The sequence below is a fragment of the Heloderma suspectum genome, chromosome 2 (assembly GCF_057233095.1).
Source record: "Heloderma suspectum isolate Gila_16-S chromosome 2, 16-S_ref, whole genome shotgun sequence".
Classification (NCBI taxonomy): Eukaryota; Metazoa; Chordata; class Lepidosauria; order Squamata; family Helodermatidae; genus Heloderma; species Heloderma suspectum.
The window spans coordinates 252787606-253075963 of NC_139459.1; positions in this window are offsets into that span (position 1 = coordinate 252787606).

Genomic DNA, 288358 nt, shown 5'->3' on the forward strand with positions numbered 1-288358 from the left:
GAGAAAGCTCATAAATACTGAGGTCATTTCTACACAAGGCATTTGTCATGCCCTCATGATTGGTCACTCATGGAAGGTCATGGGTCCTATGCATGATGTCATCGTCCCCCAGGTCACCTCCCACTCTTCACAAGCTTTATCGCATGCTTTTTCATGATGACGACAGTCCGGCATTTTCCTTCCTCCCCCTATGAACCACAGGAAATCTATGGTGTACTGATGGAACAGCGCTTTATCACAACAATAGCACAGAGCCATCTAGTGGCTTTATAATGGAACATATAGAACTTACCCAGAAAGGGGCAGGGAGGAAAACACCATGTGGAAAGGAGCCGAACATAATCCTGCAAGGAATCCAGAAGCAGAAGCCCTGGTAAAGTGGCAGGATTTTGCTTCATGCAGAGACAGCCTGCCCCTTCATGGATCACTGCCTTGTTGTGGTGAGGGGCTTGCGTAACTCAGTGAAACCATAAGCTATGCCATGCAGGGCCACCCAAGACGGACAGGTCATGGCAGAGAGTTCTGACAAAATGTGGCCCACTGGAGAAGGAAATGGCAACCACCCACTCCAGTATTCTTGCCAAGAAAACCCCATGGAATGTATCACAAGGCTAAAAGATATGACGCCGGAAGATGAGCTCATCAGGTCAGAAGGTGTCCAATATACTACTGGGGAAGAGCAGAGGGAATTTCCAAGTAGCGCCAGAAAGAGTGAAGCGGCTGGGCCAAACCCGAAAGGACACTCAGCTGTGGATGTGTCTGGTGGTGCAAAGAAAATCCAATGCTGTAAAGAACAATATTGTTTAGGAACCTGGAATGTCAGATCAATGAATTAAGGTAAGCTGGAGATGGTCAAACATGAGATGGCAAGATTGAACATTGACATCTTGGGAATCTGTGAACTAAAATGGACAGGCAAGGGCAAATTTAATTCAGGTGACCATTATATCTACTACTGTGGGCAAGAATCCCTTAGAATAAATGGAGTAGCACTCATAGTCAACAAAAGGGTGGGAAAAGCAGCACTGGGGTACAATCTCAAAAATGATAGAATAATCTCAGTACGAATCCAAGGCAAACCATTCAACATCACAGTAATTCAAGTCTATGCCCCAACCACTGAGGCCAAAGAAGCTGAGGTTGATTGCTTCTATGAAGACCTACAACACCTTCTAGAACTAACACCAAAAAAAGATGTCCTCTTCATCACAGGGGATTGGAATGCCAAAGTAGGAAGTCAAGAAATCACCAGGATAACAGGCAAGCATGGCCTTGGTGTACAAATTGAAGCAGGACATAGGCTAATAGAGTTTTGCCAAGAGAACACGCTGATCATAGCAAACACTCTTTTCCAACAGCACAAGAAGCAACTCTACGCATGGACATCACCAGATGGTCAATATCAAAATCAGATTGATTATGTACTTTGCAGCCAAAGATGGAGAAGCTCTATACAGTCAGTAAAAACAGGACCTGGAGCTGACTGTGGCTCAGATCATGAGCTGTTTCTTGCAAAATTTCAGCTTAAATTGAAGAATGTAGGGAAAACCACTAAACCATTCAGGTATGACCTAAATCATATCCCTTATGAATATAAAGTGGAGGTGACAAATAGATTTCAGGGATTAGACCTGATAGACAGAGTGCCTGAGGAACTATGGACGGAGGTCCGTAACATTGTTCAGGAAGCAGCAACGAAATCCATCCCAAAGAAAAAGAAATGCAAGAAAGCAAAGTGGCTGTCTCATGAGGCTTTCCAAGTAGCTGAGGAAAGAAGGGAAGCGAAAAGCAAGGGAGAAAGGGGAAGATATATCCAGCTGAATGCAGAGTTCCAGAGAATAGCAAGGAGAGACAAGAAGGCCTTCTTAAATGAACAATGCAAAGACATTGAGGAAAGCAACAGAATGGGAAAGACTAGAGATCTCTTCAAGAAAATTGGAGATCTCAAGGGGACGTTTTGTGCAAAGACGGGCATGATAAAGGACAAAGAAGGCAGGGACCTAACAGAAGCAGATGAGATTAAGAAGAGGTGGAAAGAATACACAGAAGAGCTATACGGGAAATAACTGAATGTCCCTGATAGCCATGATAGTGCATTCACAAAACTTGACCTGGATATCCTAGAGAGTGAAGTCAAGTGGGCCTTAGGAAGCATTACTAACAACAAAGCTAGCGGAGATGACAGTATTCCAGCTGAGCTATTTAAAATCCTAAAAGACGATGCTGTTAAAGTGCTGTACTCAATATGCCAACAAATTTGGAATGCTCAACACTGGCCACAAGACTGGAAAAGGTCAGTTTACATTCCAATTCCAAAGAAGGGCAATGCCAAAGAGTGTTCAAACTACCGCACAATTGCACTCATTTCACATGCCAGCAAGGTTATGCTCAAAATCCTACAAGCTAGGCTTCAGCAGCATGTGAACCGAGAACTACCAGAAGTACAAGCTGAGTTTCGAAGAGGCAGAGGAACTAGAGATCAAATCACCAACATTCGCTGGATCATGGAGAAAGCAAGAGAATTCTAGGGATGTCAGAGAATTCCGCAACGGATCTCGGTGAAGCAGAATGCCAGTGCATTCAGCCCCCCGAAATCCATGACGGAATGAAGCCCCCATCCCCCCAACCCACAAAAGGCGCACGGGACAAAGTCTCTGCCACCCCGAACCCACAACAGGTGCGCGAAACGGAGCACTTACCTGCTCCCATCTGTGCTGCTTTGCGAATGGCGGCCGTCCTGCAGTCGCTATTCGCTTCGTCTTCATAGCCGAGATAGGCTATGTAAATACTTATCATGTATCCCTGTGGAGGCTATGATAGGCTACTTAAGTATTTACGTAGTCTATCGGGGGTGGGGGAACCCAGCGTACACAAATGGCGGTAGCCGCCACCATTTGTGTATGCTGGGTTTTTTTCCCCCTGCCGTGATAGGCTACTTAAGTATTTACATAGCTTATCATGGCTAAATACAGCGACGCAAATGGCGGTGGCTATGACAGCCACCATTTGCATCCCTGCAGGGCTGCCCAGCGGCCGGATGTCCGGCTGCAGGCGGCCGGAGCCGGCTGGCAGCTCCACAGCTTGGCCGCGGAGCAGAGCCGGCCAAGCAGGATTGCGGGGGGGGGGGGGAGGACCGGAACACCTTCTCCCCGTTGAGGATTCCAGAGGGAGGGATGGAGCGCCTCCCCCCCACTGCTGATTGCCTGGCGCGGAGCCAGGTAGGTGTTTCGTACATCCCTAGAGAATTCCAGAAAAATGTATTTTTCTGCTTCATTGACTACGCTAAAGCCTTTGATTGTGTGGATCACAACAAACTCTGGCAAATTCTGAAAGAGATGGGAGTACCAGACCACCTTACCTGTCTCCTGAGAAACCTGTATGAGGGTCAAGAAGCAACAGTAAGAACCAGACATGGAACAACCGATTGGTTCCAAATTGGGAAAGGTGTACGACAAGGCTGCATATTGTCGCCCTGCTTATTTAACTTATATGCAGAGTACATCATGAGAAACGCCGGGCTGGATGAATCACAGGTCGGAATTAAGATAGCCAGGAGAATTATCAACAGCTTCAGATACGCAGATGATACCACCCTAATGCCAGAAAGCGAAGCGGATCTCAAGAGCCTCTTGTTGAGGGTGAAAGAGGAGAGTGCAAAAGCTGGTTTGAAACTCAACATTAAAAAAACGAAGATCATGGCATCTGGCCCCATCACTTTCTGGCATATAGAAGGGGATGAAATGGAAGCAGTGACAGATTGTAGTTTCTTGGGCTCCAAGATCACTGCAGTCGGTGACTGTAGCCATGAAATTAAAAGACGCTTGCTCCTTGGGAGGAAAGCTATGGCCAACCGAGACAGCATAGTAAGAAGCAGAGACATCACCTTGCCGACAAAGGTCCGTCTAATCAAAGCTATGGTTTTCCCAGTAGTAATGTATGGCTGTGAGAGCTGGACTATAAGGAAGGCTGAGCACCGAAGAATTGATGCTTTCGAACTGTGGTGCTGGAGAAGACTCTTACAAGTCCCCTGGACTGCAAGGAGGTCAAATTAATCCATCCTAAAGGAAATCAACCCTGAGTGCTCATTGGAAGGACAGATACTGAAGCTGAAACTCAAATATTTTGGCCACCTAATGCGAAGAGAAAGTCACTGGAAAAGACCCTGATGCCGGGAAAGACTGAAGGCAAAAGGAGAAGGGGACGGCAGAGGATGAGATGGCTAGATAGCATCACCGATGCAATGAATATAAACTTGAGCATGTTCCGGGAGAGAGCGCAGGACAGGAAGGCCTGGCATGCTATGGTCCATGGGGTCACGAAGAGTCGGACACGACTTAATGACTGAACAACAACAGAGACAGCCTGAGTCTACTTTAAATTGAACTGAGATGAGTTAGCCATCACAAGAAGATGTCAGGGTGGAAACTGAGCCCATAGTGCCCCAGAGCAGTTCTGAATCTGTGGAAGAACAGCAATCCGTGAGAGAGGAGCGCGCTCATCTCTCACAAGCACAGCAGCTGGCAGAGATTCCTCCTGCCAGGATTGCTGGGATAGATAGTGACCCTGGCAGTGAGAGAGCGCTGGAGCGGGGCTTGCTGGACGCTCGGCGCAGACGCAGGGAGCGATGACAGATGGAGGGCGCCGAAAGGAGGTGTTCCGTTCATTTGGCGCTCAAACAATGGTCGCATCCCGAGGACCCAAGGGAAACAGGGAGGATCTCTCCATAGCCCATAAGTTCAGGTTCTTCCCGTGGTTCCCCTTCAAACGGGGACCAACTTCCTTACCTGGAGCTTAGGTTACTCCGCTATCTTTCCCCAGTGCTGTTCCTTGCTTAGTCACTAGTGATTAGTATCTGAAAAAGTCATAAAGGAATAAAGCCTTGGAAAGAATCCTCGTCATCTGTGTCGTGAGTTGGCTATTGGAGGGGACTGCAAGAGGCAGCTAGGGCACTCCTGACAGCAGGTACGATTCATTATGATATTTTATGCAACTGAAACTCAAAGAAACCTTTCAGGAAAAAATATCTGATAGAACTTCATGAGAAATGCGTCCTTCTCCTTATGTAAAAAAAAGAAAAAAAAAAGAAAGAAATTTCAATGTAGCAGTGCATAAGGGAAAACACCCAACATTTGCCTTAGCAACTTGACACCTGGCTTATTATTCTGCTACCATTTCTAAATCAGCTTTCTTTCTGCTTTGGAATAGCATTGAAAAGCAAGGGATACAAAAAGCTTTAAAATGCAGCTCAGGCCCCCAAAAATAAAAATAAAAATGAATGCATCCCAGCAATAATTGGTTTCTGTATACAGAGATAAGCTGCCAGAATAACAAGGCTGTGATTCAGAAAGCTGGCTGACTTCCTCCTAGAGACGGAGGGACAGATCCTCAGGTCTGGTGTTAAGACTACTAATATTCCACTCATTCTAACGTTGCTACATTGATTTCCACCATCCAAGGGTTTGGCCCTGACCAATGCCTGATGTGGCATCAGGGAAATTAACTGTAAAAGTATTAGGAGGCCATAGGCCTTTCTCACTTGTAAAGAAGACGAAGATAATTGATGCATTTTCCCCAATGGGGGCAATGAAGTGCCTTTCCCACCTCCCAGCAACTAAGTGAAGAAGTGTAGCAGTTGGGCCACTGGCAACAGGCTGGAATGAACTAGGAACCAGGAGTCCATACTGAAGAACAATCAGGATCAGAGGGCAAATCAGGAAGCCGGATCAAAGGAAACACAGAGGCACATCAGATCTCAGGTAGAGCTTTTTGCTCAAGCATAGTTTCACTGAGACAGGAAGCCCTCTTATACTCCATCCTGCCAAGGAGGAGCCAGTAGCCAGCCTGGGTGGAGTCAGTCTGGAAGGATCTTCACTGAGGAGCTGTAGTGAAGCTGCTTGCCACATGAGGCAGTGGTCAGAAGTTCCTGAGAAGGAGCCATATTTCATAAGCTCCATGGACCTAGAAAGAATTTGGCTCAGCCGCAGACATTCAATGCTATGGCCCATGGGGGTTCCCCATCTGGCTAGCCAACTTCTACCCCAGGTCCCACCCCTCTTCCTGCAGGGAAAAGCTCTTAGCTCAAGTCGAGGTAAAAGCTGTTCCCTGGTCTACACTGAGGATGGGACCTTTGCCCCTGTTTAACAGGGAAAACCTCTTATCATCACCTATCAGCTGCTGATTGGAGATAAGAGCTTTTCCCTGCAGGGGAGAGAGGGAAAGACCTGGGGAGGAAGATACTGAATGATTAAATTCTGATTCTGTGGCTTGTCCTGCTGCTCATGCTTAGTTCTGAGTAGTCATGAAGAAGCTGTCCTGCCTACTTCTGCATATGCTGAAAATCACTAATAAATACATGTGGCCTGCCCACTCTGTCTTTGGTAGGGGTGCACGAAAGTCCCTTACCTGTCCTCGAAGCTTTTCGCGGTGGGGGGGAGGCGCTTCGCTGCTCCCCCCGCGAAGTTCAGGCCGGGGGGGGAGGCTTCCCGCCTCGCCCGGCCGAAATTCAGGCCGGGGGGGAGGCTTCCCGCCTCGCCCAGCCGAAATTCAGGCCAGGGAGGAGGCGCCTCGACTCACCCGTCCGTGAACTAAAAAGTTAAAAAAAAAAACACGCCCCCGTGATAGGCTACGTGACGATTAACATAGCCTATCATGGCTAGATCTGCAAAGTCAGCCGTGATAGGCTACGTAAATCGTCACGTAGCCTATCACGGGTGACTTTAAAAAAAAAAAGCGCATACGCAAATGGCGGCCCCCATAGGGAGCCGCCATTCGCGTTCCTTATTTGGTCGCTGTAATCTACGTAAATCTTTACGTAGACTACGGCGAAAATAAGGGCAACGCAAATAGCGTTGCCCTTATTTTCGCCGTAGTCTATGTAATCTTTACGTAGACTACAGCGACCAAATAAGGAACGGGAATGGCGGCTCCCTATGGGGGCCGTCATTATCCATACCTTTTTTTTTTTTTTTTTTTTTAAGTCACCCGTGATAGGCTATGTGACGATTGACGTAGCCTATCATGGCTGACTTTGCAAATCTAGCCATGATAGGCTACGTTAATTGTCACGTAGCCTATCACGGGGGCGTGTGTTTTTTTTTCTTTTATTGCAATGGTGGCGGCAGCCGGTTGAAAGATCGGCTGCCGCTCCCACCCTGGATGAAGACCCGCCAAACCGCCATCCGGACCCGCCGCCGGGAGGGACATTCGCCAAAGGTATGTCCCGTCCCGGGGGGGTGCGGGGTGTGGGGGGGTGCGGAGAATTTCTCCCCAAAACTTGTTCGGAGGGCCGAACACGTTGGTGCTCGGCCCCCCGAAGTTTCGGGGAGAAATTCTCTGCCAACCCTAGTCTTTGGCCCATCCACTTTGACTTTGGCCCTGCCCATAGATGGAATGTGGCCCTCGAGACCTTTCTTAGATTGGAATTTGGCCCTCAAGCTGAAAATGTTTCCCACCCCTGCTTTAACTCTGGTAGCCAGTTAAGACAGTGGCTTGGACTGAACCTTTACTCCCATTCAAGCATATCTTGAGATTTTAAGCCCCATAGCAAAATACTGTTATAGCTATGATTCCTGATGGGTAATTACACCTCCTCCATATAACAAAGCTATTAATGAGTATCCCAGGTAGGGATGTACGAAAGGTACTTACCTTTCGGGGATTACGCTGATAGTGCGAGGGGAGGCGTTCCGTCCCTCCCCTCGGAATCCTCCCGGGGGGGGAGGCGCTCCGTTCCTCCCCCTCCCCCGGAATCCTGGCCAGCCGGCTGTGTTCCGCAGCGATTCTGCGGAGCAGCGCCACCGCCGAACCGCCACCGGAGCCGCCGTCGCCAGGAAGATCCACTCCAGGTAAGTCTCGTCCCGGGAAGGGGGCGGGGGGGTGGTAGACCATTCCACCACCGATTTCGGGGGGGCTGAATACGGTGGCATTCGCCCTCCCCGAGATCCGTGGTGGAATTCTCTGACATCCCTAATCCCAGGGAGGAAAGGCAAGGAGGACAGAATACACAAGTTTCCTAAGATAGTCTGGTAGGGCTACATGGATGTAGCCCTGGTTGCTGTGCACATATGAGGGCTATAGTATATTGTGTTTGGATGTAGAATAATGACTTAACTGGCTGCTGCCATAAGAGACTATCTCAAAAAAGCTTCTTGGCACAACCTTGTAGATTTTGTGGACATTACGAATGAACACATGCACTTCTGGATTGACTTTCCTTTTTCCCCTCTACCAGATTTGACACTTTTTACAGACATTACTGTGACAGAAATTCTCATTGTTAAAGATTTTTATTCTCAACCAAAGGTTAATTTTTATAGGATTATAACAAGAAAAATAGACAGGTTTAGAAATATGAGATCTGGTAGCTCCAAGGTTTTTTTCTTTCTACACTAAATTGTCCCCAGCTGGAAGAACAGAATGGAGCTGTTGAACTTTTGGAAATGTGCAAATGGTTGGTATATTGTTTTCATGTTTGCCCTCTAGCCTAATATATTGGATGGCCTCACAGGAATGTGGTCTTTTCTGTAGTTTTCATCCTTGGGACTGCAATCCAGTAATTAGGGTTCTACATCAGGACTTTGGAAAATGTGAAGGCCTCCAACTCAATGCTTAGGATGTTTAACATTTGTTTCAGGGATGGCCCTTGTGTGGTTCTTCTTCTTTCATCTTTCCAATCTGGCGTTGATTCACATTACACACTACTATCTAGGTACTTTTAAAAACCCAAATGTTCACACTTCTATAGTAGTTCATGTTACTCCACATTACACATCCATTCATAGAAGGATGTCAGGTAAAACTAAGTCAAAAACTAGGGATGGGCGGATTCCCTACCTGCTGCTCCAGGGGGGAATCTGCCCATGGGGGGAGGCGATCCCTCCCTCCCCCAGAATCCTTGCTGGCCGGCTCTACTCTGCAGCAATTCCACATAGCCGCTGGCCAGCTCCGGAGCACCAGAGATATGGCTGCCATTGCCATGCCGTATCGCTGGCTGAGGCTGACTCCAGATGCAAATGGTGTCCACACTATTTGCAGCCATAAAGCTCTTAGATTAAGCTAAATGCAGCCATAAATGGCTGCATTTAGCTTAAACTAAGGGCTTTACGGCCACCTGCTATGCCATTTGCGTCTGTGGTTTTACATACGATAGGCTAGCCTATAGGCTCGCTGGTGTTCCCAGAGCCGCCAGCTCGGGAAGATTCCACCAGGAGGCAAAGGTAAGGGATCCTTTCTACCACGGACTCTGGAGGACCTCAATGGGTCTCTGACATCCTTATCAAAAACGTAAGCCGAGTCAAGATCTTTTATTTTCATTTCATTCCCTCCTGTCAATTAGGCTTTCTTCACATGAAGCTTTTATCCTGTGATTGAGATGGCTCCTTCATGGAAGTTTGCAGGCTCTTTCCATGACACCAGTACCCTCCTGCACTAAATGCCCTTTGTTCCATTTTTAAATAGATCACAGAGAATGAGCTGTAAAATTACCCCATTGTGTACTGCTTGAGTTCCCTCCATGAAAAGAGGGAAAGCGGCAAGAAGAGGAGCGAGGTCAATGAAAGATAATGGAAGACTCAGATATTGGGAGAAAGAAGGGGAAAGGGAGGGGGGAAAGGAAGCAGGTGAAAAAGAGTGTCGTGGTGATCCTGCATTTAAAATGGAAGCAGAAAGTCCCATCTTAAATGCAGGATTTTAGGCTGGTGTAGAGATGCCCTTGAGCTGGTTGTGTTGCAAACAAAGGAGACAAATATTGCAATTCCCTGCATACCTATTTGGGAGTAGGCAGCATTTAAACATGCATAAGATAAGATTGCATAGCTGCAGTCCTAAAAAAGCTATGCACATACAAGACTGCAGACACAGCTAGACATGATGCTTCTACTGGCATGCTAGCTTTAAAATGAAAAGTTGCTTATCTGTTTAGAGATGTGTGAGAAGAACATTTCCATATGCATTTGTGGGGTCTTGTGGGGAAAGTGATTCCCAAAGATTGGGAGGAAGTGGTGGATGTTTGTTGGGGAGGGGAAGAAATTTGGGGTGATGGGGGTTGTAGTATTTCCTACTGTTTTACAAGGTGGTCCAAGGGCTGACTGCTTTTGTACAAGGCCCCGCACCCAGTGGGATAATGCCATATTATCATGCAGTGTTATCTTGTAGCACTGGCAGCCTTATTTCCAAAGTGTGTGGCATCCATGTTGCTGGGCACTCTGCCACAGCTTTGTTCTAAAAGTAAAGAAAAAACAAAATAAAGACACCAGCCCTCAGACCACCTTGTAAAACAGTAAGTACTACAACTTCCTATCACCCAAAAGCTCCGCCCCTGAATGTCCTGAATTTCTTCCCCAACCTGTTTCTGACCAAATGTCTGGTGGCGGGAAGGGTTTTGTGCTGCCCTAAAATAACTCCAGTTGTGTCTGTGTCTGATACTCCCCCATGCATGCTCCTGGCTTTATAGGGCTGCAGCCTAATTTGGCCCAAAGGACCTCATTCTCCTTCTAGGATACATTTGTCAGCTCGCTCGCTATCTTTGGCCATTGAATATTCCTCAGAAGTCAGTAGGAAACATGTTGCTAGAATGGATATGATGCTCTGTGGCTTTTGGGCACTGAGTGTAAAACTTAGGCAGTTACCTGCCAGTTCTGTATTGGCTCAAAATATTACCCACTTACACCAATGGGTCTTGAGTAGCCTTGTTGATTGCAGCTGAACTTCAGTGAGTCACATTATATGGGTAACCCTAAACAGGATAGTTTCTAGACTTGTCTATGGGCATCTCTGCCCCTGCAATTTATTGCACATTCATGATTGGCCACACACGGAACTTTATGGGTCCATTGCATGACACTGTAATCCTCCAGTGATGTTCCCACCATTCCCCCCTGCCTTATCCTTTATTAGGGATGTCAGAGAATTCAGCCACGGATCTTGGTGAGGCCGAATGCCAGTCCATTTGGCCCCCCGAAATCTGTGGCGGAACGAAGCCCCTGCCACCCCAACCCACAAAAGGCACGCGAAATGGAGCTGCCATCCGTGCTGACTTGTGAATGGCAGCCACCCGGCAGCTGCCATTCGCTTCTTCATCATAGTCGTAATAGGCTACGTAAATACTTACATAGCCTATCACGGCTAACGCAGGGACGCCTTTTGTGTCCCTGTGGAGGTTGTGATAGTCTATGTAAGTATTTACGTAGCCTATCACGACAAGCCAAAAAACCCCCCAGCATACGCAAATGGCGGCGGCTCCGGCAGCCACCATTTGCATTTCCTATTTTTAGCCATTTTAGCCTACGTAAATATTTACGTAGGCTATTACGGCGAAAACAAGGGGAATGCAAATAGTGTAGTGGGTGCTATTTGCGTTCTGTTTTTTTTGCCATAATAGCCTACGTAAATATTTACGTAAGCTAAAACGGGGGGGGGGGGGAAGGAATGCAAATGGCACCCACTACGCTATTTGCGTTCCCCTTGTTTTCGCCATAATAACAATAATCGGACACGACTGAACGACTGAACAACAACAAAGCCTATTAGTATTCTGCAAATGCACTATGTTAAGCATCATTTTTCTGAACCACATCTAAGTCCATGGAAGAACAATAAAAATATAATTATGGAACTATGGAGTAGCAGCAGTTCTCACACCCTTGAATATCATTGCTTTTAAGGTATGAAAGTAATCCAGCCCTATTTATGATGATAAGAATACAAACTCATAGTGTTCCAGTTCCACCACAAAGAGTACAAACATGTATGCTGGTTCCTTTTACTTTCTGTTTTGTTTGTTTGTTTTATTTTGTTGGGGGGGATTTTGTTGTGTTTTTAGGGGTGGGTAGCCTGCCTGATAGGCGGGAGCGAGGGGGCATGTGTCCACCTGATGGAGGCAGTGGGGGGAGTGTTGGGGGCCACAACATACCGAGGCTGGGCGGCAGGCGCTGGCGGAGCGCTAGGGGCAGGCCATGACAGCTAAGGGGAACAAGGGAGAGATGTGTAGTATCTGTCCCCTGCTCCGGGCCTGTCCAGAGCCAAAGGATGGCTGGGGGAGGCGTGACCCCATCTTCTGGCCTTCATTTGCTGCTCTGCAATGCCAGGTCTGTTACCCAGAAAACCTCCCTCATCCATGACATGATCCTGGATGAGGGTGCAGACCTGGCATGTATTACGGAGACCTGGCTGGCCGAGGCTGCTGCTCCAACCCTTGCAGCCATGTGTCCAGCTGGATTTTCGTATGCACAGCAGCCGAGGGCTGGGGATCGGGGAGGGGGAGTGGCTGTTATCTACCGAGAGTCCTTGGTCTTCACCAGACCCCCTCTCCGGGAGACCAAGGTTGTTGAGTGCATGTACTGGAGGTTGGGCCCGAAGGGCAGTCTGGGGATTCTGCTTGTGTACCGTCCACCCCGCTGCACGACTGACTCCCTGGCTGAGGTGCTGGAGGTGGTCTCTGATGTGCGTGTACAGTCCCCTAACTTACTGGTGTTGGGGGACTTCAACGTACATTCGGAGGCCATCCTCACAGGAGCACCTCGGGACTTCATGGAGACCATGGCCTCCTGGGAGCTGCACCATATTCTAACTGGGCCCACCCATGTAGCCGGTCATGCACTAGACCTTGTGTTTGTTTCTGGAGAAGCGGGGAGTGATCTGGAAGTCAGGGGTATATCCACCACCCCCTTGTCATGGTCAGATCACTATCTGGTGATGTTGGACTTCTCGGTTCCACAACCCCTCCGCAGGGGTGGAGGACCCATTAAAATGGTCCGCCCCAGGCGTCTTATGGATCCAAATGGATTCCTGAACGCGCTTAGGGATTCTCTGGGGCATGCCAACGGCCACTCGGTCGAGACCCTGGTGGGTGGCTGGAATGCCGCAATCACTGGGGCATTAGATCGGGTGGCTCCGAAACGCCCTCTCCCCCTGAACAGGGCTCGGACTGCACCATGGTTCAATCCGCGGTTACGAGCTCTGAAACAGGAGGTGAGACGGCTAGAGCGCCGGTGGCGGAAGTCTCACTCCAAAGACGATCAGACACGGGCTAGAGCTATATCTTCAGCCTATCACGTGGCGGTGAAGGCAGCAAAAAAGGAATATTATGCTGCCTCCATCACGTCTGCAGAGTGCTGCCCCAGGAGGCTGTTCCAAGTGGTCCGGAGCCTGGTCGGTCCTGTGGCTCCGGAACCACTGGAGCATTCTAAGGCCTCCTGTGAGGCTTTGGCAAGGCACTTTGCAGATAAAATTGATCAGATTAGGTGTGTTACTCTGCACACTGTGGATACAGTTAGTGAGCAAGAGGCGGCCTGTGGCAAACCGGTTTTGTGGGATCGGTTCCAGCTTCTTCCTCCTGATGAAGTGGACAAGGTGCTTTCATCTGTAAGGCCAACCACCTGCTTACTTGATCCTTGCCCATCTTGGCTCATTATGAGCTGCAGAGAGAGACTGGGTGAGGGGATCAAGGCGGTGGTGAACGCCTCCCTTGAGGAGGGAGTGATGCCATCAGCCCTCAAGGAGGCAGTGATAAGACCGCTCTTAAAGAAGCCCTCCTTGGATCCTCAAGTTCTGAACAACTTTCGCCCAGTCTCAAATCTGCCATTTTTGGGCAAGGTGATTGAGCGGGTGGTGGCGGTGCAGTTGAAGGCACACTTGGAAGAAACTGATTATCTAGACCCATTTCAGTCGGGCTTCAGGCCTGGGCATGGGACAGAAACGGCCTTGGTCGCCTTGGTGGATGATATGAGGAGGGCTCTGGATAGGGGTGAATGCTCCTTCCTTGTTCTCCTCGATCTCTCAGCGGCTTTTGATACCGTTGACCACGGTATCCTCCTGGACCGCCTGGAGGGGTTGGGCATTGGAAACACTGTATTGCGGTGGTTCCAGTCCTTCCTCTCTGGCAGGTACCAGAGGGTAGCACTGGGAGAGGAGGTTTCGGACCCGTGGCCACTTACTTGTGGGGTGCCACAGGGTTCCATCCTCTCCCCGATGCTATTTAACATCTATGTGAAGCCACTGGGGGCTATCATCAGGAGGTTTGGGGTGCAGTGTCATCAATATGCGGATGACACTCAGCTCTACCTCTCATTCAAATCTTCACCAAGGTTGGCCGTAGAATCCCTGTCCAAATGTCTGGAGACGGTGAGTGGCTGGATGGGGAGGAATAAGCTGAAGCTCAACCCTGACAAGACCGAGGTACTTTTGGTGGGAGACAAGAGGAGGCTGGGGGATGTTGACCTGGTGTTGAATGGGGTACGGCTACCCTTGAAAGACCAGGTCTGCAGCCTGGGGGTCATTTTGGACTCCCAGCTGTCCATGGAGCCTCAGGTGTCAGCTGTGAGCCGGACAGCACTGTACCAACTCCATCTGATACGGCGGCTGCGCCCCTACCTTCCCGACCATCTGCTCCCATCGGTAGTACATGCCCTGGTCTCCTCTCGTTTAGACTACTGTAATGCGCTCTACGTGGGGTTACCCTTGAAGACGGTTCGGAAACTGCAGCTGGTACAGAACGCGGCGGCTCACCTGATTAAAGGCAGCCGCCGGCGAGATCACATCACTCCAGTGCTGAAGGAGTTGCACTGGTTACCAGTTGTTTTCCGGGCCAAATTCAAGGTGTTGGTTTTGACCTTTAAAACCCTATATGGTTCCGGCCCAGCCTATCTTAAGGAGCGCCTCCAGCAACACCAGACAGGCCGCTTAACAAGATCAGCCTCGGATGGCCTTTCTCTGTCCCATCAGCCAGGACAGCTAGACTGGTGGGGACGAGGGAGAGGGCCTTCTCTGTGGTGGCCCCCACTCTGTGGAACTCCCTCCCTAGGGAACTCCGTCATGCCCCCTCTTTAATGAGCTTCCGTCGTGCATTAAAAACGTGGTGGTTCAGGCAGGCATTTGGGGTGGGTTAGGGTATTTTTTTTAAAAAAAAATTTATGGTAAAATTTTATTGTTTTAAATTGTTTATGGTGGGTTGTACATCGCCCAGAGTGGCTGGGTGATCAGTCAGATGGGCGATTAATAAATTTAATAAATAAATAAATAAAATAAATTCTTACTCAGATTAAACCTAGCCAGCTATTATCACTTGCCTGATGTTTTCTAATTATAGATCACAACCTGGCTTCAGGAGATCCCAGGTTTCCCCACTCCACTATAGTTCATGAGACATTAGTCAATGTGAAAAGTTAAAGGACCAGGTTATAAATAATTTGTAAACTGGTGTCTGAATTCATTCTTTGATTTTAAAATATAAAATTAATTGTTAGAGAAATAACTGGTGCTATTGACATTGGATGATTTTAATTATGTTACAGCCTCTTCCATTCTGGAGTTCTATCAAAATAAGTTGTGACGTTTCCTTAGTTTAGTTCTGTGGGTTTGGTGGAGAGCTATTATGAGAATTATGCATAAATATTGGCATATAGCGAGCCATATACCTGGTTACAGTGATGCACCACGTATTGGATTTAAATGCACCAAGAATCTTAGGGATTATTTGTTTCATTCTGACATCGATTCTCCTACTATTCATGATTCTCCAATTTGGGGCCACTTTAAATGTAGTAGCTGTTCTGTATGTGCTTTATTTGTTGAAACCAAAATCTTTGAACATCCAATTGACTACCAGCATTTTACGTTACACCATTTTTCTAACTGTTTCACCAAACAAGTTCTCTAAATTATTATATGCCCATGTAGCTGATTATATGTAGGAAAGACCTCTTGTGGTCTTGTGGAATAGTAGTTCTTGTATTAGAACTCTGATCATAGAACACCAATCCAAATTAAGGATTTGGGTAATGTTGGTACAACATTTCATTGACCACTCTCATGATTATGATGACTTCAAGTTTTCAATAACTGACAGAGTTTATGCATGTATGTACAATTGGTATAACTATGATAATCTGCTTTTACGCAAGGAAGCGGAATGGATTTTTAAATTGGACACTGTGAGCCCTAACGGGTTAAATGTGAGTTTAGAATTGGTGTCTTTCCTTGAATGATGGTTGCTTCTTTTCCTCAACTGAGAGTCCAAATGAGAATTATAATATTGGGGATTTCAAATTTGCTCCTAAGGGCTTTCATTGTTTATTTACTCACTATAATGAATGGATCAGTGTGCTTTTAAGGGTTTAGGAGATATACATACATACATACATGCATATAACATACTCAGGAGTGGAGTGAACACACCTCCCAAAACAACCCACCACCACTAGAATGACCAGATCAGCTACTTGTGGTTTGAGGTTTGTTTTATTTATTTATTATTAAATTTATTAATCGCCCATCTGGCTGGTCACCCAGCTACTCTGGGCCATGTACAACATATAATAAAAACAGTTTAAAACAATAAAATTCTACAATAAAAACATTTTCTAAAATACCCTAACCCACCCCAAATGCCTGCCTGAACAACAATGTTTTTAATGCATGACGGAAGCTCATTAAAGAGGGGGCATGACGGAGTTCCCTAGGGAGGGAGTTCCACAGAGTGGGGGCCACCACAGAAAAGGCCCTCTCTCGTCCCCACCAGTCTAGCTGTCCTGGCTGATGGGACAGAGAGAAGGCCATCCGAGGCTGATCTTGTTAAGCGGCCTGTCTGGTGCTGCTGGAGGCGCTCCTTAAGATAGGCTGGGCTGGAACCATATAGGGTTTTAAAGGTCAAAACCAACACCTTGAATTTGGCCCGGAAAACAACTGGTAACCAGTGCAACTCCTTCAGCACTGGAGTGATGTGATCTCGCTGGCAGCTGCCTTTAATCAGGCGAGCCGCTGCGTTCTGTACCAGCTGCAGTTTCCGAACCGTCTTCAAGGGTAACCCCACATAGAGCGCATTACAGTAGTCTAAACGAGAGGAGACCAGGGCATGTACTACCGATGGGAGCAGATGGTCGGGAAGGAAGGAGCGCAGCCGCCGTATCAGATGGAGTTGGTACAGCGCTGTCCGGCTCACAGCTGACACCTGAGCCTCCATGGACAGCTGGGAGTCCAAAATGACCCCCAGGCTGCAGACCTGGTCTTTCAAGGGTAGCCGTACCCCATTCAACACCAGGTCAACATCCCCCAGCCTCCTCTTGTCCCCCACCAAAAGTACCTCGGTCTTGTCAGGGTTCAGCTTCAGCCTATTCCTCCCCATCCAGCCACTCACCGTCTCCAGACATTTGGACAGGGATTCTACAGCCAACCTTGGTGAAGATTTAAATGAGAGGTAGAGCTGCGTGTCATCCGCATATTGATGACACTGCACCCCAAACCTCCTGATGATAGCCCCCAGTGGCTTCACATAGATGTTAAATAGCATCGGGGAGAGGATGGAACCCTGTGGCACCCCACAAGTAAGTGGCCACGGGTCCGAAACCTCCTCTCCCAGTGCTACCCTCTGGTACCTGCCGGAGAGGAAGGACTGGAACCACCGCAATACGGTGTCCCCAGTGCCCAACCCCTCCAGGCGGTCCAGGAGGATACCGTGGTCAACGGTATCGAAAGCCGCTGAAAGGTCGAGGAGAACAAGGAAGGAGCATTCACCCCTATCCAGAGCCCTCCTCATATCATCTACCAAGGCGACCAAGGCCGTTTCTGTCCCATGCCCAAGCCTGAAGCCCGACTGAAATGGGTCTAGATAATCAGTTTCTTCCAAGTGTGCCTTCAACTGCACCGCCACCACCCGCTCAATCACCTTGCCCAAAAATGGCAGATTTGAGACTGGGTGAACGTTGTTCAAAACTTGGGGATCCAAGGAGGGCTTTTTTAAGAGTGGTCTTATCACTGCCTCCTTGAGGGCTGATGGCATCACTCCCTCCTCAAGGGAGGCATTCACCACCGCCTTGATCCCCTCACCCAGTCTCTCTCTGCAGCTCATAATGAGCCAAGATGGGCAAGGATCAAGGAAGCAGGTGGTCGGCTGTACCGATGAAAGCACCTTGTCCACTTCATCAGGAGGAAGAAGCTGGAACCGATCCCACAAAACCGGTTTGCCACTGGCCGCCTCTTGCTCACTAACTGTATCCACAGCGTGCAGAGTAACACACCTAATCTGATCAATTTTATCTGCAAATTGCCTTGCCAAGGCCTTCCAGGAGGCCTTAGAATGCTCCAGTGGTTCCGGAGCCACAGGACCGACCAGGCTCCGGACCACTTGGAACAGCCTCCTGGGACAGCACTCTGCAGACGTGATGGAGGCAGCATAATATTCCTTTTTTGCTGCCTTCACCGCCACGTGATAGGCTGAAGATACAGCTCTAGCCCATGTCTGATTGTCTCTGGAGCGAGACTTCCGCCACCGGCGCTCTAGCCGTTTCACCTCCTGTTTCAGAGCTCGTAACCACGGATTGAACCATGGTGCAGTCCGAGCCCTGTTCAGGGGGAGAGGGCGTTTCGGAGCCACCTGATCTAATGCCCCAGTGATTGCGGCATTCCAGCCACCCACCAGGGTCTCGACCGAGTGGCCGTTGGCATGCCCCAGAGAATCCCCAAGCGCGTTCAGGAATCCATTTAGATCCATAAGACGCCTGGGGCGGACCATTTTAATGGGTCCTCCACCCCTGCGGAGGGGTTGTGGAACCAAGAAGTCCAACGTCACCAGATAGTGATCTGACCATGACAAGGGGGTGGTGGATATACCCCCGACTTCCAGATCACTCCCCGCTTCTCCAGAAACAAACACAAGGTCTAGTGCATGACTGGCTACATGGGTGGGCCCAGTTAGAATATGGTGCAGCTTCCAGGAGGCCATGGTCTCCATGAAGTCCCGAGGTGCTCCTGTGAGGATGGCCTCCGAATGTACGTTGAAGTCCCCCAACACCAGTAAGTTAGGGGACTGCACACGCACATCAGAGACCACCTCCAGCACCTCGGCCAGGGAGTCAGTCGTGCAGCAGGGTGGACGGTACACGAGCAGAATCCCCAGACTGCCCTTCAGGCCCAACCTCCAGTACATGCACTCAGCAACCTTGGTCTCCCGGAGAGGGGGTCTGGTGAAGACCAAGGACTCTCGGTAGATAACAGCCACTCCCCCTCCCTGATCCCCCGCCCTCGGCTGCTGTGCATACGAAAATCCAGCTGGACACATGGCTGCAAGGGTTGGAGCAGCAGCCTCGGCCAGCCAGGTCTCCGTAATACATGCCAGGTCTGCACCCTCATCCAGGATCATGTCATGGATGAGGGAAGTTTTCTGGGTAACAGACCTGGCCTTGTAGAGCAGCAAACAAAGGCCAGAAGATGGGGGCATGCCTCCCCCAGCCATCCTTTGGCTCTGGACAGGCCCGTAGCAGGGGACAGATACTACACATCTCTCCCTTGTTCCCCTTACCTGGCATGGTCTGCCCCTAGCACTCCACCAGCGCCTGCCGCCCAGCCTCGGTAACTTCTGGCCCCCAACACTCCCCCCACTGCCTCCATCAGGTGGACACATGCCCCCTCGCTCCCGCTTATCAGGCAGGCTACCCACACCTAAAACCACAACAAAATCCCCCCCACACACACACACACACATTTTTGGGTGTTGCATTGTAATTATATTATTTACAGTTTCTCATTGCTTCTCAGCCATGTTCAGTTTTGGAGATACCATGTGCTCCCAGAAGTAATGCAGTACAATCAGAAAATATTTTCTTTTCCTATTGTTGCCCCCACAGCGTGTGTTGTCTTTGAGGCAGCGCGTTTGCAAAGCTCTTAATTTATATTTCCTAGTGTTTATCCAAGTATTACTACTGCTGCTGATGTATAACCTTGTATGGGGAACATTTAAAATGTTGCATTCATTATTTAAACATTTGTATCTATGTTTCAAGATATGTGCGTAACTTAGTATGGGTTATAGGTTATCTCTTACAGTTATTCAGTTTAATTTCTGAAGAAGCAGTTATTGCGAAACAGGATTATACTGTGATCCTGTAAAATACAATTAAGATTCATGTTTATATCAAGATACGATTCACATTCACATCAAGATTTTGGTTCCTGTTCTATTATGTTACAATTCTGCATATAACATGCACATTTTATATTTTGTATATTTTGAATTTGTTTACTCCATTATCTTGATTCACATTTGTTATGTATTTGTTCAGCAATATGTTTTTGTTCAATTCGTTTGTTCCCATTAATAGAAAGCTTTGACCTTTTCCCAGTTGTGTGCTGTATCAGCATTGTTATTTTTGGTCGAAATTTTGCAGGTTCAGTCACCTCCATCGGGCCTTCCACTACATCTGAATTACATTTTATATAATGTGACAAAGTGATTTACTGTCTGGTTTTACTTGTACAGTGTTGTCATCACTACAAGTTCCACCCTTCATTTCACTGCTCTGCCATATGTTTCAAAGCTGTTGGTGAAGAACGATTGCTCCTGTGTAGCTTATTAATATTCTGCAAATACACTATGTTAAGCATCATTTTTCTGAACCACACCCAAGTCCATGGAAGAACAATAAAAATGTAATTGCAGAACTATGGAGTAGCAGCAGTTTTCGCACCCTTGAATATCATTGTTTTAAGATACAGAAGTAATGCAGCCCTAATTATGATAACAATATACATTCATGGTGTCCCACCACAAAGAGTGCAAATATGTATGTCGTTCCTTTTACTTTCTTACTCAGATTAAACCTATCCAGCTGATACCTATGCCATTATCACTTGCCCGATTCTATTATAGATCACAACCTGGCTTCAGGAGATCACAGGTTTCCCCACTCCACTATAGTTCATGAGACATTAGTCAATGTGAAAAGTTAAAGGACCAGGTAATAAATCATTTGTAAATTAGTGTCTGAATTCATTCTTTGATTTTAAAATATAAAATTGTTAGAGAAATAACTGGTGCAATTAATATTGCTGAATTTATTAAGGTTACAGCCTCTTCCGTTCTGGAGTTTTATGAAAATAAGTTGTGATATTTCCTTAGTTTTGTTCAGTGGGTTTGGTGGGAAGTGCTCACTGGGTGAGATGACCTTCCAACTTGCCTGCCCTAAGACCAAGAAGCAGCAAGAGGACCTTCAAGGACCTTCTTCATTCAAAAACATCAGATACCAACAAGACAACATAGTTGCTAAACAGACAAACATACCATAACTAATTCTAACTGGGTCATGGAGAAAACCACACCTCACCAAGGAGGAGGGGGAACTGCTATTGCATATCTCTTAAAGAGAAAGGTCACACACGATACCACCCTAATGGCAGAAAGCGAAGAGGATCTAAAGAGCCTCTTGTTGAGGGTGAAAGAGGAGAGTGCAAAAGCTGGTTTGAAACTCAACATTAAAAAAACGAAGATCATGGCATCTGGCCCCATCACTTCCTGGCATATAGAAGGGGAAGAAATGGAAGCAGTGACAGATTTTACTTTCTTGGGCTCCAAGATCACCGCAGACGGTGACTGTAGCCATGAAATTAAAAGACACTTGCTCCTTGGGAGGAAAGCTATGGCCAACCGAGACAGCATAGTAAGAAGCAGAGACATCACCTTGCCGACAAAGGTCCGTCTAATCAAAGCTATGGTTTTCCCAGTAGTAATGTATGGCTGTGAGAGCTGGACTATAAGGAAGGCTGAGCGCCGAAGAATTGATGCTTTCGAACTGTGGTGCTGGAGAAGACTCTTACGAGTCCCCTGGACTGCAAGGAGGTCAAATCAGTCCATCCTAAAGGAAATCAACCCTGACTGCTCATTGGAAGGACAGATAATGAAGCTGAAGCTCCAATATTTTGGCCACCTAATGCGAAGAGAAAACTCCCTGGAAAAGACCCTGATGCTGGGAAAGACTGAAGGCAAAAGGAGAAGGGGACGGCAGAGGATGAGATGGCTAGATAGCATCACGGATGCAATGAATATGAACTTGAGCACGCTCCGGGAGAGAGCGCAGGACAGGAAGGCCTGTCGTGCTATGGTCCATGGGGTCACGAAGAGTCGGACACGACTGAACGACTGAACAACAACAACAACAAATGAGAAGTACTGAGATTTATCAGAGTATGCCGCATGTTTGAGAAGCCTATGGTTGCTTCCATACCGCAGTACTTCTGCACAGCCCTTACTTTGTACAGAGCTAACTCCACGATTGTGTTTTCTGTTCAGTGTTCAGTCACAACTAGGGATGGCAGAGAATTCCGCCACGGATTACAGTGAGGCTGGATTCTAAAGAATCCGGCCCCCTGGAATCTGTGGTGGAATGGCCTCCTGCCACCCCCCGCGGAATCCCCCCAGGATGGCACTTACCTGGGGTGGATGCAGCGGATGCGGCGTCAGCGGCGGCAGTTCCGGTGGCAGTTCCGGCGGTGGCAGCGGTGGCGGCTGGTCTCCTGGCCGGCCGCAGCAGGGCTTCTGCCACCACCATTGCCATCCTTGCAGCCGTGATAGGCTACCTAAGAATTTACGTAGCCTATCACGGCTAACCCTCCCCCAAAACACGCAACGTACGCAAATGGTGGTGGCTACAGCAGCCGCCATTTGTGTTCCCTCTTTTTCACCGATTTATCTTACGTAAATATTTACATAAGATAAAACAGCGAAAAAAAGGGGAACACAAATGGCGGCCACCGTAGCCGCCGCCATTTGTGTACGCTGCCAGTTTTTTGGGGGGGTTAGTCGTGCTAGGCTACGTAAATTCTACATAAATTCTAGCCTATCACGGCTCCCTGGCTGGATGCAAATGGCAGCCGCTATGGCGGCCACCGTTTGCATCCGCACCAGCGAGTCAATGGCCAGAAATACGGCGGCGGACGGCCCTGGCTGCCTGGCCAGCTGCTCCGTGGAGCCGCCATGGAGCAGAGCCGGCCATCTGGGATTCCGGGGGGGAGGACCGGATCGCCTCCCCCCCATCGAGGATTCCAGGGGGAGGGATGGAGCTTCTCCCCCTCCACCACGAACAGAATCCACAAAAAGGTAAGTGACTTTCGGACATCCCTAGTCACAGTGATCAAAGCCATTTTGTTCTACAGGGCTAGAAAACAGGAAAGAGTTTCTCAGCTGCCTAGGCAATGCAAAGATACTTTCCCAGTCTGCCTATTGTTGTTGTTCAGTCGTTCAGTCGTGTCCGACTCTTTGTGACCCCATGGACCATAGCACGCCAGGCCTTCCTGTCCTCCACTCTCTCCCGGAGTGTGCTCAATAAGGATGTCAGAGAATTCCGCCACGGACTGAAATGGGATCGAATTTCCTTCAGTCCATGCCACAGAATCCTCTGCGGAACGGCACCATGAGGTCCTGTGGAGCCAGCAGTCATGCGGCTTTTCTTTTGTCATCCGCACAGAGTCACGAAATTTTCATGAATAAAAACGCAAGGTAGTATATGTTCCAATAATAAATATATAAGTTTTTTTTTTAAAAAAATGAACTGTGCTCACCACCTTGTTTGTGGGTGTTCATTTTCAATTGAAATCCTCCGTCTCCATTTACTTTCAGCCAAAACACTTCCTCCTCCTCGGGGCTTCCCAAAACAAGGCTGCCATAGGTGTGCCTGAGTGATGCACTCTTTGTTTAAAGCAAAGCACTAAACAGTTTAGTTTAAAATAATGCACTCTTTGTTTAATGCAAATGGATGCAAATTTCCTATCATGGAAAGAGCAGCAGTGCAAACGGCGTCGCCACTGCCATTTGCATCCCTGCTCTTCGCCATGATAGGCTACATAAATACTTATGTAGCCTATCACGGCAGCCTGGCAGGACTCAAATGGCGGCTGCTATGGCGGCTGTCACTTGCAGACGCAGCAGCCAGCTGAAAGACCAGCCACCACCGCCGGAGCCACCGCCACGTCTGCCCCAGGTAAGTTTCATTCCAGGGGGATTCTGCGGGGTGGCGGGGGGTGGGAGGCCATTCCGCCACGGGTTTCGGAGGGCCGAATGCCAGTGCATTCGGCCTCACTGAAATCCGTGGCGGAATTCTCCACCATCCCTAGTATGAAAGTCACTTACCTTTTGACGAAATGTGATTCAAGGTGGGGGGGAGGTGCCCCGTCCCTCCCCCTGAAATTCTGGCCGGGGGGGAGGCGCCACGTCCCTCCCCCCCCAAATTCTGGCCAGGGCGGAGGCACCCCGTCCTTCCCGCCGTGAATCCTGGCCGGCCGGGTCTGCAAATGGCGGTGGCCGTAGCCGCCACCGTTTGTGTCCCTGCAGTCAGCCGTGATAGGCTACGTAAATGTTTACATAGCCTATCACAGCTGAGTAAAAACAAAAACACAAAAACGCGCATATGCAAATGGCGGCGCCCATGGGCGCCGCCATTTGCATTCCTTATTTTGGCACATCTAGTCTACGTAAACATTTATGTAGACTACAGTGAAAATAAGGGGAACGCAAATAGCATAGACTCTACGCTATTTGAGTTCCCCTTATTTTCGCCTTAGTCTACGTAAATGTTTACGTAGACTAGACGTGCCAAAATAAGGAACGCAAATGGCGGCGCCCATGGGCGCCGCCATTTGCCTACGCACGTTGTTGTTTTTTTACTCAGCTGTGATAGGCTACGTAAAGATTTACGTAGCCTATCACGGTGTTTTTTAAAAAATCTAGCCGTGATAGGCTATGTAAGTCTTTACGTAGCCTATCACGTTTTTGTGTGTGTGTGTTTTACTGGAAATGGCAGCGGCGGCAGCTGGTCGGAAGACCAGCCGCCGCCGCCGCCACACCGCTGCTGCACCGCCGCCGCAGCCGCCACTGCCAGGGAGATTCGCCCAAGGTAAGTCCCATCCCGGGGGGGGCGGGGGGCAGACCGTTTCGCCACCGATTTCAGGGGGCCAAATGCTCTGGCATTTGGCCTCCCCGAGATTCGTGGCGAAATTCTCTGACATCCCTACCTAGTGGTACTTCTAGTCTAGATATTCCTGACATTTCTGTAACTTTGTAGCTGATTGCCTTTATAAGTATGCTGATAAACTGGGCTCGAGACCAGGAGGTCTTCAGTGAAACAGGCACAAAATTGAGGTAGCTCATATAATGATCTCTGTGTCCTAAACAATCACTAAAAATTGTTGCTTGTATTATGGGAATTCACACAAAATGCTTTCTTTTGTTAGTTTGGCTCGCATAAAGCCATTATGCACTTTATTATCTTACTGCCCAGGAAGAAACTGCACACAGTGCTTACTTTGTAAAATAAGTAGCCCTTGGTCCCAAGTTGTTGAAATTTTACCTCACTGCCGCTTTTCTTCTTCTGTTCTGATTTCCAAACTTTTGCCCTTTGACCCCAGAAGCATAGCATTTGCATAGCCAAATCAGTATGAGGTAATTGTCAGTACAACTTAAATTTTATAAAATGTATTATAACCAAGAATGCTGGAGAAATCCATGGCAGACCTGAACGAGGTTGGATTCCGGGGAAACCAACCTGCAGTGTCCACAGCAAACTGGCTTTCCCTACCGGCGCGTCCTCCGGATTTCACACAGGCTTTTTTTTCTATTTAAACAGGTCAAGGTAAACCAATTGTAGCTGCAATTAATGTATCTTGCGCAAACTATGGCCATAATTAGCATATTTTATGCCATTTGTGGTCATAAAGTGCTTAGTTATACATAAATTGTCACTGCAATTTATGTATAACTAAGGATTTTACAGCCACAAATGGTGTAAAATACACTACTTACATCTGTAATTTGCCCAAGATACACCAATCGCAGCTGCAATTGGCATACTTTGCCCCGTTTAAAGAAAAAAAAGCCAAGCAAAGTCCGGAGGACACACAGGGACTCTGGAGAAATCCACTGAGCCCCAAAAGGGCCAGGTTTCCCTATGACAGACCCCTCCCCCCCCAACAGGACGTTGGGGGATTTGCACATCCCTAATATAATTGTGCAATGACTGAATGATCTCCATTTTTACCCTGATTTTATTTATATTTAAGTTGCTTGTCATTCTCTCTCTCTCTCTCGATCATGTCGTCCCTCACCCCTTGGGGAGTCCTCCTCTGAGGAGAAAGTTGACCTACCCGAGTTCAAGGACTATTCTTCCCCCAACAATGATCAAGAGGCAGCATCTCAGGAAGGTGTTGGATGTGCAGCTGAAGAGGAGGCAGGCCCCTCTGGAACATCCAGCAGGGGCCTCCCTCCTCCACCTCCTCTTTCCCAGGATGGTTCAGATTCTGAGCCAGAGATGGTGCAACCACCAGCCCTTGTGAACAACAATATGTGAAGTGTAGAGAACAGTCCCAGCCTCTCAGGAGAAACATCAGGCTGCAGTCAAGGGATTCGGCTCCCTGAGGCCTTCCTTATAGAGCTGGCTTTGCCAGAAAGCTCCCTAATGAGTTTCAGCTGGGAGTTGGGCTAGGCAGGCTAAGCAGTTATTGGAAACAATGTCCCTTCTAGCTTCCTGTATCCATGCCCGCTTCATGTTCCTGAACTCTTGGCTTTGAAATTGGACTTTGTGTATGACTTTGGACTGATCCTGACTTTGTCTTTGCTTCATGCATTTGGATACTGTACTGTGAGGAGAAGTGGCCTTGAAGCGGCTTCTTAATTAGCTACACTATTGGCAGGACTCCCAGTTAGAACAAGTGGCTTGTTCAGGAAACTTGACTTGAGACAGGACTATGTACACATGCACGCACACATGCACACACCCCCATCCTATCTGAATGAAGGAAAAAAGAGCCACATGTGGCCTCAAAGGCCTCAAACTCATCAGAAGGCCATTCCAGTGAATGATATCCAGTAATATTTTGTGTCTGGGGGAGGGGGGGGATACTTCAGTCAGTTTGCACAACGTTGCACATATACGTTGCACTAGTTGGCATGTTAATTTGTTTTCGACAACTGTGCTGGTTTATACAAACTGAAGGCCAGGACTTCAGACTGGGGAGTACGTAGGGAATTCAGTGGGGAATCCACCTAGCAAACTCACCCCCATTTTCTGTGTGCCTTTTTAACTTTGTAGGGGTATATGCTGAGCATAATTTGTGTATGAGACCAAGAAAACATTGTTACTAGTGTGGCTGAAGATACTCATTTTTAGCAAGACAGGGCTAGATTATTGGGTAGGGGTGTTGTGAGAGTTTGTCCAAGCTCATAAGCTTGGGAGTTCATGCCCGGGCTCTTCAAAGTCCCTAATGGAGAGATGGGATTTAAGGCACACACACCTTCCCCGACTCTTCTCCAGCTCCCACTCCATCCCCATAGCATCCTCCCCACATTCTCTTTTACTCACTTTTAAATCACGGTGGAGTGATAGCAGTGGCACTGAGAAGAGAGCAGGATGGAATGGGGGTATTCTCTCCTTCCCCTTTCCTCTCCATCACCCTGATACACTCCTCCACACATCTCCTTGGTGTTACTGCCACTCCATTTTCCGAGATCCAGTGCTGGCTCCAGGGTTTTGAGGGGCCCTGGGCAAGATACTGTCCATGGGCCCCCTCCCTTAATGAGTCTACCTTCTCACCACCATTTTCACCACCTGTTATTGTTCCTCCTCCTCATCACTGCTACCACTGGCTTGCTAGACAGGCAGGCAGGCAGCCAGCAAGCAAGTTGGCTGTGGCATCTACCACTTCTCCTTCTCACCACCACTGTTGTCTAGGCCAGACTGAAAAGCAGGTGAACAATCAGGTTGCAATGGTGAGCAACCACAGGGGGCTCTTGTCAGTGGGCCCCTGTTGGGTTGTTGGCCCTTGGCATGTACCTGACAATGCCTATCCTTGATGCCATGCCAGCCCTGCAAGACCCTAAGGCTGGCTCAAGAAAAGAATAAATTCCTCTCAGGGTTTTGCTCTGTTTCTTAGAGAAATCCACTCATTACCAGGTTGATCTGAGGGAGAAGAGAAGAAATAGACTGGGGGAGTTGGCCCATCCATAATACTGGGGGATCTGTTCATCTGACAATTTAAAATTTTAAGATGTAGAGGCTCCCAACTTCTTTCTCAAGGGGCTTGGAAATGCAAGAGCCATTTCAGAGGAAGTGCAAGCAGCTGCGATCTAACATGCAAAACCACGGCTCAAGAACACTCCAGGAGGGAGGAAGCCTGAGCTCCATATGCACCTGGAATACACACTTCTTTTACAAAGGGGGTGGGGGTGGTGATATCCATCATTATCCATGTTGTTGTAAAGGAGGACTGAGTCATTTATGCTTTCTTACTGTGGCTTGTCTGAATCACTGGCTCTCAAACAAAAGGCTTTGCTGGCATTATGTGCACTTGTGGTAAAATCCACTCCATATGTATGGATGTTATGTTTTCAATTCTGCTAAGGAAACTTGAGGACAGTGACTGTTTTGAAGCACTTCTGTATAGCTCCTCTTCTGCTTTATAATACAGCTGAGTCAACTGACATTTCAGTGATGCAAAGCTCTTATAAAGACTCTCAGTGGTGATGCCATTTTCACACATGTGGCTTGCATGTTGTATTTTTGTTGGCGTTGCCCTGGCATCTTGGCTAAAGTTTTGTTCTGAGAAAGGCAGAAAGAACAAGAGACTTGAGGGCTGTCAGGGAAGAGAGAGAGCACGCGCACTCTGGATGGTAGCAGAGGGCTAGTACCTAACTGCACACGTGTGACTTCTACTGATTAAATTACAAGGAGTTTCCCCCATGGCACTCCAGATCCATGAAAATCCTGACTACAAAGTAATCAGCCTCCTAATCACCATGACGCTGGCAAAGCTCTCCTGCCTAAACACGTGCCTCTGCTATATCCTTCCAGCCCCCATCATCACCCTCACCCTGTCTCCCCCCACCCCTGCCACATCTCTCAGCAACCTGCTGTGTCTCCTCCCACTCTGCCACATCTCCTAGCCCTGATGCTGCATCTCCCTCCCCCTCCCACCATGTCTCCCACACCATATCTCCTCTCCACCCCACGCCATATCTCACAGCCCCAGCTTCATCTCCCCCAATCTCCCAGCTCCTGCCACATTTCCCCACCACCATCACCACCCGCCATGTCCCCCACCTACTTTCCCAACACCATTGCCACTGCTCTCTGATCTTCAGGCAATCTCCAGGGGCACCCCATCCCACACTTTCTGGCTCTCAGGAATGACCCCTCAGAGTCACACATTTGGGCCTGGCTGGGTCTCTCAATACAGCCATTCTGGCCAATGTTTACAGCTGGCATGGCCCTTCAGTAACTGAATGTGCCTGCCCGCCCGCCCGCCCGCCCGCCCACTGGCTCCCTCTGAGAGAATCCTCAGAGCAAGCCAGAGAGTTAATGTTGGCAGCTCCAGAGAGCCCTGCTGTAGTACTGCCAGGTGGGTGCTCCGAAGAGCCCTGTTGGCTCCATTGTAACAAATGCTGCTGTGGGAGAGAACTGGCAGGGCTCTCCAGTCTGGAGCACCCATACACCCTGCAGCACTCGCCCACCCAAGTTCGCATCTGTCCAGTAGGAACTGCACACAATTTGCCACTCCTCCCAATCTACCACCTGAGGCAGAGGATTCACCTAGCCTCATGGGAGGCCCAGCCCTGTACCAGAAATCCAGCACAGCCATCTGGGTGTATGTGTGTATGTATATGTATGTGTGTATGTGTGTGTGTGTGTGTGTGTGTGTGTGTGTGTAAATAAATAAATAAATAAATAAATTCCATTTGGCTGTTCCAGGACAACTTGGTGTTCAAGCATGTCTAGGAGACCAGAGTGATTGCTTCACTTTGAATTAGTAACCAAAAGCTGGAAGACTGGAGGGCAGCCTGTGTCTCTGTGAGTTTTGCCTGTGATCAATTGAAAACTGAGGACTTTGGGTTCCTGTTATTCAGAAAATAGGTAAATTAGGGATGTCAGAGAATTTCGCCATGAATCTCGGGGAGGCCGAATGTCAGCGCATTCCGCCCCCCGAAATTGGTGGCGAAACGGTCTGCCACCCCCCCGCCCCCCCGGGACGGGACTTACCTTGGGCGAATCTCCCTGGCGGCGGCGGCTCCGGCGGCGGTTCGGCGGCAGCGGCTGTGGAGGCCGGTCTTCCAACCGGCTGCCGCCACCGCCTTTTCCAAGTTAAAAAAAAAAAAAAACGTGATAGGCTACGTAAACATTTACGTAGCCTATCACAGCTAGATTTTTAAAAAAATACCGTGATAGGCTATGTAAATGTTTACGTAGCCTATCATGGCTGAGTGGGAAAAAAACAAAACCCGCGCATATGCAAATGGCGGCGCCCATGGGCACCGCCATTTGCGTACGCAGGTTTTTTTTCTTTTAAATCGGCCGTGATAGGCTACGTAAACATTTACGTAGCCTATCATGGTGTTTCTTAAAAATCTAGCCGTGATAGGCTACGTAAATCTTTACGTAGCCTATCACGTTTTTTTGTTTTTTTGTTTTTTTAACTGGAAATGGTGGTGGCAGCAGCTGGTCAGAAGACCAGCCGCCGCAGCCACCACCGCTGAACCGCCGCCGCAGCTGCCGCCGGCAGTTAGATCCGCCCGAGGTAAGGCCCGTCCCGAGGGGGGTGGCAGACCGTTCCGCCACCGATTTCGGGGGGCCGAATGCGCTGGAATTCGGCCTCCCCGAGATCCGTGGCAGAATTCTCTGACATCCCTAGCTGCCAGTGCCTCTGCCACCGCTGCCTCTGCGGCCATGCCACCACCATGCTGCCACCGCCTCTGGTGCTGCTGTGCCGCCAACTCCTGAGGCCTGGACACGCAGCGATGCTTCTTGCAGGGAGCTGCCATTTTAAAAATGGCAACCTCCTGGATGAAGAGTCGCTGTGTGTCTAGGCCTCAGGAGGTGGCAGCAGCGGAGGAGGTGGCAGTGGCAAAGACAGGAGCAGCAGCGGGTAGCAGTGAAGGTGACATCAGTGAAGGTGGCGCGATGGAGAAAGTGGAGGCGGCAGAGGAGGAGGTGGCTCAGGTAAGGAGCTGGGGGGGTGAGTGGAGGCATCGGGGGGGACCCGCTTCATTTTTGGGGTTGAGGCAGGTCAGGGCCCCCCCGAATCTTCCTGAGCTGGATCAGGTTCACCTTGGAAGCCGCAAAGCGGCTTCCATGTTGGATCGGGGGATCCCTGCACAGCCCTACTTTTTTTCTGCAAAATATTTGTGATCAAATAAAACCTATATTATTTACTCTTAAAAGTTGCTCTCTGGCTTATTTCCTCACTTTGTTGAGGTACAGTGCATAGCCTGAAGCACAATTCTGTGTGGTCATCACACCTCTGGAAAAGATCCTTTCATTTCCATTGTTTTCATACCATATGTACACATGCAAGTTCACATGTATGTGTAAGCAAATACACATGGTAACACAGTTCTTCAGTGTTCACATAACGTTACCCACCACCAAACGTTAATAGAGTAAATCCAAACATGATTGCATTTAAGTGATAGTCAAAGCAACCCCCCCGAACATTTTATTTATTTAGTTATTCATTCATTCATTCATTCATTCATTCATTTATTACATTTATTAATCGCCCATCTGGCTGGTCACCCAGCCACTCTGGGCGATGTACAAAGTATATAATAAAACAGTTTAAAACAATAAAATTCTACAGTAAAAACATTTTCTAAAATACCCTAACCCACCCCAAATGCCTGCCTGAACAACCATGTCTTTAATGCATGGCGGAAGGTCATTAAAGAGGGGGCATGGCGGACTTCCCTAGGGAGGGAATTCCACAGAGTGGGGGCCACCACAGAAAAGGCCCTCTCCTCATCCTCACCAGCCTAGCTGGCCTGGCTGATGGGACAGAGAGAAGGCCATCCGAGCCTGATCTCATTGAGCAGCATCCCTGCTGTTCCTGGAGGTGCTCCGTAAGATAGACTGGGTCAGAACCATATAGGGTTTTAAAGGTCAAAAACAACACCTTGAATGTGGCCCAGAAAACAACTGGTAACCCGTGCAACTCCTTCAGCACTGGAGTGATGTGATCTCGCCGGCAGCTGCCTTTAATCAGGCGAGCCGCCTAGGGATGGCAGAGAATTCCTCCATGGATCTTGGTGAGGCCGAATGCCAGTGCATTCGGCCCCCCGAAATCTGTGGCGGACTGGCCTGCCACCCCCCCACCCCCCCGTGGATCCCCCCCAGGATGAGACTTACCTGGGGAGGATCTTCTGGGCGGCGGCGTCTCCGGTGGCGGTGGCGGCTGGTCTTCTGACCGGCTGCCGCTGCCGCCATTTGCAGTCTGGAGGTGAGGTTTTTTTTTTGTTTTTTTACAAGACATGATAGGCTACGTAAAGACTTACATAGCCTATTATGTCTGGCTTAAAAAAAAAAAAAGCATACGCAAATGTAGGGATGGCGGAGAATTTCTCCCCGAAACTTCGGGGGGCCAAGCGCCAACGTGTTTGGCCCCCCGAACAAGTTTCGGGGAGAAATCCTCAGCACCCCCCCACCCCCCGCACCCCCCCCCGGGACAGGACTTACCTTCACCGAATGTCCCTCCCGGCGGCGGGTCCGGCTGGCGGTTCGTCGGGTGTTCGAGCGGGTTGGGAGCGGCAGCCGGTCTTTTGACCAGCTGCCGCCCCTGCCATTGCAATAAAAGAAAAAAAAAAAAGTCCCCTGATAGGCTACGTGACGATTCACGTAGCCTATCACGGCTGACTTTGCAGATCTAGCCGTGATAGGCTACGTGAATCGTCACGTAGCCTATCAGGGGGTGTTTTTTTTTTTTTTTAACTTTGGCGTTCGCGGCCGGGCGAGGTGGCAAGCCTCCTCCCCGGCCTGAATTTCGGCCGGGCGAGGCGGGAAGCCTCCCCCCCGGCCTGAATTTCGGCCGGGCGAGGCGGGAAGCCTCCCCCCCCAGCCTGAACTTCGCGGGGGGAGCAGCGAAGCGCTCCCCCCCACCGCGAACAAGCTGCGAGAAAAGGTAAGTGACTTTCGTCCACCCCTACGCAAATGGCGGCGGCTACGGCTGCTGCCATTTGCATTCCTTATTTTTGCCCATCTTAGTCTATGTAAATATTTACATAGACTAAGATGGCGAAAATAAGGGGAACGCAAATAGCGTAGCGGATGCTATTTGCGTTCCCCCTTATTTTCACTGTCTTAGTCTACATAAATATTTACGTAGACTAAGACGGGCAAAAATAAGGAATGCGTACACGCGTTTTGTTTTGTTTTTAAGCCAGACGTTATAGGCTACGTAAGCCTTTATGTAGACTATCATGGCTGACTACAGGGACGCAAACAGCGGCAGCTACGGCCACCACCATTTGATTTGCGTCCCTGCTAGCCAGCGGCCGGATGTCCGGCTGCTGGCAGAGCCGGCCGGTGGCTCCGTGGAATCCCCGAGGATTCCGGGAGGAGGGACGGAATGCCTCCCTCCTCAGCGGAACCCGGCGGAGCCAGGTAAGGGGAGTTTCATACATCCCTACAGCTGCCGCGTTCTGTGGCAGCTGCAGCTTCCGAACTGTCTTCAAGGGTAACCCCACGTAGAGCACATTACAGTAATCCAAACGAGAGGAGACCAGGGCATGTACTACCGATGGAGCAGATGGTCAGGAAGGAAGGGGCACAGCTGCCTTAACAGATGGAGTTGGTACAGTGCTGTCCGGCTCACAGCTGACACCTGAGCCTCCATGGACAGCTGGGAGTCCAAAATGACCCCCAGGTTGTGGACCTGGTCTTTCAAGGGTAGCCATACCCCATTCAACACCAGGTCAACATCCCCCAGCCTCCTCTTGTCTCCCACCAAAAGTACCTCAGTCTTGTCAGGGTTCAGATTCAACTTATTCCTCCCCATCCAGCCACCCACCATCTCCAAACATTTGGACAGGGATTCTACAGCCAACGTTGGTGAAGATTTGAATGAGAGGTAGAGCTGCGTGTCATCCACACATTGATGACACCGCACCCCAAACCTCCTGATGATAGCCCCCAGTGGCTTCACATAGATGTTAAATAGCATCAGGGAGAGGATGGAACCCTGTGGCACCCCACAGGTCTGAAACCTCCTCTCCCAGTGCTACCCTCTGGTACCTGCCGGAGAGGAAGGACCGGAACCACCGCAATACAGTGTCTCCAATGCCCAACCCCTCCAGGCAGTCCAGGAGGATACCATGGTCAATGGTATCAAAAGCTGCTGAGAGGTCGAGGAGAATAAGGAAGGAGCATTCACCCCTATCCAGAGCCCTCCTCATATCATCCACCAAGGCGACCAAGGCCGTTTCTGTCCCATGCCCAGACCTGAAGCCCGACTGAAATGGGTCTAGATAATCGGCTTCTTCCAAGTGTGCCTTCAACTGCATCGCCACCACCCACTCAATCACCTTGCCCAAAAATGGCAGATTTGAGACTGGGTGAATGTTGTTCAAAACTTGGGGATCCAAGGAGGGCTTCTTTAACAGTGGTCTTATCACTGCCTCCTTGAGGGCTGATGGCATCACTCCCTCCTCAAGGGAGGCATTCACCACCGCCCTTATCCCCTCACCCAGTCTCTCTCTGCAGCCCATAATGACCCAAGATGGGCAAGGATCAAGGAAGCAGGTGGTTGGCCTTACAGATGAAAGCACCTTGTCCAGTTCGTCAGAAGGAAGAAGCTGGAACCCATCCCAGAAAACTGGTTTGCCACAGGCTGCCTCTTGCTCACTAACTGTATCCACAGCATACAGCATAACACTCCTAATCCAATCAATTTTATCTGCAAAGTGCCTTGCCAAGGCCTCACAGGAGGCCTCAGAATACTCTAGTGGTTCTGGAGCCACAGGACCGACCAGGCTCCGGACCACTTGAAACAGCCTCCTGGGACAGCACTCTGTGGATGCAATAGAGGCAGCATAATATGCCTTTTTTGCTGCCTTCACTACCACGTCATAGGCTGAAGATACAGCTCTAGCCCGTGTCTGATCGTCTTTGGAGTGCCAAATGGCCGAGTGGCCATTGGCATGCCCCAGAGAATCCCCAAGCGCATTCAGGAATCCATGCGGATCCATAAGATGCCTGGGGCATCACATTTTAATGTGTCCTCCACCCCTGCAGAGGGGTTGTGGAACCGAGAAGTCCAATGTCACCAGATAGTGATCTGACCATGACAAGGGGGTGGTGGATATACCCCTGACTTCCAGATCACTCCCCACTTCTCCAGAAACAAACACAAGGTCTAGCGCATGACCGGCTACATGGGTGGGCCCAATTGGAATAGGGTGCAGCTCCCAGGAAGCCATGGTCCCCCGTGAGGACGGCCTCTGAATGTATGTTGAAGTCCCCCAACACCCATAAGTTAGGGGACTCCACATTGTATTTTGCAACAATGCTGCTCATTCTCTGGCAGCACGCTGATGATTTTTTTTTAACAGAGACTGCCGAGAGCACTTCCTGCCTTATGTCAACTGCCCTGGCGATTACACCTGTATGCATAAGAGACATGAGCAATTGATGACTGGAGAAAAGAAATATCTCTTTGATTATTTTCTGGAGTGGATATGAAAATAGTCATGTCAATCAAATATGATATTATTTTATCAGAGGTGAACTAAGGTTGTTTTCTGACCTTTAATAATAATTTATTCAAATATAAAGAGCAAATATTGAGTGTAGATGCACATCAGTATCTGCCAAATTCCTTCCTGGGATCTGGGGGGAATTTATTTCAGAATTCTCAGCTCAAGATATTTTTATTTTAGCTGTAGTATAGGGAAGAACATACTGTTTACATATTTCAGGCCTCTGGTTCTGTCTGCTGAACTCTCTGTCACAAGGAAATGATTAAAGTGGGTTGATTTTGTTATTACAATAGAGCCGTGAATCTTGCGTATAAGCCTATGGACACATAGACTTATACACAAGATTCATGGCTCTATTTGCATATAAGTCTGAATCTATTTGCGTATAAGTCTGAATCCCATGCACATCCTGCCGATCGCCTTTTTTTTTTTTTTTAAGCAATTGGGATCGGCAGGGAGGAGGCGAACAGCTCTGGCCAGCAAGATGCAGCCGAGTGCTGTTCCACCTCCAATCCTCCTGGAGTGGAGATAAGTGGTGCCAATCCGCAGTGGATTGCTGAGGCCGGATTCAAAAGAATGGCCTCATTTGAATCCATGGTGGATTTCTCCAACTTCCCTACTCCAAACCAAAGCAGGTCACCTACAAGGCGCCTCAGTCCACCTCATATATTCAGAGCTCTTCTTATGCCTTTTGAGCAGCCCAGACAGGCTGTCTCCAGAATGTATCAACATCTGAAAGATCATGCCAGAGGTGCCAGATATATCAATTTGAGAGAGATCTGGCCAACGGGAGAGGGAAGGGAGGGGGGAATGAGCTTTGCTATGAGGCAGCCTCCGAGTAGTGGTCTCCAAAGTGGGGAGCACTCACCTCAGGGGGAGGGGCACAAGATGATCCATTGGTGTGCATGACCACCTGATAATTGAGCAGCTTCCTGCTGCCCTGATGAGCTGCCACTGAGTGCAATGATGGCGGTGGCGGTGGCGGCAGCAGGATGGGATGGGAGCCAAAGGGAAACTCCATGGCATTTCTCTCTTGGCTCCAGTCTTATCCTGCCTCTACTGTGGCCACCAAGAGCAACTGCACCAGTCTCTGCCAGGCATGGCAGAGGAACCCTTAACCCTTCCCACTCTCCTTTGGCAGAAAGAAGCCGAGAAGAAAGCATGTGCTATGAAAGCTATGTTAGTGTCTCCCTGCCACACCCTTCTGTAATAGGTTTACCACTCATTCTTGTTGTTTGTTCATTTAAAAATCCAGAAAATCCCACTGTAGTTGCTTATTCCCCACCCACCCTCACATACACACACCTTTTCAATTCTCTCTCAACCATTAGTTTGCCCTTACTTTGACTATCTGACTATCTATCTGTCTGTCTGTCTGTCTGTCTGTCTGTCTATCTATCTATCCTATATCTTTGCTTTCCCTGTTGTTGTTGTTCAGTCATTCAGTCGTGTCCGACTCTTCGTGACCCCATGGACCATAGCATGCCAGGCCTTCCTGTCCTGCGCTCTCTCCCAGAGCGTGCTCAAGTTCATATTCATTTCATCGGTGATGCTATCTAGCCATCTCATCCTCTGCCGTCCCCTTCTCCTTTTGCCTTCAGTCTTTCCCAGCATCAGGGTCTTTTCCAGAGAGTTTTCTCTTCGCATTAGCTGGCCAAAATATTTGAGCTTCAGCTTCAGTATCTGTCCTTCCAATGAGCACTCAGGGTTGATTTCCTTTAGGATGGACTGATTTGACCTCCTTGCAGTCCAGGGGACTCGTAAGAGTCTTCTCCAGCACCACAGTTCGAAAGCACCAATTCTTCAGCGCTCAGCCTTCCTTATAGTCCAGCTCTCACAGCCATACATTACTACTGGGAAAACCATAGCTTTGATTAGACGGACCTTTCTTGGCAAGGTGATGTCTCTGCTTCTTACTATGCTGTCTAGGTTTGCCATAGCTTTCCTCCCAAGGAGCAAGCGTCTTTTAATTTCATGGCTACAGTCACCGTCTGCAGTGATCTTGGTAGGGTTGGCGGAGAATTTCTCCCCGAAACATCGGGGGGCCGAGCGCCAACGTGTTCAGCCCCCCGAAGAAGTTTCGGGGAGAAATTCTCCGCACCCCCCCCACGCACCACCCCCCGGGACAGGACTTACCTTTCCTGAATGTCCCTCCCGGCAGCGGGTCCCAGCGGCGGTTCGTCAGGTCTTCGTCAGGGGCGGGGGCGGCAGCCAATCTTTCGACCGGCTGCCGCCGCCGTCATTCCAATAAAACTAAAAAAAACCCACGCCCCCGTGATAGGCTACGTGACAATTAACGTAGCCTATCACGGCTAGATCTGCAAAGTCAGCCGTGATAGGCTACGTCAATCGTCACGTAGCCTATCACGGGTGACTTAAAAAAAAAAAAAGGTGTACGCAAATGGCGGCCCCCATAGGGAGCCGCCATTCGCGTTCCTTATTTGGTCGCCGTAGTCTACGTAATCTTTAGATTAGTAGTCTACGTAGACTACAGCGACCAAATAAGGAACGTGAATGGCAGCTCCCTATGGGGGCCGCCATTTGCGTACACGCTTTTTTTTTTTCAGTCACCCGTGATAGGCTACGTGACGATTTACGTAGCCTATCATGGCTGACTTTGCAGATCTAGCAGTGATAGGCTACATTAATCGTCACGTAGCCTATCACGGGGGCGTTTTTTTTTTTTTTAACTTTTTATTTCGCGGCCGGGCGAGGCGAGGCACTTCCTCCCCGGCCTGAATTTCGGCCGGGCGAGGCGGGAAGCCTCCCCCCCCGGCCTGAACTTCAGGGGGAGAGCAGCGAAGCGCCTCCCCCCCACCGCGAAAAGCTGCGAGACCAGGTAAGTGGCTTTCGTGCACTCCTAGATCTTGGAGCCCAAGAAAGTAAAATCTGTCACTGCTTCCATTTCTTCCCCTTCTATATGCCAGGAAGTGATGGGGCCAGATGCCATGATCTTAGTTTTTTTAATGTTGAGTTTCAAACCAGCTTTTGCACTCTCCTCTTTCACCCTCAACAAGAGGCTCTTGAGATCCTCTTCGTTTTCTGCCATTAGGGTGGTATCATCTGCATATCGGAGGTTCTTGATAATTCTCCCAGCAATCTTAATTCCGATCTCTGATTCATCCAACCCGGCATTTCTCATGATGTACTCTGCATATAAGTTAAATAAGCAGGGTGACAATATGCAGCCTTGTCGTACTCTTTTCCCAATTTTGAACCAATCGGTTGTTCCATGTCTGGTTCTTACTGTTGCTTCTTGACCCTCGTACAGGTTTCTCAGGAGACAGGTAAGATGGTCTGGTACTCCCATCACTTTAAGAATTTGCAACAGATTGTTGTGATCCACACAATCAAAGGCTTTAGCATAGTCAATGAAGCAGAAATAGACGTTTTTCTGGAATTCTCTTGCTTTCTCCATGATGCAGCGAATGTTGGTGATTTGATCTCTAGTTCCTCTGCCTCTTCGAAACCCAGCTTGTACTTCCGGTAGTTCTCGGTTCGCATACTGCTGAAGCCTAGCTTGTAGGATTTTGAGCATCACCTTGCTGGCATATGAAATGAGCGAATTGTGCAGTAGTTTGAACACTCTTTGGCGTTGCCCTTCTTTGGAATTGGAATGTAAACTGACCTTTTCCAGTCTAGCGGCCATTTTTGAGTGTTCCAAATTTGTTGGCATATTGAATTTAGCACTTTAACAGCATCATCTTTTAGGATTTTAAATAGCTCAGCTGGAATACTGTCATCTCCGCTAGCTTTGTTGTTTCTAATGCTTCCTAAGGCCCACTTGACTTCACTCTCAAGGATGTCCGGCTCAAGTTCAGTGGCTGCACTATCATGGCTATCAAGGACATTAAGATCTTTCCTGTATAGTTCTTCTGTGTATTCTTGCCACCTCTTCTTAATCTCATCTGCTTCTGTTAGGTCCCTGCCTTCTTTGTCCTTTATCATGCCCGTCTTTGCACAAAACGTTCCCTTGAGATCTCCAGTTTTCTTGAAGAGATCTCTAGTCTTTCCCATTCTGTTGTTTTCCTCGATTTCTTTGCATTGTTCATTTAAGAAGGCCTTCTTGTCTCTCCTTGCTATTCTCTGGAACTCTGCATTCAGTTGGATCTATCTTCCCCTTTCTCCCTTGCTTTTTGCTTCCCTTCTTTCCTCAGCTACTTGGAAAGCCTCATCAGACAGCCACTTGGCTTTCTTGCATTTCTTTTTCTTTGGGATGGATTTCGTTGCTGCCTCCTGAACAATGTTACGGACCTCCGTCCATAGTTCCTCAGGCACTCTGTCTATCAGATCTAATCCCTGAAATCTATTCCTCACCTCCACTGTATATTCATAAGGGATATGATTGAGGTCATATCTGAATGGTTTAGTGGTTTTCCCTAAGTTCTTCAATTTAAGCTGAAATTTTGCAAGAAGCAGCTCATGATCTGAGCCACAGTCAGCTCCAGGTCTTGTTTTTACTGACTGTATGGAGCTTCTCCATCTTTGGCTGCAAAGGACATAATCAATCTGTTTTCGATATTGACCATCTGGTGATGTCCATGTGTAGAGTCGTCTCTTGTGCTGTTGGAAAAGAGTGTTTGCTATGATCAGCGTGTTCTCCTGGCAAAACTCTATTAGCTTTTGTCGTGCTTCATTTTGTACACCAAGGCCATGCTTGCCTGTTATCCCGGTGATTTCTTGACTTCCTACTTTAGCATTCCAATCCCCTATGATGAAGAGGACATCTTTTTTTGGTGTTAGTTCTAGAAGGTGTTGTAGGTCTTCATAGAACCGATCAACCTCAGCTTCTTCGGCCTCAGTGGTTGGGGCATAGACTTGAATTACTGTGATGTTGAATGGTTTGCCTTGGATTCATACTGAGATCATTCTATCATTTTTAAGATTGTACCCCAGTACTACTTTTGCCACCCTTTTGTTGACTATGAGTGCTACTCCATTTCTTCTAAGGGATTCTTGCCCACAATAGTAGATATGATGGTCACCTGAATTAAGTTCGCCCATGCTTGTCCATTTCAGTTCGCTGATTCCCAAGATGTCGATGTTCAATCTTGCCATCTCATGTTTGACCACCTCCAGCTTACCTTGATTCATTGATCTGACATTCCAGGTTCCTAAACAATATTGTTCTTTACAGCATCGGATTTTCTTTTCACCACCAGACACATCCACAGCTGAGTGTCCTTTCGGCTTTGGCCCAGCCGCTTCACTCTTTCTGGCGCTACTTGGAAATACCCTCTGCTCTTCCCCAGTAGTATATTGGACACCTTCTGACCTGAGGGGCTCATCTTCCGGCGTCATCTCTTTTAGCCTTGTGATACGTTCCATGGGGTTTTCTTGGCAAGAATACTGGAGTGGGTTGCCATTTCCTTCTCCAGTGGGCCACATTTTGTCAGAACTCTCCACCATGACCTGTCCGTCTTGGGTGGCCCTGCACGGCATAGCTTATGGCTTCACTGAGTTACCCAAGCCCCTTCGCCACAACAAGGCAGTGATCCATGAAGGGGTTCCCTGTTCTTGGCTCCCCTCAATTCCTTTATTCCTTCCCTTCCCATTTTTGTAGGGATGTATGAAAGTCACTTACCTTTCGCAGATTATATTGATGGTGGGGGGGAGGTGTTCCATCCCTCCCCCTGGAATCCTTGCTGGGGGGGAGGTGCTCCGTTCCTCCCCCCCGGATTCCTCCGCAACCAGCTGTGCTCCGTGGCAGCTCCGCGAAGCAGCCAGCCAGGCCCAGCCAGGCCAGAGCCATCCGCAGCCGGATTTCCAGCAGCGGAGGGCTCTGGGAAAAAAACAACAACCCACGTATGCAAATGGCAGCGGCTATGGCCGCCGCCATTTGCGTTCCTTATTTTTGCACCCTTAATCTACATAAATATTTACATAGACTAAGATGGCAAAGATAAGGGGAACGCAAATAGTGTAGCAGACGCTGTTTGCGTTCCCCTTATTTTCACTGTCTTAGTCTACGTAAATATTTACATAGATTATGATGGCCCAAAATAAGGAACGCAAATGGCATCGGCCATAGCCGCTGCCATTTGCGTACACCTTTTTTTTTTTAATCCAGTCGTTTTAGGCTACGTAAGTTGTGATGTAGCCTTAGGGATGGCGGAGAATTTCTCCCCGAAACATCGGGGGGCCGAGCGCCAACGTGTTCGGCCCCCAGAACAAGTTTCGGGGAGAAATCCTCCGCACCCCCCCGCACCCCGCACCCCGCACCCCCCCGGGACGGGACTTACCTTCGCCGAATGTCCCTCCCGGCGGCAGGTCCGGCCGGCGGTTCGGCGGGTATTCGTCCTGGGCGGGAGCAACAGCCGGTCTTTTGACCGGCTGCCGCTGCCGCCATTCCAATAAAAGAAAAAAAACAAAAACGCCCCCGTGATAGGCTATGTGATGATTAACGTAGCCTATCATGGCTAGATTTGCAAAGTCAGCCGTGATAGGCTACGTAAATCGTCACGTAGCCTATCACGGGTGACTTTAAAAAAAAAACGCGTACGGATAATGGCGGCCCCCATAGGGAGCTGCCATTCCCGTTCCTTATTTGGTCGCTGTAGTCTACGTAAAGATTTACGTAGACTACAGCGACCAAATAAGGAACACGAATGGCGGCTCCCTATGGGGGCCGCCATTAGCGTACGTGCTTTTTTTTTTAAGTCACCCGTGATAGGCTACGTGATGATTAACGTAACCTATCATGGCTGACTTTGCAGATCTAGCCGTGATAGGCTACGTTAATCGTCATGTAGCCTATAACGGGGGCGTTTAAAAAAAAAAAATTCGAGTTCGCGGCCGGGCGAGGCGGGAAGCCTCCTCCCCGGCCTGAATTTCGGCTGGGGCGAGGTGGGAAGCCTCCCCCCCGGCCTGAATTTCAGCCGGGGCGAGGCGGGAAGCCTCCCCCCCGGCCTGAACTTCGCGGGGGGAGCAGCGAAGCACCTCCCCCCCACCATGAACAAGCTTCGACGAAAGGTAAGTGACTTTCGTCCACCCCTACGTAGCCTAAAACGTCTCTGTAAACAAAAAAAAAAACTGCAAATGGCGGCGGCGGCAGCCGATTGGAAGACCAGCCGCCGCCGCCTGGAAGATCCGCCCCAGGTAAGTCTCGTCCCGGGAGGGATCTGTGGGGGGGGGTGGGGGGTGGCAGGCCGTTCTGCCACGGAGTTCAGGGGGCTGAATGCACTGGCATTCGGCCTCACCGAGTTCCGTGGCGGAATGCTCTGCCATCCCTACATTTTTGATCTATTTTCAATAATAACAACCCCTTTTTGTTTTTCTTTTGCTCGTGTGTGTGTCTATCTATCGGTGTGTGAGTGTGCTTGTGCTGTGTGGGCAAGCAAACAGTGTGTGTCAAAGGAGTACACACCGTCCACATTTCCAAAAACAGTGGACAAAGGAGTACACACATTAACAGCTATTATTTAAATAATATAATGCTACACCATGTGTTGCAAAGCAAGCAAGCCCAGTATGAGGCTTGAGGCATCTTCAGGGTCTTGGCAGGGGCAGAGGTGGGCTAGGTGCTGCTGTGCACTACTTGCAGGATTGCTGTGTTGCTTCCTGCCTCTGTGAGTCCAGCAGACAACTGTCATTGCTCTTCGTTCATGTCAATGTGCCCACCTGGCGGGGTTGCTGTCTTCGTTCCTGCCTACCAGCCAGTGTTTTCCCAGGCAATTCAGCCAAAGAGACCCTGAGGTTATTGACTGTGAATAGGAAAGTAATACTACTTGCACTTCGAAGAAACCTACAGCAGAGTTTAGGGATAGTGACCTCCTCTCCACTTCAACACCTAACTTGATTATCCCTTTATGAACTTTGAGTTTCTGAGAACAGCACATTTTACCTGTGCCTAGCACAAAAACGCCTGGGCCAAACTGCCTGAAATTTGGAACGTGGGGTGCCCTCCAGGGTGGCTGTGCATTCCCCCACTTCCGTGCACTTCTGTGCAACCAGTGAAAAGTTAGAGCTCTTTGCTTTGAGATATTTCCTTGAAAAAATCAAAATTCAAATGTGCCTAGCACAAAAACCAGTGGACCAAAGGACTGTCTGAGATCTGGCAGGTAGGGTGCCCGACAGGGGGGCCATTTGTGTTTTCCCATGCAAGTCAATGAGAAAACACCAAAAATGAGTAATTCAGATGTCCGAATCTCGCTTTGGATTCAGATCCAAATCGAAGCGGATGGGGTCTGAATCAGTCTAAAGCAAAGCGGGGCTGCTTCGGAAGGTCCAAAGTGGCATCCAAAGTGAAGCAGGGGGTCCATGCATAGCCCTACTGAACATTCATAGGGTTGTCCCCTGAAGAGCCTTTTTGAGATGAGAGTTGGCTCATTTCATTTGCAGACTGGAATCTTGGGGTATGATTTCCAACTGCTTCTTTTTACAGCTCTTGTTAATGTGATTTGATATGGTAAGAAATCTATTATTATTTCTGTGCATTAGACTCTCCTTATAAGAAAGGAGGAGACATAAAGGATTGGAGTTTACTTTCCTGAAGCACCCTTGAGTTCGGCATAATAGGTTTTAATCCAAGCCTACGTTAATTTCAGACAGGCTGATCCATAACGTAATGAGATCTGTCACACACAAATCATCTCATTGCAACTGAAATATGAATAGACAGTTGCATTATCTAGAATGTGGCAGATAGGTATTGCTATTTATAAAGGAAAGACACGAGGTGAAAGGAATGTCCCATTTCATGAGGTGTTCACATTCCATATCAATGAGATTAGGGACCATTTGTCACTGTAATCAGTATTATCTCCCCGAGACTGAAAACATTTCGCTAGACAAGAAAGTGCAGGGTGAATTTTTTCTTGTATTCCCATATGTTTGAGTGAGCAGGAATCTAGTCTCTTGTTTGCACAAACTACTGCTGTTCTTCCTTATAGGGCATCTCTGAACCAGCCTAAAACCCTGCATTTAAAACTGGGCTTTCTGCTTCTGTTTTAAATGCAGGATCACCACGACTCCCTTTTTCATGCACTTCCTTTTCCCCTCCCCCCCTTCTTCCCATATCTGCATCTTCCATTGTCCTTCACTGATCTCGCTCCTCTTCTTGCCGCTTTTACTCTTTTCACGAGGAAACTGAAGCGGAACACAACTGGGTAATTTGATAGCTCATTATCTGCCATCTATTTAAAAATGGAACAAGGGGCATTTAGTGCAGTAGACGCCCTGGAGGGTCACGGCGTCATGTAAAGATCCCACAAGCTTTCATGAAGGAGCATTCTCAATCGCAGAATAAAAGCTCCATGTGAAGGAGCCCATAGAGAGAAAATGTGAGGTTCAGTTATTCATTCTGAGTTTTCTTAACATCCTGAGTTTCCTGAGCATCCGTTTGTCTGTTTTTGAGGTTAAAAGTACATGTTACGAGAAATATGAGGCTACCGTCAGAAAGAGCAGTCCAATGCCAAGTCTCCCTGCCTCCACAAAGTGTGGTAAAGCTTATCAATGTGTGGCAAAGCTTGAATAATCACTCTGTGCATCCCTGTTCACACTCTGAAACATTAGCTGAATCTTGCAGGGGCTGGGAAACACACACGATGATATCAGGACCTCGGATAAGTGTTACTATAATTTGCAGATGGAGTCGGAGGAGAACTTCACACAGGGCTGCCTTTTTTTGGTGGCAGCTCTGCGTTTCTCATAACTATGTAGTTCTGCCCTAAGGCTGCTTTGGTTGACAGAAGAAAAACAATGCTGGGCATGCCTGCTGGCTTGACGTCTGAATCAACTGACACAAATCTGACACACTGACAATGATGGCCAAATCCACAAACCCGGTCACTGTTGAAAAATTATAGAACTGTGCCCAGCATGTCCCATACCCTCCATCAGGGTTGGGCAACCATTTTACTGTTGAGGATCTCATTCCCTCATGGCTAATCTGTCCAGGGGTGCATGTCAGCAGTGGGTGAGTCTGAAGCTGGTGGTGAGCAGGGCAGGCCCAGAGCCAAAATTGGGTGGGGCACAACTTTTCTCTTTCTGCCACCCACTTTTCTCTCTTTCACTGATGGCCTTTACTGCTAGGGAACATCAGCTTCAGGAAGAGATGATTTGGACCCAAATAGCAGTGTGCGCGCATGTGTGCGTGCATGCACGTGTGCACGTGCGCATGCTTAACCATTTCTTCTGCCAGCCATTTTCCACAAGCAACATCTCTTCCCTATTGTGTTCCAGACAGACATTTGCAACATATCACACCTTTGCAAAAGAAAAAGGCACTGAGGAGTTTTGGAAAAAAAGCTCTGGGTGGAAAATACTTGAGCACCCCCTTACCACTTCTTCCACTTCAAAGTACCCCCTTCAAAAGGTTCTGGGGTGGGGGTCATCGTTACACACATTCACGTGTATCATGTAATTCCACCCTTCACAAGCCATTATGCAACACAGGGAAGGTTACTGGTCTTCCTTACAGTAAGGTCATAAGGACAACTGAGATAATGCATGTAGGCCTGTAGCCTTGTCAGACTGGAGCCGTAATCTCCCAAGTACATCACCACACATAAAAAATTAAGTACAAGGCCAGAGGCACAAGATGCACTGTAAGAGTGGAATTGCTGAGTTGTAAGAGCAAAGAGCTAAGTAGCCAGAAGTGGGACAAGTTCTATTGGAGCACCTGGTCTGGTCCTATTGGAGCACCTGGTATAATGCTCATACGTTACCACTGACAAATTTGTTAACGCTCTTTGCTATTGCTAGATTCCCTGATGTTCCATTATTCTCAAGTGGTTTTGACAGTAGTAATCTGCAGGTGAAACAGTGACACTGATTGAAATAAACACAGATAAGCCCTCCCTTTCCACAAATACTTAGCAAATATTTATGACTTACCAGAAATTTGAAGCAAGCTTTCTGTTTTGATGTGTTCAGTGAAGAGCACAAATGCATTCTAGGAACTTATGAAATGTTACGAACCCAGCGATTTGCATAAACCTAAATACGTAGAGCATCTGTCCAAGTAAACACTGACGTCCCTAACACCACAATAAGTCTCCAAATTAGTATCTCGGCACAAAAACTGTGAGGATTAATATTTTTATAAGCTTTAAGCCTTCATCTTTGCAGTGCAGATATCTGACAACCTTGAAAGGAAATCTGTAAATGCCATGATAATGGGGGTGGGGGAGGGATCAATTTGATTAGTTTACCATGGTCTCTCTACTCACAACCCTAAATGTATTTATTTTTTAGGAAATCATTTCCTGGGGGGATTCTTAACCTTTTATCCACCAGGCAAAAATGGTTTAGAACCTCTCTTAAAAAAAAAAAAAGAGTTACCTAAAATCATTCAACCTTCTTGAGCTAAAGGACTTCATTTGGGTGGAGGATAAAAATTTAATGACTGATAAGGTATTATGTCCTGTGCAGAGAGCTTAGTCTGTTGTTGCTGCCAAGTCATGACCTGCAGATAAGAATGAAATCCAATGCAACCTGTAATCTCTCTGTATCCAGCGCAAATGGCTCTGGCATGGTGTGACACACTGTATGCTTTTGAACATCTCCCGCACAGCAACTTCAGCTCACAGATCTGGCTTAACAGAAGCAAGCTATCTGGGGCGAATGGCAAGTAATTACAACAGGAGCAATTACAGTATGTGGTCAAAATGATGGCATAATAGTTATCACAGAAGTTAAAACAGGACAGCACAAGTAAATCAAAGAACTGCTACTTAATATTGTACAGCTCTGACCTATTTGCTGAAGCCCTTACATTACACCTCAGAGCATTCTCTAGCCTTCCTGGCCTATTCTGGCACACTTCTGATGCGGTGAAAACTTTTCCCTTTGTAGGAAGGCATTTATGCTGAGGAACACTGATATGCCAAGTGTCTCGGAGCTGCCATTTAAAACTTCCCACAATGCTCTGTAGTAATGCTACATCAGGGGCATTGTGGGAAATTTAAATGGCAGCTCCAAGCTGCCTGGAAGTGATTACAGTGCTGTTGCCAGGTAAGCCCAACATAGGAACACCCCCACTCCCGTAGGGAACTTTGCCAAGGGCCTTAAGCCTTGAGACAGCCCTGCTTTCCTCACCTACTGTGATTTCCAACTCCAAATCTGTTGTGACAGAGATTCAGACAGTTCTCTGGGTTCTACCATAGACTGACACAGCTTCTTATGAAAGCAGCTCAAAGGGGTGGATACAGAATAAGCCTCCCGCAGAGGGAAGGGCCGCAGAGGGAAGGGAAACTGGTGTAGGTTGCCTTCCCACTTCCACCAGTGGGAGTGTTCTGAGTGAAACTCTGCTGAGAGCATTCCCCTGCCTCCTTCCGCAGCTCTCAGCACCACCTCCCTCACTGTTCCAGAGGGTCCCCCAACAATCTTGAACATATTTTGGAGGGACACGGGGGGCTGCATCAGCAAAGATCACCTTCACCCCTTCTGCCAGCAGGATTCTCCTGCTGGATCAGAAGCCTTCTGCAAACACAAGGAGCTCCTCCATCCACTGGAGGCTTACGCTGGTTCCAGCCGAAATAGAACATCTGTGATCACAGAACTGCAGAACCTACAGATGCCCTACCAGATGCAGTAGGATTGTAAGTTACAAGCCAGTGACTCAATAATTCTATACCCCTGACATTCCAAACAAGCAATCACTTAAAAAAAAAAATCTATAGACATAAATCTTCCCTTTGGGATCAAAGGTGCTTCTTTTCAAACAACAGGGAATTAATCTGGAGAGCCATGTAGGTACAGCAATAACTTGTTAATGAGTTATTGATTTTTTTAATTAAACCTTACTGGTATCATATTTCCAATCTAAATGAATGCACCATTAAACTAATTAATAGCATAACGATAACTAGGATGGCTTGAAATGGCCATTAATCTTTGTCTCTTGGTTCCCTGGAAGAATCTATAGCTTTGTAGTGGCAGAAGGCTTTGGGGTATCTTTGGTACTGTTCCTGTGATGGAAGCTTCTGTTTTTTGTACATTGCTGTTAAAAGATAATGGGGGACCCACTCTGGGGTCATTGAACATCCTTATGAATAACAAGGAATCTTTCATTTAGTGCAGAATTCCCACCATTTGAAGATTCCCATGAATTAATAAAATGACACAGGCTGATTGCAGGGCATTTTATCTGGCTCTGCCAGATAGGTAAAGACATGAAAAGATCTGTTTCATGAAGAAACATCAGGTATGTTAACTTGTAGAAAGCTTATTATCTATGACTGCTTTAATAAACTGGGTGCATGGAGATTTACCAGGCTTCAGTAAATACTGATGGTTGTCACTTACTAATTAGTAACAATTTATTTATGTATTTAAAAAAAAATAAAATCACTCCTTACCAGCGTAATGAGATGGCTTTGTTTTAATATTTGCATCAAGCAAAAGAGCAGTTTTCATGAAGTTTCTGGGCAAGGACCACGATGAGATGTAGGAATTTGAATAGATGTTTGGATAGGTGTTTGAACAACATCTAGTGTAAGAATAAACACTGAGCTAATCTTCCCAGAATATTATTTACTGCCCAGAATGGATACCAGAACATGGTTTCTCTGTGGATATTTCCCATCCAGTCATGTGAACCTGGTGAATTAGATGCTCTGGCTCACTCAGCACTTGGTGATATGGGCAGTTTTCCCTGAATACCATTTATTGCCTGGAACAGGTACCAGAACATGGTTTCTTTGGCTGTGTTGTGGCTGATTGCATCCCTCCCATCCAGTTATGTGTGGCTGGTGGATTTGGCTGGTATGGCTCACTAGGAAGTTGATATTACAGGCCCTTTTCTAAATACAAGCTATTGCCCAAAACGGGTAGCAAAACATGTTTCCTGTGGAAGTTTTGTGGCTTACTGCATCACTCCCATCCAGTTATCTGTGGCTTGTGAATTTGGTTGATCTGGCTTGTTTAGAAATTTGCATTCTAGGCCATTCCATTCTGTATGGGTTCTGAGTATTATGGGGTTAATAATAATACAATATAGCAAGGGTTTCAGTCCTAAAATATTGTTCTCAACTGTATTTAGCACATGCCATTGTTTTTAGCATGATTTTTTAAATTTTTAATAAGAATAAAGGGGCCATTATGGCCTATTCCTTTCTGTTCTGGCTTTTACACCATCCTCTTCTTCAGTTACCTTACCCAAGAATTGGCCCAGGAGAAGCATCCACTGCTGCTTTATGGGGTGGGGTGGGGATGTCATATTTTGAGCTTACTTATATTATTCTGAAAATATAAGACCTCTGCCAATGCTGATCCCAAAGACATCTCATGAATGTCTGGAGGATAAAGGGAATGTTTCACTGTGTTCCCAAAGCAACTGGGTAGGTAATTCCTGTTTCTCCATACTGTGTTAGGGGTTGCTTCATCACCCAGCTTCTCAGCACAGCAAAACCAGGGACATGGCCTGATGTTGCTAAGGCAACTGGATTAGTGCACTCTGCTTTGCCATGCTGTCCTGTAAATGAAGCCACTACAGGGTGATCTGGCAAAACAGGGAACATCAGCACAGTTGTTGCAGTCCCCTTCCCCCGTTTGGAATCAGGGCCGCATGGCTTCATTTGCCTTCACTGACATTGTCCCAGAGCCAAATGTGACTAAGTAGCATTGTGATGTCATTATTTTCACTAGGTGAACACTATTTGGCTAGAATCACTGAGTGATTGAGAAAGGAGCTATGTAAGCCATTTATTAGTGGAAAGGTGGGATATAAATTAAATAAGTGAATGAATGAATGAATGAATGAACTGGGCCTAGCTTACAAAGAAGATGCAGAGCACAAACCAGTCACAACCTTCTACTAGGACAGGGGTAGGCAACATGGTACCCCCAGACACCTTTCTTGGCACCCACCAAGGGGCCCTCCCCCTCCCCCTTTTCTTAAATCGACACCAGCCATTGGGAATGTAAAATTGGTTGCTGAATGCTGTGGGTTCAAAGGCATTGTTTAGTGTGCTGTGGCTCAGACATTAGCTCTGCTCTGTACCCAATCCTTTGGGCAGGTTACTTCTCCCTTGCCATGCCTCTCATGGCAGCCATTTTGTGGTGGTGCCCAGGAGAGTTTCTCAAATTGCCAGATGAGCCCATGAGCCAAAAATGGTTGCCTACCTCTGTGCTAGGAACATGCATTTAATGAAGAAAAACTCTGCCCACAACAGGCTGCTACAACTCCTGCAGCGCAGGAGATTAACCCTTAGGGTACCAACGAAGCCTTGACAAAAAGGGGAGATGGCACTAAAGTCACAGTTGATTGAACTGTGCACAGTTGCCCCCCTCCCCCCCAAAAAAGATGAAAAAAGAGAGTTAAAGGTATCTCAATGGCCTACTATTACTCTCAGACCAGTCAGCGGTGAAAACCTGGACCACCACAACTTCTAACATATATACTCAAAACAAGGCCTGCAGGATACATCACTAGCATCTTTTAAAAATCCCATATTAATTTGCAGGTGTTCTTCTCATTCACTGTAAACAGTGGTTGTTGGACTAAAAATAACTTTCCACTCTCCCAGCCCTATTGATTCAGAAGTTTGGACTTTGGGAAACACACAGTGCAAATCAAAACTGAAAAGGGGGAAAAAGTGACATTGTACATAATTACAAAATCAAAAGGCTTGTTTTGTTTGCAATAGAGCCTTCTGTTAAACCATCAGGGGTTTTTTTTGGGGGGGGGGAAGAATCGTGGGAGACTATTACTTTCCCCTCTCTTAAGCGTGCATCTAATTTCTTCTGAAGAAGGACCTGAAGCTATTGCCAGCCTGTGTGAGGTAGTGTCGTCGATTACATTTACAATAGTGGCCAATCCATAAAAAGCGGGTGCTTAAAGCTGAGTATTTATGGTGGCGGGGTGGGGGGAAGAACTCCAAATGACTCTTTACAAGCAGGCAATAAACACAGAAATTATACTTCAACTGGAAACATCTTAAAGGGAATAAAGATCCCACACAACAGAGAATAGAATAGGCTGCCACAGGAAGGAACCAGGCAAGGTCATCTCTCCTACCGAGTTATTCATGGCTGGCTCTGTTTTCCCATCCCTTTTTCTGTCTTGCTTTAAATTTTTTGGCCTATGGCTTTCATTATCTCTACTTTGGGGAAAAGAAAGAAGAAAGAAAAAAGAATTATCCTGTTTGCATGCAACAGGGGACTAACAGCCAGAGGGATCCATTCACATTTCAGAGAGCTGATGACATGAAAATTAGATTATTTAGTCGTTTCGATGTAATTTCATTGATAAATACAGAAATGTTCTGTCTTAGATGAGTTCCTTTTAGATAACATTTGGTTTCCTACTTTTGCTGTTAGTGTACCCTGATGGGAAATGGATCCTCTGTGAAACAGACTACCAGGAACCCTTCTTGCCACGCCATCCTGCTGACTGTGACTCACGTACAGATTCATTCAAAGTGGTTAGTGCCTTTTAAAATCAGACAGGAAGCTCGAAACATCCCAGTTCTTTGGCTAGCAGGGAAGGTGGAATGTTCATGCAAGATGGCATGTTATTATAATACTCATATCTCTCTGGTGCCTATAGCAAAAAGCCTTCTGAGCAAAAAGAAAGAGAGAGAAAGAAGGAGGGAATAGGGATGTCAGAGAATTCCTCCACGGATCTCAGTGAGGCTGAATGCCAGTGCATTTGGCCCCCCGAACTCTGTGGTGAAACCGCCTGCCCCCCCTGCCCCCCCGCGGATCCCCCCCAGGATGAGACTTACCTGGGGCGGATGTTCTGGGCAGCAGCAGCGGCGGCTCTGGCGGCGGCTTTGGCGGGGGTGGCTGCAGCGGCTGGTCTTCCGACCGGCTGCCACCGCCACCATTTGCAGTCTTGTTGCTTTTTTTGTTTTTTGTTTTTACAAGATGTGATAGGCTACATAAAGATTTACATAGCCTATCATGGCTAGGTAAAAAAAAAAAAAAAAAACACCCGCGTACGCAAATGGCGGTGGCTATGGCCACCACCATTTGCGTTCCTTATTTTTGGCCGTCTTAGTCTACGTAAATATTTACGTAGACTATGATGGCACAAATAAATGGGAAACCCAAATAGCGTAGTGGGCGCTATATGTGTCCCTTTTTGATTCGCCGTTTTAGCCTATGTAAATATTTACGTAGGCTAAAAAGGCGAATCAAAAAGGGACGCAAATAGCGCACGCTACGCTATTTGTGTTCCCCTTTATTTTCGCCGTCATAGTCTACGTAAATATTTACATAGATTAAGATGGCCAAAAATAAGGAACGCAAATGGCGGCGGCCATTTGCGTACGCAGTTTTGTTTGTTTGTTTTATGCAGAGCCCTCCGCGGTCGGAAATCCAGTTGCGGACAGCTCTGGCCTGGGCCTGGCCGGATGCTCCACGGAGCTGCCATGAAGCACAGCCGGGCGTGGAGGATTCCGGGGGTGGAGGAATGGATCGCCTCCCCCCCCATCGAGGTTTCCAGGGGGAGGGACAGAACGCCTCCCCTCCCACCATCAACATAATCCGCGGAAAGGTAAGTGACTTTCGTACATCCCTAGGAAGGAAGCAGTTTTCTTGTGTTTCAATTAGGGATGTCAAAGAATTCCGCCACGGATCTCGGTGAGGCCGAATGCCAGTGCATTTGACCCCCTGAAATCTGTGCTGGAACGTAGCCCCCGCCCCCCCCACAAAATGGGCCCGGAATGGAGCACCTACCTGCTGCCGTCCACGCTGCATTGCGAATGGCGTCTGCGTCTGCAGCCGCCATTCTCTTCTTCCATAGAGCCATTATAGGCTATGTAAATACTTACGAAGCCTATAATGGCTAATGCAGGGACGCCATTTGCTACAGCAGCCACCATTTGCGTTCCCTTTTTTTTTGCCGTGATAGCCTACATAAGTAGTTATGTAGGCTATTACGGGGGGGCGGGGAAGAACGCAAATGGCGTAGCCATTTGCGTTCGCTGTTTTTTTTTTTTGCTGTAATAGGCTACATAAATATTTATGTAGCCTATCACGGCAAAATACAGGGACACAAATGGCGGCGGCCATAGCTGCCGCCATTTGCGTCCCTGCAAGTTTCCCAGCAGATGGATGTCCGGCTGCGGGTGGCCCTGGCCGGCGGCTCTGCAGAATCTCCATGGAGCAGAGCCGGCTGGAGAGAATTTCGGGGGGAGGGATGGAGCGCCTCCCCCCACCGCGAATGTCACCCTTCGAAAAGGTAAGTGACTTTCGTACATCCCTACGAAATAAACCCAACTAGCTTAGAAACTTTTGTCTTTTTACACCAACTTTACAGTAGCACCATGTGATCTGAGATTTCTTGAAAAAAATAGAGGGCATTGTTTACTCTTTGTGCTCCCTTTATTGACTTGGATTATGCTGCATCATGTTTCAATTAATGTGGACACATAGCTAGGGCTCCATCAGACGGGCGGAGAATTCCACATCAATGCTGGTTCTTTCCCCATCCAGTATCATTGCAGGACTGGGTCATTCTCTTTACATGGCTGTCCCCATCATGTTATTTTTCATTTCTTTCCTTCTCACGGGGGTGGTGATGCTGCTAGGGATGTCAGAGAATTTCGCCACGAACCTCGGGAAGGCCGAATGCCAGTGCATTCGGCCCCCCGAAATTGGTGGCGAAAGGGTCTGCCCCCCCGGCCCCCCCCTGGGACGGGACTTACCTTGGGCGAATCCTCCTGGCGGTGGTGGCTCCAGCGGCGGTACGGCGGCGGTTTGGCGGCGGCGACTGCAGCGGCCGGGCTTCCGACCGGCTGCCGCCGCTGCCATTTCCAGTGAAAAAGAAAAAGACGTGATAGGCTATGTAAAGATTTACGTAGCCTATCACGGCTAGATTTTTAAAAAAAACCGTGATAGGCTACGTAAATGTTTACATAGCCTATCATGGCTGCGTAAATAAACAAAAACAAAACCACGCGTACGCAAATGGCAGCGCCCATGGGTGCCGCCATTTGCGTTCCTTATTTTGGCACGTCTAGTCTACGTAAACATTTACGTAGACTACGGTGAAAATAAGGGGAACGCAAATAGCGTAGCGTCTACGCTATTTGCGTTCCCCTTATTTTCGCCGTAGTCTACGTAAATGTTTACGTAGACTAGATGTGCCAAAATAAGGAACGTAAATGGCGGCGCCCATAGGCACCGCCATTTGCGTATGCGCGGTTGTTGTTTTTTTTACTCAGCCGTGATAGGCTATGTAAACATTTACGTAGTCTATCACGGCTGACTGCAGGGATGCAAACGGCAGCGACTATGGCAGCCACCATTTGCGGCCTGGCCGGACAGGATTCGGGGGTGGAGGGACGGAGCGCCTCCCCCCCGGCCAGAATTTCGGGGGGAGGGACGGAGTGCCTCCTCCCCTCCATGAATCAAATTTCGTTCAAGGTAAGTGACTTTTGTACATCCCTAGATGCCACTCAGAGGCATCACCACCTTTCTGCGAAGAAGCATTACATGCGCTAGGGATGTAGCAATAATTCCTCCCTCATTCCTGCCCCTTTCCCTCCACTTGCACGTTACTGATGGATGGGGACTGACACACAGAAAGCCCCCCCCCCAATCTCCCTGCCCCCCGCCTCCTCATTCAGTGTTTTTGACAATCTGTGCTGTTTACTCAGCCGTTTACTCACTGGGAATGCACAGCAGGGGGGGCGTCCCAGCAGGTCGGAAGGCCGGCATGCTGCTCTGCTGCTTTGCTGACCTGCCGCTCTGCCAACCTGCTGCTTTGCTGCCTTGTTCAGAACTCTACAGGCCGAAAATGGCAAGGACTCAAAATGGTGCAGGCGTGGGAAGGAGACACACCCCACAGCCTGTCGTCACCATCTTCGCCATTATCACCGCACCTCCAACAACCTAAAACAACTGCCCACAGCCACCAACACACAGAGGTGCATTCATGCTAGGGGAGAAATACACGGGGAGGTCATGGCACTCCATTTGCTCATATTTGGAAGAATACCACATTTTTTCTCCATTTAATGAAAACACAGGATAGGTGGGTAGAAATGGTGGGATAATGACTGGACAATGATGACGTCATGTAATGGACCTGCACAATTCCGTGTGTGGCCAATCATGAATGTGCAATAAACTGGAGGTGTAGAGACGCCCCTACTGTTTGCTCAAACCAATGTATGATTCTGTAGATTACCTGTGGATTATCTGCAAAAGCTTGTGGCAAACTAGCTATTTTCTAAGGTACAGCAGCAGATTAAAAAAAATAAAAAAATAAAAATAAACATGCTACAACAGCTTAACTCAACCACTCTTTTGGAATTAGGATGTACAAGATGCTTGAATGTAAGTGAGGAAGTAGCTCTGCTCTCTGGTTCCCCAACCCCAGCCCAGCCCTTGAAGATGCAGACTCATATCATAAAATCTTCCCCTCCCCAGTCAGAGAGGCTGCCTAGAGAGGGAGGGATCATAGAATCATAGAATAGTAGGGTTGGAAGGGGGCTACAAGGCCATCGAGTCCAACCCCCAATGTGCTTGGGGGCATGGCTAGCAGCAGAAGAAAGGACAAGAACTGAAATATGTCCTTCATCCTCTGGCCAGAATTCAGCTGACCACTGGCCATGCTGACTGAAGCTGCTGGGAGTTGAACTCCAAAACATCTGGAGGGCACCAGGTTGGGGAAGGCTATCCTAGACTATGAGAGGCCTCGTCCCTCTGTTTCCATGTGTGCACATAGAGATATAAAAAAGGTTAGAGAGGAGGACCATCTTATTGTCTAGATAAATATTCCATTTCCAAGTTCCTGTTGAGAAGCTTTTTTAAAATGTTCCCCAGGGCAGAAGTGAGAGCTGCTCATAGTAATCAAGAGAGAAATCCAATATGTGCCTGCCCCTTCCCATGATTTGAGAGCCAGTGTGGTGTTGTGGCAAGAGTGTTGGACTGGGAGCTGGGAGATCCGGGTTCTAGTCCCCACTCGGCCATGGAAGCTCACTGGGTGACTTTGGGCCAGTCACACACTCTCAGCCCAACCTACCTCACAGGGTTGTTGTTGTGAGGATAAAATGGAGAGGAGGAGGATAATGTAAGCCACCTTGGGTTCCTTGCAAGAGGAATAAAGGCGGGATATAAATGCAATAATAAATAAATAAATAATAAATAAATAAATTTGTACAGCAATTTGTGCAGGACGGTTTGTACAATATACACTGAATTCTTGTGATGTTTCCAGACAGACAGATTATTGGATCCGCCATACAGGCATATGAATTTACTGGTATACCCATATATGCATGTGTCATTTGTCATATTGTAACATGTCCTGGGTCATTGGTGCACACAGATATAGTGATGTAGCTAGGCGATCTTAGACAATGCATTTCATGATTATACAGAGTGGCCCTTTAGCTGGTGATGTGTAGTTCACAACTGAAGTAATACACAACTAACATTTCTCTACACACACGCGCACACACACACACACACACACACAGTTATTTATGTATTCATTTATTTGATTTGTACCCTGCCTTTCTATCAAGAAAAATGGCACTTAGGGTTCCTGACAATCCTAAATCAAACTGGATTAAAACAATAATAAAACTGCATTAAGACACAATTAAAAACACAGCAACAACAACAACAACAACAACAACAGAGAGCCAGTGTGGTGTAGTGGTGAGAGTGTTGGACTGGGAGCTGGGAGATCCGGGTTCTAGTCCCCACTCGGCCATGAAGCTCACTGGGTGACTTTCAGCCAGTCACAGACTCTCAGCCCAACGCACCTCACAGAGTTGCTGTTGTGAGGATAAAATGGAGAGGAAGAAGGTAATGTAAGCCACCCTGGGTTTCTTGCAAGAGGAAAAAAGGTGGGATATAAATGCAATAAATAAATAATAACAACAGAATCAAAACAGCATCCAACCCAGCAGACCTGCTTAGAAACCTAAGGCCTGTTTGAATAAAAGGGTCGCTGCCTGCCAGCGGAAGGACAGCAGAGAAGGAGCAAACCTACCCTCCCTTGGCATGGAGTTCCACAGTGTGGGAGCGGCTACTGAGAAGGGCCTCTTTCACATTGCCACCAAACAAGCCTCTGAAGGTGGTGGTCTCGAAAGAAGGGCCTCTCCTGAAGATCTTAAGAACTGGGCAGGCTCGTATGGGAGAAGGTGGTCTTTCAGGTAGCCCAGTCCCAAGCTGTATAGGGCTTTATAGGTCATAACCAGCACTTTGAATTCTGTCCAGAAACAGGCTGGTAGCCGGTAAAGCTGCTGTAACAAGGGAGTCATGTGCTCCCTGTAACCGACCCCATTCAACAGCATTCTGGACCTGCTGAAGTTTCTGAACAGTTTTCAAAGGCAGCCCCATGTAAAGCATGTTATAGTAGTCCAAATAAGATGTAACTAAGGCTTGCATGACCGTGGCAAGATCTGACATCTCTAGAAACGGGTGCAGTTGGTGCATTAGCCTCAGCTGTGCAAACACACTCCTGGCCACCACTGAAACCTGGGCACCCAGGTCCAAGGCCGAGTCCAGGAGTACACCCAAATTGCAAGCCTGACGGGGGAATGTAACCCTATCCAGCACACATTGAATCCCTATTCCGTGATCTGTCTATTGACTAACCAGGAACACCTCTGTCTTAGCCTGGATTTAGCTTCAATTTGTTTGCCTTCATCCAGTCCATTACTGATGTCAGGCACTGATTTAGAACCAGAACAGCTTCTTTGGATTTAGATGGAAAGTAGGCATGGCAGAGAATTCCACCACGGATCTCAGTGAGGCCGAATGCCAGTGTATTCGGCCCCCCGAAATCCATGGCGGAACGAAGCCCCCTGCCCCCCCACCCTGCAAAATGGGCCCGGAACAGAGCCTACCTTGGTCGGCCGTTCCAGTGCTCCTCGAATGGCAACCGCAGATGCAGCCACCATCCGCTTCTTTGGAATGGCCGTGATAGGCTACGTAAATAATTACAGCCTATCACGGCTAACGCGTTCCCTTTTTTTGCCGTGATAGGCTACATAAATATTTACATAGCCTATCACGGCAAAAAAGGGGAATGCAAATGGCGGCTGCCGTAGCCGCCGCCATTTGCATAGGGATGTCAGAGAATTCCGCCATGGATCTTAGGGAGGCTGAATGCCAGCGCACTCGGCCCCCCGAAATCGGTGGCGGAACGGTCTGCCCCCCGCCCCCCCGGGACGAGACTTACCTGGGGCAGATCTTCCTGGCAGTGGCAGCTCCGGCGGCGGTTCGGTGGCGGTGGCAGCGGCGGGTCTTCCAACCAGCTGCCACCACCATCATTTCCAGTTAAAAAAACCAAAAAATCAAAAAAACGTGATAGGTTCCATAAATATTTACGTAGCCTATCACGGCTAGATTTTAAAAAAACACCGTGATAGGCTATGTAAATGTTTATGTAGCCTATCACGGCTGACTTAAAAACAAACAAACACGTGCGTATGCAAATGGCAGCGGCCATGGCTGCCGCCATTTGTGTACGCGCGTTTTGTTTTTGTTTTTTTTTAATCAGCCGTGATAGGCTACGTAAACATTTACATAGCCTATCACGGCTGTCTGCAGGGACGCAAACAGCAGCGGCTATGGCTGCCGCCATTTGTGTCCCTGCTAGCCAGCGGCCAGATGTCTGACGGCTGGCGGAGCCGGCCGGCAGGTCTGCAAAATCCCTGCAGAGCAGCGCCGGCCGGCCAGGATCCCGGGGGGGAGGAATGGAGCGCCTCCCCCCCCGGCCAGAATTCCGGGGGGAGGGATGGAATGCCTCCCCCCCAGCATCAGCATAATCCGCGGAAAGGTAAGTCACTTTCGTACATCCCTACATTTGCGTTCCCTTTTTTTTTGCCGTGATAGGCTACGTAAATATCTACGTAGCCTATCACAGCTAAAGCAGGAACACAAATGGTGTAGGAAACGTAGCTGCTGTGGACGCAAATGGCGTCCTGTGTAGGGAATGCCATTTGCATCCCTGCTTTAGCCGTGATAGGCTACGTAAATATTTCCGTAGCCTATCACGGGTCGGTGTAGGGACGCAAATGACGTCCCCTACACAGGACACCATTTGCATCCACAGCAGCCCGGCAGTGGCTGGAGGCCTCGCTGCAGGTTGGCCCGGCTGGCGGCTCTGTGGCCTGGCTGCAGAGCAGAGCCAGCCGGGCAGAATTCCAGGGGGAAGGAACGGATCGCCTCCCCCCACCTGTGGAACCCAGCGGAGCCAGGTAAGCGGGGTTTCATACACCCCTAAGAAAGGAGAGATAGAGTTGGGCGTCATCAGCATACACTCAACAATCTCTCCCAGCAATTTAATGTATATGTTAACTAGAATGGGGGATAAGACAGAACCCTGGGGGACACCAGAGGCCAGTGGCCACAGCATCAAACAGGAATCCCCCAGCACCACCTTCTGAGATCGGCCCTCCAAGAAGGCCCAGAACCACCATATAACAGTGCCTCCCAGTCCCATCTCAGACAGATGCCCCAGAAGGATACCCTGGTCAATGGTATCAAAAGTCACCGAGAGGTCCAGCAGAACCAACAGGGACACATTCACCTGTCCAGTTTCTGGTGTAGATCATCCACCTAGGTGAACAAAGTAGTCTCTGTCTCATAACTAGGCCTGAAGCCAGATTGAAATGGATCATCCAGAAATCCCTGGAGCTGAGAAGCCCAGAATGGAATGTTAGGTAATGGAATGTTAGAGAATGGCCGGAAATTATCCAATAGAGTGGGGTTTAGGTAGTTGAAGTGTGTTTTTTTAACAAAGGTCTTACCATCACCTCCTTTAGGCAAGATGGAATCACACCTTACTCTAAAGAGGCATTCACCTTACCCACTTCACCTTACCCATTCAGCCAGCCCCCACCCCCCGGCTGCTTTTAAAAGCCAGGAAGGGCAAGGATCCCTACAAGTGGTAGGGCTCACCTCTACAAGGATCTTGTCCACACCCTCAGGCTGCACAAATCGAAAACTACCCATTCTAACTAGACAAGTAGGAGTCAAAGTTACATCTACTGGACCTGTATCAACTATGGTATCCAAGTCAGTATGGATACACATCCATGCTTTACAACTGCTACTATATTCCCGATACAGTAAAGCAAAACCAACCAACCAACCAAACTCTTTGACAACTTGGATAAAAGAAGAAGAAATACAGTGAGCATGTGAACCTTTGTATTTCAAACTCACTTAAAGTGAAGCACTATCACGACTATGGGAATAAAACAGAGTTTACTTCTGCTGCCCTGATGCTAAACACTCCAACTTGGGAAAAAGCACCATTTTGTTGAAGAAAAGGATAATATATATTTAAAGTAAAAAAAAAAAAAAAAGAGGGAGAAAAGAAAAGAATAAAATGAGCAACTCTAACCTGCCCAATGAGCAAATGAGCCTGCCCAACCATCTACCTCCTGACTATAAAAGGTTTTTAAAAATAAGAAGAAAGGGTGCTATGGCAACCACAATTACCCCTGGCAGATTCCAGAAAGCCCATGGCAGCCCAGATGCTGGTGCCGAGCTTGCTTGCTGCTCACTGGATAGTTATTTGGGAGCCCCCTGGGTTATGGGACCTTGGACTTCGGCCCTGAGGTTCAGGCCTAACTGCACCACTGTGCATACACTTCTGGTTGTGGTAGTAGAGGAAAGCTGATCAACTTTTCCTGAGGCCTGCTAGTTTTTTCAGGCCGCCCTGCCTGTAGTGATGGATAACTTGAACAACCAGTTGAAAAAGATGATTGTTTCAGGCCTAGCATGGAGGTTGGCTCAGTCTTGTCTTTATAATCTCCTCTTGTTGTCACAACATTTCAGTCACCAAGAGCAATGTAATTATGCTAATGTGAAGTTAATGAGTGGGGTGGAGATAAGAAGCATAATTACAAAAATGTAGGTGATATCAAAAGCAGGATCACAGTCCCCTGCTGAGTTAAAACAATTGGGGGGTTTGCCCTGCTTCACTTAAAATGGTGCCTAAAAGCTCCATTATTTAAACAACTTGCCGTCGTTAATGTCATTATGTCCTTTTCAGAAAAGCTGTTGTCCTAATTTGGAACAAGTGCTTCCTTTAGGGCTAATTAAGCTGACGAATAACACTTTCAAAGAATGAGCAGTTTAAATGCTGGCGACAGGGTGCAGCTGGGGGTGGCGGGTGGGGGGCTCTGGGGAGAAAGTGCTTCTTACTTCCCACAGCTAAAAGGATTACTTGAGCCTTGTTTGCACGCTCTTGACGGAGAGGAAGAAGCATCTCATTAATCTTCCTAATGAACCCTTTCTAAAGAAGGTAATATATAATTTTATGGTACATGTGTACATATGAGTATGTCATGGAGATATGCTAAGCATTTGCAAATCACGGTATGCTGAAAATTGAGGCATCTCCAAAGTGTGACACGGTAATCTCTTTTCATTCATTTGCATCTTAAGTGATGCTATTTCCACAACAAATGAAAGGATGGTAAACCCATGAAGGGTTAGAGAGAGGGATACTTGATGGATGTGTGGCTAAGTAAGAAGACAGCACAGGGATAACTAAGATGCATGCAGGATGGAGCGATTTATTACAACTGTATTATTTACATTTAAGTTATGAATAAGAATGACTCTTTCAGCAATAGTACATAGCAGTTTTTACATGTAATTTCTGTAGTCTGAATTTATATCTTACCTTTCTTCCTTGATATATAAGTTGGCCAGCAATAGTCATAAAAAGGAAGGGGAGAGAAAGTTCAAAACATTTTATATGCATATGTAACACTTTTCTTCAGGGTCTCTAATGGGACTCACAGCAAAGGCTTTATAAGGGGACAATTAACATATGTTTTAATATCTTAATTAAAAACAATGCATAGGTAGAAATTTTACATGCATAACAATTTACTTATCACTAAATAATAAAACGGAGCACAGCTAGGGATGTACGAAAGTCACTTACCTTTTCATGGATTCTGTTCATGGTGGTGGGGGGAGGCGTTCTGTCCCTCCCCTTGGAATCCTCAACGGGGGGGGAGGCGATCCGTTCCCCCCCCCGGAATCCTCAACTGCTGGCTGTGCTCCGTGGCGGCTCCGCAGAGCAGCCAGCCAGGCCCAGGCCAGGGCTGTCCGCAGCCAGATTTCCGGCCGCGGAGGTCTCTGGATTTAAAAAAAAAGGCGTACGCAAATGTTGGCGGCTACTGCTGCCGCCATTTGCATTCCTTAATTTTCGCTGTCTTAGTCTACGTAAACATTTACGTAGACTAAGACGAAAACAAGAAAGGGGAACGCAATTAGCGCCCATTACGCTATTTGTCTTTTTGTTTTAGTCTACGTAAATATTTACGTAGACTAAGATGGCAAAAAATAAGGAACGCAAATGGCGGAGGCCGTAGCCACCGCCATTTGCATACACATTTTATTTATTTTTTTAGCCAGACGTGATAGGCTACGTAAGTCTTTACGTAGCCTATCACGTCTATGGGGAAAAAACAAAACAAAACACAGACTGCAAATGGTGGCGGAGGCAGCCATTTGGAAGACCAGCTGGCACCGGTGCCACTGCCGAAGCCGCTGCTGGAGCCACCGCTGGAGCCGCCGCTGTCTGAAACATCTGCCCCAGGTAAGTCTCATCCCGGGGGGGATCCGCGGGGGGTGGGATGGCAGGCCGTTCCACGATGGATTTCGGGGGGCTGAATGCACTGGCATTCAGCCTCACCAAAATCCATCGCAGAATTCTCTGACATCCCTAAGCACAGCCCTCCCAAAATTCTGTCTTTTAGCTTGAGTCCACAACAAAAATATAAATAAAACATGTCTCTGAAGCTTGATTTTTCTGCTGGCTGAAGAAGGAAAACAGTCTCTACCCCGTCACTCCAGCTCTGCAGCAATCTTTTCAAAAATGGGTCAGAATCCAGCAACAAAGGACCAAGATAAACACCCCTTTATACAATATAAATGAAAATAAACAAGGAACTCATAGTGTTTGTAAAAGAAAATCATGATTCTTCTTAAAAAAAAAAAAATCCAAAATGAAACCTCCCTAATATCCTGTCTCAAAGGTTCAGAGTCTTACAGGGAGGAAAAAACAATAGAGATGTGCGGAAGTCACTTACCTTTTTGAAGGGGTGATTTGCGCTGGGGGGGGAGGCGCTTCGCACCTCCACCCAAAATCCTAACCCAGCTGGCTCTGCTCTGTGGCAACTCCGCGGAACTGCCAACCGGGTGCATTCGCAGGCGTGTGGAGCCTGCGGATGCAAATGGCGACGGCTACGGCAGCCGCCACTTGCATTCCTGTTTTTTTGCTGTGATAGGCTACTTAAGTATAGGCTACATAGGCTATCACGGCAAAAAAACAGGGGCGCAAATGGCGTAACAGCTACCATTTGTGCCCCGTCTTTCTCAAATAGCGTCCCTGTATTAGCTGTGATATGGTACGTAAGTATTTACGTAGCCTATCATGGTAAAAATGCAGAATCGATTGGCGGCTGCAGACGTGGCTGCCATTCACAAAGCAGCACAAACAGCACCAGGTAAGTGCTCCATTTCAGGGACCTTTCACGGGGTGGTGAGGCTGGGGGGCTTCGTGCACTGGCATTCGACCTCACTGAGATCCATGGTGGAATTCTCTGACATCCCTAGAAAACAAACTTCTTCCCCACTGAAATTTTGGTAACTGCTTAAAATGATGGTAGGGGTGTACAAAACATACTCACCGGTCCGCTGGGGGCGTCCGTGGGGGAGGGGAGGCGATCCGTCCCTCCCCCCGGAATCTTCCCCGGCTGGCTCCGTTACACGGCAAGTCTGCGGAGCCACCGGCTGGGCCCATCCTCAGCTGGACTTGCATCTGCTGCAGGGCTGCGGACACAAATGGCGTCCAGCATAGCCAATGCCATTTGTGTCCCTGCGCTTTTCGGTGATAGGCTACATAAATATTTATGCAGCCTCCCACCGAAAAGTGCAGGGACACAAATGGCATTGGCTACGCTGGATGCCATTTGCATCCACAGTCCAGAGCAGTGGATGGACGGCAGCGGATGGACCCGGACAGACCAGCCGGCTGCCGGTAGGGTCCATCCCGGGGAGATTTTGGAGTGGGGGTGGGGGGTAGTCCTTTTCCCCATGGACTCCGGGGGGGGGGGGTGGATTCTAAAGAATCCGGCCTCATTGAAGTCTGTGGCAGATTTCTTCGCCATCCCTAAATGATGGCCACTCCTTATCTCATTCCTTTACTGAGCATGTGCAGAAATATTCCCTCAGAATTCTTAAAGAAAAATATACCAGTGGATTACACTTATACACACAAGGTCACCTGCAGTAAAATACGCAAAAGCACACAATGCAAACATCAAGATCAAAGGGCACATTCAGGTCAAAAGGTGAGATATACATTCTATAACTAAACAAGCAAATGAAAGCAACAATTATCGAAATGCGTATAAAAAAATATAATATAAAATATAAAAAAAGGGAATGAAACACATGCATGAGCAGTGGTGCAGTGGTGGTGGGTCGCGCCGGAGCATTGCTCCGGCACTTTTTTTGAAGCCAGCCCCTAGCCGGGTCACAGTCTGCTAGGGAAGGAGGAGGGAGCAGAGGGAGTGTGGGCAGCTGCCTCTTGGCTGCTGGCCAGAAGAAGGGAGAGAGAGAGAGAGAGAGAGAGAGAGAGAGAGAGCGAGCCTGAGGGTGCTGTGCAGCCTCCTCTCACCCCCTGTCTCCACCTCAGCTCTTGGCTTCTCCGCCCGTCCCTGCTCTGTGCCTACGCACCTGGCACTGCCCTCATCTCCTGCATAGGGATGGCGGAGAATTCCGCCATGGACTCCAATGAGGCTGGATTCTAAGAATCTGACCCCCCGGAGTCCGCGGCAAAATGAAAGACTAACTTCCGCCACCCAGGGGAATCTGCGCGGGGCTGGATCCTACCTTCTGCCAGCTGTCCGCTGCCGCCTGTCCTGCCTGCTCCTGCCTGTCTTCGGACGCGAATGGTGTCCAGTGTAGCGGATGCCATTTGCGTCCCTGTTCTTTGCAGTAATAGGCTACATAAAGGTTTATGTAGCCTAATATTGCAAAGAACAGAGACGCAAATGGCACCCGCTACGCGGATGCCATTTGCATCCCAGCGGCCCAAGCTGGCCGGCAGCTCTGTGGACTCACCGTGAAGTGGAGCCGGCCAAGGCCGGCAAGGATTCCAGAGGGGAGGAATGGATCACCTCCCCCCACCTGTGGACCCCCGTGGACCCAAGGTAAGGGGGTTTTTACACTTCTACTCCTGCAACACCCACCACCTGCTCAGGGCTGCTGCTGCTGGCCATGGCAGCAGCAGGAGAGTGGGGGGGAGGGCTGCCACCATTATTATTTATGGGGCAGGGCAGGTGGCTGGTTTGTGCTAGTTTTTAGGATTTATCGCACAGTCCTACACAGGTTTACTCAGAAGTCAGTCCCACTATGTTCAGTGGCCGATTGGTCTTTCTCCCAGGTAAGTGTGCATAGGACTGCAGTCTTAGCTGCCTTCCCAAGATCTCTGTAAATTTAATTTGAAATAAAGACCTATTGAATTGCACTGTTAATTCTTGAACATTAATTTCTACAGTAAGCGGAATTGCCGGATGCAACCTGCTCTGCCAGTGACACTTTTGGTACAAGGCTGGCATGTATCTGGGCAAACAAACCTGGTGGAGGGGAGGGAAACATTCAAAAATCACAAATCAGTTGGGGGAAGAGGAGAAAGAAGGGGTGTGTGTGCGTGTGTATGTGGGTATGTGGACATTTCTGTTGCGGGATGGGAGACATATAATGAAGGCACTTAGGGAAGGCTAATGGGTAACGTTGGGGTGCTGAGGGAGTGTGCGAGGGGGCTGTTTACATGAGAAGGGATCTGTCCATTAGGGCTGAGTTGGGAGGGTGAAGCTTCCACAGAGTATCACATTTTGAAAACCTAAAATGTTTGTGTTTGAGTAGGGATGGGGGAGAATTTCTCCCCGAAACTTCGGGGGGCCGAGTGCCAACATGTTCGGCCCCCTGAAGTAGTTTCGGGGAGAAATTCTCCGCACCCCCCCCACACCCCGCAACCCCCCCCGGGACAGGACTTACCTTTCCCGAATGTCCCTCCCGGCGGCGGGTCCCAGCGGCGGTTCGTCAGGTCTTCGACAGGGGCAGAGGCGGCAGCCGGTCTTTTGACCGGATGCCGCCGCCGCCATTCCAATAAAAGTAAAAGAAAAAAAATGCCCCCGTGATAGGCTACATGACGATTCACGTAGCCTATCACGGCTAGATTTGCAAAGTCAGCCGTGATAGGCTACGTAAATCGTCACGTAGCTAGGGGTGGACGAAAGTCACTTACCTGTCATCGAAAGCCATTCGCGGTGGGGGGGAGGCGCTTCGCTGCTCCTCCCGTGAAGTTCAGGCCGGGGGGGAGGCTTTTCGCCTCGCCCGGCCGAAATTCAGGCCGGGGGGGAGGCTTCCCGTCTCGCCCGGCTGAAATTCAGGCCGGGGATGAGGCGCCTCGCCCGGCCGCAAACGCGAAAGTAAAAAAAAAAAATAACAAAACACCCCCTGATAGGCTACGTGATGATTCATGTAGCCTATCACGGCTAGATCTGCAAAGTCAGCCGTGATAGGCTATGTCAATCGTCACGTAGCCTATCACGGGTGACTTAAAAAAAAAAAAAAAGCGTGTACGCGAATGGCGGCCCCCATAGGGAGCCGCCATTCGCGTTCCTTATTTAGTAGCTGTAGTCTATGTAAATGTTTACGTAGAATACGGCGAAAATAAGGGCAACGCAAATAGGGGGCGTTTTTTTTTTTCTTTCATTGCAATGGCGGCGGCAGCAGCTGGTCGAAAGACCGGCTGCAGCTCCCGCCTCGCTCGAACACCCGCCGAACCGCCGGCCAGACCAGCCACCGGGAGGGACATTCGGTGAAGGTAAGTCCCGTCCCGGGGGGGGGTGCGGGGGGCAGGGGGGTGCGGAGGATTTCTCCCCGAAACTTGTTCGGGGGGCCGAACACTTTGGCGCTCGGCCCCCCGAAGTTTCGGGGAGAAATTCTCCGCCATCCCTACACGTAGCCTATCACGGGTGACTTTAAAAAAAAAAAAAAGCGCGTACGGCTAATGGTGGCCCCCATAGGGAGCCGCCATTCACGTTCCTTATTTGGTCGCTGTAGTCTACGTAAATCTTTACGTAGACTACAGCGACCAAATAAGGAACGTGAATGGCGGCTCCCTATGGGGGCCGCCATTAGCCGTACGCGCTTTTTTTTTTTTTTAAAGTCACCCGTGATAGGCTATGTGACGATTTACGTAGCCTATCACGGCTGACTTTGCAAATCTAGCCATGATAGGCTATGTTAATCATCACATAGCCTATCACGGGGGCGTTCTTTGTTTTTGTTTTAACTTTTTATTTTGCGGCCGGGCGAGGCGAGGCGCCTCCTCCCCAGCCTGAATTTCGGCCGGGCGAGGCGGGAAGCCTCCCCCCAGCCTGAATTTCGGCCGGGTGAGGCGGGAAGCCTCCCCCCCCGGCATGAACTTCTGGGGGAGCAGCGAAGCGCCTCCCCCCCACCGCGAACAAGCTGCGAGACCAGGTAAGTGGCTTTCGTGCACCCCTATGTTTGAGTGAGTGAGTGAGTGAGTGAGTGAGTGAGTGAGTGAGTGAAAAAGATTTTAACACCCCTGAGATTTTTCTCAGACGTCCAATTGAAATACCCCTGCCTTGCTCTCAGCTGCACTGTTTCTGGATCCCAGTTGAAGGCTGTCTCTATCTTACAAAGTTGTAGAATCTTAGAAGGGGCGTGGATGAGGGGGCCTGGCTGTGACTGCCACGAAGGGAAGGGACCCACCCTGCACTTCTGTATTTGCCACTATGCTAATGTGCATGAGGGAATGCATTAATGCACACACATGCATGCATGCCACCTGCCCTGATGTATTTAGCCTGACAATAAATTATTTAGTCTATTAATTGATTTTAAAACTATAATTACTATATTGTTTTAAAAATTAGTGATGGGGAAAAATGAACCCTGGTGGTGGGGATAATTTACTTTTGACTGAATATTAGCCATGATGACTTCAGTCATTAGAGTAAAAAGGGGGATGGGTTAAAGGTGAGCCACCAAGAAGCCTCTTCTCCAGTGTCCCTATAACATCATTCTTCAATATTTCTGAGGGGGTGCTCCTATGTATTTTAATATTGTGAACTGCTGAGAGATGTTATTATATTCAGCAGTATATAAATGCCATAAATAAGTAAGTAAGTAAGTAAATAAATGCATTTATTGCCTCCACTGAAGACCCATCCTGTGAGGATTGCAACTGCCACCATCTCAGCTGTCTGTAGGAAGAGCTGTGTGAGTGGAGCAGCCCCCATCTCCAGACCTGCACCATTTTTTGTTCTCTGCTTCCCTGGAGGTGGGGTGCTCCCTGGAAAGCCTTGCTCCTTGGATAGTCACCAAGGCCAAGACAACGAGGAGAGAAGTCATCAGATAGAGGATAAAGGAGTTGGTTCCTTTCATCTAGGGTGGAAGATATACCCCTGGAAGCCTTCTCCCTCTGAGATGGTAAACAACTTCATTCAAACACATTTGTAAGCTGCCTTGATGACCTAAGTGGTGGAAAGATGAGACACAAATCTCTTAAATAAATAATAAATTTCTGTCTTCCCACGTGTTACCATGTCAACTCTGCTAGCATAACTATGTCAACTCTGTTAACCACCCTGAACAGCCCAACAAAAAACCATGAGTTCTGAAGGTGGCTTGTTTGAGAAAAAGAAGCCACACTGCATGGTAAAAAAGCCACACTGCAGAAAATATCCTGGGTTTGGACAACATGCTAACCCATGGTTCAACAACAACCCACACTCAACTCAACCACTGAGTGTAGGTTAGCATGTTGTGTGAACCCAGCATTGGCTCACTTAAGGTTTTTTTGAAAATGTCTTCTTCCCTATAAAGCAAAATAGTTCCTAATTTTTTTAGGAACTTCTTTTAGTTGAAAGGCCTTTTAAAGTTTTAAGGTGATTTATGCATTAGGTCTGACAATTCAGCTTTGCAACTACGATGTGCTTGTTCGTATCAGTAAAATGCCCCTGAAGTCTCTCAGCAAATGTGCTCGAAGAGGAATCAAAGTATTTAAGTGACCACTCATGCCATAGTTAACACAATTAATAGCAGTCTAACAGTGTGTCTGTGGTCTAAATGTGAAACAATGGCTGGAATGATAAAGTCAGAGATGTTCCCCTGTGAGGTCTTTCCTGGGCAACATGGGGCTTATGCAAACATAGCCTTCGATATTTCACTGATGAAAATAGGGATATTTTTGTGTTCTTGTTGAACCAGTGATCCAAAGTTTACTGCCTTTTGCAGAATTGCCCTTTGCTGAAAAAGTTCTCCACCTGCTGCATGTTGCATAAATTTACATGGAATTGCCAGTCCTACACTGACTTCAGAAGCAAGTGTTAAAAAAAACTATCCACTAGAGATTCCTCAAAACACACAATCTTAAGAATGCTTAATTGAGTCTTAATCTCACAGTGGATCTTGCAAAACACAGCCATCAACATTTACTCTTTGGATCGCTGGCTATGGGAGGAGACAGAAGGGAAGCAGCATGCTGGCATTTGGTAATAATGTGCACCTGTTTACATAAAGGGGTGCCAGAATCAGGATGCATTCTTTCCCCCTTCTGATCACTGCTTTGGAGATTTACCTTCTAGAGACACACAGGAATGGGGTAATATCTGAGGAACTCGGCACATGTGTGCATCCATATCTCCCCGAAACGTGAAATACAAACAAAACTTTACAAGAACTAGACAATAGGGATGCTACCTGGTAAATACAGATAGTTGGAACATCTGTTTTTTATTCCTAATTTTTAGGGTAGGTTTGGCTAATGTTCTATAGCTTAAAGCATTGTTGGAACTTGGAGCCTTAGCCCTCTTTATAGGCAGCAACTTTAAGCAATCACAGCTGGAGTCCTAGCAGGTTCATAGGACTCTTGAGGGTTTATCATGCTCCGTTGCACCTTTAAATCACATACATTTAGATTTGCATATCAATGTCTTTGACAGCTTCCATGGCCTCAGGGGAATAGGGGATGCATAAAGTGTCACATCCCATTTTTACATTTCTTTCATGGTGGAAATGGAGACTTATTAGATCAACTAGACAACAAGTGGTAATGTTTCAGATGCATACCGATCTGTGTCTCAAATTCCTACTTGATCCTGCCAGTCTGATCCCAGGGTTTACTTTCAAGACAAAATTTATATAGCAATTCTGTGGTTGTATCAGTGTCTTAACTGGACCAGCTGTTTTTTTGGCCAACATCAGAATGAATATTGCCTGCCTCTTTGATTTACTGTCATCTGCTAGTCATTTCTAGTCATTTCTTTTAATTTATGTGCATATTTAATAGATTCATCAGAGCTTTGGGAAAACTCCATCTGGTGATTGGCCCTCTTGTAAGAAAGTGCATCAAGGTCAAGTCCATAAACCTGCTGTCGCTCCTTCAGTTCACAAATGTGGATTTTGTATTTGCAGTCTGGTGCGCCAAGCTATTGCTGTCTGAATGAAATAAAGTCATCCTTCAACTTTAAATGCACATAAAACATATCACCAATGGGCTTTGATATTGCAGCCACTTTCCAGTGAGCATGGTGCTCGGGAGATCAAAGCTGTGTCTCTCTGATTCAAGCATCCAGACTAGGCATAGAAATCTGGAGTAGCTGTTCTCAGAGGTTGCTGATAAGGTATGCAGGAAGCTGCCTGATAGCAGCAAGTCACACTTTTTTCTACCCAACTAAGTATTGTCCATGCTGACTGTCAGCAGCTCTCCAGGGTCCCTCCTCTCTCTCCCATGCTGTTTTTTCTTCTATTGGGAGCTTGGGAAGAAATGTCTCAATTTTTGGAGACCCCCTTGTCTGCATCTCTGTGTCCTTCCAAATCATGAATCTTTGGGGGTGTTCAGATTTGGACTTGGTCCACATTAGAGGAGCCCCACTTTGATTGGGATGTTTCCCAAATCTGTCTGAATCAGCCTGATTCAGTTCAGGATTTGGCCAAATACTAAGCACACCTTTTATGTCAGGGGAGGGCAACCTCTGGGCCAAACTGGGGCCAACCCCCTGCCCCCCTAAGCCCCACCTCCTGCGGGAAGTGGAGGTAATAAAGTGATTCCTCTTTGCCCTGCTCACTCTCCATCAGAGGGTAAGCAGCACAAAGGGAGGATCCCTTTGTTATCTCTGATCAGTATAGGGGTGTACGAACCCCACTCAGCAATCTGCTGGAGGGCATCTACTGGGGGGGGGAGGCGATCCGTCCCTCTCCCCCAGAATCCTCCCCAGCCGGCTCCGCTCCATGGCAAGGGCTGCAGCCGCAAATGGCGTTGCGCAAATGGCATTTGTGTCCCTGCTTTTTGGTGTGATAGGCTATATAAATATTTATGTAGCCTATCACGGCCTAAGGCAGGGACGCAAATGGTGGCCGCTACGCTGGCCGCCATTTGCATCCGCAGATGGGGCAGTGGATGGCTGAGGCAGCTGAGGATGGACCGGACAGCCGACGACCAGGTAGGGTCTGTCCGGGGGGGGGGGATTCCACAGGGTGGCAGGGGGGTAGTCCATTTCTCCACGGACTCCGGGGGGCCAGATTCTAAAGAATCCGGCCTCACTGGAGTCCGTGGCGGATTTCTCTGCCATCCCTAGATCAGTCAGTGACTGAAGATAATATGGGAATTCCCCCATATAACTTGGACAGGGCTTGCAGCAACCAGCTTCTGAAAGCCCTGGTTGCATCCCCTCTCAGGGCATGAGTGGTTCAGGAAGGAGCAGCCCAACTTGGCCTGAGCTTGTAGCACAGTGAAGGATATCTGAAGGATATGCACAGTGCCTCCCCAAAACATAAAATAGGAACAAAATGGGGCTCTGTTTTTACAAAAAAACAGAAAATGGGCCATATTTTTGAGAACATAACTCCCATTGAGTTATGTTCAATGGGCCTTACTCCCTTGTAATTGTGTTTAGATTACAGCCTAAAGCACTGTACGAATACTAATTTGCTTCCTACATATCAAAACAACTGCAAACCTTAAATTATCTTTCTGCAATGTTGGCCAGCATATGGTTCTATTCCTTAAGTCTGCAGTCTAGAAATGACCATATGCTGCAAACTTCAGATCATATTTAACTCCCCCATACCATTAAAAAAAATATTAATATCTATCACACTCAGGCTCCAGGCTACTGTTTTGTAGGGATATCTTCTGCCCCTGCCAATAAAATATTCTGGAGAATATTTAGAATTCCTTCCTCATATTCTGCCATGTTCTTTGCCCATTTATGTGCTGGCTTTGCTCCAATTATTTTTTTAATTTATTTTTAAATTCCATTTCATTGTCCACAGATCATCTGCACAATTATTTTAAATTATTAATATAACACATTATTTGTAGGTAGCTGTAATTATTATGTTTACAGGAGGTAACCAGAAAAGCTAAGTATTTCATTTCTAATATCAATCCCCCCTCCCTCAGTCTTTCCTATCTTTAACAACTGCCAATCCAGTCCACACAAAAGAGCAGACACAGTTGCCAGGTAAAATATCTCTCCCACCCCACCCACCCCTCCGCAGTAAGATAGTGGCCACTGGCCACATACCAGGAAATAACAGTAGAAAGTGAGTCTCCAGCAGCCTGGTGACAGTGGAGTTTAATTAACTCACAGCTGCTCTCTTGCTCAAGTAACCATGAGTTTAGACCTCCTGGGAAATAGAGTCATTCTCACCAATGAATTCAGAGTTTGTAAAGACTGTAAGACCTGTATCCCTCTAAACTAGAATTCTTAATGCACAAAGCAGCACAATGGGGCATGAGCAATGCAATTTCCCCCTTTACCAGTTCACATCACTGCATCTCAGTCCTGTTACAGGGTGCAGCTGCAATAAGGGATAGTGGCAATAAGGCATCTTAGCACTAATACATGTGCGCAAAATGGTTTTTCCCATGAGGTTAGGCATGGCGGAGAATTCTGCCACGGATTTCAGTGAGGCCAAATGCACTGGCATTCGGCCCCCTGAAACCCATGGCAGAATGGCCTCCCCCTCCGCCCCCCCCCACCGAATCCCCCCTGGGACGAAGCTTACCTGGGGCGGATGTTCCGCCGGTGGTGGCGGCTCCGGCGGCGGCAGCTGGCCTCTCGGCCGGCTGCTGCGGACTCAAATGGCGGCCGCCATAGCAGCCACCATTTGCGTCCTGCCAGGCTGCCATGATAGGCTACGTAAGTATTTACATAGCCTATCACGGCAAAGAGCAGGGGTGCAAACGGCAGCCGCTATGCCGTTTGCGCCACTGCTCTTTCCGTGATAGGCTACGTAAGTATTTATGTAGCCTATCACAGCAAAGACTGCTATGCAAATGGCGTAGTGGCTGCCATTTGCATGGCTGCCTTTGCCATGATAGGCTACCTAAATACTTACATAGCCTATCACGGCAGCCTGGCAGGATGCAAATGGCGGCTGCTATGACAGCTGCCATTTGAGTACGCAGCAGCCAGCCGTGGCTGGAACTCCAGCTGCGGATGGCCCTGGCCAGTGGCTCCACGGAGCCGGCCCACGGAGGATTCTGGGGGGAGGGACGGAGCGCCTCCCCCCCACTGCGAATCCAAGGTGCGAAAAGGTAAGTGACTTTTGTACATCCCTACATGGGGTTTGCAGGTGTAAGGAGGGGGAAATAAAGAGATGAGACACACGCATTTGGAATAAAATCTGGGCCACATTTATTGAAATGCTTTGATCTGCGATGGGGGGAATAAGTGGGCCACCTTCTCAAAGCCAACATAGCCTGGCATAGAAAGCGAAACATTCACCCCCAATTTTGGGTTGGGAGGCCTTCCCCTGTCACCTCCCCTCAAGCCACAAAACTCATAGTGGACGAGAGGAGTTGGCCTCAAAGTTAATCCCTATCTCCCAACTGGGGCTGCAAAACTGGGAGCCTCAGGCCTTACCAGTCACCTGAAATGGTGCCTCCAAGTGCTCACCAACCCTAAAACCCACCAAGGTGCCTGCACATACCAGCCTATTTAAATGTGATCTATTAACCTGAGTAAATAAATAAAACCACAACAACCTAATAAACTCCTGTACCCCACTTACAGTGTGAAGTAGGCAAAAGACACATAGCCTAGGCCAATCAGACAATGAGCCAAAATTCCTACCCCAAAAGGACTACCAGTGAAAACCCACACTGCATCCAGGCCGGGCAGGCAGGAGCCACCCTTAGAAGAGGTGGAAGGGAGGGGCACCCTAGCCTAAAATGGCCACTAGGTCCCTCCCTTCCAAAGTAGTAGGGATGGCAGAGAATTCCACCATGGATTCCAGTGATTCCAGATTCTGGAATCTGTGGCGGAATGGCCTCCTGCCCCCCCGCCCCCCCCGTGGAATCCCCACCAGACAGAACTTACCTGAGGCAGATGCGGCGGTGGTGGTGGCTGCGGCTGGTCTCCTGGCCAGCTGCAGCCGGGCTGTTGCGGCCGCCATTGGCGTCCTTACAGCTGTGATAGGCTACGTAAGTATTTACGTAGCCTATCATGGCTAACTCCCCCCCCAAAACAACAACAACAGTGTACTCAGATGGCGGCAGCTATGGCTGCTGCCATTTGCATTCCCTATTTTTTGCCGTTCTAGCCTACGTAAATATTTACATAGGCTATTACGGCGAAAAAAAGGGGTACGCAAATAGTGTAGTGGGTGCTATTTGCATTCCCCTTTTTTTCGCCGTAATAGCCTACGTAAATATTTACGTAGGCTAGAACGGCAAAAAATAAGGAACGCAAATGGCGGCTGCCATAGCCGCCACCATTTGCGTACGCTGGGTTTTTTTTGGGGAGGTAGCCGTGATAGGCTATGTAAATACTTATGTAGCCTATCACGGCAGCTTGGCTGGATGCAAATGGCAGCTGCTATGGCGGCCACCATTTGCGTCCACAGCAGCCCGTCTGCAGCCGGAACTATGGCTGCGGATGGCCCTGGCCGGCTGCTCCACAGAGCCGCTGTGGAGTGGCCCTGGCCAGGCAGGATTCTGGGGGGGGAGAACCAGATCGCCTACCCCCCATCAAGGATTCCGGGGGGAGGGATGGAGGGCCTCCCCCTCCACTAAGAATCACATCCGCAAACAGGTAAGTCACTTTCGTACATCCCTGCAAAGTTGTGCCACCTAGGAAATGCCAATAGCGTTCTCATCTCTCCCCTGCCCCCAAATTCTCCCCATGGCCAGGCAAGCCAGATGCGGGGGGAAGGAGTTTCCTGTTAAACATCTCCCATGGGGAAACTCCAAAGCAGTTTTTAATATGGTGGAGTTGAAAAGTCAGTGTGAGAGTTGGTAAGAAGTAGGGATGCCAGAGAATTTCACCATGAATCTTTGGGAGGCCGAATGCCAGCACATTCGGCACCCCGAGATCGGTGGCAAAACAGTCTGCCCCCCCCTCCCCGGGATGGGACTTACGTTTGGCAAATTTCCGTGGCGGCGTCGGCTCCGGCGGCGGTTCGGCGGCGGTTCGGTGGCAGAGGCTGAGGCTAGGGATGGACAAAAGTCCCTTGCCTGTTCTCGAAGCTTGCTTCATGGTGGGGGGAGGCGCTTCGGTTCTCCCCCTGAAGTTCAGGCGAGGGGGGGGAGGCGCCCCACCTCGCCCAGTCAAAATTCAGGCCGGGGGGGATGCGCCCCATTCCTCGCCGGCGAAATTCAGGCCGGGTAGAAGTGTCCCGTCTACCCAGCCATGAAAAAAAAATTAAACACACACACACACACGTGATAGGCTACGTAACGATTTACGTAGCCTATCATGGCTAGGTTTCCAAAGTCAGCCGTGATAGGCTATGTAAATCATCACATAGCCTACCATGGGTGACTTTAAAAAAAAAAAAGCGCGTACGCAAATGGCAGCTCCCATGGGGACCGCCATCTGCGTTCCTTATTTTGACACATCTAGTCTACGTAAAGATTTACGTAGACTACGGCGAAATTAAGGGCAACGCAAATAGTGTTCCCTTATTTTCACCGTAGTCTACGTAAACCTTTATGTAGACTACACGTGCCAAAATAAGGAATGCAAATGGTGGTGCCCATGGGCCGCTGCCATTTGCGTACGTGCTTTTATTTTTTCTTTCAAAGTCACCCATGATAGGCTACGTGACGATTTACGTAGCCTATCATGGCTGACTTTGGGAATCTAGCCGTGATAGGCTACGTAAATTGTTACGTAGCCTATCACGGGTGTGGTTTGTTTTTTTTTTACTTTACTTTTTTTTTTGCAATGGCGGCGGTGGCAACCAGTCGGGAGACCGGCCGCTGCCCCCGCCCCCAACAAAACGCCGCCAAACCGCTGCCAGGACCTGCCACCGAGAGGGACATTCGGCCATGGTAAATCCAATCCGGGGGGGGTGGGGGGCCGGCGGAGAATTTCCCCACCAATTTCAGGGGGCCGAATGCGTTGGCATTCGGCCTCCCGAAGATTCAGGGAGAAATTCTCCACCATCCCTAGCTGCGGCGGCCGGTCTTCCGACCGGCTGCCACCGCCGCCATTTCCAGTAAAAAAAAAAATGTGATAGGCTACGTAAAGATTTACGTAGCCTATCACGGCTAGATTTTTAAAAAATACCGTGATAGGCTACGTAAATGTTTACGTAGCCTATCACGGCTGAGTTTAAAAACAAAACAAAACATGCGTACGCAAATGGCGGCGCCCATGGGTGCAGCCACTTGCGTTCCTTATTTTGGCATGTCTAGTCTACATAAACATTTACGTAGACTACGGCAAAAATAGCGTAGCGTCTAGGCTATTTGCATTCCCCTTATTTTTGCCGTAGTCTACGTAAATGTTTACATAGACTAGACGTGTCAAAATAAGGAACGCCCATGGGCGCCGCCATTTGCATACGAATGGCTTTTTTTTTTTTTTTTACTTAGCCATGATAGGCTACGTAAATATTTACATAGCCTATCACGGCTGACTGCAGGGATGCAAACGGCAGCGGCTAGGGCTGCCGCCATTTGTGCTCCCGGCTGGCCAGAATTCACAGCGGGAGGGACAGGGCGCCTTCCTCCGGCCAGAATTTTTGGGGGGAGGGATGGGGCACCTCCCCCCCAGCCAGAATTTCAGGGGGAGTGTCATAGCACCTCCCCCCCACCGCAAATCAAATTTCGGGCAAGGTAAGTGACTTTCGTACATCCCTAGGAAGTGACTGATCAGGAAACCATGGAATTACTTTTCTCTTGTCACTGATAGTGGTATATTATTATTATTGTTGTTGTTGTTGTTGTTATTATTATTATTATTTTTATTTTTACTGCAAAGATCGGTCTGATTTTGGTGGCCAATATTTATTTATTTATTTATTTATTACATTTCTATATCAGCCAATAGCCAACACTCTCTGGGTGTTTCACAACCATTAAAATGAGAAAATACATCATAAAATACATTATAATGATTTAAAAGTTTAAAACTACAGCATAAAAATAAAACCCACAATAAAACCTAGCAGCAATGAAGACTTTTAAAAGACTTTAACAGGTTTAAACCAACAGAGCTAAAAGTCTAAAATGCCTGGGAAAATAAAAAGGTCTTCACCTCGCACCAGAAAGAGCGCAATGCAGGCTCCAGGTGAGCCTCTCTGGGAAGCTCATTGAACAACTGGGGTGCCACAGTACAAAAGGCCCTCTTCTGGGTAGCCACCCATCTCACCCAACTTATGGCATTAATATGTATTAGACTTTACTTAGTCAATTTAGAACTATGTTTAGCTAAAGGTTGCATGATTCTCAACTAAAGCTGTGCACTAACTAGGGATGGCGGAGAATTTCTCCCCGAATTTTCGGGGGGCCGAGCGCCAATGCATTCGGCCCCCCGAAATCGGCGGTGAAATGCTCCACCTCCCGTCCCCCCCCCGGGATGGGACTTACCTTTGGCAAATGTCCCTCCCGGCGGTGGGTCCTGGCGGCGGTTCGTTGGCCTTTCGTCGGGGGCAGGGGCGGCAGCCAGTCTTCCGATGGGCTGCCGCTGCTGCCATTACAAAGTAAAGTGTTAAAAAAAAAAACAACCTGTGATAGGCTACGTAACGATTTACGTAGCCTATCACGGCTGACTTTGGAAATCTAGCCGTGATAGGCTACGTTAATCATTACGTAGCCTATCACTTTTTTTTTTTTTACACTTTGTTTCGCGGCTGGGGAGACGGGGCGCTTCTCCCCGGCCTGAATTTCGGCCGGGCGAGGCGGGAAGCCTCCCCCCCCGGCCTGAATTTCAGCCGGGCGAGGCAGGACAGCTCTCCCCCCTTGCCTGAACTTCGGGGGGAGAAGCAAAGCGCCTCCCCCCCACCACGAAGCACCCCTGCGAAAAGTTAAGTGACTTTCGTACATCCCTAGCACTAACTGGAATATTCAGTTTGGATCTGGATTTGGTGATTTCAAAAGCAGCCCAATTTGGCTCTGACTGATTCAGAGGCTAGGTGCTTCAACTCGGATCCAAATCTGAATCTGAATTCAGAAATCCAAGTCTTTATGCCATTGACTATCATTGGAGATCAACTAATAGTTAAATCTTTTTTATGTTTGTCAGAATTGGATGATATTGGCGGGCATAATAGTCCGTTATGAGGGGACTACTCCTGTCAAATTTCAGACAAATAGGCTTAGGGGCTTTTCGACTACACAATTTTAAATTTTGATATTTTTTTCCAAAGGGAAACTGCTGATAACTACTTTAATTCTTAACAGAATTGGCTGAAAATTATAGGGATAGTTGCTCATGCAGAGGGGATTAAGCTTTCCAAGTTTCAGAAAAATAGGTTTTGGGAGCTTTGTGGAAGAGCAGCCTATACAGTTTGAGGGTTTCCAAAAGAGGATGCAAGTATTCCTGTATGTTTTTTGTGGACCACTCTTATGAAAATGACATACAGCACAGAGGTGGCCCTAGTTAAGGAACCTGCACATTTTCAGAAGATTAGGTGCAGCATTTTCTGTGGAAGTGGAATGTTCAAAAGCGGGGGGGGGGGTTGAGTGATTCACTTTTCCTTACCCTTTCATGAGTTTTTGATAATTTGTATGAAAATGGCATCTGTCATAGAGATGTCCCTAGGCAAGAAACCCATAAAATTTCCGAAGCATAGGTGCAGGGGCTAAAGAGTCATGATAAATGAAAAACAGTTTAAGACTTTGGAGTTTTCTGCTCACTGGGCACCAAAGTCTTAGACAGTGCAATGAACCAGGGGTGAATAAGGAGCAAACACTGTCAGAGCCAGAAGGACTTGAACATCCAGCATTTTCCAACCAAGCACCCAATGCTACACCCTCCCAGGTCCCACAGACCGCACCAAACTTCTTTTAACGTTCCAGCTCCTGGGAGAGAGAACTAGCAAAGTGCACTGAACAATAGCAAGGGATACTTCATCCTTCACCCAAAACACTGGGACTGGATTGCCCTGGTAAAACCATTCACTATGATTAGAAATTAGAGCCGCCAGTCTAATTTATTTATCTTACAAAACTACAGAAGCTCCTCTCCCCCTCCCTTCTCTTTACCCTGATGTTCTCCTTATGTGGAGAACTTGAGAAGAAATGTATAAATTTAGGGCAATGTACTGTCTGTATCTCTGTGTTCCTCTGAATCCTCAATCTTCAGGAGAGTTTAGAGGAGCCCCACTTCAATTTGGACATCTCCCAAATCAGCCTGCTTTGGTTCCGGATTTGAGATTTGGTTGAATCTGGTGTCCACCCCTATTCTCAACATATTTACTAGGGAGTAAGCCCCACTGAACACAGTGAGACTTAATTCTAAGTAAACATGCATAGGATTATGCTAAAATAATAAGGCTATGGCACTGTTTCTTATGTTTATTTTCCCTATGCAAAGATCACCTCTGGCCTGGGCAGGAAAAAGCATATTGACCAACTCATATAAAGTACAGCACGAAGGCTTATTTTGCCAAGAGTATGTCAGTCCGGACCACATTGGATGGCTGCTTCTAGTTAATTGAATGTCAAATTAGGAACTGAACTAATCAAGCGGGGGAAGTCAAATGTTTAAATGATCCTGGCCTGGTCAATATTTTATGTTCAATGTACCACAGTAGAGGATGACATGCTAATAAGACTGGGATGGACCTGGAAGGGCAACAGGTATCATGACTCATTCAAAACTGGATGCTAGAGTCTTACAGGTTTTATTCTGGTTGTACTTTTATATTGTAGTTTTAAGTCTTCATATTTTATATTGTTTTAAGTTGTACTTCGTGGTTTAAATTGTTGTGAACCATCCAGAGAGCTTTAGCTGTTGGGAGGTATTGAAATAAACAAACCAACAAACAAACAAATAACTGGGGGCAAGCTAGAATGATCGTCAAATTCATATGGATTATTTAGTCATCTACTAACTTCTAACATGTGTATTAATTACAGCCTTGAGCGAATGCCTTTCTCACATTGGTGACTTCACATTCTGTGTGTTTTTTCAATCTGATATTTCAGTGTTCACCACTTTGATGTGACTGTTGGAAGTGCCTTTTACATCCAGGGCGTTTTGGAGCCGCTTCTTAAAACATTTATTTTATTTTATTCTCCCCAAAAGCCCCTATAGCGGGAAGAGTGTGAGGCTACCGCTTCTCCTACAGCAATCTCTTCACATACAAGAATGGATTTATGACTGAGATGTGATTTGTTCTAGTCTATTGACTTCAGTGCACAAGCAACTGCAATTAAGCAGAAGCAATCAGCACAAGCAACTGCAACTAAGAAATAGGAAAACAGACTTAACCATTTTGTATGGTTTCTGTCTTTGCCACAATGTTTTCCATTACCTCTGAAGTACACAGTGATTAAGCAACTGTTGCCGGATCAGATCTATTGCCACAGTAGTGCTCCGGGGTAAGTTGCTCCTGTTGGTCTACCATTTTTGGTCCCCCTGGAGCAAGCCAAGTGACATCAAAGGGGTGTGGCCTCACCCCAAAGTCCCTCCCTGTCCCATGTTGTCATGGACACCACTTTTTTTTTCAGTGCAAAGAGAGACATGGAGCTCCGTGCCTTTCTGTGCACAGAAAGCAACTCAGCCAGCTCCTTCTCCCCCTGTTCTCATCCTGACTGGGGTGTAATTGGCGCGGGATGAAGGAGTCCGACTTGGCCAGCTCCTGAAAGCCCTGGCTGAACTAGGCTGCTCCTTCCTGCACTGCTTGCTTCTTGATCAGGCCACAAGCAGGGCGGGATGGGACTCAGCCAGTGCTTGCACGCCAAGTACGATGGGTCCTGCTCGGCTCGCACAGTATGTTTCCCAGTCAGGACACGAGTAGCATGGGAAGGGACTCGCCCGGGGCTTGCAGGAGCCAGCCCGAGCAAGTGGTGTGGGGGACTCTCTGATCTTTGATTAGAAGTACCAAATGGATTCCCCTTTGCTCTGATCTCTCTCTGATGAAGGAGAAGCAGCGCAAAGGGGAATGCCTTTGTTATCTCGTATCGGAGGTATCATGCAGATTCCTCTCCCCATAGAATGAGGATTAAGAAGGGTGCAGGGCTTGGGGAGGAAAGGGGTGGAACCCACAGAGGGTGCTCAGTACTCCATGGACCAGATTGGACCCCAGCACAGATTAGGCCCATGGGCCAGAGGTTGATCTCCCATGGTCCACCGAAATGGTTATTTAATTTGTGTTTAATTGTAATTAATTATTGTACTGTAGTGAAAAGGATCAAATACTGCCCTGGAATCATCCATTCACCTGCTGGCTTATCATCCTCATCCTTTATACCATACATAGAAATTCTGATTCTGGACGCATTTAATATCTGAGAGACATGGCAGGTGTTTGTTTAATGGCAAGTAATTGTTACATTGTGAACAAGTAGCAGAAAGGGCATTTATAAGAGACCACTAGAATGAATACAATTGCGAGCGGACAGGGGGAGAAATGATGAGACAACACCAATAGATTTGGGATAAACAGGTCCACATTTATTGATATTTTACAGTCTGCGAAGAAAGCACCAGCGGGCACACCACCAACAAGACCAACATGACAGGTGTAGAGTGAGGCATTCGTTGTCTGTGGCGAGGCATCCACCCTTGCCCACCAATCGGACATACCCAGTTCTGGGCTGGAAGACCTTCCCCTGTCACCCCCCCTCGAGCCACAGAACCCGAGTGAGTGGGGAGGGTTGGCCTCAAAGGTAAGCCGTATCTCCCAACTGGGGCCACAAAACCCAGAGCCGGAAGCCTTGGGCCTTACCAGTCACCTGAAATGGTGCCTATGAATGCTCACCTGTCCACTCCCCCAGCAGAGAGCACGCCCAGAGCCACTGATGCAGCTATGTGACCAGACGTTCGTAACGTTTAGGGATGGACGAAAGTCACTTACCTGTCCTCGAAGCTTGTTCGCGGTGGGGGGGAGGCGCTTCGCTGCTCCCCCCGTGAAGTTCAGGCCGGGGGGGGAGGCTTCCCGCCTCGCCCGGCCGAAATTCAGGCCGGGGAGGAGGTGCCTCGCCTCGCCCGGCCGCGAACTAAAAAGGTTTTTTTAAAAAAAAAAAAACGCCCCCGTGATAGGCTACGCGACGATTAACGTAGCCTATCACAGCTAGATCTGCAAAGTCAGCCGTGATAGGCTACGTTAATCATCATGTAGCCTATCACGGGTGACTTAAAAAAAAAAAAAGCACGTACGCTAATGGCGGCCCCCATAGAGAGCTGCCATTCGCATTCCTTATTTGGTCGCTGTAGTCTACGTAAATCTTTACGTAGACTATGGCAAAAATAAGGGCAACGCAAATGGGGGCCGCCATTTGCGTACGCGCTTTTTTTTTTAAAGTCACCTGTGATAGGCTACGTGACGATTAACGTAGCCTATCACGACTGACTTTGCAAATCTAGCCGTGATAGGCTACGTTAATTGTTACGTAGCCTATCACAGGGGCGCTGTGTTTTTTTTTTACTTTTCTTGTAATGGCGGCAACGGCAGCCAGTCGAAAGACCGGCTGCCGCCCCCGCCCCTGACGAAGACCTGCCAAACCGCCGCCGGGACCCGCCGCCGGGAGGGACATTTGTGAAAGGTAAGTCCCATCCCGGGGGGGCGGGGGGCAGAGAATGGCGGCGACGGCAGCCGGTTAATTAACAAATTAATAGGCGTGGTACAACAGTGGTGGGCAGACTTCAGACTCCTGGATCTATTTTTTAATTTACTAGAACCTTGAAAACTACCAGTCAGAGCTTGGTAGTAGCGTTGCCCTTATTTTAAAATAAAAATAAAATAGCATTGCCCTTATTTTCGCCGTAGTCTACGTAAATCTTTACGTAGACTACAGGGACCAAATAAGGAACGCGAATGGCGGCTCCCTATGGGGGCCGCCATTAGCCGTACGCGCTTTTTTTTTTTTTCAAAGTCACCCGTGATAGGCTACGTGACGATTAACGTAGCCTATCACGGCTGACTTTGCAAATCTAGCCATGATAGGCTACGTTAATCATTACGTAGCCTATCACAGGGGTGTTTTGTTTTTTTTTTACTTTTCTTGTAATGGCGGCAGCGGCAGCCAGTCGAAAGACCGGCTGCCGCCCCCGCCCCTGACGAAGACCTGCCAAACCGCCACCGGGACCCGCCGCCGGGAGGGACATTTGTGAAAGGTAAGTCCCATCCCGGGGGGGCGGGGGGCGGAGAATTTCTCCCCGAACAACCTTCGGAGGACCGAATGCGTTGGCACTCGGACCCCCGAAGTTTCGGGGAGAAATTCTCCCCCATCCCTAGGTTTAGGATATTATGGAGTTAAGGGCAAACTCGGAGGTGTCCTATCATCCAATGCAGGATTGGGGGAGTGTGACAGAGGCAATTTTCACCTTCCCATCCTCCCTTCTTGTAGATTTCACTAGATGGGCTTTTAGCCCATCTAGTAAGGACTCTTCAGAGGGGAAAGGAAGGAGGATGGAGGAGGCTCAAGGTAACTCATATCCTGGCCTCTCCAGTCTCCTTCCCTCCGCACCCACTAAAACACCTCCTTTCGTCCTTCAATGAGGTCACTTTTCCAACCTCGGGGGGCAGACAGTGCAGTTCTTTCTGTGCTAACTGCGAGGGGGCAGGGGAGGAAGGTCAGATCTCTGACTCCCCCTTCTGAGGTTAATGGTTTAGAGGTCAAAAGTTGAGTTAGAATGTAGAGGTTAGGAAGTTGTGCTCAGAAAATACGAGATTATTAAGTTCAGAAGGTCAGGGGAAGAGGGGAAAAGAAACTACCCTCCTGATTGGCAGGAGTTGGGAAAGGGAAAAAATAATTTTAGAAGATATAACTCAAGTAGAGATGGGTGAACTCACTATTTCTCACCCTGCTACATAAATATTTACTTAGACTAAAATGGCGAAAAATAAGGAATGCAAATGGCGGCCACTGTAGCCGCCGCCATTTGCGTACGCCATTTTTTTTTTTTTACCCAGACGTGATAGGCTACGTAAGTCTTTACGTAGCCTATCATGTCTGGGTAAAAAAAAAGAAAAAAGATCAGACTGCAAATGGTGGCCGCAGCAGCCGGTCGAAAGACCAGCCGCCGCCATGGCCGAAGCCGCTGCTGGAGCCACCACTGTCCGGAACATCCACCCCAGGTAAGTCTTGTCCCAGGGGGGGTCTGCGGGGGTGGTGGGGGGGTGGCTGGCCATTCCACCATGGATTTCGGGGGACCAAATGCCAGTGCATTTGGCCTCAGTGAAATCCGTGGTGGAATTCTCTGCCATCCCTAGCTTTGAGTAGGGAAGTACGAAAGTGACTTACCTTTCGCAGATTATGTTGATGGGGGGGGAGGCGTTCCGTCCCTCCCACCGGAATCCTGGCTGGGGGGGAAGGCGCTCCGTTCCTCCTCTTGGAATCCTCGAACGGCCGGCTGCACTCCGCGGAGGGCTCTGGGTAAAAAAACAAACGCGTACGCAAATGGCGGCAGATATGGCCACCGCTATTTGCGTTCCTTCTTTTTGGCCATCTTAATCTACGTAAATATTTACGTAGACTATGACGGCAAAAATCAGTTTTGAAAATCAAAAAATCCCTTTTTTATTCCCCATTTTAGCCTACGTAAATCTTTACGTAGGCTAAAACGGCGAATCAAAAGGGGACGCAAATAGCGCCCGCTACGCTATTTGCATTCCCCTTGATTTTCGCCGTCATAGTCTACGTAAATATTTACGTAGATTAAGATGGTAAAAAGAAGGAATGCAAATGGCGGTGGCCATAGCCGCCGCCATTTGCGTATGTGGTTTTGTTTTGTCTTTAAACCCACCCAACCATGACAGGCTACATAAAGATTTATGTAGCCTATCACGTCTTTTTTTTTTTTTTTACACAAGCCCCAAAACGGCAGCGGCGGCAGCTGGTCAGAAGACTGGCTGCTGCACTGCTGCCGGAGCCGCCGCCGCCGCCGCCCGGAAGATCTGCCCCAGGTGAGTCTTGTCCCGGGGGGGATCGGCGGGGGGACGGGGGGGGTGGAAGGCCGTTCTGCCATGGAGTTCTGGGGGCCGAATGCACTGGCATTCGGCCTCACCGAGATCCGTGGCGGAATTCTCTGACATCCCTAGCTTTGAGCCCCAACCAAATGCCCGCATCTTCTCTAAGATCAGAGGCAGAGAGGCAAAGGGACAGAGAGAGGGAGAGAGAAGGGAAGAAAGAAAATCAGAGTCCTAGAAGAAAGAAAGAAATCAAAGCTGCTGGAACTGGAGAACAGGTTGAGAGAGCTAATCGAACGACAGTAAGATTTTGCTTGGTTACAGAACCTGGATAAAACAGGGATATAATCTTGTTATGCTAGCTAGATACTTTTCTTCCTGGTTGTTTTATTACTCTGTTGCTGCTTTTATAGTATTTTGTGTTGTGTGTATCCATTCAGATTTCAAAACATTTTCCATTGACATTTTTGTTCAGTAAAATTTAAACATTGTTTGAAATTTTGGGGTGTCCTTTTTGCTCATCCATTTCATATCAAATAGCCAAATCCCACACAGCCTAAGATACCTAAGATGCAGAGAGGGCTGAGGCTGGTTACTGCTGCCTCCACTAAAGGCCACAGGAAGGGAAGAGCAAAATACAGGCTGTGCACCTTTTCTTGTTTTCCCTTCCACTCATACAACAGGGGTTACCTGTCCATGACTGTGTGGTATTGCTGTGTGGCAGGGGATAGTCTAGCACGTTTTACATTGTAACTCTTAATGTGTTTCTGGCATCCTTACAGTAAAAAAAATGACAGCACAACTCATGTACAGTAGATTATTGTAATGGACAATGGCTTGGATCCAGAATTCCCATGTGCCAAATCTTGTACATAAGATGCTCCTGCTTGAAGAAGAGGGATAGAGGCAGTTTTTGCCTGTCCCCTGATCCCACCTGAAAAACTGCTCCAGAATGTTGGGGGACCCTCTGGGACAGTGTGGGAGGTGGTACAGGGGAATTCAAGAAGAAGAGGGATTCTGCCTTCCCTACCCCCTCCTCTAGTGGAAGCCTTCAATAGATCTCCTCCATCCCTTCTGCAAACAGAAGGAGCCTTTGTGTTTGCAGAAGATGCGCTCTGGATCTAACCCAATATGTATATTGATATTGCCAACAGGATTCTCTTGTGATTGGCAATATGTATTTTTATTTCAAGATCATCACTGTCATATGTGAGCATAAATTTAGTTTTGTATATTATAGCCATGTATAATTGTTGATAAGGATTTATAGACAAATAAGCTGTCTGAAGCATCCCACCACCAGATATTTTAACTGGCTGTATATAGGGATGTGCGAAAGTCACTTACCTTTACGAAGGGGGTGATTCACAGAGCGCCTCCCCCTAAAATCCTAACCCAGTTGGCTCCACTCTGTGGCAACTCCGCAGAGCTGCCGGCCAGGTGCATTTGCAGGCTTGCGGAGCCTGCGGACGCAAATGGTGGCAGCTACGGCAGCCACCATTTGCGTTCCTGTTTTTTTGCCATGATAGGTTACGTAAATATTTACGTAGCCTACCACGGCAAAAAAACAGGGGCACAAATGGTGTAGCAGCCGCCATTTGCACCCCTGTCTTTTGCCGTGATAGGCTACGTAAATACTTATGTAGCCTATCACGGCAAAAAAACAGGAACGCAAATGGCGGCGGCTACGGCGGCCACCATTTGCATTCCCTTTTTTTGCCGTGATAGGCTACGTAAATATTTACATAGCCTATCACAGCCTCCACAGGGACGCAAATGGCATCCCTGTGTTAGCCGTGATAGGCTACGTAAGTATTTACGTAGCCTATCACGGCAAAAATGTGGAAGCGAATGGCGGTCCCAGACGCGGCCGCCATTCGCAAAGCAGTGCGAATGGCACCAGGTAAGTGCTCCATTTCGTGCGCCTTTCACGGGTTGGGGGGGTGGGGGCTTCGTTCTGCCACAGATTTCGGAGGGCCGAATGCACTGGCATTCGGCCTCACTGAGATCCATGGCGGAATTCTCTGACATCCCTAGCTGTACATACCATATTACACAGTCAATTAGGAAAGGCATTCATGATTTAGAAAGGTAGGAAGCTGCAGGCCCGGCCCTACCATTACATGGGGTCATGTGCCTGCATCAGGCAGTGGAGCATGAAGAGCGGCAGATTGTACCTCTCTTCCCCCCAGCCCGCCACAGTCACCTCCTGCCCACTCGGCCCCTTTCACTTGCTCGGTCTGCCCACAGCCTGGCTGGCTGCTCGCTCCTGCCTGCTCGGCCACTCTCGCCTTGTGTCCCAGCCTCAGGGCTCCTGCGAGAGGTCGTATCCATCCATAATGCAGGGATGCCATTTGCATCCCTGTGGAAGCCGTGATAGGCTGCGTAAGTATTTACATAGCCTATCACAGCAAAATACAGGGACGCAAATGGCAGCAGCTAAGGCAGCCACCATTTGCGTCCCTGCAGGCTGCCCAGTGGCTGGATGTCTGGCTGCAGGTGGCCCTGGCCAGCGGCTCCACAGAATCTCCACAGAGCAGAGCCAGCCGGAGAGAATTTTGGGGGGAGGGACGGAGCGCCTCCCCCCCACCGCGAATGTCACCCTTCGAAAAGGTGACTTTCGTACATCCCTACATACAGCTCACAAGTATCCAATATTAAAATTTGAATATCAAAATGTTCAATTTGGAACTAGAAATTAAAAAGTGAAATACAGAGCATTTCTATAGTACTTGAGAATGTTCAAAGTGCTCACCTTAGTCCATGAGCTAGGACAGCCATACTTATCACGTGTGAAGAATAATGCTGAATGTGTTTTTTAGCAAGGTCTATAGCCCCCAAAATAAAAATAGATGGTAGTCCCACAGCCATCATGTAGCTTGCATAGATCTTTTATGCACAATTTACAGTATGTACATCTTACTTAGCCCCGCCAGCCACGACATGCAGCAAATGACCTGCTTAAGGCAGCTCCAGTGGGGAAGATAGGCATACTAAAGCCAGAATGGGCAACTATCCCTGCAAATTCCATCCAAGAAATTAAAAATAAGTTATCAGCAGTTCCCTTAAAAAAAATAATAATCAAAATATAATGGTGACTCCTGCACCAATTTTTCTGGCATTGGGCAGATGTAATTTCTTCCTAAGGGGTGACTATGTCTGCAAATAGCACCCAATTCTGACAAAGTGAAAAAAGTTATAGACATTTTTTAATATTTCCCATGAGAGTCGATGGAAGCCAGGCACAAAGGCTCAGAATTCCTTATCGCGGCTCGGGTTCAGTACCCGAGTCAAACTGGATGGCCTCCAAATCAGTCCAAGCAGAATCGGGCCATTTTCCCAAGCACCAAATTGGGGTCTGAGTAGAAACTGGGGATTGGTGCACACCTCTGCTTAGCCTTGTACCAATGAGGAAAGGCTACCTATTCAGATCATTGGTTTTTAGAGTATTATTATGGGATTTTAAAAATGCACACCACAGAGGAGGGTCCTTCTATTCACAATAGTGAAATGTTGTGAAGCAGATTAAATGATCACTCACCTGAAACAGAGGCCAAGAGGGACACACGTGTGTGTTTATTTGGGCTGTGTTTGTTTTTTTTACAAAGCATATGAACTGCTGACAGAAATCTAATGTATTTATCCTGTCTTGAAACATACACATTCAGGAAAGGTAAGTTTTCTGAAAAACTTTGCTGTTGTTTTCTTTATCAAGAGTCAGAAGAAATCCTGAGATCAAAAAAATAAAAATAAAAATCAATGCTTGTTCTTTCCTCACCCTCTCATGGGATCTATTCAGGTGACTAATGGGACAAAAGGGAGGTTGTTATGGACTTGCCTTGATGTACCTTGAGGGCTGACAGAGCAGCATTGCTATCACTAAAGGCCCTGTACTGCTAAGAGATGGGCAATTTCCACTAGATGTTGTTAGTACATTCATTCCCCCTCTAATGGCTTCAGTTAACTCAAACTTCATAGATTTCTATCATTCCTTCATGTAGTAGTTTTCAATTTAACATTAATGTCTCTACATTTTAACCCTAGTGTTTAATGATTTTACCACAAGATGCAAGAGTAACCAGAGCAGCAGCAACAACAACAACAACATCAACAACAAGAAACAACAACCTGCTTTTGCATCAAACTGACCAAGCCAGACGTCTTACAAATAGCCACAAAACCTGTCAGAATCTGTTTGTTGTGTATGTTTTCATAATGATATGCTTCCAAGACTGCTGCTTTCAGCTGGTAGAATGCCATTCAGTCTCTGCACTGGATTAGCTCACTACTTTTGCTATTTTTGAATAGACACACCTTTCATAAATAAAATTAATAAATAACTCTGCCTTTCCCCCATCCATCCACCCTTTAATACTGTGCTACTCCTACAGCTCTTAAGTAAAATGGTTCTTTATTTTTCTCTCCCTTTGCCAGGCAGTGGACCAGATTTCATTTTTCTTTGATTAGGGAGAGAGAGAGAGAGAGAGAGAGAGAGATTGAGATTCTTCCTTTTCCTTGTTATTCTATATCTGAGTTTCATGTTATATGCGTGTGTGTGTGTTTTCCTGCTAATATTTCTCCAGCTGTTATATACCATCTTTATTTATTTATTATCTAATTTTGAAATTGGCTTTTCTTCTTCTTTTGATCAGTTTCATCTTCAGTTCTTTTAGGGTGCAAACCAACACCCATTCATCTGGGAGTAGCCCCACAGAACTTAATGGGACTTAATTCTGTTCTGAATAAATCTGTATAGTCATCATGGTGATCACTCGTAACCGTGTACGATTGTCTTCCAGGGGTAGAGTCTTAGCAGTGGGTCTGCAGGTGGCTGTGAAGGCCGATTCTGGATCCACACAGCCTCCCACAGTGAGGACATCGGTTTCCAGGTGGAAGGCAGTCACAGTGAGGGTTTGCTTGATGTGCCTTCCACTGAGCTCGTTTCTCCCTTTCGCCCCATACTCGTACTTCTTCAAAGTCCATAGCGCCTTTACTATAGGCTGACCTCCGGTTGGAACGCTCGTAGGGATGTACGAAAGTCACTTACCTTTTACGAAATTTGATTTGCGGTGGTGGGGAGGCGCTCTGTCCCTCCTCCCGAAATTCTGGCCGGGGGGGAGGCGTCCCGTCCCTCCTGCCGCGAATCCTGGCCAGCCGGGTCTGCAAATGGCGGTGGCCATAGCCGTCGCCGTTTGCATCCATGCAGTCAGCTGTGAAAGGCTACGTAAATGTTTACGTAGACTATCACGGCTGAGTTAAAAAACAACAACAATGCGCATACGCAAATGGCGGTGCCCATAGGTGCCGCCATTTGCGTTCCTTATTTTGACACGTCTAGTCTACGTAAACATTTATTCCTTATTTTGGCACGTCTAGTCTACATAGACGCTATGCTATTTGTGTTCCCCTTATTTTTGCCGTAGTCTACGTAAATGTTTATGTAGACTAGATGTGCCAAAATAAGGAACGCAAATGGCGGCACCTATGGGCACCGCCATTTGTGTACGCGCGGTTTTTTCGTGTTTTTTTTACTCAGCCATGATAGGCTACGTAAACATTTACGTAGCCTATCACGGTATTTTTTAAAAATCTAGCCGTGATAGGCTACGTAAATCTTTACGCAGCTTATCACATTTTGGTTTTTTTTTAAACTTGGAAATGACGGCAGCGGCAGCAGCCGATCGGAAGACCGGCCGCCGCAGCCGCCGCACCACCACCGAGCCCTGCCGCCAGGGAGATTCGCCCAAGGTAAGTCCCATCCCGGGGGGGCGGGGGGCAGACCGTTTCACCACCGATTTCAGGGGGCTGAATGCGCTGGCATTCAGCCTCCCTGAGATTCGTGGCGAAATTCTCTGACATCCCTGTGGGTTAGAGCTTCCCAGTTCTCAATGCCTATGTTACATTTTTTTAGATTAGCTTTGAGAACATCTTTAAATCTCTTTTGCTGTCCACCAAATCCATTTTCCATTCATAAGTTGGGAATAGAGTAGCTGTTTTGGAAGACAATGATCAGGCATTCGAACAACATAGCCAGTCCAGCGAGGTTGATGTTGGAGAATCATTGTTTCAACGCTGGTGGTCTTTGCTTCTTCCGGTATGCTCACATTAGTCCATCTGTCTTCCCAAGTAATTTGCAGAATTTTTCGGAGGCAGCGTTGGTGGAATTTTTTGAGAAGTTGGGAGTGGCATTTATAGATGGTCCATGTTTCACAGACGTACAGTAAGGTCGGTAGTACAATGGCTTTGTAAACAAGCATTTTGGTCTCCCTGTGAATGTCCCGATCCTCCAACACTCTATGCTTCATTCGGGAGAATGCTACAGTCTCAGAGCTCAGGTGATGCTGAATTTCAGCGTCGATGTCGGCTTTTGTGGAGAGATGGCTGCCAAGATAAGAAAAGTGATTGACATTTTCCAGCATCACACCGTTAAGCTGGATTGATGGCGCTACAGAGGGATTGGTTTGTGCTTGCTGGTAAAGCACTTTGGGTTTTTTTGATGTTAAGTGAGAGGCTGAGCTTTTCATATGCTTCTGCGAAGATGTGTAGGATAGTTTGGAGATCTTCCTCTGAATGTGCGCAGATTACGTTATCATCAGCATACTGAAGTTCTATGACAGAGGTTGTAGTTACTTTACTTTTTGCTTTCAGCCTACTGAGATTAAAAAGTTTTCCATCTGTTCAATATATGATTTCTACACCAGTGGGAAGTTTCCCTTCAACAAGGTGTAGAATCATAGCAATGAAGATAGCGAGTAAAGTTGGAGCAATAACACATCCCTGTTTAACTCCTGATCCCACTTTGAATGGATCACTTTGAGAGCCATTGTTATCCAAGATTGTTGCCATCATGTCGTCATGGAGGAGCCGCAAAATGTTCACAAATTTATTAGGGCATCTGGTTTTCAAAAGGATGGTCCAGAGATAGGGATATATGAAACACTTACCTTGCTCCGTGCCGGGCAATCCGCAGTGTGGGGGGAGGCACTCCGTCCATCTCCCCAGAATCCTCCCCGGCTAGCTCTGCACAGCCACCAGGCAGCTGCGGCCGCAAATGGAGGCCGTCATAGCGGCCACCATTTGCGTCCTTGCAGTCAGCCGTGATAGACTACGTAAGTATTTACGTAGCCTATCATGGCAAAGAGCAGGGACGCAAATGGTGGCTGCTACGCCATTTGCGCCCCCACTCTTTGCTGTGATAGGCTACGGTAGTTTATTTATTTATTTATTTATTGCATTTATACCCCGCCTTTTTTCCTCTTGCAAGGAACCCAAGGCGGCTTACATTATCCTCCTCCTCTCCATTTTATCCTCACAACAACAACCCTGAGAGTGTGTGACTGGCCCAAAGTCACCCAGTGAGCTTCCATGGCCAAGTGGGGACTAGAACCCGGATCTCCCAGCTCCTAGTCCAACACTCTTGCCACTACACCACACTGGCTCTCTCTCAAAGTTTCCAAATTTGCGTAGACTATCATACTTACGTAGCCTATCACGGCTGACTGCAAGGATACAAATGGTGGCTGCTATGACGGCCGCCATTTGCAGCCGTAGCAGCTCGGCCGTGGCTGGCCGGAGCCGCCGCCGCATCTGCCGCTGGAGCTGCCACTGCCAGAGCCGCCACCGCATCTGCTGCCAGGTAAGATCCTTCCCGGGGGGATTCCACAGGGTGGCGGGGGGGGAGGCCATTCCGCCACTGATTCCAGGGGGCTGGATTCTTTAGAATCCGGCCTCACTGGAGTCCGTGGCAGAATTCTCTGACATCCCTATCCAGAAAGCAGTTCAGTTTACAGTGTTGAAGGCCTTAGTCAGATCAATAAATGTCATGTACAGAGGTTGGTTTTGCTTAGGGATGTACGAAAGGCACTTACCTTTCACGGATTATGTTGATGGTGGGGGGAGGCACTCCGTCCCTCCCCCTGGAATCCTGGATGGGGGGGAGGTGCTCCGTTCCTCCCCCCCCGAATCCTGGCTGGCCGGCTGTGCTCCGCAGGGATTCTGCGGAGCCACCGGCCGGCTCTGCCAGCAGCCGGACATCCGGCCACTGGCTAGCAGGGACGCAAATGGCAGCGGCCATAGCCGCCGCCGTTTGCGTCCCTGCAGTCAGCCATGATAGGCTACGTAAATGTTTACGTAGCCTATCACAGCTGACTTAAAACAACAACAACAACAACGTGCGTATGCAAATGGCGGCGGCTGTGGCCGCCGCCATTTGCATTCCTTATTTTGGCACGTCTTAGTCTATGTCAAGATTTACGTAGACTAAGACGGCGAAAATAAGGGGAATGCAAATAGTCTGCTACGCTATTTGCATTCCCCTTATTTTCGCCGTCTTAGTCTACGTAAATCTTGACGTAGACTAAGACGTGCCAAAATAAGGAACGCAAATGGCGGCGGCCGTGGCCGCAGCCATTTGCATACGCGCATTGTTGTTGTTGTTGTTTTAAGTCAGCCGTGATAGGCTGGGTAAATCTTTACGTAGCCTATCACGTTTTTTTTTTTTTAACTGGAAATGGTGGCGGTGGCAGCCGGTCGGAAGACCAGCCGCCGCCGCCGCACCGCCGCCACACCGCCGCTGCCGCGCCGCCGCCGCGCCGCCGCGCTGCCGCCATACCGCCACCGGAGCCGCCGCCGGAGCTGCCACCGCCAAGAAGATCCACCCCAGGTAAGTCTCGTCCCGGGGGGGGCAGGGGCAGACCGTTCCACCACCGATTTTGGGGGGCCAAATGCGCTGGCATTCGGCCTCCCCAAGATCCGTGGCAGAATTCTCTGACATCCCTAGTTTTGCTCCCTGCATTTTTCTTGGAGCTGTCATGCAATGAAGATCATATCCACTGTCCCCCTGGAGGGGCGGAAGCCATTTTAGGATTCAGGGAGTATGTCTTCTGAGATAGGTAAAAGGCGGTTTGCGAGGATCTTTGCCAGGATTTTGCCTGCCGTAGCTAGAAGGGAGATGCCTCGATAGTTTCCACAATCTTTTCTATCACCCTTTTTGAAGAGAGTGATAATTATGGCATCCCTGAAGTCTGCTGGGATCTTCTCCCTCATCCAGATTTTTTCAATGAGCTTGTGAAGCTGTCATGTAGCTTCAGGCCCACCTTCTTTAAAGACTTCAACAGGGATCCCATCAGGTCCACTAGCTTTGTTATTTTTCATTTGGTTGATGGCTTTAGTGACTTCCTCCAAACTAGGGGATACTGCAAGCTCATCTCTGGTTTCTTTTTGTGGGATTTGCAAGAAGACCTCATCAGCCACAATTGAGTTACGGTTAAGGAGACTGTGGTAATGCTCTTTCCAATGCAGTGCAATACTACGTAGGGATGGCAGAGAATTCCGCCACGGAATCCGTGGCAGAAAGGCCTCCTGCCCCCCCCGCCCCCCCACAGAATCCCCCCGGGACGGCACTTACCTGGGGCGGATGTGGTGGATTCGGCAGCGGCGGCGGTAGTTCCGGCGGCGGCAGTGGCTCCGGCGGCAGCGGCTCCAGCATCTGGTCTTCTGGCTGGCTGCAGCCGAGCTGCTGCCACCTCCATTGTCGTCCTTGCAGCTGTGATAGGCTACATAAGAATTTATGTAGCAGCGTTCCGTGCACCTCGGTGTTCAGTCATGCCGGCCACATGACCACGGAAGTGTCTTCGGACAGCGCTGGCTCTTCGGCTTAGAAATGGAGATGAGCACCACACCCTAGAGTCAGACACGACTGGCTGGGGACACGTTTACCTTTTTTTTTATCACAGCTAACCCCCCCCAAAAAAAACCCAGCATACGCAAATGGCAGCAGCTACAGCGGCCGCCATTTGGGTTCCCTATTTTTCGCTGATTTATCTTACGTAAATATTTACGTAAGATAAAACAACGAAAAAATGGGAACGCAAATAGTGTATTGGTGCTATTTGCGTTCCTTTATTTTTCGCCGTAATTGCCTACGTAAATATTTACGTAGGCTTAGGGATGGGGGAGAATTTCTCCCCGAAACTTCGGGGGGGCCGAGTGCCAACGCATTCGGTCCTCCGAAGGTTGTTTGGGGAGAAATTCTCCACCCCCCCGCCCCCCCCGGGATGGGACTTACCTTTCACGAATGTCCCTCCTGGCGGTGGGTCCCGGCGGCGGTTCGGCAGTTCTTCATCAGGGGCGGGGGCGGCAGCCGGTCTTTTGACTGGCTGCCGCCGCCGCCATTACAAGAAAAGTAAAAAAAAAAAATGCCCCTGTGATAGGCTACGTAACGATTAACATAGCCTATCACGGCTAGATTTGCAAAGTCAGCCGTGATAGGCTACGTTAATTGTCACGTAGCCTATCACGGGTGAGTTAAAAAAAAAAAAAACGTATACAGCTAACGGCGGCCCTCATAGGGAACTGCCATTCACGTTCCTTATTTGGTCCCTGTAGTCTACGTAAAGATTTACGTAGACTACGGCGAAAATAAGGGCAACGCAAATAGCGTTGCCCTTATTTTCGCCGTAGTCTACGTAAATCTTTACGTAGACTACAGGGACCAAATAAGGAACGTGAATGTCGGTTCCCTATGGGGGCCGCCATTTGCGTACGTGCTTTTTTTTTTTTTTCAAAGTCAGCCGTGATAGGCTATGTGACGATTAACGTAGCCTATCACGGCTGACTTTGCAGATCTAGCTGTGATAGGCTACATAAATCGTTACGTAGCCTATCACAGGGGCTTTTTTTTTTAACTTTTCTTTTGAAGTTCGTGGCTGGGGAGACGGGGCGCTTCTCCCCGGCCTGAATTTCGGCCAGGCGAGGCGGGAAGCCTCCCCCCCCCGGCCTGAACTTCGGGGGGAGCAGCGAAGCGCCTCCCCCCCACCGCGAAGCAAGCTGTGAGACCAGGTAAGTGACTTTTGTACATCCCTACGTAGGCTAGAACAGCGAAAAATAAAAGAACGCAAATAGTGCCCGCTACGCTATTTGCATTCCCCTATTTTTCGCCGTTTTATCTTATGTAAATATTTATGTAAGATAAATCGGCAAAAAATAGAGAACGCAAATGGCGGCCGCCGTAGCCACCGCCATTTGCATACGCTCGGGTTTTTTGGGGGGGTTAGCCGTGATAGGCTACATAAATTCTTACGTAGCCTATCACGGCTGCCTGGCTGGACGCAAATGGTGGCCGCTATGGTGGCCGCCATTTGTGTCCGCAGCAGCCTGTCCACAGCTGGAAATCCGGCTGCAGATGGCCCTGGCTGGCTGCTCCACGGCCTGGCCGCAGAGCAGAGCCGGCCGTCGAAGATTCCTGGGGGGTGAACTGGATCACCTCTCCCCCCGTCGAGGATTCCAGGGGGAGGGATGGAGTGCCTCCCCCCTCCACGAAAGATTCCACAAAAAGGTGAGTTTCGTACATCCCTATTAGACTCTTTGTCCTTTAGGAGTCTGGCACTCTATTGAGCATAGGGGGTTTGTACCATGATTTGTTGGTCCATAGATAGCCTTTGTGGCATTAAAAAAAGCCCCTTGCATCATGGGCATCTGCAAAATGCTGGATTTCTTGAGCTTTCGTTATCCACCAGGTGTTCTTAAGTTCTCTAGTTCTTCACGGAATTTAATGGGACTTAATTCTGTTCTGTGTAAATCTGTATAGTATTGTACTGTTAGTTGATGATTTTACATTTCCTCTTAATCAAATATATGCCCTGAATATGCCTCATTGTCTGGCTTTATTCTATAAGGCACCAAATTTGGGAGGAAGCTGGACAGGATCCAGCCACTAGAACTGGGAGGTGGAAACCTCTGTGCACATGTTGAACACCATGTGCAATGCCTTGGATCCGGGGCTTTGTATGTTAGAAATCATGGGTGAGCCAAAGGTAGACCTGGATCTACTGTTTGATCTCTGGGTGATTTGCAGTCTGTCTGCAAGGATTTCCGACTCCCAATTGTGTAACAATAGCAGCCACAAAATGAGCCCCCACCCTGATTATACTTGGGGTAAACCAGGAATGGATTTTTGAGTGGAGGGACTGTGAGCTCTTTTCAGTTCTGGCACTCAAAACAGATTCCTGGGCTCAGATTCCTGGACAATATCCAGTTGGACATAGGGATGGGGGAGAATTTCTCCCCGAAACTTCGGGGGGCCGAGTGCCAACGCATTCGGCCCTCCGAAGGTTGTTCAGGGAGAAATTCTCCGCGCCCCCCCACCCCCCACCCCCTCCCCCAGGATGGGACTTACCTTTCACGAATGTCCCTCCCAGCGGCGGGTCCAGGCGGCAGTTCGGCAGGTCTTTGTCAGGGGCGGGGGCGGCAGCCGGTCTTTCGACTGGCTGCCGCTGCCGCCATTACAAGAAAAGTAAAAAAAAAAAAAACGCCCCTGTGATAGGCTACGTAATGATTAACGTAGCCTATCATGGCTAGATTTGCAAAGTCAGCCGTGATAGGCTACGTTAATCGTCACGTAGCCTATCACGGGTGACTTTGAAAAAAAAAAAAAAGCGCGTACGGCTAATGGCGGCCCCCATAGGGAGCCGCCATTCGCGTTCCTTATTTGGTCCCTGTAGTCTACGTAAAGATTTACGTAGACTACGGCGAAAATAAGGGCAATGCTATTTTATTTTTATTTTAAAATAAGGGCAACGCTACTACCAAGCTCTGACTGGTAGTTTTCAAGGTTCTAGTAAACTAAAAAATAGATCCAGGAGTCTGAAGTCTGCCCACCACTGTTGTACCACGCCTATTAATTTGTAAGCAATTTATTCAGATGCTGAATAAGAGAGGAATGAGCAGTGCAGTGGCCACATTTGCCGATGACACCAAACTATTTGGGTGGTTAAAACAAAAGGGGATTGTGAGGAGCTCCAAAAGGATCTCTCCGAGCTGGGAGAAGGGGCATCCAAATGGCAAATGTGGTTCAGTGTAAGCAAGTGTAAAGGGAGGCACATTCGGGCAAAAACTCCCAACCAAGTATAACCTGATGGGATCTGAGTAGCTAGCAGTGACCGACCAAGAAAGAGATCTTGGAGTTGTGGTGGATAGCTTGATAAAAATGCCAATCCAATGTGTGGCCACTGTAAAAATGGCACGCCCCGTGTTAGGCATAATTAGAAAAGGAACTGAAAATTAATCTACCAATATCATACTGCCTTTATGGAAATCTATGGTGTGACCACACTTCCAATACTGTGTACAGTTCTGGTCACCACACCTAAAAAAAAAAAGATATTGTTGAGCTAGAAATAGTGCAGAAAATGGCAAATAAAATGATCAAGGGGCTGGAGCATCTCCCTTATGAAGGTAGGGTTGGCGGAGAATTTCTCCCCGAAACTTCGGGGGGCCGAGCGCCAACGTGTTCGGCCCCCCGAACAAGTTTCGGGGAAAAATCCTCCGAACCCCCCCGCCCCCGCACTCCCCCCGGGACGGGACTTACCTTCGCCGAATGTCCCTCCCGGCGGCGGGTCCGGCCGGCGGTTTGGCGGGTGTTCGAGCGGGGTGGGAGCAGCAGCCGGTCTTTCGACCGGCTGCCGCCGATGCCATTGCAATAAAAGAAAAACGAAAAACGCCCCCTGATAGGCTACGTGACGATTAACGGCTAGATCTATCTATCTATTAAATCTATCATGGCTAGATTTGCAAAGTCAGCCGTGATAGGCTACGTCAATCGTCACGTAGCCTATCAGGGGGCGTTTTTTTTTTTTAAAAAAAACTTTCACGTTCGCAGCCAGGCGAGGCGGGAAGCCTCCTCCCCGGCCTGAATTTCGGCCGGGGTGAGGTGGGAAGCCTCCCCCCCGGTCTGAATTTCGGCCGGGGCGAGGTGGGAAGCCTCCCCCCCCGGCCGGAACTTTGCAGTGGGAGCAGCAAAGCGCCTCCCCCCCACCGCAAACCTCCTTCGAGAACAGGTAAGGGACTTTCGTCCACCCCTATATGAAGGTTACAACAGCTGGGAGTGTTTAGTTTGCAAAAAGGAGGGTAAGGGGAGACATGACAGAGGCATACAAAACTATGCATAGTGTGGAGAATGTGGATAGGGAGACTTTTTTTGTCCCTCTCTCATAATACTAGAACCCAAGGTCATCCTATGAAGCTGATTGGTGGGAGATTCAGGACAGATGAAAGGGAGTTCTCCTTCACACAGCGCATAGTTAAACTATCGAATCCGCTACCACAACATGCAGTGAAAGCCACCAACCTAGATGGCTTTAAAAGGGGGGTGGACAAATTTCTGGGGAAGTCTATCAATGGCTACTAGGCTTGAGGGCTATGTGCTCCTCCCAGTACCAGAGGCAGTGAGCCTATGTACACCAGTTGCTGGGGAACATGGGTGGGAGGGTGCTGTTGCTCTTGTGTCCTGCTTGTGGATTCCCGGTCATCAGCTGGTTGGCCACTGTGTGAACAGAATGCTGGACTAGGTGGATCCTTGGTCAGATCCAGCTTGGCTCGTCTTCTGTTCTTCTGTTCTTACAATAGTCATTTTGGAAAACCACAGTCCTGGTGTACACACGTGCATGCATGCATGCGCACATGCACACACACAGTGTGTATGTGTGTGTGATTATGTTCCCCACTAAAATTTACTGCTGTTCCTCTGGATTAGTATTTAGACCACTGTTAACTTTGCTTTTCTTCTCTAAATTGTCTAAATACATACCATACAGCCCTCTCAATGGTATTAAGACCCAAAGCTCAACATATTGCTTTGGCATAAGATTATCTTTCATGCGTGTGTGCACGTGCACACACACACACACACACTTCCCCTCACCCCAGCTGGATATGCAGGCATGTAAAATATTTGGGATTTGAACCTAAAAGTGTAATTCTATGCATGTCTATTCAGAAGTCCCATTGAGTTCAATGGGATTTATTCCTAGAGATATGAAGATTCTATAAATTTTAAAACCATGGAGAAAAACCTTGCCCCCCTCCATTTCCCCCACTGAGAAAAAAACCCCCATAAATTTGGGAGGAAATGGAAATAAATGCAATACCTATTTTCTTATAAAATCTAAATAACCTACAATGTGTGTGTGTGTATGTGTGTGAGTGAGCGTGTGTGCATGCATGTGTGTGTGCGTGATGTGTGTGTAAGCTGCTATTTAAGCATATACAATTGTACTAATTGGCATATCTATTGCATTTACAGAGCAAGGCTCTGCATGCTTACTTAGAATAGCTCGATGTAGCGGGAAGGGAGCATGGTCATCTGGGGAACCTGGGATGCCAGGAGGGCTAGATTTGGCCCATGGTCCTGAGGTTCACCACCCCTGAGTTCTATGTAGTCCATTTCTGCAGGGTTTTCAGATTTTTCATCTGAGGCTTTGATACCCCTTGCAAGTCTTCTGCAGTTTTTACCCCAACTCCTTCTGACCATGTTATCCTCTAGAAAGGCAGGGCAATAAATTGCTTGTTTCCCAGTCCAAAGCAGGATGTCTATGTCATAGTGGTTTGAGGGAAGAGGTGAAAAGGTTGACCACAGGAGAGGAATCGGCTCAAAAGGGCAAGAGATGCAGAATGCTTGCTTCTAGTATCTCCAGACAAAGGTCACCAGAAGAATGCAAATAGCAATGTGCATGCAACAAAGGCCCTGTATTCTCCTCTCATGAAGATGGCAGCACCCTCTAGGTGCAGAACCGCACCTTGGATTGGAGTGTTGTACATGTGTACAGTAGCCGTCCCCAACCTCGTGCCCTCCAGATGTTTTGGACTACAACTTGCAGCATTCCTGACCCTTGGCCATGCTGGGGCTGGTGGTAGTTGAAGTCCAAAACATCTGGAAGGAACCAGTTTGGGGACATCTGGCCTATGGTATACACAGGAATGATCATTCTGAAATGCTGTAGATTGTCCTGTGTTTAAAAAAACTTCTTATCATACATTTTGAGTTAGCCAAACCTTGTCTTAAAAAGCATATCTCTCATTCCAAAAGAGAAAATATTTCAAAGGTGTTTTTTTCTGGGGTTACCCTTTCTTTCTTTCTTTCTTTCTTTCTTTCTTTCTTTCTTTCTTTTACTTTGGAAAAGTGTGTGTGTGTGTGTGTGTGTGTAAACTCCTCTGAAAAATATAGGCAAAAAACACATTTCTTCCCCCCTGGACCTTCACATCTCTATAATTACTCTCATGTAAGTGTGTGGAGAATCGCAGCCTAAACTCTGATGCCACTGAAGGGCAAAACATTTGTAAGACTGTGCCCATGGTGTGTGTGTGTGTGTGTGTGTGTGTGTGTGTATATATATATATATATATATATGCTTTTAAGACATCTGTTTTCTCTTGTGTTTCCATTAAAATGTCTATTAAATTCCTTTTAGTGGTGTTTTAATGAAATATAAACCCCACTGCACATGTTCATTAGCTCACTGTAAAAAGCAATAAGTCGTTATTTTTTTTCAACAAATATTTCTCTGATGTACCATCCTGGAAAGGGGACAAGTCTGCAGACATTTCCACAGAATTCCATCCTTTGTCAGATTAAGCCACCACTACTATAGAGCAGCAGAGCTGTGTTGCTCATTATTCGAGATGAGATTGAGCAAGCAAGAGAAGCTATACAATCATTAGTTAATTAACATTTAGGCTGAAAACCTATGGCCCCTGAGAGGTTAGCCCTTGGAAGGGGAGATATGACTTTGCATCCCCCTTCCCGATCTCTGCAGAAAGTTCCACAACACTTTCCTTCCCGACATCTGAGCTTTGACATCAGGAACGGTCAAAAGGGGGTGGACTGGGGCCCTGGGCAGATTGGGAGAGGCTTAGCATCCATAGGATCCGAGGCTCTCCCAGTCCCCAACCATGATCCAACATGCTTTACATGTTGGATCATGGATCTTTGATACATGTTGGATCTTTACATGTTGTATAACATGTTTACATCTTTACATGTTGTATACAACATCTTTACATGTTGTATACAACATACATGTTGTATGTTAGATACATGTTGGATCTTTACATGCTTTACAACATGTAAAGCATGTTGGATCATGGTTGGGGACTGGGAGAGCCTCGGATCCTATGGATGCTAAGCCTCTCCCAATCTGCCCAGGGCCCCAGTCCACCCCCTTTTGACCGTTCCTGATGTCAAAGCTCAGATGGTTTACATGAACATGGTTTACATGAATTTACCCCGGGCCTGGAGCTGCCATAATTAATTCCCTCCTATTGCTTGCAACAGGAGAGAAATAGGTCAATCCCCATGCCCCCCCCCCCTTAACAGGAACGAAGGAGAACCCCATTCGTTCCTCACCTCTTCCCTGTGAACATGAGACTGGCAGGGCTTAGTATATGTCAGAGTCTGAAGTAATGGAACACTCTGACTCCAATGTTAGGATTGCCGTGTCATCTGTCTGTCTGTCTGTCTATCTATCTATATCTATCTATCTATCTATCTATCTATCTATCTATCTATCTATCTATCTGTCATCATCATCTTATATATCTTCATTAAATGAAAAAGAAATCTTTTTCCAAAGATTATTTCTAGTTAAATGTAGGTGAATTTCTTAGATTCACTTCCTCCCTCATTCAAATGTTTTAAATCCCACGTTCTTTGTTTCCAGAGCAGGAACTCTGCAAATTTGTATCAAAAATGAAATGAAGCAAAATTTTGACCCATTGGCATCAGCCAAATTCAATTGGTACAGCTACTCTAATCATGGAGAGGATCACACTGTACCTGCCTGCTATATAGCTGTTAAGGATGAGACACTTGTCAGAAAAGAAAGGGAAAAAAAGAGAGATGGCAACTCTAATTCAGGACTAATATGGCTGAATATACAGGAATTCAGACCCAGACATCTAAGAGATGAGCACTCGAAGCCCTGGGCCTGGATGGACAAATCTGTCAGTTTCAGTATTTTTTAAAAAATATCTCAGGTTCTTTTTGTCCCTAATGTGGAGAACTTTGTGAATTTTTGGTAAATTCTTATCAAAACTAAACTGAAATGAAATCCTCAGCCATCCCTATTTCTAATCCAATTAATTGTTGGGCCAGTCGCTTACTCCTGAGCTGTCCCATGAAGATAAGGTAGGATTTAGATTTACCCTGAATGCTACATCAAAATGGCCCCTACTAGTGGCACAGGATTAGGGGTGAACGAAAGTCACTTACCTTTTCTCGCAGCTTTTTCGCGGTGGGGGGGAGCGCTTCGCTGCTCCCCCCACGAAGTTCAGGCCGGGGGGGGGAGGCTTCCCGCCTTGCCTGGCCGAAATTCAGGCCGGGGGGGGAGGCTTCCCGCCTCGCCCGGCCGAAATTCAGGCCGGGGAGGAGGCTTCCCGCCTCGCCCGGCCGCGAACGCGAAAGTAAAAAAAAAAAAAAAAAAAACGTCCCCTGATAGGCTACGTGACGATTCACATAGCCTATCACGGCTAGATCTGGAAAGTCAGCCATGATAGGCTACGTGAATCGTCACGTAGCCTATCACGGGTGACTTAAAAAAAAAAAAGCGCGTACACGAATGGCGGCCCCCATAGGGAGCCGCCATTCGCGTTCCTTATTTAGTTGCTGTAGTCTACGTCAATGTTTACGTAGACTACGGCGAAAATAAGGGCAACGCAAATAGCGTTGCCCTTATTTTCGCCGTACTCTATGTAAACATTGACGTAGACTACAGCGACCAAATAAGGAATGCGAATGGCGGCTCCCTATGGGGGCCGCCATTCGCGTACATGCTTTTTTTTTTTAAAGTCACCCGTGATAGGCTACGTGACGATTCACGTAGCCTATCACGGCTGACTTTGCAAATCTTGCCGTGATAGGCTACGTGAATCCTCACGTAGCCTATCAGGGGACTTTTTTTTTTTTTCTTTCCTTGCAATGGCGGGGGCGGCAGCCGGTCGAAAGACCGGCTGCCGCTCCCGCCCCGCTCGAACACCGGACGAACCGCCAGCCGGACCCGCCGCCGGGAGGGACATTCAGGGAAGGTAAGTCCCGTCCCGGGGGGGGGCGGGGGGCGGGGGGGGTGGAGGATTTCTCCCTGAAACTTGTTCGGGGGGCTGAACACGTTGGCGCTCAGCCCCCCGAAGTTTCGGGGAGAAATTCTCCGCCATCCCTACGATAAAACCATTATTATGGTATTGTATATGGAAAGTCAGCAAAAGGGATGCTTTCAAATAGACACACTGATATACACTCTGTGGTAAAAGGAAATGATATTTTCAGTAATCTAAAGGGCCTGTTCACATCTGTAGTGCATCTGCTGAATCCCTTGATTATCTCCAGACTCATGTGGCTCATGACATTCTGAAGATAGTTCCAGGAGAACTGGAATACATGTACATAGGAATTATGATTCCAGTGATCTCAACAAAAGGGAGAAGAAACAGCAGTGTCACAGCATATTCACCCAATCCCAAATCCGCTGCTTTCCTATGTCATTCTGCAACTATTACTGCTGCAATTATTCCTGTGTTGTTTCGTTTCTCCATTTGTTTTCATTTTAAGTTCCATTAATTTGCTTCTCCATTCATTTGAACTGCATTCATTTTGTTTGTTTGTTTGCCATTTGTTTTCATTTCTCAATTTATTTCAATAGGCAACCCAGCCTGTCTTCTGGTTACTGTAACCTCTGTGTTTTTCAGCATTCCACTGCCTCCAGGCCATTAGACCTACTAAATCTGGGACAGTTTGGGCAAAGTATTCACTTTTAATAAGCTGCTGAGAAAGGCACACATCCCTTAAGTTCCCATAGCTTTCATTGGGAGAACCAGCTCCTCTTTCTTCCCCTGCTTATAACAGCAAAGTCTTCCATCCAAATAGCATGACTTTTTCAGGCATTCTATTCCTGCTCCCTCCCCTCCCCAGAGCATCAGATCAGCCAAATTCAGATGGAATAGACAAAGGGTCCCTATTTAATAGACGTCATATAACCTGTCAATTTACTGGTGTCTTTCTTCCCACCATGCTGTAACCTTTCTTGACCTGCACAAGATATTCCAGACCATTCCCATTTTTCTTCCCAATAGAAATGAATGGGGGGGAAATGGAAAAAAAAACTAACACATTTTCACTCAGAATGCACTAGTCTGAACTCCCATTTTCATAAGTAAAACACATAGGCCACACGCACACACGTACACTTCTGTATTGGGCAGCCAAAGTGAACCTGTTAGAGCTGGGAAAATAAAAATATGTAGCAGTGATTAAGCTGAAGTTGATTGTACTAATGTACATGGAAATTAACAGAATGAGTTAATTGTGGCTAGCATTAAATGGGACATAACCCAAGCATGACCACCACCAGGGATTGGTAAATCTGTTAAGTAAATCTGTTTAGTCCCATTTTGCAGATTTCCTCTTTTTCACACTTCGAAGTGCTGGTTCTCTGTGGAAGGGAGGCTTCTGGGGGAGGGGGGAATCTGCAACTTTCAGGGGTATATTTTTAAAAAGGTGTGCATTTTTTCATGCACATTTTTCAACGTTGTACGTTTTTATATGAATCCACCCATTTAGTAAAGTGTGTATATGCATTTTTGAAATGTAATGCATCACAAGTCCTGATACATACTGATTTCTGTATGCAAAGTGCATCCAAGTCTGCATTTGTTCCAGGTGAGCAGACAGGGGAAATCCACCCCCCCACACACACACACACACCTCAGTCCAGCTTAGTGGATTCCTCATATATCCCTATTAAGAACATAACAAAAGAGTCATGCTGAAATAGACCAAGGGTCCATCTAATCCAGCATTCCGTTCACACAGTGACCAACCAGCTGTTGACCAGGAACCCACAAGCAGGGCATGAGCACAACAGCACCCTCCCACTCATGTTCCCCAGCAACTGGTGTACACGGGCTCATTGCCTCTGATGCTGGAGGTAGCACGTAGCCCTCCAGCGTAGTAGCCATTGATAGCCTTTTCCTCCAGGAATTTGTCTGACCCCTTTTAAAGCCATCCAGATTGGTGGCCATGACTACATCCTGTGGTAGCCAGTTCCATAGTTTAACTATGCGCTGTGTGAAGAAGTCCTTCCTTTTATCTGTCCTGAATCTCCCACCATTCAGCTTCATAGGATGGCCCCGGGTTCTAGTATTTTGAGAGAGGGAGAAAAATGTCTCCCTATCTATATTCTCCATACTATGCATAATTTTGTAGACCTCTATCATGTCTCCCCTTACCCTCCTTTTTTCCAAGCTAAACAAACTCAGCTGTTTGTTGCGTCCCAACCTTCTCTCATGGGGAGAACACCATTCAACACTGGTTGGATCAAGACCTAGATTTTTTAACATTTGGATGCCATGAAGAGTGCCCAACAATGTCCTTAACAACCGAGCACAAGATGGGCTCTAGCAAGATCTGAAACAGTGCTGTCTTATGTAGGGATGCTGGAGAAATTCAAGACAGACTAAATGAGCTCAGATTTCCAGGAATCTGACCTGCAGAATCGGCTGCAGAGCGACTCCCTCAAGCCACATGGAGTCTGTGGACTTTCGGATGTTTGTGTGTTTTTTTTAACTTCCCCAAAATTTACTGTTTATTTATTATATTGTAGGAAAATATGTAAGTTTCTGCTGAGGAAACATTGAATGGAATGAGGGACAATATGCTAAATGTCACGTACTAAGGTAAATTATGTAAACACTTATGTAAATACTTACGTAATTATTTGCGTATTTTTCTGCACGACAAAAAAAATTTGCATCCATCTGTGGGCAGACGATGGAACAAAGGGCACCTGACAATCTGCATAACGCAGAGAGAGCGGATTTTACACAATCCATACATCCCTAATCTTATGAGAACTGGTTGTTCTCTGAAATACACCAAGTTTACTTTGGACAGCACTTACACATTGTGAATACCAGTTCTGAAGGTGAAATATTAACCTTAACATTGGTGACCCACTTCTATTCAAGTATTTCTATTCAGATAGAAACTGTTCTAATAGCTGGCTTTGGAATTTATCTGAGCATAAACGTATCTACAGCATATTATGAGTGTTCAACTCATTCAGTCCTGTCTGAAACCTCTTATGGGCAGCACATAAAGAGCTAGGTGCCCAACAAAATTTGCGCAGCAGAAGTCTATACAAGTTCCATGAGCCCCCGAAAAATAGCTATTCCTGTCTTTTCAACCACTGGTGGTTTTATATAAATTATGCACTGACATGTTGGCCAATATGCTTTATGTAGCTCTAATGTGACATCCTTCATAATTCTATATTGAACTTGGCATTGAAGGTCACTTTTGTCACTTTATGCCAACAAGGCCTACAAAGGACTCCTGTGTCAGGGTGCCCTAGCTGGCCTCTTTCAGTGTACTCCAGTAGCCAACTCCAGACACAGACAAAGGATTCTTTTCAAGGCTTTATTCCTTTTACAACTTAATAACTCTATCACCAGTGACTAAGCTATGAACAGCAGAGTAACCTATGCCCCTGGGTTGGAAACACTTGGTCCCCGTTTGAACGAGAATCACTTGCAGACCCTGAACTTATGGGCTAGGGAGATTTCCTCCCCTTTTCCCTTGGGTCCTCTGGATGTGACTGTTGCTTCCTCACCCTCCATCGCTTGTCGCTCTCTGAGTCTGCGTCGAGCGTCTAGCAAGCCCCGTTCCTGCACTTTCTCACTGCTAGGATCACTATCTATCTCAGGAATGCCGGCAGGAGGAATCTCTGCCAGCTGCAGGGCCTGTGAGGGAAGAGCATGCTCCTCTCCCACAGACGGCTGTTCCTCCTCAGAATCAGAACTGCTCTGAGGTTCTATGGGCTCAGTGTCCACCCTGACATCCTGCTGAAGGATCAGAGGAAAATGTAGGGCTGTTTTCCTCTGATCCTTAGAACTACAGTATTAACACAAGGATATGGACTAAATTTCTTTTGAATTTAAATAATTTATATCCTTTAAATTTTGTACAGGCAAAATCCTGGTCTAGCTCCCAGTGTGTCTGACATTTAGGGAGTTCATCTGAGATACTTATTATGGCATCTTCCCTCCTAGCTGTTGTTTTTAATTGTATCATCTGTAAACTAACCTGTTTCCATGGAGAAACATTTTTTTCCCTGGAATGAGTCTAATTTTGCAATGAGTCTAAAGGTCTGTTAAGCAAGCATAATTGTCAAAAGACACCATTGTGGTTTCTATGGTAAATTGGTTGTTGACAACCCCAAACTACAGCAAAGTAGCCATGGGTTAAAAATAAACATTTCTAGCAGAAGCTGGATGGTGCATAAATTGCAGTGTGATTGTATGTTCTGCTGTGGCGTGAAAACAAAATGTCTGAAATCAGCTTTCTAAGGATTTAAGCATTCCAGCAGGATATTGGAAATGGAAATGCACCAGCATGGTGCAAATTTGCCTGAGAATGGAGCCTAAAACTGCTGCATATAAAGTAAATGCGAGGCTAAATCTGTGCTGTGCTGTTTTCAGTTACCTGTATTCCCACTTACATAATATCAGCCCTGTGTAGCTATATACTGACAGCATTCAGATTTACCAAAATTTGATGAAGCAAAGAAATGTTACCAAACATTTTTTTCATTCCCCATCCCCACCTGCTGAACATTAACTTGCTTGCAAACCAAATATCAATGTTACATTCCCCCACCTGCCCCTTGACTCTGAGCGATGGGACTTTCCAGTGCCATCTCACAAGACAATCTGTCTTGTCCTTTAAGGAAGCCTGCTTCCTTATTAGAATGAATTTGGTTTCTCACCCGGTCTATGTGACCCTGATTGTATGCATGCATTACTCTTTGAAGTGAGGCATCTTTAGCATCTTCTGACCTAGTGGATTGCCTTGATTATGCTGTAGGTATTAAGTCATCAGTTCACAGTCTGACAGCTGAAAGGTGGGATGGATGCTCATGAAAATGTAATATCCCACACCATGAGTCTTTAAATTGATTCCCATCAGTGCAAACACATAGGCTTGAATCCAATGGTGTCCTTCCATGAGTCGAAGAGACAACACTGACAGACCAAATTCCCCCTCCCCCACACATCCTCCACCTCTGGTTGGGGACCCTCCAGAGCAGATTTGGAAGGGGGGAGGATGCAATGGGGAGGAGGTGAAGGGGAACTCCCACTGTACAGTTGGACTTCCACTTGGAAAATGTTGGACTTAGCCAATAAAAAGGATATATGGGAATATCTTCCAGAAAAAGCAAAGGCAGCCATATTGGTCCATAGGTAAAAATCCAAATCCCACAGTAGGCAATACTGGGCTGTATTAGGATCAACCAATGTATCACAAATAGTGAGTAAGCTTTTGAGTTCTTCACTATTATTTAGGGATGTAAGAAAGTCACTTACCTGTAATGAAATTTGATTTGTGGTGGAGGGGAGGTGCTCCGTCCCTCCCCCCCGAAATTCTGCCCAGGGGGGCGGCGCTCCGTCCCTCCACCCCCGAATCCTGGCCGGCCGTTTGCGTCCCTGCAGTCAGCAGTAATAGTCTACGTAAATGTTTACGTAGACTAGACATGCCAAAATAAGGAACACAAATGGCGGTGCCCATGGGCGCCGCCATTTGCATACGTCTGTTTTTTTGTGGTTTTTTTTTACTCAGCAGTGATAGGCTACGTAAACATTTATGTAGCCTATCACGGTATTTTTTAAAAATCTAGCCGTGATAGGCTCCGTAAATCTTTACTTAGCCTATCACTTTTTTTTTTTTTTACTGGAAATGGCGGTGGCGGCAGCTGGTCGGAAGACCGGCCTCCGCAGCCGCCGCCGCCGAACTGCTACCGAACCGTCACTGCAGCCACCGCCACCAGGAGGATTCGCCCAAGTTAAGTCCTGTCCCGGGGGGGCGGGGGGGCAGACCGTTTCGCCACCAATTTCGGGGGGCCGAATGCCAGCACATTAGGATCTTATCCTACTGTGTAACCTATTGTGCAACCTGCTTCTGTGAACAGCCTATGAAAGGGATCAGCAGGAATACAAGATTTCACTGCAGCAGAACCAGCCACAGAAAGCTGAACTGGAAAGCTTGCTTAACTGGAATAATAGTAGGGATGTCAGAGAAGTTTGCCATGAATCTCGGGGAGGCCGAATGCCAGCGCAAATATTTATGTAGCCTATCATGGCAAAAAAAACAACAGCGGACACAAATGGTGGCAGCTACAGCAGCCGCCATTTGCGTTCCCTTTTTTTTCTCGCCGTAATAGCCTATGTAAATATTTACGTAGGCTAAAACGGAAAAAAAAAGGAAATGCAAATGGCGGCCACTACGCCATTTGCGTTCCTTTCCCCCCCCCCATAATAGCCTATGTAAATACTTATGTAGCCTATCATGGCCTCCGCAGGGATGCAAATGGCATCCCTGCGTAACCGTGATAGGCTACGTAATTATTTACGTAGCCTATCATGGCTATAATGAGGAAGCAAATGGCAGCCGCAGATGTGGCCGCCATTCACCAGTCAGAACAGATGGCAGCAGGTAAGTGCACCGTTTCGCGTGCCTATCATGGGGTGGGGGGCTTTGTTCCGCCATGGATCTCAGTGAGGCCGAATGCCAGTGCATTTGGCCCCCCAAAATCTGTGGCAGAACGAAGCCCCCCCACCCCATGAAATGGGCCCGGAACAGAGCACCTACTTGCTGCTGTTCAAGCTGCATTGTGAATGGTGGCCGCGTCTGCAGCTGCCATTTGCTTCTTCCATATAGCCGTGATAGGCTACGTAAATACTTATTCAAATTTATGCCATTTGAATCCCTGCGGAAGCCGTGATAGGCTACATAAGTATTTACGTAGCCTATCACGAAAAAAAACAGCGAATGCAAATGGCAGCAGCTACGGTGGCCACCATTTGCATTCCCTTTTTTTCCGCCGTGATAGGCTATGTAAATATTTACGTAGCCTATCACGGTAAAACAGAGGGGCGCAAATGGCATTTTTTTTCCATGATAGGCTACGTAAATATTTAGGGATATTGGGAATATAGGGATATAAATCTATAGGGATGTACAAATTGTGCTCATACCGTTCCACTTGATTTCCGCAGTTTGCGTCCTCTGTCCCGTTCTGCTGGCCACAAGCCCCCGAAATCTTCTGGGTTTTTTCGGCCTCAGAAGTTACGTGAATAAATCTGCACCATCTGTCGAAAAATCCTCCATGCCCAACAGCCACCCATCCTATTCCGCCATCCCGCGAAAGGCTATTCTTCGTAAATATTTACGTAGTTTCCATTGGCCAGAATTGACCCTATGTAACTTCCGCTGCACTCACCATTGTTTGTTGTGATTGCTTACGTATTTTCTCCCTTGGGGGTAATTACCACGTAACTAGGGATGTCACAGAATTCCGCGACGGATCTCGGTGAGGCTGAATGCTAGAGCATTCGGCCCACCGATATCCATCGCGGAAGGGCCTGCCCCCCCCACCCCGCGGATCCCCCCCGGGATGAGACTTACCTGGGGCGGATGTTCTGGACGGCGGCAGCTCCAATGGTGGTGGTGGCAGCAGCGGCGGCAGCTGGTCTTCTGACCAGCTGCCGCTGCCGCCGCCATTTGCAGTCTGTTTTTTATTTTCCCCATTCATGATAGGCTACGTAAAGACTTACATAGCCCATCACATCTGGGTTAAAAACAACAACAACACATGTACGCAAATGGTGGCGGCTACAGCCGCCGCCATTTACGTTCCTTATTTTTCGCCATCTTAGTCTACATAAATATTTACATAGACTACAACGAAGACAAGAAAGGGGAATGCAAATAGCGTCCGCTACGCTATTTGCGTTCCCCCTTATTTTTGCCGTCTTAGTCTACGTAAATATTTACATAGACTAAGACGGCCAAAAATAAGGAACGCCAATGGCGGCAACCATAGCCGCCATTTGCGTACGCATTTTTTTTTAACCCAGACGTGATAGGCTACGTAAGTCTTTACATAGCCTATCATGGATGAATTCAGGGACGCAAACGGCGGAGGCTACGGCTGCCGCCATTTGCGTCCCTGCTAGCCAGCGGCCGGATGTCTGGCTGCTGGTGGAGCCAGCCGGCAGCTCTGCGGAATCCCTGCAGAGCGGAGCCGGCCGGCCAGGATTCCGGGGGGAGGGACGGAGCACCTCCCCCCCCAGCGGAACCCGGCGGAGCCAGGTAAGCGGGGTTTCGTACATCCCTACTCTTTCTACACGCAGGTGATGACCTTCAAAGAAGGATGGAGGCCATAGAGCGGGAACTGCATCCTCCTCCGAACTGAGGCCTGCAGCCAGCCAGTGCCCAACCCAATGTTACAATTGTTTCTGTGTTTTGTTTTGATCTGTTCTGTTTGTATATAAAGTTCTTTCTAAAAAAAAGTTAACAATTCCTTGGTTCAAGTCCACAGATATGATTTTTTAAATCTAGATCATCTTATACAATGATCTCTGTGTTTGCTTACTGTTAGCCGCAACAAGAATGCTTTTCAAGCCAAACAAGTCCAGCTGCTGTAAGCTTCCCTCAAAGGGAGATGGTCAGTCAGCATCCCTGATGTTATGAAGTATGCTTTATTTTACATTGAGGTGCATATCACATACATGTAAACTAAACACATACCAGAGGGATCTTTTCACATAGAACTCTCGGTGCTTAAGAAAACCCAAAAGCTGAGTGAGTCAAGAGAGAGACCACAACAAGGTCTTTGAAAGCAATTCCTTCATTTATGGAAGAAGAATTTAAAATGAATTAAAAGCACACATCAAGAGAAGTAGAACTATACATACATTTGGGGAATCAGAAGCATACTAACATTCAGAGGGGTAAAGACAGACATATAAAGTCAATAGCGAAGTACACTGGGATGCATAGAAAATTGTGCGTGTGTGTAGTAGGGATGTACGCTGTTGCATAGTCTGCCACACACAGTCAGGCAACTGGACTCTGCATGTGAGTTATTATAAAGCTCCGTCACATATCGCCAGTGCTTTGGGCTCTGCCCAGGCCAGACAAGGGCTGCTTGTTTGGACAAAGTTCTGAGGGACACCTCAGTGTGACCACACTCACAATTGCATAATTCTGCTTCATTGTCCCTCAGAACTTTGGCTCACATTAGCAGCAGTATCATCATCCAAGGGGTCCTCCTCCTCGTCACTTGATGACTGCTCTACTCTGCTGACAGCTGGTGGTGGTGGAGGGAGGTGCTGCTCGGGAATCCATTCCCTGTTGGAACATATGAAGGCAAGGGTGGAGACATGTTCTGGTGTGAGTCTACTTCGGTGGGTAGTGACAATGTTGCCAGTGGTGGAGAAAAGCCTTTCAGAGGCCACACTAGAGGGAGGGCAAGATAGATGCCAAATGGCGACTTTGGTCAGATTTGGCCAAACGCCACATTTTGTCTCCCAGTATAGGAGAGGATCACTCTCTGGGCTGCTCTGCATTCCCGAGAAACTCTCTCTGGCATAAGCTTCCAGTTCCTGGATAGCCACATCATAAGCTGATCCTTTCCTGCTTTGGCACATTTCACCTGCCTGCTTACACCAAGCTCCACTGCCATTGAGGAGTACAGGTAGAACTTTCCACAAGATGCCCCTGTATCTGTATGTCATGTTGGTGGTGCAGGTGCTGTGGCATCATCATCGCCCCTTCTGCTGGTGATGGTGCTACTGCTGCAGATATTATCTTCAGGGGAGGTAGTAGTACTACTAGCCTCACTCTTCCCCAGCTCCTTCTCATCCAGAACATCTCTCTGGCAGCACTCCATGAATTTCTCTGTCAAATAGGTTTTTAGACTTCGGAAGTCAGGGTTCTGGTTTGGCAGCACCACCTTTGTTGTGCTATCCCAGAACCGTGGTTCAAGGAATGCAGCAGCAACATATTTCATGTCCCCCCTCATCCAAGTGATGTGTTTGTTGGTGCCCAGCTCCTGCAGAAGGAATTCAGCAAGCCTAACTGCAGGATTGGGGATTTGACTGCCTACAGCACTGGTGCGCTCACAAAGCTCAGCATTGTGTTTTCTCAGCACCCCCTCTATAATCTTCAGCACAGGTAGAACTTGGCCTAGTGTAGCATAGTCTGTAGCGTTGTGCATTCATCAAATATGTTTAAAATGTCCACCAGGTCTTGCATCCAGAGCAACTGATGTGGTTAGGTTTTTGGAAGATGAGGCAAAGAAGGCGGTAATGTTCTTTTGGGATGGTTGTGGCAGGGACTTGCCGTTGCTATCTTTGGGCACAAGAAGCACATGATGCACCTCCATGTGTCACCTCATGGCAGACGTGCCCACTCGTCCACAGCCCCCTTCTTTTCCTAGCCGCACATGGCTTCTACAAATATCGGAACGCATGACATATTATTATTATATTATTATATTTATTTATATCCTGCCTTTTCCCCAATACTGGGACTCAAGGCGGCCTTACAATGTTAAAACTGCTACAATTAAAACCTATAAATAGAAATAGAAATACAACTGTATAAAAGTTAAAAATATAATTAAATAGTCAATATTAAAATTGCAAAGATATTAAAACATTAAAAGACAACCAGAACAACAAAAATGGTATCCTTACGTCGCATTTTCCCAGGTCCAGACTAGTTATCCCCAAAGGCCTGCTGGAACAAAAAAGTTTTGCATGCCTGCGAAAACATATCAAGGAGGGTGCCACTCTCACCTCCCTGGGAAGGGAGTTCCAGAGCCTTGGGGCAGCCACCGAGAAAGCCCTCTCCCGCGTTCCCACCAGGCGTGCCTGTGATGATGGTAGGGATGTACAAAAGTCACTTACCTTTTTGCAGCTTGGCTTCGCGGTGGGGGGAGGCACTTCGCTTCTCCCCCCGAAGTTCAGGCGAGGGGGGGAGGCGTCCCGCCTCGCCCGGCCAAAATTCAGGCTGAGGGGGAAGCTTCCTGCCTCGCCCGGCTGAAATTCAGGCCGGGGAGAAGTGCCCCGTCTCCCCGGCCGCGAAACAAAGTGTAAAAAAAACAACAACCCGTGATAGGCTACATAATGATTAACGGAGACTATCACGGCTAGATTTCCAAAGTCAGCCGTGATAGGTTACGTAAATCATTACGTAGCCTATCATGGGTGACTTTGGAAAAAAAAAAAGTGCGTACGCAAATGGCGGCGCCCTATGGGCGCCGCCATTTGCGTTCCTTATTTGGTCCCGGTAGTCTACATAAAGATTTACGTAGACCATGGTGTAGTCTACATAAATCTTTACTTAGACTACCGGGACCAAATAAGGAACGCAAATGGCGGCACCCATAGGGCGCCGCCATTTGCGTACGCACTTTTTTTTTTTCAAAGTCACCCGTGATAGGCTACATATCGATTTACGTAGCCTATCATGGCTGACTTTGGAAATCTAGCCGTGATAGGCTACGTTAATCGTCACGTAGCTTATCACGGTTTTTTTTTTTTTAACACTTTGTAATGGTGGCGGCGGCAGCCGGTCGGAAGACCGGCTGCTGCCCCCGCCCCCAACGAAAGGCCGACGAACCGCCGCCGGGACCCGCTGCCGGGAGGGACATTCACCAAAGGTAAGTCCCATCCCGGGGGGGGCGGGGGGCAGAGAATTTCACCGCCAATTTCGGGGGGCCGAATGCGTTGGTGCTCGGCCCCCCGAAGATTCGGGGAGAAATTCTCCGCCATCCCTAGATGATGGAGGGATGGCGAAAAGGGCTTCCCCTGAAGATCTCAGGGCATGAGTAGGCTCATAGGGGAGAATACGGTCTTTCAGATAACCTGGACCCGAGCCGTATAGAGCTTTATAGGACATAACCAGCACTTTGAATTGTGCCTGGAAACAGACTGGGAGCCAATGAAGCCATTTTAACAGGGGAGTTGTATGCTTCCTGTAACCAGCTCCAGTCAGCAGTCTGGCCGCAGTTCTGTGAATTAGCTGAAGTTTCCAAACACTCTTCTGAGGCAGCCCCATGTACAGTGCATTACAGTAATCCAAACAGGATGTAACTAAGGCATGTGTCACTGTGGCCAAGTCAGACATCTCAAGGAATGGGCGCAGCTGGCGCACTAGCTTTAACTGTGCAAATGCACTCCTGGCCACTGCTGAGACCTGGGCATCCAGGCTCAGGGCTGAATCCAGAAGTACACCCAAGCTGCAAACCTGTGTCTTCAGGGGGAGTGTAACCCCATCCAGCACAAGCTGTATCCCTATTCTCTGATCTACCTTTCAACTGACCAGGAGCACCTCTGTCTTGTCTGGATTAAGCTTCAATTTGTTTGTCCTCATCCAGTCCATTACTGCCGACACACACCGGTTCAGAACCCCAACAGCTTCCTTGGAATTAGATGGAAAGGAAAAGTAGAGTTGGGTGTCATCAGTGTACTGGTGACACCGAACCCCAAAACTCCAGACAACCTCTCCCAGTGGTTTCATGTATATGTTAAATAGCATGGGGGACAAAACAGAACCCTGAGGGACCCCACAAGCCAATGGCCAGGGAGTCGAACAAGAGTCCCCCAACACCACCTTCTGGGTCCGCCCCTCCAAGAAGGAATGGAGCCACTGTAAAACAGTGCCTCCAAGTCCCATCCCAGCGAGGCGGCCCAGAAGGATACCATGGTCGATGGTATCACAAGCCACTGAGAGGTCCAGCAGAACCAACAGAGACACACTCCCCCTGTCTAGTTCCCGGCGTAGGTCATCCACCAAGGGGACCAAAGCTGTTTCTGTCCCATAACTGGGTCTGAAGCCGGATTGAAATGGATCTAGATAGTCTGTCTCATCCAGGAATCTCCAGAGTTGGGAGGCCACCACGCGCTCCAATATCTTGCCCAGAAATAGAATATTGGAGAACGACATAGCAGTCGTTCTCTGCATATTTGAAGAAGCGCCACACATAGGAACTCACCCTGCCACCACCATTTCTTCTTTGGGGAATCTGTGGATGGTGTTGTTTTTGGCGTTGTTGATGGCGATGACCAACGCTTAGCAGGGGATGTTTGTTCCTGAGGTTTGGGATTGCTCCCAAAGAACTCAGCAGGCTGGAAAACAGAGTCAGACTCAGTCTCAGCAGGGACACTGATATAGAAGGGCTCCTCATCATCTTTGCTGTCCGGATCACTGATGAAACTAAGTCCTCCGGCCTTTTTTTCCAAATCACGTGAGCCGCTGCCCACGAGGTGATTATCAGCAGGCAGCTGTGGACCTGGTTCATCTGTCCCACTTCCGATTGTGGGCGTCTCTGTAAAGATTCAAAATAGATAGAAGCGGAGTTTCATGAGAAATGCACTTTTTACACATGAGTAATAGCCTAGAGAATAAAACTGTGTACTTGTAGAAATCTATGAAACAAAGCTTGGAATTGTGATCAATCAACATTACACAAGGTGCAGATGTAAGCTACTACTGCACTAGCTAGCACTGAGAAAACAACACATGACACAAGGTGCAAAAAAATGTACTGTACAGACTTCAAAACTCCACGAGAGTTATCTAAATGTGTCCTTACTGGTAAAAGTCTGAAAAGCATGGGGGAGGAGATATCTGGCTCCCTTGCAAGGTCCACTCCTTTGCATCAGCTCTATTATACCACTGTGTGAGACTCAGCACCTACAGGGCTGGCCCAAACTGTTTTGCTTCCTGAGGCAAAGGATAAAATGGCACCCCGCCATCGTACATAGAGCGATAGCTGAATCTTATTTGAACTGTGACAATGGGAGAGCTTCTTCCACCACACCAGAGGACAACAAGCTGGCTGAGGAGGTACAAGGCAGTCTGAGGAGCACCCACAGTTCTGTGCCCCAACACCTCACTGCTATAGGGCTGGTCCTGAGCACATACTTGGCAAATCCCACTGCCTTTTTTTGGAGTGCATTTGTGGTCCCCCAGGAGCAGTGCCTGCTTAGTTAGGCCCTGTTTTAAAAACCATCCTCAGAAATGTAATTGATTAATGAATTCACATTGCAGCTCTAGTTAAAAGAGATCAAGGCCAAACAAGACAGCAAACTATGATGAATGGCTTTGGAAACAAAGCAAGAAGAAAACACTGAAGTGGTTTCCCACCAAAAAGGAGGTGTATCGTTTGAGAAATTATTGCAGTTCTTTTGAAGAGTTGGGGTTTTCTTTAGTACTGATTGTACCCTATAACATTTTAATAATATGAAATATGTTCACAGCAATGAATATGAATGAATGTAAAACAGTCATGTATGTTTTGTGGTGTTGAAGAAGAAGATCCTGCGGGGTTGTCTTCCCCAAATAGTTCCCTCCAAAGGTTTTGGACTTCAACCCCCATCAGCCCCAGCCGGCATGAACAATGGTAAAAAATGCTGGGAGTTGTAGCCCAAAACATCTGGAAGGCTGCAGGTTGCAGAAGGCTAATGTAGGGACTATTCAAATATTTGAAGATATTTATTTGTATCCAGATATTTACAAGTACCTGTGATGACAGAGTCTTACCAGATTCATCCTTTGGAATGACATAGGCTTCTTGACTTTCATTCTGCCACTGTAGAGTCTCCTTGGGAACATTTTCATCTGCTTTGGAGACACTGCCCTTCCGCTCACCATCCATGAACTTTCTTCCTCTTCCTCCGGAGTTGTGGCTGGCCGTGCCTGTGCCACTTTCTGTGGCGGTAATTGGTGGTGTGTGCTGCTTATGGTTGCGGGGTGGACTACTGCTGGGGCTGCTGTTGCTGCTGGTCACACCTTGGGCTTCCTCCTCTTCCATCTCATTCTTAAAATAACGTTGAAATGCAAACTTAGCGGTATATGTTCTCACCAGGCACCCACGCCTCTTTTGAGTGCTGGATTGACTACAGGTTCCTCTTTTCTCCATGTTCATGTCTCTGGGCAGAAGGAGACATAAATGCATGCGGCAAAGCTGAAATCATGTGGACAGCCTACAATCACAGATATAGGGCAGTGTAAAAGTAGTTCCCCACCAATCCAGCCATCCAATGCTAACTAAATAGGGGCATATTGTACAGCAGATTAGGCTGAAAAGCCCAGGATGGAGGATGGAGTCCATCCATGCAGCCTGAAATACACAAGCCGACAGTACACACAGGATGCTGGGGGATGGAGTCCTTCTCAGCAGGCCTAAACAAAGGCTGCTGGCTTGCCCTGGCTGCCCAGGCAAGCCCTCCCCAGAACCACTCAGAAACACTAAGTACATAGGGGCACATGACTCTTGGAGTTGAAAAGCACATTGATTAATCCTGGAAAGCCCAGGAGGATGGAGGATGGAGTCCTACTCAGCAGGCCTAAACACAGGCTGCTGGCCTGGCCTGGCCTGGCTGCCCAGGCAGGCCCTCCCCAGAATCACGCAGAAACACTACGTGCATAGGGGCACATGACTCTTGGAGTTGAAAAGCACATTGATTAGTCCTGGAAAGCCCAGGAGGATGGAGGATGGAGTCCTTCTCAGCAGGCCTAAACACAGGCTGCTGGAGGATGCCTTCCCAGTTCCCCCTGCCCTGACCCACCCCAAAATCATTAAACATAGGGGCACATTCAGGTAAAGTAAACATATCAAAGAACATACCTTCACTGTAATAAAGGTTGAACTGCATTGCAGTGCCATAGAATGGGGACACACAGAAACACACTCCTTGCAGCTGCTGGACGTGGACACTCTGTCTGCAGCAGTGGCTCCTCTGGTCTCTAGTCTGGACTGGAGCAACTGAGGCTGCTGGACTCTCACACACCACTGTCCTATGTGTGAAGGCGGGAAAAATGGTCGGTGAGTTCCCTCCCCTCAATGACATTATCTTCCGGGGGGGGGGGGATGGCCTGGAGGGATCTCGCTCACCTGACCTCACCTGACCTCACCTTCACAGACAATTAAAAAAAAAATGATGAGGCTATGTGCATTTCGTGACTCAGGCAGGCTACATGCACTTCGTGACCCCGTCCCTCCCAGCGAATAAAAGCTGCGTTGTCGCAGGAAACTGCGTATTTATTAAATACTTTCGTAAAATCCCTTTCGCTGTCTATTTCTTTCATTCTGATTTACGAAGTTTCTTTCGTAAATACTTCCATAAAATTTTCGGTGCAGAAAAAAAAAAGGGTCTGCATGAGCTCTGGTCCGAGTAGACCAGGGCGCCCCATTCCAGGGAGGGTTCCACGGACCGGATGCGTCAGAATTGGATCCCATTTAACTTTCGGGTGGATTTCTCTGACATCCCTAGTAGCCTATCATGGGCCGGCATAGGGACACAAATGGTGTCCCCTACACAGGATGCCATTTGTGTCTGCACCAGCCCAGCAGCGGCTGGAGGCCCCGCTGCTGGTTGGCCCGGCCAGCAGCTCTGCGTCCTGGCCACAGAGCAGATCCAGCTGGGGAGGAATGGATCACCTCCCCCCACCTGCGGAACCCGGCGGAGCCAGGTATGCGGGGTTTCGTACACCCCTATGCTTGAGCCACCCACGGGTTTGGTGAATTCCCCAGCACTCACCGTAAACCTGTTCGGTGAGCACTGCCATTTTTGTGCCTTTGCTTTTTAGGAAAAACAGGAAGTTAAAAAAAAATGTGCATATTCAAATGTGTGCAGTTTGGGGCTGGGAAAGCTAAATAAGCGCAATATTAGAGGGATTATATTTCTAATATTGTGCTTATTTAGCTTTCCCAGCTCCAAACTGTGCATATTTGAACATGCACATTTTTAAAACTTCCTGTTTTTCCTTGAAAGCAAAGGTGTGAAAATGGCAGCACTCACCAAACGGGTTCGCGGTGAGTACTTTAGGGTGCGAGCGGGCACGAGCGGGGGACGAACAAGGACAGCGTCTCAGCGGGCGCAGTTTGGGGGTCACAGGCGGGGGTTGTTCGATGAATTCCCGAACCCCGAACTGCGCTCGTGACATCCCTAGTTTATGTATACGGTAGAACTACCGTTTGAAAAGACTGTGTGCCTGTGTGTGTTTTCAGCAAGATCTAGAGAAAAGTATGTGATTGGATGCATATATCTTGGCAAATGTTGAGTAAGGTTTGATGGGCTAAGGCCCTCTTACTATTGGCAAGAGTCCCCTGAAACTTTCCCTGCATTTTTTGATGTATAGTCTGTTTTCTTCAGAGTAGGCAACATTATCTCTTTAACATCTTCATTCTCACAGCAACCCCAAATGCTAGAGAAAATGAGCCAAGGCCCACTGCTTTTCCTTCCATTACTCAAGCACGCCATTGGTCTGCTGCGTTTTACCTTGACAGGCCCTTCATTATACTCACACAGAGTGATGTGAAATTGTCTTCGCCAACATGCATTATTGAACATGCCCTGCAATTATCATTTAAAGTGTGAGGAAAAGGTCAGCTCAAGTGTGAAGGTTGCTGGAGAAAAAGAGTAGATGGCTCAGTATTTCACTCTGATTTTCTGAGGGTGTCAATGTTTTCAAAGAGTCCCCAAATCCTAGATGATTTCCCTTGATTCCCTCTAGTAGGTGTTGTCATCTAGGAAGGATTTGCACTTGATGTATGTCATACCGAAGCTGAAAAAGGAGCCAAGCCAAGAGCCCTGAAATCCAGTAGCAAAGAAATGTGCCAATTTTATGGTAGCCCTTCATTAAAAATCACAGCTACTTCCTAGTGAGGATGAGAAAGCTCACTAGAAAGGGCTCATCACTCTGAATGAAACCGGGTCCTCAGCAAAATGTATTTTCTTTCTACCATGACAATCTCCACTATTTTTTCATTTAGTTTGTTTTTGTTTTGTTTGTTTGTTTGCCAGCATTTCCAGCAGGGGCTGCCAATAAAACAACTGAGTTGCTGGAGCTCCACCTCCCCCAATTTAAAACTCTGTTACTTCCATTGCAAAGGTTCCCCAACGAAATACAGTGAAATAGCAAGAAGCTGTGTAAGGGTCCAGTTCCAGACTTTCACCTCATGGTTGGCAGACTCCTCTTTATATTACTGCCTGGGAAGCTTTGTGACTGAGAATCTGGGGGTACAGATGAATGAAATGCATGCCGCCCCAACCCATTTATTTCATTTCAGTTCAGATGCTATATTCAATTCCAAGCAGAACCAGGAATATCAGGAGCAGTGTGGGTTTCATGATGCTTTCATAGTTCAACTCATTCAAGACCCCTTGGGAACACATGTTAATATCAGAAACACACTGCAGAATAGTCTCCTCTGCCATCACTAGGGATGTCAGAGAATTCTAGGGATGGCGGAGAATTCCGCCACAGATATTGGTGAGGCCAAATGCCAGTGCATTCAGCCCCCTGAAATCCATGGCGGAATGAAGCCCCCGCCCCCCAACCCATGAAAGGCACATGGAACGGAGCCCCCAACCCATGAAAGGCGCATGAAACAGAGCACTTATCTGCTGCCGTCTGCGCTAACTTGCGAATGGCGGCCTCCCTGCGGCCACCATTCGCTTCCTGATCATAGCCATGATAGGCTACATAAATACTTACGTAGCCTATCACGGCTAATTCAGGGACGCCTTTTGTGTCCCTGTGGAGGCTGTGATAGGCTATGTAAGTATTTACGTAGCCTATCATGGCAAGCAAAAAAAAAACAACAACGTACGCAAATGGCGGTGGCTACGGTGGCCGCCATTTGTGTTCCCTATTTTTCGCCGTTTTATCTTACATAAATATTTACATAGGCTATTACAGTGAAAAAAAAGGGGAATGCAAATAGCATAGTGGGCACTATTTGCGTTCCCCTTTTTTTTCACCGTAATAGCCTACGTAAATATTTATGCAACATAAAACGGCAAAAAATAGGGAACACAAATGGCGACCGCAGTAGCAGTCGCCATTTGTGTACACTGTTGTGTTTTTTTGGGCCTGCCATGATAGGCTACGTAAATACTTACGTAGCCTATCACGGCAGCCTGGCTGAATGCAAATGGCAGCCACTACAGCGGCCACCATTTGCATCCGCAGCAGCCCATCCGTAGCCGGAACTCCGGCTGTGGATGGCCCTGGTGGGCTGCTCTGCGGAGCTGCTGCTCCGCGGAGCTGGCCAGGCAGGATTCTGGGGGGGAGGACCAGATCGCCTCCCCCCCATCAAGGATTCCAGTGGGAGGGACGGCGTGCCTCCCCCCCCACTGTGAATCACATCCGCAAAAATGTAAGTGACTTTCGTACATCCCTAGAGAATTCCACCATGGATCTCGGTAAGGCCGAATGCCAGTGCATTCGGCCCCCCGAAATCCATGGTGGAACGAAGCCCCGCCCCCCAACCCACAAAAAGCGCATGGAACACAGCCCCCAACCCACGAAAGGTGCGCGAAACGAGCATTTACCGGCTGCCGTCCGCGCTGACTTGCGAATGGCGGCCGCCCTGTGGCCACCATTCGCTTCCTGATCATAGCCGTCATAGGCTACGTAAATACTTACGTAGCCTATCACGGCTAATGCAGGGATGCCATTTGCGTCAATGCAGAGGCTGTGATAGGCTACGTAAGTATTTAAGTCGCCTATCATGGCAAGCAAAAAAAATAACACAGCGTACACAAACGGCGGTGGCTACGGTGGCCGCCATTTGCATTCCCTATTTTTCGCTGTTTTATCTTACATACATATTTATGTAGGCTACTACAGTGAAAAAAAAGGGCAACGCAAATAGCATAGTGGCCACCATTTGTGTTCCCTTTTTTTTCTCTGTAATAGCCTACGTAAATATTTACGTAGGCTAAAATGGCGAAAAAAAAGGGAACGCAAATGGCGGCCGCCATAGCCGCCATTTGCGTCTGCTGTTTTTTGTGGGTTTTTTGCAATGATAGGCTACGTAAATATTCACGTAGCCTATCACGGCAAAATACAGGGACACAAATGGCAGCGGCTACGGCAGCTGCCATTTGCATTCCTGCAGGCTGCCCAGCGGCTGGATGTCCGGCTGCGGGCAGCCCCAGCCAGCAGCTCCACAGAATCTCCGCAGAGCTGGCCAGAGAGAATTTCAGGGGGAAAGACGGAGCACTTCCCCCCCCCACACAAATGTCACCCTTCGAAAAGGTAAGTGACTTTCGTACATTCCTAGCCATCACAAGTGATCATCGTGAGCATTAAAGGTGAAATACAGTGTCAGGAGCTCCCCTGCTGCCTTCTGAAATCCTCAAGTAGCCAGAATCAACACGTAGACAAAAGGGCTCTTTTCCAAGGTTTTATTTCCATTCAACCTAATGATGCTTACAGATGCTAATTGCCTGAGAACTAAGTGGAAAACGCAAAGGAGCAGCCTACCAGGGATTCTAAGCATTAGGAAGATCAGTTGGTCTCCGTTGGGAGAAAAGCGCGGCAAGTCTATGAACATTAGGAGGGGAGACTCCCCCCCTTTCCCATGGGGCATAAGGGTGCAGCTGTTGTCGTCGCGCCATGTGGGCTGAGCACCTCCTCTCAGCGCCTGTAACCTCTCGCTTGTCTCTGCGCCTGCACCTCATGTCTAGAAGCTCAAGATGTCCCTCCCTCTCCATGTTAGGTTCACTGTCACTCCCAGGAATGTGAGCAGGGGTGGGGCTCTCCCTCCAGATGTGCCTCTGAAAAATGAGTGGGTTCCTCTCCCACAGATTGTGTCTCTTCCTCAGAATCAGAGCTGCTTTGGAACTCTATGGGCTCAGATCTAACCCTGACATACAGGAACTAGGGATGTACGAATCCCTTACCTGGCTCCACAGTGGGGGATCCACAGTGGGGGGGAGGCGCTCTGTCCCTCCCCCTGGAATCCTTCCTGGCTGGCTCTGCTCTGTGGAGGCTCCACGGAACCGCCGGCCAGGGCCATCCACAGCTGGAGCTCCGGCTGCGGCCAGGCTGCTGTGGCCACAAATGGTGGCCGTCGTAGCAGCCGTCATTTGCGTCCTGCCAGGCTGCTGTGATAGGCTAAGTAAGTATTTACATAGCCTATCACAGCAAAGAGAGGAACGCAAATGGCGGCCACTACACCGTTTGCGCCGCTGCTCTTTCCGTGATAGGCTATGTAAGTATTCACATAGCCTATCGTGGTAAAGTCAGCCACGCAAATGGCGTAGTGGCCACCGTTTGCGTGGCTGCCTTTACCGTGATAGGCTATGTAAATAGTTACATAGCCTATCACGGCAGCCTGGCAAGATGCAAATGGTGGCCGCTACGACGGCTGCCATTTGTGGCCGCAGCAGCTGGCTGGGAGACCAGCTGCCGCCGCCCCCTGAGCATCCACCTAGGGATGGCGGAGAATTTCTCCCCGAGACTTCGGGGGGCTGAGCGCCAACGTGTTCGGCCCCCCGAACAAGTTTCAGGGAGAAATTCTCCGCACCCCCCTGCACCCTGCACCCCCCCCGGGACGGGAATTACCTTTGCCGAATGTCCCTCCCGGCGGCGGGTCTGGCCGGCGGTTCGGCGGGTGTTCGTCCGGGGCGGGAGTGGCAGCCGGTCTTTTGACCGGCTGCCGCCACCGCCATTCCAATCAAAGAAAAAAAACAAAAACGCCCCCGTGATAGGCTATGTGATGATTAACGTAGCCTATCATGGCTAGATTTGCAAAGTCAGCCGTGATAGGCTACGTTAATCGTCACGTAGCCTATCACGGGTGACTTAAAAAGAAAAAAAAGCACGTATGGATAATGGTGGCCCCCATAGGGAGCCGCCATTCCCATTCCTTATTTGGTCGCTGTAGTCTACGTAAAGATTTACGTAGACTACAGAGACCAAATAAGGAATGCGAATGGCGGCTCCCTATGGGGGCCACCATTATCCATACGTGCTTTTTTTTTTTTTTTAAGTCACCCGTGATAGGCTACGTGACGATTAACGTAGCCTATCATGGCTGACTTTGCAGATCTAGCCATGATAGGCTACGTTAATCGTCACGTAGCCTATCACGGGGGTGTTTTTTTTAAAAAAAAAAACTTTTGAGTTCGCGGCCGGGCGAGGCGAGGCGCTTCCTCCCCGGCCTGAATTTCGGCCGGGCGAGGCGGGAAGCCTCCCCCCTGGCCTGAACTTCGTGGGGGGAGCAGCGAAGCACCTCCCCCCCACTGCGAAAAGCTTCGAGGACAGGTAAGTGAGTTTCGTCCACCCCTACATCCACCCCAGGTAAGTTTCGTCCCGGGGAGATTCCGTGGGGTGGCGGGGGTGGGAGGCCGTTCTGCCACGGGTTTTGGGGGGCTGAATGCCAGTGCATTCAGCCTCACTGAAATCCGTGACGGAATTCTCCACCATCCCTAACAGAAACACACAACGCTACCTTATACTGAGTCAAACAATTGGTCCATCTAGCTCAGCATTGTCCACTCTGACTGGCAGAAGCTCTCCGGGGTTTCACGCAAGAGTTTTTGCCAGCCCTACCTGGAGATGCTCAGAACTGAAACCAACCTTCAAGTCATTGGAAATGACCTTTAGCATGCAAAATATGTACTCTACCACTGAGCCATAGCCTTTCCACTTCTATTGCTATTGTCTACACCAGGGGTAAGGAACCTGTGCACTCCAGATATTGTTAGATTCCAACTCCCATCATCCTGACCAGCATGCTGACTGGGGCTGATGGGAGTTGGAGTCCAACAATATCTTTCCCTGAAGTCTTTCCCAGCCCTACCTGGAGATGTCAGGGATGGGACCTGGGACTTCTGTATATGAAGCAGGGGCTCTACCACTGTGCTACAGCCCCTTCCCCTAAAGGTTTAGGGTTGTTGCTGGAGAGGAGAAACTATACATCAATATCTATTAGCCTTGTGGGAAAGGAAGGGAGAAAAACAAATCTGACTATATATTAATATGACTGAAATCAGCCACATGATTTAATCTTTGTGGGAATGGTGTATGTATACACATACATACATGTGCCATATTTCAGCACAAATAAGGACCTGCTCAGTTTTAACTTCAATCAAGAACTAGTGAAACTCCTTAAGAGGCACCAGGGCTAGCCTGAATTCATGGGCAATTCAAGCAGTTTATCCGTATTTCAGAGGTGCCAACGAAGGTTCATATGACTTGCGACACATGTACCTGGGATCCCATACCATGTTCCAGTTTGGCACAGCTCTTGGACCATGCACTGCTTGGCAAAGCATCTTGAGCCAGCCCTGGGGGACTTCTGCAGTCTTCACATTCCTGCCATTTCTCTTCCCATGTGGTGTGTCCAGAGAGGGGAGAAGAGGTGGGGAAAGGAAATACGTTTTCATTGATGTTTCACTTAGGGATGGCAGAGAATTCCGCCACAGACCCCAAGACTCACAGGGTTCCCCAGAGTCTGTGGCAGAACGGAGCACTTACCTCTGCCTCCCTGTGGAATCCTCTTCGCCTGGATCCTCCGGCTCTGGAGCGCCAGAGATTCGGCCGCCATGCCATATCACTGGCTGAGGAGTATTGACTGTGGATGCAAATGGTGTCCAGGATGCCATTTGCAGCCATAAAGGTCTTAATTTAAGGTAAACGCAGCCATAAATGGCTGCATTTAGCTTAAACCAAGACTTCTATGGCCGCAAATGGTGTACTGGATGCCATTTGCGTCTGCAGTCAATACCCCTCAGCCAGTGATATGGCATGGAGGCCATACTGCTGGTGCTTCGGAGCCAGCCAGCAGCTCCACGGAATTGCTGTGGAGTGGAGCCGGCTGGCCAGGATTCCAGGGGGAGGAACAAATCACTTCCCCCCCTGCAGGCAGATTCCCCCTGAAGCAGCAGGTAGGGAATCTGCCCATATCTAGAAACTAGTCAAACTTCTAAGAATTCCCGACTTTGTTTTGGACCACTCAAATGATGTTACACCATTGACATTATTTCACAGAACCCATACTGATTGTGTGTGTGTGTGTGTGTGTGTGTGTGAGAGAGAGAGAGAGAGAGAGAGAGAGAGAGAGAGCACATCAGCACTGCAATTCTGACCACTGGCAACACTTAGAGACCCTTTCATAAAATGGTCCTACTCATGGCTTCTTTCCTTGCCCACAGTGCCAGAACAATAGGGGTAAGGCCAGTTATATCAGAAGTCCCTAGTGTGGCACTGATGGGCAACTCCATCAGCACCCACAAAGCTATCTACTCTCAGCTTCCTTAAAAGAAAGAAAGAAAGAAAGAAAGAAAGAAAGAAAGAAAGAAAGAAAGAAAGATCTTGGAAAACGTTAGGATAGACTTCTTTCTCTCCCTTTCTAGCCTCTTGCCTCTCTCCCCCTTTGCCTTGCTATTTCCTCCTCCCTCTCTGCCTCTAGCCTTGCTGTTCCCACCACCAGCCACCACATTAGCTCACTGTGTCTCCCCTTCCCAGCTTCTAGTCTTGACTCTTGACCTTTCTCTCCCCTCTGCCCATTTGCCTTGCTGTTTTCTCCTCCCTCACAGCCCCTAGCCTCACAATTTCTCTCTTCACAACCACCTCTTTAGCTCACTTTTGACTAGCCAGGCCCCTGTGGCAGCAGCCATTGTGTAACTAGCCACATCCTCCATGGGAGCCATTTCGTGGTGGTGCCCATGGCAGTTGCTCAAATTCCCAAAGGTGCCCATGGGTCCAAAAAAGTTGGGGACCCTCCAGTTATACAATGTGGGTCATTTTTTTTTTATGAGATCCTTTTCCTTCTTGGCCAGGTAATGATCGCAGGGGGAAGAGCTTTGTGATTGAACCCATTTCCGTGGTTCCTGCTTCTGTCGCTACTGAAAGACCAAGGAAAGAGGCCAGAGGGAAGTGCTTCCTGAACTTCTGTAGTAATGCACAGACAGCCCTTCTCACACACAGGTCCATGCCATCTGTATGCAGATTGCCTCTGTCTATCGCTGATACGCTCTTTTGTGCATGGACTAATCTTCTTGTCAGCCTGATGCCCTTCTCTCCCAGAGGGATTTCATCTTGCTACTCCTAGTCGTCATGATACCTCTCTTTGCTGACTTTTCCTTGCACAGAGACACTAAAAATGAGCTCCAACATGTCCGCCTGTTTAATGGACTACAACTAAGTGATGAAAGTTGGGTAATGTAATGCAGCAACTAATTTTTCCAGGTCATTACTCTGTTGCTATAAAGTTTAGTGCTGAGTTGTTTGACAACTGACACCACCCCAAGTGAAGGGGGTCTGCTTTGCTGCTTCCTTGCACTCAAGATGTTGCTTCGCGAAGGAAAGACACGCTGACATTGTTTGACTCCAAAATGACTCTTCAGGATTTTTAATTAACAGAATAATGTCCAGTGCAATAGGTATTTGCAGTAAGAGAGTGCTCTAATTAAGATATTGATGTATCATGAGATAGACATTTGGAGGTTTTGTGGCCTGATCTGAAAGCACTGAATGATTGTGTTTATAACTCATAAAGCCTTTAAACATCTTAGCGTGTGTGTTTGTTTTTTTTTCCTGGGAGGTTATTTAAAGTTTAGAGGACCTGGCTACTTATACCAAGATTGAAGGAGATGTTGAACATAGTCCTGAAATCGAAGCACCAAGGACTTGAGAGGGAATAAAAATAAACAAACACAGAACAACCTTAATTATGCAAAGAAACCAGCAGGCAAAAGTGTAACAGTGGTTAATTAGAAGCTTGGATAAATGGGATTCTATTTACATAGAGTTAGTGGTATGTCCCAAATGGCTTGGAGGACAAAACAATAATTTCCATAGCAAGGGAAAAAATGCAGAAATGGTAGTAATCGTGAAACTACAGAATCTAGAGTAGTCCACTGAAGCCAAAGAGACTACTCAGGAATCTGAGGGTTGAAGGCCAAAAATTATAGCATGATTAGCATCCTTAAACCCATTTATAAAAATGGACTACCTACTCAGGTAGGAAGGGGAAGGTGGTAGGGGACAACTGTCTGTTTTATGGTATTTTATGTTCAGGATAAATAAAAGTAATTTAATAAAATAATGCATATACAAATTATAGAATATTGATTACATAAATGTATATTCCACTTTCCCCAGTAAACTATCAAAGCAGTTAACAGAAACATAAAATACAACAATAAGAGCTTTTCTAGATGAGTATTTTATTGTGTGTTGTGTGCTCATCATTCCTCCACCTTTGTGGGTATTAATCATGGACCATACCATGACACAATTTGGTTATATAAGAAAAAGATGATGTGATAATACCACACATCTGCTACAGTTGCTACTGACAGCATGCAGCAACTGATTTCACAATTATGTCTGATTGAGAGGAGATTCTGGCTGCAATCCCACTTGATTTATGTGCAGGGAGCAGTGTGCAAGTGGCTCAGTTAGAGGTCTCCATCCACTAGGAGACTGACCCCTCAGTCTCTAGGTGCCACAAATCTCCTTGCATGGGCAGAACATTCCCTTCAAGTCAACTTCACTTCAAAGATTTTGTCACTCCACTCCTCCCTTGTGCACTGGTTCCATAAAAGCTGGGCCTTCAAGGAGAGCCATAGGTCAGTGGTAGAACACCTGCTTTGCATGCAGAAGTTCTCAGGTTCAATCCCTGGCATCTCCAGGTCGGGTTAGGAAAGAACCTGCCTGAAACCCTGGAGAGGTGCTGCCAGTCAGCTTTGATAATACTGGGCTAGATTGAACAATGGCAGCTTCCTAGGTTCCTGTGCAACAGGTCAATGTAATACTCAGGAAGGCCTTGCCTTGAAATGAATGCTCTGGATATGATGTCAGGCATGAGCAGAACAATGACGACTGAGCGGCAAGATGGAATGGTGAGAGAGGAGAGCATCATATCAGCTTCCAATCTGACACAGAGCAAGGAGGGATGAGCCCCATGTGACTTGATCACTGTCTCTGCTCTGCGCCAGCCAATGAGGCAGTTCTCCAAGCAAACCTACCTGCTTCTACAGCATGATGACAAAGGTGGGTGGGGCCTTCTCATTTTTACGTTAAGGTAGCACAAGGCAGCTTAGCAGCTGGTTGCCCCAGTGAGCCACTCCACAACCACACATTTGCATGGTGCTGGCTGCAACATTCTCACCTCTGCTATCTCCTCCCACACCTGAAGCTAATTGTGGGTCAGCCCCTTTCACCTTGCCATGGTGGCCATAGGTTTCACCTCACAATCCACCTCCCTTGCAACTGCTGGCTCTGATCATCTGATCAGTGGATGTCCTCTTATGAAATACATGACCTAAGCAGGGATTTGTTTCAGAGTACAAAATCCAGAAAGGATCAATAGGCAAATAAGAAATGGGCTTTATCATTGACCATTTCCATTGATTCACACTAAGCCTCATTGATGCATCTGTTTTAGACTTGAAAAGTGGACAATATTCTGTCCAAAAAGGAATGCGCTGTATTGTTTTTCAGGGATAGGCTTGCTTATGTCAGGAAGTCTATTATGTTTTCCATCCTTTTTTATTAGGCAAAGCATTAGCATTAATGCACCTTGCATCAAAATGCTGAGCTGCAGACTTGCATTCTGAATTCATTTCTCCATGAGCAAGTCCTATACAATTTGGGAGGAAACAATAGCTTCTTTTACTATACTGATCTAAAGTATATAGTTGAACAGGAAACTGTGTCTCAGCTTTGAATTCTGGAAGAGGTTTATTTGACTGTTAGTGTAAAGCTTTCCCCTGAGGAAGTGAAGAAGTTATCCAACTGTGTGTATTTTTCCTTATTTCTCCAAAATACTCTTTGCTGCTAAAGTCAGACATTCCTTAGGGTTGCTTTCACGTGAGGATTTCCCATGTCCATGTGGGAAAACTGTGTGTGGTGTGGATCAGGGTTGATTGTGGTGTCTGGAGATTCCACACATTCACTATGTCATGTGGGTACACATGGCAATATAGTAATGTGTGGACTCATCATAAGTGAACACATAGATGAGTCCTGTATGTTTGTGTCCCACAGTGCTTTAGGAGAAATTATTTATGGATAATAAATCTAATTAAATAGACCTCTTGTTATCTAATGGTGTTGTGCAAGCAGCTATGCCAGCTGGGGTTTGCTGGGAGGAGGACAGGGTGAAGACCTCTTCCTCCTCTCCTCTCCCTGATGACCTCACAGCAGCCAGCAATATTGCTTCTATGCTGCTAATGGCACTTGAAAACAGCAATTCTTTGAACATCGATATTTAGGGTGGATTCCAATGTTAGTCCTATGCATTGAAATGAATGAGATTTAAGTTTTGTTGTTCATTTGTTCAGTTGCTTCCGACTCTTCATGACTTCATGGACCAGCCCACGCCAGAGCTTCCTGTCAGCCATCGCCACCCCCAGCTCCCCCAGGGTCGAGTGCGTCACCTCCAGAATATCATCCATCCATCTTGCCCTTGGTCAGCCCCTCTTCCTTTTGCCTTCCACTTTCCCTAGCATCAGCATCTTCTCCAGGGTATCCTGTCTTCTCATTATGTGGCCAAAGTACTTCAGTTTGGCCTTTCATATCATTCCCTCAAGTGAGCAGTCTGGCTTTATTTCCTGGAGTATGGACTGGTTTGATCTTCTTGCAGTCCAAGGCACTCTCAGAATTTTCCTCCAGCACCACAGTTCAAAAGCATCTATCTTCCTTTGCTCAGCCTTCCTTATGGTCCAGCTCTTGCAGCCATAGGTTACTACACGGGATACCACTGCTGAGATTTAAGTTAGTCACAACTAATTTAAGTTCCATCCATTTCAATGGGTCTACTCTATGTAGGACTAATAGAGATACTACCCCTAGGGTGCAATCCTATAGAGATATATGTGTGCCTCCGACCTCCCCTGAAGTCAGAGGTAACCACCTATCCAAGGCAGGGTGGAAGCAGCACAGAGCAGCAACCCTGCACTTGGCCTTAGACACATGGTTTTGCGCATCTAAGTGTGGCTTTGGGGGGGGGGAATGTGGCTGGAGACCACATAGGAAGCTGTCTAAAACAGCTTCCATGGTCTCCTCCCAACCCCGCCCTTAGGAACATCCAGTTTTCACTCCTCCATGCTCTGTGTTATGAGCACGGAGGTGGTGGTGTTCTCTCCACGCGAGCTATGAGGGGGATGGGGAGGGGAACATGGTTTCGTGGCTATGAGCTCAGAACTGGGAAACCGAAAAATCCTATCTCCCCCAGACGCTGTCTAGGGGACATAGGATTGCTCTCTTCATCTCTTTTGTATCTGGGATTAGATTACAAACCACATTAAAAAGTATTTGCAAAGGTAAGGTATGCATTTACATAAATATATACAACAACAATGATAAAAACTACAAGGTCTATAAGAACAGATATCCTAATCTGACCTAATGAATCCATTAGTGTAGGCACGGGGAACGGGTGGCCTTCCAGATGTTGTTGGACTGCAACTCCCATCACCCCTGCCATTGGTTATGCTGACTAGGGCTGACTAGGGACAACATCTGGAAGTCACACATTCCCCACCACTGCATTAGAGGAGCAAATCTCACGTGATGTTAACCACAAACAATCTTCGTCATGGGCAGGCAAACCAGATAAATGTCCCATGGACATTGCAAAATTTAGAAGTTATGTAAAACCATCCTATATATGGGGCCATAGCTCAGTGTGACAGAGCACATGCTTTGCATGAAAAGGGTCCCAGGTTCAATCCCTGGCTTCTCCAGGTAGGGCGAGGAAAGAATCCTGCCTGAAACCCCAGAGGGCCACTGCTGCCAGCCAAAGTCGACAGTATCGGGCTGGATGGGCCAATGGTCTGACTCAGTATAAGGCAGCTTCCTCTGGTCATCTTATATGTGGGTTGTGGATTTTTGGCACAAGAGAGTTGGAGACAGCTTCTTTGGATAAGAGACTTGATCATTTGTATTTTAAAGAAAACCTTCATAACAGATTTTCAGTAGATGTTTCCAGGATTTTGGCTCTTATGCAACAAACTAAAGCATCACTTACCAAGAAGTAAGATTACAGTGGGACCTAATTCCAAAGCAGGTTTAGTGTTAGGCTACTAGACCTATTAGCAGAAAGAAGCCCAAGAGGAAATGTGCCTGGTATGAACTACAGAACACTTTTTCTAAAGCTATACTGCATGGCTATCAGTTCTAGTCTAAACATGAACACCAGCTGACGGTACAACTGTACAAATCGGTTCAGATCTTGTGGCAAAGAATGCACAGGGGGGGAAAACATATGCAAATAAGAGTGAGTCACCAACCTTCTTTAATTTATCTGCTGCAGCTAAATGCGATGCAGGCTGCAAAGCAAGATAATGCTCCCAGCTGGCTCTAGCAGAGAGATAGTGTAGCGTAACATGTTTTTAGTTTTGTAAGAACAATGATGACACATCGGGAAAATAAACCTTTGCGATTGATTTCAGCCATCCAATAAAACTGCTTAAAAAGTTGTCTCCAGGAGATCTACAACATAATCCATCCCCTGCCCCAGAATAATGCTGTTCAGGGAGAAAATTAGAGTTGTTCCTTTGTTGTAAAAAGAACCCTTTTAGCTGGTGTGCAGAATGCAATTCCACATTTTTGAGTAAGTTCGGTGGCAGCTTTTTCTGGCATCTGTCTAATTAGTCAAGCCACTCAACTTGCTTAACTGGTCATGTCTTTGAATGTCAGTGCACCAGGGCTGTCTCCAAAGACCATTCGTATGCCCCTGCTGGAGGAATCCTCCTCTGAGGAGGAGCTGGAGCTCCCAGAAACAGACAATGCCAAGGAGCCACCCATGGCAAGAGACCTGGGGGAGCCTGGCCCCTCAGAGGAGGTGATGGTGGTTCTGTCCCCATGGGAGGAAGGGACTTCCTCCTCTGAGGCAGAAGCTGAGCGACCACCTAGCCTGCCACTAGAGGCGATAATGCTCTCAGGTGCTAGGTGGCCGCTCAGCTTCTGCCTCAGAGGAGGAAGTCCCTTCCTCCCATGGGGACAGGACCGCCATCATCTCCTCTGAGGGGCCAGGCTCAGCCAGGTCTCTTGCCATGGATGGCTCCTTGGCATTGTCTGCTTCTTTAAAAAGAAGTGCTCAGACAGAAAGCAGGACTCCTCAAGAAGAAGGGACTCCTCCAGAGAAGACTTGTAATGAACTGAGCCATGGGTGGGGATCAAGAACCTCTAGCAATATATGCATGCAGTGTCAGCCTAGCCATCGCTGGAAACAATGCCTTCTACCAGCTCCAGTGCCTCTGACCTCGCTCCATATTTGAACCTTTGTGTTACTGACCTTGGACTCCTGCTTGACTCTGCTTCTTGGACTGCATATTGTGGCAGACTGCTTATCTGTGTTTTGACCTTGACTGGTCTTCAGACCTCTCCTGTGGAACTCTCCCTCTTGCCTGATAAAACCTTTGACCATTGCCTGTTTATTGACTCACCTTTGGATTGCCCCTTAATTTAACCTAACACTGAGCCTTTGGATTGCCCCTTAATTTAACCTAACACTGAGCCTTTGGATTGCCCCTTAATTTAACCTAACACTGAGCCTGATCCAGCCATAGCAGGACAATTGGTTTGTCTGAGGACTTTGGCTTTGCCAGCAAATCAAATAAGCATGCATGCCCACATTGTTGACCATGGATGATCATTCACCATTGCTCTCTTCCAGACATTATTTAGCATAATCAAATAAGCGTGCATGCCCACATTGTTGACTATGGATGATCATTCACCATTGCTCTCTTCCAGACATTATTTAGCATAATTACTAAGAAGATGCAACCAAACTAATCATTAATATCTCCATGGCTTCCTTAAGTGTTGGCCAACGCCTCTCACAAAAAACTTTCCTGATCTGATCCTTGACAGACTGATTATTACCCAACTTTTTTGGGGGGGGGAAATTGTTGTGAAATTATACTATTTCTTTAGCAGACACGGCTGGATAGAAATACTCCGAGAAAGAGTGTCCATTGCGTTTGCAACTCTTGGCGTTATCCCAATGATTTATGATTCCTAATATTGAAAAATTTTATGAAGCCAACCCAAAGGCAAAAGAACATTCATTCGCCATATTATTAATTCACTATGGAGTCACAACAAATGCTCAGGCCAGTTGAATTAATGTTGTATTTCCAATAGAATAGATTTGTGGTGACACAATACACTTGATGCTATTCATCAAATTCTGTAGTTAGTGATACTTTAAATTCAGAAACTGGAGTTCATCAACTGTATTTTTACAGGCTTGGATTCTAAGACACACAAGCAGAATTCTGCTCATACAAAAGAGCTTTCCTTCCCTCTTCTCCCCACTTCAGCCCCTGTGCCCCTCTGAAAGCCATTCTTGAGGATTGGGAGACCATCTGGAATGGCATGGGATGCAATATGGATGCAATGGGATGGGGAGAGGGGATTGGCAGAACTTGCATGAGCAGAAGTGCAAGCTAATCACACAAGAGCACCTTTGAATCTAAGCCAATGTTTCCCCTGGTAAATGCTAGAAAATAGATGATAATTAGTGGAGGGAATGTCAACATTCACTGGTGAATGCTGACGATCTCTCACTTTTGATATTCACAGTAACAGTTCTACTAGGCTTTCCAACTCTATGCCAAGGAACTGGAAATGATTAGACATCATGTCAGTGGTCACTGTTGTTTGGTTGGTATTTTAGAAAGGAATGTGGCACAAGGGAAAGGATTATTGTCCTCTTTTTATGTGCTGTTACTGAGAAATTGCAATGCAAGTCAAATTTTGGACCGGGAACTGTACTGTATGCGATTCATGCAGAGTCTTTAGACTAACTTCATCCACCTATATTTCTGAATATGTATGAACTATTCTGGCAGCTACTGCCAAGTTTAGCAGCTACTGCCTCATCTAAATTTGACAATTCACAGAGTCAGCAGTTAGTTAGTTTGAATAGAATAAGCCAAAGACAATGACTGGGGAGGAAAGGGGGAAGTTGAAAGAACACATACCATTGAAATCTATCAGTGGACTCATTATTGGATTATGAAGTGTTGAACTACAAGCATTCATTTGTCATTTGATTTGTCCAACTCTCCCGCATCTGACTTGGATTTCTGCATTTGGATTTTTGAGTTCTAAAACACTGTAAATGTTCAAACGGTTCTGTAAGGTTGCAAGAAGTGCATGGGAACAAAGCAGCTCTCCATACTTTGGTAACAAACAAAAAAGCGCAGGGAATTCTATCTGGAAAGATACAAACTTCTCCCTTCAGATGTGGATAGGGAGAAGCTACTATGCTGAGTACGCCAGCATGCTTGATCCTAAAAGTTCCACCACAGCTGGCTTCGTGGTTGGCATACCATATGTGAGGTCTGTGGGAATCAAGTCACCCAGCAAGTGTTCTGAAGATGTGCACGTCTTTATCTTAATTGGAAATCCAACTCAGTTTCTTCCCTTCCTCCAAGCAGCTTGGAGTGTCAAGTTAGCATCATGATAACTCTGTGAAGCAGGTTGCACCTCGCCCAAGGCCACACATCACTCCTCAGAGCTAAGGAGGGATTTGGACAGGTTCCTGAAGTCCAGACTCAGGATGCAGCCATGCAACACACTGGCTCTTGTTTCTAACTATTTAACTGATATGGCTGAATAAATATTGACATAAGAGTTTAGCATTCTTGGCTTTAGTTGGTATTTCCCAATGAAAATAAGTAAACTGTGGAACAACTCAGTCCTGCAGTAGCAAACTCTGTCATTTATGCTACCATATTTAAAGCCGAATTCACAGAGAGCCAGTGTGCAGTAGTGGTTAGAGTGTTGGACTGGGACTCAGGAGAACTGGGTTCTAGTCCACACTCAGCCATGAAACTTCTTGGGTGACTTTGGGCACTTATGCACTTGCGAACTACAGGGAACAAAAACATTTTAACAGTAATTACATACACTCATACTCTCTCAGTAATTGCACCTGCCTACCCCAATAGCTCTGTCCTGTTCATCTGATGCTTTCGGAGTTTGGGCTCAAGGGAAGCGCTGAAGTGGACCCACTCTGGGTTGCTTTGTTCCCACCACTCTGCTTTGGAAGGGGCTCAAAGTGACCCAAAGCAGCCCACTTCGACTCAGGGTTCGGGCCTTGGGCTGAAGTGGTGCACAGCACTAGAAATAACAGACAGGAGAATGTGCACAGTTGCATACTTGTGAATAACAGGAAAAAAAAACACATATAAACCATTTGTGTACTTCCAAAGCACCGAAAATAAAAATTAAACGATTACAAATGGAAAAATTGCACTGAAAAGGGGTAGCGAACAGAGCGGGGTGGGAAGCTGGAAATGTTTCCCTCCATAGGGATGAGGATACAAGAGGGGATGTGCTGCAAAGGACTGTAGGATACATGCAGGGAGTGGGCTGGAGGACTAAGGGGGAAACCAGCCATAGCAAGGGACAGATGACTGAGATTACCCAGTCGTCTGACAGGAGTAACATGGGTTAGCAAGCATGCAACCAACACACTGTGGCTTGTATCAGGGTGGCTTATCATGATGTGTGAACCAGCCCAGAGACTCTCAGTCTAAACTACTGCACAGGGTTGTTGTGAGGATAAAATGGAGAGGAAGAGGATCATGTAAGCTGCCTTGAGTTCTTTGGAAGAGGAAAAAAAAAGGCAGGATGTAAATGTAATAATAAATAAAATCCAGTACCTGACAAGAAGGGTAGCTAATTATATCTCCATGGTTATAATTCATTCATAGCAGGTTCTTGCTGTGAACCTGCTAGGGAAGTTCATTGCAGGGAAATCCAGCCCTTTTGGGGCTTGCCAGATTTCCCTGGTGCCCCTGGCTTGGCTTGCTTTTGTGAGCTGATCCATGGGCTTTTTCCTGAAATCCAGGATTTTTTTTCTGGTGTTTTCCCTGTAAATCACAATTTTTGCAAATTGCAGCCAGAATTTGGTAATTTCCACGAATTTCAGCCATAATTTGTGTGAATTATGCCATAATTTTCACACATTGTGATTTACCAGAGAGAGAGAGAGAGAGAGAGAAAATCTGTGAGCTGGCCCAACCCGATGTGATTGAGTTGGGCCAGCTCATGGGGGGGCAAACCAATGTCTAGGGGACCAAGCTACTGAAAGCTCAGTGAACTCCAGCACTGGGATGGATTCCTCCAATATCCCTAGAACCCGCCTCGGTATCAAGATCTGCAGTAGAAGCCCTTCTGAGGGTTCCATTACACACAGAGGCCCATTTTGGGGGCACATGTGAAAGCATCAAGGTTGGACACCTGCCAAGAGCCTACATCCCAGTAGGGTCCCACTGACCAGAGCACCCTGGAGTTTCCCCTCCTCATCACCATCTCAAGCTGCTTGTTCACCTGCCCAGACTGAAAGAATGATCTTCAAAGTGACAGAAGAGCCCTGTGCCCTATCCATCACTACCAGTGCTATGCATGTGTCCTCAAAAAGTCCCCACCAGCATAGTTCATAGTGCTTAAAACTTCTGCCCAATGCATATGATTGCTAATAGCTTTTCCCTAGCCATGCCCCCACCTCTCACTCTGCCTACAGCCGCATATGCTGGGAGAAGGGCTTGCAGGGAGTATAGCATGGGACTGTTCCTATACTTTAGCTCAGACTGGCTGGGTAGTTACGCTATGCTTGGTCAAAGCAATGCAGGGATTATATAGCATCCTTGCTCCCAAAGCTCAGGAGCTTTCCCAAATGACTTCCTCATGGGCCCGTTCAGGGACTACACAATTCCCTGAAGCCTTTAATATCAGTCTGAGCTCTAGATATTGTTTGGGACTTGACTGGTAAGCAGAGAGACACTTTCAACACTGGCAGTAGGTGTTCAGTGAAAAGCCCACTCTCACACACAGAACATGTACACTCGGACATGAACATTTCAACTCATGAAAATTTGGCTGATGGATTTAAAAAAAAAAATCACCTGTGGCGTCAGTCTCTGTTTTAGAAAAAGAAAATAATTCATTTCCTATCAGAAAGAAATGGCAGATTCATCCATTTAGATAGCAAGGATGTCAGAGTTTATACAAAATGCATTCATCAGATCTACTCAGCTCCTTCGAAACGTGAAAGACAAGCCACTTTGCAAAGCCATCTCTTTAAATGTTCGCATGTGCTGCCATCACAGCCCTCTTTTTAGTGCTGAATAGGCAATGTATTCCAGGGGCAACAGCAACAGCACTGACGACTGTAGAAAGGGTTCAACTGATGTAGTTCAGTTCATTTAAGGCCATTTTAACTTACATTTCTGATAACCCTTTATGACAGTTGGTCTTTCTTCTCCCTTTGGGTACTCTCTTCCCCCAGTCTCAAATGACTCAGCTGTAAAACTCTTAAATTATTCTTGCTAACCTGGGAATAATTGAGGGCAATGGGTAACAGCTTATTACCATAGGAATGTGGATTATGGAGGCAACGCTGATTATAATGTAGCAGCACTTCAGGCGGGGCGCTGGGTTGTATCACTTCACAGTGAAAAGTGTGACTCTGAAATCAGAGGAAACAAGGGAGGCTTCCCCCCCCCCACTTTCCTGTGTGTCCCCGCCACTCCGGCTGCCACCGCCACCACCCTAGCTCCTGCACATGCAACGTTTTCTGATTGAGTCATAAAGAAGCTAAAAAAAAAAAAAAACCAATGTAAAACACGCTGATTGTTTATCTAGTTCTGCCTTGCCTTTCTGATTCAGCTTCTGGAAAAGCAGCAGCTAAACATTTGAATTATTGATAAGCTGTCAGAGATGAGTTTTCTATCCAGCGCCAGGTTTTCCATTGGATGCTTCAGCCTCTCTTAATTGAAAAACAAAATCTATACATGAAATAATGGCAACAGGACCATCCTGGTGATTTGTCGAATAGATGAGGGATGCTAACTAGATCGGAATTGCTAATGGAAAAGACCCTGCAGAACTGCATTGCATATTTGAGGGAGGTGGTTAGTGGTGTCTTTGGAGCCAGGACTTGTAGGGATGCAGCACTGGCCCTTTGTAAAAGCAGGGATGCTGATGCCATGTGCCACCCCTTCCCCGAATTCCCAGTTCCCTCTCAGCTTAGCTGCAAGCCTCACAGTAGCTGTGGGGGATGGATTTTCCCAGCAACAATCTCTTGTTCCCTGTTTTAATGCCAGGGCTGGTATCCAATAGTGACATTCCGCAAACTCAAATAGCACTAGCAGAGCTCTGCTGAATCTTTCCATCATGCAAGCACTTGCCTATTATGTTTGCACAACTAATTGTGCAAGCAGTTGCACAACTGGTTGCACAACAGGTTGTACAAGGCATTGCACAAGGTGTTTCACAAGGCGTTGTACAAGGCATTGCACAGCAGGTGTAAGTAGCTGTGTAACCAGTTACACAAGCAGAATGTGCAATCAGTTGCACAACAGGAATCCACAATGCTTCTCATAACGGGTTTCACAAGAGTTACGCAAAAGCGCTTGCACAATCGTAACTTTAGTTGGATTATTCTCTTGCGCATAGTTCAGAACTTTGTTTACGTTAGTGCAACATCATTTGCACTAATGGAATGACACAGCTGGATACTGCCCAAGATGGTTTGGGGTGGCTTGATCCTGAATGGGTAATTAAGACCCGTTAGCTCTGCAAAAGCTGCTCCTAGCGGAGATGAAAATTGCCATAACTGGCTTGTTGATATGGATTAACATGAGCAGCCTGAATTTTTGGATTCTCCTTGGGAGCATCTTGCTACTAGGACTGCCATGATGAACACCTGCACTTCAAAATTTACCACTATGCCACTGGAGGTACTTAGAGGTGAGGATCTCTTCTCCCCTCCAAGTCTCGGAATGTGTGGAGTAGAGAAAAAGTCTTTGAACGTAGGGTATGCCTCGTATGCCTGTGAAATAAGGGCAGCTTTGCAGATTGTCTATATCAACATAACTTCCACATAAGAGACCGTTCTCAGTGGCTTACACCATGACGAGTCAGCTGCACTGGCTTCCAATACATTTCTGAGCCCAAAACAAAGAGTTTATGTTGACCTTTAAAGCCCAAAATGGCTTGGGACCACCAGGGTATCTAAAAGGGACATTTGTCACATTTCCTCCCACATGTACCTGCTCAGACCTTTGGATCATCTTTGCAGGCCCTCCTCCAGGTGCCCCTGCTGATGGAAGCTAGGTGGGTGGCGACAAGAGAGAGGGCCTTCTCCGTGATGGCACCCCACTTATGGAATTAACTCCCCAAAAAGGTTCACCTGGCGCCTATGTTGTCATCTTTTTGGCACCAGGCAAAGTCCTTTCTTTTCTCCCAGGCATTTTAGAGACCTAGTTCTGGATTTTTATGGCTGTCTTACCCATTCATTTGCTGTTTGTTTGTTTGTATTCTATTCTTTTAAATATTTGTATTGTAGTTTATAGGTTTCACTGTTTGTATGGCATTTAAGTCTGTTTGTAATCCACCCAAAGAATGTTTGTTATTGGGTGGATTAAAACATATAATAAATAAATAAATGCGCGCGTGCACATGCGCACACACGCACCATATGGTTTTTTACCAATTGCTGAATACAGTTTTCTTCCAGCAGGCTTCTGTTGTATGTGGCAGATAATAGGTTGGATCCAAATGCAGCCATACTTTAATCAGACCCACTGAGGTAGGGTAACTGAGATTTATTCTAAGTGTGACTGAAGCTGGACATAACCCAACATTTTTATGGTTGGGTTTTAACTGCTAACTTTATCTCCCTGGTTGGTTGTTGTATATCAGCCTTCCCCAGCCTGTCATTCTCCAGATGTGTTGGACCGCATGCCAGGCTGGCTGGGAATGATGTGAGCTGCTGTCCAACACATCTGGAGGGTGCCAAGGTGGGAAGCTTGGTTTATGTTGTCCTTTTTATGATGCTGTGCTTTGTGAATGCTGTAAGCCACCCTGAGTGGTGCTTTTGCACCAGAAAGTTGGAAGATATAGATATAGATCTCTTAATAAAATACTAAAACCAACCCCCAAATAGAGAACAAAAAAGTCAATGTTTTAGAGATGAATCCTACACTGATTGGAGTTAATGGAAGCTTCCCCCCCCCTTTTTTTTTTAAATCCCCAGGGATCGGGGAGGGATTTGGGGAAACAAACAATGAGGAGAAAGATTTAATCCTCCCCTCGCAGTGTGAGCTGTGCTGGTCCCAATCCAAGTCAGGGCTACACACAGTAACTCTTACGTAAGTGTTTTAGAAACAGTGTTTTATTTCACTTTCTTTAAATAAAATTGCATTTTCCCTGCTCTAAAAAAAATCGCTGGAAGTGCTGTTTAAAAATAGAAGTGAAACGGCAGCCTGGGGGGGGGGGGGTCATGACATCTTCTAAAGAATCCATAAACAACCATGAGATGGGAATGAGGAGTGCACAATACATGCTCAGAAGTCTAGAAAAATACATGAGGGTGCAATCCCATTGATTGTGCCTTCAATGATTGGAAGGCCCTGAACTCGGAGGCTTCCGATCATTCAGTGCAGGGTGGGAGGAGCAGTGGAGCACTTCTGCCTCCCTGACCCCCCATCCTACATTTTTCACTAGATGGGCTTTTTTGCCTGTCTAGCTGGAGCACTTCAGAGGGAGAGAGAAGGAGGCTGGAAGAGGCTCCAGATAGTTCATATCCTGGCCTCTACAGTTTCCTTCCCTCCCCGCCCACTGAAACACCCCTTTTTCCCTCTCTCTGAGCTCGCTTTTCTGATCTCAGAGGGCAATGAGTGTGGTTCTTTCCACGCCAACTGAAAAGGGGGGGAGGGAGGGTGGTCGGATCTCTGACATCCCCTTCTGAGCACTGTCTCCAACCTCTGAGTGGGGAATGCCCAGTATCCTATGGCCCCTCAGACTAGGGATGTACGAAAATTCTGCCACGGATCTCGGGGAGGCTGAATGCCAGCGCATTCGGCCCCCCGAAATCGGTGGCAGGATGGCCTGCCACCCCCCCCACCTCCCGGGACGAGACTTATCTTGGGCGGATCTTCCTGGCGGCGGCGGCTCCAGCGGCAGCTCTGGCAGCGATGCGGCAGCTGCGGCGGCCGATCTTCTGACCGGCTGCCGCCGCCGCCATTTCCAGTTTAAAAAAACCCAAAAACACGTGATAGGCTACGTAAAGATTTACGTAGCCTATCACGGCTGACTTCAAAACAACAACAACAACAACGCGCGTACGCAAATGGCAGCGGATACGGCCGCCACCATTTGCGTTCCTTATTTTGGCACGTCTTAGTCTACGTAAACATTTACGTAGACTACGGCGAAAATAAGGGGAACGCAAATAGCGTAGCATCCGCTACGCTATTTGCGTTCCCCTTATTTTCATCATCTTAGTCTACGTAAATGTTTATGTAGACTAAGACGTGCCAAAATACGGAATGCAAATGGCGGCGGCTGTGGCCGCCGCCATTTGCGTACGCGCGTTGTTGTTGTTGTTGTTTAAGTCAGTCATGATAGGCTATGTAAACATTTACGTATCTTATCACGGCTGACTGCAGGGACGCAAACGGCGGCAGCTAAGGCCGCCGCCATTTGCGTCCCTGCTAGCCAGCAGCCAGATGTCCGGCTGCTGGAGGAGCTGGCCGGCGGCTCCACAGAATCCCTGCGGAGCACAGCCGGCCGGCCAGGATTCCGGGGGGGGAGGGGCGGAACACCTCCACCCCAACCATAAACATAATCTGCGAAAGGTAAGTGATTTTCATACATCCCTACCTCAGACAATGTCTAGGGGGAACAGGATTGCGCCGTAAGTGTAGAAGTTCTCAAAGAATGCTTAGATCAAAGTTCTCTTCCGTAATATAAGGCTCCCCAATTGGCTTTTCACAAACCTAACTCTTAAGATATTGATTGGTCACCAGGTTGGGTAGAAACCTCATGTCCAATTCTAAATATGTTCCCTAGAAAACGGCAGGGCTGTAGTCACATGGAAAGTTCAGTTCCTGGTGCCAGTCAAAGAACACATGTAGCTGCAGCTGCTCCAGGCCAGGGGTAGATCAGGAAACATGTGTCTTATCATCTTGGATCCACTGAAATAGCCTGAACAAGGACTTGTAGAAACTATATAACTAAGGCAAGTACTTGCCATGCTCTTTTTGCCATCTTTGGACTAAGAATGTAAAGTTTTCAAGGAGATTTTGAAATACTTTTTGTCCCTTTCCTTTTGAATAGGAAGAGATGAGAAATATCTTCAGTTCACATTTCAGACCTTCATTTCAATGTGAACTTGCCACATTTGCACCTTCTAAACTTAGACAGGAACCAGAACATAGTTTGCCATTGAAATCCATAAATTTCCAAAGTTCAAGATACAATTTGGCAAAAATTGTGGTCAATAAATGCATACATTAAACAAAGTGTACAAAAGTTCATATATTTCACAAAATTAACTTGAAAATGCGTGCCACCACCACCAGGAAGATCCGCCCCAGGTAAGTCCCATCCCAGGGGGGGCGCGGGGGGGCGGGCCGTTCCACCACCGATTTGGGGGGGCCGAATGCGCTGGCATTCGGCCTCCCTGAGATCCGTGGCGGAACTTTCATACATCCCTACTTCTAACTGCTGCACTTTGCTGCTATACTTCCACTGTTCTGTCCAAGAACTCTTTGTGTTCTTTTATTCCCTTGTGGGTCGACACTCACTGCTCCAGTCCTCTTACTGTTTCTTCCAGTAGTGTGATCAACTTGCACTTGTTGCATGTGTAGGCCATGCTGTTCTCAGGCAAGAAAACAAACAGCATGAGTGTCCTGTCTTTCCTTCTACAAACATCTGTCTGCCAGCCTGTAGCATCCTTTCTGCACTTCTCACCCAGGGCAAGACATTATGAGGTAATTCCTCCCATGGTTTTTTTTTAGGGATGGCGGAGAATTTCTCCCCGAATCTTCAGGAGGCCGAGCACTGAGGCATTCGGCCCCCCAAAAGTGTTGGGGAAATTCTCCGCTGGCCCCCCGCCCCCGTCCAGTATGGGACTTACCTTCAGCAAATGTCCCTCTCGGCGGCAGGTCCCGGCGGCAGTTCGGCGGCGGTTCAGCGGGGGCGGGGGCGGCGGCTGGACTCCCGACCGGCTGCCGCCGCAGCCATTACAAAATAAAAAAGCAAGTAAAAAAAAAAAAAACCCGTGATAGGCTACGTGACGATTTACGTAGCCTATCACGGCTAGATTTCCAAAGTCAGCCGTGATAGGCTACGTAAATCGTCACGTAGCCTATCACGGGTGACTTTGGGGGGGGGAAAGCACGTATGCAAATGGCAGAGCCCCATGGGCACCGCCATTTGCGTTCCTTATTTTGGCACCTCTAGTCTACGTAAAGATTTACATAGACTACGACAAAAATAAGGGAACGCTATTTGCGTTTCCCTTATTTTTGCCGTAGTCTACGTAAATCTTTACGTAGACTAGACGTGCCAAAATGAGGAACGCAAATGGCAGCGCCCATGGGCCGCCGCCATTTGCGTATGCGCTTTTTTTCCCCTCTCAAAGTCACCCATTTAGGGATGGTGGAGAATTTCTCCCCGAAACTTTGGGGGGCCGACCGCCAACGTGTTCGGCCCCCCGAACAAGTTTCAGGGAGAAATTCTCCGTACCCCCTCGCCCCCCGCACCCCCCCGGGACGGGACTTACCTTTCCCAAATGTCCTTCCCGGCAGCGGGTCCCGGCGGCGGTTCGGCAGGTCTTCGACAGGGCGCAGAGGCGGCAGCCGGTCTTTTGACCGGCTGCCACCGCCACCGCCATTCCAATAAAAGTTTTTTAAAAAAACGCCCCCGTGATAGGCTACGTGATGATTAACGTAGCCTATCATGGCTAGATTTGCAAAGTCAGCCGTGATAGGCTACGTAAATCGTCACGTAGCCTATCACGGGTGACTTTAAAAAAAAAAGCGCGTACGGCTAATGGCGGCCCCCATAGGGAGCTGCCATTCACGTTCCTTATTTGGTCGCTGTAGTCTACGTAAATGTTTACGTAGACTATGGCAAAAATAAGGGCAATGCTATTTGCGTTGCCCTTATTTTCGCCGTAGTCTATGTAAAGATTTACGTAGACTACAGTGACCAAATAAGGAACGCGAATGGCGGCTCCCTATGGGGGCCGCCATTGGCGTACGCGCTTTTTTTTTTTTAAGTCACCCGCGATAGGCTATGTGACTATTAACATAGCCTATCACAGCTGACTTTGCAGATCTAGCCATGATAGGCTACGTTAATCGTCACGTAGCCTATCACGGGGGCTTTTTTTTTTTAACTTTTTAGTTCACGGCCGGGCGAGGCGAGGCGCCTCCTCCCCGGCCTGAATTTCGGCCAGGCGAGGCAGGAAGCCTCCGCCCTGGCCTGAACTTCGGGGGGAGAGCAGCGAAGCACCTCCCCCCCACCGCGAAAAGCTGCGAGACCAGGTAAGTGGCTTTCATGCACTCCTACCCGTGATAGGCTACGTGACGATTAACGAAGCCTATCACGGCTGACTTTGGAAATCTAGCCGTGATAGGCTACGTTAATCGTTACATAGCCTATCACGGGGTTTTTTGTTTTTGTTTTACTTTTTCTTTCGCGGCCGGGGAGACGGGGCGCTTCTCCCCGGCCTGAATTTCAGCCGGGCGAGGCAGGGCGCCTCCCCCCCGGCCTAAATTTCGGCCAGGCAAGGTGGAACGCCTCCCACCCCTTGCCTGAACTTCGGGGGGAGAAGTGAAGCGCCTCCCCCCCACCGCAAATCACCCCTGCGAAAAGGTAAGTGACTTTTGTACATCCCTAGTTTTTTTTCAGATCAGGAAGTGCAGGTGGCCTGGGAGGCTGCAGAACAATAGAGAGATGTGTAATAGAAGGGAAAACACACACACAATACCCTCAGCCATCTCACAATGATTACATACGGTCAAAAACACCACCAAAAACAAATGCAAATTAAATTATAAAATGCCCTGAGAACGAGGCAGAAAAATGGAACCCTCTTTCACAGGGGAAGAATCCTTGCAGGAAATTGGAGGCCAGATTTTGCACAGCACTAGCTCCACCTTTCCCTGGAGCTGGATGCAACACTGCCTCTCCTTACACCCCCTATAGGGCTTGCAGGGAAGGAGTGGTATTATCAGCATCTGCTTTAAAGAAAAGAGGTATTCACAATCATCCCTCTGAAATTTAACATTTAGAAGACCCTGGGGAAGGTGCTGAACCCTGAAGAATGAGATTTTTCTTTTCTTCCCACCCCCAATAAAAGGCCACTTTGCAAAATTTTCTCCAGATTTTCTTCACTGATGTTTTTTGTAGGGATGTCAGAGAATTCCGCAACGGATCTCAGTGCAGCCGAATGCACTGGCATTCGGCCCCCCAGAATCCATCACGGAATGAAGCCCCCGCCCCCCAATCCACGAAAGGCACACAGGATGAAGTCCCTGCCACCCCCACCCCACGAAAGGCGCGCGAAATGGAGCACTTACCTGCTCCCGTCCATGCTGCTTTACGAATGGCGGCCGTCCTGTGGCTACCATTCACTTCCTCCTCTTCAAGCCATGATAGGCTACGTAAATACTTATGTAGCCTATCACAGCTAATGCAGGGATGCCATTTGCATCCCTGCAGAGTCCGTGATAGGCTACGTAAGTATTTACATAGCCTATCATGGTGGGGGGGGGGAACCCAGCGTACGCACATGGAGGCGGCTACCGCCATTTGCATACACTGGGGTCTTTTTCCCCCTGCCATGACCGGCTACGTAAGTATTTACGTAGCCTATCATGGCAGGGGGAAAAAAAACCAGCGTACGCAAATGGTGGTAGCTGCCGCCATTTGCGTACACTGTGGTTTTTCCTCCTGCCGTGACAGACTACGTAAATATTTACGTAGCCTATCATGGCTCAATACAGGGATGCAAATGGTGGCGGCTATGATAGCCACCATTTGCGTCCCTGCGGGGCTGCCCAGCAACCAGATGTCTGGCTGCAGGCGGCCGGAGCTAGCTGGCGGCTCCGCAGCTTGGCCGCGGAGCGAAGCCAGCCGGGCAGGATTCCGGGCGGAGGGATGGAGCAGCCCCCCCCATCAAGGATTCCAGGGGGAGGGACAGAGTGCTTCCACCCCACCGCAGATGCCCCTCAGCAGAGCAAGGTAAGGGATTTGTACATCCCTAGTTTTTTGTGGTGGCTGCATCCCCTGATCACTACCCCATGTCCTGGAATGATGCTAGGTATGGGGTATTGTGCAGGATGCAAAATGGGGGACAGGCCACCGACACAGTTGATGTTGTTGCCACTTGCAGTGGCAGTGGAAACAAACAAACAAGAACCTTTTGGGGGGAAAGAAGAAATAGCTGTGCTACAACCCTTGCCAATGGTGGTCCCTACCTAGGGATGTATGAAACACTTACCTTATTCCGCTCTCTGGTGCATCCGCGGTGGGCGGAAGGCACTCCATCCCTCCACCCGGAATCCTCCCTGGCCAGCTCCGCTCCACCGAAGCTCCACAGAGCCGCCTTCCAGGGCTAGCTGCAGCTGGAGATCTGGCCACGGCCGAGCTGCTGCGGCCACAAGTGGTGGCCATCGTAGCAGCCGCCATTTGTGTCCTTGGAGTCAGCCTTGATAGGCTATGTAAGTATGTAGCCTTTTACGGCAAAGAGCAGGGACGCAAATGGCGGCCGCTACACCATTTGCGCTCCTCCTCTTTGCCATGATAGGCTATGTAAATACTTACGTAGCCTTTCACAGCTGACTGCAAGGACGCAAATAGTGGCCCCACTACAATGGCCGCCATTTGTGGCCGCAGCAGCCCGGCAGCAGCCGGGAGACCAGCTGGAGCCACCGCCGCTGGAGCTGAGGGATGTATGAAACACTTACCTGGTTTCATCCAGGGACATCCGTGGTGGGGGGGAGGTGCTCCATCCCTCCCCCCGAAATCCTCGATGGGGGGAAGGCGATCCGTTCCTCCCTCCTGGAATCCTGCCTGGCTGGCTCCACTCCATGGCCAGGCCGCAGAGCCACTGGCCGGGCCAACCCTCAGCAGGGCCTCCAGCCGCTGCTGGGCTGCTGCGGATGCAAATGGCGTCCTGAGTAGGGGACGCCATTTGCCTCCCTATGGTAGCCCGTGATAGGCTACGTAAATATTTACATGGCCTATCATGGCTAAAGCAGGGACGCAAATGGCGTCCCCTATTCCATTTGCGTCCCTGCTTTAGCCGTGATTAGGGATGGCGGAGAATTTCTCCCTGAAACTTCGGGGGGCCGAGCGCCAACGTGTTCGGCCCCCCGAACAAGTTTCGGGGAGAAATCCTCCGCACCCCCCCCGCCCCCCGCATCCCCCCCCCCCGGGACGGGACTTACCTTCCCTAAATGTCCCTCCCGGCGGCGGGTCCGGCTGGCAGTTCGTCGGGTGTTCGAGCGGGGCGGGAGAGGCAGCCGGTCTTTCGACCGGCTGCCGCCCCCGCCATTGCAATAAAAGAAAAAAAAAAAAGTCCCCTGATAGGCTACGTGACGATTCACGTAGCCTATCACGGCTAGATTTGCAAAGTCAGCCGTGATAGGCTACGTGAATCGTCACGTAGTCTATCACGGGTGACTTAAAAAAAAAAAAATGTGTACGGATAATGGCGGCCCCCAAAGGGAGCCGCCATTCCCGTTCCTTGTTTGGTGGCTGTAGTCTACGTAAATGTTTACGTAGACTACAGCAAAAATAAGGGCAACGCTATTTGCGTTGCCCTTATTTTCGCCGTAGTCTACGTAAACATTTACGTAGACTACAGTGACTAAATAAGGAACGCGAATGGCGGCTCCCTATGGGGGCCACCATTCGCGTACGCGCTTTTTTTTTTTTTTTTAAAGTCACCCGTGATAGGCTACGTGACGATTCATGTAGCCTATCACGGCTGAGTTTGCAGATCTAGCCGTGATAGGCTACGTGAATCGTCACGTAGCCTATCAGGGGGCTTTTTTTTTTACTTCCGCGTTCACGGTCGGGCGAGGCGAGGCGCCTCCTCCCCGGCCTGAATTTCGGCCGGGCGAGGCGAGAAGCCTCCTCCCCGGCCTGAATTTCGGCCGGGCGAGGTGGGAAGCCTCCCCCCCCCGGCCTGAACTTCGCGGGGGGAGCAGCGAAGCGCTTCCCCCCACCGCGAACAAGCTGCGAGAAAAGGTAAGTGACTTTCGTCCACCCCTAGCCGTGATAGGCTAGGTAAATATTTACGTAGCCTATCACAGGCCACCATAGGGATGCAAATGGCATCCCTTACTCAGGACGCCATTTGCATCTGCAGCAGCCCGGCAGCAGCCGGAGCCACCGCCGCCACCACTGCCAGAACCGAAGCCGCAGCCAGAGCTGCAGCCAGGTAGGCTCCGTTTCGCGGGGCTTTTGCAGGGTGGTGGGGCAGGTTGCTCCATTCTGCCATGGATTCCAGGGGGGCGAATTCACTGGAATTCGGCCCCCCTGGGATCCGTGGCAGAATTCTCTAACATACCTACTGGTGCCGCCACCACTTCCGCCGCCGGAGCAGCCACTGCCGCTGGAGCCGCCACCGCCGCCACATCCGCCCCAAGAAAGCTCTGTCCCAGGGGGATTCCGCAGGGTGTGGGGGGAGCTGTTCCGTCATGTATTCCAGGGGGCCAGATTCTAAAGAATCAGGCATAACTGGAGTCCATGGCGGAATTCTCCACCATCCCTAGCCCTACCTGTGAGAAATTGTTGGAGAATTTACCTTACTCTCAGATAATAAGACTGCACGGGAATTTTCGTAATAAGAGGGGTTTTTCCAGAGAGGCTAAAATTCCCGTAGAACAGCTCAAGTGATGGGGCTATCTTTCTAGGGTCTTGAAAAAAGGATTCTATAAAGTTAAAAGTATGGGTAGGGGAATTTTATTAGAGCCCAAGCAAAATCTAGGGATGTACGAATCCCTTACCTTGTTCTGGGTGGGGCTGTCCACAGTGGGGGGAAGGCAATCTGCCCCTCCCCCTGGAATCTTCCCCGGCTGGCTCCACTCTGCGGCAAGTCCGCAGAGCCACTGGCCAGGGCTGCCTGCAGCTGGATCTCCATCCACTGCTGGGCTGCAGCTACAAATGGTGGCTGCCGCAGCAGCCGTCATTTGCATCCCTGCATAAGCCATGATAGGCTACATATATATTTACATAGCCTATTATGAAAAGAGCAGGGACGCAAATGGCGTAGCGGATGCTATTTGTGTCCCTGCTCTTTGCTGTGATAGGCTAGGTAAATACTTACATAGCCTATCACGGATAAAGTAGGGAGAGAAATGGTGGCCGCAGACCGGGGCAGCCATTCGCAGCCGCAGACCAGGGGCAGTGGATAGACCGGATGGCCGACACCAGGTAAGATCCATCCCGGGGAAATTTCGTGGGGTGGCGGGGGGGATTGCTCCATTCCACCATGGACTCCGGGGGCCCAGATTCTAAAGAATTCTTTAGAAGAATTCTAAAGAATCCGGCCTCACTGGAGTCCATGGCGGAATTCTCTAACATCCCTAGCAAAATCAAGCAAATCAGGAAATGGATATACATCACAGATCAGTATGTGGTTTGCAAACATTGTCGTTTTCTGGAGAATCCCACGGTGCAGAGGCAATCCTGTGTTTGCTTATGAATATGCACATAAAATAGGGTTGGCGGAGAATTTCTCCCCGAAACTTCGGGGGGCCGAGCGCCAACGTGTTCAGCCCCCCGAACAAGTTTCGGGGAGAAATCCTCCGCACCCCCCTGCCCCCCGCACACCCCCCCGGGATGGGACTTACCTTCGCCGAATGTCCCTCCCGGCGGCGGGTCCGGCCGGCGGTTCGGCGTGTGTTCGAGCGGGGCGGGAGTGGCAGCCGGTCTTTCGACCGGCTGCCGCCGCCACCATTGCAATGAAAGAAGAAAAAAAAACAACGCCAGAGGTATCAGGATTAGGATTTGTGAAAACAAGTGCTGCATCTGTTCCAGAAGACTCCCATGGTGGAACATTTCAGTGACATGGAGCATGATGAAAATGATGGAAAGTTTTGGACAATTGTCCCACAAGGACGTGATTGAAGGCTGCATCATCACGAAGGAGACAAATCTTCTGGATTCATACTTTGAAGACAATGCAGCGTTGTGGACTAAATGCAGAATGTAACTGGATACCAGTCTTGTAGCTGCCTATTGTTGTATTCTGTTGTACGTATAACTTGCCACTGTTTTATTTTTCATTTTTGTTAATGGTTTATTGTTTTACATGTGTTCGAGAAAAGTATAATTATTCTATTAATTATGAATAGCAGTTCACCTTACACCCTGTAGTGGATGGATGTTTCCTTAAAGCTTAGGCTCTGTTTTCAGGACTTAAAAAGCAATTTACTCAGTAATAGATAATTATAGACATCCCTTCTAAGTTGATTTGATAACACACCTCCACTGAGTTCTGATTAGGGCCTGTATGTAGCAGTCCAGTTTACAACATCAGATGGTCACGCATACCATCTAACCCATTTCTGAGAGTTAGTTGGTGTTTAAAAAAACTGTTTTAACAGCAGGTTTGCTTATTTTGGTTGTGTTAAGTGGCTGCTTCAGGTGGAAGGAATTAGTCATTTTTTATAAGAATGTTCTTTTTTGTGTGTGAGTTACTTTCTGGGTTCTTTGTACTAGTTTTTACATCATATGTGAGATATACCTGGCAGATTACTAAAAATTAACACAAGGTTGTTTATTTCTTTGTATTCAGAACATAGGAGGGAATATCTTTTCCCCCTTTTATTTTATCATTATGCAATTACCAGTTGCATGGTGTGGATCTCAGTTTCTGTATATAAGATCTACTGGTAAATTGATACTTTTATTAGTCTATATTCATTTGACCTCTTAGGTATAGCATATTACCTCAGGTATCTCTAAGCTTGTGCATTTTTCTTTTCAGGTTCCATGTTGGAATTCAAATATCATGTTAATTTTATTCTAACTGTAATAATTGTTGATATATTTTCTCCATCTGAAGAGGACCAGATTGGTTGAAATGCATTTGGGATATTGGTATTGTGCATACAGCCTTGAATTTGGGAATCAGTGTGTACTGATTTGTGTACAGCTTTGAATCTGGGAATCAGTACTGTAAAAATGTACAACCTATATATGTGATTGGCATTTTTATTGGTCATCAATTGTTATAATTTTGAGCGAGATATTGGTATTTATATTAAATCTTTGTTTAAATCTTTGTTACATTTTTGGATATGTGAGAGCCAGTGTGGTGCAGTGGCGAGAGTGTTGGACTGGGAGCTGGGAGATCCGGGTTCTAGTCCCCACTCAGCCATGGAAGCTCACTGGGTGACTTTGGGCCAGTCACAGACTCTCAGCCCAGCCTACCTCACTAGGTTGTTGTTGTGAGGCTAAAATGGAGAAGGATTATGTATGCTGCCTTGGGTTCCTCAAGGAGGAAAAAAGGTGGGATATAAATGTAATAAATAAATAATAAATAATGTTTTTTGTATATAATTCTCCTCTAACCTATTTGTTTCTGTGGTTGTAAGTGGTTAAGGATAGAACTGGTTTATTGGTGTTTGCCTTCTACCTAACAACAAAACTGAACTCTCATCCAACATCTAGTACACCCTACCTTTTATTCTTCCAATATTGAGTAGAAGGAGAGGGGCAATTCTCATTGGGACACTGGTGTGTTGGTGGGGCAGGGTTCTGGTCTTGATTGTCCTCATCCTGATTGGGGTGGGGGGAGAGCTGCTATTTAAAGTTTTTTTTAAAAAAAAAAAGAAAAAGAAAAAGAAACCCACAATGCCAAAGTACACACTTACCATTCCTGTTGCTAATTCTTTTATTTTATTTTTCCATCTGAACATGTGAACGGACAGTGCATTCTCAGACCCCATGTCTCATTTTTAATTTCTTCCCTGTAGTCTCTTTGATGATAATTTCTGAACATAATGCCACTCACAAGTGGCTTGGGAACAGCCCCTCCTGAAATAAAATAGATGGTTATTGAATTCTTCAGCTGAATTCAGTGTCAGTCAGTTTTAAAATAGATGGTTTTTAATCATGAAAATGGTCATTACGTAAGTTGTAATCAGGTCCTCATATGTGCAGAGCAGGGCTGGGGGGTGGCGAGGAGGAATGCAGTGGGAAATGTGTTTCAAGCCAGGGCTTGGACTGCAGCCTAATATGGCTTAGTGGTGGTAATAACTGCTTTCCCTAAATAGTTTGGATCACTGAATGTTAGGAAGAAGAGAACAAGAACAGGCTATTTTCTGCACTGATTTTGCACGTGCTTCTTCTCTTTTAATAACATATTAGTGATAGATTGATCTCAGGAGATATTAATTCTGTATTTACAGTGGGTAGAACAAAGGGGGTGGGGGCTGTTTTAAAGGCACCAGCTGCTGAGTGTTGGTTTTGAGTACACAGCTGTTCTTATGGCTGTCAAGCCCAGACATCCTTCTTATCTGCAGCCCTTAAAGCATCACTAGAGCTTCTCACAAGAGATAGACCTCCCTCCCTCCCCGCTTTCCCCGGCCCTCTGCTGAAAACATCTGTGCTGGGCAAGCAGAAATTAATGCTGAAAATCAATGAGAGGATGTGATGGTGTTACTGGTCAGCTTTCCAGCTCAGGAGCAAACTCAGTACACAGAGAGACATGAGGCTGTGCTCTCGCGGAGATGTGGCTCTGTGCCGATGAGAGCTGATGGCATATGCTCCAAGCAAAGCTGGTCATCTGTACCATGATGCATTTTGGCACATGGACCCTAATGAAAGAGCCCAGCCAATCTCTGAGTGCCGGCAAAATGCCACCCAGCCAGATGGGTGAGGGTGTAGCAATGTCAATGCAGCATCAGCTGGGGAGTGGGAGAGGGCAAGGTTTGGAGATGAATAATCCATTGAGAATAGCCAAACAGCTTTCCAAAGCAAACCTGAGTGCACCCCTTCAGGGAAGGGAAGGAAGGTCGCTTTCCACTGCAAAATCCAGCTTGCCAACAAAATGGAACATGGCCCGCAAATTGATTCCTTTGAAAGGAGTCCTTTCTCATTGGACTTTAGCTACGGCCTGTCTAACTAATATAGGTTGGTACTGGGCGATGGGTCAGTAACTTAGAGTGCAATCCTATGCATGTTTAGACAGAAAAAAAAGCGTACATCTCACCATATTCCCCAGACAGAATGCGTGGAGTTGTAGGACTTCTTTCTGTCTAAACATGCATAGGATTGCACCTTAGTCTCTTCAGATGCTGTGAGTAGGGATGTACGAAAGTGACTTACCTTTCCATGGATTATGTTGATGTTGGGGGGAGGCGTTCCGTCCCCCCCCCTGGAATCCTGGCCGGGGGGGAGGCACTCTGTGCCTCCCCCCCGGAATCCTGGCCGGCCGGCTCCGCTCCGCAGCGATTCTGCGGAGCCGCCAGCCGGTTCCGCCAGCAGCCGGACATCCGGCCGCTGGCTACTAGGGACACAAATGGCAGCGGCCATAGCCACCGCCATTTGCGTCCCTGCAGTCAGCCATGATAGGCTACGTAAATGTTTACGTAAACGTAACGGCTGATTTAAAACAAAAACAAAAACAAAAACGCGCGTATGCAAATGGCCGCAAATGTTTTTGCGTATGCAAAAACAAAAACGCGCCATTTGCATTCTTTATTTTGGCACATCTTAGTCTATATAAACATTTACGTAGACTAAGACGGCAAAAATAAGGGGAATGCAAATGGCGTAGCGTCTACGTTATTTGCGTTCCCCTTATTTTCGCCGTCTTAGTCTACGTAAATGTTTACATAGACTAAGACGTGCCAAAATAAGGAATGCAAATGGCGGCGGCCATGGCCGCCGCCATTTGCATACGCACGTGGTTTTGGGGGGGGTTAAGTCAGCCATGATAGGCTATTTAAAGATTTGCGTAGCTTATCACGGTGTTTTTTTAAAATCTAGCCGTGATAGGCTACATAAATCTTTACGTAGCCTATCACGTTTTTTTGTTTTTTTGGGGGGGTTACCTGGAAATGGCGGCTGCAGCAGCCAGTCAGAAGACCGGCTGCCGCTGCCGCCGAACTGCCGCTGCACCGCCGCTGCAGCCACCGCCGCAGCCGCCGCCACCAGGAAGATCCGCCCAAGGTAAGTCCCGTCCCGGGGGGGGGGTGGGCCGTTCCACCACTGATTTTGGGGGGCCAAATGTGCTGGCATTTGGCCTCCCCAAGATCTGTGGTGGAACTTCCGTACATCCCTAGCTGTGAGAGAGTCTTTCAACTGTGTGGGGTAATTCGCACTCTGTGAACAATGCCCTAAAGCTGTTCGGTGCCTCCCCCCCACCCCCCACTACCCTACCAAAAATGTCAGCAAATCCTAAAATAACAATTACTGTGAATCCAGAAAAAAAAATCAGATCTGGTTGATTTCATTCATAAAAAGGATGGCCCTTATGCAGCCACGCATGCACAACAGCCAAGGCTGCACTCATCAAGAGCTCCTCTCCAAGCAACACTCATGCCAGTCAAATGTTTGGCAAGGAGAGGGGGATGGTGGGAGTGGTCATTTGCCCCTCCCAAACAGCTGTGAGCCATGAGAGGGTTCCAATATGTGTAGCTCCAGCAGCTGCATCAGTAAGAGCAGCCATAGACGCAGCACCAGTTTGCGCCTGAGCATTCATGAACCCTTCCAGCAACTAGAACTCTACCCCAAATCCTACCCCTGGTAGGGACGGGCAAGCGAGTGATGTTCCAGATCCCCAGGAATCTCCAAACATCATCTTGCCACTTGTTCCATGCCCGATGCCCATTTGTGTGGCGATCGCTGCTGGGTCTGTGTGAATGGGAAACTTGTGCAAATCGAGCAGCGATCAAATGGGAGGTTTGCACAGATCTCCCCAACTGTGTGCAAATTTCCTAATTTGCACAATTTGCTCCATACACCAAAGCAGGGATGATTCAGTCTACTGAGGAAATGTGTGCAAATTAGGAAATTTGGGCGAAGTAGGAAATGTGCACAAATTGGGAAATGTGCACAAATTGAGCTGGGAAAAATTGGCAAATATTTTCAGCGGACACAGGCTTGCACTCATGCTCAGAGCTTTGAACAGGGCATGCTGGCATTTTCTGTGAGAAAAAATGAAATTCTCATACATCCCTAATCCCTGGTTTGTCTTCTTCAGCAGCAGCCTAAACCCACCATTCATTTCTGAGATTCCAGACTGTTTTGCCTTCTATACTGAAGCTTTTTGTGGGAGTAAAACAAAAACAAAAAAACCTTGCCATTTTTTTCCAGTAAAGATTATGGAAGATTCACATTGGATAATGAGTGGTTTGGAAGAATCTGGAGAATCACTGATTTCAGCTGCCCTTGGTAAATAAACAATGTTGTTTCAACGAATGTTTTGGTTTCGATTTGGTTTTGACACAGTTTTGATGAAGCAATGAAATGGGATACAATCTGGAGATCTCGTCAACAAAGAGCTATCAAAATTTTGCTAACTACAACAACTGTAACCATTGTTTTTATACAAAGTGCACTATATTTGTAATTATACCCACTTTATAATCACATAGTTCCTTTTGAGATATATAGATATAGTCCTGTTTGTATTTTGGGAACCTTTCCTTTGTGTTACCTTGTTGTCTTCATAAACATACCTTGTTTCAATGGCCCAGTTCATTCAAGTTGTCCAGGCATTTCTAGCCATCTCATCTTTTGTTGATTCTTAGCTCTTTCCAGTTGTGCCTGTTGAATGGTAGAAATGGTATTTTCTGACTGGGCCATGCTATTTATCGCCGGTGGTGCTTAGCCGTATTGCTTTGTTAAATATGAAAATTGTGCCTAGAAGGGACCAAAGCTATTATGAGATATAAATGAAAGGACTGAACACTTTTGCTAATGTGCGCATCCAGAAATGGGAAAGACTGCTACTGTCACACCTAAGCGATAGACCATGCAGCTTATAGAAACATAAAAAGGGTACCCGCAGTAGGAGAAGAAAGGAAAGCAAATTACTCTCAACATAGGAAAAGAAATATCAAGGAAAGGATCAAGGGGCATTCTCCAAAATGTTTCACTACAAGAATCTGTGCCACCCCCAGCAGAGGCAATCAAGGCTAATAGAGGAACATTAGCAGACCAAGAGCTTACATATCAAAAGAACCCCCAGAGCAAATCACACCTAGACACTACAGGGCCAAATAAGAGGAGTACTCCAGAAAACCCACTCACCCCCTCTGCTGCAAAAATAAGCAGAAAGGGTCATAAACAGTGCAGACAAAATTTTCACCAGGCGACTGCAAATGAGCACCCAACAGAGCTGTTAAAAGTTCCTTTCTGAAGAAGAAATATGACTCTTCAGGTTTTATGGGCCTTGTTCCGAATGCTCTTACTCTATCCCTATAAATCCAGTTTTCACATAGATTAAAAGGAAAGCCATCTTGGTCCCTGCCGAATAATACACTCCATGATGTGATTTCACTGCAGGGCATACACTAAATCAGTCTTCTCCTGCTCTAATATACAGTTAAAAACTCACTCATCTGGATCTTTCCAATCAGGATCCTTTAAGCTAGACTTGCCTTATATCCTGAGATGGTAGATGGTTACACTTAATTGCGCACTGGTCAGAGACCTCTGGAGTGCTGTGTCCAGTTCTGAGTGCCGTACTTTAAGAAGGATGTAGACAAATTGGAATAGGTTCAGAGGAGGGCAATGAAGATGGTCAAGGGTATGGAACACAAGTCCTATGAGGAAAAGTTGAAGGAATTGAGGATGTTTAGGCTGGAGGAGGCTCTTCAGATACATAAAGAGCTGTTACCTAGAACAGGGGAGGGAAGACTGTAGGCTTGCAGGGTCTACTTCATTTTTTACTAGAACCCTAAGGTCCACCAACTGGAGCCAGGTACAAAATGGTGGCTCAGGGGACACAGCCCATTACTTACTGAACCCCATGAACTGTACACTGGAATGGCCTGCATACACAAATCCAAATCTAATCTGAATTACTAATTTACTACAGATCAGGGTATCTAATTTAGACCCAAATTTTCCTGCTGTTAAACAATTGGGAGTTGGCAGAGATCCTTGGTGATCTACTGCAAATCACCTGGAGATCTACCAGTAGATCCTGTTCTACCTTCTACCTACCCCTGACCTAGAACTGGGGAAAGACATGTTCTCCTCTTCTCCAAAGGGCATGACTAGATCTAATGGGTTTATGTTATAAGAGGGTAGATTATGGTTGAACATCTGGAAAAAAACATCTTAATGTTAATAGCAGTTTGACAATGGAACTAATCACTTGGAGGGGTGATGGGCTCTTCCTTGGTGGAGGTCTTCCAGAAGAGGCCATCTATTGAGGATTCTCTAGCCCTGGATTTCCTGCATCGAGCAGAGGGTTAGATTAGACTAGATGGCTTCAAACCTCCAGTCAACCCTATGATTCTGTGATTTGATACCTACCTTGCCTCATAAGAGCAACCTTATAGATATATCCACCTTTTCCATTGACCTAGAATTGTGAAAATCTGGAGGGTCTACAAGATTCTACACAATTCTACACAGCAATTTTAAAAGCACTTCACCCTAATGCCAGAGCCGACATGGAAAACTCCCAGGTACTCGCAAGATATCAGCCAGATACAAGGCTGCCCATCCAGATTTATATCTATATTGAAACAGGAGAGCAGAAACAGTGAAGCCTGGAGCTATAATGAATATAGGGCAGACAATGTGAGCTTGGAAAATGGTGAGATTAAATTCTTTGCAGAAGCTAATATTATAAAACTCTATGGACACCATCTTCAGCTTTGTTTATAATCCAGTTTCATATAGCCCAATATGTGTGTGGGTAAGGGACACTCTAATCCATGTATCTCTGGGCTCCAGAACCTGGGACCAATAGGGGAAAGCTATTTTCCATTCTCTGTTTGTAAGTTCTGTGGAGGCATCTGGATGGCCCCTGCTGGATACAGGATGCTGCACTAGATGCACCTTTGCTCTGATCCAGTAAGGCCCTTGTCTTGTTATATTCTTATGCATGATATAGTTTTTCTGTCTTGCTAGATAATCTCCTTTACTCCTGTAATATTGAAAATAACATCCTGGATGTCAGATGTCCACGCTGGGTTCTTTTTCAATGGGAGGGAATAATATATTTTGACTGAAAAATATATATCCAGAAAGTGAGGGTTTAAAAAAAAAAAAAAAAAAACTTACTGTGCTTTATACCAGATCATAAATAGCTTTACTTTAAAGGAATAAATACTCAGTTCTTCCCCCTGGAGTAAAATTTCCCTCCACTAATTAAAACAGTTCCTCAGTAATGAATCAACTAAAGCTCTAGTTGATTAATCTACTAATTGAGTCTAATGAAGCTTGCTGCCCCACTGACAGCAGCTTAGCATTCATTTCATATTAAACATGTTTGTGGCAGATAAAATAGAGACCAATTTGCATCAAACTCCTTTCTTTCAGCTGTAATCAACATACTGGTGAGTTCTCAGGAGCAGCCAGTCAGCTCATGGTCTCTGTGGGATGCCAATCTATTTTCACATCGGCTAAGCAAAGTTTCCATTTGAGCAGACAAATCATCATTGTTTTAATGCTTTTGGTTATCTTGCAAACATTTACATGTAAGTCTAGATTCCATATGGCATGTAATTGTTTGTTGTTCGTTGTCAACAACTAACAGATATTTTTTTGCTTTCAAAAGCTGTTAGATCTTGACGTCATTCAGAGAAATCGTGCTGCCAGCATTTTAAACATTGTTTGGAGTAACAAAAGTATAAGTTCATTTATTCTCTGTTTCTTGTTCTGCAGGACCACAACAGAGCAAGTAATTTGTGGTGATTCATGAGGTCTCTTTCACATGTGCAGGGCATCGCTTGGTACTACAATTATCAGGTGACATTCATACATGTGTGAATCTCCAATTCCTAATCCAGGAATTCACACATGTGTAGGGAACTCATGCATTGAAGGAAGAGCATGTGCAGAATGTCATGTGCATCACCAGTTGTTAAATGTGGAAGATCCACCAAATATGCAGCACCTTTTTGCAAAACTTTGTTCAAAAGCTGATGTGTCTAGAAAACATCCTCTTAGCAATGCCATCTACAACAACATACAAACAAACAAGAAAACTTTTTCTTTGACTAAAGATAAAGTCTCTCCAGTTGAAGAACTTGTTTCCAACAAAACACCAGCCAAGATACCAAGAGTGCAATCCTGACTGTACATGTCAACTCAGAAGTAAGTGCCATAAGTTCAATAGGGCTTACACCAGGTAAATGGGTATAGGGTAGCAGCTTAAAGATGCTTGTCTTTGTCTCACAGTCTTACCTAGGTTTCAGTCAGAGAAGACTATTCCCTATGATTCAGAATTTAGATGGGACTGCAGTTATAGTGCATGACCTCCTCACAAAATGACAATATTTTTTATTCTTTTTCTTTTTTCTTCTTTTTTTAAAGGAAGTACTAAACTTCCAAAGTTCCCAGACCAAAAAAAATAATACTCACAAAACTTTAAAAAGTGTGACTGCATGAGGTGCCCTAAAATGGCTCAAGGACCAGAATGTTTGGTTTCCAGTGGCTGTTTTTTAGCTAGTACTTGACACACTGGGCCAAGGTGTAAATTTGGCACAAGCATCCCATTAGGTAGAGTCTCCTCTGCCTATGGCAAAGAGCCTGTCAAATGATCACCAGGTGACCTCTAGAATAGCAGTTGTACCTCTTCGAGGAGTGAAATTGAATTTCAACCTCCTGGCAAGTGACAAATCAAGACTTTGCCCTTTGATGTGTTTCTTATGAGCATGCAAATCACTGTGGAGCACATGAAGAGAGATCAGGGTGTTTTTGTTTTGTTTTTTTTAAGAGCATCAAAGTCATCCAAGAAAGAAAAAAAAAGAGTTTAAAAGGACACATTTTTGTTTTGAAGTTCTAGAAAAGTGAATGATAACACACATAAGGAAAAAGTTGTGCAGAAACTAGTAACACCTGTATCAAAAATTAAGTATTTCTTGAGTTTTGAGTAAGGATTGATTCATTGCTATCCCCCCTTTTTGTCTTGAATATAAAGAAACCTCATCTAGTAGGTTTCTAAATTAATTTTCATGCTCAAGTTCACAGCTAAGAAAAAAAAATGGAAGTTCAAATAAACACTAATATTTTAGAAAGTTTGTTTGTTTGTTTATTATTAAATTTATTAATAGCCCATCTGGCTGGTCACCCAGGCACTCTGGGCAATGTAAAGTGTACAATAAAACAGTTTTAAACAATAAAATTCTACAGTAAAAACATTTTCTAAAATACCCTAACCCACCTCAAATGCCTGCCTGAACAACCACGATTTTAATGCACGACGGAAGCTCATTAAAGAGTCTTATCCAGTAAGACCCCCAGCAACTCTTGAGGTTCGGTGTATAGATGTACAATTTGACACTGGGTTGTATCCAATTGTGTTCTTCTACCGGTGGGAGAGAAACACTGGTGGAACAAATGTATTTCCTGTCCCCCTTGCAGCCCCCGCCATCCTCCAAATCTGCTCCAGAGAGTTGCCGGACTCTCCAGAGTAGTTTTGGGGCATGTGCAGAGGGCTGCAGGAGGCAGGGAGGAGAGGATGGGGAAGTCCCAGCATACAAGCAGAACTCCCATTGCTTGAGTGGACTTCTGCTCGCATGAGGGTTGGTGGAGCTAAACCACTACGCAGGCATCAGATGCCTTGCTTATGTAAGATGGATGCCACCCAAGATTCTGAACTAGCCTCAACTAGGGATGTCGGAGAATTTCTCCACGAATCTGTGGGAGGCCGAATGCCAACGCATTCGGTCCCCCGAAATTGGTGGAGAAACGGTCCGCCACCCCCCGCCACCCCTCCGGGATGGGACTTACCTTTGTCGAATGTCCCTGGCAGCGGCGGCTCCCAGCGGCGGTGCGGCGGCAACTGGTCTTCCAACCAGCTGCCACCGCCGCCATTTCCAAGGTGAAAAAAACAAACAAACAACAAACATGATAGGCTACGTAAAGATTTACGTAGCCTATCATGGCTAGATTTTCAAAAAACACCGTGATAGGCTATGTAAATGTTTACGTAGCCTATCACGGCTAACTTTGGGGGGGGGAAGCGCGTACGCAAATGGTGGCGCCCATGGGCGCCACCATTTGCGTTCCTTATTTGGGCACGTGTAGTCTACGTAAACATTTACATAGACTATGGCTAAAATAAGGGCAACGCTATTTGCGTTGGTCTTATTTTCGCCATAGTCTCCATAAATGTTTACGTGGACTACACATGCCCAAATAAGGAACGCAAATGGTGGTGCCCATGGGCGCCACCATTTGCATACGTGCTTTTTTCCCCCCCAAAGTCAGCCGTGATAGGCTATGTAAACTTTTACGTAGCCTATCACGGCTGACTGCAGGGACGCAAATGGCGGTGGCTATGGCCGCCGCCATTTGTGTCCCAACAGGAGACGAGATTTGCGGCCGGAGGGACGGGGTGCCTCCCCCCTGGCCAGAATTTCAGCGGGGAGGGATGGGGCGCCTCCCACCCCACCCAGAATTTCGGGGGGAGGGACAGAGCACCTCCCCTCCACCGTGAAGCAAGCTGCGGGACCAGGTAAGGGACTTTCGTCCATCCCTAGCATCAACAAGCCAATGGAATATACGGATGTACGAAAGTCACTTACCTTTTCGCAGGGGTGATTCGCGGTGGGGCGGAGGCACTTTGCTTCTCCCCCCGAAGTTCAGGCAATGGGGGGGAGGCATCCCGCCTCACCCGGCCGAAATTCAGGCCGGGGAGAAGCGCCCCGTCTCCCCGGCCGCGAAAGAAAAAGTAAACGAACAAACAAAAAAAAACTGTGATAGGCTACATAACGATTGATGTAGCCTATCACGGGTAGAGTTCCAAAGTCAGCCATGATAGGCTATGTTAATCGTCACGTAGCCTATCATGGGTGACTTTGGGGGGAAAAAAAGCACGTACGCAAATGGCGGCAGCTACGGCCGCCACCATTTGCATTCCTTATTTTGGCATGTCTAGTCTACGTAAAGATTTACGTAGACTACAGCGAAAATAAGGGCAACGCAAATAGCACTAATATTTTTGCCGTAGTCTACATAAATGTTTACTTAGACTATACGTGCCAAAATAAGGAACGCAAATGGCGGCGCCCATGGGCTGCCGCCATTTGCGTACGCACTTTTTTTTTTTCCAAAGTCACCCGTGATAGGCTACGTGACGATTTACGTAGCCTATCACGGCTGAATTTGGAAATCTAGCCGTGATAGGCTACGTAAATCGTCATGTAGCCTATCACGGGTGTGTGTGTGTGTGTGTGTTTTTACTTACTTTTTAATTTTGTAATGGTGACGGCGGCAGCCAGTTGGGAGACTGGCCGCCGCCCCCGCCCCCCACGAAACATCGCCGAACCGCCGCCGGGACCCGCTGCCGAGAGGGACATTCGCTGAAGGTAAGTCCCATCCCGGGGGGGCAGGGGGCCGGCAGAGAATTTCCCCAACACTTTCGGGGAGCTGAATGCCTCGGCACTCGGCCTCCCAAAGATTCGGGGAGAAATTCTCCGCCATCCCTAATGGAATAGAAGTAAAACCACTGGGCTGCCATGCAATCCAGCTACTAAAGTAGTTCCAGCCTTCGTTTCTCTATTCCTAAGGGCTAATTTATGCCCTCATGCAGGAATTATACACTGGAGGTTTCATGTGGGAGGTGTTTGTTTAAAAGCATCACAACAAAACTTTAAAAGATGTGTCTTCACACCATCTCTAAAAGCCAAGAGAGTGGGGGCATATGCTTACTGTGAGTTTAAAAATGGAAGAAAGGAAGTGAAGAAATAATGTGTGTGTGTGTTGGTGTGTGTGTCGGTGTTCTATCTTCTAGTGATGGCATCAAGAGGCTGAAAAGCGAATCATGGCGAGAGGCAGCCCTAAGCCAGAATCGAAGGCAGGTAGGTGTGAAAGACAACCAGGAGCAGGACACAGAAGATAATAGAAGCTGGGGAAAGATTGCAGGGTATGGGAACAAACAAGCACAAGAGGGTCGAGCAGGAACTGCGAGCTGCACACCCAGAAGTGTATTATTTGTTCAGACATTTATTTTACTGGAAGGGAAAGCCAATTTAAGAATAGGAAGGAGCAGAGACCAGTCATGATGAGGAGTGACAGAGTAACAAGAAGAGTCAGTAATGCTACAATGTGGGCCCTAAAGATTTAGTCCATGGAGCTGAGGAGCAACAACTCTATGGTCTGGGTTCCAGCTCAACTTCTGGAATGTCCGCAGTTGGAGTCTGCTGTCTCCCACTGGTGCTGACAGACCAATGTTGTCAGCATGAAAGGACCTCCGCTCTACCACCACCCCAGGCAAACATATTGTTCACACTGAAACCTTGGGCAAAATCCAACAGGCTTATGCCCCCACCGATTCCCTTCTGCAAATGATGGGTCCCATCAATTCCGTTGCACAATTGGGACCCACCGCTTGTGCAAAAGAGGTTTAGCACACCCTGAGGAATCCCTGAAATGAGCAGAAGCACTCGTTTCTTGATCAGACAGGTTGGTGGAGGTCTCTTGTGTCTCTCTAATATCTTGTTAAGTCATCAGTATAGTTTATCATGGAGCTGGGATCATAGGGACCTCAGGTAGGAGTGGACAACAGTCACTTACCTGTCCTCGAAGCTTGTTCGCGGTGGGGGGGAGGTGCTTCGCTGCTCCCCCCGTGAAGTTCAGGCTGGGGGGAAGGCTTCACGCCTCGCCCGGCCGAAATTCAGGCTGGGGAGGAGGCTTCCCGCCTCGCGCGGCCGCGAACTCCAAAGTTTTTTTTTTAAAAAAAAAAACGCCCCCGTGATAGGCTATGTGATGATTAACGTAGCCTATCACGGCTAGATCTGCAAAGTCAGATAGTCACGTAGTTAATCGTCACGTAGCCTATCAGGGGTGACTTAAAAAAAAAAAAAAGCGCGTACGCAAATGGCGGCCCCCATAGGGAGCCGCCATTCGCGTTCCTTATTTGGTCGCTGTAGTCTACATAAATCTTTACGTAGACTACGGCAAAAATAAGGGCAACGCAAATAGTGACGTAAACAGTGGTACCTAGTGACGTAAACATTTACGTAGACTACAGCGACCAAATAAGGAACGGGAATGGCGGCTCCCTATGGGGGCCGCCATTAGCCGTACGCGCTTTTTTTTTTTAAGTCACCCGTGATAGGCTATGTGACGATTTACGTAGCCTATCACGGTTGACTTTGCAGATCTAGCCATGATAGGCTACGTTAATCGTCACATAGCCTATCACGGGAGCGTTTTTGTTTTTTTTCTTTTATTGCAATGGTGGTGGCGGCAGCCGGTCGAAAGACCAGCTGCCGCTCCCGCCCCGCACGAACACCCACCGAACCGCCGGCCGGACCCGCCGCCGGGAGCGACATTCGGCAAAGGTAAGTCCCGTCCCGGGGGGGCGGGGGGGCGGATAATTTCTCCCCGAAATTTGTTCGGGGGGCCGAACACGTTGGCGCTCGGCCCCCCGAAGTTTCAGGGAGAAATTCTCCACCATCCCTAATCTCAGGACTGAAGAGCTACCACTTCCAATGTCCACGTCTAGGTCTAGCATGCCAAGTGTTATCTATGAAATCATTGGTGTGCTAGAGCTGAAGCAGGTTTTCAGAAGAAAAATTAATTTGGGAAATTTAACAGAATTTACCAAACGATGCAAATTTATCATTGTTGCAGGATTTGCATTAATGCATTTTTAGAGTTTTGAGTGATATCTTTTGCTATATTGTTTGTGAATTCAATAATCATCTGCTTTGCTATTAGCTGAAATTTGTTGGAATGCCCGCATACATATTCACTTCATAAACATGGATAATTTTGAGTTCAAGACAGATTTGCTTTCTGTCCTAATCACCTTCTCACAAGCTAATTGGTAGTGACTTTGAGGCATTTTGATTTTATGTCCAATACAGTTCAGTACTTATATATGTATAGATTACATCCCTAGGGATCCTAAATAAATAATGGCTATTATTAAAGTATTCTGCTGACTGAACATTCCATTGGTCCAAAGGTCTGTTTGCTTAGGAGCATTTATGCTTCTTCAGGATTAAATGGGACAGAAGTGTCCCTTGAGTCAATTCACTCAGGAATGTGGGAAAACAGGAAACCATGAGAAAAGATAGGCCCTATTGCAGCTAAAGTGTTCCCCAATCAAGAGAAACAATGGCATAGTAAAACGCCCAGCATTTGGAGTTGCAGACATCACAGCAAATTGATTCCTTCCCCACCCCTACCACACATACACGCTTCTTCTTTTTGTACTTATGAAATCAGACAGTCATCATACAGCTACACAAACAGACTGTGAATTCATTGCATCAGAGAATTGGTGCAATCATATTTGTCACTAGAAGTATAATGTACATTGTATTAAGTAAGAGCAAGTCAGGGCCTTACTACAGAATGTACCTCTAGCTTTTTCTTTTCTGCTTGTTTTTCTTTGTGGTTTTGCTCAGTTCTGTCCATTATTCCACTCAACTCAGTAGTACTAAGGTTTAGTACTACTGAGCAATCTTGTCTTGTCCCCTCCCAGAACACAGTGCAATCCTACACATGTTTATTTGGAAGTACGTCCCACTGCATTCAGAAAGTGTGTTTAGAATTGCAGCCCCAGTCTCCATCTAAGAACATCAAATTAAAATCTGTTCTACTATCAAGAGGGCTGGACTGAATTGAGAAGGACCATTTCTCAGCACTTTCACCCACCTCAAAATTGGCTGTTTTGTTTTGGCAGCTAGTTCACTTTGCCTAATGGTAGAGCTGGCCCTCTAATGAATGTTTTATGTGATGAAGGCACTTCTGTTATTGGGCAACCTGTCGGTGTGAAGGAAAACTGAACAGTGGCTGACATAGTGGCGCACTAACCCCTTGTGAACATTGGCTGGATTCTAGCTGGCACACAGGAGAGAGAGAACAGAAAGGAATAAACTGATGACCCTGTCTTTTAAAGGGGCTGCATAACTGTAATGGTGTGCTATTTGCCCTGTAAAAAGCCCCTAGAAATGAAAAAGGGGGGGTCATTGTGTGGCACACACTGGGACACATCAGAGACACCTGCAGATTGGGACCCACAGTTTGGGAAGCGCTGTCTTAGAAGACACAGTAGCAAAACAAGAACATTATAGTCTCTTAAACAGGAACAGAACAGCCACAGGATACTTTGCCCTGTATACAACTAAACTCCAGTGGTACCTAGTGACATTACAAGTGGCATGTGGCTGTTGCTGATCTGCCTCTCCCTGTGTATCTGCCCTATAATGTAGTTTTTTTAAAAAAGTGTTATCTGATGTCATGGTCAGCATTTCTACAACTCTTCCAGTTTGCTGCTTGTGGGAGAGGTAATGATGTTACTAGCATTCCTTTTACTAGACTTACTGAGGAGACATGGGTTGGTAGTAGCAGGCACATCTCCCTGTAATGTCTAGTTAGGTCATTAAACAATAATATAAGAATTAGATCCTGGAGACGGACTACATCTTTGCTGCTATTTTGGGCTGCATTAGTAGAAGTATAGCTTCCAAATCCCATGAAGTACTAGTTCCCCTCTACTCAGCACTGGTTAGGCCTCATCTTGAATGCTGTGTCCAGTTCTGCGCACCACATTTTAAGAAGGATGCAGACAAACTGGAGAGGGTTCAGAGGAGGGCAACGAAGAAGATCAGGGGACTGGAAACAAAGCCCTATGAGGAGAGACTGAAAGAACTGGGCATGTTTAGCCTTGAGAAGAGAAGACTGAGGGGAGATCGGATAGCGCTCTTCAAGTACTTGAAAGGTTGTCACAGAGAGGAAGGCCAGGATCTCTTCTCCATCATCCCAGAGTGCAGGACATGGAATAATGGGCTCAAGTTACAGGAAGCCAGATTCCAGCTGAACATCAGGAAGAATTTCCTGACTGTTAGAGCAATGAGACAATGTGTCAGGGTGGACACTGAGCCCATGGAGTCCCAGAGTAGTTCTGATTCTGAGGAAGAGCAGTCGCTCCTGGGAGAGGAGCGCGCACCTCTTTCCCAGGGCCCACAGCTGACGGAGATTCCTCCCACCAGCATTCCCAGATTAGAAAGCAGTCCAGGGAGTGACCCAGCGCAGATAGCAGATTTGGTGGATGCGCGACGCTGACGCAGAGAGCAACGCCAGATGGAGGGCACGGAAAGGAGGCGTAGTGTCCGGTTGGCACACAAACAACGGCTGTGCCCAGAGGATCCAAGGGAAAAGGGGAGGGATTCTCCCTAGTCCTTAAGTTCAGGGGTCTGCCAGTAATTCCCTTTCAAACGGGGACCAACTGTTCCAACTTAGGGCATAGGTACTGTGCTGCTCAGATCTACTTGCAAACGGTATAGTTGTTAAGTTGTAAAAGAAAAATAAAGCTTTGAAAGGAATCCCTTTGTCTGTGTCTGGACTTGGCTACTGGATTAGACTGAGAGAGGCCTCCAAGGAGCCCTTGACAGCTTGGTCCCCGTTCCTCTTTTTTTTTCTTTCTCCCCTCTCACTCACCCGCAAGGAAGCTCGCACCTCACCGCACGGGGCCTTTCCAGATTACGGCCCAGATTAACCCTGTTGCTTTTCGCCTGGCTCTCCCACCCTCCATGAAGATCCATCCCATTTTTCATCGGTCCTTGCTGTCCCCCCTGGTTTCTGGTGACCCTCATCGCTTGGTCGGCTCCCCCCCCCCACCGCCAGTGCTGGTGGAGGGGGAGGAGGAGTTTGAGGTCACAGAGATTCTGGACTCCCGCCTTTCTCGTGGCTGCTTGCAATATCTGGTGGACTGGAAGGGGTACGGGCCTGATGAGCGATCCTGGGAACCTGCGGAAAATGTGCATGCTCCGTTGCTGCTGAGGCGCTTCCACCAGCTGTACCCCCACAAACCTGGGGCCCCAGGGGAGGAGCACGAGGGGGGGCCTCATGGGAGCGGGGATGATGTCAGGGTGGACACTGAGCCCATGGAGTCCCAGAGTAGTTCTGATTCTGAGGAAGAGCAGTCGCTCCTGGGAGAGGAGCGCGCTCCTCTTTCCCACGGCCCACAGCTGACGGAGATTCCTCCCACCAGCATTCCTAGATTAGAAAGCAGTCCAGGGAGTGACCCAGCGCAGATAGCAGACTTCGTGGATGCGCGACGCAGACGCAGACGCAGAGAGCGGCGCCAGATGGAGAGCGCGGAAGGGAGGCGTAGTGCCCGGTTGGAGTGCAAACAACGGCTGCACCCAGAGGATCCAAGGGAAAAGGGGAGGCATTCTCCCTAGTCCTTAAGTTCAGGGGTCTGCCAGTAATTCCCTTTCAAACGGGGACCAACTGTTCCAACTTAGGGCATAGGTACTGTGCTGCTCAGATCTAGTTGCAAACGGTATAGTTGTTAAGTTGTAAAAGAAGAATAAAGCTTTGAAAGGAATCCCTTTGTCTGTGTCTGGACTTGGCTACTGGATTAAACTGAGAGAGGCCTCCAAGGAGCCCTTGACACAATGGAACCAACTACCTAGGGAGGTGCTGGGCGCTCCCACACTGGAGGCATTCAAGATGAAGCTGGACAGCCATCTCTTGGGGATGCTTTGACTTAGATTCCTGCATTGAGCAGGGGGTTGGATTAGATGGTCTTATAGGTGCCTTCCAATCCTACTATTCTATGATTCTATGATATGGCCCTTTGTCCTCTGAATATATAACTATTGTATGGCTGTCGTGTACCAGCTTTATTAATAGCATAGATTACCCAGTGTTACACAAAGTGTTAATGCAGCCAGTTTCTCCATCTGTACGAGTCAGGGGCATTGTTGGAAGGCACATGATGCAGGCATCTTGTTGAAGCTAAGGAGGTCAGGGTCTGGTCAGTGCCTGAATGGGAGGCCAGGCCACTTGGAAACTTCATGTACATTGCCTTTAATGATGGAAGAAATGCAGGAGAGAAATAACATAATAAAAGAGAGGTCCTGAGCAAGACCAATATTTCATTATGTCAATAAAACTAACTAGTATTATGAAGATGCTTTACACTGCTGCCATTTTTAATTTACAGCATGCCTTGGATTTTTCTCCCAGCACTTGCCACTGTGTGTTAAACATTCTTCTTTAGCTTTTCCTTTCACTCTCTCTCCCCCACCCCTTCATTTTGACATATAATAAAGACATTTATTGATCTTTCCCCTCTGGTATTAATAAATTAGTGTAGTTAGTCTTTAAGCCAAACTTAACTTGTTGCTGTGTTCCTGATCCCACCTGTGAAATTTCTTTGTATTTGGACAGATGGAGAAACGAGCTGTTTGCAAATTAAATAGCACTTAAGACAGCTGTAAGTTATTGTTAGTAATTGCAAAGCAAGGATCATTTCAATACATTCACAGCACCGCAGAATAACTCTCTATGGGTGATCTGAGAATTCTGGGTTTAAAGATCAAGTTTTGGCATTTCTCATAGTCCATGGGCGATTGCGGGGGGCTTCACATCTGGTGAAAGCACTAAAAGTGCCATTCTACAACCCCAAAGTCCAGTCCCCCCCTTAAAAGCATCCTAGTATCAACCAGAGCAGAAGCTATATTTCCTGAACGTTATTGGGTCAGATACTTCCAGTAGCATCTGACAGTAGAATCCGATAGAACAGAGTTTGGGCTTCTCCACTTAAATACTGTCCTTGGGTATAGACTAAAAGCACCAAGACAGACCTGGAGGAATGAGACATCTGTTCAACTGACTCGGCAGGCACCAGATAGATTTCTCCAATAATCAAGTGGATTGAAACATGATCACCTTCTAGCTCTTATAATCACTGCTAAATAGGGATGGCGGAGAATTCCGCCACGGATTCCAGTGAGGCCAAATGCACTGGCATTCAGCCCCCCCGAAATCCGTGGCGGAACGGCCTCCTGCCCCCCCGCCCGCCCCGCAGAACCCCCCGGGACGGCACTTACCTGTGGCGGATGCGGCGGATGCGGCGGATGCGGATGTGGTGGCGGGTGCAGCTGCAGCAGTGCAGCGGTGCGGCAGCAGCAGCAGAAGGTGCGGCAGGGGCAGCGGAAGGTGCGGTGGTGGCAGAAGGTGCAGCAGGGGTGGGGGCGGCGGCGGGGGTGGAAGGTGCGGTGGGGGGTGGCAGTTGCAGTGGGGGTGGGGGTGGGGCCAGCGGTGGGGGTGAGGGCGGTGGCAGCTAGTCTCCTGGCTGCGCGCAGCGTACACAAATGGCGGCTACAGCAGCCGCCATTTGCGTTCGCTATTTTTAGCTATTCTAGCCTACGTAAATATTTACGTAGGCTAGAATAGCTAAAAATAGCAAATACAAATGGCGGCTGCTGTAGCCACCGCCATTTGCGTACGCGTTTTTTTTTACTTTGCCGTGATAGGCTACATAAATATTTATGTAGCCTATCAAGGTTAAGTACAGGACTCCAACAGCGGCGGCTACGGCCGCCACCATTTGCATCCCTGCTGCCCAGTGGCTGGATGTCCAGCTGTGGGCGGAGCCGGCCGGCGGCGCTGCAGAATCCCGCAGGATTCCGCAGGCAGGTTTCTGGGGGGAGGGACGGAGTGCCTCCCCCCCCACTGCGAAGCAGATCCGTGAAACGGTAAGTGGCTTTCGTACTTCCCTACTGCTAAATGGTGTAATCAAAAGATGCTCCTTCCATGATGGCTTGATTGTGCAAGCTAACATGAAAGGAGAAGGCCTTCTCAGTGGGTAGCCTCTCGACTGTGGAGCACTCTCCCCACTGAGGTCTGCCTGTCACCTTTTTGGCTTCAAGTTAAGACTCTTCTCTACTCCCAGACATTATGTCAGTTGTTTGTCAGGTCCTGATATCTTGTTTTAACTGTTTTTAGCTGTTTTGAACAGCTTTTAAAGTTTGTATGTTAAAGATTTTATTTTTTATTTTTTATCTTGTATTTGTGGTTGTGATTTTTGTGAACTGCCTAGAGAGATTTGGCTATTGGGCAGTACAGAAATGAAATAAATGAAAATGGCTATGGTGAACTAGCTATTATCTGGAAGGATCACGTATTCGCCAAATATAAAGCTAAAGCAAGCTAAAAAGCATGCAATATTAAATACCTCTTATATGATATATGAATCTGATTTAAGTAGCAATTTTCCAGTTTGCTAATCACATTTCATTCGTATTTCTTGAACTGATCATATCATTCCCTACATCCCCACCCCCACCCGCTGATTGTCTTGCCTTCAGATTAGGGATGGGGGAGAATTTCTCCCCGAAACTTCGGGAGGCCGAGTGCCAACGTGTTCGGCCCCCTGAAGTAGTTTCGGGGAGAAATTCTCCACCCCCCCTGCACCCCGCACCCCCCCCCGGGACGGGACTTACCTTTGCCGAATGTCCCTCCCGGCGGCGGGTCCCGACGGCAGTTCGTCAGGTCTTCAACAGGGGCAGAGGCGGTAGCCGGTCTTTCGACCGGCTGCCACCTCCGCCATTCCAATAAAAGTAAAAAAAACTAAAAACGCCCCTGTGATAGGCTACGTGACGATTAACATAGCCTATCACGGCTAGATTTGCAAAGTCAGCCGTGATAGGCTATGTTAATTGTCACGTAGCCTATCACGGGTGACTTTAAAGAAAAAAAAAAGCGCGTATGGCTAATGGCAGCCCCCATAGGGAGCCTCCATTCACGTTCCTTATTTGGTCACTGTAGTTTACGTAAAGATTACGTAGACTATGGCGAAAATAAGGGCAACGCTATTTGCGTTGCCCTTATTTTCGCCGTAGTCTACGTAATCTTTACGTAAACTACAGCGACCAAATAAGGAACGCGAATGGCGGCTCCCTATGGGGGCCGCCATTTGTGTACGCGCTTTTTTTTTTTTTAAGTCACCCGTGATAGGCTACGTGATGATTAACGTAGCCTATCACGGCTGACTTTGCAGGTCTAGCCATGATAGGCTACGTTAATCGTCACGTAGCCTATCACGGGGGTGGTTTTTTTTAAACTTTTTATTTCGCGGCCGGGCGAGGCGAGGCGCCTCCTCCCCGGCCTGAATTTTGGCCAGGCGAGGCGGGAAGCCTCCCCCCGGCCTGAATTTCAGCTGGGCGAGGCGGGAAGCCTCCCCCCCCAGCCTGAACTTCGGGGGGAGCAGCGAAGCGCCTCCCCCCCACCGCGAAGCAAGCTGCGAGACCAGGTAAGTGGCTTTCGTGCACTCCTACTTCAGGTGGGTATTCGTAACATCAGCAAAAATTTTACAGGGTCATTTCCAATCTACATAGGATAAGGATTAGTTCCTGGCATCCTGTCTGCAAGCCACTGAAGATAAGACAGATTCATGCACATTTAATGAGACACAAGCCAAGTGAAATCAGAATGCAGAAAAGAGGTCGGCTATATAAATACAACAAACAGGAAGGACTTTATTCAGTTTGAGCAGTGATATTTTCCTGAAATTGCTCAATATTTGAAAATAATCATAAGTAGATCATACATGCACTCCTCCTTTTATCTAAATTTATCTGTACCAGTACAGTTATGCACATGTTGCAGTTGAGCAGTTCTCCAAGCAGTGAGAATTTCCAGGGGAGAAGCACTTATACTACACTCAGTTTCCTTTGGACCAAGATCACTGGAAGCTTACTGGTGTTTTGCAATATCTGCATGTATTTACAAATATACAGGTTAAATGTAGGTGGCAGCTCACAGCATAACACTCCAACTGATGCCAAAAGTTCACTGCTCCCATGTCAGATCTTTTATTTTTTTTTGGGGGGGGGGAAGCAGTCAGCAGTACCCTGTGATACTTCCAGAGCTCCAAACGCACTTCTCTATCTGTTCTTCCTTTTCCCAAACTGCTGTTTCCTCTCTCTCTCTCTCTCTCTCTCTCTCTCTCTCTCTCACACACACACACACACACACACACACACACACCTTGAATGACATAATCTCCAATCAGATGAGGATGAAGGGAAAATAAAAATGTGCCCCCTCTAGAAGAAGTTCTGGCCACTTTCCTGTCATTCAAAGGAAGATGGTATAACAATTAGTCCCTATGGCAACCTGTCACCTAGTTTAGCTAACAATAGACTGTGCATGGGCAAAATCTACTTGGTAGGTTTCAGGCCAATTAACTCTCCCTCTCAGAACCAAGAACCACGGAGCCTGGAAGAGACCCCTAAGACCCCATCCTGACCAACCCCTCTGCAAATGTACTACAACTACAATATAATCTTATACATTGGTTTATAAGGAAACCCTTAACAACCTTCATAGTGAACTAAGATGCACTTCCTATTAGATCATAACAGTTCCTTGCCATAAACAATTTCCTGAGTCATATAGAACTTGGTGATGGAAATACAGCCTTAAATCTAATCCAGATACAGTAGCACAGATTAGTAGATCACAGCCTTTACCAGATTGTTGTGTATTATTCTTCATTACACTACTGTGATTCCAATATATAAGACCTTTTGCATGTTTTAACTATGTTCCCCTCCCCCTCCGTGTGTGTGTGTGTGTGTGTTAGGATTATCACTTTCACCAAAAGACAAAGTGTCATGTGGCATCTTATTTTATCTGATGCACATTGCACACAGAGAGCCAGCATGGTGTAGTGGCGAGAGTGTTGGACTAGGAGCTGCGAGATCCGGGTTCTAGTCCCCACTCGGCCATGAAAGCTCACTGGGTGACCCTGGGCCAGTCACAGACTCTCAGCCCAACCCACCTCACAGGGTTGTTGTTGTGAGGATAAAATGGAGAGGAGGAGGAGTATGTATGCCGCCTTGGGTTCCTTAAGGAGGAAAATAGGCCAGATATAAATGTAATAAATAAATTAATTCATAAATAAATAATAGTGTCTTTCATACAAAAACTGACGCTATGGCAAATCAGTTAATCTTTAAAATGACACAGGACTCTTTAACTTGTTCTCTGCTACAGACTAATGTGGCTCGTTTTCTTGGTTTCAACAAGCTACACTCTCCTGAAGGACCTGCACATCTTTTTTTTTTTATTTCAATATATATTGGAAGCGACTTATATATAACTGGGAGTTCTGTTTCGTTTGGTGTTGCATATCCCAGGAAGTCTTGGTGCTGGTAGTGAACTCATTCCAGTGGGTTGGAGCCAGGCTTACTCATCCTTTAATTGTGGTGAACCACCCAGAAAGCTGCAGCTATTGGGTGGTACAGAAATGTAATAAATGAATGAACGAATAAATAAATCCTTACAGTAAAACCACTAAAAGGAAAGGGACTTGAGCTTATCATGACCAACTCGCCCTGTTGATTCCAAGGGACCTCCTTCAACAAGCATAACCAAGCCTGGATCCAGCCCTTTATCTTCTGTTATCTGAACAGTCAGAACAAGGCAGGCTCTCTTGTAAGTGAACGTGTCATTAATTTCAGTGGAATCCTCCAATCCATAATACATTCTCTACACATTTATTTTTATTAATGTTATCCTCAAGTGCACGCACTGTCTTCCAACGTTGAGTTATTTAGAATTTTTAAGAAACTGCATGTTTACTCAAATCAAAAATAAGAAGTTAGATACAGATTTTATTCCACCAGTGGGTTCAGCCACTGAGCAGAGTTTCCCTCAGAATGGTCCTGCTGGTGAAAAGGAGCAGGAAGGTAAACTGTGCCAATTTCCCCTTCCCTCAGCAGCCCCAGTGCCACCTCCCCCACTGTTCTGCCCCCCCCCCACTTCCAGTGCTTATTTTTAAAGGGCAAAGGGACTGCTGGGGGAGGCGGAATCAACAGAGATTGCCTCTCTCCACCTCCACCAGCAGGATTCCCCCACAAACCTCCTACAGACAGAAGAGGTCCTTCTGTCCATGAGAACATGATGTTGGATCCAACCTGCTATGGAATTCAGATTATTGCATCTTCCTAATAATGAGTTATGATTCATATATTATTTTTCACCCAGTTTCTCAACAGAAGGGTCAGCGTAAATTCGTTTTGCACTTGAAGATAGAAAGAGCTCCTCCATATCACAGTCCATATCACTCCATATCACAGTTGCTGGGTTCCCTGACTCTGAGATGCTCGTCATCAGCAGGTTAATTTCCCCGGCCTGCCAGCACATTTGCTCTGCCATAGTTGATCTTGACTATTGTCTTGAATAATCTGATGATTAGAAAGATGATTTAGTGCTGTAGTATAAGCCTAGCAGATGGTTCATGAGACAGGGAGGGGGGAGACAAATCAGACTCATGATGTTCAATCTGAATTACTTTCAGCACCCTTAAAAATCAAGAGATGCAGTAAGTTGCCTAGAGCACATGGCTTGGCATCACAACACAGGTTTTACAATGTAAGTGCACAGCAGGTACATAGAGAGCACAGCCATTTCAGCAGGCCTGAAGCAGAAGCTATTGTGTTGTGCTGCAGGCAGAGGCAAATATCCAACAGAAAGATGCAATGAGCTATGATTGAGGTAAGAGAGAAATGTTTTATGTAGTTAATTCTTTGTTCTTCCTCTAGGCAGATAGCTCAAGATGCATCTACATAATACATGTCTCTGATTGCTCTAGAGCAAACCCCAATTAATTCAACTTGGATCACCAGGAGCGGTGATAGGAGGCAACTTCTGGCATGATGGAATAAAGTTGGCAGGAGGAGGTTTTGCCTGGCCCACCATTCAGCTCTGGCATGTGTGATACGCAGTTGTGAGCCATTACTTGAGCAACAGGGATGCTTATTAGCCCAGAAACTATGCTTTAAAAAAAAAAAACGTAATAGTTTTTATCATATAAAAATAAAAAAGTAACAAAAGGCACTTACATAGGAAAGAAACTTTACCAAAATAATTTGCATAATTAAACCATGAAGTAATTACACATTTGTAATGGAGGTTGTATGCTGTGTTGATACGAATTGTTTCAGAAGTCAACTGCTTTTGACAGTGCAAAGACACAGCAGGTAGGAATCATCCAGGGTCCATACCAGAAGCAGTCTGAAGGCAGTCCAAACACAGTCCAATCTCATGACACCTTCACAATCAGGGGACACACAAAATTGTCATCTGAGAACTGGCGCACACACATGGCTCCAGCACTCTTTGCGGTGACCTGAAAGCCTTTAAGCTTGAGCCTTCAAAGCCCCACCCAGAGCATAGCTGCAGGCCATCAGTGCCCCCTGAGGAAAGGTCTGCTCATGAGGAGAGTCGTGCTCATGAGGATCCCATTACTCACAAGTAGGGATGCTGGAGAAATTCCAGGTGGACTAAGATGAGTTCAGGTTTCTAAGAATCCAACCTGTGGAATCGTCTACAGACTGACCTCTTCAGTTCAGGCCATGCGGAGTCTGTGGGCTTTCAGATTTATTTATTTTTTTACTTTCCTGAAATTCACACAAATTTATTCATAGGAAAATATGAAAGTTTCTGCTGAGGCATATGCCATCCTGAAAAATATACGTATATGGGGAAAAGTTAAATGGAATGGGGGACAATACGCTAAATGTTTCATACTAATGTAAATTACGTAAATTGTTGTGAACCCTCTTACAGAATTATTGGCATATTTTTCTGCATAATGGAAAAAAAATCGAATCTGTCTGTGAATGGATGGCAGAACGAATGACACCACACAATCCATGAAACATGGATGGGATGGATTTCACAAAATCCAGACATCCCTACTGACAAGAAGTCCTTATTCTTCAGACAGGCATTTCAGCCACCTTAGGAGTGTTTCTGCCCTGCAAGGTGGCCTAGTAATATTTGAAATAAATACATTAATTCAATCTGGTGGCTGAGCCAGTGCCTTTAGACACCTGCACTCCCTGGGACTAGGCAGCAGCTCAACATTTGCCTCTGATTCAGAGAGGGAGCAATCTGCATCTTGAGGGGATGGTTTGACTGCTCTCTCCCCCAACAGACCAGGTTTCCCCAAACTTCCTCTACAGATGGGACAACCTGTCAGTTTTGCTTTTTCAAACATTCAAATGTTTAAAATATTTGGGACTTTTTTCTCTCCCAAATACCACCTTTATAAATGTTGGTAAATTCCTTTCAAAAATGAACTGAACTAAAATTCTCACCCATCTGCACCTGCCAAATTCAATAGTTACACCTATTCCCAGCACAGGCAGGACCATGTTGCACCTGCCTACCAGAAAGATGAGGAGCCTGCCAGAAAAAAGAGGTGGCAACCCCAATTCAGTACCACAAACATGGTTGAATACACAGGGATGCGTAAGAGCAAAGCACCCAAAGGATGGATGAATCTATCCATTTCGTTTCTCCCACATTCATTTTTTTTAAAAAAATCTCAATGCCATTTTGTCCTGGTTACGATGAACTTAGCAAATTGCAGTAAATCCTTATAAAAACCAAACTGAAACAAAATTCTCACCCATCCCTATGACGGCCTCAAGGTACCTCAACACACAGTGCTCCTTTGCAATGTTTGGTGGGGGAACTCCCAGTCATCCTTTGAAGAGGATTCCACCAGAGGAGGCATGACATCAGCAAATAAAGACCATCTCTCTATATTAGACCTAAAACAACTTATTGTAAAATAAGGTAACTTTGTCAGTAATGCTATTTCCCACCTCTTTTTAAGCCAGACTAAAATGTGTGGATTAGATGGTGTTTCCCAACATTTAGCTCCACATATACTTGCAATTACTAATCACTCTTCAAAATGGCCAAGATACCCCAAGTTGTGGAGGAAGAAAGGTTGAATTGGTTTAATCGATATACTTGTGTCAAAGATAAGAACTAATAGGGAGCAATTTACTGGCCAGAGAAAACTCAAGAAGTTCAACCTACTCCCGGGACCTGCCTAAATGACACACTGGTGTACCCCAAGCCAGTATTCTATGCATTTTATAGAATTCCCAAATGAACTTCCCATTTCATACCATCTGTTTGCATTAATGCATTGCCGTATGCTTATGTTCTCCATGGAAATACTAGTGTTTCAGAGTGAATTTTGTGGTTACAGTACATTATGGCAATATTATGAAAATACAGCCATAAATGAGTTCTGAAATGAATTAATGCATCTCTCATTACTGTAGGAAGCTTACTATTGGTAGTGTGATGTGTGCATATTGGATAACTAATGCATTAAAGGGTGGCAGAAAATCTCCCCAACTCTGATTGCTGATTGTAGGGTGGCCCTGTCTCCTCCATCACAGAGGACAGTCCTCTATTCCAGGGGTGTGCATTTTTTCTACTGCTATTTAGAATGTGATGGTTTCAGGGCAAAGCTCTTTTTCCAGTCTCTTCTTTCATGAGATGTGGTAGTTGTCAAATCCTTCCCAAGTGTTGTAGTTTGGGAAGAATTTTACAGTAGTTTATGACAGTGTAGGAGAAGGAGAGAGTCACTAGCCAGTGCCGATTCCAGATATCTGAGGGCCCTTGGGCAAGACAAGGGCTGGTGTCAAGGGTAGGCATGGTTGGGAACCATATCAAAGGCCCACACCCCACCAGGGCCCCACTGACAAGAGCCCCCTGAAGTTGCTCCTCCTCTTCACCATGGCAACCTGCTTGTTCACCTGCCTCTTGCTCCAGCCCACACAGATGCCCCTGCCTACAAGCTCACTGTCTCTCTGCTCATCAAGCAAGCAGGTGGTGAGATGAGAAAAGGAGGAGGGGCAAAAGCAGCTGGTGACAATGGCAGTAAGAAGAAGGTAGACTCACTGAGGAAGGGGGCCCATTGGGGGTGTCTTGCCCAAGGGCCCTCCAAAACCTGGCGCCAGCACTAGGCCAGACATCTTCAATTGCCCTTCTCCTTCTTAGGAAGGAAATCTGTGCATATTCTTGTGCACATTTTTCCAAATGTATACATCAGTTGTGTGCATCTTTGAAATGTACACCTTCTTCTCCCACTGACTAAAGTGTTTTTGTGTGCATTTTTCAAAAGTATGCATTCTTGTGCACATTTTTCCAAATGTATACATCAGTTGTGTGCATCTTTGAAATGTACACCTTCTTCTCCCACTGACTAAAGTGTTTTTGTGTGCATTTTTCAAAAGTACGCATTCTTCATGCACATTTTCCAAATGTATGCATGCTGTCAAACACATTTTCTTTGGTCCGCAAATCATATTGCAAGCTTGGAAATGTACAGATTCCATCCACAGATTGGGTCCATGTTCAGTCTGGAAGTTGCTAACTGGGTAAATCCTGATCAAAACTAGGGTTGGCGGAGAATTTCTCCCCGAAACTTCGGGGGGCCGAGCGTCAACGTGTTTGGCCCCCCGAACAAGTTTCGGGGAGAAATTCTCCACCCCCCCCACCCCCCGCACCCCTCCCAGGATGGGACTTACCTTTGGCGAATGTCCCTCCCGGCGGCGGGTCCGGCCGGCGGTTTGTCGGGTGTTCGTCTGGGGCGGGAGCGGCAGCCGGTCTTTCGACCGGCTGCCGCCGCCGCCATTCCAATAAAAGGAAAAAAAAATGCCCCCGTGATAGGCTACGTGACGATTAATGTAGCCTATCACGGCTAGATTTGCAAAGTCAGCCGTGATAGGCTACGTAAATCGTCACGTAGCCTATCACGGGTGACTTAAAAAAAAAAAAAGCGCGTACGGATAATGGCAGCCCCCATAGGGAGCCGCCATTCCCATTCCTTATTTGGTCGCTGTAGTCTACGTAAAGATTACGTAGACTACAGTGACCAAATAAGGAACGTGAATGGTGGCTCCCTATGGGGGCCGCCATTTGCGTACGCGCTTTTTTTTTTTAAAGTCACCCGTGATAGGCTACGTGACGATTTACGTAGCCTATCATCGCTGACTTTGCAGATCTAGCCGTGATAGGCTACGTTAATCGTCACGTAGCCTATCACGGGGGCAGGGGTTTTTTTGTGTTTTTTTTACTTTTAATTTCGCAGCCGGGCAAGGAGAGGCACCTCCTCCCCGGCCTGAATTTCGGCCGGGCGAGGTGGGAAGCCTCCCCCCCGGCCTGAATTTCGGCCGGGCGAGGCAGGAAGCCTTCCCCCCCAGAATGATCTTCGCAGGGGGAGCAGCGAAGTGCCTCCCCCCCACCGCGAAAAGCTACAAGACCAGGTAAGTGACTTTCGTGCACCCCTAATCAAAACCAAACTGAAACAAATGTCTCATACATCCCCACTAAAACACACCAACTTCTTAAACCATGGTTTGAAGTTGGCTTGATTTAGTAAACCATAGTTAAAACTAGCCACCATTGTTCACATTTGGATATTGCAAAAGCTGCAATTATTCAAACATGGAAGTGAAAGCTTGCAGAAATACAAAAAGCAGGTAGATGGATTCCTGATAGGAAGTGAGGATATATTGCAGCATTTGTTTCCAGTCCCAATTGTTCTTTTCTAATACAAAAGCAAGTACGATTTGGATCACTATAGGAAAGTATTATAACTTGTTCACATTCCTATGTTACTTGATGGGTGCCAGTCATTTAAAGCCAGGAAACATTACTTGCTCATCATTATCAAAATTATGTGGCTGATTTCTCCCCCATGATCCTCTTAAACGAAACTGCAGTTGAGCAATTAAATTTCACTTCTGCTCCAAACAATTATGTTGGACAGATATTTCTCAACTGCTTCAAATTGATCCATAGATCAATAGTACTATCAAAGCCAGTTAGGAAAACTAGAGATGTGAATAACGCAGGCTGAAGGGGGATGATGCCACACAATGAAAATCAGAGAGAATTTTATTGTCAGAATATAAAATTCATTGTGTTAATTCTTTAGATAAAAGGTTGGATCCAGATTTAGGCATGTGCAACTGGGCTGGCAGAAGCAAACTTCCCTGCCCCGTCTGACACAGAGGGTCAGGGGGTGCTGCTGAATGGGTGAGCTGTGGCATGAGTAGAGGGGAGCCCCCAAAATCAGGCAGAGGCACCCTTCTGTCCATATAAGGCTGATCCTGGATCCAAACCCCTAAATTCAGAAAGAAAAAAAGGGATGTGTGAAACACCAAAACTTGGGCTTACCAAACTTCTCCAAATTCCATATCAAATCAAAGCTCGTTCTGACTCAAGTCTGTATCAGATTCAAGTTTTTTTCCCCACATGAAAATCCATGCATATTTTCATGCATATTTTTCCAAATGTACACATCAGTTGTGCTCATCTTTGAAATGTACATATTCTTCTCCCATTGATTAAAGTGCGTATGTGTGCATTTTTCCAAAGTACACATTTTTTCATGTGCATTTCCAAACATATGCATGCTGTCAAACACTTTTTTTTTTGGTCTGCAAATCACAATGTATGCATACAAGTCCATGTTTGATCTGGAAGGTGCAAACTGGGTAAATCCTGATCAAAAGCGAACTGAAACGAATTTCTCATACATCCCTAGAGAAAAACAATTTATCCTGTATGATTTAAGAACTGTAGTCAGTTACACCCATATAACTTTTGTGGCCTATTTACTATATATCTTTGACTCCCTGTTACTACTTCTTTTGAATGTCCACAACTCTTGGTTGTTTTCATAGCCTTTCAGTCTCCCTTCATATAGACAAGGCATTCCAGCAACCTGTTTAATTACCCATTGCAGCCCATCCACTTTCATCAGGCTTCTAAGAAATTTCAAGACTTTAGTAGCTGTCTTTTAAAAAATCTATTTGAAACCTTTTCAGATCTCTAAAATGGAGACTCTTCCTTGTTGCTTTTTGCATCTAAGGAGGTTCTCATCTTCTAAGAGCCAAAGGAATCATTTTGAGGGGATGGCTTCATTCCTGGCATTTCAATTCCAGGAAACCTGATGTTTAATGCAGGCAAACAGCCAGTAACTCTGTGTGTGAAGAGTACAGATGTGGGAGAATTGTTGAACATACCCACATCCTTCATCTCTAATTTTCTGACCCAAGGGAAGAGGGGGCAGGAATTTGCTACATCAAGAGAGTATTAAGTCATCTGTTCCTTGCCAGCAACATTTCTGATCATTCTGATTTGCATCCATCTAAAACTCTCTCCCTAACACTTTTAATAACATTAACATTTCATAATTTGACTGATACATCAAACCATTTTGAATCTAGATCCTCAGCCCCAGGGCCCACGTTTTTTGGTACTGCTGAAGCTACCTGAAACAGCTGTCTTTAAGATGTCTAAAAGCAGCAACAGTGTAATCTGTTTGATTTAGAAGCATAATGGGTTCTGTGTCAACCACTCATACTTTTACATATAATGGGTCAGCTTTGAGGGTAAGAGGTCTTGGGACATATGATACCAAATTTCACTTCATTTCAGGTTCAAAGACACTTGCCTTCCAGTTCGTGTTATACCACCGTGCTGGAATACAATTTTTATTTTGTGTATTGTTTGTTAAAAGGATTTATATCCCTCCTTTTCTCATTCAAAAACTGAACCACTTAAGGCAGCTGAAACGAACTGTAGAAACCACTTTTATAAAGGGACAATTATGGCTGAAAAGAGGCAAATGTGATTCTTCAGCATACTAAGTGGGAGTTGAGACATTTCTGTTTAGGCACAGGGAAGTATTTGTTACTTTATATAAGAACTGAACACATCACTTCTGAAATACTGTGCCTACTGTACTGCACTTGAAGGACCGCCTTCGCCTGTGCCAAACTGCCCCCACTCTGAGGTCATCAGCAGAGGCCCTTCTCGCCTACCTGCTCACAAGGGCAGTGGGGCTGGTGAGAACAAGGGAAAGGACCTCCTCAGTGGTGGTCCCATGCCTCTGGAATCAGCTCCCATCAGGGGTTCATCAGGCCCCTTCTTTGCGGATCTTCAGGAAGGCTCAGAAGATCAATTTGATGGTGCTGGCCTTTCCATAATCTGTGGACAACAGCTATTATGGCTGTTATCTGTTTTTATAGCATTTTATTGAATATTTATTGCTTTTCTATTTATTTATTTTTTTGCATATGTTTGTATTGCTTTAATCTTGTATGCTGCCTTGAGAAGGTTCTACCCTTAAAGGCAGCCTAAGTATCATTTTAAATACAGACAGACAGACAGACAGACAGACAGACACACATACGTATATAGCCTCGGGCTGGTTCAAATATCCATGTCCATCTTCCATCTTCACATTCACACACAGAGCCTGCAGCGTGACAGCCACTTCATCATGGTGCACGTTCCATGCTATGTGACTGCACATGTGAAAACCACAACCATGTTAGCAGGGCCAACCACAAGAGTCTTTTCTAACACCCCACATGGGGGCAAGACACCACATTGAAAGAGCTCCCCTTTGCAAGGTGTGTGACTGTGTGTGCCTGTGCAGGGGACCTGATTTGTGGTTGTAAATAGAGAGCTTGAACAGGCATACAAGCATAGAAACCTTTATTGTTGGCAGCCTACATTGATTCCTGGATATTTCTCTATCATGCAGTAGGGAGCTATAGTGATTAGGTAGCTGAAGCTCAAATATTTTGGCCACCTAATGCGAAGAGAAAACTCCCTAGAAAAGACCCTGAAAGATTGAAGGCAAAAGGAGAAGGGGACGGCAGAGGATGAGATGGCTAGATAGCATCACTGATGCAATGAATATGAACCTGAGCACGCTCTGGGAGAGAGTGGAGGACAGGAAGGCCTGGTGTGCTATGGTCCATGGGGTCGCGAACAGTCGGACATGACTTAATGACTGAACAACAACAACAAGCTGTCTTCTCCAGTCAACAAATGGTGCTTTGTAATTGTCATAGTGCGCTATTAGTGTTTTGCATACTGCAAAGTAGGGATGGCAGAGAATTCCGCCACGGATCTCGGTGAGGCCGGATGCCAGTGCATTCGGCCCCCTGAAATCTGTGGCGAATGGCCTGCCCCCCCTCCCCCCCACGGATCCCCCCCGGGACGAGACTTACCTGTGGCGGATCTTCTGGGCGGCGGCGTCTGGTCTTCCAACTGGCTGCCACCACCGCCATTTCCAGTCTTGTTTAAAACAACAACAACAACAACAACGTGATAGGCTATGTAAAGATTTACATAGCCTATCATGGCTGGCTTAAAAACAACAACAACAACAAAACGCGTACGCAAATGGCGTACGCCATTTTGAATTTCTCAGAAATTCTCTGCCATCCCTAGCCACCGCTGCTGTAGCAGGGGGGAAGGAGGGAAGAAGGCGCCCCTATCCTCTTCTCCCCCCCAACCTGCTGGAGGCCAGGGCAAGAGGCTGGGGGTGGCTGTGCTGAGGCCCCTCTTCCCCACGCTGGCCTTTGACAGCTGGCATGCAGAAGAGGGGAAGCTCGCAGGCAAGCAGGGAAGCTCAGCGAGCTGCAAGGGGGGAGTTTGCCAAGCTCCCCGATCCCAGACAGAGATGGGCTCATCCATCCCAAGAATGAGGGAGATCCATTGGCAAAACTTGGGCTTGCCCTAAGCTATAGCTATATAGGGTGTAGTAGCTCCCTGACAGTGCACATGCTTTGCATGCAAGAGGTGCCGGGTTTCATCCCTGGCATCTCCAAGTAGGCCTAGGAAAGACTCTTGTCTGAAACCCTGGAGGATCACTGCCTGACAGTGTAAAGCAGGGGTGGGGAACTGGTAGCCAGATATTGTTGGACTCAACTTCCATCACCCCCAACCAGCATGCTAATCAGGACTATGGGAGCTGAAGTCCAATAATAACGGGAGTGTCACAAGTTCCCTACCCCCGGTGTGGACAGTATTGCGTAATAGAGGGGGAAGAGTTGTGGCTCAGGGGCAGAGCTGCTGCTTTGCATGCAGAACGTCCCAGGTTCCCAGCATCTCCACGTAGTTGCTAGGAAAATTCCTGCCTGAAATCCTGGAGAGCCACCGTCAGTCAGCGTTAACAATAGCCTGACTCAGTGTAAGGCAGGGTTGGATCCCTGAAACAACAAAAAAATGGTACCCTAGTTTAGAGAAGTGGTGAATGGAATGGATGCACAAGAATACTTCTTCTACTGAATAAGTATTACACAGTCTAATGATTAACTTGCATAAAGTACTTGGGAGCGCTTCAGTGGGAATGTGCTAGGGCAGCAGTTCAATGGCTCCAGTTTTACGGGGGGAAAGTCTGCCTTGGTGTGGTCTTTATTGTTTGAAGTGAACTGATATGTCAGGCAGTGTACAAAAGACAAGACTTGTCTTGTGTCAGCAAAGTTAGACTGTAAAAGATAAATATATGTCTTTCTGTTCTGAGAGGCCTACAAGATGGTGTAATCACAGCTGAATTTATACCCAGAGCTAAAATTCAATCTTAGCACTCATGAGTGCTTTCATTTTGTGAGAATGTTTCACAAGCAGGTGACATAGGGCAACAGTCTTTCAGAAACTGTAAATTTCAGGCATGGGCAGAAATGAGGTTGTGAATAAATTGCCCTTTACCCTGGAATATAATTTCTCTTTTACCAAAAGGTAACATTTATAAGGGAATTTCATCCATTTAATCTTCAAGCTGTACAGAGGCCCAGTACTTTTTACACCCAAACCAAGGAATAAATGGAGCTGTATGCTATGCTGTATTAAAGAGAGAATGGCTATTAAGGCACGTTTAAGTGTATACTGTTATTATACAGGTGATACAGTTTCTATTATTGCATTCTGTCAGCACAGCAGGATTTAGTAATGACCCCAACCCACCCAGTGAACATAACTCATGGGTAGAATCACTCTATTACTTTCCCATCATTATGCTTTGGACTGCAACCTTAATTATACATTAAGTATGCATTTGTATTTCACAATAACATTTAACTTCTGCTAATTTGTGAAATTGGGGCCATGGTGGCTTAGTGGTTAAGACGCTGAACTTCAGACTGGAAGGTCGGCAGGTCAGCAGTTCAAGACCTGAGTGCTGCGTGACGGAGTGAGCGTCCGTCTTCAGTCCCAGCTTCTGCCAACCTAGCAGTTCGAAAGCAAGAAATTGCAAGTAGATAAATAGGTACCACCTCAGCAGGAAAGGTAACAGCGTTCCATGCACCTCGGTGTTCAGTCATGCCGGCCACATGACCACGGAAGCGTCTTCGGACAGCGCCAGCTCTTCGGCTTAGAAACGGGGATGAGCACCGCACCCTAGAGTCGGACACGACTGGTTGGGGACACCTTTACCTTTTACCTTTAATTTGTGAAATACATAGATTTTTTATATAATTATAAAGTGGCCCACTTTGTATAATGAGGAATCACATTACTATAAAATGTGCTGACAAGAACTACTAGAATCTAAAAACAATAGAGGAGAGGGTCAAAACAGACATGACTTTAAATCTGTTTCTAGCAGCTACATCTTCTTAATTTTTAGGGCACAATCCTATAGGGATGTACGAAAGGTACTTACCTTTCGCAGATTATGTTTATGGTTGGGGGGGAGGCATTCCGTCCCTCCCCCCAGATTCCTCACCGGGGGGGGGAGGCGCTCCGTTCCTCCCCACCCCCGAATCCTGGCCGGCCGGCTGTGCTTCGCAGAGATTCTGCGGAGACGCCGGCCGGCTCTGCCAGCAGCTGGACATCCGGCCGCTGGCTAGCAGGGACGCAAAAGGCAGCAGCCGTAGCTGCCGCCGTTTGCGTCCCTGCAGTCAGCCGTGATAGGCTACGTAAATGTTTACGTAGCCTATCACAGCTGACTTAAAAAAAACCACGTATACGCAAATGGCTATTTGCATTGTCCTTATTTTCGCCATAGTCTACGTAACTCTTTACGTAGACTACAGGGACCAAATAAGGAACGCGAATGGCGGCTCCCTATGGGGGCCGCCATTAGCAGTACGCACCTTTTTTTTTTTAAAGTCACCCGTGTTAGGCTACGTGACAATTAACGTAGCCTATCACGGCTGACTTTGCAAATCTAGCCGTGATAAGCTACGTTAATCATTACGTAGCCTATCACAGGGGCGTTTTTTTGTTTTTTTTTACTTTTCTTGTAATGGCGGCGGTGGCAGCCGGTCGAAAGGCCGGCTGCTGCCCCCGCCCCTGACGAAGACCTGCCGAACCGCCGCTGGGACCCACCACCGGGAGGGACATTCGTGAAAGGTAAGTCCCATCCCGGGGGGGGCGGGGGGGTGGAGAATTTCTCCCTAAACAACCTTCGGAGGGCCGAATGCGTTGGCACTTGGCCCCCCGAAGTTTCGGGGAGAAATTCTCCCCCATCCCTATTCCATGTCAGATTTCAGGGTTTGGCATGCAATGTAGGGTTGGGCAACTAAAGTTGTTGCCTGCTTTAGTAGATTTTAGCCACCCTCTCTCCCTGGATACCCTTTTTGGGCTCCGGGGATTATGGCCCTCCATTTGCGCTTTCCAGTAAGACATTTCCCTGTTCCACGCAGCAGCCTTAACGGCCTTCTTCGGGGGCCCTTAGGAATTCAGTGTTGGTCAGGGCTCCCAAGTCTGACTTGTCCAGGAGGGCCTTGATATACTTCAAGGTACAGGTCTGTCCCAGTGTAACCCACTTATGCATTTGGAGATCAGAAACTGATTGGTATGGCAAGGGCATGGCAGTGGCCCATGGCTGAGCACAAGTCGATGGGTTATGCCCCGTTGGGGCCTTATGGGCTTTTATGGAATGCTGCGGGTCTGAGGAGGGGCCTCTGTTTTATCACTCCGACAGCTTTCTGCTGACATAATGGCAATCTGGGCAGTTTCTACATCAGCTCTACCCTGCTAGGCCTAGATAATTTTCAGTTCAGAACCCACTCTTTTTGCATTGGAGCGGTCTCCATGGCAGCCGCTGGAGGTTTCTCTCACAGGCACATTATGGCAGTTTGAAGATGGCGCTTCAAAGAGTTCTGGCCTTGCGTTCGCAAGTTGTCTGCTTCTTCCTGACACAATTTTCCCTTCACTTGCCCTAATGTTCTTATTCCTTAGACCAGCAGACTTGACGTATGCCGGAACAGGTGCTCTTACATGGGCACAGTATGATGTTTTGAGCTGCACAAAGGGCTTTTACGTCAACTTCAGATTTCAGCTTCTGTCACCCCGACAAATTACAATCCAGTGGCTTCACAGACGGGACATATGGTGGGAGTCCCCCCTCCTCACCCTGTTCCACCAAAGTTTTGTCAGTCTTCCTCCGCAGGTCCAGGTGCTACATGTTCTGAGGAATGACTTGGGCTGTAAGCCAGGCAAGGACCTGATCGAACAGTCCTTGGTTGAGGTGCAGGTGGTCCGGCATACCTGGCCGGAAGTAGCCTTACTGCAGTCCTCACTGCTCCCACAGATCAATTGGAAAGCTTGGAATGACGTTGCCATTGGCAGGGCATGTCGGAAAGTAAACAGAGAAATGGCTTATGGCCTATGCGAATGGGGTGATGGATGCACCACCCACCAGGAAATTCTGTGGACAAGGAGGGAGCGTTACAGGCAGGATGGTGTCCACCTCATGGAGTTTCATGTAGGGAATAACATATTTCTGTCTAGTCTGCAAAGGGGCCTGAGGGAAGTTCTTCTGCGCAGGTGGGGGGAGTTTCACAAGCACTTGGCTTGTGACTCCTGTGGCGGCTAGGATGGGCAAAAGCAGAAAGAGATTAGGGATGGTGTGCATGCAGAGGCACCTTATGGTGACAGGTGATGCCTGAGGCCTCCCAACGGGTTGTGTGGCTTGGCGAGGGGATAAGGGTTGCCTGGGAGACCAACCCTCCTCACTCACTCAGGTGTTGTGTGGCATCAGGAGGGGATGACAGGGGAAGGTCTACCTCCCCCAGAAGGGGCAGTCCGGAGGGATGGCAAGATCACCACCACCCCTCAGGCTGGGTGTGTTCTTGCCCAAGAAGTGCCAGCTAGTCGCTGGCACAGTCAGCTGCCCGTCCTAGGTATCCCTTTGCAGATATTATCAATAAATGTGGCCCAATTTTCAACCCAAACTTTGTTGTCTGCATCTTCTTTAACCCATCTCCGCTCGCAATGGTCAAATCTGTGAGCAGCTCCTCAAATATGGCTAAAGAAAAGGACCAAAACGTCCCACTCACTGCTATGACATAATTAGCAAACCAAGAAAAGACATAAAATATGTGTTTTCTGTGATTACTCATTAGGGATGGACACATCTGTCAGTTCAGGTTTCTCTTTGTTTCTCATTTGACCACTCTTAAGTTCAGTCACTTATGAACTTTGATAATTTTTCTAGTCATGGTTCATACTGATTGAATTTGATTTTTTTTAAGTTCACGTGAAAACTTGTTTCTCCTAATACATACGTTTTTGTATTCAATTTTGCCTAATATAGACAGTTTTTCAAGCAATTTTTGAGTATAATGTATTTTTGAACTTTACTTTCACTAATATACACATTTTGGGTGCCTTTCTCTTAATATATACATTTTTGTAACCAGATCATGGTTGGAGAACTCCATTGCAAAATTTGGAGAAGGGAAAATATCAAAAGATAACTGAGTTTCGGTTTACTGATTGGTTCAAAAGTGCACAGTTGGGTATGTTCGCATTAAAATGCAAACTGAATGCATTTTTCCCCCATTCCTATTGCTAAGTATATGTCACAGCAATGAGTGGAGAATTAGTCCTCATCAACCTGCCCCTCCAAATCTTTGTTTATAGAAAGGAACCTATGTTCAAAAATGGAACCAAATATATAGGTCTAAACTGCTATGAGGATGAGGATGTTGTGAGATGGGGTGTCGAGGGAGATGCCACTGCTTCATGTACGCATTCTCTGTGATCCCAAAGCCACCCTCCAGGCTATCCCAGCTTTTCTGAAGACCATTATTCGCAGAGCGATAGAAAGGCACTGTTTCTTTCATTTTTCTTATATTTTATCCAGTATGACAGCTACTGGATTATTTTCTGATAGGACAGGTGCTGAGACAGCGAGACCAAGTGAAGATAACTTTAAAAAATGCAAGTTTCTGATATCCAGAGAACGCTTTTGACAATCTAATCCTGACCTACTAAAGATGCATTAATTCACTGTGGACATCTGCCTGTTTGCTAACTAAGCTTTTCACTATTCAGATATTCATGAATATATTCTGGTTTAATGCCCATAATCCCTCTGCCATTTTGTAAAGTTACCATTATTTCAGACAAATATTTTCTCTTCCAATAAATCATTCACAGTTCATAGTCGTAGATGTGTCTCTGTTTCACCGTAACAACAGTATCTAGGTATCTGAAGGTAGAAGGTGGCTAAGAAAAGATGAATGAAGACAAACATAAATTTGGGGTTATTTTGAATGAATAATGATTCTTACAAATTTCTAGTAATCTTCCAGATTCTTGCCAATGATGATGATGATGATGATGACATCATCATCATTATTTGAAACTAAATATTTGCATAGCCTATCACGGCCAAAAACAGGGCCGTAAATGGCTGCATTTAGGCTAATTGACCAGCTTTATGGCCGCAACTGGTGCCCACTACTAGGGATGTATGGAAGTCACTTACCTGTTCGACAGGGTGATTTGTGGTGGGGGGGAGGCTCTCCGCACCTCCCCCCAAAATCCTAACCCGGCCAGCTCCGCTCCGCAGAGATTCCGCGGAGCTGCCAGCCGGGGCCGCCCGCAGCTGGACATCCGGCCACTGGGCAGCCTGCAGGCCAAAAAAATCATACGAAAATGGCGGCTATGGCGGCCGCCATTTGCGTTCCCTTTTTTCACTGTTTTAGCCTATGTAAATATTTACATAAGCTATTACGGCAAAAAAAAGGGGAACGCAAATAGCGTAGTGAGCGCCATTTGCGTTCCTTTTCTTTTCGCCGTTTCAGCCTATGTAAATATTTACGTAAGCTATTATGGTGGTGGGGGAAAGGGACACAAATAGAGCCCACTACGCTATTTGCATTCCCCTTTCTTTTGCTGTAATAGCTTACGTAAATATTTACATAGGCTAAAACAGTGAAAAAAAGGGAATGCAAATGGCGGCCGCCATAGCCGCCGCAATTTGTGTACGCTTTTTTTTTTTTTTTTAGCTTGCTATGATAGGCTATGTAAATACTTATGTAGCCGATCACGGCCTCCGCAGGGACGCAAATGGTGTAGTGGGCGCCATTTGCATTCCTTTTTTATTTGCCATTTTATCCTACGTAAATATTTTCGTAGGCTAAAACGGAGAATAAAAAAGGAACGCAAATAGCGCCCACTACACTATTTGCTTTCCCCTTTTTTTTGCTGTAATAGTCTACGTAAATATTTGCATAGACTAAAATGGCAAAAAATAAGGAACACAAATGGCGGCCACCGTAGCCGCCGCCATTTGCATACACCGTTTTTTGTGGGGGTTTTGATTGGCTTGCCATGATAGGCTACGTAAAGACTTACGTAGCCTATCATGGCAAAGACCAGAATGCCAATGGCAGCAGCCATTTGCGTCCACACCAGCCAGTCCGTGGCTGGAAATCCGGCTGCGGACGGCCCTGGCCTGGCCAGCTGTGGAGCAGAGCCACTGTGGAGCAGAGCCGGGCGTCGAGGATTCTGGGGGGGAGGACCAGGTCGCCTCCCCCCCGTCGAGGATTCCGGGGGGAGGGATGGAGTGCCTCCCCACCACCACGAATACAATCTGCGAAAAGGTAAGTGACTTTCATACATCCCTAGTTGGAATAGTGAATGTTTAGTTGCAGCCATGTAGTATCAGGGTTTATTTTCTTTAAAATTCTTTAGGCAGAATGAACCTGCTGCTATAAACAGGGCAATGACTGCTGGCGTGAGATCTCAGAGGACTGAACAGCAAACAAATCAATAGTTTGCCTGTGTTCTCAAGTCTGGATGGGTCTTATTCTAAGACTGCCTGAAGGTCTCTACAGCCCTCATTACTGTAATGGCCCATTCTTTTGAAAAGTCCAGCCAGGGGCAACTGACAAAGATCTCAGGACCATCATTGCATGGCAACAGCAAGTACTCTATAAAGCAGCTGCCATTTTAGAATGATGTTCCAAAAAGGCCTCAAGGATGCTGGGCCATGTTTGCTAGTGTTTCTTTCCTGCCATCCACTGGCACTAATGCCCTGAGCAGTCAGGTACTGACAGAACAAGAAACAAAATCCAGAAAAAATGGGATAGTGGATGATTCAAGGCTGATTCTTACATTACTCACAGTAGGATAGGAGATGGTGTGCCATGACGACCACTGTGGGACAGCTGTTTCCATGTCACCCATGTCATATCTGAAGGAAGCAATTATGGGGTAGGCTAGAGGATGTGGTTATTTCCCCCACCAGGCCCTGGCAATGTTGGCATGGGACATAACATCACAAACTGTGGCACTATTGCTTCCTTCAGATATGTTAAATGTTAACTAGAAAAATGTGAGAGTGGCATTATTTATTTATTTATTTATTTATTGCATTTATACCCCGCCTTTCTCCCTCTCGCAAGGAACTCAAGGAGGCTTACATTATCCTCCTCCTCACCGTTGTATCCTCACAACAACAACCCTGTGAGGTAGGTTGGGCTGAGAGTCTGTGACTGGCCCAAAGTCACCCAGTGAGCTTCCATGGCCAAGTGGGGACTAGAACCTGGGACTAGAATCTGCCTTCCATTGAGGGAAGGGCTCTGGTCATGGAAAGTGCTTCTGCCTGATTTGGGGGGACCCCCTCCCCCCTAAACACAGCCCACTCCATTCAACAAATTCTCCTGACCTTCTGTGTAGAATTTTCAGGGAGCTGGAGGTGCTGGCATGGAGAGGAGGGGGCAGGGAAGTCAGATTACAGTAGCCCAGTTGCATGCACCTAAATCGGGTGTATAAATATTCCATTATTTCCCATGTTTGAAATGTTTGATGCGCTACTCAGGCTGGTTCCAGATTTGAGGCCCTCAGCAAAGCAGCCTCTTTGGGCCCCATCTTACATCAGTGGGCCCCACAGCTGTGGGTTTACCTAGTGCCAGGTGACTACAAGCCACCATTTTAAATTTCCCACAATGCTCCAGAGTGCCTGATGTAGCATCACTCTGGGATACTGTGGGAAATTGAAATGGTGGCTCTGACCAGGAAAGACACAGTTTAAATGTCCCACAGTGTCACGGCGAGAGACTACATTGGGCACCCAATTGGACCGATTAATTTAAAATGACAGCTTGTAGCTGCCTGTCAGCCAGTATGTTGGGCCCAGGATCATGGCACACTCCTCCAAGCCATACCCCAGCAACTGCCCAAGGCCTGCCATTTCCTATACCTATTCCACTCAAATGCAACCTTGGCCACAATGCAACGCCACAAAGCATCATGCCTAGCCCGAGATGTCCTGTTCAAAGCTTCCTTGGCAAACTGCGCCACAACAGTCAATTGTGAAACAATAAGCAAAGACCACATCTGCATGCTCAAAACCATGGCAAGGGTCTATACAGAAACCAGCCTTGGACTATTTCCCTTTCCAGGGTATTCTGTAAGGTCACAACAAGATAGTGATCAGTGCTGGCAGGTGCTACTCAGAGACCATTTCATTGTTCAATAGTCATAAATCAGCAGTCATCGTTATAGCTAGCCCAAATCCTCCCCATCTCCTTTCCTTTTTTTTTTCAGAACAGCTCTGAACTTTGCAAGGGTTTGAAACTCATAATTATATCTGAATCCCCTTTTTCAAAGTGACCCACTTTTGTAGCTTCTGGGTTTCTAAATAACTTGGAACATGAGCCTGTTGGTGCTATAGCTTTATTTCTGTTCCATTTCAAAATCTGGATATGTGGGAGCATTGCTCTGACACATGCAGCAATGTGTGTGCATGTGCAGTTCTGTACTATACTAGAATTTAATAGGTTCATGTTGTGACAAAATGTTAGAATCTACAAAGTAAACACATGGGCAGGAGAAAAATTACACCAATTTGGAAGACGGATGTTCCTTTTGTACGTGTGTGCTAGCTTTCTTTACATACCTAATATGCTCATGCTGTACATTCAAATGATTTCATAAATGACTTCCAACTGTCCCCCATTAACATGAAGCTAATTCTTCATCCTATTTTCCCCTCATCTTAATTCCATGCAAACTACCAGCATCTGAACGATTATGATTGTGCAGCTCAGAGGAACAGAATGCTGGATCCAAGGTTATTGTTTGTTCTAACAATGAATATGGCATCACTTTAAGCCTTCTGTGTGTTTTGTCTTAGGTTTTAGCATCATGTAGTATGTTCCGGGCTATAGAGACTCAGACACAATAGAAAATGTTAGGCTCACAGGTGCCAAAAGCAACAGTTGATTACTGGAAGAATGGGGAGCAGGGAACAGAAAGCCTCCCTTCTTTAATAAGCTTTTGTATCAGGCAAATTTTATATCTAAGATCAAATTCTAAAGGAAATAAAGGCCTTAAATAGAAGATATGCTTACCATGTGATTGCCTATCCCAGGCTCTTTAGAAATAGCATTGTGGGGAGGGATAAATACAACAAATGGCATCTTTCGCAGCAGATAGCAACTTCAGAAGGAGATATTCTGTCGTAAAATGGCATGGAGGGGAGGGGCAGACCCCTCTCGCTATACACCACAGTCTCAGTCTCTCTCCTTCTCTCTCATGCACACACGCACGCACGTACACACAAGTCCACTTCTGCTAGCCCAGTTTCCATTAAATCTGGATCCAGCCCATTGTCTATAGCCAGAATATAAATGGATATGTATATGCTTCCCTGCATTATTTCTGCATCAAAGCTGCCCATACATCATGTATATATGAGTGTCTTCTGCATTGCTTTGGTCATGATCACATAAGGACTGCAGCTAGTTGTATGCCCGAGATAGGCTCCTAATAATTTCTTCCTCAGTCACATGGATCCTTCCTTCTAAGAGAATTATATAAAATATATGTCCGTATGTGTAGAGAAGTTAACATATAATTTCAGATTGGTAAAGCCACTTGGTTCTGCCCCAGCAGTTTTGGCAAAGAGTGGAATGAGCCATGCTGCTCTACTCGAACTCCAGAGTGGAATGCATCATCCCAAATGGATGTTGCGATCTGCTCCAGGCCTGGGCAGGACAACCTAGGCCTCTCTGTAAATGGGCTGAGGCTTTCAGTGTGCCACTTGGGTTGCTCTCCTTTAATCTCTTGGACCAGTCTAGGCCTTTATGCTTTGTTCACAGGCTCTGTCGCATCAGAGAGGTGGTGATAGCACTGCCCACTTGGTGTATCAGAGGCCTCAGAGCAGACTAGCACTGCTTAGAGAAGGTCCCTCCACCCATGCAAGTCATTTTCTCATCTGCTTTGGGGTGCATAATATGCAAGAGGCAATTTTTCCATCCCATGTCCTTGATATGTCAGGGGCCTCCGGATATGGAAGGTGGTTGCAGCAGGCCTGGGGATGAGCTGAGCCATGCTGCCTCTCAGTTACTTCTAGAAGGGTCTGGAACCTGCCGGGAAGCAGTGCACCCTAACTCACTCCCAACCTGGCACAACTCTACCCCATCCTTAAATACTGTATAATACAGGAGTAACCCTGTATAAAGAAGGAGTTAGCCATGGATTTACTACTCTGAGGAGTCATAGGGAAAAACTGGGGCAAGTCAAAAGTAGTGTTGCACCCTTAAATGTGCTGTTACTGAGCATTTCAAGTTCTCATTGCTCTTGGTACCCAATGTAACTGGAATAGAAAAGGCTGACTGTGTGCAAGCCTTGAGCAAGGAAGAGGAAGCTTTGTTGCTCATTCCTAGAAATGCGAAGGCCTGCGGGGAAAACTGGATAAATTCAGAAAAAAACCTAACTCTTTTTTTCTCACTTCCCCCCCACAAAATTGGAGAACAGCTTTGGATTATGAGATATTTTCTTTTAGAATAAAATATTTAAGATAAGGTGTTTATATATTGCTACTCAGCTTTTATTCCCCCCCCACACACACACACACACCCAATGATTTCTAAAAACTATGCAATAAGAAGACCTAGTATATACAAAGACAAGATGAGATGGAAAATTTCTGGAATTAGTGAAGCCATGGGGGAAAAACATTTTTTTAATCCATTCTGTATAATTCCCAGCTTTGTTATTTCTTCAATTCCCTATTAAAATTATTGATCTAATGTGTCTTTTCCTGATAGACATTTAGGGTTGCTCCAAGACATGCTCAGTTTCCCAACATGCAGCTGGAGTCATTATATGATCATACTGTGGAAGAAAATGTGCATTCTTGACAGTTTGGATTTTGTTCTACACAGTCCTGTGTTTCTGGGCTTGTTCTGGTTAGATGCCGTAGCAGTCAGTTAATGCTGCATTCTGAAACCCACAGGTGACAGAAACACTGTATGTTATCCCACCACTGTCACCATTTCATTCTGAAACCCCTGCCCCCTGGGAAAAAAAGAATATTTCCCCATGGCGTCCAGATTTCCAGACATTTTACATCTCTACTCATTCTGTTGGCTGCAGAATGAGTCGCCACATAACACCTCAGAAGTGGTTCTTCTCAGGAATGGCACCCACCCTCTGGAACACCGTCCCCCATGCAGTTTGGGAAGCAGAAAATGTGCCATGTTTTAAACTCCTCCTCAAAAAGCACTTGTTTAAGCAGGCTTTCTCTGGCTTGTAATGAATCATAATTAAGCCTGATGCAGCTCCCTTTTATTGTTTTTATTGTTATTATAGCAAAATGGTTTTTAACTGTGCATTTTAAGCTTGGATTTTAATATTGTTATATGTAAACCACTTAGGGATTTTATCATATTAAGCGTTATGTAAGAATTAATTAAGGAATTAATTAATTAATAACCTTCTTGGTACCTGTCACTAGGAGATGGGCAGCAGTGTCCAGCCCCAGCTGTAGCATCTACATAAGTCATCTTCAAAGGTAGCCCACACCTAGGACATACACATTGCAGTAATCAAACATAGACCTGTCCAGGTGGGGGGGGGGAAGCCTCTGTAATCCTTGCAACCCTTCCAAACTCCTTCTCAAGGAACAGTGCTGAATACCCCAGACTTAGGAATTCCATCTACCATAGATAAACATATCCCTCTTACTAAAATTTACCCTTGTGTGAGGCTGATCAGATCTGACGTTTGGGACCTTATAGAGGGGAGGATATAAACAGCATAATCACACAAAAGTGCCTTCTTTCTCATATTATTTTACTGTTACAATTATAGGTAAGTATAATGCAATGCTCTAATCATTTGTACATAATACTCACTAAAATGGGTGGTCAACTCCCAAACAGTGAGACTTGACTCTGGAGTAGGGATGTGCAAACTCACCCCCATTCAGGTTCTGTGGGAGCCCACCCAGCCCTTGCCCCCACTCACTGGTCCCTGGACCACACTCAAGCCCCTCCCGTGCTCAGCGAGCAGCCCACACTCACCCCGGCAGCCTCGCCAAGCTCTGCGGTCACCATTTTTGAGAAATAAAATGGCGACTGCAAAATGTACATTTTTGTGAATGCACATATTTGTGTATGTGTGAAAATGCACATTTTTGCAAAAATGCGCATTTTTGCTCATAAGCAAATATGTGCATTCACAAAAATGTGCATTTAAGCATACGCGAATAAGCACATCTGCAAAAATGCACATTTTCTTACATACGCAAATGTGCACATTTTTGTGATTGCCCTTTTATGTCTCTCTCTCTCTCTCTCTCTCTCTCTCTCTCTCTCTATATATATATATATATATATATATATATTTCATTTATATACCGCCCAATAGCCGAAGCTCTCTGGCAACCTCTGGCAAAAATGGCAACCACAAAGCTCGAGGAGGCTGCCAGAGTGAGTGCGGGACGTTTGCTAAGCATAGGCAGGGGGCGAGCAGGGGCAGGGGCTTGGCGAGCAGGGCTCAGGGTTGTGGGCAGGGGCAGTTCCACTGGATTTCCAGATGGAATCGGGCGCCCATGCCATCCCTACTCTGGAGGCTGGGGACCCGGTTGCTCACACCACTCTGATGGTTGGGCTTCTCTGACATCTTGACTCCCTCCTTCCCTTATATTATTTATGCAGTACAACAACAGAGATCAGCAGAAAATGTCTTTGCCACACGAAGCCCCCTCGTTGATGCTGTGTCAGCATGATCTTTCCCAACTTTGCTCTTTCTGCTGTCTCTTATCACAGGTTCACCAACCATCTAGGACACGTTCTTGTTAGTTGTGCTAAGACTTTGGATGTTGCACCCTTTTCCTCCTTAGCTCACAGCCTGCTGGAAACCATCACCTGTCATGCCACATATAATGCATTATTGTGTTACATCGCCTCCAGGCCACAGTTGTTTCCTACCAGGATCATCTTCAGTAGTCAACTCTACACTACAGCGGATCATGGTGCAAGTCAATGGTTAGTCGATCCTTTCTCTCCCCCCAGCCAACCCACCACTCATTGTTGTTCTATCACTTCTCTTCCCTTATGTATTATAAGCTCAGTGTTTCATGAGCACAGCCAGCTTAGAAGATGTCTATTATTTCTCCATGGTTTATATGAGACCATTTGCACTCTCTGCAAGAATTTATGCCCCATGCTGAAATTGGAAAGATTCGATGTTGTGCATGCCTGAACAGTGATGAATAAATGTATGGTGCCAGCTATGAGAGTGGTAGATATGTTAAGCTGCTATCAACTGCTCTGGCTTGTGTGCCACACCTGACTCCCCAGTTCTGGATAAGCTTTCACATGGAAAAAGACAGCAGCATGGAGGCATATGATGTGGACGGAACAATGGCTTTCCATACTTAGGCAGTGTCCTGGCTTGGGTTGGGCCTCGACCTGGAACTCGAGGAAGCTCTGGTATCAGGAAGCTATGACCGATGAGCAAAGGTCACATTCAGTAGGGAGGTAGAGATTCTGTATTTCGCGGATTGTCAGGCATCTTTCATTTCATCATCACTCTTTAGGGTTTTATATATGAGAATTTTATTCATTTGCAAATGCGCATTAGCACACTTTTGTTAATGCACATTAGCACTAATGCATACTTGAGCATATCCCCCACAAAAATGAAAAACTGGAATCCACACGACTCAGAAAAAGCTAGTAGTAGACTTTGGAATCTGCAGGTCAAATCCAATCCCATTTGCATCCACTGTGGATGTCTCCAACATTGCATACGTTTTGTCAACAGTTAAGCCAAGTAAACAGGGGCAGAGTAAGGCAGAGACTAATAACACCTTGGACAGTATGATGCAGGAGCTGCTAGGCTGGGGCAGTTCCTCATGAAAGGAGCTGTTGTTCCAGCAAGGGGCTAGCCTAGCATAAGTAGGTCAGTCACCTCAGGTCTCTCAAAAGCTCTACCTCCACTGGATACTGATTGCAGCCTTAAAGGGCTCACACTCATTTCTTGGGCCCCATTGGGGATGAAGAATCTGAGAGGCTTTCCAAGCGTCATTCTTCGGTGGGACAAGGTTGTGTCCTTGGGCCGTGGGGCTGTCTCAGGGATTCCTGAGGGTTCTCCCTGGAGCGGGGTGACCAGTGTCTCACTAGGCTCAGAGTCCTCTTTGGAATGACACTGAGCCTCCAGACCAGCAGGTTTCTTTAGTATTCATACCCATAGTGAGTGGCACAGAAATATAACCATTATGCTGTGCGTTCAATATTTGATATATTTTTACATTACAGGGGTGGTGGTGAAGAGTGGGGCAGAAGGGGCCTGACTCTATTCCATTTTTGATGGCTGCTCTAGATACCATTTTCAAAAGGCTACACGGGACTGAGATTGGGTAGAGTAAGGGGTGGGCTTTCTGGATTTCACGTAGGGGTCCCCTCCCTTCGCCCATTATACTTGTTGTTGTTGTTCAGTCGTTCAGTCGTGTCCGACTCTTCTTGACCCCCTGGACCATAGCATGCCAGGCCTTCCTGTCCTCCGCTCTCTCCCGGAGCGTGCTCAAGTCCATATTCATTGCATCGGTGATGCTATCTAGCCATCTCATCCTCTGCCGTCCCCTTCTCCTTTTGCCTTCAGTCTTTCCCAGCATCAGGGTCTTTTCCAGGGAGTTTTCTCTTCGCATTAGGTGGCCAAAATATTGGAGCTTCAGCTTCAGTATCTGTCCTTCCAATGAGCACTCAGGGTTGATTTCCTTTAGGATGGACTGATTTGACCTCCTTGCAGTCCAGGGGACTCGTAAGAGTCTTCTCCAGCACCACAGTTCGAAAGCATCAATTCTTCAGCGCTCAGCCTTCCTTATAGTCCAGCTCTCACAGCCATACATTACTACTGGGAAAACCATAGCTTTGATTAGACTGACCTTTGTCGGCAAGGTGATGTCTCTGCTTCTTACTATGCTGTCTATGGCCTGTATTGCTGAACTCTTACCTAGACTCTCACCTGGTCTTTTACTGAACACCTGCATTGAGCTCAGTAAGAAATGGAAAAGCAATCTAATGGTGAGAGAAATCCAAGGCAGATAAGAGTGATGGTGCCACATCAGTCTTTCTGTCAAAGAGAAACTAGTGTACCACACTGTCGGGGCAGATGGTGGCTGTACAGACTCTGGCAATCTTGGGAAAGCAATCTAATGAATGATCAATCTTCCTTTTGTTTCTGTATTTTCAAAATAATCCGCTTTTTGGAGTTTGAAGAATGGCACATCATTTAACAAACCAACAGGCCCCAATACTGCTAGAGTTAATCATGACCTGGTCTTTCAAAACAATGGGACTTGCTTTAGTCAGGACTAATAGGTTGGTTGGAAATAGGACTGCGCCACAACTACATTTAGCTGAATCAGGGCCACTATGTTCCCTGACTGTAGATAACATCATGTGAGTCTCCACCACATGTATGCATTATTGTATTTGGTGAAAAGCATCTGTTTATGCTACTTATTTTGATCCACATCAATAGAGGCAATTAAAATGTCCATCTTGCATTCAACAATTCATGAAAGCAGATAGTTTGTTTTTGCTACTGCAATTTCTATTCATTTATTTTTTAGCAAAATCAAAATCCTAACAGATCCCTGTTAGGACTGTCAGAATATCACAGCCTCTAACATGACTTTCTAATCCTTGTACTGTAGCAGCCATATCGGGGGTCAGACTAAGTAGCCTCTTGCAGTCTCATGCTCAGCTCATTGCTGAGCTCTTTCTCCCTTGAATATATTGTTGTAAGCTGACGAGACACAGGAATTCCTTATCTTGTCAAAGGTCATACAGTTGTATATCTTGTTCTCTGCTGTTCTCTTCTGTTCTCTCCTTATCATGGCTACCCTATAACCCAATTCTTGTATTATAAACAATAGTGCTAAGAGAAGAAATATTGAGGATTGCAACCCCATGCGGGAGGGGGAGGAGGAGCCGTTTCATATGTGTCACAATGTCTATAAAACCAATGTGCTAATGTAAATTGGGGCTTCTGGCTCTTTGGAAACGATTCCAGCCTTAAGCCCGCGCGTTAAATAAAGAATCTCTTTTTCCTTCACTCCATGGTCTCTCTGACTCTGGGTTCTGCAACATAAATGGTGCCGTGACTCGGATGTGGCAGGCTCTGAGCCAGACAGGTGGCAGTTGCCTGCTCTTGATCGCCGCACCGGGAAGACGAGCTCGGCGCATGCCTCCCTTTCTTGGCGCCACCGACCTTTTTGTCGAGTGAATGGGAGAAAGCCTGCACCGGGATCGCCCAAACGGCAGCGAGCAGCAAGAGAACCTTGGGAAGCGGAGGAAGGAACTTGAGCCCTGCCTGTATCGCAGCTGCAATTGAGTTGAAACCCACATTGGAAGCCTTCAGGAGAAAGGCAAGTATATGGGAAAAAGAGGGCCCCGCCTTTAGGGAGAAAGGCCACTGGGCAGAAAAAAAGAGGGCCCCGCCTTATGAAGAAGGTCAGTGTTGGTGGTATACGTATACAAAAGAACCTACTCCTTGCGGGTAGAAGGGGGGCCTGATCACACCCCCGAGTGGGCGCCAGTACCTAGCACGCCAGTACTCAGTAGGAAGCTGAGGAAGCTGGGGAAGCCGTTTTCCGCTCTGGTAAAAAGTGGGAAAAGTGGGTGGCAGGGACATATGGATGTAGTGGAGAGATTGATGATTGTGTGAGTGGCTACTGCGGTTTCTGACGCATACCGTTGACCGTCCGGGTGCCCAGGCCAGTAGCAAAGTGCGTGGTGTGAAAAATCCTCTTGTGTCGGCCAGTGAGACCCCTTACTCACTGACCAATTCCCATTCCCTAATTGTGTCTGTCTTCAATTTAAGAGGGAGGCTATGGGTGGTGGGGGAAGCAAACCTTGCACCCCCTTGAGATGTATGTCAAACAAAGAAAGAAAAAGGTTTTTTTTTAAAGATTCAGAATAGAAAGAGAAAACAGCAAAAAGCTCAAGGTCGAGCTGAGAGGAAAAAAAAAACAAGATCTGAGGCTGTTTGTTAAAAAAATGTTGCAGGACAGTCTGGCTTTTAACAAAGCGTGGGAGCGTGAGAGTGTAAGGCCGAAGACGTAGCTGTTAGCCTAGCGCGCCGAGAGAGGGGGGGCAGGAAAATTGCCCACAACGTTCTGAGTTGTGCAACATCATCACCTCGCCTAATTGAGATGAAATCCCTAAGAAATGGAAACTGAAAATGAAGACCCAGAAGATGAAGGCAAAATAGAAAATAAAGGTGAAGAATCAGCCCCCAGAGCACAGGCTAGACCCCTCTTCGAGTGAAAAGTGTGCCATAAGACTGTCCCAAAGCAGAATGAAGCGGAAAGACCACGTTAAAGATCTCTGTCAAGGTAACCGTGTTTAGCTTTGAACTGTGTTAAAATTGCATAGAGCCTGTAGCTACTGACCATCAGCTATATGATTTCTGAAGAGCGTAACCATTAAGCTTTTGCCGTGGGATTCCCTGCAATGAAGAAATCTCACTGATTTGAGTGTCCAGTGTTACACTGCCTAAGTGTGTGTGCTAAAGAGACCGAGAAACCAGACAGCATGTTCCTGGCCAAGCCAAAATCACGCTACTGCCATGCTCCTGAAAGCTGCAATAAACTGTGTAAGCTGGGAGACCCAACCTGATTGAGAAGAAAAGAAGATATTGGAGCAACTGTCTTAAAAAACAATGAGATCTGTGTAGCTGGCTGGCTGACACTGTCAGTGATGTTACAACTTTAAATTAAGACTGTTTTCCTGTTTGAGACCCCAGCGAAGAAAGCTAACCCGAGTTATTTGTTGCCCGTGCCAAAGCAAGAATTTGGTGGCCCTGTACCTCATCGTGTCCTGTTTTGAGCTTGGGATTTACAAATACAAACAAACTGAGAAGCTTGCCTTTGAAGTCCTGCAAATCACCCCACCGCCTCCCCGAAGATTAATGGCTGCCTGAAAAATGCAAGTATAAGGCGATGCCCATCACCCCCCAGCGTCCTGAGTTTCGGCACTCAGTGTTTCAGTGCTTTCGTGTACCAGGTTAGAAGAGAAAAAAAAAGAGTAAGTTTTTAAAATGTCTGTGAGAGAACCTGACAGAAGTAAAATAAAATTTACAAAGGAGTTGCCCAGGTTAAAGTGTCACGGCTAGAGAGCTGAGCTGTGCCGCTCTGTTTAGACAGAGGCCTTGCTAAAAAGTTAAAGGCCCTTGTCTGTCAAAAGGGGTGTAGGGCCACACTTTCCCTTTTTAAACTGATGCAAAAGTAGAGAGCCTTTGCTGGAAACATCGCATCTTCATTGCCCAGAGCCGTCTCTGTTTGCTTCCATCAATGTCTGGGCTTTTTAGAGACACTCTGCACATGAACTAAAATTTTAAATTGTCAAAGACTTGCCATAGACAGTGCTGTGAAGCTTTTGATAAACTTGAACTCTCATCGCTGTGGACCATGTGTCTGTGTTTGTAGTCAGCTCAGTGTACAGCAGGCTAAGTTTGATCTGTGACTTTTAGATTTCCTTTTGCCAGAATTCATGCAGCATAGAGTTGCCGATGCAAAAATGGTGACCTAGAACTCTGCGTGTGTGGGTATGCCCATCCCTTGATTTTGATGAGCCCTGAGCTTTCAGCCAGAAGACCAGTATAATTGCTGGATCTGCTCCATCATGCCTTACCATGCAAGAAGTGTTTTCCATTCATTGTGTTAAATTGCAGAAAAAGTTTGTTGTGTATATTTTATGATTTCTTAAATATCATAAAGTATATGTGATATTTGCAGATTAGTGTTAGTTGCAACTCCAAATGATACTAAGTGTGGTTCCCAATGGATGACGAAGAGAAAAGACAAAAGCAAGTAGAAAAGAAGGAATAGAGAAAGTAGAAGACAGATAGAAAAAAGAAGAAAGAAAAGGCAAGAGGCAAAGAAAAAAAAATTTGTAAAAAAAGAAGCGTGGCCATAGTTGCCCCCAGGGTAAATTAAAAGCAGCTGATTGTGCCTGGAGCTTATTACCTGGGGTAAAGTAGCCACAATAATGTAATAGTTCTTTAAAATGAAGAAAATGTAACTAGAAGGAGAAGAAGAGCCTATCCCAAATGTGTGTCAGTGGGACTAGTGTAAGGCAGAAAAGTTTAAGTAAGTTTAACTTGAAAAAGACAAAGAGACAAGGCTGGTGCATGGAGAAGAAAGTTTTATATAAAAAGTTTGAAACATGATCTGCAATACAGGCAGATCAGCAAAGAAAAAGAAAGCAAAAGAAAGAGAAAAAATTTGTCTTCCCATACTAATAAATAAAAAGTGTTATCAAGCACTTTGGGAAGCGAAGTTGTTTACAGGAAGCTGTGCCTGAGAACCAAACACTTCTAGCCTATGCTGAAAATGCTTGCTAGTGTTATGGGTAACATGTATGGTATAAAACCCATTTAGCGCAATAGCTCGTGGTTCAGAGAAGCTGTCTGATCCAGCCATTAAGTACGCCTGTGTGCTGTAAGTTACCCAATAAAGCCTCCTTGTAAGTACCCCCCCCCCCGCTGGAATCCCAAAACACAAGTGGGGCTAGAGCGCCTCACCCAGTATCAAACCCTGCTGTTAGAAGCCATGAAAGCAGGTATGAAGAAGTCAATTAATATGACCAAAGTGTCTAAAGTGCTGCAAGGTGCCACCGAGGCCCCAGAGCGTACTTGGAGCGTCTTTCAAATGCCTATCGCCAGTATACCCCCCTCCCTCAGCCCAGAGGCCCAAAAAGACGTGGACGAAAGAAAAAAAAAGAAGACCCGGCAGAGGCAGAAGATTCTTAAAAAAGAACCAGTGTGCCCAGTGTGGACAAGATGGACATTAGTGGCATGAATGCCCAAATAAAATAAATCAAATACACAAAGGAGAAAACCAAAGGGGCCAGAATGGGCGAAGAGGGAGACAGCTTGAGAGGGGCCGTGACATTGACTGTGAGGGGCCGTGACATTGACTTCATAATTGACACTGGAGCAGCATCAAAAGCAAGCAAACGTTAGCCTTAAACAAGAAGTCCAAACACTAAACAAAGTTCTTCAAGCCCATCTTAGCTTTGTCTTAGAAAATAAGCCATTCCCATCACAGAAGTTCATCCTTTCCAATTAAGAGTTAAAGTATGAGTTAAAGAGGGAAAAATAACCCTTTGACTCCCAGATAGAGAAGACTGAAAACTGTCATACTTTCCACCCCCACAGCTATGAAAGTAGCTGGAGTTAAACCCTGGATACACTGGACACGAGTCAAGAGAGCGAGAGGGGGAGAGTAGACTGTAAACAGAAATCCTGAAAATCCTTTAAAAATCATTCTGAAAAAGCAGTAAGAAGACTCAGGCTAGACCTTACTGTGGACACACCGGGAAACTGTCCCCCTGTGTACGGTCAGACCTGCAACTGGAGAATTGAAGAAGGGGACTAGACCCTACTGCAGCTTGCCAGGTGAATAGCTGCCCAGCGTACGGTCAGATCCCAAAGAAGATCAAACATGCGTGTTGTAGTGTTAGTAGTGCTGCATTGTGTTTCCTTAATAAGGTGCAAAAAGGGGGGTCTGCCCCTGGAAGGAGAAGTTTGTCCCAGTGATTTGCTGATAATTACTGGCTTCACCTGGCTAACATCATGAAAATAAAACATTTTTGTTTGCCAAGAGGTATACCTGCAAACAGGCTTATTAGCTCTTGCCTAATACCTGTCTGTAGACATCCTGAGAAAATTCAAAAAGATACCATGTTAAAAGTTTATGGTGTAAGTTTAACTTATTCCCAAAATGCTAATTGGGGCATGGTTGCAAAGATCCTACCCCCTACAGAGTTCACTCTACGCACCCCCATCATTGCTGAAACAAATGCTACGTGTGCACAAATGCTTAATTGTCAAAAAATTTTCCAGAAAATATAAAGCTATCCCTGGCCCCCTTCCACTGTAATAAAATTCAAAACATATCTTTTAATGATGCCCACATACTTTTGCCTCATGGATGGTTTTAGACATGTAATTCCCGCACTTGGTCATTCATTCCTGCCAACTTGTCTGATAACCACCCATGTTGCCTCAGCCGCCAATTGAACTGGTGCCAATTCTTCCCCTGTAGCCCGAGAAAATCCGTCAACGGCAGCCTCGAGCACTCCAACTAACTAAAAATTGTAATAGTCATGTGCAGTTATATTCTGACTCAGAAAAATTGGCCTTAGCAATGTCACTAGTTGGGGTTCCAAGTTTAGCCGTGGCTGATGGTCTGGAAATCAACCGGTTAGCTTGCAGCTTAGCCAAATGCATAAATGCCACCTCACGAGCATTGTCATTGTTAAATAAAAAGCTGCGTGATCTAAAAGGTGCAGTTCTAGAAAACAGAGCTGGTATAAATTACCTCTTCCTTCTTCATCATTTAAGTTGTGAGACACACCAAAAGCTCTGTTGTTTTAACTTAACTGATAATGGCAATGCTGTAGATGAACAGATCAACAAGCTGCACAATATAGTAGCTAACAAAACAATAAGACAAAACAATTAGCTAAATTAGTTAACCCCTTGGCTTCCAGATCTTAGCTGGCTTGAAAGCATTGTTCATCCTAATTCTACCAGTGTTGTTCATAGAGATACTGTTATGTCTCTGCGTTCCTTGTCTTATGCGCTGTTTAACCAATCTGTTTTATGTCTCAGCTAATAAAACTGCTGCCCTCTACGCTCTAATAGCCCAACAAGAGGCTAAGTAATATGTATGTCACAAAAAGCTTTGTATAGTTATCAGTAATGCTATAATTGTAATGAAATTATGCATTTAAGGGGGGAATGTAGCAGCCATATCGGGGGTCAGACTAAGTAGCCTCTTGCAGTCTCATGCTCAGCTCATTGCTGAGCTCTTTCTCCCTTGAATATATTGTTGTAAGCTGACGAGACACAGGAATTCCTTATCTTGTCAAAGGTCATACAGTTGTATATCTTGTTCTCTGCTGTTCTCTTCTGTTCTCTCCTTATCATGGCTACCCTATAACCCAGTTCTTGTATTATAAAGAATAGTGCTAAGAGAAGAAATGTTGAGGATTGCAACCCCATGCGGGAGGGGGAGGAGGAGCCGTTTCATATGTGTCACAATGTCTATAAAACCAATGTGCTAATGTAAATCGGGGCTTCTGGCTCTTTGGAAACGATTCCAGCCTTAAGCCCGCGTGTTAAATAAAGAATCTCTTTTTCCTTCACTCCGTGGTCTCTCTGACTCTGGGTTCTGCAACAGTACCTAAAATATTATATACATTGTATATAGTTTGTATTGTGTGGAGAAAGTGGATACTCAGATCTATGAGAATTTTGTTTCTGTTCATAAATTATGCGAACATATCCCGTTTGTGACAGCAGCAGCAGCAAGGGACAAACTGGTCATTTTCTGTAAGTCCAAGAAAACTTATGGAAAACAACCAGCCTGTCCCACGCCACTGCTGCTGTAGCAAGGATGGGGGAAGAAGGAGAAGTGCTGCCTTCTCCTTCCTGAGGGAGCGGGCGCCCGATCTCTTGCCCGACTCAGCATACTGCAAGTCAGGCAAGAGCTCAGGTCTGCAAACTGGTGTCTGGGGGGCTGAACCAGCAACTTCTTGCTGGGCTTCGAGCCCCAACCGGACACTCGCGCCATCCCTAGTATCCAGTTTTGCTATACTATAACCTGGGGTCATCCAATGAAGCTGAATGGTGGGACATTCAAAACAGATGAAAGGGAATACTTTTAACACCACACATAGTCAAACTGGAATTTGCTACACAAACTATAGTGATGGTCACCAACTTCAACTTCTTCAACTTTCAAAGCATATTAGACAAATTTAGCCTGCTCCTATAATGAGGGCTAGATGAGGGCTAGTAAACTGTAGCTCACTTATTTTTTTATTTTTTTATTTATTTCATTTCTATACCGCCCAATAGCTGAAGCTCTCTTCAGAGAAGATGGAAGTACTCTTGGTGGGTGGTTAATTTGCCCAGTTCAATGGTGTTCAACCTCTTCTGGAGTGGATTGCACTCCCTCTGAAGGATCAGGTGCACAACTTGGGGATTCTCCTGGATCTATCATTGTTACTTGGGGCACAGGAGGCCTCGATAGCTACGGACACCTTTTATCCACTTCAGCTACCAACTATGGACAGAGATAGCCTGCCAACAGTCATCTACATTCTGGTTACTCCAGTGTGTTGTTCATGGGGCTACTTTTGAAGACATCTCAGTTAGTTCAAAATAGAGCTGTTGGGTTACTAACAGGGAGTGGTCAATACGACAGTGTGAAACACTGGCTTCCAGTCCATTTCCAGGCCCAGTTTAAAGAGTTGGTGTTGTCCTTTAAAGCCATACAAGGTCTAGAGCCAGGGTCTCCTCCCATATGTGCGTGTCTGGATCCTTAGGTCATCTTTAGAGGCCCTCTTCTGAGTGCCCCCACCAAAAGAAGCTAGACAGGTGGCTACAAGAGAGAGGGCCTTCTCTGTTGTGGCATCCCACTTATGAAATGCACTCCCATGAAGGCTGGGCTGGCACCCATGCTCTTATCTTTTCAGCACCAAGTGAAGACATTTCTCTTCTCCCAGGCATTTTGGATTTTAGATTTGTATTATTGTGAGGTCTTTAAAATCATTATTGTAGCATTTATAGTAGTTTTTAATGTTTTTAAAATTGTTATTTTTAAATTATTAAATTATTATAATTATTATAATTATTATAATTATTATAATTATTATTTCATAATAATTTATTATGAAATAAATTTCATGGAGAATAAGACTCTCAAGGACTACTGGCTATGATGGGTATCAGGATCAGAGGCAGAATTCCCCTGAATATCAGTTGTTCGGGAACACAAGTGGGAGGGCACTATTGCCTTCATATCCGGATGGTGGACTTCCCATTGGCAGGGCCGGCCCTAACATTAGCAGCACCCACCATCTGGAAAACCCTCCCTCATGTAGTTTGGGAGGCAGAAAATGTGGCATTTTTAAATGCCTCCTGAAAACACACTTGTTCACCCAGACATTCCCTGGGCTGTAAATTAATTATGCCACTCCATTTTACTGCTTCTTTATTTTTTTTACTGTAGTTGGCAGTGTTTTTAATGCTGTATTTATTTATGTTGTGTTTTTAATATTGCATTTTAATATTGTGAACTGCTGAGAGATTTTATTATATCCAGTGGGATATAAATACCATAAATAAAGAAGGAAGGAAGGAAGGAAGGAAGGAAGGCAGGCAGGCAGGCAGGCAGGCAGGCAGAATGAGGCAGTTGCCTCAGGCAGCAGATGCTGGGAGGCGGCAGCATGGTGTTGCAAAAGAAAGCTGTGCATCATGCAGCCTGGCCTGTGTCCCCCTAAGCTTGCCTGATGCCTTCAGGTGTGATGGAGGAGGATGTCCCTTTGCCAGTGTTGAAGCAAGATTCAACTACCAGTCCAGTCAGCTTTTGTACATGGAATGAGAGGAGGCACCACCTTGTCCTTCACTTAGGGATGTGCAAGCACACCCCAGCTCAGGTTCTCTGGGTGCCCACTGAAGCATCGCCCCCCACCCAGACCTGCGTTCACACCCTCTCGTGCCCGCTCGTGCTCTCCTAGACTTACCGTGATCCCATCCATTAGTGCTCTCCATTTTCCCACCTTTTTTTCTGTGCAAAAAAGGGAGTTTTGAAAATGTGCAGATTGTGCATTTGGGGGGCTGGGAAAGCTTAACAGGTGCAATATTAGAGGCATTATGCAGTGAGTCCAGGAGGGCACGAGCAGGCACAAGCGGGGGCAAGCAAGGACAGTGGCTCGGCGGGCGAGTCTGGGGATTGCGGGGGGAAGGGTGATGGCCTCCCAGACCCAGTCCAGCGCCTGTGACATCCCTACCTTCACTTCCAGCAGAAAAATGTCTTGGGTTGGCCCTGGACATTGGGGGATCTGGTTGGCCACTGTGGGAAGAGAATGTTGGATTAGATAGGCCTTTGGTCCGAGTCCAGCATGCCTCTTCTATTGTTCTTATGCAGGATAGCCCTGGCAAAGCACATAGAAGTTTGCTACCTTGCATCTGACTGAGCAGAGCAGTCATGGGGGGAAGTTAGTGAGTGAGTTTATTAAATGCCTCATCAAATATATTTCTTTAGGCATTTTACAATAACACCAACACAAATAAAATCATAATAAAATCAACAATATAAAACTAATGAATGTGGGAAGTCCCTCCAGGATCAGAAATATTATTTTGGAAAGGAAAACATGGTTTGGGCTGCCTTGAGACTAGGCAACAAAGTGCTAAGGTTGGCCATGACACATTAGAACATTACAAATACGTATGTTGCAGGGTTCCTGACTTAAAGACTGCTTGATGGTTTGAAAAATGGCAGTCTTTAGAACAGGAGTGGGCAATGTGTACCTCTCAGCCTGATCTCAAAAGCACTCTGGATGCAATTGGTTCAGACCTCTGCCAAGAGAGATCTGTCCCTTCCTTGGCAGTCTGCTACATAGGAAGGAAGAGGGAGAGAGAGAAAATGGAGTGGTAGAAAGAGAAAAGCAGTGACCCATCCACTTTTGGCTCTAGTCCCAGCTACCACTGGCTTTGGCTTTTCCCACCATTGATATCTACCCACTTTCACACCTGGGGGTGGGGGGAGTTGCTCAGCCCTGCTTAGAAGGATCCATTCAGCCAGTGCTACCAATTTTGTAGAGTGCCCTGTTGTAGGGCTTCTATATTGCACATAGGGATGTACGAAAGTCACTTACCGTTTCGCGGATCTGCTTCGCGGTGGGGGGAAGGCGCTCCGGAATCCTCAATGGGGGGGAGGCACTTTGTCCCTCCCCCCAGAATCCTTCCCAGCCGTCTCTGCTCTGCGGGGATTCTGTGGAGCCACCAGCCGGCTCCGCCGGCAGCCAGACATCCGGCTGCTGGGCAGCAGGGACGCAAATGGCAGCGGTCATAGCCGCCGCCGTTTGCGTCCCTGTACTTAACCATGATAGGCTACGTAAATATTTACGTAGCCTATCATGGCAAAGTTTTAAAAAATGCATACGCAAATGGTGGCGGCTACGGCAGCCACCACTTGCGTTCCTATTTTTAGCCGTTCTAGCCTACGTAAATATTTACGTAGGCTAGAACAGCTAAAAATAGTGAGCGCAAATGGTGGCCACTGTAGCTGCCGCCATATGCGTACGCTGCGCCCAGCTGCAGCTGGCCAGGAGACCAGCCGCCCCCGCCCCCACTGCCACGACCACACCTGCCGCCCCCGCCTCCACTTCCGCACCTGCCCCTCCACCGCACCTTCTGCCTCTGCCACACCTTGCGCTGCCACCCCCACTGCCGCTGCACCTGCCGCCCCCTCCGCACCTTCCGCCGCCACTGCCACACTGCCGCCACCTCGCCACTGCCGCATCCGCCACATCCGCTGCCACCTCATCCGCCGCCGCATCTGCCGCCGCATCTGCCGCATCCGCCCCAGGTAAGTGCTGCCCCAGGGGGTTCCGCGGGGTGGAAGGGGGGGCAGGAGGCCATTCCGCCATGGATTCCGGGGGGCTGAATGCCAGTGCATTCGACCTCACTAGAATCCTTGGCGGAATTCTCCGCCACCCCTAATTGCACTACAAGCTAAAAAGTGTGACGTTTTAGTACCAAGTAGAATTGTGATCCAGAGATTTCGATTGGGGAGAGATACATTCTACTGATGCTTTTCACTGACTCTCCAGATCTGCAGTCCTCCTCCATCCTCCACTGCATCTGATCCCACCTTTTAAATAGCGGCTGTTATTCTGGGGGGGGGGGACGTATCCCTAACGCAAATGTTTATCACAAGTGATTGGATTTTATATGAATGAGGACCAAGAAATGAGAGGATGAAAAAAATAAAATCCTTTGCAACTTGAATGAACGTGAAAACAAGGTAATTATCTATTATATCATGTCTGTGGTACACTGGTTAGTAAAGGAGAGAGAATGAAAATACCACAGCAGCAAGTTTGCTTAGTTCCACTTTCTCATCCTTTGAAATGTAGACTCAACAGAGATCCAGCCACAACCCATCTGGAAAGCTGCAGAAAGTTTCAGTTTCATCTTGATAGCCTGAAATGCTTTGACAATAAATACATGGAGTAGTTCTCTTTCATTGCCATTGCTTTGGAATTGCTTGTGCAGCAATGGGAGTTTGGCCTTTTCTAGAACTCAGCCTTGACACACACACACACACACACACACAAACTACCCCAATAAGCACTTCAGAACAGACTGGCACCCTTGACCTAAAAACATTGCTTGGAACAAGCCCCATTGAAATGGCTTGTAACTCTGTGTCTCCTGGCTGAAAACTGTTATCAAGTGAGTGAGAGAAGAAAAAAATCACATAAATCCTAGTCATCAAATTGCGATGAAAAGGCCAACACAACAGACAGACATTCCATAAAGCATCTTGTACTTCATGGAATCAGAAAAAAACTATATCCAACAAAATGAGAATTATTCAACTGCACAGATGTAAAAATGTAAAAAGAGAGATGTGGGGAGGAGAGATCCCCTTTTAGGAGGTCATGTCTGTCCATGTCTGCTGGTGGCCATCAAGGTGAGGGCAAGCTCAAAGTGGTTATTGTGAATGTTTCTCAGACTGCAGAGATAGCAAGCACAGCTTAATAAGATCGTGTGGTATTTTTGTGCATATTGTGGCACTCCAGTTAACTTGAGACCAAATTATTCAATACCAGTTGCACCAGAATCAAACAGGGCTTTCATGTGACAACCCACTACAGTGCCCTGGTGACTACTTCCTGGTGTAATGAATTGGATGTACCTGTTGTACTCAAGCCTATTTGTAGCCTATCATTTTGCATAACAGAAGCCACACTTAATGTCTAATGGAGTTGGAATCCTGTTTTCAGACTATGCTGGCTGGGTGGGATAGGATTGCTACAGCAGCCTTGTACCAGAAAAGCAGAACACATCTGTGAAATACTGTTGTAATGTTGTGGTAGGCTACAACTCTTGTAGTGGTGAATGCCTGCTAGGGATTTCGCGGGTGCCTGACTGGGCCCAGAAGCCCGTCCCCACCTCTTGCCCATGACTCCTGGACCGCACCTGCCGAGACACTGTCCTGGCTCACCCCCTGCTCGCACCCTCCCAGACTCATTGAGATCGGTCCGGTGAGTGTCCACCATTTCCCCACCTTTGTTGTCTGAGCAAAAAGGAAGTTTTTAAAAATGTTCATATTTAAATATGCACAGTTTGGGGCCAGGAAAGCTTAATGTGCACAATATTAGAGGTATAATGCCTCTAATATTATGCATATTAAGCTTTCCTGACCCCAACTGTGTATATTTAAATATGCACATTTTAAAAAACTTCCTTTTTGTGCAAACAACAAAGGTGGGGAAAAGGCAGGCGCTCACAGGATGGATCGCAGTGAGTCTGGGCAACTCACTGAGTTTGTGGTTGGCCTGAGCATGGGTCTGGGGGGGGCGAGCGGGGGCTGCAATTCCACTGGCGCCCAGAGAACCCAAGCTGGAGTGGGTTCTCACATCCCCAGTGCCTGCACAGCCCCATCTTTACTTACTATTCCATCTTTACTTGGGGCCGATCTACATTGCGCCTGCCATTGCAATGAATTTGGTGTCCTGTTGGGTTTAACGCTCTCGCATTAAAACGTGATTATCCACATTCACTCATTTTCTCCGTTGCGGTGCTTCATCAAATGCGCAGCTCAGTTCACACTTGAGCGCTGTGCTGTTTTCTGCTCTTAAAGACGGAGGCTCTCATTGGAAGATCAAATTTTTGAATTTTTGAAGATATGAAACTTCAAATCTTCGAATTCTCAAATCTTTGAAGATCATGCCTGAATTAGAAAAACAAATCACGAGAAGCCACGATTCTTTGAAGATAACACCTTAATTTTTTTAAAAAAAATTGAAGCAGGGGATAGGAGCAGGTAAAACTTAGTCTCATTTGAAGGGATAGAACAACCCCCTGCTCAATGCAGGAAGCCTGATTCCCAGGCGGAGCCCATCCAACTACTGATCGGGGCTGACCCTGCTTAGCTTCCAACATCAGACAAGTGCATGAACATCCAGCCCTTTGCTTGTTGCTGAGGAAACATTGAGTGCTGAGGAAGTTATGGGATCAGTAGCTAGAAGATGACATGGGGCCGTCGAGAGCTGTGATTGGACAGGAGGGAAATACTAGGCATGGCAGAGAATTCTGCCATGGATCTCGGTGATGCCGAATGACAGTGCATTCAGCCCCCAAAATCCATGGTGGAACGAAGCCCCCCTGCCCCCCACCCCATAAAAAACCATAAGTGTAGATCAGCCCTGAATCAGGCTGCTGTAGTTTTGTGGCTGGCAGCTCTAGCTTCTGCTCACAGTGAATAGCTTTACCAAGGTGCTCCAATCTAAGGATGGACAAACTCATTGCAGTCCAAGCCCAGTGGGCGCTGGAGCAGCTGCTGCTGCGGCCCACCAGGGCAAGCCAGGTTGTTGTGCGAGCCTCTGGAGGCAGAAAATGTGGCATCTTTCAAATGCCTCCTGAAAACACACTTGTTCATCCAAGGCTTTCCATCGGCTGTAATTAAATTAATTGTACTGCTCTTTTATTATTATTATTATTATTATTATTAGTAGTAGTAGTAGTAGTAGTATACCCCACCTTTTTCCCAGTACTGGGACACAAGGTGGCTTACAAAAATTAAAACATATACAATTAAAACATATGAACATATACAAAAGTTAAAATATAAATTAAACAACAATACAATTAAAATTATATTAAAACATTAAAACAGCATTTTAAAACAGCATTTCAGCAGTTTACCCCCAGGTTCCAACTATGTCCCAAAGGCCTGCTGGAAGAAGAATGTTTTAGTCTGCCTCTGGAAACACATCAAGGAGGGAGCCATCCTAGCCTCCCTGTGGAGCAGCCACCGAGGGGCCAGCCATGGACCAACTGCAGTTTCCGAACACTCTTCATGGGCAACCCCACATAGAGCTCGTTGCAGTAATCCAAATGGGATGTAACTAAGACATGTGTCACCATGGCCAGATCAGACACCTCCAGGAATGGGTGCAGTTGGCACACTACTTTTAACTATGCAAAAGCACTCCTGGCCACCGCTGAAACCTGAGCATCCAGGCTTAGGGCTGAATCCAGGAGCACCCCCAAACTGCGAACCTGTGTCTTCAGGAGGAGTGTAACCCCATCCAACACAGGCTGAATCCCTATTCCCTGATCTGCCTTTCGACTGACCAGGAGCATCTCTGTCTTGTCTGGATTAAGTTTCAATTTGTTCTCCCTCATCCAGTCCATTACTGATGCCAAACACTGCTTAAGGACAGAAACAGCTTCCTTGAATGGAATCTGGGGGAAAGGAGTAGTAGAGCTGGGCGTCATCAGCATATTGGTGGCACTGAACTCCAAAACTCCAGACCACCTCTCCCAGCGGTTTCATGTAGATATTAAATAGCACAGGGGACAGGACAGAACCCTGAAGGACCCCACAAGCTGACGGCCACAGAGTCGAACAGGTATCCCCCAACACCACCTTCTGAGTTTGCCCCCGAGGAAGGAATTGAGCCACTATAAAACAGTGCCTCCAAGTCCCATCCCAGTGAGGCGTCCCAGAAGAATACCAAGGTCGATGGTATTGAACACCGCTGAGAGGTCCAGCAGAACTAACAGGGACACACTCCCCCTGTCCAGTTCCCAGCGCAGGTCCTCCAACAAGGCAACCAATGTGGTTTCTGTCCCACACCCAGGCCTGAAACCAGATGGAAATGGATCAAGATAATCTGTTTCATCCAGGAACCTCTGGAGCCGGGAGGCCGCCACATGCTCTAATACCTTGCCCAAAAATGGCACGTTAGAGACTGGACAATAGTTATCTAGTATGGTGGGATTCAGGGAAGGCTTCTTCAACAGAGGCCTCACAGCAGCCTCTTTCAAGCATAATGGAACAACGCCTTGCTCCAGAGAGGCATTAGCCACTCCCGTTGTCCACTCAGCCAGTCCTCCTCTGGCCTCTTTAAGAAGCCAGGAGGGGCAAGGATCCAGCATACATGTGGTGGCTCTCACCGCTCCAAGGATCCTGTCCACATCCTCAGGCTGCACAAATTGAAAAGAATACATCAACACTGAACAAGCAGGAGCCAAAGTGGCATCCACAGGATCTGCATCAACTACAGGATCCGAGCAGTTTTATCAGCAAAGTGCTGGGCAAATTGTTCACAGAGGGCTGTCGAGTGGTCAGAATTTTCATCACATGGGCCAGGATGTAAAAGGCCCCTGGCCACTCAAAACAGCTCTGCTGGCTGGTAGGGATGTACAAAAGTGACTTAACTTTCGCGTATTATGTTGATGGGGGGGGAGACATTCCGTCCCTCTCCCCAGAATCCTGGCCAGGGGGGGAGGCGCTCCGTTCCTCCCCCCCGGAATCCTCAAATGGCCGGATATGCTCCGCGGCAGCTCCGTGGAGCAGCCGGCCAGGCCCGGCCCGGCCAGGCCAGAGCTGTCCACAGCTGGATTTCCGGCCGCGGAGGGCTCTGGGTAAAAAAAAGAGAAAAAAAAAACAGCACGTGAGCAAATGGCGGTGGCTACAGCCGCCGCCATTTGTGTTCCTTCTTTTTGGCCATCTTAATCTCCGTAAATATTTACATAGACTATGGCTGCGAAAATCAAGGGGAACGCAAATAGCGCAGCGGGCGCCATTTGCGTCCCCTTTTGATTCCCCGTTTTAGCCTACATAAAGATTTATGTAGGCTAAAACGGTGAATGAAAAAGGGACGCAAATGGTGCCCGCTACGCTATTTGCGTTCCCCTTGATTTTCGCCGTCATAGTCTACGTAAATATTTACGCAGATTAAGATGGCCAAAAAGAAGGAACGCAATTGGTGGCGGCCGTAGCCACTGCCATTTGCGTACGCGTTTTTTTTTTAAACCCACCCCCATCCATGATAGGCTGCGTAAAATTTACGTAGCCTATCACGTCTTTTTTTTCTTTTTTTTTAAACCTAGCCATGATAGGCTACGTAAATCTTTACGTAGCCTATCACATCTTTTTTTTTTTGTTTAACAAGACTGGAAATGGCGGTGGTGGCAGCCGGTCGGAAGACCAGCCGCTGGAGCTGCCACTGCCGCCACTGCCGCCGCTGCCCAGAAGATCTGCCCCAGGTAAGTCTCATCCTGGGGGGGATCTGGGGGGCGGGGGGGTGGCAGGCCATTCCGCCACAGAGTTCGGGGGGCCGAATGCACTGGCATTCAGCCTCACCGAGATCTGTGGCGGAATTCTCTGACATCCCTACTGGCCAGCTCCCTGCAGATGCAATGGTGGCAGAAAAGAAAGACTTCTTTGCTGCCCTCACTGCCATGGAGTAGGCTTTCAGATAAGCTCTAGCCCATGTTCAATCGGACTCGTTCCGAGTTTTCCACCAATGTCGCTCTAGTCTCCACCTCATTCGCTTCATCGCCGCCGGTTCCCCAGAGAGCCAGGGTGCTGGTCTGGCTCCACTCTGTGAGAGGGGGCACTCAGGAGCGATCGTGTCCACTGCCCAGCCATTCCCCTGTTCCAGAGATCAGCCAGGGCTTCGACAGAATCACCTGCGGAGGCAGCAGAAGAATCCCCAGGAGCCATCAGGAAACCATCCGGATCCATCAGCCTCCTAGGGCGGACCAGCTTAATCACTCCCCCACCTCTGCAGAGGCACTGGGTTCCAGTGAGTCTAAACCCCACCAGGTACTGATCTGTCCATGACAATGGAACAACAGAAAGTTCCTCCACACCCAGATCACCGTCATCCTGCCCAGCATAGAAAACTAGGTCTAGAGTGTGGCCTCGCTGTATGAGTGGGGCCAGAAACCACTTGGGACAGACCCATGGTTGTCATGGAGGACATGAAGTCCTGAGCCACTCCTGGCAGGGCAGCCTCAGCATGGATGTTGAAGTCTCCCAGCAGAACAAGCTGAGGGGACTCCATCACTGCCGCCGAGATCACCCCAGCTAGCTCAGGAAGGGAGACTGTTGGGCAGCAGGGTGGGTGGTACACCAACAGAACCCATATTCTGTCCCGAGCACCCACTTTTAAGTAAACACACTCAAACCCAGTAGATTGTGGGCCAGGGCACCTGGTGAGGAGGATAGTATCACGATAGACCACTGCAACTCCCCGCCCCACCCTAACCTGCTGTTCTACAGAAAACCCTGGGGGACAAAGCTGAGATAGATTAACACCCCCAGCTTCATCCAATCAGGCCTCTGTAATACATGCCAGGTCGGCATGCTCATCCAGGATCAAGTCCTGGTCCTGGATGGCTGCTGTCTTACCATTCACCGACCTGGCATTCACCAACAGTATTTTCAACCCAGGGGACTGCTGCCAAGGCTATCCAGGTTATTTGTATTGGGGGACCACTTGGGGACAACCAGGACCCTGTTATGGTCCCCGCTCCCCTGAACATGCAACTGTCTCCCCCCACCATATCTCCCTCTGCCCTGTATAATTGTGATGGCTGCTCCCTGTGTCCCTTCATCTCCCCTTCTTTCTTTGAACCACATCCCTCAAAAGATAGATGTGTAACCAATACACCCCCACCCCTCTGTTGACAAGGGGCAGGGCCCTCGCGTTCCCCCGAAGTGGCTCCCCCAAAGGGGCAAACCCCTTTGGTGTTGCTCTGCCAGTGGCTGTCCCACCAGTGGTGGTCCCTCCCCCGCAGGAGCCTAGCTTTTATGCCCCCAGCCCAGGAAGATGATACAATTGGGCTGGGAGGGGGTGGCAGTCCTGGGAGAAGCTGCTGAGTCAGGGCCTTAATCCTGCGAAGAGGCAGCACTCACAGTGATGGGGTGGATCAGGAGTCCCAGGCCAGAGGCAGAAGCAGAGGTCACAGCAAGCAGCAGGTTCCCTCTCCTTCTGCCTTGCAGTTGTTCTTGGTTGGGGTCCTCCTCTCTCTTCCAAGGAAAAGTGTGCTCTTTGTATTGCTTTTCTTGCGATCGGCATTGTTTTTAATGTTGTGCTTTTAATTTTATTATATTTAGAGTATATAAATATCACAAATAAATACATAAATATTGTTTGGTGACTTCTGCACATGTGTAGTGAGTTCAGGGGAACACTGCAATCAGTAGGTGGAAACAGCATTCCCAGTAATGTTGTGAAAGTGAACGCTGGTGCTGTGTTAACCTTGGATTCTGCTGCAATTATGTGTGCTAGGAAGGCTTAGGATCATTCCCTGTGTTACCCAATCAGTGCTTCTTGTGACCGTCAGCTTAGCGGGAACTCTGAAAGGTAGACATGATTCTCAACAACAGCTTTTGTAAAGTCTTTTTACAATAATGAAAGATCCTGTGGAGAAATAACGTATTTGTTAATTGTAATGTAGTATGGTCTGTCAAAGGCAGCAATGTGCAAAAGGACAAAAGAGGGAGGGTATTGTGGCATAAAGACAAGAGAGAGAGTCTTACCTGGCTCCGCTGGGTTCCGCAGGTGGGGGGAGGCTCTCCGTCCCTCCCCCCGGAATCCTGGCTGGCCCGCTCCACTCCGCGGCCAAGCCGCGGAGCCACCGGCCTGCTCTGGCTGCCCACAGCCGGACATCCGGCCGCTGGGCAGCCCTGCAGGGACGCAAATGGCGGCTGTCATAGACGCCGTCATTTGCGTCCCTGTAGTTAGGGATATACAAAATGTACTTACCTTTCCGCGGATTATGTTTATGGTGGTGAGGGAGGCGTTCCATCCCTCCCCCCAGAATCCTCGATGGGGGGAGGCGCTATTTGGTTCCCCCTTATTTTCGCCGTCTTAGTCTACGTAAATATTTATGTAGACTAAGACGGTCAAAAATAAGGAACGCAAATGGCGGTGGCTGTAGCCGCCGCCATTTGCGTATGCACATTTTGTTTTTTTGTTGTTGTTTTTAGGCTAGACATGATAGGCTACATAAGTCTTTACGTAGCCTATCACAGCTGACTACAGGGACATAAACGGCGGCGGCTATGGCTGCCACCATTTGCGTCCCTGCTAGCCAGCGGCCGGATGTCCAGCTGCTGGCAGAGCCAGCTGGTGGCTCCACAGAATCCCCGCAGAGCGGAGCCGGCCGGCCAGGATTCCGGGGGGAGGGACGGAGTGCCTCCCCCCCCCAGCTGAACCAGGCGGAGCCAGGTAAGGGGAGTTTCATACATCCCTATATTTACATAGCCTATCACGGCTGAAGAAGGAGGAAGCGAATGGCGGCCACAGGACGGCCGCCATTCGCACAGCAGCGCAGATGGGAGCAGGAAAATGCTCCGTTTCACGTGCCTTTCATGGGGTGGGGGCGGCGGGCACCTTGTCCCGCACGCCTTTCGTGGGTTGGGGGGGGGCTTCGTTCTGCAATGGTTTTCGGGGGGCCGAATGCACCGGCATTCAACCTCACCGAGATCCGTCGCGGAATTCTCTGACATCCCTATAATCTTCTATCATTCTCAAGGATACCAATAGGAAGGGCAAGCCCCATCCCCACACCTATGTTTTAGATTCTATGTAATTGTTTACCAGGATTATTATTCTAACCAATTAAATTGTCTTAGGCTCTAGGAATGCATGCCAAAGGATGACTTTGCTGTAGCTATTTTAAGCAACCACAACAAATGTTCTTAAAATACACACAGTTCCTTTTTCCTGTCTAATCTTGAATATACAACACAGCAAGCTTTTCAACCTTACTGTATGTATTACCCCACCCCGCCACCACTCCCACACACCAATCCAAAAAAGTACCACCCATCATTCTCCCGAGGAGAAAAGTGTACCTAAAATAAAGTAGCATGTGTGCTAGTCACCTTTAACAGAATGAGATTTGACCATGCTGATGCAACTCAGTTCTCAGTACCAAAAATAACTGGAAACTGATATGTTGCCAAGATCGACTTGAAGGGGAACAAAAGAAAGGACAACACAATTCTTTTGAGGATATGATCCTTTGCTTCTAGTTTTGTCCCTTGTTCCTCAAAAAATCCGGTGCTCACTTCCATGAGAAAGTAATATTAAGCTATGAACCCACTTTGACAACATTGGCATTCCAAGGAAGTGAGACACACACACACAAACCAAAAATAAAATAGCTAAAGATTTCAGTAAATGAATTAAAGGGTCCATAGTGATTGTTTTATGCTACTAATGCCCAATATGTGACATTAAGGGATTGATGCCATGCAATGGTATGTTGTCATTTCCTTAGGATGGCCTTGAATTCTTTAGTAATATTGAGTTCTGACAAAAGATACCAAGAAGAATTAGATTGCTGTACTGTTGAAAACTTCTACTTCTCCCTGATGGAGCTATTTTACATGCCTGCTGTCCCTCAGAATGAAAGTCAACCATGGGACCCAGTTTTTTTCATGTAACCTCATTAAAATGCATTAAAAGTCTAAGCAAAGATGTGGGAGATCATGTGTAGGGCATGTCAAGGGCAAAGAAGCCAAAAATCACCTCATATTTGAAATGTCCACCTCAAGTCCAATATATATCCATGCTCTATTGCCACAAATTTTAAATCACACATTTTTAAATTTTAAAAAAATCTACTATCACACCAAGTTAAATGTATGCCTCTGTTCCGATCACTCTGATCAGTCCCTATCCTGAATACAACCTTGTGCGAGTTTTCCTAGATGTGCATTGTTCTGCTGTTTATCATCTCAGTGTACATATTATACAATATTCTAATATATGTATCAGCTGTCAACACAACAGATGGTTTCATGTTTTGTAGCTACAGAAATACAATTACTTGCGTATTTGCTGTTTTTCTGTGCATGTGCACGTTTGCAATTAGTTCAGTGGTTTTTAGAGGCAGAACCCAAATGTCTCAAGTTATCCAAAGATAATAAGTAATACATCTGCCTGCGAATATTGAAAATATATCAATATGAACTCTTTGAGTCAGAAGATACCCAGATGATTTTTGGAGCCTGTGACTGTCACACTTGACCTGGTCTTCTAATGTTTTCAGTGTGGCTTGCACAATTGTGGTGTTTTGACAACCCCAAGATTAATCTCCTAACTACATGTGCCTGGAAATAAGTCCTGTGAAATCAATACAGTAGTTTTCATCATACTTTCTCTCCTTTACGTTCAGCATTCAAGGAGCCCAGGCTGCTTTGTAGGTTGGGGTGTTTGTTTGTTTTTTGGTTTTTTTAATGTATGTCACTTTTCTGTGGTTTATATAAGATCATTTCTGTTCTCTGCTGGATGCCACTCTCTGAAATAATAAACATTTGACTTTGTGTAAGCGCCGAGAAATGATGCATAGATGTATGCTTCCACTTATGAGAGTGATAAATATGTTTAGCGGGCAACAGCTTTGGTTTGTTTGCCACCACTGACCTTTTTCATGGAAGTCCTACTGATTTCAATACAGCTTGCGCTGCATTGCTCATTGCACTCAAAGTAAAACAGCAGCAGCAGCAACAGCAGAATGAACTTTGGTTTGGGAAGCCTAAACTAATCCTAGGTGTCAAGGGTGGGGAACCTCTTTCAACCCAAGGGCTCAGTTCAGTTTCAGAGAAGCTTTCGGGGGCTGCATTCCAGTGGAGTGTGGCATCAAAGGCAAAGGGGCTGGGGCTAAAAGTACAAAAAATACTGGCATATTGTAGTTGAATCTCTTCCTGCCGGTACTGAAGCCTTAGGAGAGGCATTTCAACCTTTTGTTGTTGTTTATTCGGTCAGTTGCTTCCGACTCTTCGTGACTTCATGGACCAGCCCACGCCAGAGCTTCCTGTCAGCCGTTGCCAACCCCAGCTCCCCCAAGGTCGAGTCCGTCACCTCCAGAATATCATCCATCCATCTTGCCCTTGGTCAGCCCCTCTTCCTTTTGCCTTCCACTTTCCCTAGCATCAGCATCTTCTCCAGGGTATCCTGTCTTCTCATTATGTGGCCAAAGTACTTCAGTTTTGCCTTTAATATCCTTCCCTCAAGTGAGCAGTCTGGCTTGATTTCCTGGAGTATGGACTGGTTTGATCTTCTTGCAATCCAAGGCACTCTCAGAATTTTCCTCCAGCACCACAGTTCAAAAGCATCTATCTTCCTTCACTCAGCCTTCCTTATGGTCCAGCTCTCGCAGCCATTTCAACCTTTTAGAATGGGGAAAAACTGCTCAAAAGCCAGGAAGCCACCAAACAACTGGTGGTTGGGGAAGAAGTGGAAGGGGGTGTGGGTTCTGAAGAATCCCAGAGGGCCCAATTAGGACTCCAGGAGGGCCAGCTTTGGCCCTCATGTCTGAGGTTCCTCACCCTTGCTATATGTGATTGGCACAATATGGAACATATTGATCATGTCTAAGCAGTACACTGAGCAAGGCTGCAGTTCCATGCCACTCCTCCTCTGCCAGAAGTGGTCAATGTATGGCCCTCCAAATGTTGTTGGACTGCAACTCCCATTATCTCTTGTCTATGATGGCTAGGGCTGATGGGAGCTGCAATTCAACAACATCTGGAGAACCATAAGTTGCCCACCCCTGCTCTATACTCTTGTCTACTGTGATTCAACTTTACAGTTCTACTATTTTTAAGCCACCTTGAAGATGCAGTGTGCAAATAAACACAGTGGATTTTTTTTAAGGGTGCAGTTCCTCTGACACTTTGAAGTACCATATCCTTGAAGTACCATAGGCTCAGTTCCCACACAAACAGTGCAATCCTATTTGCTCAGCCTGGTGCCCTCCAGATGTTTGGCCATGCTGGCTGGGGTGATGGGAATTGGAGTCTACTATATCTAGGGGTCACTCAGTTGTGGAAAGGTTGCCATATATGATCTGAGTCTTGGATTCCTTAGGGAGCATCTCATCCCACATATACTATTCATCTTTTAAGGCCTTCTATGGCTTTGCTCTGTATTTCATCATTTACAGGCAGAGGTTAGACTAGCTGGAATGCAGGCCAGGGGCCTTTTCTGCTGGAATTCCCTGGTCCAAGTGATGTGCTGATGAACTATGGAAAGTAACCTAGAGATGTATGAAAATTTTGTTTTTGCTCACAGCACACATGAGCAGGGCCTGTTTGCAACCCGGAACGCAATCGCGAGGGTGAGCACATGCCTACCAAAAATGTTCATAAATTGCTGAAGATGTGCTTGCATTTGATTTGCACAACTTCCCCTGTTTGCTTCACTCAAATTTCCTAATTAGTGCAAAGTTTCCCCCATAGACTGAGTCAGTCCCACTTTAGGAAACTTGAGGAAACCTGCACAAAATTCACCTTTGATCGCTGTTCAGTTGGCGCATTTTTCCCATTCACACAGAACGAGCAGCAGTTGCAAACATGAATGGGAATCGGGCACAAGTCAAGTGGCAAGCCAATGTTTGGATAATTATGGTGATTTCAAACATTGCTTGTTTGCCCATTTCTAAAATAACCCCACTGCCCCAGCAGTTATTGGACCCAGCATTGATCACTCTTGAATGCAATCACTGAAACTACCTGCTTGCTCAAACCTCAACAGTATCCTTACATTTAAACTGGTGCTTAAGCTGTAGGGCTATGAATACGATTTCAGGGTGTGCCTGAATAAGCCTGTATCAGGCCTGTATCAGGTCCCAGATCCAGTTCATTGCACTTGCTGGGTTGGATCCAGATTTATGCTGGATCAACGGCGCTGACAGAAGTTCCCTTCCTGCTACTTCCCACAGCAACCCCTCCAGCCTGCTGGAAATGCAACACTGAGGGTCGGGACACCCTGCTGAATAGGATGAGCTGCAGGGTGGAGAAGGTATCCCCAAAAATTGGGCAGAGAGGGACCTTCCATGAGCTGAGCCCTTTGTCTTGTGGAAAGCAGATCCTGGATCCAACCCATTCGCTAGACACTATAGCCCTATTCAGGCATTGAGAAAGCATGTTGTTAAAATACATAAGAGTTGGAGCGTTCCAGCCCTATCCCCCTCTGTTGTCACTCACATTGTGCTGAGCACATGGACGGCGACTGAAGCGGAGAGCCTCCTCTTTGCATGGGGGCTCTCTACACATTCCAGAATGCTCTGTCTCTTCCTGTGCATTTAAACAACACACTTATAGAATGCCTAAATAAGGCTTATGTGTTCTGTCCATGTTTACACAGAACATTAAAATGAAATGACCACTACATTGAAAACCATAATGGTCATAACTGCCATTTTAATGTACTGTACAGCAAAGAATTGTTGCAGAGAACCACTTCCGTATATTAAACATCTCTAGGCTCAACTCACCTCTAAGGACAGCAGGTGCAAGTCTTCATGGGTTGTATTACGTTACACCTGCTTGTCTTGCAATTTGTTGAAGAAACAATAGCATTCTCCCTTGTCTTTTCTATCCACAGTTTGCAGCTTCTGTGACAGATGCTTGGCAATACTTTAATGCCAGCGACAGCATTTATTTGTTGACAAACTCTTAAAAAAAGATTTACTATTATTGGCCTGTGATTTTCCCTCTGGTTCTTGTGCTATGGGGAATAATTTTGCATTCTGTCAGCTTGGAAGACACATGGGGATATGGTTCAGGGACATAAACAGGAAATAAGCCTCCAAGTGGGGGCTGCTGATTGCTTGGGGGAATTCAGTCAAGGCAATTCCACATTTCTGACCAAACAAAATCTTTGATCAGCTGTGCCAGGAATCTGGTTGTTTGATTAAAGGACTACACATCTGGAAATGGTTTTGCTATGCCTACAGCCTGACCCTATGCATGAGGTTACATGCTTTCCCAAGGAAGTGTTAATTGGATTGCAACCTTAATTGTTTTAAAACAGAGGTACAAAACCTTATGGGCATCTGATGAAGCGTTCTGAAGATCTTAAAAGCTTGCATGGTATTTTGAGACCTTTGAATCGACCGAATAAAGGTCAATTCAAAGTATCATGCCAATCTGCATTTAGCATTTTTCTTTTGGAATTTTTCTTTCAGCCAGCATGGCTACTTTTGCTTTAAAACATGGCATCAGAAGGAGTCAGGGAATACAGCTTTTGCTGGCATGTACAATTTCAGGGGTATCAAATAGGGCTATGCAGGGACCCCCTGACCCACCTTTGAGGCTGCTTTGGAGCTTCTGAGGTAGGCCCAACCCACTTCAGGCCACTTTGGGTCCAACCAAACCCACTTTGGGCTCTGGGGCCAAAGCGGGATTTGGATGGCTGAAGCAGGCTCTTCCCCTCCTCCGATGCCCCACGGGAGCCCCCTCCACCTCACCTGGACCCTCAGGACATGCGCCATCGGCATCTTCAAGTCACCATTTTGGCAACTTCCTCTATTTCCTGAAATTGAATCCTGTGCAAATGGCGGCCATAAGGCCATCATGAACCCAACATTACAGGCATTTACACCTGTAATGTTGCACAGACGACAGCCTTATGGCTACCATTTGAACAGGATTCAATTTCTGAAAATAGAGGAGGTAGCAATGGTGACTCCCTCAAAGAAGCTGCTGGCTGCTGGTGCAAGTCCCAAGGGTCCAGGTACAGTGCAGGGGGCTCATACAGTTGGGCAGCTGGGGTGGGTGGGGGCACAGCTGGGCAGAGCGGCAGTTGGGAAGCTGGGCTTCCAGATTGCTCCGAAGCATGCTGAAGAGCTTCAGAGTGACTCAACCCACTTCACGTTGCTTTGGGCCAATCTCAGTCAACTTTGGGCGCGGCCCAAAGTGACCCCAAAACACCCTGCTTTGGCTCAGAATTCAACCCTGGGACTGAAGCACCGCACAGCCCTAATATCAAATGTAATAAACAATAATAAATAGATGTGTGCTGTCCCATATAAAACTCATGGAACATGTCAACTAGTGTGTCAAGGAAGAGGGCTTTAATCTACCCTCAAACATTTAACCCTCACCCCTGGTGCTTTGAAGTGAAGAATCCAGCAACGATATATGCTTACTTTTGGATGACAGAGCCAGATTTTATTTTAAATAACAACCCATTTCTACAATAGTTCCTCTAAAATACATCCTTCTGGAAGTGAATAATCAATCAAACCACTTATAGCAATTTATCAATCAGAGTGACCTTGAAAGTAGCTACATTCAGACAGCTCATCATGGCTTCCTGGAAAGCAATTTCTCAACAAGATAAATAGGTGAAATTGGCTTTGATACAGATGAACAAATAATGGCTTCTTCCATAGACCTATTCCTTGACCCAGAATCAACCGAAAAGACTCACCTGAAGTCCAACGCTAACATATGAAGAATTACAGGCAACATTACTTCACATTCTAGAAAGAGAAGAAACAGTGTGTGTGTGTGTGTGTGTGTGTGTGTGTGAATGCACAGATCATGAGACAATGCACAGTTAAACTATGGAATTTATAATGCTACCACCAGCTGCGGCCACTGACTTGGACAGCTTTAAAGTGGGATTAGACAAATGCATGAAGGATGAGGCTATCATTCAATGGAGAGTTGTCATGATGGCTATATATTACGTCCAATATTAGAGAGAGTATGGCTCTCCATATCAATTGCTGGGGAACAGGAGTGGGTGAGTGTGATTGCTCTGCTTCCCTGCTTGTGGGCTTCCCATTGGGGCATTCAGGTGGCCACAGTGGGAACAGAATGCTGAACTAGGTAGGCCTTTGGACTGGTCTATCTAGATAAGGCACGTAGATTGATGCCTTAGTCAAATCTAAGCAGAAACGCAACTACTAGAGCAAATAAGGAACTACTGCATAAGAAGATAAAGGCAGTTGCTGAAGAGGACAGGCCAATGGAGGCTGGTAGGTCTGATTTAGGTGGCACTGAACCAGCCAGAACTCTAAAGGAGCTATCCAAGGGGCTGAACCTATTTTGGATAGTTCCTTTAGAGTACTGGCTGGTTCTGACTGAAACCTGAAATGGATTCACAGCCCCACTGAAATCAGAGCCATCAGCCTCCATTGGGACAGGCTAGGTGTTGGAGCAGCAACAGTTATGACAGATCTTCTGGGTCTTTTTAGGGATGAATGAGAATGTTTAGTCTTGATAAGAATTTACCCAGACTCACAAATCTCTTCATAACCAACAAGAAAGAACTTGAGATTGAAAGAAACTGAATACTGGAAAAAAATGAAACTGATAGGTCGATCCATCCAGGCCCAGGGCTATAAGTGCTTAGCTCTTAAAAGTCTGGGTTTGAATCCTGTGTATTAAATCAAGTTTCTGGTGCTGAATGAGGGCTGCCACCTCTTTTTTCTGACAGGCTCCTCATCTTTATAGCTATGTGGCTAGCAGGCACAACATGCTCCTCTCCATGCTGGGAGCAGCTGTAACTGTTTATTACATTTCTATACCACCCAGTAGCTGAAGCTCTCTGGGCAGTTCTTACTTTGTTGTTGCTTAAAATTTACCAACATTTGCAAATTTCTTCATATTCAAGATGGGAAGCACTTGAGACTTTAAGAATTTGAATTCAGGAGAAAGGGGAACAGACTAATTTATTCCTAGCTCCTTTTTGAAGAAATAAAACCTCTCTCTTCTCCTGAAAGATTGCTCAGACTGAGGGAGAAGGTTCTTGATTGTTTTCTTTTATACTTGGGCCTTTATTAAAAAGCATGTGTACTAGACATGACAGCTATATGCTCCCTCCAGTACTGGGGGCAGTATTTCGCTCTTGCTGTGGAATACAAGCGGGAGGGTGCTATTGCACTCACGTTTGTCTTATGGACTTCCCACAGGCAGCTGGTTGGCCACTGTGTGAACAGAATGCTGGACTAGATGGGCCATTGGTCTAAGTTAACAGGGCTTTTCTTATGTTCGTATTAGCTGACCTTCAATTCCTTCACTTTAGTTTCTGTTAGGGATGGCGGAGAAATCCACCACGGACTCCAATGAGGCTGGATTCTTTAGAATCTGGCCCCCCAGAGTCCATGGCAGAACGGATTACCCCCCCCCCCCGCCACACTGCGGAATCCCCCCTGGACGGACCTTACCTGGTCGTCAGCAGGTCCAGTCCATCCAACTGCCCTCCGCCGTCCACTGCTGCTTCTCTTTGGTTGCAAATGGCATCCAGCGTAGCAGATGCCATTTGCATCCCCTGCCTTTTGCCGTGATAGGCTACGTAAAGATTTATGTAGCCTCTCATGGCAAAAGGTAGGGGACGCAAATGGCGTCTGCTTCGCCAGATGCCATTTGGCTCCGAAGACCGGCTGCGGCCAGAAGTCAGGCAGTGGCTGGCCCCGGCCGGCAGCTCCGTGGACTTGCCATGGAGCAGAGCTGGCCGGGAAGGATTCCAGGGGGAGGGATGGATAGCCTCCCCCCCACCACAGACGCCCCCACCTGGAATGAGGTAAGGGATCTGTACATCCCTAGTTTCTGTCCATATCTATGTCTAGGGAGCATGGACAGTGGCAGCAGTGATGATGGGGTGAGAAAGATTCTCAAGAAGGAAAAACGAGACGGCACCAGATGCAAAAATGAAGAGACAAGACTTTTGAGATGTACAGAAGATGGTTAACGGCCTGAAGTATTTTGAGCGTACATTAACTCTACTTAAGGGACAACTGATTTAGTTCTTTTTGAAAGAACTGATTTAGTTCTTTCAAAAAGACATCCAAAAGTATTTTCCACGGCACATATATAGTTTGAAATGTTGTTGTTGTTGTTGTTGTTGTTGTTTTCATTGTCAGTGTTTTGACTTCCCAAAGGAGGATTCACTGTCACATGTCACTTGGTTCACCTTGCTTGTGCCTGAGTCTGAAATTGCTAATCCTTCTTTAGCATATTTAAAGAATTTGGCAATGTGAGATGTAGCTTCCAGCTGTATGAAAATGGATCTTTCATGTACCTTTTAAAGTAAAAGCAATTTAGAACATTTAGAAACTGCAGAGACTGTAGCTCCTTCCTGAGCCCAGCCCCTAAGAGGTGCTTGTTTTTATACACTCTTGGACGATATCAAAGGCAGTATTGTAAAGTACATAATGATCGCCTTTTCATGTCAGTTCTTAGTTTCCAGTGTAGAGTATTTATTATTCATATCAATCTGTCTTTTAGATCATCTTGCACAGACACTCCAGATTAAATTTTCTTCATTATCATTACAGAACTAGATGAATAAGTGGCACATCTGTTCATGAAGTGGTTTATTATCTGTCCTGATGAGATTCTGGATGAATAGTGGGGAAAACTTAAATATGGAAGAGACAAATGCACACCGTTTTAAACACAATCTCACATTCATAACCGCTTGTGCCAACTTGTGACATCTGATATAACAGTATAGAATAATCATTAACTAATAATCTGGGCCAATTTACATCAAGGAAAATCATGATGTTTTCAGGGAAAACAAAGAGCACTATGTGAGCAGAGCTGAAAAGTTCTGCATATTGCTTCCCCTCCATCAATGCAAGATAATTTCAGGATATGTAAATACTTTATAAAGTTGTGATTTTTTTTCTTAGGGACTACATACAAGGAAATTGCATCCATAAATCTATTTAATCAAGGAACTAAATACATTAACCACTTTAGCTGTCTCTGCTCTGTGTGAGAATCCTGCCAATTCATTTATCATGGCTACCAGACTGTCATTTATCAAGCTAATAATACAGAGGTGACTCTATGTTAGACAGTTGGCATCAGAACTTCTGGGCGACATGGACAAGTTCTGTGTAGGCACTGATGCGTATGGACTATGGAGTGATGGCACACACAACAAGCTTTGCCACTGAATTCAATAGGTGAAAGCAATACGTATCTAGTTGCGTCTGTGTGTGTGTGTCTGTGTGTGAGTAGCTCAATCCTGTACACACTTATCTGGGAGTAAGCCCCATTCAACGCAATGAGACTGACTTCTGAATAGTCTTTTTAGGATTGCACTATAAGAGATGTAGACGCGCTCTTCATACTCTCAGGGCAATCTGTTAAAACAATATATCAGAATAATAAAACAAGGCAATGAAAATATGATAGCATCACAGCAACAGATTAAGGCCACATTCAAAGAACATTTGATTTGAATGTTCTGTCATGTTTAAAGGTGCTGTCATGTGTAGAGGGCCTGGGGAAAGTAAAAGAATCTATTTTGGAATGTAGGAAGCTGCCTTATGCTGAGTCAAACCATTGGCCCATCTAGCCCGGTATTGTAGACACTGACTGGCAGTGGCTCTCCAAGGTTTCAGACAGGAGCCTTTCCCAGCCCTACCTGGAGATCCTGGGGACTGAACATGGGACTTTCTGCATGTAAAGCAGGCGCTCTACCACTGAGCTGTGGTTCCCTTGGCTGGTACTGAAAAGACATAAAAGTGGGAGCCAGGCAAGTCTCCCTGTTGAGAGCATTCCAGGCAAGTGTGTTTGTTTGTTCTGAAAGTTTAACAACTGTAGATCAGTGGCAGAGGAGCTATGCAGGTACTGAACTGTCTGGCTGTAACTGAACAGCAAGCAAAATGGGCTGGGGTGTTCCTCGTGTACCTGCTGTACATAGGTTCTGCCCAGCAGCATCGGTGAATGGGCAAGTCATGCAGATGCTTCTGCGAAGGTTTATGCTTCCACTTGTTATGTTCCATCATTGTTGAACAGCACATAGGACCACCTTGCTATGTGGCTCTATAGTGTTAGTGTGACATGGCGCATGGTTGTTTTAAGTGAGGGGACGTTCTCTGTTGATACTAGGGGCCTTGATGAGAAAGCGACAATCTCTAAAATATGTGGTATGCAAACCATTTAGGTCTTTATATGACAAAAGCTGCACACTGAATTGCACCCAAAGGACTACAGGAAGCCATGTAGTCCCTGGAGCCATGGTGCCAAGTGGTCCCAGTGGCACATTACTGTCAGCTGCATCCTTTGAAAAACATTCAAGGGGGACTGGAAACAAGCCCTATGAAGAGAGACTGAAAGAACTGGGCATGCTTAGCCTTGAGAAGAGAAGACTGTGGGGAGATAGGATAGTGCTCTTCAAGTACTTGAAAGGTTGCCACAGAGAGGAAGGCCAGGATCTCTCCTCCATCATCCCAGAGTGCAGGACACGGAATCATGGGCTCAAGTTACAAGAAGCCAGATTCCGGCTGAACATCAGGAAAAACTTCCTGACTGTTAGAGCAATACAACAATGGAACTGATTACCTAGGGAAGTAGTGGGCTCTCCCACACTGGAGGCATTCAAGACGAGGCGGGAAAGCCATCTGTCAGGGATGCTCTGACCTGGATTCCTGCTTTGAGCAGGGGGTTGGACTCGATGGCCTTGTAGGCCCCTTCCAACTAGGGATGTACAAAACCCCACTTACCTGGCTCCGCTGGGGTCCGCAGGTGGGGGGAGGCGATCTGTTCCTCCCCCTGGAATCCTCGACAGGGGGGAGGTGATCCATTCCTCCCCCCCCCAGAATCCTGCCCGGCCAGCTCCGCTCCATGGCCAACCCGCAGCGGGGCCTCCAGCCGCTGCAGGGCTGCTGTGGACGCAAATGGCATCCTGCGTAGGGGGGGATGCCATTTGCGTCCCTACGCCGGCCCGTGATAGGCTACGTATATATTTATGTAACCTATCATGGCTAAAGCAGAGACGCAAATGGCATCCCCTATGCCATTTGCGTTCCCGCTTTAGCCGTGGTAGGCTACGTAAATATATACGTAGCCTATCACGGGCCGGCGTAGGGACGCAAATGGTGGCCACTACGACAGCCGCCATTTGTGGCCTCAGCAGCCTGGCAGTGGCAGGAGCCACCGCCATCACTGCCACCACCACTTCATCCACCGCCGGAACCGCCGCCAGAGCCACTGCCAGAGCAGCCACTGGAGCCACCGCCAGAGCCGCAGCCAGGTAGGCTCCGTTTCCCGGGGCTTTCCCGGGGTGGTAGGGTGGGTTGCTCCATTCCGCCATGGATTCTGGGGGGCCGAATTCACTGGAATTCGGCCTCCCTGGGATCCGTGGCAGAATTCTCTAACATCCCTACTTCCAACCCTACTATTTTATGATTCTGTGATTCTATGATTCTATGATTCAAGGGAAGCTTTATATATGATACATTATTCTTATCAGTCTCAAGTTTACAGATGTATGAAAAAAATTGCAGTCCTCCTTTACTAAACTACTGCACTAAGATAGATGATAGATAGATGATAGATAGATAGATAGATAGATAGATAGATAGATGATTGATAGATAGATAGATAGATAGATAGAAAGATAATAATAATGATGATGATGATAGTTAGATAGATAGTCAAAACTTATAACCAAAGAAAGCATGCAATTAAATTTCCTATAAACTGAGGAAGGATGCTACAACAGCAGTTGAAACTTGCCTGTTACATAGATACTGTCCTTTATCCATGTACAGTTAGTTATACTTCAGTACACATCTCCTCAGAAGTACACCCCACAATGAAACTATCCCAAATGCTCCCAGGTATGTGAGGTGGTTTTTATTTAATATAATCTAAGTTGTTTAGGCTGAACTTTCCAGTTCTTTGCCAGACTGGTTCTGGCAGCAATTAATAGGGATGTCAGAGAATTCCGCAATGGATCTCGGTGAGGCCGAATGCCAGTGCATTCGGCCCCCCAAAATCCATCATGGAATGAAGCCCCTGCCCCCCAACCCACGAAAGGCACGCGGGACGAAGTCCCCGCCGCCCCCAACCCACAAAAGGTGCGCGAAACGGAGCACTTACCTGCTCCCGTCCGCGCTGCTTTGAGAATGGCGGCCGTCCTGCGGCCGCCATTCACTTTCTCTTCACAGCCATGATAGGCTACGTAAATACTTACGTAACCTATCACAGCTAACGCAGGGATGCCATTTGCGTCCCTGCGGAGGCTGTGATAGGCTATGTAAGTATTTATGTAGCCTATCACGGCAGGGGGGAAAAAAAACAGCATACGCAAATGGCGGTGGCTACCTCCGTGATAGGCTACGTAAATACTACAACAGCCGCCATTTGCGTCCCTGCAGAGCTGCTCAGCGGCCGGATGAGGATTCCAGGGGGGAGGACCGGATTGCCTCACCCCCCGGTTGAGGATTCCGGGGGGAGGGACGGAGCGCCTCCCCCCCCCAGCGGAAACAGAACGGAACGGAAGGTAGGTGTTCCGTCCATCCCTAATTAGTAACTTACTCAGTTAGGGTTACAATTTTCTCACTAGGTAGAGATGCTAATAAACACCACCATTCATGTCACCACTAATCAGACATTTGCAAATCAACAATTGTATCATGATTCCAACTTTATGTGTCAAGACATGGCGTATTTGGGATAGTTGCATTGTTGCCATGCAGGCCAAGATATCCTTGAGTGAAATCTGATGGGTGTTCTCATCCCAGACAATTCTTAGAATTATTTTGCTAAATGACTAGGGAAGTCTTTTGTATAGCATAGTGAGCAATAACAGCCGGATCCCCTATATATGTTGGGTTGGGTCCAGGATCTGCCTTCCACTTGCAAAAGGTCCCTCTGCCCAATTTGGGGGGATCTTCTTTCTCTCTCCCCACGCCACAGCTCACCCCACTCAGCAGGGACTCCTCACTCTGTCTAGCATTTTCAGGAGACTGGAAAGGCTGCCTTGGAAACAAGTGTGCAGGGAAGTCCACTTAAATTAATCCAGCTTAAATCTGCATCCAGCCCTGTGGCAGCACTCTCACACTGAGAGCAAATTGACAGCCAACATAGTGGGACACTGCAGGGGAAAGACCATTCTGCCATTACCTTTCTGCACTGGAAGGGGCCGCTGGAAGCAGAAAACTGAAACCCAAACAATTCAAGTGTGTGGTTGTTGACTCGATGGTCACTCTGGCACAGTCACAGCTTTTTAACAACAGCAGGAACAGCCATCCAGTCACCACCTGTGTACTCGCACAGGCTGGCTTTGGCATTCTCCATCTCCATCACAGCTTCCTAACACAGAAATATACCCCTCCCCACCCAGGATTGCCACACAGTGGCAGCTGGCAAGCTGCTTCAGCTGCCACTGCCTTCTGGACCTCAAACAACAGAAATGTATGTTTCATAGACACACACTCATGCTGTTTTTCAAGGTTTGTTCATTTATTGTAATGTTATTGCATTTCTTCCCCAAATTCAGTCCAAGAGGATCCACAAAGTGGCCACAATCCAGAGACAGTTCCTGATCTTTTCCTCATGTTGAGGCATTTCAGCAGCCTCACCGCTAAGAGAATTATGAATGATCTACCACTGAATTTGCACTTCCTGGAAGTATCAGGAGACTGGGGCCAAGGTGGTGGTAGTTCTATTGATCTTACATACTAAATATTGATGGTTGTCTTTGGAAACCCAGGTAGCCTCTGTGCCATGAATAGAGCTGTGCACAAATGGCTTCTCAAAATTCTCCACCTTATTTGTGGACAGAGAAATTTGGGAGATAAATTTCACTGAATTTCTCAAAAATTCTCAACAGTTTCTCACAGGTAGGGCTCATCATTGCACAGCTTCCTTCATTTTTGGTAAGGATTGTTGGTGTTTTTTTGTGCTGCAACAGCATCAGCTATGTTGGCAGGCTGACCCCCATTTTGCACCCACCATAATGCAGGTGTATGTGTGGGGCAGGGCATGGTTGTGTCAAGCTCTGGGGATGAGGTGGAGTTTTGGCTTTGCCAAAATCTGTCCTCCAGTTTCCAGAAAGTGTTCTTCCTCCCCCCATGAAAGGGCTTCCATCGTTCTGCCTCATTCTCTGGACAGTCTATAATTTATGCTGCATTTCTTTTGGTGTGTGTTTGAGCTTGCCTATCACAGCCAGCCTCCCAGGCTGCCTGCATGTCCTGACCTGAAGAAGCCCCATGGGAGGAATTACCTCATGGTGCCTTCCACGGGGCTTCAACTGAAGTGTAGGGAGCTGCGGAGGCTACAGGCTGCCAGAGAGATGACTGTACAGCGAAGACAGGGCACTCGCACTCACTCCTCGGCCACTTCCTACGTAAGGTAGGCCCAAGAAAACCAAAACCACCCTTGAGAATTTCTCCAAAATTTCTTCAGCATTGAATTTCTTTTCTAAAGCAATTTTGCTTCTATCAAATTGAATGAGATTGTTGAAAAAAATGTGGGATAAATTTTCAGCACAGCACTAGCCATGAAGCACTTTTCACCTGGACAGAGTTAGCCTGGACATTGTTTTCCATGCTCTGGTAACATCTTCTATCAATTACTACAGTGTGTTAACTGTGGGACTGCTTATAAAGCATGTTTAGAAAATACAGTTCAAAATAGATTTTTAGGCTTTTCAGAGTTATTCTTGTTCATTGTTTTAATGTTGGGATTTTTCTCTGCTCTGCTGCTTACCATTTTGTTTTGTGCTTTCACTGTGCAGTTGCGATGCTCTGGGATCTTTGTTGGATTGGATGAAGAAGAGTGAGATGCAAGTACGTACATTAAATAAATAAATATCTCAGGTGGGTAGTGATATAGCAGAAACATCACAACATGGTGCTAGAATTTCCTGTCTCCAGTAAACAGCTAATCAAACCCAAGAAGAAAATCACCTTCCTTCTTACCAGCCCCTAAACCCAATGCAACAAAGGGGAGCATTTACAGATTTACTTATTTATTTATTTATTTATTTATTTTAAGAAGTACAGAAAAGATGGATTTACAAAATTCCCAGAAGATGCTCTGACTTGTTAAGGTCTGAATTTCAGAAGGCAGTGAATTCCACAGCCCAGAGTGTGTGCCCACCAATGACAGCTTTAAAGCATCTCAGCTGGGGAAGCTGCACTGACTGAGATCATAACTGTCAATCTAGATTATACAGATGGAGGCGGTTTCTAGGATACACAGGTGCGTAACCATGCAAAAGCCAGCCCTGTTGGTGGCATAATGTGCTCTTGGCACCCAGATTGCCACAAATATACTACCATGTTTTGTATTCTTCCTTTTCCGTAGTTGACTAGAGTGAAGAATAAAGTCAAAAACAAGATTATAGAATGAGGTGGAGAAAAGAGCATGGGAGCAATTGATGGTGCAATACGGTCCAAATGATATTGTCCAATATATGATTCCTCAGCTGAAGGACTGATCAGAGAATAGCATCTGCCTCAATATAGGGTTTTTAGTTTGTTTGTTTGTTTGTTTGTTTTATATTTTAAAGAAAGCAATAGAAAAGAAATTACATTTCTGTGTAAAAATATGGAAGGATGTACTATGGGAAAATTCCCTTTTGAGATGCTAGTGACAAATCACTTGGACAGCATGAGCTGTCAGCGTGTTCAGTGTTACCAGAAATGATCAATGAAATTATAGTCTTGTACTACATGCTTGTTTATTTGATATTATGGAAATAAGGTGCTACCAAAAGCCCAGGGGAGGGGGATAGTAGGACTACATTTTTTAGCACAAATTTTGGAATAACAGCAATACTTCATTATGTTACTGTGACTGGACTTTTAAAAATCATTCATTCAATCAATCAATCAGTCAGTCATCTAATGCTTTTGATGGCATGTAGCTGAAAGGCTAGTAATTAATGTTATTTATTAGCTGTTATGCAGGAATGAATTTGGGGAAAGGTATAGCATAAGTAACAGGACAGGAAATGAAAATGTTCAGACAATGAGTAGAAAGACCAGGACATTCATATTTCAGGTGGATGCTATTGTTTTACAGAGCAATCCTATGGGGCCTTGTGAATGTTTGAGGCCTACAGAGGCAAAGGGAAAAAGATCTGGCTTAGAGGCCTGTTTTTTTCTGTTGGGAGGGGGTATCCCTAAGAAGAGTAGTTTCATTTCCCTGGTTAAGTTTCAGTTTCATTTTCCCAGTTAAGTTTCATTTCTTCAGGTTTGAAGCAGTTCGTTTGGTTTTGAAGGAGGAGGGTATCTAAAGAGAGTGAGAGAGCCAGTAGGAGCATAGTTGGGGAAACCAGAGCCTCAAGAGGGAGCAGGAAGAAGCAGCCTGGAGAAGTCTAAGTACAGCTAGAGTAAAGGGACTTGCGTTTTGCAACTTTTATTTTCTTGTAATGCCTTTTGTATCACTCAGCTCTATTCTGTAATTACCTTTAGTTGTAATTTGCTCGCTTTAATTTACCAGTAAACTGTTGTGGTTAACTCCAAGTGTCTGAAGTGCCAATCATCCCACATCTACAGCCTAAACCCAACATTATTGGGAAGGGGAAGTTTAAAAGAAGGAAGGTGGGACTCTTAAGGAGGCAAGAGATCTTTAAGGAATTGCTCAGGGGGTCCAGGCCATAAGGGGAACCCTGACAGGCCTAGACAGCATCTGGAGTGCCATAGGATGCTGCAGATCCCCTCCTCTGACAGCAGTCAGAGTTCTAGCCTTGGTGGAGATTTGATTCCTCCTCCCTCTCCAGCCCCTCCCAGCTGCTGCTGAAAGCTCCATGGCAGCTGCTCACCCCAGGTCGGGGCTCCAATCTCAGGAAGAGGAGGGGAGGGGAGGGGAGGGGAGGGGAGAGGAGAGGAGAGGCCATGGATCCACTAGATCCAAGTTTTGGCAGCACGTGGCAGGTAGACGGACCCTGGGGCAAGTACAGCAAAAATCATTGTAAAGGAGAATAGTGAGGCTGTAAAAGCCTCTGCTGTTCCTCCCACCCTGCGTGGCTCTTGCTGGCAATGTAGGCCTCCAAGATAGGAGCCCTCTGCCCATCAGGTGTCAATCCCATAGGACTGTACCTTTAGGTTAATGTTGCAGGGCTTTCCCTTTATTTCTCTCTTTGTGAATAAAATTTGAGTATTCATTTGTTTGGACAAATATTTGAGCTTCAGTAACCAAGGAACCCTGCAATCTAGCTATGCGTTGGTTTAATACCTGCATTCAAATATAAGGTTTCTTAGATCCAAATAGAGTTTGATTGGGAGGCAATTTACCTTTGTAACCCCTTCAAATATATCACCCACAAGCAATAAGGCCATCCAAAATGTAAACAGTCAGAGGTCTAGTCTTGGTAAGGGGCTGCTTCCATTGGAAGTAACAGAGATCCCAATTATTTCTGTTTCTGTTCCACTATAACCCTTCCCATAAAGTTCCTGCTCTTGTTTTTTGGATGATAACTAAAGGTGATCCAAAATAAAACCTTTTTTTAAAAAATGATGTGTTATCTGGACACATACCCCTGACCCAAACCTCTGAATGTGTTGTTAATGTTTTGGAGGTCAATGAAATGACAACATATATCTGTCTGGATGCAGATGATAAGCAAATCAGATCATTTCCTATGCCAAAGAGACTTGACATGAATGTTTCAGACTGGGATACTGGAGTTCTTCCAATGTTGCAAAAAAGTTATGGTAAGTGGAAGGTTAGGTGTAGCTGGTGGGCTGTAACTGTAATTTGTAAAATGTCAACTTCTCAAACATTTAGTCCTCGAAGACCAGCATCCAAACCTTCCAGTGTTGTTAGTTGCTAGGCTGGGAGTCAGGAGATCCGGGTTCTAGTCCCCACTTAGCCATGGAAGCTCATTGGGTGACTTTGGGCCAGTCACAGACTCTCAGCCCAACCCACCTCACAGGGTTGTTGTGAGGATAAAATGAGGGAGGAGGATTATGTACGTCGCCTTGGGTTCCTTAAGGAGGAAAAAAGGCGGGATATAAATGCAATAAATAAATAAACAAACAAACAGTTAGACCCACTGGCTGTTTTTCCAGCTCAGATTAAGTGGCATAAGTTGATGCTTTTATGTGATGCTTTTCATTATTCGGCTTTTCTCTGAGGTTTAAATTCGGAAAAGTCTATGTACAAATATTGAGGCTAGATCTTCCTGAGAATAAAATAAACCAAGATGGTGTGTAGGTTATCCACAGTTAACCTACAAAAGGTATCCACAAAGTGTATTTATCACTAGCGAATGCACCCAGTTTAGCGTGGGTTGGAATAGCCCTTAGTCTGGTACAACAAAGGCTCCAAGTAAACCTTTGCCACTGTCAGAGTTGGACATGTTGTGTTCATCCCATCTGAGGGAAGCCATGTCTGCTGGCACCTCTAGACATGGGCTGTGCCATGGTGCACCCCTATAGCCCCCTACACTCCTTTCCCTTGAGGGAGGCTGCCCCACAACAGTCAGGAGGGGCAGCTGTATAACTCTGTCCCCCCTGTCTTCAGACTGAATCAACTCCAAAGCTATGCACTGGTTAAGGAAGTTTGCCACCTATTAACTAAAGATTGTACAGCAAACTTCAAACACATGGACACATTTAAATAATTAAAAGTAATTAGTACACTGAAAAAACCAAATAACCCTGAAGTGCACACCCCTATAGTCCCCTTAGTATGCATGCCGATTTTCAGCTGTGTATAGTTCATGGACTTGGTGCTATGGTGCTGAAAGACAGGCAGACAGACAGACAGACATCTTTTATTCTTATAGATCATTTGTTCCCATCTGTATCCCATCCTACCTCAGTATCTCAGACCGTCTGACATCCTGATCCTACATCTGTAGGCAAAAGTAAATCCCACTGTGTTCAATAAGCATTACTCACTGGTTCATAGGATTCGAGCCTTAGGGCCAAGGGTGAGAGATCTTTTAGGCTACTAAGATATATAGGGATGGACAGATCTGTCCATCTTGGTCTTGCTGAGATTGTTACTTTTTGAGGTCAACCTTATCTGTCCTATTTTTGCATGAGCCTGCAATTTCTCTATTTTTTAAACTCCATATAGAAAATCATAATTTTTTGGTGCACAATTTCCCTAATGTATGCATTTTTGCACATATTTTATGATGTACACATTTTCCAAGTGATTTGCATGACCAAAATGTAATTCTGTATGCCCTTTTCTCAAATATATGCATTGTACGCACACTTTTCCATTTTTCTTGAGAAGAGCTGCATTGAAAAGCCTGAAAAATGTGAAATTCAGAACACACCTCTGTCTAGGCTTGCTGAAAGTATATAAATGTTGTAAATAATAAATGAATGAATGAATATTCATCAGAGCAAATTTCTCAGTCATCCTTAGGGATATATTTCCATTGAACTCAGTAGGACTGAGTCAACAGGCTTAGGATTGTTTTATCAACACTATTTTCAATTAAAAGCAGCCAGGAGTGCAAGGTCAATAAAAAGCCACCTTGAGTGCTATTTTCTTGGTAGGAAGATGAGGTACCAATCAAATACATAAATAACTTTGCTCAGAGCTGTGGTCCTGAGACATGGGGTATTCCTCTTCCCATCTAAATCCCCCCCACACAAACCTCCCTGGGGAAAATAGATAGACCAGGAAAATTTCAGACAGGGAAAGGATTAATCCCCCCGCCCCTCAATCAATGCTGCTCAAATGCAATGCAGGGCCCCCTATGGTTCCTTTTCACTGACAATATGTACATCGTAAGATCCAATCACAGTTTGTACCTAACTTTTTTAAAAAAATGAGAGTGTATATAATGCTGATCCATGCTCAAAGGAGCCTGTCTGCTGTGTTTTTCTGCCTGACTCACTGACCTGGCTGTGCCTCCCGATGAGAAAGAGTCAAAGAGTATGACTTGTGCAGAGATGCAACAGGCCAAGTCCTCAGTGAGCAATTCAGGAGTGACTGAATGATCTCATCAGAAGTGATTGAATGTTACACCCTATGTGGAAAAATGCACCAGAATTATCCACCTTCTGCAGAGGCTGATTGGAAAGAAGGCAGGCGAGAGGAGTGAATCACTCTCAGAGACACAGTGGGTGCTCTGGCTTCAGAGGAGTTTGTTTATTTCTTGCAGCACACAGGCAGTTTGCTTCCAGAACACATGAGTGCCCTGGTCCACCATTTGGAATGGCTGCTCCAGTCCAGGCACTGCACACTCCATTGCCTTTTTAACCTTCTTGGGTCTCCCAACCCACCCGAGAAGATTTGGAGGATGCAGAGAGGGCTGCAGGAGGGAGGAGAGACAGGGCTGTGTTCTGCCAGCAGTGTCTTTCTGCTGGTGAGATGACGATTCTGGATTTAAGCCCTTGAGTTGGCAGCCTCCATGTCACCATGCACAAGACATCATAGGCAACACATCATACACCAACATGGTGTGGTGGCGAGAGTGTTGGACTGGGAGCCGGGAGATCCGGGTTCTAGTCCCCACTCGGCCATGGAAGCTCACTGGGCGACTTTGGGCCAGTCGCAGACTCTCAGCCCAACCCACCTCACAGGGTTGTTGTTGTGAGGATAAAATGGAGGAGGATTATGTATGCCGCCTTGGTTTCCTCAAGGAAGAAAATAGGCGAGATATAAATGTAATAATGTAATACGCATCATGTGGGGTGTCCAAGCGACTTGCAAATGGTAAGAATCACAGGGCAGTGTGCCTTGTATCTTGCCAAATATTTATTCATGACATTTATATCCCTCCCTCCTTCCAAGGATTTTTACATGCTTTTTTTTACTCCCTTCCTTTTACCCTCACAACAACCCTGTGAGGTATATTCGGGGAAGAGCAACTTTGACCTGACCAAACTTTTCCCCTGAGCTTTGTGGCTCAGCATGGATTTGATCCTGGGTCTCTCCAGTCCTTGAACAACATTCTTAGCAATGACAATGGAACCAATTACTTAGGGAGGTGCTGGCTGGGCTCTCCCACACTGGAGGCCTTCAAGACCAGGCTGGACAGCCATCTGTCGGGGATGCTCTGACTTGGAGTCCTGCACTGAGCAGGGGGTTGGACTTGATGGCCTTGTAGGCCCCTTCCAACCCTACTATTCTATGATTCTATAACCCCACGCTGGCTCACTCATGGAATTAACCAGTGTGTCTCCACATGGAAGCCCTGCAAGTTGTACACTCATGGCAGCCCTTTTGTTGAACCTCCACAGGGCAGGTTGTTCAGAGGCTGTGTGCATAATATATGACCCCACAAAGAAGTGCTTCATAAATCAGCACCTCTACAGAGTCCTCATAGGGTTCGGAGCACCACATAGTCCCATGGATGTGACTGAACCAAACCGGCATGTGCCACATCATTCTTTCACCACCTACTTAAAATGAGACTGCAGAATCAAAGTCTGCAGGTCAGAATTTGACCAAGGATGTCACCAAATCAAAGGTTTAAAGTGCCAGCATTTTTAATTTCATGTAATAGGCTTCCAACAGATTTCTCCTTCTCTCCTGGCCAGCGTTTCTCCTCTGCGATTACCTCAGAACACAAAGAGCTTCTGCCTCAAAAACAGCTGTGTCCTTTTTTATTTCTCCCCACTCCCTCCTTGAAGCTTATGCCACTGGGCAGCTTTGAAAGGAAATCCTAAGATGGATCCCGTGCTGGCAAATGGGATGTAGTGGATCCAGCCAAAGCAGAGGCTTCAGACCATTGAGATTAGCTTCTGAATGGCAACAAGAAAAGAAAAGTGGTTTGATCTCTGCAGTAACTGATCAAGCGACACATACATCAGACAGTATGCAAACACTTTCCTGCCACGAAAAGAATATCACTGGGGGCTATTGCCTATTTTTAACAGAAGCCTGTGCCTGGGTAAAGTAACACACAACAAATGCCATGCTGTTTTAGAACAGTACCGATCCAGGCTCAGTGGTTGCTGCAGTTCCAGATACAATTGTTGATGTATCTTGTTCAGAGCATCTTACACACGTGAAGAAGCAATCAGAAGTGCTGAGTCCATCCATCTACTTTTCCATAGGTTGTTTTATTTATAGTTAGCAGTCTGGTTAGACATCAAGAGATGTTCAAGAGAACCTTCAAAAAAAGAAAGTTAAGACCTGTCTATGTCGCAAACATGGACATCCAAGATGAGCCCTATCAGCCTAGCCCAGCACAGCTATAGCAATAGGAGGAGTAGCAGCAGCAGTAAAAATGTCTGGAAAATGAGGTATCATACAGAATATATAGGAAGACAGGTCCTGCCCAATTAGACTTACAATCTAGTACAAAACAACAAAAAACAAAATACAAAAGGTGGAATCCAACTGCGGTCACAGGGCATTGTCTGAAGGCCCATGAGGCAGCCACCTTGCTGAAGCTAAGCAGGTCTGGGTCTGGTCAGTGCTTGGAGAGGAGACCACCTGGGAACCACATGTAGCCACCCTGAGTTCCACAATGGAAGAAAGGTGGGATATAAATGTAATAAGGAAATAAATAAATAAATAAATTTGTGAGATGGCTTCTGGTCCAGCAGATGTCTCCACTTAATGGAAGAGCTGGGGGTGGGGCGGAGGGGGATTTTCACCAATTCCTCCTTCCTCCTCCCATGCCACCTTCCACCCTGTTCTGGAGCGACCCCAGCCCAGCCCCAATCTTCTGGAACAGATCAAAAGCTGATCTGTTATAATTAAAACTTCTGGAAGAGGAGAAAGCTGAATGTACAACCATAGCAAGTTCGTGTTCCAGTTCCCAGCTGAGCTCTATCAGCACTGCACAGCAGCAGCAGCAGCAATGATAGTAACAGTCATGATAGCTGTATCATTGACAGTGCCTGAAAACTTAGTTATCGTACAGAGCATGTAGGAAGCCAGGTCCTGCCCACATAGCCTTACAGTCTGTTGCAAAACAACAACACCAAAATACAGAATAATTAGAAACCTGGGAAAGAGAATGTTGAAATTAAAACCATAGCAACTTAGTCATAGTTTTGCAGAAAAATAACTGAGTCTTGAGACTTTTCCAAACAGACTGTTTAAAAAGGAATCAATTAAATGTCAGCCGGTTAAAAGTTCACTAAATAAGGAGTGACAACAGAAAAGGCCCAAAGATAGAATCACAGAATTGGAAGGAGCCTACAAGACCATCGAGTCCAACCCCCTGCTCAATGCAGGAAGCCTGATTCCCAGGCGGTCTCCCATCTAAGTACTAACCAGGGCTCACCCTGCTTAGCTTCCGAGATCAGACAAGATCAGGTGCATCCAGCCCATCCAGGATCTGTCTTGCTCAAAGGAAGGGATATTCAGGAATGCCCCCACCCTTCCTAGCCACACCACAGCTCATCCCATTCAGTAAAGGGAAGGCAGCCAGAGAGGCTGCCGTGGAAACAACTGGGCAGGGAAGTCCATTTATACCACCCCAGTTGAGTTGTGCACACCTAAATCTGGATCCAACCCAAGAAACAGAAGGGGTTCAATGAGCAACAGAGGGTCAAATTAGGTATGTTAACCCTTTCACCTCCAGCCATCTATCCATTCAAAATTGCACCTTCAAGCTCCTTTTCTTCCCCTACACTGACAAGACACAGGTATGTGTCTGCGTTGAACCACCAGAATACCAAGTCCAAGAAGGTGGTAAAGCAGAAAGGTAAAGCAGGAGAGAAAAAATGGCTGAATTATAATCAAATAATATGATCTTTAAAGGAATGCAAAACAGAAAAGGTGACTAATGAGAAGCAATCAGAACTGGAGAAACATGGCCATATTTGCATCCAGGAAAGAAAAAGGAGAAAAAGAGAGGCAGCAGAATGCAAGCCAGAGACAAGAGGCTTAACAGGGGGATGGGAAGATGGAATAAACATGCATAGCAATAATCCAAACAAGGCAAAATACGACAGCAACCCAAACACTGGGTAGCATCCAGAAAAGAAGGAAAAGCAGGAAACAGCAATATTCCACAACTGAAAATGACAAGACTTCACTACTGATGAAATTTGGAAAGAAGAAGAGAGAGAAGTAACGCCACCATCCCTAGCTGTCTTGCTGTATTGTTGCACACCTGCTGTTCTCTTCAGTGGGGCATATGCAAAAGACCTTCCTGCTTGTGCTCTATGGAGCTTAGAAGGGTTGTTGTTCGATCGGTCAGTCAGTCGGTCATTCCAGTCATGTGGGTTCCTCTCCTTTGTGCCTTTGTATCTGCAGGGCAAGTAAGCGCGATATCGAAACTTTCAGTAAAGCAAAAGACAAGAATACAGTGCTGTGCTGAAAGCCCACCAGCCCTTTTGAGACCTCTTCATTGCCCTGCAAAAGAGACTGTCATTTTTCTGTCTCCTTTGTGTGGATTTTGAGAATTTCAGAGACATTTCTCAGGGTGCAGGGCTTCAGTGCTTACCTTACTGTACGGGCGGGGCTGAGGTGTTCGTGTGTCCTCTTCATTTTTCCATTTTTATCCTGTTCTGCCCTTGCACCCACCCTGGCTGCTTGAGCATCCTGAAAAGCCCCCTAGAAGCCTTAGCCAGGACTTCCTCCCTTGAGGTTTTCCACTGCTGCTGCCTGCTGAGTGTCTGAAAGCTGAGCGAGGCATTTTTGGTTTGGTTTCGTGGTTGTTAAAAGTCCTTTTATCAAGGAGGAAGAGAAGGAGAAGAACTCGCTCAGTTTTCAGGCACTCAACAGGCAGCAGCATTGCAAAGCCCCAGGGGCGGAAGTCCTGGCTAAGTCCTCTACGGGGCTTTTCAGGAAGCTCAAGCCGCCGAAAGACACTGCAAGGACAAAACAGGATAAAAATTGTAAAAGAAAAGAAAGAACACACATGAACCCCTCAGCCGCCTCCTTACGGCTAGGGAGGGATGGACTCACCCCAGCCTGCCTCTCATGGCACTTACCAGCCCCCGGCCTGCCAGCTGACCCTGCTTGCCATGAACGGTGAGCCGCTGGATGTTGCTTGGGCACCAGTCCCTTGCTCAGCCACCATTTTACACCTACCCACCATTGTAGACCATTTACACCTGCAATTTTGCATGAATAGGCCCCTTTACAGCTGCCATTTGTCCAAACTGGGCCTTTACAAAAAAGGCCAAACTGCCATTTTGTGGCTCAGCAAGGCAGTGGGCATCCCCCGCTTGTGTGACTCGGCATGCACTGAGTCAGGCAAGTGTGGGGATCTGAGGACTGGCACCCGGGGGGCCAAGCGAATGAGAAATTGCTGGGCCTCGAGCCCCAACTGGATGTGCATGAAATCCCTACTTACAGTAAGGTGAACACTGAAGCCTTGAATGCTGAGAAATTTCTATGAAATTCTCACCCCTTCCCACAATTTCTGGGTGCAATTTCTTTTTGCCCCACCTGACAATGAATGGTTGAAATACAAATAGATTGAAAAATCTGGCACAGTGCTACAGAAATATACACATAATAATAGATAGAACAGCACAGCCATTTCTGTACATGTGTGTTTGCGCTATATGATATACAAAAAATTGAAATACAGACATACAGAAGTAGAATTTCTTTCCTATAACTTCATTCCATTATCCATCCAGTATTTCATTTTGCCAGATTGAACACAATATATATTAGCTACTTATGGAAAAAATAAGGGGAACATTTAAAGCAAATTATGCACCAATAATTATGCAAATATTCCTTCGGTGCACCTATAAAAATCTCATGACAATTTTGTATGCGGCTGTTACGAACTAAGAAATATGTGGCTAATGAAAACGAAGACCATTAGCCTTAAGGACTTGGGAAAATTTCATGCTATTATTTAAATATGTGATCTGAGACACCTTTGAAAATTTAAACTGGAAGATATTATTATTAGTTATAACATTTCTAAAATTAAGTTTTACGATAAAAACTGAGTCTAGCTAAAGGCACAGTTACATTACAAGAATAATATGGCATATTCTTTTCCCATTTAACAGGCTTCTTAAAATAGAAGAACAGAGATTAGGTATTTATAGGGATAACATTTATGACATCCCATTTATAACTCCTCTATGCAGGTGTAAAAAAATTATAAGGTACATCAAGTTCCATTCTTCAGGATGTAAATCAATCGTAGGAAGAAGGAACTTTCCCTTGGTGTGTGGAATGAGCAGATGACTAGAGGTATCCAGTATCATGTGTTAAACAGGATGGCGGGGTGGAGGATGGAACAAGTGTGTTCACTCTAAGCCCTGTGCTGAAAAGGGCCTGGAATTGGTTTGTAGATCTTGAGAGAAAGGACTTCACTCATGTGCCTCCACATGATTTTAAGGGATCCTCCCTCCTCCCCCAGCTCACCCTATTCAGCAGTGCCCCCCCCGTGTAGCATTTGCAGGGGGCTAGAGGGGCTGCTGTGGGGAGGAGGGGGAAGGAAAGTCTGCCTCTGCCTTGAACACACCTAAATCTGGCTCCAACCTCTGGCATGTTTTGTATGTGGGGAAACAGCAGAAGCATCTCTACTTCTGTTTCCACGAACAACTAAAAGCCAAGATAGGGTGTCGGACAGCATATAGCAAATGTCTCCATTTATTAGGGACAATCCCCATTTTCTGGTCCCTGTAAAATCTCATCTCCCTTTTGCCCTTATTTTCCCTTTGTGGGGAGGCCCCATCACAATGTTGTGATTGTGAATTATTCATATTGTGCTTCTGAGTTCAGACCCCTCCTCCAAGGCCTCCCGGTGTTATTTCTCGGTGTGAAGAAAATGGCTGCATCTTTGTCTCTCATTCACACACATGTGAATGCATGCAGCTGAATACTGAGGCACCATGCGATGGACACACACAGCCTGCCATTTCAGACGATGCAGCGACTAATGTCTATTTTGAACTGTGTGGATCAGCCTTTCCCAACCTGGTGCCCTCCAGATGCATTGGATTACAGTACCCATGAGCCCCAGCCAGCACTGTTACAAATTGTCTGGCTGGGGATAATGGGGGTTGTAGTCCAGCACATCTGGAGGGTGCCAGGTTGGGAAAGGCTGATTGCAGGATGTATTGCACGATAACAGAATCACTGTGTTTTGGCAAGTTTTGCCTTTTTCAGTCATTGGAGTGACAAGTAATCTTGCAGCGTTAGTGAATGCAGCATATGTAATAAGGACAGGGGGTGGGTGAGGCCTGTGCAGTGAACCTTGGTGCAAGAATTGGAAAGTTATAAGCATGCCCTGTCATCATCTGTTGGTGGGTATAACATAAGGAACATTAGCCAGGAGGGAACACCATATATCCTTATTATATTAAAGAAACAGAAATCACAGAGGAAGAGGAAACTCCAGAGAAGTCCCAACTGACATACACATGACAGTGCCACCTAATGAATAGGCTATAAAATTATCTTGCCATTTCTAACTACACAAAGGAAAGGAAACAGTTTTGTGTCAGATTCAGGGAGGTAGGGAAACTCCACTTGTTTATTTAAGATATTCATATCCCACACTTCATCTAAGGAGCTCAGGGCAGCATACCTGGTCCTCCCCATCCCCATTTCACCCTCACAACAACCCTGTGAGGTAGATTAGGCTGAGAGGTTGTGACTCCTAGTGACTTTTGTGCCTTCCCAAGGTGCAGAAGCCTTCTGTGTACTGGAGTTTCACCTTCGCTAACAGGACTGTGCGTGACCCTCCTCGCCAACTGCCCCAGGCCACCCTTTGAGGTCTGGGTCGGTGCTGTGAGCTGTCTTCCTGCTGCTGATTCCGCTGCAGTCCCCAACACAGCTTGCTTAGGTGCAGGTCTGCATTTTGGAGGCAAATGGCTGCTTTCTCCCATCGCCCTAACAGGCATTGTTACGTTGCTTATGTGTGGCAAGCATGTCACATTGTGCGAGCACTGGTGTGTGCCAGTGGAACTTCTTTAGCACCAGCACTGGCGTACAGTTGGATAACACCCTGAGAGTGCAAGCCTACGCATGTTTAGATGGAAAAAGGTCCTACAATTCCCAGCATGCCCCAGCCAGCATGGCTGGCTGGGGCATGCTGGGAATTGTAGGACTTTTTTCTGTCTAAACATGCGTAGGCTTGTGCCCCAGGATGGCAAGGCAGTCCATTTTATGGAGAATAAGGCTATCAATGGCTACTAGTCGTGATGGCTATATGTTCCCTCCAGCATCAGAGAGGCTGTATGCCTCTTCAATAGCAGTTGCAGGGGAACATGGGCAGGAGGGTGTTGTGCTTATGTCGTACTTGTTAGCTTTTCATAGGAACACTTTGAGAACATTGGGCCACTTCGAGAACAGAAAGCTGGACTGGCTGCATGTGCCTTTGGTTGATCCAGCATGGCTCTTCCTACATTCTTATGCGTTTCATTTTATATTGCTAATATCGTGCCCATGCATTCTTTACACAACCGGTAATAGTAAAATAGCAGAATCCTGGCCATCTCAGTAGAAAGTATTTGTAATGAACTAGAACCTTTGAATAAGAATAGTTTTTGTTTTGTTTTGAAAACCAGTAGTCTAAAACCCGGCAAAACAATTTGACAAGATACTAGATTTCGTACAAATGCATCTTACCTCTTTGGTCTCAAAGAAAATGTGAGGGATCTACTTTCATAAGGCTCAGTCTGTTTTTATGGCAATGTATGGATAAAAGCTTTTCGCGGTGGCTTAGTGGTTAAGACGCTGAACTGCAGACTGGAAGGTCGGCAGGACAGCAGTTCGAGACCCGAGTGCCGCGTGACGGAGTGAGCTCCCGTCTTCAGTCCCAGCTCCTGCCAACCTAGCAGTTTGAAAGCAAGAAATTGCAAGTAGATAAATAGGTACCACCTCGGCGGGAAAGGTAACAGCGTTCCGTGCACCTCGGTGTTCAGTCATGCCAGCCACTTGATCACGGAAGCATCTTCGGACAGCGCTGGCTCTTCGGCTTAGAAACAGGGATGAGCACCGCACCCTAGAGTCAGACACGACTGGATGGGGACACCTTTACCTTTACCACCTTTATGGATAAAAGGGATAACTGATCTGTGTTTTCTTCAACAACAATCAAGCAAAACAAACCCAGTACAGCAGCATGTCACAGATTATTTTCAAATACGTGCAGCGTATTAATGCTTGAAGTCTTTATCTGTGATTGTTCATCTATTGTCCTAGCTTATCTTCATTTCTTCTCAGTCTATAAAGAAGAGAGCAAATGCGAAAAGGGGAGAGATGTAAATATTAATATTAGGCTTTGAATTTCTCTTTCAAATCAAGATGTGCCTCCTTCAGGGCAAATACTCTAAGTCTAAGATAAAATACCACCTTTCTATTTTAGTGCTCAGCTGACGGGGACAATTACCTTCTCTCATTTTCCCTGTGGTTAAGCTGATTGACCACTAGAAAACAAAGTGGCTGCATAAAATGTCTCATGCACTAATGTGGGCCATCCATCTGTTGGTTTATATATAGATCTCTGGCCATGCGCACCCACATGCAGCAGCAGCAGCGGCATGCAGATAGGCTTCCATGGCGATGGCGGGGTAGGGGCACAATGGGGGTCATGCACAGGGAAGCATTCCATTTGGGATTCTTGCCAGACAATCAGGGTGGGGAGGGAAAACTCAGCCTTTAGGCCACTTCCCTGGTTGTGTGTATGTAAAAGCCAGATCTGGGTGTGGCTTTCCAAATCTGTGGAGCCATGTTGGATTTTTATTTTTGTTTTAGTAGAAGCAGCAGCAGCATTTGCATTTGGTGCACATGTGAGCTATGTGAGGTACTGGGCATTGGACTTCAGCCACAGTGCATGATTTCACACAATGCTCACAGAACATTATTATGGCTTTCATAAGAGTGAGGAGACTACTGCCTGATTCTTGTACACACACACTAAAATGCCCCTGGCCTCAAGATGACAGAAAGCGGCCTTAAACTGACTCATACCATTGGTCTATCTAGCACAGTATTGTCCGCACCCAGGGTAAGCAGCCTGGTATCCTCCCGATATCATGCAATCATAGAATCATGGAATAGTGGGGTTGGAAGGGGCTTACAAGACCATCAAGTCCAACCCCCTGCTCAATGCAGGAATCCAAGTCAGAGCATCCCCAACAGATGGCTGTCCAGCCTCATCTTGAATGCATCCAGTGTGGGAGAGCCCACCACCTCCCTAGGTCATTGGTTCCATTGTCGTATTGCTCTAACAGTCGGGAAGTGTTTGTTTGTTTGTTTGTTTCATTTCTATACCGCCCAATAGCCGAAGCCCTCTGGGCGGTTCTTTCCTGATGTTCAGCCAGAATCTGGCTTCCTGTAACTTGAGCCCATTATTCCGTGTCCTGAACTCTGGGATGATCGAGAAGAGATGCTGGCCTTCCTCTCGGTGACAACCTTTCAAGTACTTGAAGAGCGCTATCATATCTCCCCTCAGTCTTCTATTCTCAAGGCTAAACATGCCCAGTTCTTTCAGTCTCTCCTCATAGGGCTTTGTTTCCAGTCCCCTGATCACCTTCGTTGCCCTCCTCTGAACCCCCCTCCCCCAGTTTGTCTGCATCCTTCTTAAAGTGTGATGCCCAGAACTGGACACAGTACTCAATCAATCAATCATTTATTGTTAGGAGGATCAATGACCAGCATAGCAAATAAAAACACATAAAAGTACACATAGAATACATAAGATAAAAAAGATAAAAACATAAGATGAGAGAAAATGGGGAGAGAAATAGGATAAAATTATACAGTTCGTGATCATATTTCAATCTCCCAAGGAGGGTTACAGAAATTCTGAGGTCAGTTCTTGGTGATTTTTGCATGCTGCAGCACAGAATTTGGTAACGTTAAAAATGGTGGCTGCATTTAATAAATTTGTTAATACAGTCTACGACCAGCTCATATGTATAAACAATCTAAAAATATCACAATAAACTAAAATATTCCCAAATAATAGATAAATGAACAATATAAACAATAAATGAACAATAAAACATTAAGATACAGTACTCAAGGTGAGGCCTAACCAGTGCTGAGTAGAGGGGAACTAGTACTTCAAGTAATTTGGAAGCTATGCTTCTATTAATGCAGACCAAAAAGTATTTGCCTTTTTTGCAGCGACATCACATTGTTGGCTCATATTCAGCCTGTGATCTACAGCAATTCCAAGACCCTTCACTTGTAGTATTGTTGAGCCAAGTCCCCCATCTTGTAACTGTGCATTTCGTTTCTTTTTCCTAGGTGCAGAACTTGGCAGAGTGCAGGACATGGAATAATGGGCTCAAGTTACAGGAAGCCAGATTCTAGCTGCACATCAGGAAAAACTTCCTGACTGTTAGTTAGAGCAATACGACAATGGAACCAATTACTTAGGGAGGTAGTGGGCTCTCCCACACTGGAGGCATTCAAGACGAGGCTGGACAGCCATCTGCCAGGGATGCTCTGACTTGGATTCCTGCATTGAGCAGGGAGTTGGACTCGATGGTCTCATAGGCCCCTTCCAACACTACTATTCTATGATTCTGTTGTTTTCAGCCCAGCACTCCAGCCTATCATGAACACTTTGAATTTTGTGTTTTGTTTCTGTCTTTCAAGTCATTAATAAAAATGTTGAACAGTACTGGGCCCAGGACTGAGCCCTGCGGTACCCCGCTTGTTACCCCCAGTTTGAGAAGATTCCATTGATAAGCACTCTTCGAGTCTAATTCTGTAGCCAGCTGTGGATCCACCTGATCGATGTTTCATCTAGCCCACTTTTAGCTAGTTTGCTCATCAGGATATCATGGGGCACTTTGTCAAAAGCTTTGCTGAAGTCAAGGTATATGATGTCCACAACATTCCCACAGTCGACAAAGGAGGTGAATTGATCAAAAAATGAGATCAGATTCGTCTGCCAGGATTTGTTCTTGACAAATCCATGTTGGCTTCAAGTAATCACTGTATTGTTTTCAAGGTGGTTACAGACTGATTGCTTTCTAATCTGCTCCAGGATTTTCCCAGGGAATGATGTCAGACTGACTGTTTTGTAGTTCCCAGGTTCCTCCTTGTTACCCTTTTTGAAGATACAGATAGGGACAACATTAGCCCTCCTCTAGTCACCTGGCACTTCCCCCATCCTCCATGATTTCTCAAAGAGAATAGACAGCGGTTCTGAGAGTTCTTCTGCCTGTTCCTTTATTACTCTAGGGTGCAGTTCATCTGGCCCTGGAGATTTGAACTCATTCAAAGTCATTAGGTGTTCCTTGACCATATGCCTATCGATCTCAAGCTGCAATCCTGCCCCTTCAGCCTGTACTTCACCTTTGCCAGCGGGGTCATAGACCCTCTTTTAGGAGAAGACTGAGCCAAAGTAGGAATTGAGCACTTCTGCCTTTTCTTTGTCATCATTTTGCCATCCTTATTTAATAGTTCAACCACCATTTCTTTCCTCTGCCTTTTACTGTGGATGTATCTGAAGAAAGCCTTTTTGTTTCTTTTAGCATCCCTCGCTAACCTCAGCTCATTCTCAGCTTTAGCCTTCCTGACACCATCCCTGCAGTTCTGTGCTACCTACCTGTACTCTTCCTTTGTAGTTTGGCCTTCCTTCCACTTCCTATATGTGTGCCTTTTTGTTTCCAGGTCATCTTTAAGCTTTTTGTGAAGCCACATTGGCTTCTTCTTCTTCCACTTTTTTTCTTGTTGGAATTGTTTGTAACAGTGCCTTGAGAATTTCCTTTTAAAAACAACTCCCACCCATCTTGGACTCCTTTTCTTGTTAGAGTTGCTTGCCATGGGAACTTACTTATCATTGTTCTGAGTTTATTAAAATTGGCTTTCCTAAAATTGGCTTTTGTACTTTGCTTTGCTGCTGTAGTTCCACCGTTCTAAGAACTCTGCGTCTTCTCATATACCCTGTAGGGTCAACACTCGCTGCTCCAGTCTTCTTACTTTTTCTTCCAACAGTGTGATCAACTTGCACTTGTTGCACGTGTAGGCCATGTTGATCTCAGGCAAGAAAACAAACATTGCACATACCTTGCAGGTCACTACCACTGGAGAGTCTTTTCCTTCCTTAGTCTCTATTCCCTTTACGTTTCCAGCTTTCTGATTGTACTGGGATAGTCTGTGCTTTGTCCTCTATTCACTGGAGGTTCACAACAGTCCCACTGGTATGGAAATGTGTGTTATAAGAAAAATAAATTTAAAAAAAATTGTTTGGGACCTCACTCTTGACCTCCCCTACTGAACTCCTGTTTGGTCTCCGTGTGTGCTCGCTCTGATCTCTCACTCTCTGGGAGCTTGCTTGCTTTTATAGCCCCTAGACCAGCTGGAGCAGCTTCCTCTTGTCTGCTCAGCTAGGAGACCGGAAAGAGGTATTTTGGACTACAACTCCCATCAGCCCCAGCCAGCACAGCCAATGGTTAGGGATTAGGGGAGTTGTAGTCTAAAACAACTGGAGGACACTGGCTTGCCTCCCTTGGTCTATGCTGTCTATAGGGATGGCAGAGAATTCCGCCACGGATTCCAGTGAGGCCGAATGCACTGGCATTTGGCCCCCCAGAATCCATGGCGGAATGGCCTCCTGCCCCCCCGCCCACCCCGCAGAACCCCCTGGGATGGCACTTACTTGGGGCGGATGCAGCGGATGCGGCAGTGGCTTCAGAGGTGGGAGCGGTGGCGGTGTAGTGGCACGGCAGTGGTGGCGGAAAGTGCGGCGGCGGGGACAGCGGAAGGTGCAGTGGTGGGGGCGGCAGGTGCGGCAGTGGCAGGGGCGGGGGCGGCAGTGCAGCAGTGGTGGCGGAAGGGGCAGCGGCGGAAGGGGCGGTGGTGGGGCGGCAGGTGCGGCGGTGGCGGGGGCAGCTGCAGGGGTGGCAGGGGCGGCGGCAGGGGTGGCGGAAGGGGCAGCAGCAGGGGCGGCAGGGGCGGCGGGGGCGGTGGCAGCGGGACTTGCGGTGGCGGCGGGGGCGGGGTCCGGCGGCAGGGGCGGGGAAGGCTGGTCTCCTAGCTGGGCGCAGCATACACAAATGGCAGCGGCTAAGGCGGCCGCCATTTGCGTTCACTATTTTTAGCAGTTCTAGCTTACGTAAATATTTACGTAGGCTAGAACGGCGAAAAATAGCGAACGCAAATGGTGGCTGCCATAGCCACCGCCATTTGCGTACATTTTTTTTTTACTTTGCCTTGATAGGCTACGTAAATAGTTATGTAGCCTATCACGGTTAAGTAAAGGGACGCAAACGGTGGCGGCTGCAGCTGCCACCATTTGTTTCCCTGCTGCCCAGCGGCCTGATGTCCAGCTGTGGGTGGAGCCGGCCGGCGGCTCTGCGGAATCCCCACGGAGCAGAGCCGGCCGGGCAGGATTCTGGGGGGAGGGACAGAGCGCCTCCCCCCCGTCGAGGATTCCGGCGGGAGGGACGGAGCACCTCCTCCCCACTGCGAAGCAGATCCGCGAAACGGTAAGTGACTTTCATACATCCCTAGCTGTCTGGCAACCAATGGCTCTCTAGGCTTACGGATTCCCATCACCATGTGGGGATGCCAGGGATTAGGGATGGCGGAGAATTCTGCCACGTATTTCAGTGAGGCACTTGCATTCGGCCCCCGAAACCCGTGGCGGAATGGCCTCCCACCCCCTGCCACCTTGCGGAATAGCCCAGGACGAAGCTTACCTGGGGCGGATGTTCCGGTGGCTCTAGCAGCGGGTCTGGCGGCGGCTGCAGCTGGTCTTTCGACCGGCTGCCGCAGCCGCCATTGTCATCCTGCTCTTTGCCGTGATAGGCTACGTAAGTATTTACATAGCCTATCACAGCAGGCAAAAAAAAACAGCGAAAAATTTTTTTTCTCGCCATAATAGCCTACGTAAATATTTACGTAATATAAAACAGCGAAAAATAGGGAACGCAAATGGCGGCCGCCATAGCCACCGCCATTTGCGTACCCTGTTGTTGGTTTTTTTGCCTGCCGTGATAGGCTACGTAAATACTTACGTAGCCTATCATGGTCAATGCAGGGATGCCATTTGCTTCCCTGTGGAGGCCGTGATAAGCTACGTAAGTATTTACGTAGCCTATCACGGCGGGGGAGGGGGAACACAGCGTACGCAAATGGCGGTGGCTACCACCATTTGCGGACGCTGGGTTTTTTTCCCCCTGCCGTGATAGGCTATGTAAGTATTTACGTAGCCTATCATGGCAGAGGGGGAAAAACCCAGCATACGCAAATGGCAGCGGCTACCACCATTTGCGTACGCTGGGTTTTTTCCCTCTGCCGTGATAGGCTATGTAAATATTTATGTAGCCTATCACGGCTCAATACAGGGATGGAAATGGCGGCGGCTACGACAGTCGCTATTTGCGTCCCTGCAGGGCTGCCCAGCGGCCAGATATTCGGCTGCAGGCGGCCAGAGCTGGCCGGCGGTTCCGTGGCTTGGCCGTGGAGCAGAGCTGGCTGGGCAGGATTCCAGGGGGGAGGACCAGATCACCTCCCCCTCCATTGAGGATTCCGGGGGGAGGGACGGTGTACCTCCCCCCCACCGTGGATTGCCCGGCGCGGAGCCAGGTAGGTGTTTCGTATATCCCTAGTCCTCTCCTCTGTCTGGAGGGCTACCCACTCCAAATCTGGCGTAAAGCGAAAGAACTGCTGCCCTTCAATGGTTGGCACCTGGACAGCAGACTGAGCAGGTAGGCACCCAGGCCACCTGGCCACAATCTCCCCCACTGTGGTGGGATGTGCTGTATTTCTGTTTAAATTGGAATAAAACTTTCTAAATTTGCATCCACAAATGGAATACGTAAAAAAAGAGCACATGCCAACTGCATGCAAAGGTGCATTCTCTTTTGTCCTCTTTTTTGGCAATTCATAAGTGGCCATCTTATCCAGGGAAAATAACTCACAACAGCAAACTGACTGCAGGGCCCTGGAAGTACAGATATGTTCCAAATTGCATCAGAAAATTCCCAGGGTGTAAAAACGACTGCATTAAAAATGGAAACAGGTCATCAAGTTTTTCACAGACAAAACTCTTTTGATGTGCAAGTGTATTACAGCCACAGCTAGGGAGCAATTCTAGGGTCCCTGCGAGGGCTTCCCAGAGGCCGGAGGATATCGCAGACATCTCCACCTGTGGACAGGGAGGACTGCAGGCAGAGAAGGAAAGGAGATCCACTCCTGGAGGCTTCTTTGTTTTGGTGGTGGAAACCTCTGCTGCTGTGCTGTCCCTTGTCCGTCATTTGGTATAAGGAGGGGAGGGGCATGTGAGGGCCAATGGAGTGAGGCTTTGAATCCTCAGGGTCCTAACCCTGAAACACCCCTAACAAGATGGGATGGAAAACACAGCAGCCCTAGAGCTAGCAGACTTATTTAGCCTCTAGCTGTTTCCTTTGCTGCAGATCCAGCTGTTCCCTTTGCTGTCTAGGATTCCTCTGCCAGGCCTCTTCCAATGAAATCAGTAGGATCCTTCATGAGTAAATGTATTTAATACTGTACTTAACATACAATGAACATGTCAGATACAATCTTAAAAGCCCTTACTGGGACATAAGCCCCACTGATCACAGGAAGACTTACTTATGAGTAAACATGCTAAGACCAGGCTGTTAGCTATCAAAATACATTGCCTTGCATTATTTTGAATAATATATTACTTTACTAATCTAAAATTTATAACAGAGACCAAATATTCAGAGCATTAATATTTCCAATTATTTTAATGAGTCTTTGATGTAACCATTTTTCACAGGCTTCTCTTGTGGCCTAGCTATCATAGCAGAAGCTAAATTAGCCTATATTTCATTGGGTCCAAAGAGTTGTAAAGACGTCACAAGTGCACATGAATATCTGCAGGTGATTTGTGAAAGCAGAGAGCTGGCTTTAGCGCTGTGCCAAATTTGTCCATATATTTATTTTTGACCATTCACTGCGGGGGGAGAGAGAAAAATTGGGTCTGAAAATTGTGGGAACTGGTGAGAATTTCGGAGAAATTTCTCCACATGCAGAGCTTCAGCGCCTACAAGGTGGCCAAGTTATGTGTGGCCTTTTTTTGTTTGTTTTCAGTTTAGCTCCCGTTCTCCTGCACTTTGCAGCCTCCCTGGCTGCTTGAGCTTTCTGAAAAGCCCCCTAGAAGACTTAGCCAGGACTTCTTCCCTTGGGGCTTTGCAGTGCTGCTACCTGCTGAGTGCCTGAAAGCCGAATGAGGATCACACTGGCTAGGCTATCTTTAACCAGGAATGGCATAGCTTGTACACCATCCAAAGCTGGTAACGGGCACTCCAAGGTACTGAGGTCACCGACAAAGCTGGATCCAAGATTATGATTAAGGTTAGCTTGAAAGTGAATCCGGTTCTTGTGTTTCCTCAAAACATTGTATCTTTAAGGGTGGGTTATTTTAATGATGCACTAATTTTACGTGACATTACAGTGAGACTATACGCAAGAGGCTTTTAACTGACCTCACTGTAGCAACTGGAATAGCAATGGAAAGTGCAGCAGAAAGGGATGCAGTGGAACACCAAAGAAGAGGCCCAATGCTATGGATGAATTCTAACACCAGCAGCCCTTACTCCTCTGACTGATCGATTGGGCCAGAGTGGGCTTTCCTTTGGTTCTGCAGACCTAGGGTGATTGACACATGGAGCTGCTGCTTCTCTGGCCAATGGATAGAGCCAGGCTTGCCCAGATGTTCTTCTGGGGAGACAGGGAGTGTCCTTGGTCCCCTGGCCAGTGGCAGAAGACAGAGTTCTCTCCATTCCCAGGGTAACAGGGTCTTATTCATTACTGGCAACAAAGAAAGGCCAATGTCATTTGGTTATAGGTCTTTGAGATCACCAGCGTGTGCTTGAAGGAAATGCTGAAATTGAATCCAGAAAGGCAGAAGTAGTTTGGCGATTAGAGGCAGGGATGTCTGTCTGTGTTCTGGCGGGACTATGCATGCAGCCTGGGGTTGCTCTTTGATCAGGCCTTGTTCTTGGAGAAACCAATTCAATTGTGGAGGTGATGAGGGGCACCTTAAATCAGTTGTATCCGATACACAGGGTGGGGCAAGGACAGGCAGGGCAGAGATCTTTCCACCATCATCAGCACCTTTGAAAACTGTTGCAATGCACTTGGAGAACCTTTTAGCCCATCACCTGTCAGGTGCAATTCGACCATTTCTGTGGCAGCTCCACTGCTGCCATTTAACTTTTCGGTACAGTCCAAGGTGCTGGTCTTGACCTTTAAAGTCCTTCACAGCTTGGGATCTGCTCATCTCAGAGGATGGTTGCATTTGGACATAAGAATAAACTATGGTCTGTCATTATGGGAACAAGCCACAGTGAGCCTCAGGCTTCTGTGCTCCCCCTTTCTCTCTCCTGCAGTGCAGCCACAACTGGGAGGTCAGAAGCTTTCATTTCTAGTTTTGATTTACTGCAGTTTAGTGTGATGTCCAAACCCTAAACTGTGGTTAATCTTAACTAGGGATGGGCGAACCATCTTGCACCTGCCCAATGTGCTGCTCACTGGACCCCCTTGTTTGGTTCCCTGGTTGAGCCAGTGGGCGGTCTATTCACGCCTGTCTTCTTGTGTAAATGGCCACTTTACGGCCGCTATTTACGTAAACCGTCTTTTATGTAAAACAATGAGCTACCATTTTTATGCAAAATGGTGGCTCGCTGAGGAGTTGGCCGACTGCTCGCCAGGCACCCACAGACCACCCACTGGCTTGACCAGTTAGCTGAACATGCTGGCTACGTGGTGACGGTCTTCAGATGGGAGGCCAGGAGGCCAAGTGGGGGGGGGAGTCTGCAAATCTCCACCCCCTTCTCAGACTTCCAAACATCCCTAATCTTAACTATGATTTGTTGAAACAAGCCGGCTTCATTGCCCTTGGTCTGAAGCCAGATAGTTTCAACAAATCATACTTAGGATTTATCACAGTTTATGCACAGATGCCATGAACTGCAGTTAATCAAAAATGGAAGTGAAATCTTCCAATCTTATACAGACCCAGTGAACTCAAACAAACCTGGTGGTTCTTTGCTGCACAGCTATCGATATAGTAGGGTAATAGGAAAGTGTAGTCATGGGGACTTCACATCTCTCTGTTGTTACTGAAAGCCATGTAAAAAACGAGAGCATGCTGCTTGAATGCTAGTTGTTTGCTCATTTTATAGCCATCAGTTGACAGATATACATTCTCCTTCCCTGATATCTTCTTTCGCTGCCTATTATATTTTGGTTAATAAAGTCTTCCTAATATTTAAGGTAGATCTCTCCTATACAAATGGGAGGTTATATTACCCTTTTCCACTGGTGGCCATGCATTTAGCGTCTTTGCTGGTATTTCCACAACCCACATCTCTTGCCTGGCAATGTTCACTATTTATTTTCTAGGTTGTTGGCAGGAACAATTATATTGTCTGCTGGGCACAATGCAGGCCAGGTACTTCTCCACAGACTGGAGAGGTATTTGCTGATTACAGGACAGGCACCTTGACAGAAGGTGACTTTGTTGGTGGTAGCTTGGGAAAAATGAGGAAGAATGGGGTAGGTGGGGGAAATGATTTGAGGAAAGCATTTATTTTCATGAGGAGAGCTGCAGGGGATAACATAGGCCACATATATGAAATGAATATGTTGAATATCTGATATACTTTATGCAAACAATTGTCTGTGAAAGGTTCTCATTTTTCTAGAATTTCCACTGGGCAAAACATCCTAGACATTTTGTGGGATATATATATATATATACACACACACACACACACACGAGTACTGAATCTCCTCCAGGAGGTTTCACATTTCTTAGGCAGACACTGCATTCTACCAAAATTGACATTCAAGGTGAAATTGACATTCAAGGTTCCTCCTCAGCCAGAATGGACAAGTTCGCACGTCATGATATACCATTCTGAGAATAAGCCACGGTGGGTGGGTTGATCTCTCACTAATCCACATTACTCCCGACAGATAATCAGGTACTCTGCAGCTTTCCATGGTTTGTTTCCACCTTAGTCCTCCTGCCTGTTCCCTCCATGTATCCCAGGGGCCTTTGCAGCACAACTGCTCTCGTATCCTCATATTCTCTACAGAAGGAAACTTTTCTGGCTCCCCAGACCCACCTGCCCTCTGATCATTACCCCTTTTCTGAGCAATTATTATGTTCACAACTAGGGGTGTAGAGATTCCCCACCGTCCATTCCGGTGGGGAATCTGCCTGTGGGGGGGAGGTGATCCATTCCCCCCCCCAGAATCCTCTAGAGAGGCTCTGCTCCACAAGGATTCCACAGAGCCGCCCAGCTTGAGGGTAGGGTTGGCGGAGAATTTCTCCCCGAAACTTCGGGGGGCCGAGCGCCAACGTGTTCGGCCCCCCGAACAAGTTTCGGGGAGAAATTCTCCGCACCCCTCCACCCCCCGCACCCCCCCCTGGGACGGGACTTACCTTTGGCGAATGTCCCTCCTGGCGGTGGGTCCGGCCGGCGGTTCGGCGGGTCTTCGTCCGGGGCGGGAGTGGCAGCCAGTCTTTCGACCGGCTGCCACCGCCGCCATTCCAATAAAAGAAAAAAAAAACGCCCCCGTGATAGGCTACGTGATGATTAATGTAGCCTATCACGGCTAGATTTGCAAAGTCAGCCATGATAGGCTACGTAAATCGTCATGTAGCCTATCACGGGTGACTTTAAAAAAAAAAAGCGCGTACGGATAATGGCGGCCCCCATAGGGAGCCGCCATTCCCGTTCCTTATTTGGTTGCTGTAGTCTACGTAAAGGTTACGTAGACTACGGTGAAAATAAGGGCAACGCTATTTGCGTTGCCCTTATTTTCGCCATAGTCTACGTAAAGATTTACGTAGACTACAGCGACCAAACAAGGAACGCGAATGGCGGCTCCCTATGGGGGCCGCCATTTGCGTACGCTCTTTTTTTTTTAAAAGTCACCCGTGATAGGCTACATGACGATTTACGTAGCCTATCATGGCTGACTTTGCAGATCTAGCCATGATAGGCTACGTTAATCGTCACGTAGCCTATCACGGGGGCGTTTTTTTTTTTAACTTTTTAGTTCGCGGCCGGGCGAGTCGAGGCGCTTCCTCCCCGGCCTGAATTTCAGCCAGGCGAGGCGGGAAGCCTCCCCCCCGGCCTGAATTTTGGCCGGGCGAGGTGGAAAGCCTCCCCCCCCCGGCCTGAACTTCACGGGGGGAGCAGCGAAGCGACTCCCCCCCACCGCAAAAAGCTTCGAGGACAGGTAAGGGACTTTCGTGCACCCCTACTTGAGGGCCACTTACCTGATGGACCCATCCCGTTCTCCTCTGCACCGATCACCATTTTTTTTAAAAAAATAGCAATTGGTAGGATGTGCCCATAGACTTATATGCAAACTAGAGCTGTGAATCTTGCATATAAGTATATGGGCACATCCTGCCAATCACCTTAAAAAAAAAAAAAAAGGACACATAGACTTATACGCAAGATTCTCGGCTCTAGTTCGTATATAATTCTATGGGCACATCCTGCCGATCACCATTTTTAAAAAGAAAATGGCGATCATCGCGGAGGAGAACGGGACGGGTCCAGGAGCAAGCAGCTGGAGCCATTCCGTGTGGAATCCTCCTGGAGCGGGGGTAAGTGGGGCCGATCTGCCATGGATTCCAGAGGCCAGATTCCAAAGAATCTGGCCTCATTTAAATCCGCAGCGGATTTCTCTAACATCCCTATTCACAACATTTTTTTTCTTTTTTTGGTCCTTCCCAAGTATGCAAATGGGTTCATAATTTTTTTAAATTATTATTATTATTATTATTATTGTTATTATTATTTTCAGAAGTAAAAATTAAAAAAATCCAAATACGAGCCGATTTGCACACTTGTGAAGCAGCAAAAAAGAAAAGAAGAAGAAGAGGTGAATGCATTAAGGATTCCTAAGTGCCATTTAGTATCGGTGAAGGGGCAGACAGCACTGATGAGGAACAAGAGAGGATGGAGGCGGCAATAGCGAGACAGGGAGGAGTGGCTGAGTTTTCACCACTCTTTCCGGACAGTCCATAGCTGGTGTCAACAAGCCACTCACAAGCCACACTGCCAGGTTCGCACATCACAACAAGCCACCCTCAACAACTCAACAACAAGCCACTGATTCTCAGGGTGGCTTGTGAATGGTTAACAAACCACACTGAAGCCTCCATGCTGGGTTCAGATGTCACAACAAGCCATGCTGACAGACACAAACAAGGCTCACAAGAACCCAGCAAGGCTTGTCGTGTTGTGTGAGACGGGTCAGTATCTGAGGAATTTTATTTTTATTTATTATTTATTTATTTATTCCATTTCGATACCTCCTCATAGTCGAACTTCTCGGTTTACAAAGTTAAAAGATTAAAATACAATATACAAAGTTTAAAATCCATTTACATAAAAGCATACTGAAAATATATACAAACAACATATAACTAAAGACAACTTTGAACTAAAAGCAATTTAACCAAAACAAAGCCAACAATAAAAACAACACAGCTTTAAAACAACACAGCTTTAAAACAGTACAAGAGTCAGCAAAAGGAACCAGAGAGTTCTAAAAAAGGAAAGCCTGCTGGCATAATAGAGTCTTTAACTGAGTTTGAATTTAAAGGGAAGCTTCAAGAATTCTCCTCAGACTGGTGAATTTTCTCAGGGAGGTTTCACACATCCCTAGATTTCACATATATTGATTTTAGTAGAGCTTGAATTTAGATTGAAGAATTAGACGGGAACACACAAGAGTAGTGCCTTAAGAGGCAGAAAAGTCTGCCTCCTCAACAGCCCATGAGCATATAATGCATGCCTGAAGTCCACATCTATTAAATCCAATAATTAATTGTGCATGAAAAGTTACTCATTAGCCTTCTGGGTGAACTTTTACCTTTTCCATGCCATATTTATACACAGCTAGCCTTGCTTATTCAAGTCAGCTTCATTACCAGGGAGTATTACAAACATAATAACTTACTGTACTCCAAAGGGATTAAAAATTAACCCTTGGAGAAATTTGGGCATCCCTCTTTTTTACCCATAGCCATCTTTTACTTTGATCAATCAGTGCCATCTCTTCAATTGTCCAGAATTGATATCATGACATTTACAATTATGAGGCTTTATTTCTTCAACACTATAAAAAAATACATAAGAACATATGAAGAGTGCTGCTGCATCAGACCAAGGGTCCATCTAGTCCAGCATTTTGTTCACACGGTGGCCAGCCAGATGCCAGAGGAAACCCACAAGCAGGGCATGAGTGCAACAGCACCCTCCCGCCCATGTTCCCCAGCATACTGCCTCTGATACTGGAGGTAGCATAAAGCCATCAGGACTAGAAGCCATCATTCTCATCTATCCAACAGATAATCCTAAACTTTCTTTGATTTTGGACATTCTTTTTCTATTTATCAGTAAGACATTACTACAAAACCAATGGAAACACCTGCATTAGATTTAGATCTGACATATATTGTCAACTATTCACCTGCTGTGTTTATAGATTTCATTTACTGCTTCTTCCAAAAGGTCAGCCAGGTGGAAACTCGTGGATTTTAGCAATGCCTTGAAAATTAGTACAAACCCTTCCCTCCTATTCTGAGTATTTCACTGGGGTCAAACAGTAGTAGAAAAGGAAACAAAATACAGTACATAGCATTGTTACTTTACTGCTCAAGCTGTAAGAAAGAACTATTGTGCTTCACTGCTCTGCAATTGTGCAGTTTTACAAAATTGTTCTATCATATGTGTGTACTCAGAAATAAGTCTCACACACTCAGCTATATAGCAATTACTCCAAGATTTATTCTGCAATCCCAAAACACTTACCTGGGGGAGTAAGCCCCATCAAACATAAGGGGACTTATTTCTGAGAAAACATGTACGTATAAGATTGTGACCTGACTTAGGCTGCAATCCTATACATACTTACCTAGGGGGAAGTTCCACTGAACTCAATAGTATTTACATCTGAGTAGACATGTGTAGGATTGCATTGTTAATCTATTCTTTATTCTTGATTTGCAAAGAGAATATGCATTATTATGGGATGATACAATGGACTGAGTTTCCCAGACTGATGTAGTTTTATACAAATACAGATCCTGTTATTTTTTGAGTCAACATTCGTTATTCTTTCTCTTTGTTTTTTTTAATATATTTTTATTTATTTTATCTTTATAAACATTGCCAAAATTACCAACAATCTACTCAATACTTCAGTTCTCATCCATACAATATTTTAGTTAGGACACCATAATAACAGAAAGAGAAGAAAGAAAGGAAAAAAGAAAGGAGAGGAAGAAAGGAAGGAAGGAAGGAAGGAAGGAAGGAAGGAAGGAAGGAAGTCAAGAAAAAAGAAACAAGTTCTTTCCCCTTCCCTCCCTCTCTCCCCCTCTCCACTCCTTAAGAATTAAATTTAACCTCCAACATCTCCCAACCTCCAATGGTTTTCTATTTTTAAAAACTATATCCATTTCAAAAAACTATATCTATATCTTTGTTTTTCATGGTGCATGAAAAACAATAGCATCAGAACATCAGGACTGTACTCATTCCAATTGTGGAACCTTCAGACACGTAGTATTCGTTTACTACAGCTTTATCAAGCCTTTAGACAGATCTGAGTGTTGACTTATATCCTTCTCCTGCCTGTCTGCCATGGCCTGTGCTGTTTCCTAATAACAGGGAGCACAGAAAGCAACAGAAGTATTAACCTCCTTCCAGTCAGAGGCCTCCATCTCCATATAATAGATGTTCAGACAGCTTTTCATTGTCAAGGTCAGGAATGCACTACATCTCAAGAGAGGACTCTAATCCAGTGACAAAGATGCTATGCCAGTTGCACAACTCCAATTACCAGCACAGTCTTTAAGCATGCTGCTTTATAGATTCCTCCCGGTTATAAAACACTTTTCTTAAGGAAAACACAAAACAAATCTTCATAGCTATCTAGAAAATTTGTGAGTAAATCGGAAGACATTAAGTGCTGTGAATTAAAAAAGATGGTACGGAACCAGAATATCTATTGATCTATGAGCAGAGGTGGCTCCACATTTGGGGCAAGTGGATAGTGACCCCCACTTATCCCCCACTCACTTGTGGCATAGAGATCTCCCCACAGTCAGGCACATTTGCTCCAATGTACAGCATGCAGCTGCCAAGTGCCACACATGATCTTCTCCTGTCCTCTGGCAATTTCAGAACAATCTTGCACATCGGCCCAGCCTTCTGCCCCACCAGCCCCAGTGAGCACCAGCCACCATTGATGATGAGCTTGCCTTTGGCATCACCAAGCCAGATCTGCATCTGGAGCGCATCTGGAGCAGAAACGCAGAGCCTCTGATTCAAAAATATGCTGTGATTCAGCACCAGCCTGTCATTTCTTCTGCAGGGGCTGATGTGGCATGTGAAGCAAGGACTTAAAAGTGAGATAGCAATACATCTGTGAGCATTTAAAATGCTGCATGCTGCCAGATCACTGGAGCTATGTAGAATGTCCTTGTAGAAGTTCTAAGAACTGAGAAGAGGAAAGTGGAGAGCAGAGAATTAGCATGCACAGAGGGCAAAAAGCAGCTTATTTCCCCTATGAGGGAATTGCTCTAGCCTGAGCTAGTGTTGGAAGGTAGCACCCTAAACATATCCAAGTAATGAATGAAGTTGGTTTGCGACACAGGGAGAACACAGAGCCTTTCTACACAAGGCTTTTACTGTGCGCTCATGATTCATCAGTCACGGTAGTTTGCAGGTCCCTTACATGACGCTGTCACCTCTCCCATGCTTTGCAACCATTATCACGGGGGGGGGGGGGGTTCCTAACAAGGAAAGACTAATATTTTTCTGAATGGCGTTATGGAAGCTTTGTGTATTTGCACAATTCTGCTGTACCACAGCACCACTAGTGGTTGCGTAATGGAACATATAGCAAGGCAGAGAGAGAGAAAAACCTCAGAGGGAAAAAAAACCACTTGTAAAGGAGCCAATCTTAATCCTGCAAAGAATCCAGGAGCACCTTGGTAAAGGTGTGGGTTAAAAGCCTCATGTAGAAAAGCCCATCATCCTGCTGTAAGGCAGGCCTACATAACTTGGGACCCTTTGAGCTAAACACAGTTTCCTTGTGTTTTGGTGCATGTGTGTGTGTAGGGGGGGGGGGAGATGGACACTTCCCACACCTAAAGGTTTCATTCAAATTTCTTGTCCAAAGATGTTTACATAATTGTCCTTCATCTGGAGATCGCAGACAGACAAAAAGAAACCTGCCAAACCTGGGGTCTCCAGTGTGGGCATCTCTCTTGGCACCTGCCAGCCTCCCTGTTCCTCCTGATACTTATTTTATTTTAAAGATTTTTTTAAGCAAACAAAAAGTAACTGGGAGACTGGCAAACATCTGAGCCTCAACAGTTTCCCTTCTGTGGAATGAATGCTGGAGCAGAAAACTGTGGGTTCAAAAAAGTGGTTTTGCATTTGGAGCTCTGCCCCCACCTCTGTCTTGTACTTAGGTTCATGGGAAAGTTACTTTTCATTTAGTCCCACCAATTGCTTGGTGGGACTGGAAAATTTCTGGAAAATTTTCTGGAAAATTAGTGTTTTGTGATTAGCCACATCCACCATGGCATCCAAGGTTAAAGGCACAATCCTATGCATATTTAGACAGAAAAAAAGTCCTACAACTCCCAGCATTCCCCAGCCAGCATGGCCAGCTGGGGCACTCTGGGAGTTGTATTACTTTTTTCTGTCTCAACATGCATAGGATTGTGCCCTAACCCTTTTCTACTGTGGAATTATGAGGAAAGTTTCACCTGTTATCATTCCCCTACTTGTGTGTGGCCACTGGTTGATTTTTCCCCCCTGTGGGTAAATGACCCTTTATAGAAAAAGGGTTTCCCGCCCCTGCCTTATACGTATTTATTTATTACTTTTATATCCTGCCTTTTTTTCTCCTTAAGGAAACCAAAGTGGCATACATAAGCCTCCTCCTCTTATGCGTCCTCACAACTAAAAACCTCCATTTTATCCTCACAGCAACAACCCTGTGAAGTGGGTTGGGCTGAAGTCCTGTCACTGACCCAAAGTCACCCAGTGAGCTTCCATGGCCAAGTGGGGACTAGAACCTGGATCTCCCAGTTCCCCATTCAACACTCTAACCGCTGCACCACAACTGGCCTGACACCAAAGAACTACAGATGATGGTAAGAGGTCACCTGACATGACCTGTAGTCTTCTGCACTATAGAGAAATGTATTGTATTTCTATGTAAATTATAGTAATTTACAGATGATGGTAAGAGGTAAGATGATGGTAAGAGGTCACCTGATGTGGTCACAGTCTTCCCCACTATATGAAATGTATTTTATTTCTATGTATAGAGGTCACCTGACATGATGTATTATACTTCTATGTAAATACAATCTGTAAATAAATTATAAATAAATATAAATAAAAATGTCAATTGTGTAAATAAATAAAGGTAAATAAATTAAATGTAAATAAATTATAGGGGTCACCTGATGGTAAGAGGTCACCTGACGTGGTCACAGTCTTCCCCACTATAGTGAAATGTATTGTATTTCTATGTAAATTATAGTCATTTGCATCCATGCATATAGATTAGTATAGACACATTTTATGCAAATTATGTTCTTTTTTGTGAATGGGCCAGAGGTGGCCCAGAAAGTCAGTATAAGGGGCCCAGAAAATCTTTTTTGGCATCTCTGAGTAAACTCTGCATAGAGCTGCAGCTCTACTGGTTTTCCTTTCTGCTGCATAGATTTTGTTCATGACAACAAGTGTGCTGATGGGATATATTCACAACTAATTTTGAAAAGATGCCTATTTTGAAAAAATATAAGAGTTGTTCTTTTTACCAGCCATCAGCCTCCCAGGTGTATTGTGGTTTGTGGATAGTTGCACAGAGAGAGATGTGTGATGGGAATCACTTCCACTTCACTGATCTTACCCTACATTCATCTAGTTTACATCTCATGATTAGCTTCCTGGACTGGTCCAACAGATCTGGGGAACTCCAGTTTCTAAGAGGCTGGGATGTCTGGATTTTGTTAAATCCATCATGTCTTGGATTCTTGGATTCTCAGGCGTCTTCCACTCCATTGCCCACTTACTGACGGAATCGGATTTTTGGGGAGGGGGGACGTATGAGAATTTTGTTCCAGTCATGCAAGTGTGCATCAGCACAAATGTGAATTTGCACAAATCCCCTCCCCCAAAGTAAAAATCAAAAACAACAACTGGTGCACAGGTTTGCGGAATCCATGTGACTCCGAAAAAGCCAGCCCACTGCAGGATCCACAGGTTGGATTCATAGAAATCCAAACTCATTTGAATCCCTTGGATTTCTCCAATGTCCTAGCTAAGAGGTGATCTTACCCTTTGCGATCTTCATTTACAACAGCTTCAGTGATTGATTTTCTGCTGGGCGGAGCAGCCAAGGACTTTCCTCAAGTCAGCCTACTGCAGGGGGAGGCAAACCTTTGGTGCCCTGGGCACACTTGGCAATTTGAGAAACTGCCCTGGGTGCCATAGGTGGTGTGGCAAAGTACAAGTAACCTACCCAGAACTAGGGATGGCAGAGAATTTCTCCCCGAAACTTCGGGGGGCTGAGTGCCAACGTGTTTGGCCCCCCAAACAAGTTTCGGGGAGAAATCCTCCGAACCCCCCCTGCCCCCCGCACCCCCCCCGGGACGGGACTTACCTTCACTGAATGTCCCTCCCGGTGGCGGGTCCGGCCGGCGGTTCGGCGGGTGTTCGAGCGGGGCGGGAGTGGCAGCCGGTCTTTTGACCGGCTGCCACTGCCGCCATTGCAATCAAAGAAAAAAAAACACGCCCCCTGATAGGCTACGTGACGATTCACGTAGCCTATCACGGCTAGATTTGCAAAGTCAGCCGTGATAGGCTACGTCAATCGTCGGGTAGCCTATCACGGGTGACTTTAAAAAAAAAAAGCGCGTACGGATAATGGAAGCCCCCATAGGGAGCCGCCATTCCCGTTCCTTATTTGGTCGCTGTAGTCTACGTAAATGTTTATATTACAAAATCAGGAAAAATCAGGAATACACACCGCCTAATGCCAGCATGGTGTAGTGGTGAGCGTGTTGGACTGGGAGTCGGGAGATCCGGGTTCTAGTCCCCACTCAGCCATTGAAGCTCACTGGGTGACTTTGGGCCAGTCACAGACTCTCAGCCCAACCCACCTCACAGGGCTGCTATTGTGAGGATAAAATGGAGAGGAGCGGGAGGATAACATAAGCCACCTTGGGTTCCTTGCAAGAGGAAAAAAAGGGTGGGATAGCCATGTAATTAATTAATTAATTAATTAAATATGTTAGTGCTCAGTTCACATAAAATCTATACATTTCTTTCCACAGAATGTTCTCTGGCTTGTTCGGGCATCATGGGGTGGGGGATTTCCGGAAAGTCAAGGTACTTCCATACCCCTTTACAAGCTGCAGATACATACATACCTCCTCCTGGTTTCACTTCTGCTGCAGGGGGGAAAAGGGGGCGTTTTCCACTGCAGAAGGGCTTCTCCTTACCCTGGGGCCTTTGACTTTGCAGCATCTTTCTATCTGTCAATATACAATATTACATTTAATGGAGCAGTTTCATTCCACTAGGTTGAAGAAGAACAGCAGCCCTCTGGAATAACATAACTCCCAGGGTTTCCTGAGACACAGCACATTGTTACCCAGCATGTTGGAGTGATGAAGAGAAATGGGGTGGGGGGATCCCTCTTCTTCTCCCTGCATTCCTCCACTGCTGCTCCCTCCAAGGTAGTAGTTTCAAGGCACAAACGGAGAAGAACAGAATTCATTGTTATAGGGCTGGGGCTGGCAAGGATGTCATTTGGGGAAGTAAAAGACTTCCCCGGACAAAGGAGAAGCTGGGCCTTAATCCATCTTCTTTTAAAGCAGATTTATTTTAAAGCAGAATTATTTTAAAATTCTGGCTTTAAAAACTTGCCTCTTAATAGAGGTGTGCTTTTACAAGCTCCCAAAGTTCATTTCTGAGCCTAAATTTTGGAGACCATGCTCACACTGTGTAGCTAAAACTTTTATCTTTCCAACTCTTGCAGAGTTAATCAAATTACCCCAAAGGGGACTTTTAATTCCAGGCACCAGGATGCTGTGGGCAAAATCATGGAAGCTCTGAAACTTGGGTTAAAGGAGCTGTGCGATCCCTGAGTTTGTCTTTTCTTTTTTAAATTCATTTTCCCTGAGTCTGTCTGACCAAGCGCTGAGAAGCTCCCCAACCCAAACTGCCTATAGCTCACTCCAGATGGCAGATGGCAGATAAAGGCACTGTTATAATGGACATGTTGGACATATTGGATTAGCTTGCCCCCCACCCCCCAAATGCCAAATTGAACTACAAATGTAAAGATTTTTTCCCCCCTCTATGGATACAAATCGCAACAATATTTTGCATTTTAGGGGGAATCCTCTCTGACCTTTCTGGCTAGCAATATCAATCAATCAAAGCTTTTATTGTTTCAAGCAGAGGTTACAACAAGCAAAATAATAACAAAGATAAAACATACATAAAAGAAATCAAACAAATCATATTAATTTTTAATTTCCGGCAAGGTCATAAAATTAGCTCTTTGCGATTGGGCTGTGAGAGCAAAATTGGCCAATGCCAATAAAACTGTCTTTCTTTTGGAAGTAAACACAAAGTGTATTCTGTCTAAATTGGACCAGCTGGACTTTTTTTCAAGAAAACGATGCAAATATTTAGAACGAATCTGGGAATAAATAGGGCAATAGAATAAGTAATGAGGCAGATCTTCCACTCTGGCTATCAATAAGCACCACAGGCAACTGAACCTGACAGTGCTCAGCTGGAAACAGGGCCAAAACCATCTTTTAAATCTCAAACCTCCCACAATACTGATGAGGAACTGAACTTGTTCGTAGTGTGTTTTCCTGTGAAATATTTCATGTGCACGTACCGTTACAAGAAGATAAAGATGGCTTTTCCTTCCAACAATGAATGGTGGCCTGCCTTTATTAACTCATCATATCTCACATTTAAGAGAAAATATACCTACCCTTCATAGCCTCGAAATGTAAACCTATGTTGAGGTTTTGGTAACATGAGCATTTAATTAAACAACTAACTCTATAATCAATTAAAAGACAGATAATCCCCTAAAAAAATCTTTTAATCATCTGACAGCCCTAATGGAATGTAGCATATATATTGAGGAAAAGTAATCAAGAAACTGCATACACTTTCATTTCAGGTTGCCGCAATATTTCCCTTATGGGTCCTTCACTGCATTTCCCCTAGTTTGTAATCAATCCAGCATCGTAGACTTCATGTCAAGATGAATCGAAAATCATGGCCACACACTTCAGAAGTGTTTTTCCCCTTAGTTCACATACTTTTGGCAATAACCTTCTTTCCCCCTGGAAATAACATGGGGGAAGATAGTCCATCTCTTTCCTGTGATTTTTGCAGTAAAAATGTTTTTCGTAATAAATAACAGTGATGGCATTCAAAATTTAGCCTGCAGAAACAGTAGAGTAGACATCCTGCCTTAAGCTGAGCTCCACTTTGCAACTCTGAAAACTTTGCCTTCTGGAGGAATGGGCTGAGATGTGCAAAGCAATTCACATCTCAGAAAAGCTAAGTACTGCGATTGAAGTGTGTCTCTTCCATTAAAATGAAAGCAAACGCTGATATTAAACTTGCAGCTTGGTCCTATGCAACTTCACACAGAAATAAGTCCCACTGATTTCAGTAGGAATTGTTTCCTAGCAAGTGTGCATAGGATTCCTGTCATAGAATCATAGAATAGTAGGGTTGGAAGGGGCCTATAAGGCCATCAAGTCCAACCCCCTGCTCAGTGCAGGAATCCAAGTCAGAGCATCCCTGACAGATGGCTGTCCAGCCTCATCTTGAATGCCTCCAGTGTGGGAGAGCCCACCACCTCCCTAGGTCATTGGTTCCATTGTGGTGTTGCTCTAACAGTCAGGAAGTTTTTCCTGATGTTCAGCCGGAATCTGGCTTCCTGTAACTTGAGCCCATTGTTCCATGTCCTGCACTCTGGGATGATCGAGAAGAGATCCTGGCCTTCCTCTCTGTGACAACCTTTCAAGTACTTGAAGAGCGCTATCCTATCTCCCCTCAGTCTTCTCTTCTCAAGGCTAAATATGCCCAGTTCTTTCAGTCTCTCTTCATAGGGCTTTGTTTCCAGTCCCCTGATCGTCTTTGTTGCCCTCCTCTGAACCCTCTTCAGTTTGTCTGCATCCTTCTTAAAATGTGGTGCCCAGAAATGGACACAGTAGTCCAGATGAGGCCTAACCAGTGCCAAGTAGAGGGGAACTAGTACTTCCCTGGATTTGGAAGCTATGCTTCTATTAATGCAGCCCAAAAGAGCATTTGCCTTTTTTGCAGCCACATCACATTGTTGGCTCATATGCAGCTTGTGATCTAAAACAATTCCAAGATCCTTCTCACTTGTGGTGTTGTTGAGCCACATATCCCCCATCTTGTAACTGTGCATTTGGTTTCTTTTTCCTAGGTGCAGAACTTGGCATTTATCCCTATTAAATTTCAGTCTGTTGTCTTCTGCCCAGCGCTCCAGTCTATCCAGATCACTTTGAATTATGTTTCTGTCTTCCAAGGTATTAGCTATATCCCACCCAATTTTGTGTCATCTGCAAATTTATTTCAGCATTCCCTGAAGATCCCATTGATAAGCACTCTTTGAGTCCAATTCTGCAGCCAACTGTGGATCCACCAGATCATTGTTTCATCTAGCCCACTTTTTAGCTGGTGTTGCTCATCAGAGTATCATGGGGCACTTTGTCGAAAGTTTTGCTGAAGTCGAGGTATATTACGTCTACAGCTTGTCAATGACAATTGATAAAACAAATGAGCAGGAATGGGGAATAAATGTGTTCAGTTTGCATTATTATGCGAACATATCAAATTTGCACCACCTGAACCAGAACAAAGTTAAACCAGAGCGGTGTAGTGTTGGACTGGGACTCTGGTGATCCAGGTTCTAGTCCCCACTCAGCCATGAATCTCACTGGGTGACTTTGGGCCAGTTACAGACTCTCAGCCTGACCTACCTCACAGGGTTGTTATGAGGATAAAATGGATAGGAAGAGGACCATGTAAGCTGCCTTGGGTTCCTTGCAGGGGGAAAAAAAGATGGGATATGAATGTAATAATAAAATAAATAAACAAACATTTATATCCACACTTTTCTGATGTTTGCAATCAAAGTTTGCACATCAAAAATGCACACAAAAATGTGTATGGCACATAAGTGTGTACAAAAAGTATATTGCGAGCAGAGATGGGTCAAAGAAGAGTCAGACAACAAGGCTTGGGTTGAAAACTGGGCCACATTTATTGAATTATCTGCAAAGGGGAACCTAGGACGGGCATCTGACTGTGCCAGCGACTAGCTGGCACTTCTCGGGCGAAAGCACACCCAGCCTGAGGGGTGGCGTCGATCTCGCTGCCCCTCCGGACTGCCCCTTCTGGGGGAGGTGGACCTTCCGGTGACACCCCCAAGCCGGTGCCGCACAACACCTGGGTGAGTGAGGAGGGTTGGTCTCCCAGGCAACCCTTATCCCCCCACCGAGCCGCACAACCCATTCGGGGGGACTCAGGCGTCACCTGTCACCATAAAGTGCCTCTGCATGCACATCATCCCTAATCCCTTTCTGCTTTTGCCCGTCCTAGCCGCCACAAAAATGTGACCAATGAGAGATTGGACTATATTCGCCTACTGGATGCACCCTAGCCCCGATAACAGTGTGAAGTAGGCAAAAAGACACACAGTAAAAGGCCAATTTTAACTGTGAACCAAAAATTCCTACATGGTTCCCAAAAGGGCAACCGGCATAAACCCACAGTGCTTAAGGGAGGGTGGGAGGGGGCCGCGAGAGCGAGTGAGCTGGTTTGGAGGGGGCGCAGAGCTTAAGAGGGCTCTGCCGACTCCTCCCCTGCTTGGTGGTGCCATGGGGGGCACCCAATAGACAGCAGCCACCTCTTCTCACCCCACCCGCCCGCAATATCCTCCCCTTTTGCCAGACAAGCTGGCGCCGGGGTTAGGGCACTTGCGAGCGGAGATGGGTCAAAGAAGAGTCAGACAACAAGGGTTGGGTTGAAAATTGGGCCACATTTATTGAATTATCTGCAAAGGGGAACCTAGGACGAGCATCTGACTGTGCCAGCAACTAGCTGGCACTTCTCGGGCGAAAGCACACCCAGCCTGAGGGGTGGCGTTGATCTCGCCGCCCCTCCGGACTGCCCCTTCTGGGGGAGGTAGACCTTCCGGTGTCACCCCCAACCCGGTGCCACACAACACCTGGGTGAGTGAGTAGGGCTGGTCTCCCAGGCAACCCTTATCCCCCCGCCGAGCCAAACAACCCGTTTGGGGGGCCTCAGGCGTCACCTGTCACCATAAAGTGCCTCTGCATGCACACCATCCCTAATCCCTTTCTGCTTTTGCCCATCCTAGCCGCCACAGGAGTCACAAGCCTAGAGCTTGTGAACTCCCCCCACCTGTGCAGAAGAACTTCCCGCAGGCCCCTTTGCAGATCCGACAGAAATATGCTATTCCCTACATTAGACAGGTGGACACCGTCCTGCCTGTAACGCTCCCTCCTTGTCCAAGAATTTCCTGTGGGTGGTGCATCCATCACCCATTCACATAGGCCATAAGCCATTTCCCCGTTCACTTTCTGATGCGCCCTGACAACGGCAACATCGTTCCGAGTCTTCCAATTGATCCAGGGAGCAGTGAGAATCGTAATGGCTACTTCTGGCCAGGTATGCCGGACCACCTGCACATTAATCGAGGCCCATTCGATCGGGTCCTTGCCTGGCTTACAGCCCAAGTCGTTCCCTCCATCGTGCAGCACCTGTACCTGCAGAGGAAGACTGACCAAACTTTGGTGGAACAGGGTGAGGAGCGGGGGGGACTCCCACTGCATGTTCCCTCTGCTAAGCCACTGGATCGTAGCGTGTAGGGTAGCGGAAACTAAGATCTGAAGTCTGGCGTAGAACCATATGTGCAGCCCAAAGCACCATACCGTGCCCGCATAAGAGCACTTGTACCGGCTAGGGATGGCGGAGAATTTCTCCCCGAATTTTTGTGGGGCCGAGCGCCAATGCATTCGGCCCCCCGAAATTGGCAGTGAAATTCTCCGCCACCCCCCCGGGACAGGACTTACCTTTGGCGAATCTCCCTCCTGGCGGTGGATCCCGGTGGCGGTTCGGCGGCGGTTCATCACGGGAGGGGGCGGCGGCCGGTCTCCCGACCGGCTGCCACCACCACCATAGCAAAAAAAAAAACTAAAGTAAAAAAAAAACCACACACCCGTGCATAGGCTACGTAACGATTTACGTAGCCTATCATGGCTAGATTTCCAAAGTCAGCCGTGATAGGCTACGTAAATCGTCACATAGCCTATCACGGGTGACTTTGGGGGAAAAAAAAAAGCGCGTACGCAAATGGCGGCGGCCCATGGGTGCCGCCATTTGCGTTCCTTATTTTGGCATGTCTAGTCTACGTAAACATTTACATAGACTACAGCGAAAATAAGGGAACACTATTTGCGTTGCCCTTATTTTCGCCGTAGTCTACGTAAATCTTTACGTAGACTAGACGTGCCAAAATAAGGAACGCAAATGGCGGCGCCCATGGGCCGCCGCCATTTGCGTATGCGTTTTTTTTTTTTTCCAAAGTCACCCGTGATAGGCTACGTGACAATTTACGTAGCCTATCATGGCTGACTTTGGAAATCTAGCCATGATAGGCTATGTAAATCGTCACATAGCCTATAACGGGGTCTTTTTTTTTTACTTTTTGTTTCGCGGCCGGGGAGATGGGGCGCTTCTCCCCGGCCTGAATTTCGGCCGGGCGAGGCGGGAAGCCTCCCCTCTGGCCTGAATTTCGGCCGGGCGAGGCGGGAAGCCTCCCCCCCTTTGCCTGAACTTCAGGGGAGAAAGCGAAGCACCTCCCCCCCACAGCGAAGGCAAGCTGCGAAAAGGTAAGTGACTTTCGTACATCCCTAGTACCGGCGTATGTCGAGTCCAGCAGTCTGAGAAAGAAAAGCGTTATGGTAAGCAAAGGGAAATTGCAACAGAAAGAAGGCGGTCAAATTGTGAGGGCCCTGCTGGAATGCTTCGAACTGCCATCATTCCACCGCCATAACTTGCCTGTGAGAGACACCTAAAGTGGCTGCCTTGGGGACCGCTCAATACCAAAAGAGGGTTCCTATCGAAAATTACCTGGCCTAGCGAGCTAGAGCTGATGTGGTAGCGGCCCAACTGAAATTTTGTTAATAGTGAACTGCTGTACTGACAGGACAAGGGTCCCATCCAGACGCAGTATCCCAGTAAAACCTGTGATGACCCTGACAGGCATTAACCTCTGGAATGGGTAGGTGGAGTACAGTGGGAAAGACCTGTACATCATAGTATCTGAAGGCCCTTCTGGACAAGCCAGATAAGAAACCCAAAACTACCCTGAAAATCCCAAGGGCCCCTAAGAGAGCCGTTAAGGCTGCAGCGTGGGACAGTGAAACGCTATACAGGGAGGGGCAAATGGAGGGCCATTATCTCAGAACCCAAGAAGGGAATCTGGAGAGAGGGTGCCCAGAATTTTCTAAAAGGTGGAGGCGGCCGTGCCACCACCTCACAGTGGACGCCTGGCACTGGAAGTTAATTTGGCGTCAGTAACTCTCCTTGTTGTGGCCAAGACTAAAAACGGCCAGCTCGCCCCTCCTGGCTCTAGCAGATATCCCACTTATTCCTAGGGATGGCGGAGAATTTCTCCCCGAATCTTCGGGGGGCTGAGCGCCAACGCATTCGGCCCCCTGAAATTGGCGGTGAAAGTCTCCCGACCGGCTGCCGCCGCCACCATTGCAAAAAAAAAAAAAAACTAAAGTAAAAAAACCACACACACACCTGTGATAGGCTACGTAACGATTTACGTAGCCTATCACGGCTAGATTTCCAAAGACAGCCGTGATAGGCTACGTAAATCATCACGTAGCCTATCACGGGTGACTTTGAAAAAAAAAAGCGCGTACGCAAATGGTGGCGGCCCATGGGCGCCGCCATTTGCGTTCCTTATTTTAGCATGTCTAGTCTACGTAAAGATTTACGTAGACTACGGCGAAAATAAGGGCACGCTATTTGCCTCCCCCCCTTCGCCTGAACTTCGGGGGGGAAAGCGAAGCGCCTCCCCCCCACCGCGAAGCCAAGCTGCGAAAAGGTAAGTGACTTTCGTACATCCCTACTTATTCCTCAAAGAGATGCAGAATTGCAGCAAGGCTTTAGAGGGAAAGGCCATGAGTCCTGACTGACGTTTGCACCTAAGGTGCGGGACCGCATACCCGCCATATTGGTACCAGTACGTAGAGCTATATAATTTAGGATAACATGTTCATCTTTGGTAGGCCGGTCCCATGTAGTCTTGCAAGCATGGTACCTAGTAACAGACAGATCCACGAGGGTAAGGCCCAGAGCCTGTCAATCTGATTCCATGACAAAGCATCGGCAACTGGGTGTGCCAAAACCCAGCACATGGTGGGCCCGTAACCAGATGTAGACACCCAGACACTGGGGCATGGATGTTCTGCCCAACGGCATGATCCTCGATTTCTGTGGGATAGGGACTCAGTAACTCGCACAGTGGCCATGTTGACATACAATGAGGGTTAACGACTTGTCTATGAGGCCAGCCCCAATGTGTATGGCTAGGTGAATGGGGAAGAACTCTAGAAGGCTGGTCCTGACAAATTCTGATGGTGGCCCAACTCTCAGGCTGCTGCCCGGGCACCACCCAAACCAGCCGTATGATTCTAAAACTCAGGGTACCAGTGGCACCCAGTAAGATCTGCGGGTTGGCATTGAGGAGCAGCTCGCACCACCGGGAGGAGATGCCATTAAAATCCCGCAACATTGAAGCCACAACCACATATCTAGATGCACAGCGTGAGTGACCTTGGTCCGATGATGCGGCCGCTACAGTCCCTGCATTGTCGAACAGAGCCGGCCCAGGAAGGCATGACCAGGGTCCACTACCCTACTGGGGAGATTGAGAAAATTGCCCTACAACTTCATACAAGGGCCCCCGAGGGAGACCCCAGGGAGATGTAAAACCACCTGGAGTCAGCCTGAAAGCCAGAGATTTGTCCGAGGGCGCGGGAGAGAACATTGCCCAAGGGTATCAAACTTGATTCCCCCAGAATGTAATGCAGCATACAGGCTCACTGTCCTGTGGGCGAAAGTGACATCGAGGTCAAGAGGGAAGGGGACAAATGCTTTGATTAAGTAAGAACACTGCCCCCACCGCTGGACTCCATGTAGCAACATGCCCAGCAGGGACCAGAGGTCGGTCTACCAGACTGAAACAACCATATCTTCAGAAGAAGTGTTTCATACAGGGCCCAGATACCCAGGGGGTCTCGTCATGAACGGGCTGGCCTATGGGAAAGAGAGGCTATGGATTAGCCTGGACCCCCAAAGGGATGTCATGGGGGATAGCATTTTAAAAACTGAAGGAGCGGCACCCTTCTGACCAGGCTGGGCCCATTGGGAGGGGCAGTAACCTGCTACAGGCTTCCCGCAGACTTGGCCCCCCCTGGGGGGGACCCTGCCACCCCTGGGCTATTGGACAGGAGGTGGATGGGTGCTATCTGCTACCAAGGGAGCACACGTGACGGAAAATGGCTATGGTTTGGGAGCATGTGACCATGGGGCTGTACTCCACAGCTCAGCATGCAGTGCCAAATCACTGGGCCCACAATAGGTGGAGGCCACTGTCAGACCTATTGCCGCAATCCGGCAGGGAAGGAGACATAACCAGTAGCCCAAAGGCCCTGGTCTCTCAGGTCCCAGTGCATAGAAGGTTAGTAGCGGCACTTCCATGGATGGCCTTGACATAAGGCAGCTGTGCCACTCCCAAGGTGAAGGCCAATTGCAGAAGAAGCAGCCTGGATGGGCATTGCTCCTCTCATGGGATTAGCGAAGGGACCTAGCATTGCCATGTATGTGGGCGTCTGGGCGTGTGGGGGTAGGGACAAGAGATCCCAAGTTAACCCTGCAGGACTCAGCCGGACACTAGCGAAAGGGAGTGAAGTGCTACTGGAGATATGACTGACGGAGCCGTATGTGGCCCGGGAGTCGTATATAGGGTGTGTGGTTGTCTCACCCATACCCGGGGCAGCCATGCCAGGGTCCCTTATAGGTAGGGGGGATGATACTGCTTACGGTGCTGCTAACAGGATGTCCCAGGAGGGTGAACTGCCTCCAATGGTGGTGTGCTGCCTGGGAGACCCTGCGAAGATGGGGCATAGCCTCAATGGTGTACAGACGTGATGGATTGGGGGCCGCAGTGCCCTGGTCCCCAGCGGACAAGGGGAATGATGCTACTTGCGTCGCTGCCTCAGGTGGGCGGGCTGCCTCCAGCGGTGGTGTGCTGCCAAGGTGAACTTGCGAAGAAGAGGTGGATGCCACAGTGGCGCCCAGATGCGCTGCAGACAAGGTGGCTGGGCGATGCTTCTATGGCATCCAGATGCACTGAACCCACTGTGGCCATGTTGTTCTGATCCCCAACAGGCAAAGTGTATGGCGTCGCTTGGGTGACGGGGGATGAGGGAGTCGTAGGAGGAAAGAGCCCCTCTGGGGGCAGTGGGCTCTCAAGAATAGCTGGTGAAGAGGAGGTGGAAGCTGCAACGGCATCCAGACGTGCTGAAATAGAAAATAGCCATGTTGGGTCTGCTGTTGCGTCCTATCGGATTGGACTGCCGAGGTTTTCTTAGGCCTGGCCAGGGGAGGGAGAGGGATTCCTGAGGAACACTCAGCAGCCTCCAGACGAGCAAGGATTAAGGCCAGAACTGGGCCTGCCTCTGCCTCAGACCTGGAGTTGGGCCCAGGCTGAGATCTCCTGGCGGGGGGGGGGGCTACCCCTTCTTCTGGGGCATGATGTAAGAAGGTGGAGTTCCGGGTCAGTGCTTGGTATCAGGCTGCTAGAGGCCCAGCGGCAGGGAAGATAACAAGGACCTAGGTCACAGTGCAATACTCCAACCACTACGCGGCCAATTCCTGTAAGCACAAACGCAGGCAGGGGCGTAAACCCACAGGAGAGGAGACCCTAGAGAGGCTACCAGCAGGACCCCAGATCAACCGAGGCAGCACCTATAGCCCCTTACTGTAGGGCGGAGGCAGGCTGAGGGAATGAGTGGGCTGAATGCCTGGCAAGCGCAGGCAGGTCACTGCCCACCACCCTAGGTAGGGCAACGCCAAGAATGAATGGCCAGTAGGACTGCCAGATATGAATGGGGGGGTAGAGAAGGTACGCTCAGAGCGCATTGCTCTCTGGAAAAGGTATTGCATTATATATATTTCTTATTTCTTATTATTAACTCCAATTATATTATCCTCCTCCTTTACAATTTCACAACAATGACCCTGTGAGGTAGGTTGGGCTAAGAGTCTGTGACCAGCCCAAAGTCACTCAGTGAGCTTCCATGGCTGTGTGGGGACTAGAACCGGGATCACCCGGCCCCCAGACCAATGCACTCACAGCTACATGACTTGGGTCTCCATCGCTGATGCCCCTACAGCAGTGAGAACATCTGCAGAAAGGAGCAGAGGCCACGCACCGAGGCAACCAGCGGGCAGGGAGTTGAGGGGAGCATGCGCCACCGAGGGAGGGCCGGCGCACCCGGCAGCACAGCAAGAGGGCTGCGCCTCCCAGCGAACTGGAGGCGAGCGCACTGCAGCAGTGAGTGCTGACACCCCTGGAGTCGCAACCAGACCGAGTGAGAGGCTGCGCCTCTCAGTGAGCCGTAGGCGGGGGGCGCGCACGCTAAAGCCACGAGTGTCAGTGCCCCTGGAGGCACGGCAAGGTTTTGGGGGGGGGCGTTGAGAGGGCTGCCTCCCCCAGCGAGCAAGAGACTATGGGCATGCACGCCGCCAAGGGAGGGCTGGCGCACCCGACAGCGCGGCAAGAGGGCCACGCCTCCCGGAGAGCTGGAGGCGAGGGGAGGGCGCCCGCAGCAGTGAGCGCCGACGCCCCCAGAGCCGCGGCCAAACCCAGTGCGGGGCCGCGCCTCCTGGCGAGCCGGAGGGCGCGCGCACCACAGCCACGAGCGTTGGTGCCCCACGAGGCGCGGCAAGCGCCGGGGAGAGGGCCGCCCCCCCAACCACCAGGGGGTGAGAAGCACGCGCGCCGCCGAGGGAGGGCCGGCGCACCTGGTGGCGCGGCAAGAGGACCATGCCTCCCGGCGAGCCGGAGGCAAGGGGCGGGCGCATGCAGCAGCGAGCGCTGACACCCCCAGAGCCGCGGCCAAACCCAGCGCGGGGCCGTGCCTTCCGGTGAGCCAGAGGCAGGGGGCACGCGCGCCGCAGCCACGAACATCAGCGCCCCCCGAGGCGCGGCAAGCACCGGTGAGAGGGTCGCCCCCCCAACAACCAGGAGGCGAGGGCCGGCCCACCCGGCAGCACGGGAAGAGGACCGTGCCTCCCGGCGAGCTGGAGGCAAGGTGCGCACGCGCCGCAGCGGCGAGCGGTAGTGGGTGCGCCGCAGCAGCGAGGCCGGCGCCCACGAGGCATGCGTGCCGCTCGAGGGAGCGGCCGCTGGCAGGAAAAATCGCATCCTGATGAGCCGAGCGTCAAAGGGCACGTGCACCGCCAAAGCGAGCGCCAGTGCCATCTCGGCGGGATCGACGAGACGGTTCTGATGACAGTGAGGAGTCAGTCGTCGTTTCCCAGTCAGTCTCTCAAGCCGCGAGAGCGAGGGAGCTGGTTTGGAGGGGGCGCAGAGCTTAAGAGGGCTCTGCCGACTCCTCCCCTGCTTGGTGGTGCCATGGGGGGGCACCCAATAGACAGCAGCCACCTCTTCTCACCCCACCCGCCCGCAATATCCTCCCCCACTTTTGCCAGACAAGCTGGTGCCGGGGTTAGGGCACTTTTACAGAGAAGTGGACACTCAAATGCTTTATCTTAGAGGAAATGGCCTGCAAAAATGTGTATAACTTGAAAAATGCATTCAAATTGTATTCGTAATGCATGAATTTTGAGAAGCGTGAACTAAAATAAGTACAAATGTTCCTGCAGACTGCATCTTTATTCAGAAATAGGCCAGAACAAACTTCAGTTTGGAGAAATGCGCAAATGGGCAAGATTGAAGTTGACAGATTTGCCCATCAGTACAAATGAGCTGGATGAGTCAATGTGAGCTGAGTTTGGGGCGAGGTGAAGGGGATGTGTGATTGCTTTGTTGCATACACTCATTACACAGGCACCTATTTTTCATGATGTGCTGGCATATAACTGGGCCACCACTGGCCAAAGTTCTGATGCTTTTCCACGGGACTGAGTGAGAGGACTTAGGTTTGTGTTTTACAAAAGGGTAAGGCCAGCTGCCATTTTTGAATCTTTCCCTAGCACTTTGACTCCAAAATCTCCCTTTTGCCTGGAAGTGGTATATTAAGCAAAGGCTGGCTCATCGTGACAGAAAAACACCAAGCACACACTGGCTGTCCTCCGTTAACCATGGGATTTATATTACCATATTCAGCAGGCCTGGACCTCCAGAACGTGTAATCATCTACTCCCCATTCAGTACCATATGCAATCAGGTCACCCGGAAACATCTCCCGTTTGGGTTATCTAGAGCCCTAAGAAGGAAAACACTGGGAGACCCTTTAGTAGTACCCATCAAAGTTAGGGACCTTCCCACAAATGATGCACACAGAGCCCTCCCCCCTTGCACCCTACACCCCTGTGTACTTATCACCACCCATGATGTGAAAAGGAAAACACCACTGCAACTCTTGATACACTTCTCCTTCTTTGTTTGGGGCAGGGTGAGGATGTCCCTTATATAACTGAGTCTTCAAGAGGAATCCTCAACTACAAGTTGGTTTCAGTTGTTCATTTGTGGCCTTCGTTTTTCCCCAGGTCTTTCTCCTCCCCCTGGTTTTCCTTCCCCACTGCTGTTCTCTTCTTTTCGTATTGAGTTTGTAGCCTTCACTCAGGAACATCTCATATAAGCTGAGGCTCAAGGAACTTCCAGGGGCTCAGTCTGCCCTCAGTTCCCCATCACAGCCTTAGCTCTAGATGTTGGTGGATAACAAGTTGCAGCTTGTTGTCTAAAAGCTAGAGTGAACTAACCAACTTTAATAAGAAACTATCCAAGCAAACCAATGTCTTGCTGCCAAGGACAACCTCCTGATTCACAACAGACCCCTGAAGAAGAATCCACTTCTACTCCCTTCAGTTTGGGGTTGGTAATATCTGCACTCTGGTTTCCTGTTCCTCTCTCATTTTGTTTCATTTGCCCCATTCCTGACTCTCTAAGAAAGTTACCTATACTACCTCTGCTGAAGTGTTATTTACATTCTGCCTGGTAGAGCGTGTGCTTTGCATGTAGAAGGTCCCAAGTTCAATCTCCAGAGGGAAGAGACCGAATAAGGTAGGGCTGGGAAAAAATCCTGCCTGAAATGCTGGAGAGCTGCTGCCAATATGTGTTGACAGTACTGGCTAGATGGACCAATAGTTCCTAACCCAATTCAACTCTCCACATGTCTGTCTGGTATCTATCACTCTCCCCATCTCCTTATTGGACCTCTTCCTTCTCTTTATAGCCCCTTCCTACCACATTGCCTGGTTGCTCCTTCTTTCCTGATCTTCCCTAATTCCTTGGCTCCTTTTCACCAAATAAATGCCAGCCTAAATATTGCCTATGTATCTAATCAATCTATTTTGTGATGAACCACAGATCCGATTGCTCTAAACTGTGGCTTGCGCTCTCATTGCTAATTCCTCTTTGTAGGAAATCCAGTTCTTTCCCCAGTGCACCATGTCTCTTGGTTAAAGATCCCAACCTCTATCCTTCGGATAAATGAATGTATTGCTGTACCTGTGTAGATAAGGGCATGTGGCAAGGGTCAGTGTGCAATCTCAGTAACATGGCATTCATTTGGAAATGTGCCACTGAAATCAGTACGACCTGTACCGATGAAAGTATGTTGAGAATCAGGATGTTATGAACTTAAAACCAAGGATTTCAGCTGTAACGAATGCTAGGTCACATCCAAAAATGTTGAATTGTGGTTGCATATATCAACATGTCTGTGTTATTCTTTTGTCAAAACAGCTAAGTGGCTGAATGATTTATTATGATAAGTCCTCTTGCAAGGTGGATGAAATGATTTTTTTAATGGTGAGACACAATGGTAGTTGTA